Source organism: Epinephelus lanceolatus, chromosome 23 (genome assembly GCF_041903045.1).
Source record: "Epinephelus lanceolatus isolate andai-2023 chromosome 23, ASM4190304v1, whole genome shotgun sequence".
Taxonomy (NCBI): domain Eukaryota; kingdom Metazoa; phylum Chordata; class Actinopteri; order Perciformes; family Serranidae; genus Epinephelus; species Epinephelus lanceolatus.
This window is the reverse complement of record NC_135756.1, coordinates 18,539,319-18,783,111: the sequence shown is the minus strand read 5'-3', so window position 1 is coordinate 18,783,111 and position 243,793 is coordinate 18,539,319. Positions and strand designations below refer to the sequence as shown.

The window sequence follows — 243,793 nt, the reverse complement described above, 5'->3', positions numbered from 1 at the left end:
CATTCCAGTGCAGATGCAGTCCCCTTTGGACTTTTACCCTTCTGAAGAACTTCACCAAACTGAAGGAGCTCAGCTGGACTGGACTTCACTCTGACGACCACTTGCACCTACTTAATTTATTTAAGGCCACTGCACACCAAGTCCACATTCATCCGAAACTTTCTGGCATCATAAACATCTTCGTAACAGGTTTGATTTTCTGCATTCTTTAGCGTGCGTCAAAAACCTTTAGAGAGTTGTTTGACCGAGAAGCAGTGATCACCTGAAAGAGAGCGGAACAGGGTGCACGATGGTAATATTCAGGTGGATGATGATGACGAGGAGGATGATGTGGACTGCACACAGACAGAGAGCGACAGTGTACAGATAGATAGAGGATGGCTCATCCCCTTGAGCCAAGGTGCCGAATGCAAGACACAAAGAGAGAGTGGCAACAGCCAGGGAGGTAACTCCAGGGGAGAGAATCAAGGGAGCAAAAATGTCTTCCCATCTTGTCTTGTATTGCGATCTTGTTTTGCACAAATAGTACAATAAAACACTTCAGAGTGTGCAAGATTTCCAGACATAACTTTATTGCGGATGACAGATCTAAAAACACATACAAACAGGGCGCCCAATAGCTCAGTGAATGAATGAATTACAGTATTCTGTTGTGCTCATGGTTTCAGTTAAATGAACTGAATGATTGAATTGTGGAGAATGTACCCGAGCTGACGATTTGTAGCATGTCCATACTGACAAATGTTTAAACATTTATCTGTGGATGCACAATCTAAGCAGCTAATTAAGTGGGTAGCCAACAACCTGGTTTTATATATCCAAAGAACTTCTATAAAAATGAACAACTTGGCAACCAGACCGGCCGTTTTGCTAAGCCCTGCCCCTTTTTGATGGTCTGACAAGCTGTGGGCCTAGGCTTTTAATCTAAATTTCAGGGGTTTATTCCCTAAAGCAGGATTTATAGTTGTGTGGCAGACCCTACACACGTCGCCTACGCCGCTGTGAGCATTTATACTTGTGCGCTGGTGTATCTGTGTCACTCTGCAGTTACACCTCCGAAACACTAGTCGGCAGTGGAGGTTTCTGTGAAGTGTTGTAAAGATTTAAAACACACATTAAACATGGATTAATAGAGACAATTTCAAACACAAGTACACAAATCAGCTTCAAATACAACATGCTAACATTAATAGCACAAGCCTATGGCATTTTACATTGTATAAATTAGCCTAGCAGCTAGCAGACTTTTCCTCATATGAAGCCAGGATAAATCACACACAAGAATTAAAATGCTATTTTTGTGGAGGCTTTATTGTCTTCACAATTTATTGTTTCTTATCTGTCAAATTAAAGTAAATAAAAGCTTTGTTTCCACTGAGGGAAATGGTTTCAGCTTACAAAAATAGACAAGAGGTCTGCATCACCGCAGCGTTTCTGGGGAGGTGCACGTCAGGGTACGGTATAGCTACGGCGTCGATTCAAGGCAGAGGTATAAATTCTGCATTAGGGTCAATGAAGCAGAGCTGTGTTGTAGGAGCCTGGTACTAGGTTATGAATGGCCAATATGTGTCTGGGGGGCGGGGCTTAGCAAAGAGTCAATCGGGCCTAGGCTTTTAATTGAAGTTTTAAGGTAGTATTTCTTTAAATGCATTGTAGAGTTTTTGTATTAAATCTTTTGAATTAAAGTCAATGACTGACTTTAAATTTGGTAAATAAAGGCATTATTCAATATTTATTATGACCATAAATGTGTTTCATGCGTTCCTTTAAACCCACAGGCTGATTTTCCTTTATCTAAAGTTACACTGCTGCTGCTGCTTGCTTTGTAATTAAAGCATGGAGGTTTAGCTTGTTGCGTAATCGTATTTGCATGAAGCTTTGGTTAAAAAAAAAGAAAGAGGAAAAAGAAAGAAATAGAAAAGGCAGTGTGTGTCTGTGAGCCTCTGCAACTGCGACCTGCTGCGATTTCCTGCTTCGGGTTTCCCTTTAAAAGGGGGCAAGGCTCAATGCTGGGAATTCACGTCATTTCGCCGTTTTACACACATCCAGATCAATGAGACAGAGAGACAGGAGGAGGGGGGGAGAGAGAGAGACTTGCTCTTCCAGGAAGGGATTATTAACCAGCACGCTGCCGACCTATGAAGGGAAAACACACGCAGACAAAAGAAGTTTTCACACCGACAGCCGCGCTATGGAGCCGGCCAGCAGATAAAACACAGAAAGCAGGCTGAATGCAAGAAAAACAACTTCTCCCACAACAAGAAGCCGAGCAGTCGGACTGCTTTCCTGCTCCTGCTGCTGCTGTGTGTGTTTGTGTAGGGAAGGGAAGGAGATAAAGAGGAGGACACAACGGAAAAGTGGAAGGAGAAGGAGAGAAGTTGACGGGAGATAATGTCTGAATCCTCCTCCGCTGCGAACAAGGTAACACACTCCCCTTTGTTTGCCTCTCCACCTCAGCTTTTAATCCCTCATAGTGTATCCTCCGCTCTGCAGGGATTTATACCTCCTCTAAAAACAACCGTGGAGCTCGCGCGAGCCCGCAGTGGCAGCAGCGCCATTCAGTTGAGGCGCGTTTGTTTTGCTAGTCATCTGTTGCTCGCGCGGCTCCACGCTTGCAGCTCGCCTCCACTCCGCTGATGGGAACAAGTCGTGACTGTGTCTGTGTGTGACACGCTGAAAAAACACGTTGCGTTTACTGCCTCGGAAAGTGACCCCGAGCCGGTGGGCGAGCGTGGTGTTACCCACGCGTTTGCGAGCGCGAGCGGCGACGAGCGAGAAAGCGTTTAAGAGGATTCTCGTGCAGTCACAACAGAGCAGCAGGGGTCATAAAGAGGAGCTGTTAAACTCACTGTAGGATAGGCCTATTATTAACACCACACATACTGTAATGGGATAGGAGGCCTGCCATTGACGAACTCACTGTACCGCAGTGTAAGTCACCACATATAGAAATACAACTGAACAAGTGCTGAAATGAATGGCCAACTTTTGCATCACTGATTAATTGTCATTTATTGAGAAAATCCAGCTTCTCCGATGTTGCTGCAACAATTTGCTGCTATTTTTTGTTCATTATTGAAAGCTGACAAGTTGGAGTTTTGGCCAGTTGAGAATTGTACCTGGCAGTTTTTATAGGGTTGGTGGGAAAAAAATCGGTAGTATCGCGATATTTTGCGTGGCAATATTGTATCAAAAAATGGGCGCCAAGTATAGTTTTTTTTTTAAAATTATTATCTCAGCAAATTCAAAGTAAACTTAAAGTGTGTGATGTTTTTTTTGGGGTAGTTTTTTTTTCGTGCTTTGTTGTATTTGTGTAACGTCTTAGCCAAGGGACTACAGATAAAAAATAGCCTTTTGACTTATTCTCGTATTTTTATACCATGTGTATTTATTAATTTTCACTGTCCCTTCTTAAATAAACAAAACTAAACTTTTGATAGCCTACTAAAATAATAAAATAAGTTGCTTAGCAAAGTTTTCAGTCAATACTCTGGCTTCTCCAATGTGTTTGTTACTATTTTTGTGTATCATTGTTAGCTTACAAGTTTGAGCTCTGGTCAGTCGAGAATTGTACCTGGCATTATGTTTTTACAGTTTTTTTAATAGGGTCCGGGGGAAACGATACAGCATACCGAAGTGAGATGCTGATAAGTTGGAGTTTTGGCCCACAGTTTTTTTATGTGGTGGGTGAAAAAAAATGGATACAGCATAGTATCGCGATATTTGTGTGACAATATCATATCAAAACAGGGGCGCCAAGTACTGATTTTTTTTATTAGCCTATCTAAATCAAATCAAACTTTTGGTAGCCTACTAGAATAATAAAATAAGTTGCTTTTACATTTTGCTGCAACAAAAATAACTGAAGTGAGATGAACCAACTTAACTTAATTATTATAAGATGAAACAGATGTTGACAAAGTTTTCAGTTGAAAAAGGGCAATAAATCACAATATATGTTAGCACAATACTCAGCATAGTCCAGCTTCTTCAATGTGACAATTTGCTTTAGGTAGCCTTGACTACGGATAAAAAAATAGCCTTTTTGCAACTTCTGGCATTTTTATACTATGTTTTTTTTTAATGAATTTGCATTGTCCGTTCTTAATGCACTAAACTAAACGCATGTTAGCCTACTAGAATAATAAAAGTTGCTTTTTTAGCTCCCTAGCTACATTTTGCTGCAACAAAAATAACTGAAGTGAGATGAACCAGCATCATTTGCAGTTAAAGAAGGGTAATACATCGTAATATACGTTATTGTAATACTCAGCATATCACAAAACGTTTAAAATCTCAATAATATTGTACAGGTGGGAATGCTGGGCTGCTGATCAGACTGTGTAAACAACCTGGAGACACTTTGTGCTGGCGACGTGTCATAATGTTTGACATGTTGACACTGTTCATTAATCAGTAATGAAAGTAATCTATAGTTGCAGCACTAGGAAGAGGAAGATGTGAGAGATTAGAGAGGGAATAATCATCAACACAGATTGATCTGAGTCCCAGTAGGAAATAGAGCTGAGAAATTAGCCGATTAATCAGCAGCAGTGTTCATAATCTATTGTTTTTGTCCTGAAATTAAGCAAAACAGGTAAACATACACTGGTTGTGGCTTGTTAGATGTGAGAATTTGCGAGTTACGTGTGTTTTCAATTGAATATCTTTGAGTTTTGGATTGTTAATCAGACAAAACCAGATAGATGGAGGTGTCACTTTGGGCTTTACAAACTTGTGACGGGCATTTTTTACATCTTTTTGACCTTTCGTTAGTAAAAAAAATTGTTCGCCAGGTTAATTGTCGATATAATCGTTAGTTGCAGCTCTAATAGGACCATTATAGAAATATTATTTGGAAGTCAAGGTCAGCATGCAAGCTGTTCAATAACAGCGTAATATGGTGTTATGAGGGATTCTCATTGCCGAGTCTGATGTCACTGCACGACTGCATGCTGGAGAACGATCAGCACTCCACTCTGAGAAGTTTTCCACCACAGGCACTGGTTGACAGCACTCCCCTTCACCTTTATACTGCAGCCCAGCTCTGTCATAAATGCAGCCTCTCTATCGTAAGCTGCTTTGCCCTAACTGCCCCATCCCCTTCCCCCTTAACCCGACCTTTGTCTAGACAAGTGAATTTTAAAAAAAAGTGGACAGGAGAGAGGGCTTAGTCTCTGAGAGGAGGAAATAGAAGACTGAAAGATTATTGCTTGGCTTCCACAGGAAATTCCTGGTGCATACAGTTGGTGTGCAGGTCTCAGACTGGCTGGGTGGTGACAGCTGCCTGAAACTGGAGGGAGAAGCAAAAACCCAGCTTCATTTCCTCAAGAAACTAAAGTGGCTTCATGCTCTGCCTTCATTTGCAGGAAAGGAAACCAGTCAACAGAGAATGACCACAAACTGGAAAAACTCATGCCTTAACCTAGATTCAATAAGAGCACAATAGCAGAGCGAGAGTGTCTCAAATCTCGGAGTATCCTGGAGAGGGCTGCAACTAACTGCTCTCATTGTGGGAAAATATGCAGATTATTTTTATGAGTAATTGATTATTTGTTTAGTCTTATAACAGTGGTCTAAACAAAGTGAAAGGGGCTGTTAGAATGTTCAAGAGCCCCAAGGTGACCTATTCAAATTGTTGGTTTTCTCCGACTGTCGGTCCCAAAATCTAATCTCGAATCATTTAAAACAGAAATGTGCAGCAAATGTTGGATTAGGGAAACTGAAACCTGGAAATGTTTGCCCCTTTTTTTGATAAATGACTTCAACAATTGATCAGGATTTTATGGTCTTCAAAACATCCAAATACTCACTTGAATATCCGCAGTTCAGATGAGGGTGGCTGCACATGTGGGTGCTGTCTGCTTTGTGCCTGGAGATGTAACAGGTGTTTCTGTGGCAAAGAAAGAAAATTGGGGAAAACTCAGTGATACAATTATTCCTGGCTGCTGTTACGACTGCACCTATCTGTACCGAAAAGGGCACGGCATTCGTCTTCTTTTTATAAGGACCAAAATACAGATATACAGTATATACTTATCCCCCTTAAATGAAACATATGGAAGAAACAGTTTCTAAAAAATATGTACTCTAATATTGGAATTATTCTGATAAGCCTTAAGATGAAAAGTTTTGGATGACGAGATTAAAAATGACCCATTTATTACTATTAACTTCAGATCAGACATCCAAGTGGGTCATTTCCATACACTTGTGGGTTTATTATTGGGCAGCAATACATTTTTCAATTAGAGCTGCAACAATTAATCAATTAGCAGTCAAATATGAATTATAGCGAGGTTAACTGATAATTGATTATTTAGTTTGAGTAAAAAAAAAAGTAAGAAAAAGTCAAAACTCTCTGATCCCAGCTTCATAGATGGGAATATTTTCTTGTTTCCTTACTCCTCTGTGACACTAAACTGAATATTTATTGGGGTTTTGGAGAAAGCGAGACATTTGAGGAAGTAATTTTGGGCTTTGGGAAACACTTAACGACATTTTTCACCATCTTCTGACATTTTACACACCAAATATCCAATCGATTAATCGAGAAAATAATCAACAGATTAGTTGACAATGGAAAAAAGTTAGTTTCAGCTGTAGTATCAATTAATTGTTGCGGCCACAATGCCCAAAAAATGCCCACGAGGGTGACATCTTGAATTGTCCTTTTGCTCTGTTCAACCCAAAGATCTTTAGTTTAATATAAGACTAAGTGAAGTGTCAGATTCTCATGTTTGAGAAGTTGAAACCAGCAAATGTTTGACATTTATACTTAAAAAAAAAATAACTTCACCAAATCGGGTTTCAATGTAGTTGACTGACCTCAGTAACATATCTATGTTATATATTGATACTGTGATATGAGACTAGATAATGTCTCAGATTTTGGATATTGTAATACCGAAAGTGTTGTCTTTTCCTGGTTTTAAAGGCTGCATTACAGTAAAGTCATGACATTTTTAGGGATCGACCAATATGTTTTTTTCAGAGCCGATGCCGATACCGATTATTATGAAACAGAGATACCGATAGCCGATATTTACAACCAATATATGTCTGCTGTAAAAATCATAGCTGACACAGAATTAACACTAACAAAGTTGAAGAATATGCCAGCTAAATAAAAGCAGATTTATAAAAAATAAATAAATACACAATAATCATAAATACAAAATGTAAAAGATAAAATGAAAAACAATAAATAATAATAATAAAATAAAATTTGTTTATTTTTAAGAGCCTAGAGTGGTACGTGCAGGCATTGAGAAGCATGCCAGGGGCAAAACAGTGCAGCCAAGGAAAGCAAAACTGTCTATCGGCATATCGGTGGAAAAAAATCAGCGATACCAATAACCCTAAAAATTAATAATATCGGCCCTGATAATCGGCCAGGCCAGTTATCTGTCCACCGCTAGTCATTTTTTTAATATATCAGCCTGTTGTAGCTGTTGTATTATTTGCCTTTACCCATGTCGTTATTTCCACATTACTGATGATTATTTATCAAATATCTTGTGTAAATACGTTGTGAAAGCACCAACAGTCAACTCTACAATATCATCACAGTATTGCTTGAGTTATTGCTCAAAAATATTGTGGCATTGTATTTTCCTCATATCATCCAGCCCTAGTGGTTGGCTAATGTTCTTCTATCAAGCAGCTGTGAAATTGTTTTGACCCTAGATTGGCCAACTGATGAAATCAATAAAATTTATAATGGTACAATATTATGGTAAAACAATATGTACAGTCATAGCAAATTAATAAAATGATAATAAAAATAATGATACGATTTTAGTTCGTCAAAAACAAAACTAAAAAAAAATTGCGAGCATTTGCTGTGTGTCTTTGTCATGTCATTGTAAGGGTGACGTTAAGGGGATTTTGGACTCTTGGTCAGACAGAGCAAGCAATTTGAAGTCATCATGTCAAAGTTTGGAGAGTTGTGGGGCGTTGCAGCTAGGGCTGTTTTTGACCAATTTAAAAGATATCGATATTGTAGGGTTGAGTACTGGTGCTTTCACAAAATATTTAGACAATGATATTTTACATAAATAATCATCAGTAATGTGGATATAATGACTCAGTGGTTAGAGGCAAACGACAGAAGAGCTCGGACAGTCTAAGTTAAAAAGTTAAAAGCAGGAAAGACAGCACTTAAAATGTTATGACATCCAAATTTTAACAGAATATCTTGTCTTATATCAACATATTGCACATCCTCATTGTGTACTGCCTTGTGTGTGCTGTACCCAAATGTTTTTGCTGCAAAGGTAGTCTGTGATTGGCAGATTTATTGGTTATTATAATCATTTATTGGGCAAGAATGTCAAACATTTGCATGTCCCCCCGCTCTTAGAAACTGTGATGGAAATGTTTTACCGTTTGCAGACATTTTATAGAGCAAATGATTGATGCTAAAAATCCACCTGTGTTGTTTCTGAGCCACTAATGCATCTCGAAAATCTTTGCAAACAGAGTGTTGGTTGGTTTAAGACTTAACTGCGCCGCAAAGCAACATGTGCCAAATCATGTGTGGCATTCTGGATATGTGCATCTCCAGAATATGTGTACACGGCATGACAGTTTATTAGGCGCACCTACTCCTCTGTGTGCAGAGATGAGACCAAGGCTAGCCGATGTTGTGGGTGCACGGCGAGGTGAGGCGAGTTGGCGTGGGGCTGTTTGGGTTCAGGGCCGGTGCGTTGTGGAGCTTTGTGAGCCATGCTTTGTGTCTCTGTGTCTATTCATAGCAGGAGAGGAGCTCTTTCAGTCCTTCCGCGAACCCGCTGCCAAACTCCACTTCCTCCCCCGTCCATGCTCCCGCCGCGAGGCCAGCCAGCCGAATGGAGGACGAGCCTGCCAGGCTGCCTGCGCACCTGCGTGAGTCACACACACTCTCTCCCTCACACACACACACACACACACACACACAGATACACAGATACACAGATGAGCAGTGACTCCTACACGCATTGATCAGTCGGTCATTTGAATAGGACAGATTGATTTTCGTTGTGTTTTTAGCATCCTGCGCTTAAATGTTTGTTTGGTTGAAGTGGTAATCTGGGAAGTCAGGTTTTTATTCATACCATCCACCTGTCAATCGAACCATGTGGGCAGGGCTATGACAGTTTGAGCTTTTGCAAGTGGCGACATAAGAGTGTTTAGACAGCGTTTTCGGGCAACATGCACAAATTAAAATGTTGTGGAATATCACTTAAATAGCTAAAACCACATCACACCCTATTATGATGACACACACCACATTATTATCACGGCAGGAGTGCAGGCCCTGTCATGCCGGACCTCTCAGCTGGGAGGCGTTGAAGCAGATCCGGGGTCAGACACCTGAACCGTACACGCCTCCACTGGACCAGAACTGACAGACCTACTGCACTGGAACAACCAACAGTTACACAGCAGATAATGTAGAGCGGGGGACACACAGGGGCTGGGAACCATAGAAGAAGAACAGAGTGATGGGGAATAGAAAGGGCTGAAGAAGTGGACGGTTAGGGTATGAGGAAAAACCCACAGAAGTATATGACATGGATGGCCTGTCATAGCTGGAAAGCTAAATAGAATAAAATGATGTCTGGCCTGATGCTTAAATTAATCTATTTCTGCATGTTTTCCTCTTCAAGGATTATGTTTTCAATAAACCCATTCATTACACAAGATGTTTAGTTTACATTTTTTCTGACCATTGAATTAGACTTGTCCTTGAGCCTCCCGAAATGCATCAGCAAGGTGAATTAGTCCTTTCTTGCGACTGCACTACGAATAATTGAATGGCGGAGAAAATAAAGGCGGTTAAATGTTCACCATTATGGAACAAATTTAAATCTGAATTGCTCACCACATCTCAGATTTTGTTGGGCTGGGTGCTCGATGACGGCCACTCTGCAGCTGAAAGGCAAGTCAGCCAATCGGAGCTTTGTAGGCTGGGTTGAGTTGAGTCATCCTCTTGTGCCAGAGCCTGAAAAACAGTGGGTCTGCTCCCTTTCACTGCACCAGTGCTCGACGGCGAGGGCCGGGAAAACTGTTTAATGGAGTGTAATGTGTCGGCCAGCTGCAGCAACCATGTAATTGTCAGAGGGCAACAACAACAATGTCACCGTACAGGTCAAAAGCCATGGTAGCTTTCGTAATTGCCTGCATGGACAGAGATGTTCACAGTGTGATGTTATTTAAGCCTGAATGACACTCATCACTCTCCCTGGACTTGATTGTGTTTGTATGAGCCATGTGGTCGTGGTGGCATACACGTTACTCTTGCTGCTAATATTTAGCAGCTGATGTGGCCAACTACTAGTTAATTTTCGAAAACTTAAGATAGATATTGTTGTATAACTGACATCATAGAGCCAGTTGGCTGACATGATGACTCTTTTCTGCCTGTGCTACTGTTGCACTGAAGAGTTAACCTGTTTTCCACCATTGTTGAGCAAAAAAATTGCCAAGTCATGCCTTAAAAAGGCCAACAAATGTTGCAATGCACCAACAAAGAAGAAGACTGTTAGCGGGCAAATATGTAAACAGTGCAGAAGCTGAAGTAGTTAAAAAACTGCTTTGTGAATGTTTCATGAGGAAGTAAATGCATTCAGCATTTCTGTCACCTCAAGGATGAAACACTGTTTTTGTGAGTAACACTGATGAAACATAACTTTTGTTAAACATGCTCAACAGCCTTAATGTTAGGCATGCTTGATTTGTATGTTCAAACACTGACAGCTTAAACTGATATGAACAGCATGATGAGCTAAAGCTGGACTTGCTGGAATCAGACTTATTTTTTAAGACACCAGTACACAAGCTCATTGAAAGTCATGTTTTTTTTTTCCAGTTGCTTAGAAGCACTGATTGTCTATCAATTATCCACAAGGTGTAATCCTGGAGTGGATTGATGTGTTCGGTCATGTATGTGTGTCAGTGTGTGTATCTGCCTGTCCGCAGCTAATCTTGCAAACTACTGGACCAGTCAGCCTAATATTGCGTGCACATTTATGTTGGGCTGACCCAGATGCTTCAAAGCTTGGATTGTTGCAGTCTAAGTGTTTTTAGTTATTCTCAGACAAAGACACATAAACTTAGTGATAGTTTTGTAACTCTGAGGTCCCGTTTATACGACAACAATTTCAACTGAAAACGGTACTTCAGTTGTGTGTTGGCCAATGGTCAACACAACAGAAGCGTTTTGGGTGCCTGAAAATGCAACGTTTTGAAAACGGGTTCCAGAGTGCAATTTTTTGGAAATGGCACCATCTCCGTTGTCATGTAAACTTGCAATATGCAGTTCCTCTGAAAACGGAAACTTTTCGCACATGCGCATTACGCTTCCAGTCAGTAGGCATGCGCAAGAAAGTCGACCATCACAACAACAATGGCGGACTCCCGAGCTCTGCTTGTGCTGCTCACCCTTTTGAATTTATCAACGTGTCATCATAATGTAGATTTACTGTAGCAACTCCACCTCGTCGTCCATCCTGACAAACGTTCATGCAGTTGCCATTTTGTTTGTTTATGCATCGCCGCTCTGTAGAAGGAAGCGTAAGTGTCACACCGCCAACTACTGGCCTGGCATGTATACTACAGCGCTTTTGGTCATTTTTGCGCATCCGTGTGCACGGCGATTGTTATCAAAACATTGTCGTCTAAACGTGGAACTTTTTCCAAAACGAAATGAAAAACAATTCTGTTTTCAGTGGATCATTTTCGTGTAAACATGACCTGACTCACTCTCATCTCGCAGTCCAGCACAACTGAAACTGGAACAGTTTGACCACCAGGCACACAGATACGCTCACAAGATATCAAGAAAGTCGAGCGTCTGGAATAGTTTTGAATTTTGCAAAGGTGACCCCCAAAAGTCAAGTGCCAGATATGCCAAAGGAAACTGGTATGCCACTAATCTACAACAAGCTAACCTCAAAACTAGAACAAGTTTGACGCGTTGTAAAGTGTTCTTTTGCCCAGCTATTGTGGCTAAAGGCCTGAACATACTCGGGCGGAACATACGTGGAACGGACTCCGCGGAGGTCCGCGCGGAATCAAAGCGGACGTCCGCAAGGCCTGTGCACGCAAAGCTCAGATTTTACGACCGCGCGGACTCCGCTCCGCGCACCAGTGACTGCTCGGCATGTATTTTTCACATCGCAGGGATTTTTCACGAACATTTTTACAGGAAACTACTACGCGGAAGTGCGCTCAACTATGGAAACCCGAATGACTGCGGACATTCCTCGGGGAGCCCGTTCCGCTTATAGTACGCCCGAGTATGTTCGGGACTTAACTGTCACCGACTTAAGTCCCTGTTGTTCTACATTTATGACTGTATGATGAAGGACGTCTTGTAACTGCGGTGACTCACAGTTGTTAAAAAGCATGTTTATTGAAGGTTTTATACGGGCTCCAAGTTTTCTGGAAATCTGCTCGGCTAAAAGCAACAAGCCTTACTGTGTTGGCCTTCACCATGGCTCAAAAACTGACATCTACAGAAAAGTGTGGTCTCATTTTGAACCGAAACATCTGCAGATTAATTCCATATCCGGTATTTTACGATCCACTAAAGTTAGGAACGATACCATTTTTTTGTTATTTTTACTGCCATCTTGACTGTAAGGGAGCCAAAAGGGACAATTCCATTGGGTGGAGCTGCACTGCATTCTTGCTGCGACCTGGTTTGGTTTCTGTTCTGTCGTACCACACCGAGAGAATTGCTTGCCCGATTTTGGTAAACTTATAGGTTTAGTTGATTTGGTCATTTTTCTTTGATATTTGCTCTTCTCTGTTGATATTTGCAGTTAAATGGTTTCTTTTTTCCTGTTTTCATTGTTGTTATTTCCTACTTTGTAGTGCCGTAGCCCACAGATAAAGTTAATACAGTTAAAAGTCCAGTTATGAACGACATGGATCAAAGACTTGTGGTTTTATTTTAGTTGTTAACAATCCATACATCCTCATATTTATACTGTATTTCTATTTAACATATAGTGCCTGTTAGCAGGACAACTTGATCTCCTGGGTGCATATTTATTAGCTTCTGGGATGCTTTTTGAAAGTCCTGTGGCACGTCTGGTGGAGTTACAAGAATTGTGTAGAGTGGCTGCAATCAGCTCGGGTGGACACATGTTGGAGATCTACACTTTTCTTCTTGGCTTCTTTGACTCTGAACAATCCAAAACTGAAGTGGCAACACAACGAAGACAGCTTTTAGTCTTTGCTTCAGACCAACGAAAACAAATTGTCGGTGTTAAATTCACCTGAACTGGTCAGCATTTGATGCCACCTGAACTTTCCCGTGTTAATTGAACCAAGAAAGAAAGCAAAGTGAGAAGCAAACAGTCCGCAGGTGGTTAACCAATCGTAAAGCAGGCGGGGTTGGAGCTGTGCCAAGAGATAGGCTCGATGTTCAAAGAGTAACCCTGAGCTGCTTTGTCCATGCGTTCGTCAATATTTAACCAGCTTATTTATTTTTTTCTGGCAAGTGTGAAGTTCAGGGCTTCACATGTGGCTGCACTGAGGCTGGATGAGACGCACAGGAAACTCCCTCAGCCCACTTCCTCTTTTGCATTGTTGCAGAAAAAGGAAGAACGCTCAACAGGTCCGCGTTGAGTTTCCTGTCGAGTAAACCGATGGGTCAGTTCACATCCGCAGACATGTGGAAGTCCTACTTTGTTTTAATCAGATTTCAAACACAGTTCCTCACACAGCCATGACTCGCGCACATCTGCAGATCAGGAAAATGTCACCTTTTTTTTTTTTTCTCCTCAGTGTTTAGTTTATGGCAGCTGCTGGTCGGGATCCACTCTCAGACAGACAGCAACATGTCTTTGTCACGGAGCACACAGTCTGAAACACCTCTGCTTGTCCTTTCTCCTCCCGCCTATCTAAACACACATGCTGAAAAACAAGCCATCCATTAACCCCCACACTCAGAGGGAGTTCTGTCCTGTGGGGGGAGAGGGGAGGAAGAGAGCAGGAGGAGGGAGGAGGAGGAGAAGGAGGAGGAGAGAGGGGGGAAAAAAAGACAGAAAGAAAAAAAATGAGGGAGGAAATTGCAGTGTGGGCAGAAATCCGCCTTCTCCATTTCCTGGGGAGGAAGTGGATTAGATCGGGGAGAGTTGCAGCCTGCTCCTCACACTAAAGAATGCTACCAGGCTCGATATTAACCCTTTCAGCCAGACACCACACTATAAACCCTAACCTTGTGAAAACATGGAATATATCGTCTTTTTTCCTAATTACTCCCTGAAGCAGATTTTTAATATCTTGCCCCCTCTTTGTGTTTAGATCCTTTATCTTTTTTTGTATTTCTTAGTTTTCATATTGTCCTCTATTGTGGTTTAATAACTGTAGTGATTTTTTTCATGCATTTGAGAAGACATTTCAATACAAGCTGATTTTGTGCAGTCAGGTGTCACTAAATGTAGTATAGTAACATGTATTTAAGATAAATATACTTGTTAAAAAAGTTTTTGCTCCATAGATGCTCAATGTCCATGGTTAAAAAAATACATACATACTAAATATGATAATTTACATACATAGAATAAGTGTGTACTTAAATTTAAATAAAGTTAAATGAGATAAAAGGAGGAGGATAAGCAGGGTGCCAGTTACAGTGTCTCAAATTAAAAGCAATATAAATAAACTGTGCAGAAAAGTGCATCTATGTTACTATGTAATAAGATTTAAAAAAAGCATTTACGTATATAAAATATTCAAAATGAAAAGCTCAGTGTATAGGCTGTACGAAGGGATGCATCACACTGCAAGTAAAAGTATATTTTGCATGCACTTATATTCAGTTTATGAAGTCAACAGCATGTGAAGGGCAGGGCTCATTTTCATTAATGTGATGCCGAATCAAAATGTAGAGGCACAATTTTAAACAAAAGAGGCATCATTTCAAAACTGTACATCAATAGGATGACATTAATGACCCATAGTAGAATAATGAATAATATTTCCATTTTAGAGTATTTGATAAGAAGCCATACCAACGTTTAACGGCTTCTGTCAAGTACTATAGAGTGAGTTAGGTCTGTGCTTGTTAGTCAGTTTAATTGGAGCTAAGGAGCCCAGAGAGCACAGCTCTCCCTGACCCTGGTAATTAGGTTCGATTATTTTCTTTTCTTACATTTCCTTTAGATTTCTTTGAAATATGTTTGTTTTTTTCTTCAGAAAGCACATGGGCTATATGTTTGGACTCTAAAGCTTAAAGGAATAGCTCGACATTTTTGGATGCTTATATGCTTTCTTGCCTAGAATTGGATGAGAAAATCAATAAAAAGTCTTATCTACTGTATCTCTTTAATATACAGCTACAGCAGCTGGTTAGTTTAGCTTAGCAAAAAACACAATGGAGATGGGGAAACTGCTAGCCTGCCTCTGTCCAAAGTAGGCATGTCACAATAGCAGAAGTTGAGCTGTCGATATTAATACCAGTAAAAATCCACAACTCTCGATACCCAATGCAATGCCATGGTAAAAACAAGGACAAAACAACAAATCTCATTTACTTAAAAGTACACTCCTTTACACACACTCATACACTGGTGGCCAAGGCTACCATACAAGGTGCCACCTGCTACACACTCACACACTGATGTAACAGCCATCAGGAGCAATTTGGGGTTCAGTATCTTGCTCAAGGATGCTTCAACATGCAGACTGGAGGAGCTGGGAATCGAACTGATGATCTTCCAATTAGTGGATTGGAAGTCTCCTTCACTGTTGGAGGAGAAATATTGAACATGTGCTGTTCAGCATTTGGGCATGTTAAGATGTGAGTGTTGGTCTTTGTGGTTATAGGTCCCGCCCGTCCTACACTGTGATTGGCTAACCGGGTAAAAAGTAACAGTACTGACCCAAAGTTAACATTTTCCAACTCTTGGCAACCAGAAAAAAATGTCAAACATGCAGCACTGAGGGCAGAACACATGCTCAAGTCTTCGTCACGCTGATGGTGTTTGTAGAACAGTGTAAATACACACTGCTTCCTTTGCAAAGAATTCAACAGACAAACTTGACAAACTGTTTTTTTTTTGTTTTTTTTTTTTGGAAGAGCTGAGGTGAAGTTGCTCCACCTGCACTTGTCGCTGTCTTCCATGTGTTGTTGAGCTTTTGTTATTCTGTACTGGCAGGCCTCTACTTCTTCCTTTGGCATTTAACGGCAGACTAGAACACTCGTAGGCATATATGCCGCTCCATCAGGCCCAGAATAAGTGCAGCTACGGGACTTACAATACTGGAAAAACGAGCACCATTATGTTTTCAGAATTTTGGTATCGACTTGGTCCCTAAGTATCAAGGTTCTCATGACATTCCTCGTCCAAAGATAACAAAATCTGCCTACCAGCACCTCAAAAGCTCACTTATCAACATGCTATATCTTGTTTGTTTCAGTTACTTCCTGGAGTCTGAACTGGTTGCCTGGTAACCTCATGATGACAACAAGACTTTATGAAGTTACTGGGCCCAACCGAGAAATAGTCGAGCAGATTATGCCATGTATAAATTAAACAAACCAGATTTGATTTGTTAATTAGTGAACTTTAGAGGTGCTGGTAGGCATTTTTTTTTAACTTCTGGACAGAACCAGGCTAAGCTATGCTAAGCTAAGCTAACTAAATGCTGTCTGAAGCAACATATTTAGCATGCAGACATGAGGTATTGACCCCGTCCATCCAAATCTTGGCAAAAAAGGAAATATTTCCCAAAATGTGAAAGGAATACTTCCACATTTTGGGACTACAGAGTTTCATTCATATACATGTTAACTATCTGCTAACTTGGACTGTTAGCTTGAGAGGGCATTTCAAGAAATAGTCATAGCCACACACAAGCACTTGAATTACACAGTTATCGAAAAAGAGACAACTTTTTTTTAATTCCATTGTGTCCCACTGAACACGTCATTAAAGGAATGATCCAGCAGAATTAGTCTGTGAGGAGACCAATGTGCAGCTTTAAACAGCAGGCGGAGGAGTGCTGTCAGCCACCCATGATGTTTCGTTTGTTTGTCTGTGTCAATAGCGACTCAAACACTAAAAGGCCTGGGAGGGATTTCGCCGCTGCTCACAATGAGGCAGCGCCGATGCTCGCCGACGGAGTGGATTTGTCGGGTTTTTAATTCAATCGCAATCCAGGCAACATCGCTCGACATGGCTCCCATATACTCGGAGCATGACGCAACTGCGAGCGAGTCAGTGGGAGAACACTGAATTATTTAAAGGTCTAAAACACAAGGCGTTCCAGTATTATTTTACAATAAACATTCATGAAATACAACAGAGGAGTGGCTGCAAGAGCAGAAATATCTTTGTGGATGATTTAAAAAATCCATGTCCATGGAAACAAGACTGGCTGGTTTCCTTGGGGTGTGTGTGTGTGTGTGTGTGTGTGTGTGTGTGTGCGCGCGCGCTCACAGCTGGGTTTGCACTATGCATGCTTGTGTGAGTGGGTGGATGAGTGTGAGTGAATCTTGTGTCTTTGTGCAAAGCTTGCCAGAGGTAGTGTAGGTGTATACTGTGTGTGTGTGTGTATGAGTAAGAGTGTGTGTGTGTTACCGTACATGACTGCAACCCCCCCGCTAGCTTCCTTTGGTCTCTGTTTCTCTCTTTGTGGTATATTACCCGTTTTACTGTGTGGGAGAATTGGTGTTATAAAGAATGTGTGTTTTTTTATGTTGTGTGTTTGGTCTTTCTGAGGGGAAATTTCCTGCCCCTGGAAGCAGCTCTTGTCCTCAGGAATTTCCTGAGTGGGCAGACGGCGCTTCCTGAATAAATGTTGTTGTTGTTGTTGTGTGCGAGCATGTGTGTGTGTGTGTGTGTGTGTGTGTGTGTGTGTGTGTGTGTGTTTGAACTCTCTTTTCTCTCCTGAAAGGGAAACTGTTCTCACTTGCCAGCGAGTGAGCTGAGTGCAGCCCCCTTCTCTTCCTGTTAGCGACACACTCCACATGGCGTTTCTGACAGGGGGGTTAGCTTTACTCTAAACGTCACAGGGAACACACACTCGTATTACTGACTGACGACTGGTATGATGATTTCAGGCTTTAATGGGAAAAGTCAAAAGCACAACTCCTCTTCCTCTTGATAGATATCCAGTTATTTAAATCTTTTCAATGTGCTCTGTAAACACTCGGTTTGGTCGTGATGCATGTTTGGAGGCAGAAAAGAAAGAAGAGATGCGGGGGTATTTAGCATGAGCAGTAAACACACCACCTACAGAAACTTAAACACTGCTTTAAAGGGGCATTCCAGAGATTTTCTATTGCACTTTCACAAAGTTTGTGGACATGCAAGAGACAGATTGAAAACAAAATGCTCAAACTAAAGCTGCAAGGGCTGAGCCATCCTCTTGTCCCTAAAGCCACATTTCCTAGAAACACTTTCGGTGCAGTGCCAAACTGGTACTTAACCCGTACAGACATCTGCCTAAACCCTAGATCTGTTAAGCATCTCCACTGCACACCGTACTCTTACATGTAGGTGGAGTTGATACCAGATGGTAATAGCCGTGTCACTGCTCTTTCCAGCTCTTGCTGTACTTCTTCACGGGTGATGCAAAGGAATGTCTGCACCTCACTGATCCTCAACGGAACAGGGTTGCACGCCGGCATTTTAAGAAAAATAAAGAAAGGCTGTGGTGTTTACACAGGGTGGCAGCAGGTCCTTTAAAAAGTCTTAAATGTCTTAAATAAACATTAACTAATAAAAGGCCTTAAATTCACATTGAATGGGTCTTAAATGTTCACTGATAGAATTTTTTGGGTTGGTGCTAAAGGAAACATCATTTTAACAGATGAGAAACACTATTCGACGTGGAACCATACTTAGATGTAACATCTGTATGTGTGCAATGCCCCTGTTTTTGCTCCCTCAATATACTTATATCTCGCAAAGAGTCTGCATCGTTAAACAAGGATCTTGCAAGCTATGGAAAAATAGAAAAATGCAAGCGAAATGGCAAATAGCTTAAAAGAATAACAATGATTACCCTGTCTAATAAAAGTCAGTGCCCCGAAATGTTGAAGCAAACTGTACCGTATGTCAAAGGTGTTTCTAACGTGGTAAAATCGTCAGGGTCACTGTTCATTTTGAACTGACATTAATGTGTGTATTTAGAGTATATTTTCACTTAAGTTGTGTATTTCTTTAGCAAGTTTGGTCTTAAATTGTGATAAAAGTGGTATTAAAAGGGTCTTAAAAGTCCTAAATTTAACGTTTATACTTGTAGACACCCTGTTATAGTCTCTGTCGCAGTCAATGGGATATTACAAACAGTGGGTTTGTGCATTGAGTCCCTGTAGAGCTAGAGTGACAATTCTCTTTTGACCAATGAAGGGACTGCAGTGTTTATAGCTCCACCTTTTAGCATAGGATCAGCGTGAGAGGTACTTCAACAGAGGGGTGATGGAAAAAACAGGACGAGATGGAGTAGTTCAGTTGGTACTATTCAAAGCTTTTCACAAGGGAATAGCAAAAACTATTGTTCTAATGTGTAACGTACTGAACTGAATCGGACTGCTCAGTGGAAACGAGGCTTAATATGGTCCAAAATTCAAAACCACTGGATCCTACACTTACCATAATGCAACACTGTAATGCAGCATATCAAAGTTAATACCTCGTTGGAGTTTCATTCTACAGACTTACTGTTATTATTTGCATTATGCATCTTTATATTGTAACTGGCAATTCTTTCTATGTTGATACAGAAAGTGGAGACTGACAGGTTGAGACAGCAGGAGGACATGCAGTAAATGTCCCCAGCTCGACTGTGGAATTCAGGGATGCTGCGATAATGCGCTATGCATCTTAACCACAAGGCTACCAAGACTAGGTATAAGAATATTGGCTCATATATATAGATATAAATTTTTTTTTACTCCCTAATATCTGAACAGACATTGGCCCCAAAAATCCAGTATCAGACTGGCTTTAATAAGCGCTTCAGATTTATTCTCAACACAACAAAATATTCCTGGCACTCCTCTCAGCAAGTCACCTCTCGTGAGATTTAAGTAAAGAGACTTCTCCTTAAGGCCCAGATACATCAAACTGACCGTAAGGAACTAGTGATGATGAAGGTCGACTGTTGCGTCGCCTCAAGTTGCCTGTGTCTCGGCCAAAAAGTTGCTCTTGAACACACCGCAAAGACCACAGCCAACAGCCAACTAGCATTTACATTCTGCAACTCTGTGTGAGGAAATAACTCTCCATACCAGCAGGTGGCAGTAGTCTGTATTCGTCATGAAAAAGGGAAACTGGAAGACTGATAGGATGGATTTAAGATGCTAGTTAGCCAGTTAGCACATTAACAAGACAACCTGATGTCAAAAGAACAAAGCGTATTTACCGTGCGTTAGCCAACAAATAACTGTTATTTTGAGTAAGCAGAAATCTCTCTTTAGCACAAACTTGTTTCAATCTCACGCAACGGTGCAGGACACACCGACGGCACGACATTGACCAACAGCCATCCACTGGCTTAGTGTATTAGGGCCCTGAAGCACAACTTTGACACAAAACAGACTGGAACAAGCTTGAGGTACAAAGAAAGTTTAATTTCTCTGCAGGGCCTTTTTCTACAAAGTTGACAGACACCTATAAAAACAATCTGAGCCTGTCAGTGGCAAAAACAAGTGCTTTTAGTGGACCTAAACTGACGGTGCATGCTCCGAATAGTTACATTGCAACCTGTTTTGTGGCTGCTTGCTGCAGTGCTCTCTCTCAGTACTAGACTAATTTCAAAAGTTGTTCCCATAAGTCACTTAGACACAAAAACATGGAGAATAGGGTCCAAGCTGAAAAATCAAAAATACTGGAGTTCCCCTTTGAGAAGAAAAAGGTTGTGAAACACAGCCTTGCAGTAGAAGTGATCCCTAAAGTGTTAACACTGCAAAAAATGCTGAATGCACTTTCTCCACATGGATAGAGAAAAAAAAAGGAGCATAGTAAGAGGGTGTGTGTGGGGGTTTCAGACAAGCAGGGGCCTTTTGATTTAGTGAACAAATGTCTTTGAAGCTTCTGCATTTAAAAAAAAGAAAAAGAAAAAAAAATTGGCCCTTGAACAAAAGGAAGAGTGGCAGTTGACGCTGGATTCAGGAACTAACCTACAAGAGCCAGCTTGCTCCTGCGCTCAACAACAAGCTATCAAAAACAGGTCGTGCTACTTCCTGGCCATAAAAGTTGTGTGTGATTGATGATCTGTTTTATGTTTGTTTTGACTGGATGAAGTCCAGATTTGCTGGACGGGGACAGGCACGTGCATGCTGCTGGAGGAAGTGCAGGATGAATATGAGGGGGGTGGTTGGGTTCTCTTGACTGAAAAGTAAAAGTGTGTGTGTGTGTAGGTGGATTTCCCCTGCCGCACCCACCTGACAGGGAATCAGTGTACAGAGACACACAAAGCGAGGGGAGATGAAGAGTGTGTGAGCATTAACTGTGGAGACGTGTAGCTCTCATACCCACATGTCCCTGAGTCAAGCTGTCAGAAGGTCATGGTCAGCCCTCCTCCTCCTTCCTCCTTCCTCCTTCCTCCTCCTCCTCCTCTGTCTGGAGAAAGAAAAACCTTTTCATTATTGAGATAGCAAGACCAATATCCGCCTACTTCTGCTTCGAGAGAATAGGCAAACATTTACCGAAGAACTGAGTGACTAAGGAGCTTTGAGTGTGGAGAGCAAAGTCCCAGCCTCACTGATGCAGCGCTGCATTTTGTATTTATTCAGTTATAGTTCATGCAGGTCAGGCGAAGCTAGAATCCTCTGTCTTTGGTTTTTATGTGCATCAGTTGTATCTTTGTGTATACTTGGGAGTGTTGAAAGTCAGGAGTTTATCACAGAACAATATCAGAGACTTTCAGATTCCAGTATGACTCAAAATACAGCATGGGTGCAGTTTTGTTCCAGGTTTACAAATAAAGAGAAATGAAATGGTGACGCACTAGAAAAGTTGAACACAGGGCTGTTTTGAAATGATTCAAATTACACGACCTTTGGCAAACATTACTCGTTGCACTACACTGATGGTAAATAGAAGTTCAGTTAACATTTTTCCCTTTCAGTACTTTTTTGTTTAGAAAATTCTCTAATCAAGATGATTTGTTTCTAATTGAAAAACGTACCCAAAACTGAGATCTTGGCCTTCACATGTAGAGACTTTACTTTTGTCTTATTTTAATCAACCAGTGCTGCTGAAAACATGTTTACTTAAATGGCTAAATATCCGCCAAGCTGTTGAGAAACAGAAAACTAGTTAAAACAGCCTGTTGTGTGGCTGTAGATCCATTCAGGAAGCTCCACTGACAAAGTAAACAGGCTGCTAAGGAAGTAGATTTGTGTCCAAATGTAGGTACACAAAGCAAAATGTCTCTGCTTTGCTCCCAAAATGCTGTGAATGAGCTAAATCTCGAAGAGTCAGCTCAGTTCACCTGTTCAGGCCAACCAGCAAAAACTTAATAATTAAAAAACTAGCCTCTCCCAAGTTCTGCCCCAATTTCATACTAATTACTAAAGCTATATAATCAGTGTAGCTATGTAGGTTAAAGGGGCAGTTTGCCTCAAATTCAAAGATACATAGTTCTCCTCTTACCTCTAGTGTTGGAGATATTGGTTATAGAGATGTCTACCTTCTCTCCAATATACTGGAACTTAATGGTTCTCGGCTTGTGGTGCTCAAAGTGCCAAAATAATACATTCGCAAAAAACTTAACAGCAATGTCTCTTTCCAGAAATTATGACCTGGTTATTTAAAATAATACGCAAACCTTGTTGTGAGCAGTTTTCTGTTGGTAGTGTTGTCTATGTACTAAACTACACCCGCTGATCGAATCACTGCCCAGGAGGAAGTGTGCATCTACTCATGAATGAGAGTCTCGTGCTTGTGGAGTCCTCCTCAGATGAGCTGTAAAGTCAGCTAGCTCAGTTATGCTAGGTGAGCTAGTAGTGGATGCATACTTCCTTCTGCGTGGTGATTTGGATGGCGGATGTAGGTTGTGTCTTTGATTTTGGGGTGAACTGCACCTTTAAATAGCAAAATCAGTGTGTTTCAATGTAACATTGTAATGATAGTGTTTTCGAAATTGTGTCCCGTTTCGTGACCTCATACCAACACTGTAAAGCTACATACCAAGTTAAATATACCCGCTAGCCATTTTCCAAAGGTAAAGTCGGCTACAATCTATTCAAAACAGGGTTAGAATAAGCATTTAATAGCCGATAAAATTGGGACAAAGTGATGCATTAGCTACTGTGCGAAACAGAAGACTTTAATGATTGGATAATTACCTTGCTAACAAAGCAAAATAATGTCGCTGAATATCTATCAGCAAGATCAGTGACAAAATTATCAGTTCCCTATCAGAAAAAGACAAAAAAAAGAACCACATCTGTTCTTCTTTACTTATCTTACTTACTAACAGCCAGTGTAGGGAACCGTGCACATCTGACGCGATTATAGTACCCAGCGGTACCATTTTTTTGGTACATTACTCTCTCTGAAATCCCACTAAATTCAATTTTTGAACACGCTGCTGAGTGATTCTGCTACTCTGCTGTTTTCTAATCACACATAGAGCTTAGTCTCTGTCTGTCTGTCTTTCTGCTGGCTTGGATGCGTTAGTGTGCCTGCTCATTTCTCTCGCCAGTATTGCCAACTCTAGTAGCTAGCACTAGCTCAAAGTCACCAGATGCTGTCATATACCCATTTGCATATACATGATGTCATTATGCATTAACAGAAGCATTAAAACTTTGCTGAATTAGATTCAATAGAAAAATCATCAACAAAACAGAGCCGTGGCGCTGATAGTTCACCACTTACTCACGTTTCCAATCCAGAGAGAGGAAGCGTCATTGTAACCATAGAAACTCACTACAACTGATCTCCGACAGTGAGTGGCGTCCCCTCTCCTCCTACCTCTCCCACACCTACTGCATGGCGCAAGAGGAGAGAGGGGGAGAGACCCTGTGCTGATGGCAGAAGTCCATGCATCTTTTTCCTTGATAGTCTGATTAAGTCACTAAATTTGTTGCCAGTCACTGTCTAGAAATTAAGTTGCTAAGAGGGTTTGAACAGCCACTAAATCTATCAAGAAAGTCGCCAAATTGCAAAAGTTTTGGCTCGTAGGGAAGCTGTTAGAGTGACGTGGCCAGCTTTCTGGCTCCGGGGCACTTAGTGACACTTCCGCCTTCTGTCTAAACCCAACGTTCTCACCCAGATGCACTCTCAGGCACTGAAATTTGGCAACCATTGATTTAATGTGAACGCTACTTGGTGGCACTGACATAACTCGGTTGGTTGCACGATGTTTGTCCAGGGAACATGGACCTTTAAAATGGGACATGATGGAAATTACTTAAGCAATTTTTTTGTCAGTCAAGAATCAAGAGGCAGTTGTTGTAGTTTTCAGTTGGGTGAGAGAAACATAAGCAGCAGTGTGAGTGTTAGTGAGACGTGCGGAGTGAAACTGTGAGTCTGGACAGGACCTCTAAGCTCCACAGCGGGACGGACCTCATTAACTCGTCTGGCTGCAAGGGGAAGTTGAGGGCTTCTGTACCGCAACAACGAAACAAGATACCAGTGATCTCATCCTCCTCTTCCCTTCATTCATCCCAAGCGCTTATGAGTTGCCTTGGCAACTTGTGCGCTCTGTGTGTGTATGTGTGTCAGTGTGCATGAGCGGGGGCCTGAGAAACCACAGAGTGAAAATTATGTGTCATCAGAGAGGATTAGGAGCCCACGGTTTAGTCAAGGGCTTGGGATCCTGCTGCTGTCGTGCTTGAGGGTTTTATTCAATGTAAACACACACATACTCGGAAACACACACACACGCACATACACGAATTCACTCGCATGAACGCTGTGAATCTGAGATGCATTCAACAAAAGCAGACACTGATGACAAGGAAGACTGGAATTGATTTTCTTCCTGTAACCTGCAACAAATCTGTAACACATCTTCTGACAGAAAACAACCAGAGAGGACAAATTTATCAGCTCAAGGAAGTGGCAGAACGTCTCGAAGGAACAGAGTGTCAGGGTCCAAGGTGCTCTCTCCGTTCTCCTCTTACTCCATGTCCGTGCCATCCATTTTCCTTTCCACCTCTAAGTAAGCAAAGGATGTTTGTGTCTCACTGGCTGCACTGCAACAGAAACGCTTCTATCTTTTCAAGAATCAGTTCCTGTCGAGGTCGCATGGATGTGAGATACAAAACAAGATTCTGAAACTCGCAACTTGAGTGTGAGGTTCTACAGCTGAAATCAGATACGATCAGCGCCGACATGACGGCAAATAAATCTTTGTGATTCACTTACAACTGTCACAGTTTTGGCAGCCTGCTGAGCAATGTTAGCACGGAGGACAAAGACACACGTCAGTGCAGAGAGGAAAAAAAGAAGTGACTTTTTGTCAATTAATCTGAGTAAGATATATGGGTACAGGGTTTAAATATTATTGGAAAAGATTTATTCGGATTCTGAGTTTGATCTTGCTGCCAATGAATGCAGTACCGTGAATTTTTATAACATGTTGCAGTAAATACTTAAGCATCCTACACACACTTCCTCCTGTGCATGAAATTAATTTGATTACATTTCTCTGCATTACAACTATTTTGTAAAATTTAGACATACTCCTGAGTGCTGAATACTATCTGCCACATTGCAAACACCACACTTGTACACTGACTCATGAGTGAGGTAAGCAATGTAAGCGATGTAAGTACAAAGATTTGGATGCAGGCAAAGCTGTCCACTCTTGTAGTAGACTTCAGCCAGGTCTACACATAAGCAGGTATTTTTTAAAAAAACGTTATTTTCCCCCTCCATTTAAGAAAACATTCTGACCGCAGGACCTTCATTCAGTCAGGACCACTTTAGTCAAAGAAAACTTAATTTCCATTTGCAGTATTATATTTGGCGGTATAGCTCCATTCTGGGGCCTCTCTGCCTTTCCTAGGTTTACGGAGAAAGCCTTTTCCATGTGCCGACATAGAAAAGGCTTTAGGTGGAAAGAGCACACCTCTCTGCCTTCCATGTGCACACAAGGAAAGCCTGAGGCAGAGAGAGCAAACCTCTCTGCCCTTCCATGTGCCTACATGGAAAGCCTGAGGCAGGGAGAGCAGCAGCAAAAACCCGCCAGGAACAGAACAGAGCAGAGCATGTCAGTAGAAAAGTGAGCAGAACACTGACTGCTTACGTACACCACCATTGGTTAGTATAGGAGTAAGCCATGTGAGTGCTGACTCAGGTTGACTGCCTGAACTAGCTCACAGGCTTTATATATTTGTTACATTCCAGAATAGGTAAGAGTCACAAGAATCAGATATGAGCAAGAATTCAGGGCTGAGCCTGACGTCCCACTCTGTGAACGGGCTTAGTATCTGTTTCCCTTCCTGTTTGACTTTCCTTCCTCTTTTTGCGTCTTTGTTTGCGATTTTCATCTGCCATAATTCCCCCCCCGTCCTCACACACTGAGTGCTGCTGCGGCTCTCATCACTCTTTCCTTTCTGTTTCCACTCTTCCTTTTGTCATCTCCGTCTTGCTGCTGTCTGTTAATAAACCTCCCGGCGTCTCTCTCTAACCTTACCGCAGGAAGTTTCCTGTGCTGAAACAGAGCCCACGCTGGATTGCTTCCTGCCAAAGTACGTTGTGGGACACGTTTGTTTGGGCCCCCTTCTTCCTCCTCCTCCTCCTCCCTTCTGCTCCCCTTGTTGCTTCCTCCTTTGGGCTCTGTGCAGATGGCGGAGGCCGGCAGACCGGATCTCGGAGGGGTTTTGGCAGAGCAGCACCTCTCTCCGGCTCTGGAGAGAGCATACCGCAGCCGTGACCCCGCGACCCGGGCTGCACTGCTGCCCGCCCCGGCCTCGCTGCTCTCACAAGTCAGCCACGGGAGACAAACATACAGCTGGTGCACGTATTGCAGATGGCAGTTTGATTCAATATTGATAGACAGTCAGTCATGTAGTCAGTCAGGAGTATTCCAGTGCATCCTAGATCTATTCCTGTTATATAGTCCAGCTAAATTTAAACAAAGTCATTTGAATAAGCTACAAAAGGGACACTATGCTTTAGCTGTTCAAGTCAGACATCACTGGTTTTCTGGGAATATTAGTTCTCTTACTGCTGAAGTTAATCATACGTCTGGAAACAGGCAAAGGATTCTTTAATAAAAGCACTAAAACATGAGGAAATATAGTTCCTTATCTACCCACCACTAGCTCCTGTGGTTGTGAAACACCTGTATCCCATTCCCCGACACTCTCCGAGGATGTCTGTTGACAAGCTGAGGGTCAGAGCCTGACAGACCGTACGCTGTGCTCCAGATAACCGAGGCCTTCCCAGGCTTATCTGCAGGGCTCGTGCCACTATCTGAATATGGAGGACTAGGAGGAAAGGGAAGAAATGGGAATCTGACAATCTAGACAGGGTTTCATTTTATATTGATTGCTCTCTGTGAAAACTTCCTCTGTTTGACGGGTCGGGGGAGCTGAGTGGGGGGAGAGAGGCCTGAAAGCGAGCACAGGGTTCCTATTACTTGTGTGACAGTGACATTGGCGGCCAAAGATAACAGCTGTCCAACTCCCAGAGGAAGTGTTTGAGGCCGAGCGATAAGTGAGATGTAAGAAATGAGTAGTTATTCTCCGTGTGGGTGTCATCGGTGTTCTGATCGCTGTGTTGCAAGTCTGTTTTTTTGGGTGTGTATGCGTGTGAAAGAGGAGTTAGGAAAAAAAGAGGGAGGTTAAGTCATATTGTAGATTGCTGGGTTATATAGAGAGTACAAAATGATAGGATGAGGTGGCAGTATCTATGTTAACCGAGATAAGGGGTAAATAATGGCTAAAAAAAAAAAAGTGTAATACTAAAAATATACATCCTGTTATGTCAGGAAATAAGAATATCAGAGATTGAGAACAGAAATAGTTGAAAAGAGCTGAAAATAAACCTCAGAGCAAAAGTTCATCTTCCTTGATAAAGTTCCTTTATAACTCTATAAAAAAGACAATAGGTGAAGGAGGATGACGCATTATAATGAAGAGCAGCACTCTGCTATGGACTGCTGCGGGGACGACTTTTGTGTTTTTGTAGGCTGATGTGGAAGTTGGTGGCACCTTGGTTCCCTCGTCAAAAAGTCAATGGGACTTTTTCAATTGGATTTTGGATTAGCAAACAAACATTCATGATACTCAAACGTTCTGTTAATTAATACCACTTTTTTGATTTTTGAAGCATAAATGCAATCGCCAGAAGTAAAAGCTAATGGCACAAGGATGTTCTGTAGTCTCATTTGGCCACTTGTTAGCAACCGCCTTTTTTGCGAGACCTAAAAGCTTCAAAATTCACAAGTGGGGTATTTACTGACTGTATTTTATGTCGTAGAACAAAATGTTTCTGGAAAAGAACAAATTACAGTCAGAGTTTTTTGCAGTCAGTATCTTTTTAGTGGTTGTTACCTTAACATAATTGCGTTAGCATTTAGCCATGGTGGTGGCTGCAACAGACTGTATAATCACCTATTGGTTTGTGGACTCTGGTTTTAAAGCCTCAAGTTTGGCATTTTTGCCGACACCATCTTAGATTTTTGAGCCACAAGTTACCATATTTGGACGTGAGGGTGGAATTACCCCCAGTGCTGGCTGCTAGCTTGGTTAGCACAGTGTATATACAGCTATGGTTAACTGATAAAGCTAATGCTAATTTTTGCTTGTGAAAAACAGGCCTAAAAGCATTTAGATTTGATTACAAATTTTATTTTGTTGGTAATACCACGCCTCAGTCCTGACCACATCTCTGTCATGTCACAAATAACGTTAAAGCGCACCCTCTCGCGTTTTTCAAATTGTAACCAAAACCATGTCACAATTTACAGTACACAACATTGATGACAGGCTAACTGAATCATTGTGAAATCATGTTAGCTAGCTAACGCTTAATCACTGTGCGCCACCTGTCCAAAATGGAAATGATGAACTAGAACTAGTTAGCTAACAGTTACGTACTATTTAAACACAGGGGCCACTTACCTGTATTTTTATTTCAAGTGTTTGGACATTTTTGTGAGCCACAATGGATCGATTTGTAACTTTTCGAGCAAGAGACTCTGAAATATCATCCACCTCAGAAACAAACATGATGTATTAATATATGAATCCGCCAATAATAGTCAATGTAGTAGCTCAGCACTGTTTGGACCATTAAAGGTTGTGTATACATAGCACTTTAGAGCACTCTGAGTTAGAGTAGGCTCAGTTCAATATGCAACTCAATTTTATACAACATATATAGTAGGTGGTCCCTGCTCCATCTTGGTTTACACTGAAATAGAGACTGCTACGGCTCCGTCTGTACACCATAGTCACGATCCCTAAATAACGTTGTCGTAGTAGTAGTGTCACTCTTAAAGTGGCCATGCCCTTAATATGCATACATTTCAGGCTGTAAACATGATTATTTCTGCTTTAAAACTGAATATTTAATCATGGGGGTCTGTGGGGATTGACTCACACTTGGCGCCAGCCTCAAGTGGCCATTAGAGGAACTGCAGTTATTGGCATGTGCGTGTTGGCTTCATTTTTCAGCCCAGGAGATTGCCGTTGGGTTGCTGCTGGTGTCAAATTGTGTTGCTTTCTGTGTAAACTATGATTTATGAAGGAATTTAAGTGTGACTGCTTTCTCAGTTTTATTTCAGATTTTGTCCAGGATGTCATTATGCCAGAAATGTTTTTACAACAGAACTCACAACACATTTTCACAGTCTGTCTATTCTTTCCCGCTGCCTGTAAATGCTTGTTGGTCACCAGTGCAGATGTTTTACACTCCTGTTCCCACGGCAGTGAAAGAAACATCTCAGAGTGTGAGGGAGAGAGCGAGAGAGAGAGAGGGGAAAAAAAAGACACTGTCATTCCTGTTTCCTCTGCTCCGCTCTCCCTCCATGTGTCCCTGTCCGTTTATACACAAACTAATAAACTGTCCGTCCTCTGATGTGCCTGTCTGGGGTTCAGAAAAGAGCAGCGCAGATCATAACGGATCAAATAAAATAACAGTCCGACCGTTTTTCTCATATACCCCCCCCTTTTTTTATCCTCGTGATTCATTCTGTATTCTTCCCCTTAACCTATCATCTTCTAGTCTTTTATTCTAACCTCCTCTCTCTTTCTGACTCTGTCTCCTCCTTCATCTTTTTTTTCTTTATCTCTGCTGCCGTTCCCGTAATCACTCCCTCCTTTTGGCTTTTATCTCCACTTCCTCAATATCCTTTTTACTGCCTCTGCCTTTGCCTCCTTCCTTCCTCTCCCCCCCCCCCCCCCCCCCCACTCCCCTTCACCCTCCCCTCCTTCCTGCCTTTCCTTCTTTTCTTCCTTCCTTGCCCCCAACCCCCCATCCTTCTGCATCTTCTCCACTGAGCTCATCCTTCTTCTCTTCCTTCCTATCCCCACATCACCTCCACTTTGTTGCCTCTTTACCAAACCCTGGTCTCAACTCATGTTTCTTTTCCCCTCTCCCCAAATCCTTCCACCTCCAGGTTTGCAGCCAGTGTTTTGGAGCAGGGAGGACGTGGCCCAGTGGCTGCGATGGGCCGAGAAGGAGTTTGCCCTGCGGCCGATCACCAGCGGCTCTTTCCAAATGAACGGCAAAGCCCTGCTGCTGCTCACCAAGGAGGACTTCCGCTACCGATCCCCCCACTCCGGTACTTGTCTTCTTTCCACCTCTTTGTGAATTTCTTTGTTATACTGGAGGTGTATTCTGAAGTGGGAAAACTGGAGACGAGTTTTTCAAATGAGTCACTTTCATTGATTGCATTAGTTGGTTCCTTTAGTCCAACTGGAGCAGGACCCAGACTGGAAAACAGGATTTACCAACTAGGACGAAATAGCAGTTTTAGATCATGGAAACACTCTGACTAGGTGCAGAAAAATCATGGAAAATTGTTGCTATTATAAATACATTCCCTTCTCTGAGGGAAAAAGTGACATTAGCTGTCACAAATTGACTGATAGGACTAAAATAAAACTGTAAATGCACAGTTTGGGACCCTCACAGATGAGAGTAACTTGTAATAAATCAACATCCACGATCATGTTCACTCACAACAAAATGTAGCACCATAAGTCTTGATCAGCTGTTGCCCTTTGTGGTTTGGCCCAACATTAGAGTTTATTTGTCCATGAAAACCTGCGCCAATGTAGCTTTAAAATCAATGTGTTTACAGCAAAACTACACCCTTCATAAAATCAATAAAGTGCAGAGGAGGGAAGGAGGTGTCAGGCGACAGTGGAAGGAGGCAGCTGTTACAGCGAGGTTGCAGGGGGAGGAAGTAGGGGACGGTTGAGCAGGAAGTACAAACCAACCTCAACTGTCGCCCCGGCAACGCTAGCGGCCAGGCAAATGAATATAATGCAAAAAAAGTCAACGGATTTCTGTTTTTTTTTTAATTAAACAGGATTCAGTGTCTCACAGTTTGACCTGGATATGTTACAGTTCACACAGTCTGTCAGGGCTGGAGTCAGTGCTGTGTGTGTCAGGGTGATAGTCACAGCAGTGGGATGAAATGAGCTGTCAAGGTTGTGAAATATAAAGATAAGACACAGGATCAACCCTACACAGCCTGGGAAAAATATGACAATGTAACCACAGGTCATTTTAAGTCCAGAAAAGTGTTGGAGTTGTATGAAGGACTAAAAATGCTGAAATAAATACAGAAAAAAATGTTCGACAAAGGAAAGAATAAACAAATGAAAGCTGAACCGAATGTATAAATAATTAAATGACCACATGAATCAGTGTTGCTAATTAATCAGGGAATTAATAATTCATAATATGGTTCTACATTTCTATCTTATTTATGTGTTTTATGTATTTCTGTGTCTTTATGTTAACAATGTAAGACATGGAGATATAACATAATTGGTCACAGGGTCGAGTCAGCTGCCTTGATAGTGTGCTTTTTGCTGCCATTGATGTTAGTCAGCTGGAGAGCTGCAATGATTAATCAATATGTTGTCAGTTATTAAACAGATTGCCAACTCAGGTTGATAATCGCTTAATCGGTTTAAGTAATTTCTTAAGGAAAAAAAGTCAAAATTCTCTGGTTCTAGCTTCTTAAATGTGAATATTTTCTGGTTTCTTTACACCTCTGTGACAGTAAACTAAGTATTCCTTGGTTGTGGAGACATTTTCAAATGTGGTTTTGGGCTTTGGAAACAGTCATTAACATTTTTCACCATTTTCTGGACTAAACAACCAATTGATAAAAAAAAATAAAAACAGAACAAAACAAAACAAAACAAAAATCAACAGATGAATTGGCAATTAAAATAATCGTTAGTTGCAGCCCTAACTAGCTGCAGGGTCTTTATCGGGCTGCACACTTTCCCAAAAACAACAACAACAAAAAAAAATTAGGTGATTATTTTCACAAATATTGTGATCGTGATATGAGTCATAATTTTAGTGTTAACGGTATTTTTTTTTATACCATTTTCATATTTTTTATATATACAGTGGTGGAAAAAAGTTCTCGGACACCCTTAAAATTTTACACAATCTCAAATATAATCATGAAATATTTGTGGAAAAATCTTTCTTGTGTTTCAAAAGGTGTGGCTGCATTAGACAGATACAAACAAATACAAATTATATTTTTTTGTTTATTGTTTACAAGACAAACTAACAAAACTAAATTCTTGACAGTTTCAATATGTCAGTTCTCAACATTGTCGGTATCAAAGTCAACAAATAACAGAATGTGTTCAAAACTGAACAAAAAATAAATAAACCATCACATCATCAAATTAATATTTAGTAGTCCTGCCGTTGGCACGTAGTAGAGCTCTAATCCTGGCTGGCATGTTCCCCACGAGCCTTTCACACTGTTGAGGGGTAATCTTGTCCCATTCTTCTTGAATTACTGCTTTTAATTCTTCTAAATTCTTTGGTTTATACTTTGAAACAGACCTTTTGATAATCCACCACAGATTTTCAATGGGGCTCATGTCCGGGGATTGAGCTGGCCACTCTAAGACCTGGATACTGTGCTCCTGCAGCCAAGTTCTACTGGCCTTGGATGTGTGGCAAGGGGCATTATCTTGTTGAAACATCCAGTTTTTACCTCGACGGAACAGTGCATGCGCAGAAGGGAGCATGTGGGTTTCGAGAATGGTACAATACTTGGTAGAGTTCAATGTGCCATCACAGACAGTGAGATGACCAACACCAGCAGCACTCATGCATCCCCAAACCATGATACTGCCTCCACCATGCTTGACAGTAGGTATTGTACATGCTGGAGATAATGCTTCGCCTGGCCTTCTGCGTACCCTCACATTAGTAGGACGAAGATAAAGCTGGAAACTGGACTCATCTGACCACAAAATCTTCTTCCAATTCCTGGCTGTCCAGTTCTTGTGTGCCTGGGCCCAACGACGCAGGGCTAACCTCTGTCTCTCATTGATCAGGGGCTTCTTGATAGCCTTGTAGGACCTTAAGCCATGATCTAAAAGTCGGCCACGTACAGTGCGGGTGGAACACTGGACACCAGTTTGGTTTGACCACTGCTGCTGAAGCTCCTGTGATGTCATTCGGCGGTTTTGCCTGCACATGCGGATCAGGATGCGGTCATTTCTTGCTGAAGAAACCCTTGGATGCCCAGATCTTGGTTTGTCTTCCAAGCTGTTGGTTCGTCTGTATTTCTGCAGAGTGTATCCAACTGCTGAAGGACTGCATCTGCACTTCCTGGCTATCTGGCGGCAGCTGTACCCTTCCTGGCTGAGAATCTTTATCTTCAGGTGTGTTTCCTGCGTTAGGTTCCTTGTTTTAGCCATTTTTGTGTCTGAAGAACTTTCAAATGTGCTGGCTTTATGTAGACATGAAGCTTGGCAACAAAAATTGTGTCTTTTAATAAAAAGAACGACCTTCATCACTGGTACCAAAATGACCCAATACTCAAGATTTCTTATGTATTTTTATGGAACCAATCAATTTTAAGTTTTTAATGGCTTTTTTGGATTTATTTAGTATTTTGGCTGTGACTGTACTAAAAGAAATTGCACTTGAAGACCTAAGAGTGATTCTTAATGCAATATTTCACAAATGCATGGGGTGTCCGAAAACTTTTTTCCACCACTGTATATATATTAAATAATAGGAACTAATACTTAAATTTAAAAATATTTAACATTTTTATAGATTTTAAATATGTATATAAAAATAATGATTTTTTAAATTTAATTTTATTAATTTATTTATCTATTTATTTATTTTTATTTTATTTTTTTTTACTGGGGTCTGTACCAAACAAGCATGTTCTCTTACATCTGGAATATGATTTGTAGACTGGGACGTCTCTGTAGCATCAGTGTTACATTAATAACGCACCTTTTCCAAAATTTGCAGCTCCTGTGATTTGGATATTCCACTTGGTCATATTGCAGTTTTGATAATAATTCAATTTATTGTGCAGCCCTAATGGAGGAAAACATAAAATAATTTGAGTTGTAAAAATGTAGAAATTTTTTAATACTTTTTTTTTTTTGCAACTGACCACAAACATTATTTATTTAATCATGTAGTTATTTTAAAAAAAATTTAATTTATGTATTTATTTAACACATACAGTAATTAGGTGTTAAAACCTATACTTATGCGTTTGATTTAAACGTTGATTCATTGAATAAGTCATTTTTAATCCTGCATACAGCTGAACAGGAAGCAGGTAAAGGGTGCTAAGTTCAGTTGAGTACATATTTCCTACAATCAGAGACTCTAATGTGCCCCTTTAAATATTATTACATGTTGTGAGGAATGATCTGAGTTATAGAGAGACGTGGCCCAGCTGACAGCTGTTGTCAAGCTTGTTTTCACATCCTGTTAAGAAATTGAGGTCTGGGGAAAAAAAAAAAAAAAAGGAAAATGTGATTCATCATCGCAGGTTTTTTACTAGTTGTCTTCACTTGTCTGTGTGACACTGACATCATGTTGTTGCAAAATGGCTCCATGCATCAGCAACTGTACATGTTTGAAATGTTTTTGTGTTCCTAAAACTAAAACACAGGGTGTGGGGAGATAAAGCTGACAGCGACTGATTACATTTTAATATCGGTGGTTGTTTTGGCCCCGTTGTCAGTGACATCAGTGGCAACGTCATTTTAGGGAACAGAGCAAATGCCTTGGCTTGTGATGTGTCTGTTTCCTCCTTTAGGGGACTGTAAGGGTGCAGTTCCCATCAGTCCCTGCTGTGTGCCATATTTTCCTTTGTAGAAGCTCTAAGAATAATTCTCTTTTCCTGGAATGTCTTAACCTCACGTCCCACAATAAGCTGCACAGTCTGTGGAGCTACAGTACAGCTACATGTTTAGACTTGAAAATCTTTAATGGGAAAAACGTAAAGTCAGAAAAAGGTGTTTCATGTATCAGCTGTGACTGTAAGATGACACGTTGTCCTCTTTCTTTATTTTCCCAGTTTATAAAGCCAAACATATTATTTTATGTGCAGGTTTTAGTCAAACTGTGTTTAAAAGTAGCATCTAAAATCCAGAATCAGAAATTGAAAGCACCAGGAAGCGGGAATTTTCCCCACAGTGCAACTCAACGCCACAGGACCAGAAAGTGAGAACTGAAAGGGGTGTGCGCGTGTTCATCATGACTTCCTTTATGAGAATCATTTCCTTGTTATGGTAATCCTTTTAAAAACATCTTTCAGGTAATGTGTGATGGCAGTCTTTGTTAACATCACGGTCGCTGCACTCGGAGTTATGTTGTTAGCCATGTAAATGTTTTGTCACGCCGGGAGAGGAGCCGGTATTGTGGGGTGTTGAGGCAAAACAAACAGCTGTTAATCATTCAGTGAACTTCCTGCTCAGGCTCTGTGCCTGGTGTCGCCACCACTGCAGAACCACTTAGAGGAGAATACCAGGGTCATATAGAGCTACGGCCCATTTACTTGTATCAACAGCTCGTGGTGTCCACTTAATAACCTGCAATGCCTGATGCAGAAACACAGTCTTAAAGGGACAGTCCACCCAAAAATCAAAACTACATATTTCTCCTCTTACCTGTAGTGCTTTTTATCAGGCTAGATTTTTTTGGTGTGAGTTGCAGAGTGTTGGAGATATCAGCCGTAGAGATGTCTGCCTTCTATCCAATATAATGGAACTAGAAGGCACTCGGCTTGTGGTGCTCTAAGATGCAAAAAATAAATTTGGAAAACTCAACAGCAATGTTTCTTTACAGAAATCATGACCTGGTTACTCAAGATAATCCACAGACCTTGTTGTGAGCAGTTTCATGTAGGAACTATTTTCTTTCTACCGAACTATACCCACCAGCCGTATTGCTGCCAGCATATTACATAAATTACATAAATTACATTGTCTGTAAATTAACATAATTGTTATAAATTCAGTTATCACATTACATTTGTTAATCAAACTCATTGTCACTTGTGTTACACAAGTTCTTTGAGAATCTGTGTAATGGGCAAATAGGAAAAAAAACATCAAACGCAGAGACACCGTCAATTGCACCGTGAAGAGGTTTTTCAGCCTGTACAGTCTGGTGGTGTCTCCGAGAGGAACAGATTGTCTGAAAAACAGTTTGAGGATCACCTCCTCATGAGGTGTCAGTGCTGCTTTAGTGATAAATAAGTGAAATAAACTGGACTAGTCCACTATGAGGCCATGACGTGGTGAGCTAGCCTCTCAAGTGAGTGTGTTTGGCCCGTTAAATGCCACTCATATGCAGTTTTTCCGCATTTTTTTCCTTTTACATCATCATTTAATGGTGTTGGGAAGGCCACACTCTTTTATTAATTAGGCCTACATCATTTTTAGGCGATAGGCATTTGTACTATGCTGTGAGGAAGGCCAGGCTATTCATATATAATTTAAGTTTTATATGAGGCAGAAATTGCCTTCTGCAGTGCTGTCTTAATTCTCCTGAGCCTCGTTTTGTGCTGATAGGTGGGCATGTGGAAGGTTTAATGTTTTAGTACTTAGTATTAATTATCACATGACAATGTGACAACAAACTCAGGTGATGTTGCAGAGTAACACAGAAGTAATGTAACAAGTAGGGTAATAAATTAGTCTACAGGAAGTAATTAAGAAAGGTAATGCAATACTTTTAAAAGAGTAAAATTTATTGCTACTGAGCTAGCTGAGATGGACGCGGTTAATATTTACATTTCGCACTGTCACAAGTAGGAGCCTCTTGTCCATGAGTAGATACACACTTCCTTCTGCACAGTGATAGGTTTGGCAGGTGTAGTTTGGTAGAAAGAAAATAGTTCCTACATGAAACTGCTCCCAACAAGTCTGTGAATTATCTTGAGTAACTGGCTCGTGATTTCTGGAAAGAGACATTGCTGTTGAGTTTTCTAAATGTATTTTTTGGCGCTTTAGCACCACAAGCTGAGTGCCATCTAGTTCCATTATATTGGAGAGAAGGCAGACATCTCTACAGCTGATAACTCCAACACTCAGCAACTCACACCAAAACAATCTAGACCGATAAACAGCACTACAGGTAAGAGGAAAGATATGGATTTTTGATTTTCAGGTGAACCGTCCCTTTAAGCTTCATAGTGTGTCCTCACTGGTTCACCAGATTAGGTGTTGAACATCTAGGAAATGTTTTTGCAATAACAAAACAAGTCTGGAGTTGCAATGACGCCCTGTCCTGAAATAGTCACTCTAACGTGGCATCTGCCCCCTCAGAGACTCTTCCATTATTGCTCAAGCCTCCCCGCTGCCTGGAAAGCAAAGGGAAGAAGACGGTGAAACTGATTCTGTGGATGACGGCAACGCTAATTTCCCTTTTTACGCAGCTGTGAAATGCTACCTATGCTGAACTCTGACCTTTTTGCATTTGTGCAGGGGACGTCCTGTATGAACTGCTGCAGCACATCCTGAAGCAGAGGAAGCCCCATGTGTTTTACCCGTCTGCCTACTTCCCTGGGAACTCCTTCCACTCGCTGCCTGAGAGCGCGGTGCAGCACCTGAAGCTTGAAGGTCAGTCCAGTGAATGCTATTCATTTTAGAAGGCAAATACTTCATCGTATGTTATTATATTCTTCCATGATATAATTTTGTTAATATTATCACATGCTATCATCTCAGTTTTGCTTAAAATAAGTGACTCCCCACACGTTCGGCTTCTTTCCCCAGCCAACACTTGCATGTGAGGCCCATGTGGGTAGTAAATGGGCTGAAAAAATGGGCCCTATATTGGATTGTTCACATGTTCCATATTGGCCCCATGCAGATTGCACATATGGGTGGGTTGCCCAAGTGTGCCCCACATGGGTCTTGCTGGCACCCACATGGGCAAGTGTCATGGGGCCAATATGGAACCCTTGGACAATCCCATATAGAGCTCATTTTTCAGCCCATTTGCTACCCACATGGGCCCCATATACAGATGTTGGCTGGGACCCACTATCTGTGAGACTGATTCAGCTGTATCTTGAAGCAATGTGAACAAAGGAGGAATATAACATAAAGAGAATGTTTAAAAAAGCCTGTAATCAATTATACATGCATACAATGGCCAAAACTGTAGCATCTATGATCAAGAAATATTGACACTAGAGATGAACCAATGATACTGAAGCTCTGACGCTTGTTTCACTCCTGTGAACCTCAGTTTCAATATATTGTCACAGCTTGTGTCAAATGGGGGAAAACCATATTGCATGATGCTGATGACGTCTACCACTTCAGACATCACTGGTGCTTCGGAAAGCACTTCATTCGCTTTGACCATTTTGCAGCTAAAATATGTTACTGTAATAAGGATAATAACTGAAATACAGCCATGTGGGTGTACACTATAAAGACATAATATTAAGTATAAGTACACTTACACCCAACACCATTTAATAAGGTAAAGAAATTAATTAATTTTTATTTTACTGTAACATTACACAATACCATCTTAATGAGTTAGTCAGTAGCAGTTTATTTCCAACATATAAGTATCAAATAAACGTAATAATCATATTAGTAGACAGATATAAAAAAACAGGCTACTAAAGGCAGCATGGAAACTGAAAACAACATAATGATTTGATCTACTGATAGCTCCTTATCAGTATAAAGCTGTACAATAATTAATTCTCCCAGACCTATTCCGATATATTCAATTAATTATCAATAATATTTGTCTTACAGCAAGATATAAATTACTCCAAAAGTAAAAGTATTACAGATTTCATAACACAGAGGCTTGTCGAACTTTTTTTAAATACACGAGACCACAGATGCTAATAATCTAGAGGTGTTGTGGTGAAGGGCAGCTTTATGTTTAGAAAACCACCAGACGTCACTGTGCTTGCTGCGTTTGAAGCCCCAAAGCTTTGATTCTTTTTCAGCACAAGGAGAAAGAAACCTTCAAAGCTTTATAGATTTCATGCACCCATCCTTAATTTACACTAATGATCATGAACTATAAAATGTAAAGGTCAGTGTCTCTCTAAATTAGTTAAGTGACTTTAAGATATACTAAGTAGGGCACTTTATAGTCTCACACAGAAGTAATCCCTCTCAACCATCACTTATGACCCACTAGAAGTGTGTGGTGGTGTATTTTCCTGCTGAGACACTGCACTCTGCCTGTAGTTTCTTATTCTCTGTGTTAGTGGTGTTGATGGCCGTGTACCCTCACAGCGCTCAGGTGAGGTCGGGGCTTTCTAAAAAGGTAGCGACCAGCTGCCAGACTGAAAAAACGCAAATATAAAGAGGGGAAACGCCAAACAAGAATCTAGGATTGGCTTTTACTTTAACTGGTTATATATAGTAGGCTAACTTCACTATCATAGCAGACACTTTTTTAGTACAGCATATAGAGTATTTTTCCGAACTAAGAATTATAGATCTTAAAATCGCTGTTTAAAATAATGTAAATGTAAAATTGTAGCTAAGTATGGCTGCTAACGACAGCTGAGGTGGACTGTAAGCATGTAAAAAATATCTGATGAGGATCATTAAGCATTTCTACAAAAAAAAAAGGAATTGTATATAAGTATATAAGTAAAAGAGTTAAATCAAACATTTAAATTCAGGGGGCGGGGAGTTGAAATACCTGAGAGTGTTTTTTGGCTCTGATCTGAGGAGTAAGATCACATGTTGGCTGTAAAACCTGCTCCACAAGGAAACGCTGCTTTATTTAAACAAGCTGCCAAGCACCACAAACTGCTCCATTGGCTCGCCGCAGGTCTGCTGGTATTTATCACCACTGTCTTCCTTGTTGCGAGTGCTACTTTGTACATGTGTTTTTTTTCCATCCATTGTACGTGAATAAAGGAATCAAAGTTCCCATCACTTCATGTCCAACACAAACCAGATAACTTTGACTGAAACTCTTTAACAATAAGCAGCAGTCTCGGCCTAACTGCAGGATATCAGTGACACCTAGTGGTCTGTATGTGTAAAGCCAGAAACACCAAGAAGCCAGTGACGGGCACTTTTTTAATTTACTGGCAGAGGGGACAGATTTTTGGATACTAATGACATGAAAAGCTACCAATCACCACTTCATTTTGTGCTCTGTTACTCACTTTTTCTGGTGAGATTATTATCCTCTGCTGCTTTTAACAGATGCAAGTAAAGAAAGACTTAGTGGAACTTGATATACATGTGCAATGAGTGATTAAAAAAAACACATGGACAGCCTAGATTAGACAGGGTGGCCGCAGGTCCTAAGAAGCCTTAAGAAGTTCAGTTGTTTTAAATTCAGTTCGGCTGCACCATCTATGTTTTTTAAGTCATGTTTCTGCTGTTGGCGCGATGCGAAACATAATGAAAATACACAGACTTTTGTTAGTTGAACAAACACATTTTAATTTTCCTGAAATTATCCCCTCTTCCTGTCAAACATATTGCCCAAAAGTAGATTATTTCTTACTTGTACATTATTTGTACTGTTTTAAATTTAGCCAAGTCCCCGAGTTTCAAAGCATGTGACTTTAAAAACACTGTGTTGGTGTGTTGCCTATATCCAAAATTCTGTACAATCCTAATGGCTTTTCTTTTTGTAATATGTGTAATGTGTAATGTGTATAAATAGCTTTTATATGTGTTACCTCAGACCTCCACACAGTAATTAAGATACAGTAAAATGAGTGAGCAGTAGATGATATATAGTGATCTATGGTCCAGTATATCTTGATTTTCCCGTAACTGCAGTGCTCCTCGCCAGCTTTGACTGAAGGTTACTTATTTGAGGTTTCCATCTGATTTTGTGATCCAGTATCACTCCCATAACACTTTTTCTATATCAACATTATTATAATAATCTTAATTTGCACTTGCATATCAATTTTTTTTTATTTCTAAATATCATGTTGGTCTTAGTCAAATTTAGCGACAGTTTGTTTTTGTCAAACCATCAATTCAATTGTGATCTCCATCAAAAGCAGCTGTAAATCCTCTCTGAAGCATAAACTAAAAATGTCTTTAAACCTCTTGAATCTAACTTGTTTCTACCTGTAGACACTCTGTTGGATTCTAATGTCAGCCAGCACCACAGTCTTGAAGTCAGTAACACCTTTATCGAGCTCATACTATTAAATTTACGTTGTCACAATGAGAGGTGTTGATTCATCTCTGGTATTTATGAGGACACAGTTGGTCACAGTGTTTGCTCACTCTGCTACTGACAGCCAATATGTGTTAACTGTTGGCACACCTGTATGGCAAACACAGGAAATGGTGTACACCCAAAAGCTTGAGACAGAAAAAGAGAAAAACAGCCATCACGATTTCTCAGAGCTGAGAGTGACGTCCTCCAGTTGCTTTTGAGTCTGCCAAAATTCAAAGATATTCAGTAAATATAAAATATGTTTGAGAAACTGAAACCATCAGTTGTTAAACTTTCTGCTTGAAGAATAAAAGTAAGCTTTATATTTATAAATATTATATTTATATTGTGTAACATGGCTGTAGATATTTATCACAAATTGTATGTTTTGTAACCCCAGAAACGGTACGGCGGGCCCCACGTGGTACAGAGCCACTCCCCCAGCATCCACCAACCATCGAGCTGCGGCACCGCTCCCGCTCCCCCCACCATCCGACCACCAGACGATCCCCTCCGGAGCCCAACCACCCCCGCGTAGCCAATGAAGACCACCTCCAGACCTTCTCCCAGCTGCCAGACAGCAACCACCACATGCCCGAGGAAATGTACCCTCTGTCGGTGTCCCCAGCCGCACCCAACGGCCGCTGCGCAACGCCGCGAGAAGCCCCCTGCCCGGGCAGCCCTGGGAGCCAGGAGGCGGGACCTCCTCGCGTCATCCAGCTCATGCCCAGCGCCATCATGAATCCCCTGCTCCTCAGTCCGAGCAGGGGCGGCGGGGGTGCCGCCATGGACTTCAGGCACAGCCGAGTTGGACCCCCGTCTCAGGCAACGCTCGAGAATGGGCGTGAGGGGAAGGTTCAGGGACACCACCATCAGATACCACTGTCCCAGCATCAGCAGCAACAGCAGCAGCATCTCCTGCAGCAGCAGCAGCAGCAGCAGCAGCAGGAGGAGGCACTCTACAGGAACCACGTCATCATGCCCGTGTCTCCTCCAGAAGAGCAGCAAATGCCCATCGGACGGATAGCAGGTGAGATTTAATCCTCATAGCGTTGAGCATTGGCATTACACCTGTTCCTTTAGTCGCCATGTGAGCACATGCTTACAGGATATGAGTTATTTATCCTGTCCCTTCGGTATTCTCTGACACGCAGCATCACACAGAGCAAATACCTCCGCACCTCTCATGCAAACTCTGTTTCCCTGTCGTTTCCTCGCAGACTGCAGGCTGCTGTGGGACTACGTCTACCAGCTCCTGTCAGACAGCAGGTACGAGAACTACATCCGCTGGGAGGATACAGAGACCAAAGTCTTCCGCATCATGGACCCCAACGGCCTGGCCAGGCTCTGGGGTAATCACAAGGTAAACACACACTCAGCAGGCTCCAGGTGTGCAGTTAGTGCTGTCTGTGATCAGACTGCAGGCGGCGAAGAGTCAGTGAGCAGGGCTGTCCCAGATCTAGGCCAGAGAAAAAACTGTCATAGTCATTTCTAGAACAGTTTAAAGCTGCGTTAATCAGTACTTTTATATAAACAATAGCATAATTAACTATGTAAAATAAAAAGGTGTTTGACCCAACTTTGCAATCCCCCTCAGCTCTACAAAGCCCCTCAGCCAGAGTTAAGAAATTGCTTTGGCTTTACGGTCCACAAACTTTGTTAGCTGGATTTCTAAAGAGGCAATTGTTAGCTAACACATTTGCCATTACAGCTTTATGAGGTGGTAGATTCTATAGCCCTAATCACACAGGACCACTATTACCAAGGGACCTCAAGTCATTTAGAAACTACACATTTCTTTTAGCACATTTGCCTCCATGGTGAGCTGCCATCCGTCTGTTTGTTTGGGTTTAGCGCCAGTGCGTCATTTCGTGCTGCAAATCTATTGGTTGGCTGATAGACCTAGGTCATAACAGCAGTCACACTGTATGTGAATTTAATTAGCACACAAGATGTTATTTTAAAGTGTATAAAATCAAATCTAATCTATTACAAATAATATTTATCTCCTAAACATGAGAATATAACAGTCAAAACAATAAAATAAAATCAGAAACGGTCATCCCATATTTCTGACACTGTCCGTGGATATGATGTCAAGATCATAGGTGTAATGCTGCCGAAGAGCGCAGTACAGTGAGGAAATAAACTGTTCGTAGCTGGCACAAATCGATTGGATTTTCAAGCGCTTAAAAAATTGGTATGCATTTCAACCATCACTGACGTGTGTGTCATGCAAGAGAGACAACAAAAACAAGTGGACTGATTCATGACGTCAACTCATGCACTGAGAAACATGCAGGGTAACGTTCCACCTTAAAAGTTGCAGGTAGCGTCAATGGTAGCCTTTGAGCAACACAGCGAATTAAATTGTTTATTCTCAGTCTCACTAACTATGTGAAATGCTGCGCTCATCTGTGTGACAATAATAATATGAGCCCAAATCACTGAGATGCAGATTTGCACAGGACTACTATTATAACATGTCGTCTGTGTTTGGTGAAATACAGTAGGTAATTTGCCATGGAATTTAACATGACAAATTAGAGATTCACACGGCATTAAGATCAGACGATCACTGTCATTATTACAAATTACTAGACGTCCCTAGGTAATACTGGTCCCATGTGAAGAGGCAGAGGTTGTGTTTTCAGCTTGTGAAGTAACCAATAACTGGTGCGGATTTCAAAGGCAGAGAGCATTTAAAGATGTAGAAAATGCCTCATTTCGTAGATCAGTAGCATCACATAATTATTATTATTGTTGTTATTAATAATGACACATTTGTTCTTTTACCTCTACAGAACAGGACCAATATGACGTACGAGAAGATGTCGCGAGCACTGAGACACTACTACAAACTGAACATTATCAGGAAAGAGCCTGGGCAAAGACTTCTATTCAGGTAAATCGACTGAAAGGAGCAGTGTGAGGGATTTAGTGGCATCTAGTGGTGAGATTGCAGATTGCAACCAACTTTATACCCCTCAGCTCGCTGTTCCTTTCTAAGCATAAGTAATAGTACATACAGTGGCCTACAGGTAACGTTAAAATGCAAAAGGGCCCGCTCTATAGCCAGTGTTTGGTTTGTTTGGTCCGGGCTACTGTAGAACGACATGGTGGAAGAGAATCTGCTCTGTATGTAGTTATAAACTGCTCATTCTAAGGTAAAGGTTAAACACAATGATGCTTTGTGAAACAATAGTTGTAGGGGCCTAAATGCAGTTTTACATTTCTAACTTTTAAGATAAGGGTCCTGTTATTGTTGTTGTCTGGATAATTTTAGATTTGAAAATGGATGATTGTTTCTGTAAAATCTTTGAGTTCAAGTAAACTGTTAAACTTTATCGAGTGGTCCGGTGGAGTTTTTGTGTGTGGATTAAGAATAAGGGCATGATTTGTGCATCAAGCTATGCATCACTTATTGGAAACCTACAATAGTTATGAATATTGTATTCTATTTCTGCCTCTAGATCCTGGTAAATCCTCACACTGGACTTTTAAGTACACCTTTGTTTCAGTCAGGCTATTCATAATTTATTGATCATGTTTTAATCCATTCTGTAATAAAATGACTGACCTTGTTTCCTCGTCTGTGTGGCGTTCATCAGGTTCATGAAAACTCCCGACGAGATAATGAACGGACAGACGGACCGGCTGGAGCACCTGGAGTCGGACACAGACGAACAAATCTACATCAAAGAGGAATGCTGAGGAACTCTGGGAAAAACGAGTCCATGAACTACTTACTTCTACTACTACAGCCGCTGATGCCTTTCAGAAGCAGCCTGAACAATCAACGTTAAAATCTGGAGCGCGGGGACATTCGTCTGTATCAGTCCCACACAGACAGACACGAACTCTCTCCTTAAGATTGCCTTAGGATGACGTTTTCCTAAAGTCAAAAGAAAAAAACAGCATCAGTTGTTGTGATTTTCCCAACGGAGAGCTGAAAAGACTTTCTGAGTGTTCCCTTTTATTTCTGAATGAACTGCAAAAGCCAATCACTTTGTGCTTATGTCACTTTGATGATTTTATTGTCTCCTCACATGCATTATACTATGGAATTTTGCTGTTTGTAAAAAGAAAATTGGGTGTGTGCGTGTGTGACAGGAATGTTTTCACCATGGAATAAACGTTTTTGATCAAACTGAGTTCTCTTAGTGTGAAGTGTACTTAAAGTCACAGTGAAACAGTAGTTAGAGCATCTTTAGCATGGACGTATAAAAAGAACTGGATGATCGTCTTTGTTCCTATGAAAGTTGCTCAGTGGTTCATGATGCCAAAACAATTACCCGGATGATCGACACTGCTTCCACATTGTGTGGCTCATAGAACACTCGCACTAGAGACTTCTGCCAGCTTCGTGTGAGCTGTGACGCTCAAAAAAATGACCCTCCTTATTTACAGACATTTCTTTCACCATGTAAGTCAATGGGGAAAAGTCATTGGTGGGCCACACAGCATCACATGACAGATGTAATTACACTGTTTGACCACATGAAAATTGGTGTCAAAACACGGCACACTTCCTGGGGGCCTTGTCTTTAGCTTCTCTACTGTGATGAAGTTCCCAGTGAAGAGAATATTGGAGGGTGTACCAAGCCCCTAGGATGTGTGCCGGGCTTTGAGGCCAAAAGTGGAATTTTAACACCCATGTCCATTACGTGATGCTATCGGGCACATAAAGCATTTTTCCATAGACTTCCATGGCAATAATAAGCAGTCAATAAATTCAGTCTGGTAATATTTGTTAAGTCTAGAAGAGCCACACGATTAAATCATTTTATCCCCATTCAAATCAGCCAAGGGTTAAACAAGAAGTTAGCCATTTGGCCACCTTAAGTCTCTAGTGAGCTTGCTGTATGGGCCCAACGATGCTGAAGATGTAGATAATTTCATACTGTGGAAATTGAACTTTTTCTCGAGCTTCACGCTTCCCTGAGTAACTTTAATTGGAGTGAACGTGGTGCTGCATCCAGTTCTCTTTACACATCCATGTGGTGTACATTTACAAGAGGGATTTAAATCAAATCCCTTGCATGTGATTGGACTGCTATAAAGTTTAGCGACAGCTTACTTGTAAAAAATCTAATGGGATTTCCATTGATTTTGGATTATTACAGAAAATAAGCTCTGTGGTAAACAAAATTTTATTAAAAAAAAAAAAAAAAAGTTTTGTTGAGCAAGATAATTTCCACAAATTAACACCACTTTTGTGATTTCCCAAGTATAAATGCAGTCACCAGAGGTAAAAAGCTCAAGTATAGCTATAAACAGACTACACCATGGTTACAAAACTTCACTGCTGCCACCACAATGAGGCTGTAAAGCTGTCCTTGTTTTGATAAACTTCCTGCCAAAAGCTGCTGACTTTGACCTCTGCTGACCTCACCAGGAAATAAATATATCAGCACCATCTAGTGGACCAAAAAAGCAACTGATTTCATTATTCTAGTGCCTAAAGTTGTATTAAAAATGTGTATTTGCCTAAATCTAACTAACCCAACCAAATAGGGCCAATGAGTTAAAAAAAAAAAAGTTGTGCACATAAAAATATCCGCCCCTCCAAACATCCTGCTCAGGCCCCCAGGAAATGCACTGGGCTTTGAAGCCAACAGAGTGCTCCACGGATGATATTATTTGTGGGCCGACACAGAAGTAGCATTGCACTGGTTTTCTAGTCAAAAAGACAATGGGATGTGTCCATTGGGTTTTAGATTACTGCTGAAAATAAGCTCTGTGACAAACAAACATTTATGATACTGACACGTTTTGTTCAGCAAGATAATCTTCACAAATGAACACCACTTTTATAAATTTTGAAGCCTAAATACAATCTCCACAAGTAAAAACCTAATGTAAGGCTCTGTATTTTATTTAAATTAACTGTCATTATCCCTGAATATGATGTCAAGGCCATAGGTGTAGTGCTGCCAGACAACACGGGAAAGATGCTCTGCCACTTTTTTTTTAATCACATTAAGTAAATAGAATATTCACAGTTGGCATAAATTGGTTGAAATACATATACTTTTTTTAAGTGCTTGGAAAACCAGTCATCACTGAAGCGTATGCCATGCAACAGAGACAATAAAAAATAAATGGAGTGTTGGCTGATTCATGACGTCAACTCATGCACTGAGTAACACGCAAGGATACATTCCACTTTTATGATTTCTGATGCGTAAATGCAATCAACAGAGTTAAACTGATGTATGGCTATACACGAACTACACCATGGTCGCATTCTCACCACGAGGAGGCTGTAAAGCCATGTTTAGCATAGTTTGCTGTGATGATGCTCTGTAGTCCTATTTAGCCACTTGTTAGCAACCGCCTTTTTTAGGACACCTGAAAGTTTCAAAATTTACAAGCGGCGTATATACTGATGTATTTTACGTTGTTAAACAAAACATAAAAGCTTTTGTTAACCACAGACCTCATTTCAGGCATCTACCCAAAAGGTAATTCAAAGAACCCACTGACTTTGAGACGAGGGAACTAGGAGTGCTAAAATGCTAACTCATTTCTGGGTTCTAGGCAAGGAAACTATAAAAGCAAATCTATCTTTTATAAGTTTCTTGCTATTAGGAGTCATTCCCGTAGCACTTCACAGAAAATGAAAAGACAGATTTTGATGTTAAATATTCTAACACTGATTTTATAACATATATCTGGCATAATAAAAGATAAGTGATCAATTCACAAAGATAGAAGATATTTACCTGAACATTAATCCCCCATTTCTCCATGTTTAACTGTTTTTTTGGGGTTTTTTTTGGTATAGTACATCAACCGTCCACATGATGGCAGTACTGTGTCGTTTTTGGTGGGAGAGGCGCAGCAGTGATTCTGTCCACAGTTCAACAGTTCATCAAACATGCGTCTCATTTAAAGGGTCATTTACAGGATCAAATGTGGCTGCACTTCATTATGTTGCTGGGACTTTTGGGGAGATTAAAAAATCCTGTCATATTTGTGTCTTTTGTGAACTGATTGCTTTTGGTGATGATGTTTCAGAGGGAAATAATCACTGTGGAGTTATGTATTACTCATTGACTGCCATTCCCGTGTTGTGATTCATGAATTGCGCCCCAGCAGGGAGACTTTGAAATATAGTTTTTTTTGTGTTTCACTTCATAAATTAGTAACTTTAATATTTTGATGTCATCTAAATGATTATATTTTGTGAATTATTGTTCTACACATGTTCTACGAAAGAGCCATGAAGTATACTGATGGTGAAGCTGGGCAGTTTGAGACCATCACGACATGCGTGATTAAATGACTGATCACACTGAGATTCATTTGTCGGTGATATCAGAAGCTCAGGATCAGTCGCGACGTCCAGATTAACAGGTCACATCTAAATATGACACAAATCCCCGAGAGTAATCAGACTACTGTAACGCGTTACCAGCGGAGGTACAGCGGCGGTGCGCCGTGCGCTCCGGAGTCTCCATAAAAGTTAGTGCGCACAGAGCTGAGCTGTCAGACTGGGGAGAGACGCGGCGGAGCAGAGACTGCAGACTCAAGTGATTGATCAGGATCGATCCCACTTTGAGAAATTAATACATTCATCTCCAGTGTGTGGTCTGATCCTCTGGGTGACCATCAGCCACCAAAGACGCACCAACAGGACGCAATTAAAAGCTGATTGAGTCCAAACAGGCTGCGGGTTGTTTCTGGACTATCACGGAATAAAAAGAGGGGAGCTTTGGATGCGGGAGGATCTCGGCTGTGCGGTGGATGAGATGCCCACGGTGCCGCGCCACAAGACGAATACTCGTGTGTGATTGTGACAAGGCTGTTTGATTTCATCCGGACAAAAACGAAGCACCACTCCCGTTTTTTTTCTTCTTCTCCTCGCCAATCCAAATGTCTCCACATCACAGACACGCCACTGGATTGTAGCAGCAGCCCCACCGATGGTTTGAGAGGGCGTTAAGGTGCGGGAAGGGAGTGGGACAATTACAGGTAAGAGCCGTGCACGCGACCCCGACGGTCATTTTGTGCCCTCTTTCGGGGGCTGCTAGGAGTTTCCCCGGCGCTCAGTGCGCACACAGACCCACTCAGGCTCTGCAAGTCTGCTTTGTAGATCACCAGCACCGCATCCATATCTAATAGGACTGAAAGTGTTACCGCAAAACAAGTATGAGGCCCGTCAGTCACTCTTCATCTCCTCATCTCCTCATCTCCTCATCCTCTCATCCTCTGGGGTGAAACAGAAATTCATATTTTGCATTTTCAGTCAGTCACTGATCTGTGACTGATTCCTCAAACATATTTCTTAACACAGCAGAACAATTTAATTTCACTTTCTGACATCAGATGCATTGCAACTATTTTCTGACAGTCATTTCTGTACATGCTCATAGTGCAGTGATGCTTTCCACTATGCTTTTTTTTAATTTTATGTAAGAAAACTTAATCTGGGGAGAATTTTATTATAGCCTTTATATTATTAGATTTATTATATTTTATTTATTTTTATTTTAGAAACTTAACTTGGAGAGAATTATATTGTAGCCTTTTTATTTATTTATTTAATTCATTCATTCATTTTAGAAAAACTGATTTGGGGAGAATTTCATTATAGCCTTTACATCGTTATAGTTCTTTCTATTTTTTATTTATTTATTTTAGTGACCTCATTTACAGAGAATTTAATTTTAGCCTATCTATTGTTGTATTTATTATATTTAATTAATATATTTATTTATTAATCTTTTAAATTGTATTTATTATATTTTATTATTTTATTTATTATATTTTAGAAATCTTGATTTGGAGAGAACTTTATTATAGCCTATATATTGTTATATTTATTATATTTTATTTATTTAAAAAAAAAATTATTTATTTATTTATTTTAGAAAACTTGAAGAACATTTTATTGTGTCCTATATATTTTTATATTTATTATATCTTATTTATTTGTTATTTTTTTAAATTTATTTTAGAAAACTTAATTTGGAGAGAATATAATTATATCCTACATATAATTATATTCATTATATTTAATTTATTAATTTATTTAATCTTATTTTAAAGCCTTGATTTGCGGGCGAATTTTCTTATAGCCTCTATAATTATATGTATTTTTAATTTATTTTTTTGGTATTATTACAGGATTTGTCTGGATTTGAAATTTTTCCAGGAGTGCTCTTTGAAATGTAACCTCATAAAACTTGTATTAGTATTTTAGTTAAATTCAGTGTTTGGCTTTATAAGTGCAGTTTACCAGTTGACAGTCCTTTTAATGGAGCTTTATGATCTGTGCAGTTGGCTTTATTTCACCAAATCAGTGTTTGCTACCACACAGTCCTCAGTTTATATACAACCAGGCTGGGCTGACAGAAATGAGACTGTTTTATGGAGTTGATAGAGATTAACAAAGTCCACACTGGAGGCTGGATACGATGAAGACATGTCTTCAGAAGGATTTAGTCTTTATACTGTAAGATGTGTTTTGCTTATAGCCTTAATTTAAACTCCACTGTCTGATACTGCATGTGGCAATACATCTCATGGTTTGGTGTTATTTGTAGGCGTCACCAAACAGCTGTCAGGAAGTTAACCCATTTTAATAGCGCTGTATCGATTTGACCTCCTGCACTGAGACTAACGTCAGCTCACCTCAAGCAAAACGAGTGAGTCTTCTGCATGATGAAATACAGTGACACAGCGGCGGGAGGTGGAGGCGGGCTGGTCCGGACACTTCCTCTTCCACCTGCAGCCGCAGACCCCGATGCTTTTAATTAGGAACAAAAGGAATTGGACATGATGTCAGTTTACAAGAGAGGGATGATACAGTGGATGAAAGGCAACAGGAATAGACTGCAGACAGAAATAAAACACTCACCAGAGAAGCATACAGAGGAGCAGCGGAGGGGAGTGCAGATTGTAGTATACTTCAGGAATTTCTCAGAGGTGGAGCTGCTCAAAGAACAACACATTGTCACAGGGTTAATTAAAAGCAAACGAATGGTTGAGAATAAACTTTGTGTAGCTGTTGGGACATAACACTTGTCTTCATAACAATAGCTTCCCTTCCTTTCTTACCCTGACCTTTAGTTTCACATCACACAGACAGGAACACTGTGGCTCCACAGTTCGTCCAATTAAAATCACCAGTCGCAACAATTCTGCCTTTAAAAACTCTGAATTAAACAAATGTTGGTGAAACTCCCATTGCTGCCGTTTGTATTTCTAATTCAGCCTCTCAGCAAACTCGTCACAATATTACTTGTTTAAAAAAAGTATATTTTCAGTCCTCAAAGTAATTCAAGTACTTTTGTGTCTCAGTGGTAACTAAGTAGACTAGTAGTTAAGTAGATTATCTGGCAGCTATAATTACAAGCTACTTTTCAAATTAAGATTTTACATTAAAGGTGCTGCATGTAACTCTAGAGAAAGATAGTTGATTGTTGAGTCTCACTCCAAGGTCGTCAAAGACAGACGCTTTGGTTTGGTGGTTTGCGCCAACACATTCTCACGCCGACCTTGTCACATATCGACGTTTGGTCATGGACTTTCCACATCCAGAAAGGTACCCTGGGTGCGTTGGTTGTTGACGTTCTGGGACGCCGTGTCAAGTTCAGCCTGTTACATGCATTGTCTTCTTTCGTTTTCACAGGAAATTTACTGTTTACATACAGTCTCTTTCAAAATAACCGGCAAAACACAGCAAATTGACGTTTTTTTTTTGCCTTCAACAACTAACACGTGGTAGGTCAAGGAATAAAGAACAGGGTTTGGCTTTATTATCTTAGGGGAGGTCGGTGAAAGTCGGTTTTTGTCGACCCATATACCACACCTCCAACCCACCCTACTCGGACTTTCGTCGCCTTAACTTTTGTTCGTGTCCCACTACATTTCCCGCCGTTGAGTGCCATTGAACTACAACAGCAACTGGCCACATATCATGCTGATGTTAAAAGACTGCTTTTTCATCAGTGTCTGATGCTGCAAGTCACTGCCCAAGCACTGGATTTCGACGACTTCGGAGTGAGACCAGGTTGTTCAGGCTGACTACCAACCCACAGGGTCTATATTTGACAACCTGGGAATGAGACTCAACAATCAACTATCTTTCTTTCTGTAGGAATACATACAGCACCTTTAAAGAATATTTGATGGACTTCTAAAATACAGTAGTATACTGGCAAAAAAGCAGTGTCTGACTGGGTCATGTTTCAGATGTCTATGAGTTGTTAGCCATTCCACAATGAGACATTTCACCTTTTAAACTTCTCACGTTTTTTTGTTGTTTTTCCAATAAAACACCCTAAGAGGTCAAATCATCCAATATTAAAGCAAGATTCAGTTAAAAAGTAAATTTTAGGACTGTACCCGACTCAGAATTATGTCAGTGGAATCAGATTTGACTGTTCAGTATAAATATTTGACTATTCATCCCTTTTTTTCCACAAAGAGTTTAAGAGTTTGAACAGGGTTTAGCGGGACGTTCGGGGTCACAGTGACGTTCACATAATATAGTAAACAAGTCAAGTTAGGCTTCTGAGCCAAAGCATGCTAACTATGCTAAAAACTGATCGGAAATGTTATCGTATAGGGTTGCTGTGAGCTGTAAATTCACCACTTCTAAGAAGAAGGCAGAGGATAACGTTATCTTGGAGTCTAACCTGGCAAAGCTTTTCTTCCTCTGGGCAGCTGCATCCGTCTCACTCAGATTCACCTTGGGTCTGTGTCTGCAGCTGCCTGTACCGGGGAGCAGGGTGGACGTGAGGAGCGCTCACTCTGTACACCACTTAAAACCAACTGGAAAAAAACATAAAAAACAACCCAGATTGCTTGACTTGAAAAATCTTATCTATCTATCTATCTATCTATCTACTTTTAATACTTGAAGTACATCTTGCTGCTCATATTTCAGTCAGCTTTTGAGTACTTGTAAAAGAGTGTTTCTACCTGAATGAGTTGGGACTGGGATGTGGATGCCGCTGCTGTCTCTCAGCACAGAGCAGAGGGATGCAGCAGATCACACATGACGTCACCTGGCACTCTACAGCAAATTTCTCGCAGCCAGCAGCTACTTCCTGAGAGTTGGCAGCCCAGGCAGTCCCCAGTTAGCTGGGAGCTCAGGTTTAAAGCTCTGGGCTGCCCGCCTCAGGTCAGACCGGTTCCCCCTCCAGCTGGGCGACCTGGTGCCGACTGTCTGGCCAGCGCCGGCGGATCAGCCAATGTCACCTTTTTTTTCCCGGAGGGTCACGTGACCTCGTCCTCGCGCCGCCTCACCATTGATCCAAAGTATGACACCGAGGCTTCACGGTCTGCTGCTCCTCGCCAACCGGCCGAGGTAGCGCTGCCTCTGAACAGCTGTGACATGAAACACACCAGCAGTGGAGTTTTTGAATTAGTCTGTCTTTGTGGGGGCTTCATCAAACTTTTTTGTTTTAAATTTATCAAGAATATAATAAATTGTGCAGCTACATTTACAAATAAATCTATGACAGGTACAGCAGGAACAGCAGAGACAAACACTGTAACAGAAGCAAATGAAGGGACACTAGGATGTCAATAAAAGCACACACAAACAATGGCAGACAGTTGTGTTAAAACAAGCATTTATGTAACAGCATCATGTCAGGGTGATACGTGTCTATAGATGACTCTGAGGAAGCACCAGAAGTAAACTAGTTGACATTACTGTGGTGGCATCTCCCTAAAATACACGCATGTTTGAATGCCAGCTGTCCTAAGTTCAGTTCTCAGCTTCTCCAACAGTAGTGTTAAACTTCTGCTTTCAGAAGACACTACTTTTGAACTAATTAACATCAGATAAGTTAACACTGTTTGGTTAATGTAGCTAATGCTAGTGGGCTAACGTTACTATGGGCTGCGGTCATCCCACAGAATAAATATAATTAATCAAATAACTGTGGTATTGTGAAATTTCTCATCATTTGGCTCCAGTGTGGGATTTCAGATTGCATCCTGGCATTGCAGAATCAAAAGCGATGTTACAGTTCTGACATTTATCACAACAGCCTCGGCCTTTAGTGTGTGACATGTAAAGTGGCAGCAGTGTAACATGTAACAGCTGATCTTGTTCTCTGATTTGCAGACAATTTTTGCCACTTTTCTCCTACTTTGAGTTAGCCGCTAACTGCTAACAGCTACATTTTTAATATCTCATGGTGGGTCACATGCATAACACGTCATCAAAACAACACAATGACCTTGTTTCGGCACATTTACTACATCCGTTCCCAGCTCAGAGGCACGACAAATCTGTCCCCTCATTCCGCAATTGTACCTTCTATACAAAATAGCGAGGCAGCATAGTAGCATGAAATTCCTGCCTTGAAGATACAGTGTGAAAGGGGCTACTGTCACATGCCAACGTTGTTATGGCAGCGCCTCAAAGTGGTGGAACACACAAAAGGTTTGCTGAATTCATAAATAATCTGACACTTTTTTAAAAACATTTTAACCATTAAAAAGCTCCTTTAATAAAAAATAACCATGTACACTAATTATTTTGTCATATCACGGTAGGAAAATGATGACATTAAAGATGGCTGGATTCCATTTAGCTGCTTCACTGTGCATGCTGGCTGACTGTCACACTGAGAATTACTGACGCACTTGAACACAACACAGCCATCTTGAACGTTACTAGTTACACCTGTGCTTTTCCTGTTATGATAATTCCAAATGTTTGCTGTAAAATAGGCCTGTTAGTGAACGTTAGAGGCGCTGGTGGATGGATTGTGGACAGAGCTGGTGGTGCAGTGGTTAGCACCGTCACCTCACAGCAAGAGGGTTCTGCTGTCCGGCTTCTTCTTCTTTCTGTGTGATGTTTTCGCGTTCTTCCTGTGCCTGCGTCACTTTCCTCTAGGTGCAACAGTTTCTCCTACAGTTCAAAGACACGCAGGTGAATTACAGACACAGATGGGCACAAATACATCAAAAAATATCTTGAAATGATAAATACTTGCTCGTCAATTCTATCAACACACAAGTATTTATATCACTGGTATTCTGTAATCTGAAAACACAAAAGTACATTCTATACAAACTGATATTATCACATTTGAGGCATTTAGTCTTAATATGGGTCTGATTTTAACCCCTGTGCATTAAAAAGATGAGCTCTGCTAATTTCCCACATCATAGATCTAAAGTGACCGATCAGGATATCTTGGAGGTGAGAGGCTGTGAATTCAGAGGTGCATGCTGGGGGAATTCTGTCAGCCAAAGCGACCACTGACTGACTGAGTGAACAGCCAATTGAAATGCACCTGGGGGAACTGAACAGTGAGACCACGGTGATGCACTCGTTCTTTCAGATGACAAAAAGAGTGGGAGTAAATGATACATATAAGTGCAGAGGAGGAAGAACATCTCTGATATCTCCAACTTTATGAGAAGCCAACAGATCGAGTACATCAGACAGAAAACAACACCATTAAAAAGTATCATACAGTGCAAGACAGTAGATCAGAAAAGAAGAATGTCCCTCCCCTTCTCCTTAATATCAACAACAACAACAACAACAACAACAACAACAAGTACTCTCCTAACTCTGCAGTCCAGGGGAACACAAATAAAATACAGTAGTTCATGATGAGCACACCGCTGGACCCGACAAGACACTTCACATGATTCACTTGCATTTAGCCAAAGACTGTGATTGGGCTAACTGTTGTACAGTTTCCTACAGTTCAAACTAGCTGCCTGCGCTATGAAGCAGGATTTGGAGTTCGCAAGGTAACTCTGGGTTTTCAGCACTTGGTACGCTGTGGTTACCATGGTAACTTATGCTGAACAGCTCTCCAGGATATCAGATCGCAACCTGTCAACACCCCGACCTCTGACCAATCAGATCACTGAAGATAAAGTCTACATATTGTTATAGGTCAGCAGAATCATTTCATTGTTCCAGGGCTCTATTTCCACTGGTTTTAAACAGAGCTAACAAACACAGAGATCATATACAACACTAAACACACAATTTTAGCGCTATCTGAAATCATGCAAAGTTTATTTTAGTCCACAGTGACAGCTCTGCTATTTAACACTCTGCAGCTCAAAATAACACAAGACACCTGTGTTGTGAGAACCAGGGGAAGAAAGATTATGTTTTATTACAAAAATAATCCACACACTGTTAATTGGCCCCCATTATTATAAACTAGTCCATACACTTGGAGTGTACAGTTGCCCACGTACAGTTTCACATGGTGTGTGTTTGGGATACAGGTCATAGGAAATTGCAGATTAAATAGTCAACTGAACCCATTAAGAAGAGCAATGTAAGTTTGCAATGTTTGAAAAACGTGGGACAGACAGAATGACTGACTGACAGTTTCCATGATTATGTACAGCATACCATACCATACCATAACTTAGTCATACCAAAAATTAGAAAAAACACCCAAAACATTCGGCCACAGGGGGAGCCACAGCGATCGGTCGCATTTTAGCCATTTTTATGCATTTTTCTGTTGTTATAGCGCCACCCAGTTGCCAATTAGAGTTAAATTTCTCTAGTCACCTTGAGGCATCCTGTTCTACATATCTACCAAGTTTAGTAAAAATCGATATGGTGGTTAGGCCTATATAAGAAATTAGCTCTCTAGCGCCCCCATTTTGTTTGATGGGGTCAATAATGGAGGGGTCCACTCAAATTATGTGTGGTCATATGCCTACAAAGTTGCGTGGTGATGGGTGAAACCCTTGAGATGTTACACACCTTTATGTGATGAGCCACGCCCTCCGCAATATTCATTGCCTTATAGAAGCTCAGTTTTAGTAAGTTTTCCAACTTTTGCCAAGAGGGAACTTTAGATATTGGTCCCTAGATTATGTTCCCCGAGTTTCATGCAGATCAGTCAAACTTCCTAGGAAGAGATCGATTTGAAGTGTTTATCAAAAAATTCAAAATGGCGGAAAATCTATATAACCGGAAGTTATGGGTTCTGAGGCAAATTTGTTCCTCATGAGGAGAGGCATCTCTGTGCAAAGTTTCATGTCTCTACGACATACGGGGCATGAGATATGCCCATTCAAAGTTTGCAATTTCAATCGGTTGCTATAGCGCCCCCTTTGGCCAATTGATGTAATATTGCTTTATTCGCATCCTCCCATGACCCTCTACCACTGTGCCAAATTTCACAGGGATTGACCAAGTCAGTGAGGAGAAAAACGTGGAACAGACACACACACAGACAGAGTTTTCGTCATTATATAGTAAGATGCGTCACTTCAGTCACACAGACCTCATTGTTCAGTAATTAAACTACATTTCCATTCCTTACTTCAGCAGCAGAAACAGTCTGACATCACTTTAAAGTGTTTTAGGTGACACATTCGGAGTAGTTTTGTCATCACTGAACTAAACAGCGGAAAATATAATATATAAATAGCCCAGTCATACCTACACTTAATGTAAGTCTTGGCCGACAGTGAACTTTTGGATAGTGTTTTCAATGTTTCTACATTTTCTGGTTAAAGATTGCAGAGCGTTATTTACATGCCACGCCACTGACATTCTACTGTCTCACAATTGTAGACACTTTCGGCATCATTTTATCTCATATCATATGAAGCAGCCCACTTCATTCATGGTTCTGATGATGTCACTCGTAATTAACCCCGCTTCTTTTACATACACACGCTCTGACATCACCACTTGCAGGTTTTTCCCTCATTGTTCTAAGAAAACAGTGCTGAAGGTGAGAGTGGACATGTTCGATGACACATTAGTTACACTGCTCAGAGGTTTCTTCTTGGTCCACACAGAAGCTCGGAGAGGAGGTCGGGTGCTCGGCTGCAGCACCTTGATAGCCGACTCTGTGCTTCTCTTCTCCTCAAACTATTGGAATTTGTGTAATATATCATCGGCTGATTGGCACCCACTGTGCGGGCGTTTGATGTAAGTAGGAAGTGAGGGCTGTTTTTTTTTTTTTCTCTCCCCGCCACTCTCTTTCACATTCTATTTGATCTGCGGCTCACTCTGCTCTCCCTCTGTTTCATTTGGAGTAAAACAAATTCACCAGCCGCTGAATAAACAGCAGCTCTGCAGGAAAGATGGAATAATAACAAAAGGTTCCGATACATTTTTCACTCTGACCTCTGTCTTCTTCTCCCGACTCGGCCTCCTCTTCCTCTGATTAGATTTTTGTCTCACTTGCCTGCCCGACACGTGCTTTCGGCTTTATTCTGACTGGTCATTTCACTGTGTTTTACTCTGGCTGCTGTGGACGTTTGTGTGATAAACGTGACTTTAACCACCACTTTTGATCTGCTGTAAACTCTGGATGTTAAAACTGTGACCAGCAGCTTCTTTGTTTTAATACCCTCACCTGCTGGGAGAGTTCAGGTCCACCCAAAACTAAAAAATAATCACATTGCAATGATCTTTTCTGGGCGGAAATATTTGCAGCAAAGTGTGGCTGAATGAACAGACACAGATCTGGCTTCCTTCTGGTTTTTACTAATTTTAAAAATGATGTTTTGTTTATGTAGTTAATAATTTATAGACTAGAAAATGGGCCCATTAGCAGAATATGATGATCAAGATCCATCTTAAGCAGCCAGCATTGATAAGAGAATAGTAGCATATTTGAAAATCAAAGCAGTTTATAATGGGATTTTCATTTTCGTTTGCTATATACACAACTTAATAGGAATATTGTCTTTTTTGGAGTAAGGGTAAAAGTAGTCATTAAATAAGGAGCATAAAGGAAATTACCCCTTTTTTTGGAACCTTAATAAATGTTTTTATAATGTTGACCTTCCGTATGATTTTATAGCTTTATTTATATCTATGTATTTAAGGGAATGTTTAGCTTTTATTTTCTTCACATTGACAACATGATAACATTTAATTAGACAGTGGAGGTGACAGGACTGTTGGGATTAAATGTTCAGTGTCTTAAATCTCCACCATGATGCCATATTGACCATCATTTTATTCATCCACATGACAACAATTTCACACCATAGTTATATTAACTAAAACACTTAATTCCAAATAAAGAAGAGGACTGTTAAATGTTATACTCAAATTATTTGTTGGAAATATCTATTAGATTTTGCAGAGCATTACAATGTAGTTGTGAGCAGACTGAGGCATTCATTTTAGTATTCAAAGTCAAATATTACCATTGATGTAAAAATACAAACGTCATAGGAATCTATGAACATGAACTACGATCTCCGACATGAAAGCTACACACCCACCACCCACATGCCTCTGGCCTTATTTTAATACTCTACAGCAGTGGTTCCCAACTGGTGGGTCACTAAATGGACCGCAAGTGACTCCTGAATGTGTCAAGTTTGTAAAAAAAGCATGCTTTATTTTGAAGTACAGTCAATTTCCGGCACAAGCTTTTATTTTGAAGTGCCATTGCCTGCTGTAGAGTGAGTGACTAATTGACAGCTACTTGACAGAGACAGCAAACTAGCTTGACGACATGGCCAAACACAAGTATGACCCTGGATGTATTAAACTGTGTGGACCTTGAACTAATGACTGAGGAGAAATCTGGACCCCGTGGCTGGACCAGTTGGGAACCACTGATCTACAGTGTGTGGTCTGAATATGTGCATTTAGGGCAAGCTGGACTCTCTTTGCTAATTATACAGTACATAATCAGGGCGCAAAGTTAGCTGCAAGGGGCAAAGTGTAACATTAATTCAACCAGAGTGTCATCTCCCATTCCCTTTAAAAGCCAGGTGTGTCTGCACCTGGTACACTGCTGTTTACATGGTGGATTCAGCAAATTGGAGAAGCAGGCGGTGTTCTGCTGAGAGTAATGTAGTAAGAGCATTATAATGTCACTGCAGCAAATATTGTATTATTTTACTGTATTATTTCACCCACCTGCTACTCATACGTGTGTGACAGAGCGTACACGCATTGTGATCCCGCCATCTTACTATCTGTATAATGCACCCTTTAAAGGCAGGAAACTAGTGCGGCATTCTGACTTTCGAGCAGTTTTTTCTTGGTCACTTTCTGCTGCCCAAAATAGCAACATACCAACAATGTGCCCGACTACACCTCATTTGAAGACCTACACGCCCATGAATGCACAGATGGGTGCAAATTATTACACGGTGTGTGGGCTGGCGGTGAAAATGAAAACTGCGTCAGTCTCAAACTAGCAATGAAAGTCGCGCTTCGCCTTGCACTGCTTAACGCCAGGTGTAAGATAGAACCTGTACTCTTCACCTTACAACATCAAGGGCACACTGCCTCCTACACTGGCACTGAGTGTTGGCACTGCACACAAACTGTATTGTAGAATGGTCCAACATATATGTAACTCCTGGGAATACTGGGCTGCCTGCTTGGCCTATATGAATGAGTTGTAAAGATGTGGCTGTTGATGTCCCCGTGCCTCCAGATCACAGCAATGAAATTGGGTAATAAAACATTATGGTAACTGATAAGAATGACGACTCCCAGAAGAGAGCAAAAGCTAGAAAATATTAAATATTCCTTTAACCCCTTAAAGCGAGAACACTCAACTTTGCACGAGGCCACTTCTGCAGAATAACAGGAGGCCAGGAGCCGGTTAATCAGCAGACATTTATAAATATATAATAGCTAAATTGCATGTTTTCAACCTTTTGACATTTGCTGTCCTCACTAAGTCGCAGCAGCCCCCACAGGTCAGGTGAACACGGGCGTTTCAAGGATTTGAGGATCTTCAGGGCTCAGCCTGGACAGCGGATAGCTCTATTTGGATGCTTATTCATGCACTCTGGCATCTTATTTACAGTAAAAATCCTTTTGTGAATCAGTTTATTTTCATTGTGAATTAGAAAATGGTTGACAGGCCATCCAGTACCCTATCGTGGTTCAGATTTGGCTCACAGGTGTAAGGTGACCATTAAAGAGATGAAATGACTTGAAATTGCTCTCGATGAAAATCTTGTTATGCAGCTGTGAGGACGTCAGGAAGTTGTTGTGAGGACGTCAGGAAGTTCCTGTAAAGTACAGAGCTCTCCTGCCTCCAGAAATTAAGGCTTTTTAAAAACAGACTTCTGCTTTCTGTGCACATGCTGCGACGGTGTGTCTTTTTCGTCTCGTGTCGTCCCAGAATCCTCCTCTGCTGGGACAGCCCTGGTCTTTGTAGTTACTGATCACGCTGTCCTCCCCCTCATCCAGCAGTCCTACTCCGGCTCGCTGTGATCCTATTTCATGCAGAGGGAGAAGGAAAGGATGAAGAAGAGGGAGAGTAACTGAAAAAGACAGTGAGAGAAAACGGAGATCCGCTGGTCTGTGTCCAGGCTTCTTCCCCCCGCGTGGACATTTTATCTCTTCAGCAGCGTCTTAGTGTTGCTCTGTGTGTGGCCCAGCGGCTCATAAACATGTGCCGGTCACGCAGGATAAGCCCAGACTCCGAAGGCCTCCAAACAAACACACCGACGCACATTTTGGACGGCAGGAACATCTTTCTTCCCCACCATCCCCCCCTTCTTTCCTCGTCTCTCCCAGCCATCCCCTTCCCTCCATTTCATTTCGATGGCTGATGGTTTGTGCAGAGCTGTGGGCCTACAGTACTTTCATGATGTGAGCCAAACCCATCTGGGACTCAATATCCTGTTTACCAGCTCTCAGCACTCTGAAAACCACAACAATACTGAGCTGAGGCAGAAGTTCAGAACTCATTACAGTTTGTTCAGGTCACGGCCAAGGTCGAAGTCTTCTCCTTCTCCGTTACTCTGCCACGCCGCCTTCAGAGAGCAGACTGTTACTGCTGCCTTTTTTTCTCCCCTTTTCCAATCTACACATGTTGTCATGTCATGCTTTGTGAGCAAATCTCCCAGAAACCTCATCTGAAGCCGTTATGGTGGTCCAATAGATAACTGACTGAGCTCAAGAAAAACTCAGTTGTTTGATATTGCCTGTAGATCTGAAGCCTTAATAGAAAAATAAAACTATCTGATGTGGTGGATTTCTTTCAAAGCGTAGTTCACTGTGACCCAGTTAACTTACATTTAGTGCATCATTCCCCGTGTTTCACCGAAGGTCTCTTAATGATACTCGCTTATTTTGTTCTACTTTATTTATTTTTTTATCTTTCTTTTGTTCATTGTTATCGTTCAGATTATTGAGGCTATTGTCTGCTGCTGTATTTGTTTGTCATGAGGGGGATGTGATCTGTCTGCTACATTACCGTCAAATGAGACAGGAAGTAAACTGACAGAACAGAGAAGAATAGAATGGAAAAGACTTAGTGGTTACTGAGACACAAAACATGGAAGAAACTTGAGCAGAGTCAACTTAAACCGTATGTCACGCCAATGACCAATGAGACAGATCGGGGTTATCTGACCCGTGTTCAAGCCAACTCAAATCAAACCAGCCAACATGGGTTAATCCCAGGTCATCACAACTCAGATACGACCTGGGTCGCAACCCAGGAGCAATGCTGGAAATGGGCGGGGGACATATTCAGTGGACAGCAGTGATGGAAGTAACACGTTAATGTAATTCCACTACTTTTAGCGGTAACTAGACATGTAACTTATTACTTTTTCAAATAAATCACACAGTTACAAATGATTGAAATTTAAATGGGCTTGATACTTGTTACTTTTTTGTGTGATCAAAGCAGACACATTTTTTTTGTAATTTAATGTCGCTCGTAGTGATGCGTGGCTCAGGAGTGGCGCTCAGTCCCTCCGTCTTGTGTGTTTAAGAGAGAGATAGGAGAATGTAAGGTGGACTATTGCACTCAAGTGAAGATGACCTTTGATCTTCTGGATATAAAATGCCATCAATTCATTATTTGATTTGATTAGTTGTAAACAAAAACTTGTTTTGTGAGGTCACAGTAAAATTTTCTCAAGGTGTTGTTGAGATATCGTGTCTATGACAATGAGACGGATGAAAGATCATGGTGACCTTGATCTTTGACTATCAAAATCTAATCAGTTCATTGTTGAGTCCAAGTGGACGTTTGTGCCAAATTAAAAAAAAAAAAAATCCCTCAAGCTGTTCTTGAGATATTGAGTTTAAGAGACAGGTGAGGTCACAGTAACCTTGACCTTTGACCACTAATATCTAATCAGTCTGGGGTTGGGGAGCCCTTCTGTGTGGAGTTTGCATGTTCTCCCCATGTCAGCGTGGGTTTTCTCGGGGTGCTCCGGCTTCCTCCCACAGTCCAAAGACATGCAGCTTAACTGGTGACCAAATTGTCCGTAGGTGTGAATGTGAATGGTTGTCTGTCTCTATGTGTCAGCCCTGTGACAGTCTGGTGACCTGTCCAGGGTGTACCCTGCCTCTCACCCAGTGTCAGCTGGGATAGGCTCCAGTACCCCCACCACCCCTAACAGGATAAGTGGTTATGGAAAATTAATGAATCATCCCTGAGTCCACGTGGACGATTGTGCCAAATCTGAAGAAATTCCCACAAGACGTTCTTGAGATATTGCGTTCATGAGAATGTTACACACAAACGGACAACCTGAAACAAAATGCCCCCAGCCATGGCTGTCGCCGTGGTGGAGGATTAAAAATTTTAATATATCATCTTGCTTACGGTATCATAATATATTGAATCACTAGCTCTGTTTGTGATTTGGGCTGCAACTAACGATTATTTTCATTGTTGACTAATCTGTCGATTATTTCTTCGATTAGTCGACTAATCACTTAATCGAAAAATGGGTTACAATGTTGAAAAATGTCTGTCTGTCTCTCCCAAACCCCAAAATTATGTCATCTAATGTCTTGTTTCGTACTCACGCCAAAGGGTTTTAGTTCACCGTCATGGGAGAGTGTGTAAAGCTGCCAATATCTGAACTGGAGAAGGTGCAATAAGAGTATTTTGGGGTACTTTTCTATGAAAAATGATTCAAACCTATTAGTCGACTACTAAAATAGTCACAGATTATTTTAATAGTCAATTAGTCAATCGTTGCAGCCCTAATTGTGATACGTATCAAGTTGCCAGATTCTTGCCAGTACACAGCCTTTTTTGATAGTTGGACAAATTCATTAGACAGACGTTCCATCGGCCAGAAGACAGTGACTGCTTCCGAAATACTCCCTCACTCATTTTAACGACCCAAACTTTTGTTTGGTTTGCATTTTTAATTTCTCCTAGATAAGTATAAAAAACTAAACATTGCCAATGATAATAAAGTCCCAATGTCCTACAACAAGCTGAGATAAATTCCTTATGTCTTCAAATGAGTACTTTCTAATTAACAGTGTCTTAGCTTGTTACTGTTGCTATAATTGGTAAAATTTCTTGTCATACCAAACTTTAAACATTATTAACCATAGTTTAACAAGTTTCAACCATAAAGTGTGATCAGGTTTTGGACCTTGTCCTCGTTTGTGTTGGGGTTGGTTGCAGACTGATTAGGCAAAGATGGCTGCCATCTTATTTTTACATTGATTGGTGTATGGTGCTCTTACTGCCACTAGATGGCACAAAAAAGTGTCCACGAACGAGGACAACAGGCCTAAGTTAAGCAGAATGAATAATAGGGGTGTAACAGTACACAAAAATCTTGGTTCGGTACGTACCTCGGTACACAAGTCACGGTTCGGTTTTTTTCAGTACAGTAATGAAAAAAATAGACAACTATTAAATATCTTTTACTTATTGGTAACCTTATTAAAACATACCACCACAGCAGTTAACTCTTTTTACACAATTTTTGAGTGAAACAAATACATATAATCCTGCTTTTTCACATTGTTTGAATGAAAATAGAAATATAAAAGTGAAAAATAAAATCCTGCTGTTTTTTTAACACATTTTTTGAATGAAAAATATAAATATACATTTCTGCTTTAACAGTTTTACTCAATTAAAATAAAAAGTATAGTGCAGCTGGTCAGCTTTAAAGCCTGCTCAGATTCAGTTTTACTAGGAACTTACTTAGCTTTCCCACTTTGTTAAAGTGCAGTAAACAAAACATGCTTATATCTAAAGTGCAGCTTAAACAATTTTACTCAACTCCAGTGGCGTTGGTTATTTCTTTAGCGCAATGGTCAGGGAAACGCTCTTTCTTTTTAAACGACGACGATATCATAGTTTGCACCAGATTGCTTTTTCTAGTCGTGCCGGTTAACGTTCAAACTCGGGTGGTGTCGCTTTAGATGCGTTAGCATGTTAGACGTGTTTCCAAGTACATACCCGACCGCTGTTCTGCAGTGTCGGCACACTGCTTTTGTCTTGTCAACTTGTTTATTTCCATCTTCGTATTTTACCCTGAAACCAAAGTGTTCCCAAACGGAGGACTTAAGGTTTGCAGGTGGGTCTTCAGGTTCGTCAGGCTCACTTGCCATGGGGTCCATGTCATTGGCTCGACATCCCATTAGTCCAACTGTCCACGGTGCTGAACGGCTCGCGGCGGGCGTATGGTGCGCCGCGACCGGCTTGAGGCGGAGCAGGCTCACGGCTGATGTGTTTGTCACTTTCTTTTTCATTTTAACCCACACCATGCACAAAGTGAAAGCGGAGATTTACGGGACTCGGTGCGTCACTCAATTATGTCTGTCAGGAAACTAGATATTTTAAATGGTTTGGCTCGCAAAAACGGAATTAAAATAAAACAAAATAAAATAATATCCTGCGCCCAATAATTCGGTACAGGGTCTTGCTGAACCGAAAGTCACGTACCGAATGGTTCGACACAAATACATGTACCGTTATGGCCCTAATGAATAATAAGGTCAAGTAAATCCAAAATGTAATGTCCTCATATGAGGACACAGGGTCTCAGGAGGATATATTCTCATACAATAAACAAAGGTTGACTCTATAGCGAGTAGTAACTTAGGATGCTTAATAAACCACAGTTACTGAGCACCATCCACTGAGTGAATTTTAAAGGACCACAAAACAAAAGCAACACCAGAAGTGCAGGTTAAACATCACACTTCAAGATAGGATGTATAAAGCAAGTAGTGACACAAAGAAGCAAATGGGGATGAAGGGAATACCGTGCAGCTACCAGCTATAGGAGCAGTGATTAGTTTTATTGTAACATTAAAGCAAGTTCTTCCTATGTATTTCATCACTGAATGCAGTGTGTTGAGATGGTATTGCACCTGCCTGCCTGTTAGAAATCAGAGATGGAAACAGGCTTTGATGTACAGACATGAAGAACTTCACAGAGAATTAGTTTCGTTCATTAGACATGGAGATATAATGTGAATATATTACATTCTATCTGTGCACGGCCACTTACATGTGAACACCGAAAGGTATCTTTTCTATTTATACCCGTCTTTCTTATGATGGTGGTTAAATATTAATTCTGGTGTGTATTGGTTATGTGGAAAACATACAGAGTGCCCTGTGTGTGTTTCCTGCTGGCAGAGTTTCAGCCCCTCTACACACACTCACACTGAGCTGTACGCCTCGTTTGGCTCACTCTGCGCCCCCGGGCTATTTAACCCAGGGGCTGTAACCTAAAGACCTGATACTGGCAGCCTGTGGCTTTCAATCTGACCGCTCTCCCCCACTTATCTGGCAAATAAGCTGTTTTAATTGCTTACACACAGAGCCCTATCAGGCCATGTAGTGAGCATGGAGATAAGGGTTACACAGACTCAGGCATTAGTAACAGGATGAGAGGACCGCAGAAAAACAGAGCTGCAGGGTCCCAAGAGGACGAAGAGTCAGGAAATAGCTGTGGCCATCCTATTAATTTCAAACTCACAGAGCCATTCCTCCAGCTCACTGTGGGGCTCAGGAGGCAGCTGTTGTTCCCCTGAAATCAAAGCAAAATTTGGATTCTCTCCTCGAGATGATAGTGTGTGGTGTACTGACGTTATCAATGGGCCGACAGGGAGTAAAATTACACAGGTTATTGTGCAAGACGACCTTGACGATTTCAGCTTTTTATTCGCGCAGATAAAAAAAAAAGAAGAAGAAAAATGTGGAGCATTTGCCGCTAATTCAGAATTTTAATTAGTCCAGCTGCCAGGAATTTGTCATGCTGACAACTTACAGATGCCTACAGTACACACGACACAGCAAGGACATAAAAACACCACCAATGGCAGAGCTTTAAAATGTTTTCTTCACTTCAAATTAGACCAGGCGTGTCATTCAGAAAGGAAAGTGTACAGTTTTTTTTACATTTTAAAGACTTATTTTGGTATTTTAGTGTTTTTTTGTTTTGGTTTTAGCCAACATTCAGTCATTTCTCAGCCTCCTGCGACCTTCCCTTCCAAAGAAATTTGGACTGTTGAAGGTTCACCGTGTATTGTTTTGACCCATGTGGCCCGCATGAAGAGCTAGTCAACACAGCGGCTGGGTAAATGTCAGCTACACTAGGCTTCTAATGAGACCAGAGACTAAGGAGAGGGCTGACACATCATAGGCTCGGTGCTGAGAGGCTCATTTACATTCTACCAGGCGACAGCTGGAGATATGAGCGCAGAGAGGGAGAGAGTTGGAAACAGAGAGGGGAGAGAGGGAGGGATGGAGGAGAGCTGGAGAAACCAAGAGGCAGCAGGAGAAAACATGTTAGCTTTCAGTTTGCAAACATTTCTCAGGAGAGGAGATGATCTCATTGGTTGAGTTAAACCTCAAAGGGCGGAGTCTGGATTGATTAAAGCTGCACAAATTCATGTTTTTATGTTAAAAAAGGGAAAAAAAACAATGAAAACCAATGATGCAAGTCCCCTGAGAACTATGTAGCATCTTTCAGCTGTTTGGATTTTTACATCTGCAACTTTTTTATTCTCACTGCTCTCTTTACAGACAAAGTCAGCAACTAGCTGATAAACACAGAGGAGCATTTAGCAGCTAAAGAGACGGATATTTTCTCAGGAGTTGGTAGGGCTGCTCGATGAATCGAATTTATATCTAGATTAAGATTTGGGCTTTCAACGATTATGAAAACAAAATAATATACATAAAACAATTATGCGCTTCTTGTCAGTTCACTCTCGTTGTCTTGTGTTGCAAATCAAACGCACCCGGAAGCCGCGAACGTGCAATACCGCCCCCTCCCCTCCTCTCCTCTCCTCTCCTCTATTCACTCCACGAGCCAGTCAAGTAGGTGAACTTGAATAATGCAAAGGGCAGGTGATCGCGGAGGATTTCAAAAACAGTGTGTGGAAAATGGCAGAGGGAGAGCGAGAGAGGTTGGTCTGTGTGTGTGTGTGTGTACATCAGGGCCAAACTCCGCCGTGCGCGATACAGAGAGCAGAGGAGAATTGTAAACACGCGACCATGTAGAGACAGAAATGACATGCCATTGTGTAAATAAGTCATCACGTGCGCCACGTAATCGTTTGCATAATCGTGATTTCAATTTTGACCAAAATAATCGTGATTATGATTTTTTCCATAATCGAGCAGCCCTAGGAGTTGGTGGAGACCAAAACGGAGCTAAAAGCAAAGAAAACATTTATGTGCAAACTTCACATGAACTCAAAATAAATGCTAATGTTGCTGCCTGTCTGTTGCATGTGTAAATAGGCAACTGTTTGCTAGCATGTTATCCACATCAACTCTATGAGGTGATTATCGATACAGCATTGTATCGCCATATTTTTGTGTGGCAATATCGTATCATCACACACAACCAAGTATGGATTTTTTTTAATTATATAAATTATTAATATCACAAATACAAATTAAACTTAGGCTATTTGAATATTAAAATTAAATGCTTTCTCAGTCCACTGCATACATTTCGGGGACATCATTTACAGTTGAAAAAAGGCAATAAATCACAATATATCGCAATATATATTTTATCGCAATACTCAGCATATCACAACACATTTAAAATCGCAATAATATTGTATTGTGACTTAAGTATCGTGATAATATCGAATCATGGAGCTTCTCGTGATTCCCACCCCTAGTAACCATGGGTAAAAACAATCGTGGCCCAAAACAGGAACTATTATAACAGATAATCTTTTGTTTAGGAATAAACCTGCCTCCAACTGTCCATAGCTGAGCAGAGCAGGCTTATGCTACTGTATTTAAACGTCAGTCGTAGTGGTGCTCCTAAGAGAGCCAAATATTGAATGAGGTGGGTTGTGGTGTAAGAAGTTTAAGAACCACTGGCTTACAGTAATGCAAGTTGAAGTAGCTTTAGGCTGAACTAGATGTTACCAAAGATGGTGGTTTCAATTTAATAACAAATAATGCCAGAGCTAAAACCACCAAAACAATACCCTATAAATTAATTTTCATTATTATTAGAGACCCAGTGAAACAGAAGTTAGAGCGTCTTTAGCTTCTGTCCTGTGATGTATTTCCCAGTGAAACTGATTACTTTAGCAGTGCACACTTACAAAACAGATTTAAATCAATCAATGGTGTGTCTGTATCACTCTGTAATTACACCCCCAAAATAATAGTTGTTGGTTGTTTTTCTGCGCTGCTGTGCTAAATTTCTGTGAAGTGCAGAAAATTTTGATTTATTCAACCAACCCACCTAAAACACACATACAATATGGCTTAATAGCACCAATATTAAACAAAAAAATCCAGCTCTATTATAACTCACAAGGTTCACAGACAAAACAGTAGTCTCATATTAGACATGTTTCCTCTACTTATACAACATACTAACATTATTAGCATGAGACAAGTTTATGCATTTTACACTGCATAAATTAGCCCAGAGGCTAGCAGGCTTTCCTCTACTCATATGAAGCCAGGATAAATCACACACAACACTTAAAATGCTTTTCTGTGGAGGCTCTATTGTCTATAATTTATTGTATCTTGTCTTAAGGAAATGGTTAAACAGCATGTAGTCAGGCTACAGTGTGGTGTAGGTGTCTGGGCAGAGCTTATGTTGTAGGTACGGCATCGCTTCCATGCAGAAGTATCAACAACGCTTTCGACCTCGGCCACACTGTTTTGCCCAGTGACATTACAACACACATCTCTTCCTATCTCTCTTCATATTGCTCTGTTACCTACTAAAGTATGGTTTTGAATGACCAATGTGGCGAGTGAGTTATGCAAAGTCTCATTTGATTGGATGAGCTTTTATAAACACCCCTGAGTGCAGGACGACTCCTCACACATTGCAGGGAAGAAGACAGGGATTTTAATGTAAAAATACTCAACTTATATTTGGCGTATAACCAATGATAAATCATCATATAACACAGGGACAGAGAACTAAAACTTGAAAAATGTATTTGTCATTTCACTGGGTTCTTAAAAGGTTTATGTGCTATCATATAGGAAAGAACAATGTCTTGTGATTTACGATGTAAATGCATTACTGACGTGCTACTTCCTCGTACACTTCCACATCCTCCAAATGATCTGCCAGACATTACAGAAACAGTGAGAAATACATTTATGCACTTTCTTGGGAGAGTTAGAGGAGAAGAGGATCGATACCACTCTCATGTCTGTTCGCTAAATATGAAGCTACAGCCAGAAGCTTGTGATCAAACATCTGACAATCACAACAGAAAGTTTTGTTCTCAGGCAGTTCCCCTTTCTTTAATGAAATAAAAATGGTTACAACCAAGAGGAAAGACAAATCCATTTTTGTATCACTCCTATCGATGCTCCAAACAACACTTAGTATTGATAGTATTGACGCTTCAGGTATTGATCCAGCCAACCCTAGACTGACACTCAAGGAAAGGCACGTGAGCAGAGAGATAATACTGCGAAGCCTCAAGGTCTGCTGCTAAACTCTGCAGACCTTTCAAGTTCAGACCAGTCATATTAGCCCACAGCGACCTAGGTAATCTAGTTTGCTGGCTCGGTGACCTTTCAACAACATAAATGCCATGATAATCAATGAATAATGAAATAGGTCACTGTATTTTCATATATGTGTGTCGACTTCACTTTCAGGCTTTTGCTTTATGATTTGTAAATATGTTACTGATGCTGAGAAGTTTGTGTAAAATTAAAAATTGTCTATGCACAATATTCTCGACCGTCAGCCTGCAGTGTTTAATCAAATGTCACGCAGAGTGCGAATTTAAGCGTGATCCTGTGGTCTTACATCAGCTGCAATTCTCCCAATCTGACAGAAAACTGAATTTCTGATGGAGAGTAAGGAGGAGTGGAGGCGGTGTTGAATGTACTCTGCATCACGTCCTTGCCTCTGTAGCTCCCTATCCACTCTGGCTCAACGTCAGGCTACTATAAGCTTGTGGGAGAGAGAGAGAAAAAGAAGGAATGCAGTCACATTGGCTTGTGAGTACAGTAAAATGCCAGAAATGAGCACCAGTGAGTCTCCAGACAACAGCGAGCACTGAGCTGCAGTCTCAAGGCTCTGTTGATTTGTTGATGTACGCGCCAGATGTTCCAGGTGCCACTTGGGATGCTTGCCAATCTGTTATAGTTGCCGCAAAGATTCATGTCCAAATTATTCAATTAGTAATGTGTTTTGGCCTGCAGATATTATCACAGAATGAATAAGTGGGTTTTTATTACTTTTTGTTGAACCAGAGCAGGAAGTAGAGACACACTGAACTTTAAGACTGAACTGTGGACCATCACACCCAGGTCAAGACCTTGTGCAAAGTAATCATAACTGGTCTGCTTGCTGATACATTTGTACATAGCCTGTATAAAAATAATGGTAGTAGCCACCATGACATCACCCATTGGTTTGTGGTCTGAGGTTTTGACCATCTCCATCCTGGGTTTTTGGAACCAGAGGTAACCATATTTGGACAACGGTGTTGATCTGACTCATAGATTTTGGTGGCGGCCTTAATTATATGTAACTTTAAGCCTTAATAACATTTAAACAGGTGAGTTATATAACAGCTTCTGTTCAGTTGTCTTGAATGGTAAAATTAGCTATAGTGTCAAAACTGTTTTATATACCAGGCTGTACACATTTATTTTTGCTATGTTGGGCATTTTAACATAGTGGTCTCTGGTAGGGGTTGGCAACCTTTACTATTGGGACACGTTTTTATAATTGGAGAATGTCAGAATCACTTTAGGGCTCATTTATGCTCAACGTTAAATACGGATCCGGATATGGACGCAGCCTTCTGTCCGTGCTCCGCATTCATTTCGTCTGTATTTCTGCACGTTTCCATAAAGCTTACGGATACGGGCCAAATGGAGCAGTACCACCGGGAACCGTGGGGGCAGTGTTGCTGTCACTACCCGATACGTAGCTCTAGTGAGACACGAAGAAGAAATAATTCAATTTCTCTCATCAGCAGTACTAGAGAAAAGAATTCTCCGTCCTCCAGTCGCGATGTATTCAACGGCCTCACCGACCATCGCCTCCTACAACGCTGCCCCAGTTTTTGTCTGTTATGCAAGAGGTACATTATCAATATCTCCTCCACAGTCGCCATGTTTGTTTCTGAGTTTGTTGTTGTCATAAACTTTTGACGCTGGGCTGCCCCCTGGTGGATATATTGGTTAACATCCATGCCAACGTAAAGGGCGCATGGAAGTATGTGGGCAGTGACGGTAACATCGTTTGAAACGGACGTATACATTTTTGAACGTAAAGGGAGCATAAATGAGCCCTTAGGCTTACAATAGTTACGAATGACAATTAACAGTCATTCATTTCTATATAATTTTTTTTGTCAAGAGCAACAGGGAGTCACTGGAGAGGGGCTAAAGAGCTGTATGCAGCTCCGGAGTATGGATGTAGTTGGGATAGTTATGAACAACACATTGTCACGCCAACCTTGCCACATATCAACGCTTGGTTACGGACTCTCCATATCGACATGTGAAGTGCAATGTACCCTGGGTGCGTTGGTTGTTGACGTATGTTCTGGGACACACTGTGTGTTTTCAAAATACACTTATGTTTTCACAGGAATGTACAGTTTGCATACAGTGTCTTTCAAATAAATGCACTACAATGATACAATGCACGCACGTGATCAGGTTTAGACAACAAAAGCATGTGGTTGGCTTTAAAAAGAAATAACAGGGTTTGGCTTGATAATCATACGCAAAATGGACACTGGCCTCCCAGGTGAAAGCTGCTGGTGGTTGGACCCACCCTCCCTACTCAGACTTTTGCCCCCTTAACTTACGGTGTTGTCCTGCCCTGGTTCCCCCCATGTAAAAAGAAGGCTTTTTTTCGTTGGTGTCTGACACTGGGAGCCATTGCACAAGCACCAGTATTCAATGACTTCGGAATAGCACGAAGGCGCAGCAGATTAATATGAACACTTTTACATTTAACATTCGTGTTTTAAGGACTATGAGTGGACATTTAATAGTGGTACGGTTGGAATTTGACAAATTTACTTATTTAATAGTTATTTTGATTTACATTAGTTTACTGTTTATATTTGGTACTGTCTATTTGCTTTTATTTCACCTTTTAGTCAGTCAATCCTTACCTATTTTATGTTATCATTATTTTTCTAAGTTTCTTGTTTTTGTGTTGAAAATTTTGAAAAAATAAACTTTAAGTCATAAAGACCCGGATGATTGATATTGCTTCCATATTAATGGGCCCATAGAGCAGACACATTAGAGGCTACCGCCAGTCGAGAAGGCTACTTCCAGTTTAGCATTACGCTAACTTGGATGCGGATAAAATGATTAAAACATGCAGCTTTTCTACTTTTCTAGATATTTTAAATGTTACTGGAATGAATGGATCGAATTCTGATACTGAAATGAGTCATTTCATGTGGGCTGTGACACTCAAAAAAACATATCCATTGATTTACAGGCATCTCCTCTTCCATGTAAGTCAATGGGAAAAAGTATTTTTTAGCCACATGGCATCATGTGATGGATCTGGCAATTGTAATGCCACTGTGTGGCCATCACAAAGTTGGCTTCAAAGCCTGGGGCACTTCCTGGGGACCTGCTTCAGAGCCACAGGTTGCTTAACCCTGGTCTAGGGGGACTGACTCTGATTTTGGAGCCAGCTTCAAGCTGCAGTTTTTGGCACTTCCAAATTTCCTTTATTTTTCAGCCCTGGAGATAAATGCTCAGTTTGAACGATAATGCAATCACAATTCAAAGCAAAGAGGTTGGAACAGTTGAGTCACAGCATGTTAATTAGAAGGATTTTGTTACCTTTGGACAGAGCCAGGCTAGCTGTTTATCCCTGTTGTCGATCTTCTCATCTAACAGTTTACAACTTTACAGTTTTTATTTCATCTTATTACTGTCATCAATCCTGTTTCAAGGCACAGAAGGCAGCTGTTTTAAGTAAAAAGTGCTGATAAACCTGCTGTATGTTACTTCCTCAGCACCAAATGACAAACAGACAGCTGGCGACTAGCTCCTGAACAAAGGTAACTACCTAATGTGACAGATATTTTTCTCAGATGTTGGTGGAGCTTGAAAGTGAGTGAATATTGGTCTTTCCTATTGATTCCCAATGATTATGCAGAGGTTCCAACATTCAATAACCATACATCCGTGCTGAAGTTGCAACATGTGGCATCTTTTATCTAGACATAATGGCCATTATAAATGTACAGACTTTAATGGCAGCTTTTTACTAATGAAATTCTTATATCAGCGTCCAACACCAGAAGCCTGGCTTTATATCAGGACTGTTTGATGTCAGTTCAGTCCTGTTTCAGTATTGTTTTGGAAGTGGATGGTTTATTTATCTGGAACAGCAGACGTTATCTCTGCACCAGCTGTGGTGGAATCCAAAAATAAGTGATATGCTGCACTGATGGAGGGTGTCATATTTGCGATAGATGAAAAGCAGTGCCACACACTGTCCTGTGACCTCAGTGCCGTATCTGACTCCTCTCAGCTGTGCTCCTCTCAGCTGCCTGCATACACTGGTGGGGGACTGGTTTGCTCCTGATGAACTGAATGTTTCCTTTTCAGTCTGAAGGACAGCACACATCAAGTTCTCAAATAGTCAACTGTAATGAGTTTAAAGCAGCACAGGAACCAATTACGTCGTCAAGCTCAAGGTGCTGACAGCTAATTACAAAACCCAGAGTGAAGAAACACTTGCAATGAGCAATCTCTCCTCCTCAGACAACACACCTGACTGTTGAGAGCCATCATATTCAAGCAGTACTGTATGTGAAAATACACCCCTCTTATCAGTCTCAAGAGGAGACAATCACATCCTCATCAAGGGAGCTACTAAAGACCGAATCACAATGTTTATTTACAGTAATATATTACAATAAATATTACAATAATGATAGAAAGTCCCTGCATCAAGAAGGCCACATAAACTGACACGTTGCTGAGCAAACGCTGCCTTAATTGAGCCCTGTTTCCACCAAACACTTTGGGTATGGTACCACTGGTACCAAAAGTAACCCTTCAGACATGGTATCTAGACCCTAGGGCAAACAGGACCCGTAGATGTGGGCAGGGTTGTTGTCACTCACGGCTCAGTTCAGCACTCACTGTATTTCCTCCTTTATCAGTCTGCGCCTGGTTTATCGTCCACAGAACGAGGCTGCACGCCGACATTTTCAGAACAAAATAAAACAGGCTGCAGTGAGAGTCTGTCTCCAAACGATATTTATTTTGCATTTGTGCATTGAGTCCTTCTCAGGCAAGCTCAGGGGTCTAGTGTTGCCGGAGCCCACAGGAACAACTTTCCATGACGCTTTTTTTTTTTCTCCATGTGAAGATTGGAACATATGACATTCAAATAACCTGGTCAATAATTATATATCTATATATAAAGGCTTGAAGATACACTCATTACTAAAAGTCTGTGTCATATAAAAACTAAAGTAATGGTCAAAGATGTCACAATGAGGTGAGGTGTGCTGGTGGTTTCACGTCGCCAACTCATGCATTGAGTAACATTACAGTTGCCGTTCCACCTTAAAAGTCACCAGCAGTCGACCTGGTTATAAGTTATTTTTTCTCCGACTCCGGCTGCTGCGAGAGGCAGCAAAACATCCTTTCATTTTGTAGTTACAGTTTACTAATAAAACTCTCCACAGTATGAACAGTTGTTACATGAACCTCAAAACCAGCCATAACTCAGCTCTGAGCAGAGTGACCGGAATACCAGACCTGTGTGCTAGGTACCCCAACAGAGGGGGGATCAAAAACGGGGACGGTACAGAACGGTTCCATTGGTACCATCCACAACTTTCTAGGAGATGCACTTGACACCATCAGCCAGGTTGAGTTGAGCTCAGACGGCCAGTTCACACCACTGCAACTTTTCTCTGCAATGTTCTAAAAGAGTTTAGTCTCACTGCAAATTTTTGGTCTGAACTCCCATGATACTTTGCCTCATGGTAACCACTCTGCTTCCAGCTGGCTACATGCAGCTGATGCTGCGTGCATATGGAAATCATGACGGGAAAAGAAATTATTTTCTCTCAATGGAAAAATGTAGTCTCCTCAAAGCTTATGGCTGCTAGTGATGGTGATAGACAGCAAATGTGTGCTGGGAAAGCACCTGTGGATTGATAATGTCCCCATAATGAAACAGCTCCTGTGTTTTGAAACAGTCACTAAAATTCAGTAAATAACAATGCTGTGTGTTTCATTAATTTATATTGATGAACTGTCAACTATAGTAATGTGTGTGAGAAATAAAAAAAAAGAAAAAAATCAGTTATAGATTTTGATCTTTGAAATCATGGAATACTAAAGAGGTACCAATTTTGATTGATCCAAGACAATTCCATTACTCATTGGAATACTCATTTCCAAGAATATTCCATTACACTAAATGTGTGATGCTATTACACTTTACAAGCAGATTGGTTTGGATTATGAATAGATTGGATATGAGGACAGATGTGAAGACTGAGAGGTTTAATAAAATGTTCTCTTAACATCCACTTCATGAAGGCACTCAGGGTATCAGCACACCCTAGCAATTTGCAGTTGCTTCCTTAGGAGCCTTTATTCAAAGGTGTAAGATCTGATACATGCTGAGGAGCATCTGCTCAGCATAGCACTTATGTGTGTGTAATGAGACTGAGAGGTATGTGTGTGTGTGAGTTTGCACATGAAGGTATCAGACTCCCGTTAAAGCTGTTAACAAAAAAAAAAAAAAAAGGCAGAATTTGGAAATACGCCTTACTCCTGCAGCTCTACACTCTTTTTCCTAAGCCCCTCACATTAGAGGAACACGGGCATATACATACAATTCATATAGTGACCTAGTGTTTCTCACACACTGATTTATTTATTCTTATTTCATTCTACTCTCTTCCTTAGTCAACTAGCCACCCCGCAGCCTCACTGAATGTGGCTGTGGGCTGTAGCAACTCTATTTCAGGCAGTGCAAACCCCCCAGCGCATGTCACAGCGGGCTGCTGGCCAGTGGCAGTGTCAGGTCTAACCTGTGTAACAGCAGCAACAGAAAGTTTGCTGATCCTGCAGGGCACAAAATTACCCTGGAAAGCTGCAAATCTGAACAGAAGTACAGTGAGTTGTTGCATAGAGATGATACACCATCTCATCTAGTTGCATTGGTGTGAACCGGCAGGTTTTTAGAACGTTGCAGAACGGTGCAATGCAAGTAGATGCCTGTTTCAACATGTCTTGTCCTGAATCTTTGGTCTAAACTGGGCTTTAGACTCTCTTTTTGATAAGTCTGTCCTCCTTTTTGAGTTGCTTCACACTGTAGGCAGTTGTTGCCAATGCTGGAATAGCAACTTTCTCTGCAGAATTCTCCAACATTGAATCAGGCTTTCACCATCTGAAGGGATGTGCACACACATCTGCATTTGTAAATCAGCCTGAAAACAGAGCTGAAGTCTAGTTTCTCTCAGTCCTCTTGAATTACAATATGCTCAAAGTTTATTATGTATTTTTTCCCCAATGATGACAAAATAAAACTGCCTGCTGATGGAAATTCATCTGAACTAACAAGAACAGTTGAGCAAACTATGCACACATGTCTACTGATTTTTGATTTCAACTTGAATTTGAAGAGATCAGCTCTGACATATTATTTCTGGCATGTAAATGAACCTCATATCAAACACAGCTGAAGCTGTTTGCTCTCTTGAAGCTGTCAGGATGTCATTCAGTCAGTCGTCTGGTTTATTAGATATAAAGCAATGACCATCAGCTACAGTAATTCTTTATGGGAAATGTATGTGAATCGATTAGTAACTAGCTCTGTGGTTACCAATTTAGCATTGCCCGCTGCGCTTAATGTAAGTTAAATCTGTGACCGTTCAGATTGTATTCTGTGATGAGTTTTACTGCTCACTTATGTGCTGTTGTTAGTCTGTCCCCTCCAGTCCTCTGTCTACTAAGCAAATAATCACAGACAAAGTGACAGTTGACTTGTAAATGTGACCGACTGCTCTCTGATCAGAGGCCTGGTGTCTATTCGAAATCTTAATGGTGCCTCCCGGTCACTGTGTTGTGTACAGAAACCAGTTATCAGAAATTCATGACTCAATAGCATGAAATGATTCGAGGAGTTGTTTTAGGGTGCGTTGAGTAATTATCACTTTTATTGCCTGCTACAGGCGCCAGTAGGAGCTGCAATAAGTTTATCTCTTCCAACAAAAGTTTGTGGAACACTAAACCATGACTACATTCTCCTCTCATTCACTTTGGCTATGGTGGCTTGACAAAAAGGTCCCTCTTGAGAGAATAGTGATATTTTTTAGTATCGTCCTCCACTGCTGCCTTCGGACCAAACGTGCAGCAAAGTTTTTGTGCAGTGCGATTAGATAGAAAGTCAGTGCAAAGATAGACAGAAAAATAGATGACAATACGTACATGTGTGAGTTGAAATGTTTCAACTTGAGCATAAATATTCCTGTCTGTGGGCACCCAGAGCTCTACGACTCAACATTAGTACTATTCAGAGACAGAACAAAAAAGGGGCTTCAAAAATTGAATGAAAATGAATGAAGCCACAGGACTGCAAGATAAATTTTGAAAACATGTATTTGTTACTTCCAGGAACAAATACCAGCCAACTGCAACACTGCACAGAAGTAAGTGTGCATCTACTCATGGGCGAGAGGGCTGTGCTCGTGACACCATGAGATGATCCTTGGCTGAGCTGTAGCATTAACTAGCTTAATAGTGCTAGGTGAGCTAGCAGTAGATGCACACTTCCGTCTGTGAGGTGATACGGTTGGCAGGTGTAGCTCAGTAGAAAGAAAAGAGTTCCTAGATGAAACTAGTCACAAGGGCTGTGGATTATCTTGAGTAACCCGGTCACTGAGTTTTTCAAAAAAACTTTTTTTGGTGCTTTCAGCATCATGAGCCTAGTACCATCTAGCTCCATTATACTTGAGACAAGGCAGACATCTCTACAGCCGATATCTCCAACACTCAGCAACTCAAACCAAAACAATCTAAACTAATAACTGGGAAAAATACTTTTTTGATTTTGGGGTGAGCTGTCCCTTTAAGGCTCTTTGAGCATGGAAGCTCATTCTTGGCCCTGGGAACAGTATGTGTGACAAAATATTCGTAACTCAAAGGATTGCTTTCTAGCTGACAGACTCGTGAAGACAGCAGCTGAAGAAAGCTTCTAAGGCCATGAATGTTGAAAGTACGAGCTCCTTAGATATTTTAACTTGGCCACGTTTGGTCCTGTTTAAAAAACCCCTGAATGATGCCCACACAGAGGGCACAGAGTACCGTTCCTAATTAAGTTTCACTTTTTTTTTTTGTTTGTTTTGTTTTTCTGCAACGAGGCAACCAATAAAATCTTACCGACTTATAACCTTTCTGGTTGACGAACATTTGGTTGACTGTTAGGGGGCAGCCCTAGTTAGCACTAACATGAACAACCTGAAAATGAATGAGGAACAGGAGGGGAGCAACATAAAGGAGCCCCCTTACTTAGGGAAAGCCACATGCATCCTGACATGACATGTTAGATCATTGACTTCAGCCTGGATAGAGTCAACCAGTGTATTAAACTACCTAATTCCCCCCTCAGAAAAATCCTCGGCATGAAAAGTTGTTTTACAGCTTTTATTATTATTATTTTCTGTGCAGATGCACTCGCCTACAAAATCACACCAATAATTCTAGAATAATTAATTACTCCCAAACACCTCTTGAGGTCATCTGGTGAAAACTCCTGCTTTTTCATATCACAATAAATATTACATAAAAATTAAATATTGCAATGTCAAGTTTTTTTCCAGTATCGTGCAGCCCTAGTAGTCTAGTAAAATCAATCATGTGCAAACGTTTAATAACCTCGTCGTGCGTAGGTTGTAGCTTTTGCTCACATTGCCGTTTACTTCACAAGAACCGAGATGGAAGAAGAAATTAAGGCTCATTCTTGTGCAAATCTGCTTTTATAATGGAGAATAATGTAAATTCATGCAGTGTCATTATGTCTGACAAGCCTTTAAAACTGGACTGTGCAGTTTATATTTTCTCAGTGCCAACACAACAACACCAACGCAGACCCTCGCTGTGATTTGCTGAGGGCTATATTCAGGCTGAATAGCCCTAGTGGGTGGCATTCTGGTTGGTCAGTTAGTCAGAAGGGTAATTGTAACATCCTGCTTTCTTAGTGGAAATCCTCTCTCTGCTGTCTCTCCATCTTTATAGCCACCATCTACTTTTAACTATCTTATAAAAGCTTAAAACATAATGAGCAAGGAAAAAAGTGTGCCAGTAAGTATTAAGATTGGAGTTTTAAACAGAGGCTGCAGCTGTGTGGAGAGGGAACATATTGGTGGCTCAATGAAGCTGATAACAACCCTGTTATCAATTGCAAACATTTTTGGGCAATAAGGCAGAAAACATCCTGCTTTTTAAATCTATGATCACCAGGTTATATACATGTGTTTCATAACAGGGCTGACTGAGCTTTCCCTACGCGTGCATTCGTATGCAGTTGAACCTGTGTGTCGAAACCCCACGCTTTCCAGGCTTGCGACATGCTGAGCGCAATCATTTACCCGTCCAAACAGCACGTCAACAGCTTGCAGAGTGACAGCCCCTTTAATGTCGGCCTTTCAAGAGATTTCAGTCGTCGGTTTACCAAATACGTCGAGTCATGTGGCTGCAGAGGTTTTTAAGGGGAACTTGTGAGTGATAGTAATGAGCTCTAGGAGACAGCAGCGCTGTGGCTGTAGCCGGCACGGCGCCCAATTATCCGCCGGCACCTGTCGAAGTCGGTCGTGGTTGTACGGAGTGGCGCCTTCAGACGGCATGCATGCAGTCCCACACCTCTGCTTTCTACTGTATGTCCTCTACTCTCTTATAATGAGGGGGGAAGGGGATTGCTATGGCAAAAGCATACTGAATTGTATATTTCAAAGAGGCTCTATGAGAGAAACTCACTTCTCTCTGAATTGTCCATTTTTTGTGCGGTTCTCATCATATTCGGACCTGGTCCCGACTGCTCACTAAAGAATAACTGAAATGTGACTGTAGCCTTTAAAGTGGAGAGATCCCAATCAGCACCTCTTCCAATTAGTCAGCTGCTGAGCAGTGTCGCAGTCACATGCATCTAATCAGTTCTTTATATGTACACGTGTGAAAGAAGCGATGAGCAGGTGACACTGTGTTACATTCAATATACTTCATCCAAACTTTAAAACTGAACTAACATAAAGTAATGTCTCGATAGGGCTGCTTGATTATTATTAAGAGCATGATTGTGTTACCAGCTTACCCTTCTTCCCCTTTAAGGGCAGTGACCTTGTGGGTAACCTTCTCTCTCCGGTGTGTCATGGTGAAGACTGCATGTGGCAAATAGTAATGATAGCCAGCAGAAAACAGTGTGTAGATAAGCTCAGGGCTACTGTTAAACCTCATGAGAAGGCTGTGTTTATTTATTGTTTTGTGGGGAGCATCACAATAAAGCCATTGTTGGTGAACGGCACCCGAACGCCTCACAATCCTTCCTTCAGCGGAGTGGTTCAGACCGCAAGAAGCCAGTGACCAGCTAACAGTTTGGAGCCGGTAAGCTGTCACTGAGAGAGGTAACATTTGACCTTTTGCTAAGCCCCGCCCCTTTGTGATGGTCCAACAAGCTGACAGAGTTAGCATGGAGCCCACACTGTAACTAACTAACTGCACTTCCTGATGAAATATGATCATATTTTTGGCAAAATGAAACAGTGATTCCAGAGAGAAGCAGACAGAGGGGTCTACAGTCTGTGTTTGAAGGATATATCCAGGATGTCAAACTGACTCAGCAGCAACAACAGGTTAAAAAGACAAAGATAGTTAGAAGCTAAAGCCGAACTATCGGCTACAGATCACAGTGTAAAAGTGAACCACCACATCACTGCTGATCGCCACACAAGACAATGAATATAAAGGGAAACTTTGCTGATACTGAGCCAGCTGTGTGTGCAGATGAAAAGTGTTTGGCCTCGCCCCTGTGCCACTGCCAGCACCCGGACCTCCACTGCCGGACTAGTCAAGAAAATTGCCAAGATGGCATCACTGAGCACAGCGCTGTTTTATGTTATTTGTAACATAAAACACAAACACACACATGCACACACAATCAGCAAGTAGTTCAAATAAGTAAGTAACATTTACGTTAAAAATAATTACTGTGTTTTAGCTGCTAAAACGCTTTCTGTGTGATCGGAGCCTCATACAACTTGCTAACATTATAAGCATAAGCTTACAACATTTCCTGTTGCATAAATTAGCCTAGCAAGTAGCAGGAAGCAAGACTTAAAATTCAATGTTGTACGGGCTTTACTGTCTTAGCAATTTGTTTGTTATCGGTAAAATAAGTGTAAATAGAAGCTTTGTTTCCACTGAGGGAGATGGTTTTCAGCTTTAAAAAACAAAAAAAACGAAAATAAAAACAAAATCTGTCTGTGTTGCCGTGACGTGTCGTTACATTTCTGGGGAGGTACATGTTAGGCTACGGCTGTGTGGCCTATACACATCGATTCAACATAGAAGTACAACCCTGCTTTAGTCTGGCTATGAGATTCTCCTCGAAAGAAACATGAAAGTAGTTATTTGTGCAGATAGATTGAAATGGCGTGTTTAGACCCAAAGTAACATGATGCTCTTACAGTGCAGCAAACAGTCAGTGGGTGGAGGTCAGAGTGGATGGACGAACAAAAGAACAACACGCTTGGCTTATTACGCTGGAGATCCCAGTCCATAAGTGGCCTCAGATCATGAAGGTGAACCCTCCTTAACAATAACTAGGTAGTTTTAATTGACTAACTTGTATTTCTGAAATCCAAACATGCATTTTTGACAAACGGCCCGCTCTGTCGTTTAGATATGACATATACATAACTCTGGGATGAATCATTTTTATAACACGGCTAAAGAAATTTGTCCTCTGACTCTGAATGGCTTCGTGTCAAATTTGTAACTGTGTAATTTGAATTCAGTCTCACTGATGCGTCAGACACACACACTCACACACTCACACACACACACACACACACACACAGCCCTCAGTGCTTCCCCTTATCTTGTTGATAGATGATGTAATAACTTGGTGAAATGTAATAAATTGTCTTTACATGGCTTAAAAAAGCAATAAAGTTCTTCAAGGCGATCAATTCTCAGATAACATAACATCCCAGTATTACATTACCTGCTCTCATAATGTTAACTGATGAGCCAATAAAATTAACAATATTAAGAGGGCCACAGTATTATTATTGCACTTCTACTTGAAAACATGCTACCACACTGATTTAATTAGCACTATTAATCAGTTCAATGTCCCCCCCCCCCCCCCCCCCCCCCGGAGCACAGTAAGTCTCACTTACGTACGCTTTAAACTGCTCAAATAACTCATGGTAATATTTATGACGCATGCTGTCTGTTATGACTGTTAATTTCACTAATAATTAGTCCCGAAATAAAAATGCTGCTAATTGGGTGAGATGATTCCTCAACACTGTGTCATGTTTTAAGCGAGTGTTTTTAAAAAGGGTTTATGGAGGTGAATCAATTCAGTGGCATTTGGAAAAATATATATATAATTAATTAAAGTTAGTCAGGAAAGTGTTCAAACTTTATCATAACTATAATTTGAGTCAGTCCACCACGCCCTCTGCATCCCTGTCACTGCCGGCGCGATATGCATTCACACAGCATACGTTTCCCTAATCTCAGACGTGAACTGTACCCTGAATTCTCCGCGTCGACGGCGACGGATTCTATAAATGTGGAATTTCATATTTTAGCATTCATTGTCATACATTACATTTCCTCCGACAAAGGAAGAACCGGGGGGCCACCATGTTCTTAATCACTTAAATCCACATGCAATCTGGCTCAGCCATCTTAGCCAGGGCCGCGGATCCATTAGTCCCTTCTCATTTCAGGGGGAGAGCTGCCAACCCATTAGTTCTGCTATGCTCTGCTAGATTTCCATATCCTTCCATTTCAGCATTTTCTGCAAGAAAATGGGAAGAGTTGCGGATTAATTTGAACTAATCCTCCATTTTTCTATTGCCTTTAATTACTTGTTCCGGCCTCTGACACTCTGAATGGTCATCAGCAGTAAGTTGACTTAGCATGGGTCCCGTCTTATTGTTAAAGCAAACGGTCCTGTGTCTGTGTTTAAGGGTATATCTTGAGGCTTTAGCTCGGCATTAACGGCCGCCAAACACACTCACGGACTTTGATTTCTTTATAGAGAGATCTTAAAGTGGATGTCTTTGTCTCACTTTTGAGCCACTGCTAGAGTCGCCTCTTGTCCCTTTTGATGGATTTCTAACCCTGCTGAAAACCTATGTTCCCATTCTACAGACCTTTAGTTCAATGTAAGTCTCATCGCTCATTATAAACAGACTAAATTCAGACTGCGATTACACTGAAGAGTCGACTGATCTCGGCTGGTTGGAAGTTTCCCCCCGCACTGCTCCGATTTTCCTCCATTCGCCTCAATCCTTCTTGCTTGTTCTCTATCTGCAGTGAGAAGATTGAACACGACTCAGGAAATATGGCCTCTGAGAGCCGCTGTAACCCCCGCCCCTCTCCACCTCCCCTTCTTCCTCTGTTCCCGCTTCCACCCCCAGCAGTCACACAGCATACAAGTCAATGTGACCGCTGAGGCAGAGCAGCCTTTTCATACCGCTAACGTTCAAAGCAGGCCCAAACGACCCGATGAAAGCAATCTAATACCACAAATTAGCCTGTCACTTAGCCTGGATTATAAGCCTCACGAGGGCCACGGCTAAAATAACTTGAGCCTCGTTGTTCCGTGATGTAAAACAGCAGAGAGGAGTGTAACCAGAGAGAGAAGAAAAAAAAAAAGAAAGAAAGAAACAAAAAACAGGTGCAATTTAATTTTAAAGCCTGTGTGCTCTGCTCAATCGCCTTGTGTAATTAAATTGATTTTTTTCCCTCCTCCCCTTTCGTCTGGCCATTCTGTCCCAGCAGCCCTCGCCAGATGTCGGAGAGCGGAGGCGCTATTCAGGGGCCGACTTGCCGCTGCGCTTCCGCTCTGACACTTGAGAGAGGTCAACACGAGAGAGTAGGAGATAACAGGGCGAGAGGAGCTGTTGATTTATGGCTCGTGTCGACGGAGCTCGTCGCTCGCGGCGCATTCATGACTGCCGTTGGTGTTGTAATACAGAAACGGTCGGAATGTAAATGCAACCAGTGGAGGAGTGTGAGGATCAGTTATGATAAGCTGCCAGGGCTGCCCTCTCTCCAATTTCTTTTTCTTCCTGTCTGGCTCTTTCTTCCTCTCACACACACTCACACGCACTCATATACTATGATTACAAAAGCATTTACTGGCCAGACTCACTCCGCTTCACCTCCCTAATTCAGTGTTTCGTTGCCCTCTCTGGTTGACAGTTTCCAGTCTGTTTGACCTCTAACAGTGATGGCTGAAAATGAACAACAATTTTGAATGACTTCTTTTTTACAGTCTGGTATGTACCGGGTCAGACTGTTGAACATCCGAGAGCTCATGAATCCCCATCTTTTCCCACTCGCCCACTCAGTGCTATTGTAGGGTGCTGCCCATGCTGCCTGCTACAGTAAGTAAACAAGAAGCACTGAATCAGACTTGAGTACAGGACCTCTGCAGGCCAAGGCCAATGGTGCATTCATTTGCTCCTCCGATGGTTGTTCTTCAAGCAAAAATGCTTTTCTACATAAATTTAACATTTCCGATATGGGACCAGTCGGAAAAACAAGATATATGATGACACTACCTTGGAATTTGGGACCTTCTGATAGACATATATCACCATTGTCAGACATTTTATAGACTATGAATCGACGAAACAATCAGCAGATTAAATATCATCAGTTGAAGCCCTGAATATAAGATCAGAGCTGGAGTTATCCACTAATCACTGTGAAGCTGGCCTCATCTATCTGATTTAATACATTTTCCAGAATGCTTTCCAGAGACGTGGTGTTGTTGTTGCAATCAGCTGGAGCTTTTACACAGCAGGAGACAAAGACAAGGATGATGAGAGATTCCCCAACTGACCCTGATTCAGAACCAAGCCTGTCTTGTTGCTGCATTGCGTGCGGGTCTTTTTCATCTTCTGAGGGTGTATAAATTGGCCTCCATGGCTCTTCTACAATGGATTTCTACCTGTGTTTAGTCTGGCCCACTGGTTGTAGACTGTGGCTGTAAACCTGCCACTGGATGGCTATTTAGGCCCGCTTTCTCCCTCCCTACACTATGGGAACAAGTAGGGCTGCTTCCTAATAGTCCACCAAATGTTAGTCGACCGGTCATTAGTCGGCAAGATTTCATTAGTCGCTTCGTCGCAGAAAAAAATTGAAACTCTTAGGAGCTGCACCTTGTCAAAATATATCAAAACCTATATGACTGGACCATTTGGGAATTTAATTTGAAAGAAGAGACACAGGACGTCCTGAATCCCTGTTGGATCAGCAAATTTTCTTTTGCTGCCGTTCCAGAGCCGCTTTCTGACAAGCAAACATTTCAATGTTTGCCCAGTTAGCAAAAGCTAAGATACCAGCAGTAGCTAATATCTAACACTAAGCTGTTTAACAATCCCAACAAACACACATCCTCCTGAGACACTGTGTTGGGACCAATTGGATGTGACAGGCTGTTCCTACAGACAAAGGGACATTCCTTGCTTGGAGTAAGGAGCAAGGAAAAATTCATCCAGAGTAACAAAATGAACTTTTAGGTATGTTGTGTTTGGATGTCCAGACAGAATTTATACTTTATTACAAGCTTTTGACTATTAAAATAAACCCATCATCCCTGTATGAGGACCTCATGTTTTTTTCTCCAAAACTACTTCCAGTACCAAGACTTTGTTCAGTTTTTTTAATACTTATCAGGTCCTATTGATCCAAAATAGCTAGGAAACTTTAAAAATGCATAGCAAACAGAAGCCGGGGTCTCAGGAGGTCAATCATGATGCTAACAGTTAGTCCTGTCACTGAGTGTGTGCGGCCAGGCAGACTCTCGCAACTATCCCCAGTGTGAAGCTCACACTCCTGCAGCAGCAGCTACAACCCATACATGTGCGGTGTGGTGAAGTCGAGCGCTGTGTATTTGACAGAGATGTCACATTTGAAAGTATGGTTATACTACAAGCTATTCATTTCACATTATGGGTATCCAAAGAAGTACTCTTTTGGTATTGGCGTCACTTTAAGGGTACCTTCATTTCTTTTTTACAATGTGTGGCCCTAGCAGTTGTAGACAGATGCCCCTGTTCTTGACAGGTGATGTTTTAGATTACAGAAACATTTTTTGCTGCAACCCCTGGAGTTGCTGAAAATGTCTGGACAGGATGTCACATTGTCTACTTTTGCTCAACTAATACTCTCTATTCCACCTGGATATCCACATGTTGACAGTGACAGCAGTGGGAGAGCTGGTGAGGACTCTATGATGTACATTTTTTTTCTCTGGCTCACTGGATGAAGATGCCACTTTGTCATGCAGTCTCCACATGAAAAGTCCTGCACACATAGGTATTAAGTCATAAATGAATCCAGGTTTACATGGTTCTTTGACATAAAACTGGGGTGGGAGGCATCACACATGACGTTCGGTGATGATAACTGGCTAGCAGATATACCAGAGCTTGGGAGCTAATTAAAGAGTATCATAATCGCCTGTCAACTTCTCTCTTGTCGTCGGTGCAGCGCTGAAAAGTTTCATTAGACGCCTAAAAATAGATTTCCCCTGTGCTCCGACACCTCACTCCTCACCTTTTCTTCTCATCAAAGCATGCGAGAGCCGACTCTATTCATGTTCCCCCCACGCTTATTGGCTGCAACTAATCCGAGGTGGGAATTTTTGGGTTTCCGATCACACAGACAGAAGGAAGTGCACCGAGGTTGAGCACGCTGAGCCTGTCACCGAGGAAAGCATTTATAGTCACAAGTGAGACGGAGTCGCAAAGGAACAACCAAAAAAAAAAAAAAAAAAGGAAAATTGCTCTTAAACATGGCGAGACAACTTGAGAACTCACGATCAATGCTTTTTATATCACCCTGTCGTCTGCTGTGTTCTTCACAGCTGTGCGGTTCACATCTGAATTTAGACACAAATTCTCCCCTTGTTCATATCTGCTTACTTTATTTTCCTATTTAGCTTTACAAAGAGTGAGGCAACACAAGCCTTGGCAGCTATTTCACACAAAGCGCGCGAATATCACAATGTTTTGATTGACACTCTCCTCTTCTGCGGCTTTGTTGCTAAGTGTATACTTTCCATTTTCCTTCAGCTCCATGTTGAACCTGAATAAAATCTCTTTAAAAAACAGTGAGGATTTAAAGCCAATTATATCAGTTTAGACTAGAAACCCTTCTTTTTTACTTATAATGCAGCCTATTATTATTTCACAGAGAGAAGAAAATGTGCCAAAAGCTCCTCTAGGTGCTTTAACTTGTCAGGGACAGAGAGGTAAGAAGCGGCGGAGGGAGGGAGAGTATCCAGAGAACACTGCACACTGACACGTACAGGCGCAGGACTCAGGCACTGGCTGTTTGTTTTATAATGATGATAAATGGCGGGCTAACTCAGAGTGTAATGTATTCCTATTCTCCTATGTAATTTCTTAAATAGCTTTTCTTCCTTGTTTTTAAAGAGAAGTCGACCCCGCTGTGAATTTGAAATGAATAGCAGTTGTTACAGTGATCAGTCCCTCCACACTGCAGTCAGGATTTAGCTGTAATTTGATTGTGTTTAAGTTGTTTGTGCGCACAGAAAAATGACATAAACCACACTGTGAGGCCGCCCCTCAACACAGCTGATCTCATCAGCTTCTTATTTGTTCTAGCAGAAGTACATTTTCTCAGAGGAAAGAGACAAAACTCTTGATACAGAAACGTAATCAAGATGTTGTATCAGAGTCAAACTAACACTCAAGGCCCTTAAAATCCATTCTCCCACTCAGCTTCTTACTGAAGGGGATTCCTACACAATAGGTTTTCATATTAGGTACAACTGCTCCGCCCCTCCACTCCCCCGCCACTCAGCTTTAACATTAGCAATGTTGTTTCATACCCAAGTAAACTTGTGTCAACATCTACGTAACATTTTTGTCCTGCTACAGTGTAGAAATTGGCGCCGCAGATGGACACTGCTGCCCCAAGCACTGTAATTAGCAGGGATTGGGCAAAGCAGGCAAAGCTCCTGGCCGGAGGTGAAGCCTACAGTTGGAGCTCTCTGCTTCACACCACAGCTCCAACTGTAGACTGAAAGGAGCAGTGAAATCAGTCTGTAGCCAACGTGGTCTCACTGCAAAGTCGTCGAAATCCGGTGCTTGGCACTTCCAAAAAAAGCTGTCCTTTAACTTCGCCACGATATGTGGCCCCGTCGCCGGTATAGTCCAACGGCGTTTGGCAGTCTCAGGGGAAACGCGACAGAACTGGGCCTGCGTGGTGTCCTGCGGCCTCTGCGGCTCCCTGGTCTTGTGGTCTGGGCGCTCCTGGGGTCTTGGGGTGCCATACCGCCCCCCTTCCCCCGCAGGGCTGGCCCTGGACCCTGGTGATGGTTTTCATAAACACATTGGGAGGGTTCAAATACACGCATGCATGTTCGATACTTCAGCTCCGTGACACATCGCAAAGAACCGATGGGATCACTCCAAAGGGGCACACTTGCTTCTCAAACCTACCACACCGCGCTGGCAACTCTTCTCTGCAATCGGGCTTTCCCCCTCCACCAAGACACTCATATTTTTGGTGTTCAGTATAGACTTCTCTTTTGTTTTTGTTTTTCAGTACAGTATAGTAGACATGTATATGTTTATTTTTGATAATCTGCATGGAGCACAACCACCTCAAGGCCACAATACATCAGCTACACTGTCTGTTTCTCCCGGTTTTTTTTTCGTTTGTTTATTTGTTTGTTTGTTTTTCCTCCTTCTTTTCCGCATGCACTGTCACTATATAACTCAGGACTTAAGCACCTGCCCCCTCCCCCTTGCTTGTTTCCTTACTTTCCCCCCTGACACACTTTGGTGTATCACGGCCCTCTCTGACTCACATTAGGAAGTTTTTCCAATAAAGGCTGTTAGGCTAGTCTCCAAGGAGGGTGGGTGACGGTCACAACCACGCATTATGGGTATAAAATACTTGAATGCAAGATTAACAGTGCATCAATCTTCACAAGAAGCTTACACCCTTTAGTGGCGCTAAGCTATGAAGACCAATGCAGACAAGTAAAAAAAAAAAAAAAAAAAAAGAAACGCGACGGAACAAGCACAAAAGTTATGTTGGCAAAAGTCTGAGTAGGGCGGGCGGACAAACACTGACTTTCAGCCAGGAGAGCAGTGTTCGCAACCCATAAGATTCTAAAGCCAAACCCGTTTTCCCCTCTAAAACTAACCACGTACTTTTGTTGTTGGAGGAAAAAAAAAAGTAAATTAACTGTGTTGTGCCGACGTAATGCATTTATTTTGAAAGAGACTGTATGTAAATGTAAATTTCTTGTGAAAACAGGAGTGTATTTTGAAAGAAGACAACGCATGTAACAGGCAGAACTTGACATGGTGTCCCAGAACGTCAACAACCCAGACATCCAGAGTACCTTTCACGTCGTATCTGGACGTGAAAAGTTCATGGCCAAACGTCAATATGTGACAAGGTCGGAGTGAGAATGTGTTGCTGTAGCAGGTTGCGATGCCATCTGATACAGAGGCATCAGTATTAAATTGAGACTGTCATAAATGGTTAAATATGTATTATCGTATTAAAGCAGTGGACTTCCATGTTTTGATACAGTTGGTGATGCGTACTGTACACAAGTACACATGAACCATACTCTAGATCACCTTTTCAAGTGGACTCAGGCTCGGATCAGTGTACCGTGCCCCAGTACTCTGAGTTAAGTATACTCGGATCGGGGCCCAGGTATCTGTCGTGAAAGCCCTTGTCTCTTCGTGACAGATTTTTAAATTTTTCTCTCTTCTCCATGTTTTCCAGTGGACGGAGCTTGTCTGGAAAAAAGGTGATGTCATGTATGTCTGTGCACTAGGGTCTAATCCCGGGAAATGGGAGTACCGGGAATACGCACCGAGTCCCGCGAAAAATAATAACAATATCAATATAATAACGAGAAAACTAGTAATGTGACATGCATAATCCAAATATGTACAAATATACTTTTTCGTTTTAATGGTTACGACAGTATCACAGAAATACATAAGTTCTTTATGTAGTCCCTTACGCCCACATGACTAACCTGTGAGGTAGATTAATCACTCACCCGACCCGCAAACCCCCAACTTTATGTCTTCCACTAGCATGATTGACAGGACTGAGACAAGGACTGAGCACCACTGTGCTCTCCAAGGTGTGTGCGTGTTTGTGGAAGGTGGACTATTGCACGCAATGTTTCTGTAAGTTATTAGTAACAAACTCAGAATGCTGCTTTGTCACCTTGACTTTCCTGAACTTGTAAAATAATCTAGTAAGCTTATCCAAACCCACCTGACCTCTGTCTCTTTTTTTGTCAAATGAACTACACTCAAAATACAAGTGTAGGGAGGCGGAGAGAAAGACTGTAACCACAACTGTACAAGGGCACACAGACAGAACAGTTATAGTTAATGGGTGATGAAAAGGCAACCAGATGGTGCTGAGGGAGGGAGACAAAGCCAGAATGACAAGAAACAGAAATGATTCAAGAGGTGCCGGATTATTTACACAGTGTAATCACATGTGAATTATTAATATGATATTAATATTTCATTTTGAAATATCACAGTTATCTTTATTCCAGTATATCCTGAAACACCTATGTATTTATCAAAATTATGTAATTCTTTTATTAAATGTCAGGAAGCAATATTTCAGATTTAAAACCAAGTGTGATCACTGTCAAACACTGTCAAACAATAACTAAGAAGAAATCAAAGAATTTAAAACCTATTTTGTTTATAAAAAGACACGCCACAACATTTTGACACAACATTAAGACATGAAATGCTTTTAGTGTGGTGTTTTGTTTGAGCTGGAGGAAAAAGGAAAAATGCTTTGCAGAAAAAAATGGTTGTTTATTGGTGACTAGATGTAAGAAATAAATACCTGATGTATACTTCTATCACTACATATTTACAGATTAAAACCTCTAAGACAGCCTGATAAAATAAGAACAAGATGTCTTCTACCTTAAAAGAAAACCTCTGGTCTTTAGAGACCCAGGATCATTACATCCTGTCTACTTCCCTCAAGACAATTTTCTAGTGTCAATGTTTGATAAATATTTTCTCCAAAAGGTTTATTGGGTCTTTAGAGATGTAATGCTCTTGTATTTTTAAATATGTTTAACAGTATGCAGGTAGTAGATAATGGCGGGTGTGGTTGTGTTTTCCTGTTTGGCCTCATTTTGTGTCACTCAAGGCAGTATTTCTTATATATGTTGGTATATATTCATTAAAAAAATACATTAAAAATAAACTTTGCTATGCTACAACATACATCCATGCACTGGTGCCCAAATAAATCAAATGTAATCATAGCTAAACAAATTACTATTCTTATTTTTACGCAGTCTAGTGTTGCCGGTTGTCGGTGAACTGCAGTTTGCACGTGGCTTGTCCAAGTGGCAGATTGAGGCCGTTGCTTGACTGCTGAGGGTACAGTCAATGTCAGACACTGTACTGTCTCTCTAATTCATTATTATGAAAAGGTTTATTAGCAGATAGCCCCTTGAGAGGACCCATCTGATTTCCGAGGGGGTCCAACACAAAACACACAACACACTTCTTTACAATGGACACAATCACAACGTAAAACATTCATACATGGCTCTCATTTATCGACCCACCCTGACATCATTCCCATAAGACCACAATACCCGCACATAGTAGAAGGGATGTACATGCAACAAGACTCCTGGAGCATCAATATAATAATAATAATGATGGTAGTAGTAGAAGTAGTAGTATGCCTCACAATACAAGAGGGCATGAAGACATTAACCATCAGAAACACTAACATGATGTTTTAAGAAAGGATAATAACAAGGTTTTTAAAGAGGGACACACACAGACGTACATGTTGTTTTATAACCAGATACTGAATGAAAATATAACAAAACACTGAGATAATATAATATAATAATATGTGCATATAATATATCTGTATTCCTATAAAGTTTTGAATGTTGGAAAATACATTTTTACACACAAAAAAAATCTGCTTGCAACTATTTTATAGTTAGTTGTAAACTATTTATTAAATGTTTATATGGTGTTTATAAATGCTCAGTAGGAGTGTTAAAATAAGGTGTTAATGAATGTATGACAAATCTTAAAATGATAGATAAAACCTCGTATAAAGCAACTAAACGCACCATATTTAATTTAGAAGCCACAGTCCCCATATCTGCGCTCTGATACAGAATGCAATTTCTCTGCTGTTATCAAACTGGGACAAAGAAAAACAGCATTTAATATTCTGATACATGTAAAATCAAAAAGCCTGTGATTCAGCTTATCACATAACTGACAGCCGAGCCGAGGGACAGCAAAAAAAAAGGCTCACACTCAGGTTGCCATGTCCTGTTATCCCTCTTTTTTATCCCAAATAACAACTCTGCCACAAATGTATTAAAAATCTTTAAGGTGTCAGTGAGACGGCAGAAAGACAAGACACACTGCAGCCAATTGAATCAAATCAAACATCTCGATGCATTAGAAACTGCAACAGCGTGAAATAGTGACCCACAATGCTGAAATCAAATCAGACCCCGAGCTTCCTGCTGACTGCCACACACCTGACTGGCTGTCAGGGATAAATATAATTTTTCATACATCATTTATTTATTATCCTCCATGTTGTTCCGCAGTCATCGAGCTGACACGCTCATCCACAGCCGTGCATGGCGACAGCGAGGGATTCTCACACAAGGACGCCGGGCTGTCACAGGGATCAGACCCGCGTCCTTCCAGTTGCAGGACGGACTCTGCGAGGACACTCTGACACCACAATGTGACACTGATGTATTTTTTAAAAAGTGCTGACAAAAATGCCACTCGCTGATTTAACCCACTTTGGACCTTGATGCAGAGTTGACAGTGTGACTTCATCTCCGGCGTGTCCTTCATGAAACTGTTTGGGTTTATGAAATTGGACACTTACTGTGTGTTTTGTGAACGCTGTGCTCGGAGCAGTCGAATTTATTTTTGACTTTTACTTTAGTTTCTGAAGCAACTGTTATTTCTTTTTCTTTGTAAAGGCAATATGTTTCTATTGTGTTGAGGAGGAAAACAAGGATACGGTATTTCTCCTTCCTAGTTTTACGTGGAAGCTAAGCTTTTGAAACACATTTATATTGTCATGGGGCATTTTTCAGTGACACAAATTTAATTTATCATTAGCCCTTTCATGCGTTAATTGTCATGACCACTTTGTAAGTGTTTTATTCCTCTTCAGGGCATGACAAAAAAATTCTGAAGTTCATTTTTTGCTCCTAAATCCTTAGCTTCTCCCCTCTCTTTCTACTTCCCCCCATAGCCAGTGATGCCTAATGTCTTTTCCTCCCAATATAAAATCAATATTTGGAAAATTTAACAACTGTATTACTTATTAGATGTTACTTGATTTTTTCAGATTTTATATACCTACCTGGGTCTCCTATTACAGAAGGATTAGCAACATACTCTTGAGCTGCACATTTCTCGCCTTCTGTCAGCCATCTTGGTTTTGACAGATTTGTGCTGCACTGACAACACCTGGCCAGTAGGTGGCAGTGTACGGCATGAAGCATTAGGGTCTACTGTAGTGACTTAAATGCAACTACAGCATCAAAACTTTCTTCTTTTGCTGTCCATTGCCTCCTTCCTGTGTTTTTGAAAGAAATCAGGTCAATCAGCTCAGGTTTCAAAGGGTTAAACATTGTAACAGGAGATGCAGTTTGAAGTCTTGAGTTCGATAGGGTTTAATGGAGATTTAAAAATAAGTTTACTTTTGCATACTTTGTTAGGTATTAACAGGAATAAAAATGCATTTTACTCATCACTTTACAACTTTGCTTTATTACAGTGCCTGTATTGTTTTTGTGCAAAGTTTCTTAATCAATAGTAGTGTCTAGCATAGTGTTCTGATGAAGAGGTGCAGACGAGGATATCTATGGAGGTGATCTCTGTTTATTCTAATAAAAGAGGTAAAATTGCCTCATTTTATTTGCTTGAATCCCACATTGTTTTATACGGAAGCGTATTGCATTCACTTGACAACACAACAAAAAATCTATTTTATTGAGTAATTTTTTCTGTTTTTCTGAGTAATTTTTGTATTTTTCTGTTTTTCGTGGTAATTTTTTTTCTGTTTTTCTTGTCAATGTTTTTCTGTTTTTCTTGTTAATTGTTTTTCGTGGTATTTTTTGTTGTTGTTTTTCGAGTTTTTAAGAGAGCAATAGGACAACAGACGCTTTCATTCCTTTCTTGAGAGCTTGATATAATGGAAGCAAACATGACCCGCTTGTTTAGTTTAAACAAAGTAAAACTGGATTAAACTAAACAAGCGGGTCACGTTTGCTTCCATTATATCGAGCTCGCGAGAAAGGAATGAAAGCGTCTGTTGTTCTATTGCTCTCTTAACTCAGAAAAAAATACTCAAAAACAGAAAAAATTACCCCGAAAACAAAACAAAAAAATACCATGAAAAACAGAAAAAAAAATTAACAAGAAAAACAGAAAAAAAATTGCCATGAAAAACAGAAAAAATTACACTGAAAAATAGAAAAATAAAAAAAATTTACTCAATAAAACAGATTTTTTTATTATTTGTCAAGTGAATGCAATACACTTCCGTAGTTTTACATCTGGGATCAACCATGTAAAGCACTTTGTAACTTTGTTTGGAAAAGCACTTTATAAATAAAGTTTATTATTATTATAAAATAAGTAAATAATAATGACACAAAAAATTAAATGACAGGAATGTCTTAACAGGCTACACAATAAGTTTAAGCTGGTTTATAAATGCAGTTTATGTGCTTCAATAGAAAGGCTACATGGAAATTTCTATGACCATAATGTTGCTAACATCTCCTATGAAGTACAACAGCACAAAGTATGAGACCCATATATAGGGGGAGACTCACAGGAGTGAACGTAGGGGTACAGAAACTCAAACGCCAACACAACAGGTTATAACTATTTACACAGGGGTTGTATAATTATAATACTACATATTATGAATCGATAATACTGTACAACTGGCTTTGTTACACTAACATACATCATATATATTACCTTATGTAAAGGGTAGTTTTATAATAAATCCATATTTTGATATTAATATTGCTTTGAGGTGTGGTGCAGATATCAGGACCATATTTCAGTGGTGTATTAAGTATCTGAGGGCCATACTTACTTACCAGGAAATTACTTTGGTAAAAGTTACTTCACCTGTTTGAGTAAAAGTCTGAAAGTATCTGATATTTACTGTATTTAAGTATAAAAAGTTACTTTATGATACTAAATGTAATTAAGCACTGAAAGTAAAAGCACAAGTAAATGCTGGTAATAAAAAGCAAGCGGTCAGAATTCTTAAGATTATGACAACATGTTCACCACCTTAAAAATAGAGTGCACATTACTTGAAGAAAAACAAGGTCTTCTTCATAATTTAAAGGATTTAAAGAAAACATCTGAACGATCCAGGGCTGACGCACTGCAGTGGAACATTAACCACGCAGTCACCTGTCACAAATCTTGATCTCCTTCAATCATTACTCGCCCTCTCTGCTGTGGGACGCCATTTTCTGCTTCTGTCATGGAGTCGGTATTGTGGAGTGGAATGTAGTCACTAGCATGTAGTGTCTAATCTGACGTTGAGCCTGGAAGTAAAACTTAACTGCGGCTTTGAGAGCACTTATTTGCACTTGTTCTTATGTGACTAACCTATAATCTAACTTGCAAGTTCGGACCACTGACTCACCAAACCTCTGATTTTATATTGTAATAAACAAGAAAAGGAAATACACAGAAACTGGAGTAAAAGTTAAAGTTGACAGAAATATAAAGTAAAGATAGAATAAAGTAGCAGAGAATGGAAATACGCTGGTAAAGGAGAAGTATCTAAAATGCCCAGTGACGCCCCTCAAACCCACACCTTGTCACCTTTTTCACACCCGTTGAGTTTGCACCCCTGCACGTGAGGGGGGGGGGATCTGATTGAGACATGTCCGGCTGCGGTGTGAACAGAGCCCGAGTGAGGAGAGGCCTCGATTTCACATCTCACCATTGAAGAAGCCGAGGCAGAGCAAATATCAGCGCTGTAACCCGACACTGATGCTGAGTGCCCTTTCAGAGAGTTAACCACCAAAACGACCTTCCGTAACGACACGTCGAGATGCTATCTGAGAGGCCGCGCTCATCAAAACCGCAACAGCCAAATGGTCTCAACCTTAGTTTTCCTTTGATCAAAGTGTCTATGCATCACCGTCTCATGATCCAGTGTGCTATTTCAGTCCAGGCCCACCTTCACATATTGCCCGGCACCATCAGCATGCAGCAGAGTTCATACAGATCACAGTGTACCTCTCCAAAACCAGAGTCTCCTCTGCTTTCTTTTTATAGTTAAGATCTCATAACACAACAGCCTACTGTTTGCTTCCTTGTAATTGCTCTCTTAGCTGAGGCTGTTTGAATTATCAATGAGTACAGTCATTTTAGTAAAAGTAAGAATGTGTGTGTAACGTTAGAGAGCAGGAAAACAGAAATTTAGTTAGTTACATATAAAACTATTGTATCATGGTTTAGTTTATAAAATATGATGCATTCTAACAGAATAAATTCCCCAATATTGTATTGAAAAGTTCAAATTAGTGAGTAAAATCCTGCTTTCACAACCACACATTATTATTAAAAACCCAATATTCTGATAAATAATAATACAAAGCCAGTGAAAAGCTGTATCTCCAGATGTTTGGGATAAATTGAAGGATGAAGGGTTCCTTTATGTGATGAGAAAAGTCTCCTCTTCCTTAAAATAAACTCTGAAACCCTCTTAAATCAGCTGGAAAATGCATCGTCACAAAGGTGAAAACAGGGCTGTTCTTCTGACTCCATGAACAGTTGACTTTTTAGAGACACATGGTTCTCACAGGACAAACACATGATGATCCTAAGATCTACTGCTGTAGATTTAACAACCTAACAATACATTAAGAAGTTAAAATTAGCGCATCCATAAACATCTACAGGCGTAAAATTTAACTTACACATTAATGCAGCGGTAATACTGATTCAAAAACATCATATTTAATAGTAAAACACTGATAAGGAACATTTTACTGCAGTTTAAACAAAGTTTTGAATGCAGTGGAGGATGGGAATACTTTCTCCACCAGTGCCACTGGTCGAGCACCTATGGCAAATGCTGCAGCTCATTTTAGTGGCGTTGCTGTACTGTAATCTCTCTGTAAATTTGCGCTGATTTACCACAGCAATGTGCTGCCGCAGACTTGCAGACCCTCTCTTCAGTAAGCACGAAATTCTCTTCCGTGGTTCACATCCAGTGCCACTGATAATCGAGCCGAGCAGTGCGCTAGATAAATGAAATGTAACCATAGTGACTGTGGACAGTGAGGGTCAGTCAAAGAATATAATACTATTATTGACAGTCATATGTAGGGTAGTGCGGGGATGAAATTTCCCATACTATGATCAGGAGTGGCTCAATTGCGCAATATGTGGTTTTACCATCGGTTTGGGCCCATTCATTCATTTTCCGTAACCGCTTCTCCCGTTAGGGGTTGTGGGGGAGCTGGAGTCTATCCCAGCTGACATTGGGTGAGAGGCGGGGTACACCCTGGACAGGTCACCAGACTATCACAGGGCTGACACATAGAGACAGACAACCATTCACACTCACATTCACACCTATGGGCAATTTAGAGTCACCAATTAACCTGCATGTCTTTGGACTGTGGGAGGAAGCTGGAGTACCAAGAGAAAACCCACACTGACATGGGGAGAACATGCGAACTCCCAACAGATTTCGAATACCCCACCCTGGGGTTCGAACCAGGAACCCTCTTGCCGTGAGGCGACAAAGCTAATCGCTCAATTTTTTGCTGCTTTTGCAAATTACTTAATTTATCCTCATTTTAGAGCTTAAAAACAAGCTTTATCATCAGGCAAGTATGAGGTATATTGTTGCTTTTTAAATGGCAAAGATGACACATTTTAAAACAAATTGAGTCTGGTTGCTATGACACAGAATATCTGCAGAGGTAAAATGTCAGCATAAGGTAGAGTACATTACCTGGGTGGAGGAAGGACTGAAGCACAGAGGATGTACCCATCGGTCTGTGTGGGTTCACTATCAAATCCCCCTCCACTGTTATCGTTGTTTAGTGACGGTTGGTCTTTGTGGTATTCGTCCCGCCCCTCCTCCACTGTGACTATAAAAAGAGACAGTGACAAATGTTTTACCACACGTTAAAGACTGCATTCATTGCGATAGCCATAGCTAGTCATTTCACCTTGAAGTTGATGCAGATAAAATATGGTCATTACATTAATGTGTCATATGGATGAGATTTTGTAACGAAGTTGTCTTATTTTAGTTACACGCCAACTGACCTCATGTGCCTCATTCACCCTGTGACTTTGTCCTCGCTGACTGCCTATCAGAACTACATGAATCACACAAATTACCTATTTGGGATTCAAAACATGGATTTTTCGCTGAAGGGTGACAAGTTTGCAGCCCTGCATGTGAGTCAGTGATTACAGCTTATAATCAGCGTGAGCAGTGAAAAGCTTTGAGACGTCAGTGTTCAGCAGAGAGAATCAGTTGATTTTTGTTTGCGCAAATCCACAGAAGATCTCGCAAAGTCATTATAACTGATAAAAAAGTGAAGTTTGATTGATGATTAGAAGAGACTGGCAAAAATCAGTGAGAAATGCTGAACTGAAATCTGTTAGAAACAAGCGGGTGAGACAGACGTATGTATTGCATGTGGATATTTCACTGAACTGTCAGGTCCTCGGTTTGCGATATGGATTACATCCTTGAATTGATATGAGCAGTCATCCAAACATAATCAGATATGAGCAGCAAATCAGAAGTGAGCATGAAGGCCTGAGGAGTGAGCCGAGCCACTTATGGTCTCTTTTGACAGAATTTGGATTGTGAATCACGCGGCGGAGCAGCTCGATGCCGCTGCAGGCTGGTGTGTAATGATTTGATTAGCAAGTCGTCAGGACAATGCGCGAAAGTGAGGCTCCTTTTATAGTCCTAAGTTCATACATCAATGTGGCCCTGACAGCTGTCTTGTCTTGTTTATGAAGTGAACTGAGCAGGATTTGTGGCGGATGCTTCACAGCGCGCGTGACAAAGAGTGGGCAAACTCCGTTGTTTGCCGTGACAGGGTTGAGAGCTTCCCTCCTCAGCTGTCAGGAGGGAACATCTGTGTTTTGGCGAATGAGCGATGTTTGTTCTGCGATGGAGCAATCGGCTCCCTGCAGCCGTCCGAGGTGACAGTCTCTGTCACGGTCCAAGTAAAGAGTGAGATAGAGATGGAGGGGAAAGGAGAAGGAGGAGGGGGGGGTAATCCCTGTATCGAATCCAGCTGCAGAAACAGAGAGGGAAAGTCCAGCTTTTTATGGTTTAGTAACACTCCCTCCGCCCGCCCTGCAATCTGTGTGATACTGTGGATTACACACTTGCCTTGTGCATTTCAAGGCAGCATCTTCATACAACTGAGGGAAAGTGAAAATTGAATCTTTTAAAATGATTACTGGCACGAAAGTAAAAACACATTATGGTTTACTACTAAAGCTGCTTTGCAGGCGGGATATTTATGGAAAATGCGCCAGAGTTAGGAGCCTTAAAGTGTCTGAAACGAGCAGGAACTTCCCCTAAAAGTCCCTCTCCAATCAAAAATGTGTTTCTCTCTTGTTACTAGATTTGGATGTTTGACCTTCACGGTGCAGAATAATGTTCGTGCAGAGTTTGATACACTGACTTTACATTTATCTGCTGAATGGTTTCTCTGTGCTCACCTCAAATCTCAGAGTAAAGGCCCACAAACACCAAACTGACTTAAAAGGACTAGTGGTGTCGAAGGCTGACTGTTGGGTTGCCTCACGTTGCCTGTGTCTCAGCCAAAAACCTGCACTTGAACAAACCGAAAAGACTGCAGCCAATGGCCAGCTGGCACCTACATTTTGTGCCTGTGTGAGAGGAAGTAACTCCATACCAGCAGGCGGTGGTAGTCTGTTTTCATTATTCAAAAAGGAAAACCAGAACATCAACTGGATTCAAGACACAAGTAAGCCAGTGAGCACATTCACAACGCAACCTGATGTGGAAAGAACCAGTGATATTTACTGTGCGGCAGCAAGCACACAAACAATTACAAGCTGTTTCTGCCAAAGAGCTCAGTGACTAAAAAAAACACGTATAAACATACTCATAAAACAAGTTAGTTTCGCTCTCACTCCCTCGTGACTTTAGTTGTTTACTTTCCTCACTTCCGTTTCTCTTCTTGTGCACTATGCTTAACTGCCAATCAGAGGGATTTCTCTCACCGACAGGCTCCGTCTGATTCAACATGCTGAATCAACTGACAAAAAGCCAACAAGGGGCTGACAAGTGCAAACGGTGCCAGACACACCATAAAAAACTAGGGCAACAGACGCTCACTGATGACCCAACATTGGATGTTTTCCGACACTTGCAGGGTTCCCCCCAGAAAAGTCATTAGCCCAGGTGGCAGGTAACTTTTGACGTGGCTGGTAACGCTATGCCAGTGCTGTCAAGTTTCTTTTTTGGCAGGGGCCAGACTTTGTTTTTACTTTGATGGTAACAATGCAGCTAAGTTACATTATTATTATTTTAAGTGTAAAGAGTAGAATTTGGTCTCGTATGCATACGCATATGCTCTAGGGCTGCCCCCTGATAGCTGACCAAATGTTAGTCGACCAGCAAGGTCATTAGTCGGCAAGATTTAATTGGTGGCTTAATTGCAGAAAAAAACAAAAACAAACAAAGGTGAAACTCTATCAGGAGCTGCACCTTGTCAAAATAAATCAAAACCTATATGACTGGACCATGTGGGAATTTAATTTGAAAGGACAGACACAGGAAGTGTCCACGCTCAGCAGTCAGACAGGAGTCAGGTTAATTTCCAGGGCTGGTACCTGCGGTTATTCCACAGGCTAGTTACTAACATGTCGGGCAGGAAATCCAAAGTGTGGGATCATTTTGAGAAGGTGAAGGACGAACCCAGACTCATCTTCATTGGACGACTACAAACATGACGTATCATCTGAAACATGGAAGTAGCTACATGCCCATTAGCCCACAGCGTCATTAACAGGCGGCTCGCTCAGTGTGTGACGTGCACTTGTAGATAAAATATAGGCCTATATTAATGAAGGTTCATTAGTACGGTTTTGTATTTCTCTGTAATGTAGCACAGTGTTAACAATGTTACTGATACTATTCTTTCTCACACCTTCAACTCAAACCATTGTGTTAATAATTAAATTAATATCGTAAACATGCGGGCGACTAGTCGACTAATGGTCCTAAATAACGACTAATGGTCAACTAGGGCAATTCTTAGTCGGGGGCAGCCCTAGATGGCTCTGTGCTGTATGTGTGTGTGTGCACAGTCAGTTTCATTTTCATCCCCTTTCATTGTAACTATAGCAGGGTGTTTTTCTTTAGTCTCTCCTCTATTGTAGTTTAAAAAACATCTTAAAATACGGTTTTGAAAATTTCCTTATGATTAGGCTTATGGGCACCATACACTGGCGAAAACCCTGACTTGTCCATCAGGAGCAGGATTTATGACATCACAACTAGTTTGGAAGTCAGGCATAACACAGTATAAAACTTACATAAGTGGCATGTGGGAATTTAAGGTCTCCAGTGGCCCTATACCAAATGATTTTCAGTGCAGTAGGAAACATTTTGTGTCCAGCAGTTATGTCTGCCAAACATGTCTGGAGGGGATCTTTAACTTTGGATTTTGCCCTTCCTGTATTTGACCAACAGGGCTATTCTAAAGAAAACTTTTGGAAAGCCTGTGTCAGATAGCACCCTGAACTCTCCAGCGATGGTGGAACTTCTTCACCACCTCCACCCACCACAAACTGAGAAGATGACATATAGTTCAGATGTTACTGCAGAGTTTCTAGCTAATGACCTCCTCCAAATGAGGCTGTGTTTGGAACATAAAGTCCAGGCTTTAATGCAAAAAGTGGACTAAAACATACTTAATGTGGAGTGCTATTCATATCAAGATACTTGAGTTTTGGGCAAATTGGGCAAAAAATTAAAAGCCTTTTAAAATGTGTACTTGAAGGTTGACAAACTTCAGAAATTTTAGTTACAACCACCTTAAAAACTCGACATTGTGCAGAAAGCAGGTGAAGGATAAATACTGCCGTTTTTTGTTTTTTTTTTCTCTGCAAACGGCATTTAATATTAGTAGGCCAAGGACGACGGAGGCATTTACTCGCTAATGAAAAGTATTGTGGCTTTGTGTAAGCCCATCAAAGCAGCAAAATAAGTGACACAAATGGGACAACAATGAGAAAAGAGGTCAGAACCAGGATCTACTTGCAGATACTTAAGATACTTATCTTTTCCTTTTGATGCTTTACAAATTGTAGATGTTTGATGCACTCAATTTGTTTCTTTCAGGTTGAATTTTCACTGAGAAATCTCAGTGCTATTAGGCAGAGAAATATCCTTTTATGTACTGTCTGTTAGTGCCAGTGTTCGGGCTTCAGCTCTTGTCAAACAGAATACAGTAGTCAGTCTAAATCTTTGTTAAGCTGTCACCTGCCTGTGCATACAAACACAGAATTTGTAGAGACATCAGAAATCTGCCACCAGCCAAGTCTCTCTCTGTCATGGAAAATCTGCGTAGGAAAGTCTGTAAGTTAATTATATCTGACAACTAAAACGGAGAGGTAGCTCGTAGTGTGTCTGTGCTGAACATTAACTGCTAAGTAAGGTGAGGTAACTTTATTTCAGAATGTAGGTAATCATATACAAGTAAAAACCATCATCCTCGCTTGTACTCCAAATACAACCTGAGTTTAATACTACTACTACATACTTACTACTAATACATACAACTATGCAGGATTTTCCTAAAATACAAAGTTTAGACTCATACAGAAGTTATCCCTCTCAGTCATCACTTATGACTCACTACAAGTGTGTGGAGGTGTATTCCTCTGCAGAAACTCTGCCTGTTTTTTCTAATTTTCTACTCATTTACTGTGTTCAGGATGTTTATGGACGTGTACCCCCACAGTGCTCAGGCGAGGTCAGAGTTTATAAAGAGACAAAGTACCGAAAAAAACACAAATACATTGAGAATAAAGGCCAGATGAGAGTAAATCTGGGGCTGGCTTTCACTTTCACGTGCATATTTAAATACATTAGTTCATTCATTTTCCATAACCACTTATCCTGTTGGGGGTCGTGGGGGGCTGAAGCCCATTGGGCGAGAGGCAGGGTACACCCTGGACAGGTCACCAGACTATCACAGGGCTGACACATAGAGACAGACAACCATTCACACTCACGTTCACACCTACGGACAATTTAGAGTCACCAGTTAACCTGCATGTGTTTGGACTGTGGGAGGAAGCTGGAGTACACAGAGAAGGGCTATTTAAATACAGTAACCAACAATCCTGAGTCAATCCTGAGTAACCTAAGTCAACTGTTACCTGCTAACTGACCAACAGCCTAAATTAGCTGTTAAAAAAAACAGCCTATTGTTGACTTGCTAACACTAACTTTGACTTACTAAGTACCTACTAATTCTAGGTTTTGAGTAGGTACTTTCAATCAAAAAAATGGTTAAATGACATACACAAAATAACGCCATCATTTGTAGTCAGAATTCCTATTTTTTATGTGTACTGTAACAGAGGAGCTCCTCACTACTCAAGGTATCCTCATACAACGGTTAGCATGATTTCCTATGAGAATGCACACACAACAGTTTGTATGATATCTTAGGAATTAGAGCCCCATGACTGATATTATGTCCATAACGCAAAGTTAGGTAATTAATGTAAAGATACGGAGGTTAGGTTTCTGTAATTAAAGTTAATGTGTTAAGGGTTATGAAAAAAAAAACATGATGACGACGTACCTCAAAGTTCCCTCAAAGTTTATCCAGTTGCCAACACCAGTCTCCTGGGTAAAGTCTCAAAGAAAGTTCTGTGTTTTGTGACCCATCCACTGCCCCAACCTACCTCTATCTGGACTGCTTGGGAGCATTTTCTTCTTTATTCCTGTCTCAGCGCATTAGCCAAGTGATTGTAGCCTTCCAAAGTATGTGGGTTATGAATTACTGTCTCATCATTTCGTGGAATTTGTACAAATTTTGGTGCATTACTTTATCTAGGCAAACGTAACAGTGCATGAGAACAGCCTGCACTACTCAATAAGTCAGGGTGCTAAATATAGAAATAATATTGAAAATAACAATTCACTTCATATTTGTTTAGTTTTCTAATTTGAAATTGTTGGTAACATTTTGAATGAAGCTGCAGTTAGCTGTTAGCATATTCCTACAGTATATCCTGTGACAGTGTGTGATTTGTTAAAAAAAACAGAGGGGGATTTATTTGTCATGTTATGATTGATTACCAGATGTCCATACTGTCTGTCCTCACAATCAACAGCTGTAAGGACTTTTTCTGCACAGAGTGTCTGCCTTTATCTCTTAACTCCACCAGTTGATGTCTAGTTGCTGCTCGGTGTGCACAAGAGTACAATGCAGGCTCATGAACCCAGCGATGTGGCAAGATAGCAGCCAAATGCACCCCGCCCAGGGCACTGGGAACGTGCCAAAAGCACTTTTGGTAATGTTGTGGCCAGGCTCCCCTAACCTGGTTACCCGGTGTTTAGAAACAGGCTGTTCTCGTGCAATGTTTGCAAATTTATCTATAAAAGTAGTGCACCAAAATTCATACATATCCCACATAATGATATGAGATAAATTTGTGCATAACTCACATATTTGGGAAGGCTGTGATCACATGATCAACGTGTAGTGGAGGGTAAAGAAGGAAGCAGTCTCACGCGGCCAAGTTAGGAGGAAGGTTGGGGTGGTGGATGGGTCACAGAACACAGTACTTTCCCCAGGAGAGTGGTGTTCAGAACCATGTGAACGTTGAGTCATTTGGTTCACGTTTCGTCCTCGCCATGTTTCTTTTCCTAAACTTAGCCACAGGAGCTTTATGTTGATTATGTAACTATGGCACTAATTCGAAGGATGTCATATGAACCGTTGTGTGTGCATTTTCGTAGGATATCATCTGAACTGTTTCTATTAGGATACACTCTTAGGATGGAGTCCTGGTTGAAAGACTGATAGGAACAGACAGTCTTGAGGGAGTTAAAAGCCCCTTTTACACTGCCAGATTTTCTGTGAATGTTGGGCCGTTTTCCCGGCAAGCTGCGAGCGTTTAGACACACAGAGCCGGATTGGCAAGTTGATCTGAGGTGCCTAATTTTCCGCCTCGTAGGGTAGTCATATTGGCAGAGCCCTTTTAGTTTAAACAGACCGAGGTGGCCTTCCGCAACGGGAGGGGCTGTTGAAGACTTGCGGGAGGAGCTGTTGATGACGCCGTACATGCGACCCGCTGGCGGTGGATAAACAGGGAACAGCTGATAGCAGGAATTAACGAGCAGCTAATAGCAATTGGGAAATGCAAACCAGACAGACACTATAAAGATGAGCAACTGGGGAGACAAGGAATTGATTTTGTTTTTATACTGCCAATGCTGAAAGACTGATTGGGCTTTCCTGCAAATTTGCACAATTCCTGTTTAAGAAGGGCTAAAATGGAGCAAGAAGTTTAAAGTTTTTCACAATTTTTAGCAAAGCTGTGTGAACTGTTTTTAATGTGTCACTCTCTGTTTTTGTGGGGAAAAAATGTGTACCATAATTTATCAAAATATGTGTTTCGTGTGTGCATAAACATGCAATGACCCGTGGTTACTATACAACAATCTGATACTGGTTGCACAAAATGCACCCAGCGGATCTGCCGTGCATAATTGTGGCTTGACAATGTGCTGACTCCAGTTAGAGACAGGAACAGATGCTGTATTTAGCCTATATGTTGAAAAGAACTACTATGGATAACTACCATAAACAGTCCAACTTCGTCTCCTCAGAACATGATGTCAACAAATATTCTGTATCATCCCCAGTGTGAAGCCACTTGAAACTCTGATCCTTAATGTCTTTCTAAAATAGCTAGTATTGCTTATCAACTTGCACAATGTACTGGCAGGAATTCATGATGCATTAATCTATTTCTGGGATTGAAAAGGATGAACACAAAGACGGGATATCAAAAGCAGAGAGAGGTAACAGCCCCCATCGCCCCTGGCAATTCACATGTAGTCCTGTAAGCACAAAAAGATAGAGTTCATCCATTTCCTTTGCACTTAATGCTAAAATAAACTGCTATAGCATGCTTTACATTTAAGTGTAGAATGACCCAAGTTAATAGACATGTTAGTCATCATGCTAATCAGCTGTTAAGAGGAGAAAGCCCCAATATGGCCGCCAGGAGCCGAAGAAGGGAACGTAACAGAAGGGAACATAACCTGAAACTTTTTTGATGTATTGCTCCGTCTCACTGTCAGTGCAGGAGAAAAAAAAAATATTGGGCTACGTGTCAAGCTCAGGGGTTGTTCAGTGTGTCTCTAGGCAACAGTAAACCATATGTTATTATTTCTCCATCGATAGCAATAAAGTGAAAGTAGACTCTGGGCAGTGCTGCACTTTGGCCTGTCAAAACTTTTCCATTCATTTTGTTTCTTTCTGGCAGTTAAAAAACCTTCAGTGAAAACTGGACCTGGTTAATAATGTTTATTTAGTTTTTATTGTTAAGTGTACCCTAATGGAAAACATTGCTAAAGAAAGTAAATGTATTATAAGAATAAAATCACAGGTAAGGAAATTGTAATGTATAACTGGAGGGGTGTGTTGAGGTGGTTAAAGTGCAGGGGCATTACTGCTACACCAGAAATAAGGTTGGCAACATTACTGCTGTATAAAAATGCATCTTTTGATTTAATTGCGCTGGGAATTTGCTGTGCTTGTTACAGTGAGGTGTTTTCATCTTTGTGAGTGTAGGAGTCTTTTAAAAGCCAGTCAATGTGTCCGCTCACCAAGGTCAAGCCTCGAGTGGAGTCTTTTTAAAGCAGGCTCATTGGTCTGCCGGCATTCAATTTTGTTTTTTTTTTCTTACGGAGAGGAAGGGAGTGGGAGGGCAGGACGAAACAACTGAGACGATTAGAGTTTGTGGTCAGAGATGGGGATTTCTTGCTTCATTCAGTTTTAAACAAATTCACTTTGTACTCTTGAAAGGAAATCCGATGATCTACACCGCCGGCTTATCCGCCGCACAACAGAGCCAACTCATAACAAAGGGATAAAAGTCCAATCTCTGGATAAATTTGAGCACACAAATCCAGGAGAACTACAGAGGTGGCACCAGTGAAAAGAATATGCATTATTCCTCACTAAAGGTGTTCATTTGCATTTGAAAGTGTCCTCAAGTGCAGCGCAATGTACTCTTGACAGGAAAGCGCTTCGTCTCTGCTGGCAAATGGAGGAGATATAAAGCGCTGCAGACAATCAGAAGATAATTACACATTTCATTTAGGCTTCGGTTTATTAGTATTTGTTTTTCATCTGCTATCCTCCAAGCTACAATGTGTAGTTCATGTTTCATGCTTATGGCAACCATCTGCATACATTATGTGTTTCACTTCGGGGCATATTCTGTGACTAAATGTATACATTATACATGAAATATTTTCACACTAAAATCAACAATTAAAACTTCCAGCCACTGCAGACTGTTTCTTTAGTTTGTTTCCTTCCAAAACACCCATTTGAATCTTTGTTAAAACCTGCAATATAACGTCCCCAGTGGCAATAAAAGCTCCACTATTTAAACGTATAGAATGAGCAAATAAAACCTGTAATAATAGTAAACCAAAGAAATTATTACCAAGAGAGTTAACTTTATTGTTCTGGCCTGATGGGAGGGAATATTCAGAGCTGATCACACATAAAGGCAAAGTTAAACTTTATGGGAAATAAGTCCATATGTTTTCTTTTTGATAGCGAGATAAGCAGATCTATATCAATCCCATGTCTTTGAATTAAAGAGGCAACAGATAGGATAAGTTTTTTTTTTATCTTGGCGCCACCTAGCGTCAGTGGTTTCGCACTGTCGCAACGACCAAATTGACCGTGGAGATCAGAGATGATCAGTAAAATGTAGGCTGTAAAGCCACCGGTATACCTCTATGTATATGTAGAATCAGAAGGTGTGTGGACACTCTACTAAACTAGAAAAGCACTCGGAGAGCGCAGACCTCCACCAAGCAGCTCGAATTTCCCGCCATTTTATTATTTTATCCACTTCGCTTCAACCGATCACCACCAAAATTATCATCTGTTCCTTGTGCCATTATCAACCTTTCCTGAAAATTTCATCAAAATCCATTCAGAACTTAGTTAGAGTTATTTTGCAGACAAACAAACAGACCAACGCCGGCGAAAACATAACCTCCTTTGCTGGACTGCCAAAACAAACATTAAACAAACTTATTCAGCTTATTCATAATGCAGCTGCTAGGGTACTAACAAAAATCAAAAGGTCTGACCATATTACCCCGATTTTATCATCACTACACTGGCTCCCAGTAAAACAAAGAATTGATTTTAAAGTTCTTCTTAATGTTTATAAATGTTTTAATCGGTTAGCTCCCTCCTACATTTCATGGTCACTGAGTACGTACCAGAGAGATCCCTTAGATCATCAAACAAAGGTCTCCTCACAATACCCAGAATCAACTCCAATTCAGGTTTTGGTGCCTTCAGTCATTATGGTCCCACTCTCTGGAATTCGTTGCCAATTGAACTACGGTTTGCTACTTCAGTGTCTTCTTTTAAAAGCAAACTTAAGTCATATCTATTCTCACAAGCCTTTAATTAGGTTTACTGAATTAGTATTATTATTGTTATTATCTCCTGTTTTTAACCGTGATAAGAAAGATATCCTCTTATCTTGTTTAACCAACACCTTTGATTACATCTTGTGTGTTTTTATAAATGTTAGTCACTCTTATCATAATGTTTATGTTTTGTCATGTACAATGTACCTTTGTTTCTGTTTTTTAAGCACATTGAGTCTGCGCTTGTCGCATGAAATGTGCTATATAAATAAACTTGAAACTTGACTTGGCGGAGGTAATAAATGAGTAAAGAGACCGAGCAACAATTATCAGATTTATCTGATGATAAAAACAAATAGCAATGCAAATAATTATACCAGAATGCACAGTACCAGTACAAACAACTCACAGTAAATTATACCAATATGTATAGTATCAGTACAAACAACAGTAGACACAGTGGAATTATACCAATATGCACATGTAAACAGTCCCGATTCTAGAATAAACGGTACCGTATGGAAACGATGCGGCCGGTTGGAGCTCAAATTGAATGGGAAACAAAATTCAGTGTTCACTTAGCTGGGCGTAACTTAGCTGGGCGATGTCCATTGATAGCTGCCTCCGTGAGAAGAGAACAGAAGGAAGGGAGGGGGGTATCACTGTCCGAGGGCTGCCGTAGAATGGCAACAAGGATGTCAGCCGACCAACACTCACTAGCCGGTCCCAGCTAGGAATGAACTAGCAGCCAGTACAGTACAGTACAGTCCTCTCTCGTCTAGCTAACATTTAGCCGTGTTACTTACTGATCCATTAGAAAGAAAGCTAGCTGGGCATCGGTTTTGAAGCCTCTTTGGTCACGGAGCTCCCTCCATCTCTTGAACGCCTGACTGAGGTTTACTCTTGTTTTTCCTCTTCTTTTATCACTCTCCTTTTTGCTCTTCTTTGCCTCCTCAGACAGAGGAGCTCCTTTTCTTTTGCTAGGCCGTTTTTCACTTGTCTCCAAACTTTGTCTGTCTGCCATTGTGCTCGTGACTCAACTATCTCATGCCCAAATCCTTATAAGGACCCGCTCCAGTCCCTGATTGCTGAACGACCAGTTTTGCAATACATAAAGCGTTTCCTGCCGTAAAGTAGATTTTTTCCGCGAAATTTCGGCACCGGAAACTTATTGCAAAGATTGCAAAGCCACTAAGTAAGCTATGTAAACTCTGATAGTCTGATTTTACTGTGGCCACTACCCTGTGCAACCCACATTATTTTCATAATGATATATTTAGGAAAATATGCTATCTGTTGCCTCTTTAAGTACAGAGCTGAGGTCAGATGCATAAACTATGTGTATGCACAAAAAACATGCATACACCTTTCCTGACGCATAAACTTTAAGAATGTGCGTACCTTACACATTCTTCAGACAAGGCGTACACACAGTTTTAGCTGAGATAGATGAAATGATGCCAGCTCCACTGATTGTGTTATTATTTTTGTAGGCTGCACAGCGTTCTGTAACATGTCAACATAAGGCGCATTTATAAAGTTAATTTTAAATTATTTGAGTGATTAATTTAATCACTTTTTATGTTATATCTCCTTGTTAGTGATTATTTTAATTTCATACAGTGAAGCTTTTTGTAAAGTCAGTTTTAACATGAGTGCTATGAATGAGTCATCATCCTTCTGACAATTACTAACAATGATGATTGAGATTTTACTGCGAAGATGATTTGCAGAAATGTGATAGATAGATCACATCACATCATTCTCACAGTCACATACAGATTCATACCTATATTTTAAGATGATTAATTAGTGGAACCACGTCTGTAGGAAATGACAGATGTTCTGGCACCGTTGGAGAACCTCGCTGATGTGACACAGTCAGTTAAGCTGGGCTACCATATTTCTCACTGACAGGTTTAACAAGCAGTGGAGGGGCACAAGTATCAACATGGAAAAGGATGTTTAAGGGTTTTTCTACATCCGTTTACAGTGAATTGTGGGTTTGGTAATGAGGTTCGTGCACGGGTCGGGAGAGAGTAACTGCCTTAAGCGAGGGAGTTCAAGTATCTCAGGGCCTTGTTCAGGAGTGAGGGTAGAATGGAGCGTGAGATGGATTGGCGGTTTGGTGCGGCATCTGTGGTGATGCAGGTGCTGCACCGGACTGTCGTGGTGAAGAGGGAGCTGAGCTGGAAGGCAAAGCTTTCAATTTACTGGTCCATCTACGTCCCAACTGGTCATGAGCTCTGGGTAGTGACGGAGAGTATGACATTGTGGATATAAGCGGCCGAGATGAGTTTCCTCCGTGGGTTGGCTGGGCTCATCCTTAGAGATAGGGTAAGGAGCTCGGACATCTAGAGGGAGCTCAGAGTAGAGCCGCTGCTCCTGATCGGGGTCAGTTGAGGTGGTTCGGGCATCTGATCAGGATGCCTCCTGGGTGCCTCTTGTTCGAGGTGTTCTGGGCATGGCCCACTGGTAGGAGGCCCCGGGGCAGACCCAGAACATGCTGGAGGGATTAAATATCGTATCTGACCTGGGAACGCCTTGGGGTCCCCCAGGAGGAGCTGGAAAGTGTTGCTGGGAAGAGGGATGTCCGGGGTGCTTTGCTTGGCCTACTGTCGTTAAGACTCGGCCCCGGATAAGCGGGTGAAAACGGACGGATGGATCAGGCGTACGCACGGCTTAATAAATCTGACTGAAAAGGTGTATACAGAATTGTATCTTGTTTAATCCATACTTGAGTGTAATTTCAGGGGCAGCTATGTGTTGGAGCTATGCATCAAAGCATTTAGCTGATGTGTATGTGGATTAAATTAATTTCCCAATTTAACTAAGTGGTATTAATTGATTTAATTAGATATTGTTTTTACAACACTGACATACTATCTCTGTGTGAAGTCGTTATGCAGATCATATTAGCAAATAATTACCTAATTACACATCCAGCAGACAAAGAGCAATATTAGTATTCATTTTGTGTCGTGTTCAGGGGCAGAATGAGGGGTGGCTTCTGAGGCTCAGACCCCAAATATTTCTCATTAGCCCGAAAGCTATTCCCCAAAGGAATCTAATGTAACTGAGTCAATGTTCTTGTGTTGCCTACTATTCAATTCAGAGTATTAAAGATCACATTTATTTGGCATTGTTGGAGATCCTTGATTTGCAGTTAGAGCAGCCCAGATTATTATGGCCTGGATTCAAATGTAGCAGATTTGTCAGCTAAATATTCATTCTGTGAACTCTATTCCAGCACAGTAACAAAAATAGGTTTCAAAATTAGTAATGCTGTTCAAGTCAAATCCTCAATGTTATGTAACTGAAAAATACAACCTGATTCCAAAAAAGTTAGGACACTGTGTAAACTGTAAATAAAAACAAAATGCAATAATTTGTAAATCCTTTTTGACATATATATTTAACTGAATACTGCACAAAGACAATATATTAAATGTTCAAACTGCTAAATATACACTCATTTTGAATTTGATGTCTGCAACACATTCTGAAAAAGTTGCAGACAGACAGTTGCATGTTTACCACTGTGTAACATCACCTTTTCTCTTAATAGAGTCAGTTAGTGATGCTCAATTGTTTGAAGTTTTGAAAGTGAAATTTCTTTGTCAAGATTTACAAGCAGACCCCAAAAATCTTCCAGATGTAAACACTGTGACTTATTAGTTTCTTTGTACAGGAAGTGCCTTGAAGCTGGCATTGCAAACAAAAGTTTCTCAAAGTATTAAATAAATTTCAGTTAGCGTCTTCAGCGCTTTTTCCACTGTGTTGTTCCACGTTTTTGCACATCATTTTTATGGATTGAAATGTTATGATTTCTTTATCTGTGTAGCTTTATTGAGCTGATACCAAAGTCTGGTCTAAATTTCATGTGAGTCGCTGCACTGGAAATATGTTTGATGAAAAAGACGTTGACGGGTTGAAAACGTACTGCCACCACTTTATGTCAAAAAGTATTTGCAAATCACTGCATTCTGCTTTTATGTGCGTGTCACAAAACTTCTCAACTTTTGGAGTCGGAGTTGGAGGAACATCAGACTGTTTTGCCTAATTTTAGGTGGCAGGAGTGAAAATTAGTCTCCCTCAACATTTGCTGTGTTATGTTTTCAGAATCATGAAGACAGTTGGAAGACAAGCAGATAGAGAATAAGAAGTAGGCTCTACAGGATCATTTTTTTCCCTTGGCAACTGTTATCTTTTTCTCAAATAATGATAAATGATAAATGAACTCAAAAGGCTTGAAAAATAGGGCATATAGCTGCCGTATATGGGATAGAAAATCTCAGGTTCCACCTAGGTTTGTGCTGAGCTTGAATGTTTACAACACTGGTTCCACCCCTAGTTGTGTTTAAGGCCAACATATGTTAGTCCAATTCACTCTACTTTGAGCTTTGGTTTGGACCTTACAAACTTCTGAAAAATACTGTGTCTGGTTCTTCAGCTGCTACATGCTTCACTTTGCTCACCAGCAAGTTGTTAACTTTGTCTGCTATTTGTTACTGAGCAGGTAGTGTAAAGTGGATTTTCTTTTTTCACTTAAAACAGCAGCCCGCTGCGTCTCAAAATGCCAAAAGACCAAAACAGTGATCTTAAAGATGCTAAAATGCTTCATAGAGCTGAGAGAAATGAGCAGGAGATAATACTCTGTGGGACCATCATTACGAGTGACCCTTTGCTCATTATACATGGTCATTTAATATTGAGCATAACGTTAGTTCAGGCAGGACACGATGTCAAGCTCAGCTCACGTCCCAGCTACATCAGCTGATCTCAAACAGCCCAATCAACTGATGGAGCAGCTGACTGATGGAAGGGAGTCAGCTGATAGATCACATGATTCCTTTCTATGCAGCCAATTGGTGAATCACATTCAGGGTGCCCTATTTAAACTGCTCTGGCCTGCCTACTGTTGCTGCTTCCTCTGCAAGCTGCTTTGCAACCTGCCTCCACCCCAGCTCCTCCTTTTCATGCTGTGTCTGACTTATCAATGTCATTTCTGTTTGTCATTGATGCTGCTCTGTTATGTTCCTGGTGGGTCTTTGCTGCTGCTCTCCCTGCCTTAGGCTTTCCTCATTTGCACATGGAAGGGCAGAGAGGTTTGTTCTCTCTGCTTCAGGCTTAGGTTTGCTCTCTCTCTGCCTCAGGCTTTCCTCATTTGCACATGGAAGGGCAGAGAGGTGTGCTTTCCACGCAGGCACATGGAAGAGGCTTTCTGCATAGGCCCAAGGAAAGACAGAGAGGCCCCAGAACAGAGCCATACCGCCAAATATAATACTGCAAATGTCAAATGTTTAGTCAAATCTTTAACTGAAGTGTTTCTGACTGAGCTATTGTAATATAAAGATATTAATTGGTGAGGAGAACAGGATTATAGTTTCCATATGTGTTCCACGTTAGTTTCTTTTAACAACTGTAAGGCTCCCAAACCATAGGCATTGAAGTGGCAGGAAACTGTCATGTCGTGAATTATCTTTCTAATATGAATGACACAGTTGTAACAGTTCAGGAAAAATGACTTCCTGCGCAGCAGAGAAATTACCAGACCTCGATAGACTGGATACAGGCTGAATCACCTTGCTCTGTTAAGAGCAGCTAAACACACATTTACTGTATAAGAAAATATAGTGACACCTTAAACAGCAGGTAGTTTGGATTCATGCAGCAGTTATTGTTGTGTTTTTCCAAAGTTACTAAAGACCTCCATTTCAAGGTCAAGATGTAAAATGGCCTCAAACTGTAACAAATCTTCAGCGACTCGCTCTGCCAAGCACACCGCTGCACCAATGACAACACAGCGCATTCAGGGACAATGAGATGTCATTTATAGAACTGCACCCTTAGACAGCACCCAACAAATGATTCTGTAGTGCTCTGCCCTGCACTCTGTCACCAATGACCCTTTTTTCTCTCTCTCAAACACATACACACACAACACTTGAAAATTGCAGAGGAACATCGACTGGCCACCATTTTAGCCCGGCCTCCAATTCTTCAGCTAACCAGTGGCTATAACTCTGTCACCATGAAGGTGAACATTAGCACCCACTGCTCTAATACAAGTACCTAAGTGTTCAATTTGAGGTCCATTGGAGCAAATATATATAAACTTCACCATTTCATCGATATCACACTCAACATTCAAGTGAGTCTCCTTCCACATGTCTCTCCAGCTACCTTTGAATTCCCCGTTGTCATGAAGCTGTCCTCTGTGGAGGTTTTTACTCCATGTTTGTGATGGAAAAAATCCACCATGAAACCATAAAAGATCAGCTGGGTCCATTTACTTGTTCTGTGGATAAGTGGCTAAATGACATGGTGGTCACATATTTCCAGCATGCAGCAATGAGCACTCTGGGAAATATAGAATATCAAAGTAGATCAGGCAGGTTGTAAAAAGCAGGGTTACAGTAATGAGAAAAAAAGTTATTCTTGGAGGCATCAATACCCATGTATGTAAGCAGCAAATGTACTTGCATCAATCTGTGCGCTCATGAGCGTGGAGTTCTTAAAATTAGATGTAGTCAGGCGCATGTTGTTATTTCAAGTTAGCGGAAAGTGATTGCTAAATTGACCGGTAAAACCTGGTCTAAAGTTGGAATGGCGCAGTATTTTCCTGCTATTTAAAGAGTAAATTATTCAGATAGTATGGCGGGATCACATCGCACTTACACTCTGTTTGTTACACACAGATGGATAAGTGGATGGGTTGCAGTTGGGTGAAAACATGCATTGTTATGAGCATAATATTAATTACGTTCTTTAAAGTCTGAACATAGCAGAGAGCAGAGCAGAGCTGCTGTCTGACTCCCCTTTAAGAGAGATGCTGCGCACATTTATGCATCAACAGCAGTGTAACTTCACTGATTATTTCAGAGGCTAAAAGTTTAGTTAAATGAAGAACTAAACACAGCCCCTTTGCTTCTTGCACCTTGTTTTTGCACCCAGATGCTTTTTAACTAGCAAAGGTGACATGTCCTAAATGCACAAACAATGCACTTTCGACCTTGCACTATAGACCATTTAAATGGCCTTCTGCCTTGATGGAGAGTCAATTGTAGAGAAAGACAGCATTTTATCCACCACATATACAGCCACAGGCTACATTAGTTCCTTGTAGCTGCAGTTGTCTGGATTTAAATCCAGATTTAGTTGTTTAGACAGTGTAGGGCTACAGCCATCGTCCACGGCGAGCAGGGCTCATCTTTGGTGGGGTGTATTTCACCGAGCTTCACATTAATGTGCTGTAGTAGGTGTTTTAGGAAGTTTGAGGCTGTGTTTTTCAGAGTGGAAAAGAGTCTTAGTACCACCTCCTGCGTACAATTTACATTTCACAACTATGTTCTTGTCATCTTTCCTCCTGAAAAATCTAAATAAAGTGAGCATTTCCATCTTCCATGCGAGCTTGCTGCTTTGCGATGCGTGTGTGCAGCAATTACAAAAAGTAATTGTGATTAAGTGATTTTTGGATTTCAAATCTGTAGGGGGTTGACAACAAAAGTAATGTTGTGACGAGTTATTTGTTTTCAGGGTAACTATAATAATATTACTGAAACTGTATCAGTAATGTGTTACACTACGCATTACAGAGAAAAGTAATAATAATGCTGTAACGTTCTTGCCCAAGACTGGGACATACATACATATGTATAGATAACCCAAAAACATAATGCCCCTGGCCATGGCTGTGGCTGGTGCAGAGGCCTAAAAATATTCACAACTACATGCTTCAGATACCCGAGCAAGTCCAGCAAAAAATCTGTGTATGTCTGTCTTAACCTGGTATTTTCTCAAATCATTTAAATCAATCTAATGTCCCCCTTTTGCGGGTCCTCATAAGATTTTTTATGATATGTAAACAACTACTGTATTTGAGATGATTAAGTGGTTTACTCATATGACCTATTGTTCAAAAGCAATGCCCCTTGCAGTTCGATCGTTGCAGACCATTTCAAAATACAACCACCACAGCGGGTTCAATAAACTCTTCTGTCAGACAAAAAACAAACAGTTATAACTCATTTTTGAGGAGCTATGATAATTCACAGATCGATATGTCAACAAAAACCCTGCTCATGCAACCAAAGGTCCAGACGATCTTTATCCAGCGCACTATTTTTATTCCTAACACATTATTACATCTATAATCCTCCATGAACTGCTGCTGCATTATTTCAAACGTTCATATTTCTCCACATACTGTCCACAATATCCCCAGAAGGCATGTAGATATTGCTGATAGCTTGGTGTCAAAATAGTGGCTAAACGCTGACCTTTTAATTGACACTTCACCTGAGCCAATTGGAGCATCCACACCGACAGTCTCAGATTCAATAGGTAACAAGGGTCTGTGTTGAAGGGAGTGCCTCCCTTTCCTACTGGGGTCTCAGAGCCAATCAATAGCCAGCAACTGGCCCGATGGCTAATGGGTCTTGTAGTCAATGACCCTCCTCACCTCTAGAGGACTTTTTAGGTCATTATTGCCATCATAGACTGCTATAAATGTACATAAATCATAACCAAATGGCTCCTCTGTTGTCTTTCTTTTCAATTTAGGTTTTGTTGAATACAGTAAATAAATTAAACTCCTAAATAGACATTTCTGTCTTACAGTACATTGATCAACCCCCCTTTTTTTGAAAAGTTCCTGGACAAAACTTTAGAAAAACGTGTAAAACTTTCACTTTCTGTAATCTTGTTATCTACTTTGAATTCTGACTATGTGAGGGTTCATGCTATGGTCCCATTGTGTTTTCCAGCTAAAAAGTCCTAGTTATGCAGCATCATTTTTCATAAAAACATTCAGGCGAAGATTAGAAAAACTCATATTTCAGTGTGTTAAAACTTACATAACTTAATGACAGAGGCACTTAAAGTGATTCTAACAATCTCTGAAGTGTTACCTTTCAGTTAAGACCATGCATGTACATGTACTTAAAATGTAACCGGAACATCTTTCAATTTACTTTAGATATGCCTTGGATAGGTGTTTTAGGTGAATCCAGGTGGATTTTACAGGATTAAAAAAGACAACAAGATCAATTGTTTGCAATGGTGTCTTTGTATGTGCATATAGTCAGTAGAAAAAGTTGTTTCCCTTGTGTTTCTGTTGTCATTGCCCACATTTCTTGGTGATAGACATCTTATTTTTAATTTTAGACATGCGAGTCCTGTCTGTGTTATTTTGACACATCACTTGATTCTAATTCCTGTGTGCCGCTGTGAAAATCTGGACAAAAGGTCATGTTCGCCTTGCCAAAATAAACTTAATTACACAAATAATCTGAGAACCCCAACGAGGTTTATCCAATCTATACGTCAATGAGGCAGGCAGATAAGAGGCGGTAAATAAGGTGTAAACGCAGCTTGTAACATTGTACGCTCACGCCATACGATACCATGCCTCTTCCAGTAATTACCGTACCGCTCCTGCATCCCCATTTGAAATCTGATCGTTGTCTGTCAATGATAACACACTGTGCCAGATGGTGTATGCAGTGTGGCCTCAGCTCCACCACACTTCATTAGGGAGAGGGATACAGAGGAAAGGGTACTGTGGAGGGGTGGATTAGCCACTGCGGCCTGCTCGCTCTCTCTTCCGCTCTGCCATAGAGCCGAGAGAGGCTTATTGAAGCCTGTTGGGGCAGCAGAGGGTCTTCACCTTCTGTTCATGTTCCCGGTGTAAGAGCCTTGTGTTGGAGGAGAGAAGGGAGGAGGTGCAGGAGGGAAGAAAGAGAGGATTTGGAGACAGTGATCTAGGGCACATTCACAGCTGTAGTTTGTTTTTGAAAAGCAAGAGGAAGGATAAAGGCCCGCATCTCTTCTCGATAAAGGCAAATACGCATTCAGACGAGCTGAGCGATTGCGGAGTTAAACTGTGAGCAACACCCTCTTCCTGTTCTAGTTAAACATAGTTCTTGTATGATTCTGTTCTGAAGGTAAGAACATTATAGGTTGAAACTACAGCTGTAATAAATGACCTACTCACGGTGACTCCTTTTTCTTTTTCCCAGGATGAGTGAGCGATACACGCCGATCGGATGTAAAGGGGCTCTACTTGTAATGGTGCTTGTGATCAGTGTCTGGGAGATGACCGTACCAACAGAAGGAGCTACAGGTGAGCACATTAACCTCCTCTACTCCACACCTCCCTACCGTACACCCATTTCTGTCTGTTTTGGGGGGGGCAGGGTGGGAGCTAGCACATCATTAATATTAGTCACATCATCTGAAAGCTGAAAATTTATTTTAGATGCTGCTCAGCACAGTGTGTCAAGTTTTCTTATCATAACTCTGTAATAAACAGTGTGTTTTGTTTAGGCGCCTATCAAAACTCTAAAAGTTTAGAGTGTATCAGGGATTAGAACATTAATGCTCAATTATATCTCATGAGTTGTGTGTTGCTACTAAATTTAAGGATTTTGAAACAGTTTTAAACACTTGAGAGTTGATAAAAATGGTCAAAAATTACTCTTAAATACCACATTAAAACACTATCTTCCATTTTGATATGAGTCCATAACCAGTCCCAAGAAGAACCTTCCTTCTCCTGATCACCATTTATTCTACAGAGCATACACTGATAAGATGCTTTTTCCATCGTTGCATTAACCCATTTAAAAACTGCATTTTTTGGTGATTGTATGGCGAGCACTTCTGTTGTGGAAACTGCTGAGAAACCCCCTTAAGCTGCTTTCACACCGCTGTGCGCTAACTGCCCTGACAACCACCTACCTGCAAGAGTGTTCAACCAGAAAGCAAAGCATTTTCAAAAGTGGCCGCTGCTGCTGTCCACGGCTGTGATGACAGGCAGGTGCTTTGATGAACACTGGCAGAAGTGCAGGCTAGCTTGTCGCTGCATTCTGTAGCAAGACAATGGGAATCCCTGAAAGTACCAGAGATTTCTACTCATTTGGACAATTTACCAGTCATCTGAAGCTTGGTGGAAATGTGATCCCAGGCCTAGTTCTTCTTCTGGTTGTCCTTAAAAGTTGCAAGTGCCGTTATTGAGGGTATTCAGACACCAACATTATCAGCTCCACCTCCATCTTTTCTACTTTCTGCTTCCACCATGCTCGCTATTTGATCAGCCAAATCCAGGCATCAACCGCCAAAAGTTCAACATGGTGAATTCTGTGCAGCACAGCAGAATCTGTGCATGTTCACGTAGACAGCAACCACTTCATACCCCTACCGCCATGTTTGAAACCACTTCCCCTCACTGAAATGAGTAAAGGTGGCGAGTTAAGCAGGATTTATACTTGTGCGTCAGCCTACAAATGTGGTCTACGCTGTCGTAAGCATTTATACTTATGGTGTGCCTGTGTAACTCTGCAGTTTCACCTCCAAAACACCAGTCAGTGGCGGGGTTTCTGTGAAGTGCTGTAAAGTTTAGCTGATTCAAAACACACTTTAAACATGGCTTAGTGGAGACAATTTCAAACACAAGTACACAACTCATCTTCAATATAACTCCCCACAAATACAACATGCTAACGTTATTAGCACAAGCCTATGGCAATTTACATTGTATAAATTATCCTAGTGGCTAGCAGACTTTTCCTCTACTTACATGAAGCCAGGGACAACAGCAACATTTAACAAAGGTAACATTATAAAATTCAGCTCCATTACAGCTCACAAGGTTCACTGACAAAACAACTGTCTTATACTAAACACGTTTTCCAAACAAATATAACATGCTAACATTATTAGCACAAGCCTATGGCATTTTACACTGTATGAACTAGCCTAGCGACAAGCAAAGATTTGCTATACTCATATGAAGCCAGGATAAATCCCACACAAGACTTAAAATGCTATTTTTGTGGAGGCTTTATTATCTACACAATTTATTGTTTCTTATCTGTGAGATTAAAGTAAATAAAAGGTTAATTTGGTATCAGCTTACAAAAACAGACAGGAGGTCTGCATCGCAGTGACGTGTTGTTACATTGGTGCACATCAGGCTACAGTGTGGGGTACTGCATAGGTTCTACATCGACGCAGAGCCTATGCTGTAGGTACAGCGTCAATTTTACGCAGACGGTTAAGTCCCACTTTACTGTGAGGTGGCGTGAAAGCCCCATAATTATCAATACACACAGGAATAAAGCCATACATCCTCTGAATGCTTCAGGTCTCTAGTTAGTAGCTATAAAGTTTCATGAGGCTGTGATTATCCTTGAGGTGACAATAGGTCATTTTATACAGTGAGGTCAAATAAAAAAAAGGTCTCCTTACAATGAAATGGCTACTGTGGGAACTAACATCATCACACATGAATAAAATTGGGTTCATTGAATCCACAAGAGTCTCAGTTTTCCAGTCATACCCAATTTATGCAAATCAAATACTGTTTCGGGACCCCAGTGTGCAGAAATATTCAAATACAATGGGTGAAAATAATACATTTCAGGGCTTGACGCTAACTTTTTCCCCAAGGAGCACATGTGCTCCTAAGTTGAAAAAGTAAGGAGCGCACAAAGAACTTTAGGGGCACAATGTAAATTGATCAAATAATGTGCTTTCCGTAATAAACATGATGCAAATAGACATTTACAAGTAAAATTATTTAATGAATTTGTATACAAAATGTACAGAAAGGTAAAATCATCAAGTTTTGAAAAAGTATTGCAATTTAATTTTGTCTTTAATGTTATTGTCTTATATATATTATCTTTGCAATATGATTATCTTATATGTTATTACTATCCTAAAACATTCTCCAGGTCCTCTGAAACTCTGCAGGACTTATTTCCACCCTGCCCAGCAGCAGTACCGTGGCGAACGGTCCCTAACTGCATCAATAAGTGATTAACATAGGGGGGATCAAAATAAAATAAATAAATAAAATAAAAGTCAACCAGCCACCCTCCTCCCCTGACAGGTCCCTTCATAAGTAAAGAACAGTCCCTAAAGTGCGGTGAGGTTTGTGGACCATTACCTGGCTGCCACAAAGAGAGAAGTGAACGGCTTGTTTCCCCTCTGACACGCCACATACCTGTGTGCCGCCACGGCTCGGTTGTCCAGGTACTACTGGGCAGTCATGACACCAACAAAAGAGGAAATTACTGGACCTGGAGTCGGACTTCTCTGTCGCCGGTAAGCCGTTATCTTGCGCACTATGATCCTCCGCCGTATTCCTGTCTGTGGCCCCCGTTCAACCCACAACCGCTGTGATAATAGGGGCGCCCCAGCGCCCACTCCACTAACTTCACGTGGAAATGAACGGTAGTCTAGAAAACTGGCAAGTTTTTTTTTTGTTTGTTTTTTTTTTGGAGGGCGCTCGTGCACCCTCACATAGATTGCACCCTGGGCGGTCGCCCACATTGCCCATAGCAAAAACTGTCCCTGCCTCCGCCACACTTTGACTTATTTCCACCCTGCCGACAGTGGGACTTATATTCATTGTGCCGACAGTGGCTTGGAAAACCACCCATAACTGTGTCACACAGGGAAGAGGGAAGGCGGCTGGACTTCCTCCAATATTTGCGGTTAGATTATCATATTTTTTTATTGACAAAAATATAGGCTGCTTCGGCTGATTTTTTATGTGCACATGTGCCCCTAAATATTTTTTACAGTTCGCACACACCTATTTTTAGTCGCAAATGGGAGTGAAACGCTCGCACTGTCGAGCCCTGCATTTACACAACCTGCAAAAAGCTGCAGGTTGTTGCCCCAAAATGTAAGGGACTAGCATAAAGTGTGCATGTCTGGAAAGGAGACAGTCATGGGTACCCATAGAATCCATTTTCATTCAGATACCTTGAGATGAGAGGTTGAGGGACCCCTGTGAAAATGGCCATGCCAATTTTTCCTCGCCAAAATTCTGCCTAAATTTGGAGCTTTATTTAACCCCTTCCCGACAAGCTAGCATGATACGTTTGGTACCAATGGGTTCCTTAGGGTTTCACCAGTAACTCTTTTTAACTCAGCCTGCTGCAGCCTCTAAAAGACAGTAATGTCAGCCAAGGACGCCGGCATCCTAGTTGAGTGGAAGTGGTTAAAACTGAATCTACACTTTCTCTTTTATCTTACTCTTTCGTGCCGACTGCATTGCTCTAACTTCTGAAGTATTGGACTTTCTCTGTGTATAAATACTTAAGCACTTTTCTCTTATGGGAGCAAACGCACATTCCAGTGAGCCAGCCTTACAAAAGGTTAAAACTTCCACCACCTGCTTCTGTCTTTGTGCAATTTGTGCTAACTCCCACATCATCTTGAGGCATCAGAACGTAAATATCTCCATGATACCACTTGAGAAGTTTCCAAAGCTGTTGTAACAACTTGTCGGTTGAGGAGCATTATTAGCATATCGTCTGACAGACTACCTTGATCCGACTGCCTTATTGCATACTTATATTGCAGCTCGGTTTATGTGCTGGCAGAGGGAAGGATAAAGCTGATGGTATTCTGTATTTTTAGTAATGCCAACACACAAAAGACCAACAAGTGCTATCTGTGTGGCCATGGCCTGATATATCTTATTTCTCTGTGCTACAGACCTTTATGAAGACTATGAAAAACACATTAATAAGCTAGACTGTTGCACTGCTGGGTGACATGTTCTTTTATTAGTATGAAAAACGCAAACTAATTTATTGTGAAGCAATCGCACACACTGTCCTGCTGCTGGAAATACTCACTAAAGCACCAAACGTTTTGTAATGAATTGCGTTAATGTGCAACTGAAAATAGTCCGCAACAATTCACGACTTAGTCTTGTTTGAGTAACACTTGCTAAAAACTACAACACCCAGCTGTTTGAGTAAATTACTGAGAATAAAAAACTGAAAACATATATTTGTGACATGTTTTAAAGATTTATCTCCTCAGCTGAAATGAGAGGGTTTGGAGATAAGCGCCACAGTCAGGGCAGGGAGGTCATTAAGTATTGAGAGACTAATGAATTGCTGGTTTTGGTACTTTGATAATGCCAGTCTTATCCATTATGTCATTTTTATCAGATCCACGTAACCCAAAGTAGGGAGCAAGCAGACACTGAAATTAGAACCTTTCCCTCAATGCAATCTTAAAAACAATAGTTTTTAAAGAGGTGATTTAGTACTACACTTCAGTTGTGTTATTAGGGGAACCACGTCACAATAGAAATATGAGAAGTTGATGGTCAAAAATTGATGCAGCAGAGCCTGAGATATGCCAACCTTACTCCCTAATGTGAGTCAAACTCTAAAATCTCGCATCCCACATTTCCCATAATGCAATTCAACAGATAGAGGCAAAGTCCCTCCCCTGCTGTCAGACCACCATGGGACCTCATTTTGGAAAAAATAAATAGTTATACATACATGATGTTTGTCAATTTAAAAGAGAATTTTCCAAGTCAAAAGAGTTGCAGTTTGTCATGAGACTGCTGAGAGATGAGACTGTGTAAACGACACAAGTGTAAGTGACATCATAACTTATTCTCTTGCTGAAGCTATGATGCCTCTGTGTTTGGAGTAACGGGTATCCCTCATTCTTTTGCTTCCCTGCTGAAAAAAAGACCAGAAGTCGCTGTATAAAACCATAAACTGTGTATGATAATGAACGTAGCTACCGTGACGTCACCCATTGGTTCTGGACTTCTGTTTTGAAGCCTTGAGTTTGGTATTTCGGCCATTGTTATCTTGGGGTTTTTTTGGGGCGCAAGAAAGTGTTCATTTTTGGATGAGAGTGTGGAGCCGTGGGGGAGTGAGGGCTGGATCTGAATCATGCATAACTTTAAGGGTGAGTTATATAAAATTATTCACCCACTGAACAGTTGTCATGCTGGTGTACAAACCAATACACATGCCGTGCCTAAAAAATGCAAGGTCAGGCACTGGGCGCTGCATTTGTGGCTTTTTTGAGCCAGGTTTCAAGAGGGAAGCAGAAGGTTGCATCTGAGGTTGCTAAGCACCCTTAAAAAGCACCGCATCATAGCCTGTTCGCCTGAAATCCTGAGCGCAGAGCTGATCTTCTTCCAGGCATTGTTTGTGTGTAGGCCTATCGTCCGTGGGACAGATGTAAAGCTCTGGCAGCTCTGCACCAAAATGATCAACTTTTCCATATTTACCACAGACTGATATTTACTGAAGAAGGTAAAGGTATCTGTCGGCTGTGATTGGTTGTTCCTTGTCACATGACATGTGGTGTGCGCTGCTGCGTTCCAAAAGTTAAACTCCGTTCACCTCAGAATGCAGCCATCCCGCCCTAAAAAATAGGCACTTGGGAATGCATGCACGCTGCTCTGGCATCGCTCTGGTGTTTGAGTGTCGTGCATCTACACTGAAAACAATGAATTTGAGGGCGCAGAAAACACAGCATGTGAACTGCCCCAAAAACACATCAGGTAAGATTGTGTTACATTTGTGGGTGGAATATAGCTCATGACAAACATCATGTGTGTAACTCATGGCACAACTCAAACTGGGACAAAAACGTATTTGCCCTTTGCCCCTGATTACCATTTATATTTTTTAAAATAAGATGCCATGGTGGACTGTGGACAGGGACGGACTTCACTTCTCTGTTGTCCCCAAAGGGGAAATTTGTTTCCACAGAGTTTGTATTATGTGTGCCACCAGGACACAGATACACTGTACTCTCCATCACTTCATAAAAAGACTGATACATAGAGCTTTTTTTGTGATTAGCAAGCAATGAAATTCAGCTCGCTACGGCAGCACACACCATGTCGTCACAGTGTGCGTCATAGTAATACGTTTTCCTGTCTGGTAAATGCCTACGTCTGTCAAACTCCACATGCAGTTTTTAACACAAGCTTACTTTACCATCAAAAATATATTCTCCAAGCCCAGCCTGAGATATCTCTCATGACATCATCAGGGGTTACTTTCTTCTTTCACAAAGCTTCTCCAGAGCCAGAGAAGACAAACAACTGTTTTCACAGGCTGAGTCATACTCTTTATGATGAGTAAACTGAAACTGATGTGTAAAATCGGAGTTCCCCTTTGAGATGTTTATTCCAGTAGCTATAAAGAAAGAGCTGGGAGACTTTGAGTAGCAGGAATCATACCAGGTGAACTGCTGTTCATAGAAGAAGAAAAACAAGAAAGTAGCACAACTCTGACGACAGCCAAAGACCGCTGAAAGTTTAGCTGCAGGCTGTGTTTCTTACCCTGTCATATCATTCTGCAAAGGGTTCAAAAAGTGAGACTGTTGCTCCAGTCTTAAAATAAAGAAGAGCTAATTAAGGTAAAGACAGTTTGGCTACGTTCACATTACAGAGCTCAATACCAATTTTTTCCCTGGATCTGATCTTCCTGCCTAGACTGTTCACATTCATATTTGAAATGACCCATAGTGACCACAGTGTGAACACATCTTTATCCTGAAATGCTTCACATACAACCAATAACGTCACACATGTGCACATTAGAACAGCAACAAACATCACATTTGTGAGACGGAAAAAATAAATGACAGTGGTGCCAAGCTCATCTCCCGAATGATTTGCTGCCGAGGTCGGATACCAATCATCATATGTTGCAGAGGCGTTCCGCAGGGCCAATTCTCCGATGACACATGGCTAATTATTTTGCAGAATTCTGTCTTCGGACCTTCATCATTCTGCGTAACAATTACCCAAGTGCCTCACTTTGGGAGAGTGTGCAGCTATTTTCTGCAATGTGTATTTGTTTTCAGGACAACAGGTTGTCGTACAAATGAACTTTCAGTTCAATCGGATATTTTTCAGAGAATTGAGGCTTCTGGATCATGGAAAAAAATGGTAAATGGACTGTATTGCACTTGTAAAGCACCTTTCTAGTCTTCCGATCACTCAAAGTGCTCTTACGCTACATGTCACATTCACCCATTCAAACACACATTCGCACACTGGTGGCCGAGGCTACCATACATGGTGCCACCTGCTACTCAGTAACCATAAGCCTGCACTCACACACTGATGGAACAGCCACCAGGAGCAATTTGGGGGGCGTCTTGCCCGAGGATACTTTGACATGCGGACTGAAGGAGCTGGGGGTCAAACCACTGATCTTATGAAAAATAGTGAGCACTAGAACAATGGCAAGAGGGTGAGAAGATGAAGGGATGCAAAAGCCATGGTTTTATGAGCAACTATTTCTGGTAGTCTGTGGAGAAAGAAGTGTGGGTGCAGGAGAGAAGTCAAGAATGGTGGGGCCGTGGTGTGGAGAGTTTTAGGGAGGTACAGTTTATCTAAAACTTTAGGATGACCAGGGCTACATTCCAATATCTGTGTGGGCGCCTCACGACAACACTGACACATGCAGGCAAGATGTCCCTGTAGAAAATGTCTGGCAGCTGGGTTCAACTGGCTGGTGACCGGGGCAACCTACTGCAGCAGCAGTACGGCTACAGCAGTCTTCTGTAGTTTCAACAGACCGCTCTGACACTATGGTGAGGTGCTGCTGCTCAGTGAAAGACCATCGACGTATGCACATATTCCATTTCAAAATTCCATACTTTTCTAGACTTAATTTCCAGACTTCTTGTAGGGTTTTTCCCGACCATATTTAACATCGGAGTACAAATAGCCAGCCGTTCAGTCGACACACCTACGCAGAAAGTTGTACAACCTCCCACTGTCAAATCCTTAACGTACTGAATCAATCTTATAGCCTTTCATAAACAAGTTTGTCCAACGTGTCCATGGTGGTGATGATGAACGTAGCCTTAAAGATACGGTTTTCCTATTTAGAAGACTGCATCACCGCATAACCCATAAATGCTCACACAAACTTAATATTTGGTTGGTTGTGATGCCATGTATATGTGTCCGGATTCAGTACAGTTATAAGGCACTTGGGGTGGAGCTGTTTGCAGGCTGTGACATGCAGGCGTACAGGCAGCTCTGTGTAGGAGTGTGCCTTCAGTCACATGCTATACTTCTTGCCTTGCTTTCAACACCATCAAGCTCAATCTGGCCCACACTCTCTCACACAGTGGAAAACATTTTGGCTGTGCTGGCATAAAAAAAAAAAATAAAAAAAACTGCATGTATGATCCATTTATTTTTAGAAATTCTGAATTTCACATTTTAGAAAACAGAATAGTTTTGAAACACAGATATTTTCCATAGTCTTTTCTTTTTTCCCCCAGAAATGATCATAAATAAACTTTATTTAGCACCCCTCATACAAGAAATGCAGCACAAAGTGGTTTACAATAACTGCATTGTAGGCACTGAGTGCTTCACATGAAAACAGAATGAAAGCACAACAGAACTGATTCATAAAGTCATAGAAATGTCAACTATAAATCATAAAATCAAGTAAGATCCAACATTTTAAAAGCGTTACAGCAGTGTGAAGTGTAAAAGGAAAGAGTTTCAGACCTGTATCAGGAAAGTCAGAGCGATTTTAAAGGCCAGAATTTAAAAATCATGTATTGATCTGGCTTCTCTGATATCTATGGGTAGTGTGTTTCACAAGGCAAAGGCCTGTGTTGACAAAGGCCGCATCCCCGATCTTCTTCCGGCTGTTGCTGGGAACCTCCCATAAACCAGCAGCAGATGATCGCAGTGTTCTTGGAGGCAAATAGTTTACAAGGTAATTAGCAATGTAGCTCAGTCCCAGCCCATTTAGGGCTTTGTATACAAGGAGGAGGAGCTTACAATCAATTGGAAATGTAACAGGAAGTCAGTGCAGAGCAGCTCAGATGGGCCTGACGTTCTCTTTCCTCTTGGTTCTGGTTAATAGCCAAGTTGCAGAGTTTTGAATGAGATGAAGTCTGTCGATCGATATTGATATGAGCGTTCTTACCTAGTGATAGGATATGCATCAGATTTAGGACCATGTATAAAAGTGTCCCATTCTGATTGAAAAAAAATCAGATTTCTGTGTCCAAAAACATTCATATTCATCCCACACTTGCTTGTAATGTGAGTGTCCTTTGGCACACTCAGTTGTCCCCGTCCCGTCTTGGCGGCCCAGCTCGAAATAAGGTCAAAGTTCTCCTTCACATCAAGACAAAAACTACTCTTCTCTGTCCACAAGCTTGTTGAGTCTCCATTCATCTGTTCACTCACTCTGTAGGAACCAAGTGGATTTGCGGAGGCGGCTTTGATGTACTCATAGTGTGAAGCCTCAGCTCTCGACCCAAAACAGAGTGCCCCGCTACACCAACACAAGAGGAGACACAGGACAAACGTGTGTCCTGCCACGTTCGCTTCAACTTGTCATGCGAGGTGTTTTGAAGGGAATTTCTCGCAGCGCAACATCACAGATAAAATGTCACAGAAGTTAATGGGGGAGTAATTGGATTGAAACAGCTATTTTGGAGGTGTGAGCCTGACTCGTCTCCCCCCGCTTCATTAAAAGTGTTGTCGAGTCGTCACTAGTAAACCCAAGGAGATCAATTATGGCAACTCAGCAACATTACAAGTCGAGGCCAACCCACATGTTTCATCACCGGGAGTCCCACTGACAATACATAGCCTCAGGTAATTGGTGGTGTAAAGGCAGCGTTGCAGCTGGACAGGATGTCTATTTGTGGGCATGAAATCGCACATACCTCTCTTCTCTTTGTTGACCAATTAGACGGGAGCGCGGCGCTTTGATGTGCATGGCTTTGATTGGCAGCGATCCCCACTCAAGGCACTCATCATTTCAGCAGGAAGTGGATCAGAATAATCTCGCACGCATTCAATTTCTCTCTGATAGCCACCGCAGCCCCCTAATTTCCCCTGGGTGTTATTTCTGTTGCTGTAAACCTGTTATCATTCAAGGGATGAAATGAACCCAGAACACATCCAAAGGAAGAGAAAATGTATTTCTTCCCAGACAACACAAGAAGAAAAAAACTAAGCCTACTCTGACAAGCAGGGAAAATTTAGCTCATTTCAATGAGGAGACAAGTAGATATTCTAACGCACACATGAGCTTTCACTTCTTTAAATAACCAGTTTGTGTCAGTAAAGACGGGATCATATTTGCACATATCAAACACGCTTTTCTACTCTCTGACAGTTATGTAAATTCAGTTTATTTTCCTTGTTGATATGTGAAAAAAAAAAAGACGGTTTCCTTTGTGTTCTCTTGTCAGACAGAGATCCTTTGCTGCTACTGTGGATGTTTACAACACAAACTTAAGAAATGTCAGCGGTCATTCTGTTCATCCTTTATTGACCAGAAGGCAGGCAGAGCGGAGAAAGAAGTCAGGCAGGATTCAGTCCCAAGACGGCTCGGCTCACAAGCTGCGGGGACATCTGATTTGTTTTCATTAGCATCTATTCTAATGGATCCATCGAGTTACCTGCTTTCCTGTGCTTGTACATGAGCCCTTCCAAATTCCACTTGTTTTCACTTTCCTTGTTGTTTTTTTAACCTTCTTACACTTTCAAAGGTGAGTTTAAGGTGCTGATCACATCAATGCACCGTCCCTGGTTCCAGTCTTGTGTATTGAGTACAAGATGTTGTGCTTTAGGCCACAAAGATGAACCGCTTGGCTCAGAACGTGCTAGCGCCAAGTGGAAGTAAATCAGTTCATGCTTTACCTTACAAAATTTTAAGTTTAAGGCTACATTAAAGGGCCAGTTTACCCCAAAATCAAATAGGCATGACTGGCATCTACTAGCAGCACTGAGCTAGCTAACATTACAGCTCAGCTGGGGAGGATGCCATTAACGTTTACATCTCACACTGTCACTAGTAGATGCACCCTTCCTTTTGTGCAGTTATGCGCTTAGTGGGTGTAGTTTGGTAGAAAGTAGGGCTGTCCCAAATACCATTTTTTAAACATTCGGACCTTCGGCAGGATTTATAACGAATATTTGTTCACAGTGGGCAGGTGCGGGGGGGGGGGGAGTGCTGTGGCCGTGCTGTGGCCGTGCTGTGGCCGTGCTGCCTGCTCTCTCTGGTTTTACGCCAGGCTCGGCTCCTTTCAAAGACTCCTTGCAAAGCACTCCTCCGGGGGTATTGCGGAGTTTTGCACAGCGGTGACCGGATCTGTCTCTTTCAGTACATTATTCTATGCTTTCTTTTGATTTTCACATTGGCTAGTCATCCTGTTTAATTTGTCTTCTGATTAAATTGGAACCGTTGAAACAAGTTGTAGGAAGCCTCTGCAAGTAATTGGTTGCTGGCAGACACTCTGTGCTGCAATAAAATGGTTAAACAGCAGTGCCGTGCACTGTAGAGCCGATGCGCTGCTGGTTCTGTCGGCCTGAATAGAATATAATGTCTATAGCCGACTGTTGTGTACAGCATTTATAGACTGAGCTGAGTAGTGATGCGCGGGTCGACCTGTAACCCGCAGGACCCGCAAATGGACCTGCGGGTCGGGCAGCAGTGATCGTCTGTTAAATCGGTCTGTAAATGATATTTTGACATTATTGGCTATTACTGTCATGGTATCCGAAGGTACTGATGTGTTGAGCAGGTGACAGTCCGCGGCTGTTTTCAAAACACACTTGTGTCACGCACTCCAAAAGAAACTTGTTGAAACTTTAAACAATAATTTATTGTACAAAACGGGGGAAACTAACGTTGACAAAAACGGTTCCATAATTCATATTAAATTCAAAAGATAACGAAAAAACAGCTACAAGTTGGAGGGAATAGTGATAAAGTGGAAAAACTTGGCACTGATCCACAGCCTCAGACGGATGCCCTCAAAACTGCCGTGCACACAAGCTCCGTTGGTAGGCGATACTATATTTTCACATTTTTAACAATGGAATTGAAAAGTTTTGATTTTTATTGATAACCTACATTTACCAACAACAAAAAGACTACATTTAGCACCAAAAAATATGTAAAAAAAAAAAAAAATAAAATAAATAAAAAAAAAAATGTAAATAAAAAAACGAATATTGAATACCAAATTTTCATAACGAATACCTACCCATAGAAACGAATATTTGAATATCCGAATATTTGGGTACAGCCCTAACAGAAAGAAAATAGTTCCCACATGGAACTGCTCACAACAAGGTCTGTGGATTATCTTGAGTAATCAGGTCATGATTTCTGAAAACAGACATTGCTGCTGAGTTCTTCAAATGTATTTTTTGGAGCTTTGAGCACCACAAGCTGAGTCCCATCTAGTTCCATTATATTGGTGAGAAGGCAGAGATCTCTACAGCTGATATCTCCAGCACTCGGCAACTCACACAAAAATCTAGACTGATAAATAGCACTGCACTAGGCCTGCAGCAATCGATCCTTTTAGTAATCGAGTATTCTATCGATTATTCTGGCAATCAATCACGTAATCGGGTATGAAATACTGAAAGGGTATGAAATAAAAAGTCTCTGAAATGAGAGATGTGAGCAACAAATTTGTTCTTGCTCAGTTGAACACGGTGGAACCCTCTGCACCAAGCTGTCTAAAGTATAACTCTGTGACTTAAGAGTATAATTAATCTTTTTTCATTTATATTTATTACTTGGCCTTCATAAGTTCCTGTGACTGGCAAGAGTAGACTCATTCACTGTGGTCAAGGGGTTCCTTACACCTACTGATAGCCATAGTGTACGTACAATCTTTATATGCATTAGGAATCTCAGCAAGCAATCACTGATTAGGTTAAATGCAATTAAACGTGACGTTGATGTAACCTTGTTGCCTCGGATCTGTTCGGCAAATTCGATGTATACACTGAATGTTTTCTACTTAGATGTTGTAGCATTGAGGACGTGCTATTGTGGTATGCTAACTCTGTTTTGCAATACACACTGAACTGTTTTCATTTTAACTTGTGATAATCTCACACCCTTGACACAGTGTTGTTTTCTTTGGGGTGTCTATCGCTTTTTTCTTGTCCCTTTTCCTCCATAGTTTTGCAATCCGCGCTTTACATCCACGTTACAGCTATGTGGGCTGTGAACAGCGAAAGTAATGAGTGCTTTGTGCAACAGAAACAACCATCCATGCAAAACACAGCCCACTGTATATTTGTACTGGATTTAACGAAGCCTCGAGGCTTTGTAGTAATCAAATTATTTGAGTTACTCAAGGAATCGTTTCAGCCCTACACTGCACAGGTTAGAGGACAAACATGTCTTTTTGATTTTGGGGTGAACTGCCCCTTTAAGCCTAAATTAAGAGGTGTTTTATAACCTTGATAGTTGTGTTCACTCTACTGGTGTTTTATTATTTATGTCACCTGTATCACGACAGCAGCAGAAATACTAAATAAATGTAGACAATTAAAAAAGTATATAAATTACAGTGATTGAACATATACAGCAGTGGTGTCAAACATACGGCCCGGGGCCAGAACCGGCCCGCCAAAGGGTCCAATCCGGCCCTCTAGATGACTTTTAACACCTAATGTCTATGCACATGTGAAGGCTGAGAGGTTTCAGGAGTGGATACATAATGTAAAATGCTGCCTTAGAGGCTTTTCCACTCCAACCAGAATACAGCTCTCTGAAATAACAATGAACACTTTCTGTGGTCATATATAAAGATGTTGAACATTGTGCAAAATATTGTCAACCAGCACCTTCAGTAGAAAAGAATCCATGTCAGACTTCTATCTTAAAACAATATGGGTGGAACCCTGCTGCTGAGGCACTGACAACACTTCAGACTGTAAGGCAGGGGATGACTTAACCTGCTTCTTCAATAGCTTCCACTTTAGTGGAAAATTATGAAAAAAAAAAAAGGCACATGTAATATCCGTGAGTAGAAGATTGAGTGAATGTGGAAGACATACTGTTGAATTTGCACATAATTGTTGTTGGTCAATGGATGAACGTTTTCAGAATGAAAGACAAATTTGAAGGGGTTGATATTACAGGTTATCAAGCAGTGGTTTCAGTGGTCCCAGTGGTCCAGCCCACTTGAAATGAGTTTGACAGCCCTGGTATACAGCTATAGTAATGTGGGCACAGATTTCCTAGACGCGGGACAGACCTGGTACATGCCAAACTTAACGCATTTGTTTATCCATTCTATTTTTGCCAGCATTACTTGAGCATGTCATGTCATTCCCCTCATCTCTCTCTTAGAATTTAAGACATTTTCAGACTTTTTAAGGACCTGTAAACACCCTTTCTCGCCTCAGGATGTGAGTGTAGAAATGTTATTTCCTATCTTGGTTTATAATTGTACAAAATCAGCTTGTCTGTCTACACACTTCTCAGCAGTGGTGTTAATCAACAAGCTTGGATTTGCCTATTCCAGATCTAACAATCTTAAGACATGAATGCAACAAAGAAGATACTGACACACTCAATGTGTTGCTGAGCATAGTTGTGACGTGTATATTTATATTTTGGGAGATAATCCTCAGTGATTTAGGTGAACACAAAGACAACTTTACATCGTCACAGAAACAGAGGGATACATCTCAACGCAGCACGTCTCTAGACACAGTGCCTTCAGATTTTATGGTTCCCCAAATGGATGTCGAGATTTCAAGGTTAATTCAGACCTTCAGATTTTCTTGTGTGATCCCCGCAGAGACATTACAGCCTTGAATTTCAGCGTCAACAATAGGAAGCCACTTAGCAAGAACCAAAGCACGCAGGTTGCTAAGGGGACTTGAACCTGAGTGGAATGAAACATATTTGATGGTTCACTCAGTATTTTTAGACAAGCAGCACTCAGGTGGCATGGGTGTAGTTCCAGTTTGCAGTAAAGATTCTCCTGTTACTGCTGTAAATGCTGCACTGACCTCCATGTCTGACTTACTGTATCTCTTGTGTTATATGCATCAAAGATTGTTGCTTGCTCTGCACCTTAGACTTTCTGCACTTTGTAATAAAAATGACTTATATGATGCATAAGAAGCATCTTGCCAAGAAAGGAAAACGCTGCTTGCACCCTTGAGAGAGCAGTAACTAACAGCCAGAGACACTACAGGATCCCCATGGTAAACATAACAATCAATCCAATGCTCACTATTTTACACTGAGTGACTCCCTGATTCTGATTTGTAATTGTGGCTGAAAGATGGATCCTCGTCTGTCACTCTTCTAAACTGCTACTAACAAAGTAACAAATAGTTTCAGGGGAAAATCAGTTCATCACAATTAACATAACTGTTCTACAGCTCATTATGTAGGTTTGTACAGAGGGAATTACACTCAGTGAGCTCATCGTCAAAGATCATTTCTTTACACGAGAGCAGGTATTTTTGGCAACACACACAATGCTGTGTATAAAGCAAAGCAATGATTACATTACCATTTTCGACAGCTTCATGAATGATACAAAGTATGCATCATTTGCAGTTCAGACTCAGTCTCCAGAGACCAACGTATAAAAGCTTCTCAAGCAGAGTCATTTCGGTACTGCAAAGAAAGAAATAGCCCATCACTTCGCACTGAAAGCAACTTTGGCTCAAAGGATTCACTGAAAGGAACAAAAGTCTGGTAAAAACAATACTGTCTGACAGTCAGCGTCAAGTGTTGGGAGTTCATGTTGGAGTTAGTTCTCAGGATCTGATTGAAATTTGGTTCCAGCTTAGCTTTTACGACATTGTGGTTTTATTAGGATTTGGACTAGAGTCAAGGAGGTGATGAGAGTGAACACTGATATCACCTTTTAACTTGACAACTGCCTCAACACCTCAAGATCCTGAGCAAGCAGTGGTAGGATGTATACAGATCACAGCATGCAGTATTCCTGCTATACATGTGACTAATCATGATTTCGTGACAGAAAGGTATTTGAGTGAAGGGCTGAAGTAAACAGGTTTTTTAATTTCAAGATAAAAGCACTTAAGGAGGTGGAGGCGACAAATACCAACTGTTCTGTTGCCTCTGTATTTCAGCCAAAAAGGTGCACTTGAACACACCACAAAGACTACAGCCAACGGCCAACTAGCACGTACATTTTGCACCTGGGGTTGATGATATAACTCCCCACACCAGCAGGTGGCAGTAGTCTGTATTTGTTATCAAAAAAGGGAAAGGGAAAGATGCTAGTTAGCCTGTTAGCATATGAACAACACAACCTAATATTGAAAGAAAAAAGGATTTTTACGGTGCAGCAGTAAGCAATAACAGAAATTACTTAACTTTCCTGCTAAAGAGCTCAATGGCTAAAAAAATATTTTTACCTAATTTACTGCTCAAAAAATTAAGGTAACACTCAATGGTCACAGTATAACACCAGGTCAGTTAAACTTCAGGGATATCAGTCTGTCCATTTAGGAAGCAGAAGTGATTGTGAATTAATTTCACCTGCTTAAGTGCTAATGAAAGTAACAACAGGTGCAATGGAGAGGCAAAAGCAAGACAAACCCCACAAAGGGAATGGTTTTACATGTGGTGTCCACAGATAGTTGCTCTCTCCTCATCCTTCCTGACTGATTCCTCTATAGTTTTGTGTTCTTCTAGTGTCCTTGTCACTACTGGTAGCATGAGGCTGTACCTGCAGCCCAATCAGGTTGCACAGGTAGTCCAGCTCCTCCAGGATGGCACAGCCACGGTTTGCTATTTCTCCCAGCCCAGTCTCAAGAGCACGGATGAGATACCAGGAAAGTGGCCGTTACACAAGGAGAGCTGGACAGGGCCGTAGAAGGGCATCACCCCAGCAGCAGGACCGTTATCTGCTCCTTTGTGTGAGGAGGAACAGGAGGGGCACTGCCAGAGCCCTACAAAATGACCTCAAGCAGGCTACTGGTGTGCATGTTTCTGACCAAACTGTCAGAAACAGACTCCATAAGGGTGGCATGAGGGCCCGATGTCCTCTAGTGGGACCTGTGCTCATAGCTCAGCACCGTGCAGCTCAATTGGCATTTGCCAGAGATCACCAGAATTGGCAGGTCCGCCCTTGGCACCCCATACTCTTCACAGATGAGAGCAGGTTCACACTGAGCACATGTGACAGGTGTGAAAGAGTCTGGAGACGCAGTGGTGAACGTTATGCTGCCTGTAACATCATCAAGCATAGCCGGTTTGGCGAACGGTCGGTGATGGTCTTGGGAGGCCTATCCTTGGAGGGTCACACAGACCTCCATCTCAGAGCCAGCGGTGCCCTGACTGCTGTTAGGTGTATGGATGAAATCCTCAGAGTGATTGTCAGACCTTATGCTGGTGCAATGGGCCCTGGGTTCCTCCTGGTGCAGGACAATGCCCAGCTTCATGTGGCTAGAGTGCTTAGGCAGTTCCTGGATGATGGAGGCACTGATGCCATTGACCGGCCCTCTTGCTCCCATGACCTTAATCCAATTCAGCACCTATGGGACGTTATTTATCAGTGCATCTGATGGTGCCAAGTACCGCCAAGACTGTCCAGGAGCTCACTGATGCCCTGACCCAGGACTGGGAAGAGATCCCCCAGGACACCATCCACTGGCTCATCAGGAGCATTCCCAGACGTTGTCAGGTGTGGGCCATACACACTACTGAGTCACATTACGAGTTGCCGTGATAAAATTCATGCCAGTTGGATCAGCCTGTGATTTCAACTTTTTACTTTGATTTTTGGTGTGATTTTGAATCCAGTCCTCAGTGGGTTGAGCAGTGTATAACAAGTTTGTTTCAATCTCACGGCCTCTTGGCATCAGCCATTTGTTTTGAGTTTCTCTTTTCGTGCTCCGAGCTGAACTGCCAATTAGAGTGATTTCATTCACCGACAGCCTCCACTGTCTCCGTCATCAATTCAACATGAATTGGTGGAAAAAAAGCCAACAAGGACAAACGAGAGCAAACTAGTGCCAACAGTGTGCAACACAGTCCATTCAGACTTAAAGTTTTCCATCTTTTATAATATCTTGTAATCTGTATTTTGAAATTGGGCTGTTGTTTAAAAACAGCATTTTAGACGTAGTCTTGTCACCTAACAAGGCACCTTGGCAAGAAATCATTGGTATTGATGTAAACCTTGTCAACAATCAGCAAATAGTCATACTTGTAATTGTCTTTTTTAATGGAAGAAAAACAGATAGAAAAAGGCCAAAACATTATTATGGTGATTAGCCATTTAAGACACGATGTAATTGTTTATCGATGGAGTCTAAAATGAGCCCACAAAAGTAAAATTTTAGACCGTTTTGTCTGAGATAGTTAAAGGTAATAATGTGACATATTGGACTTTTTTCAATCCACTTAGAGCAATTTCTGCTTTGTTAAATTATCACGTAATTACTGTAACTATGTAATTATTGTTCGGTCTGGGTCTAAGCTGCATGGCCAATCAGACCTTACGAGATTGTGTCAGTTGGCTTTGAGTACAACAAATAAGTAGGCCTGTCGAAATAAGCGCACAGCCCAGTTGCCAAAAGAAAATGTTGGCATTCTAAGTTTCTGGAAGCCATGAATACGTTACATTTGTACGTTTCATAAATATCATATAAACATTTCTAAAGTGATGTATTATAAAAGCTGGCTTTGTCATCGGGGGGTGGAGGGGATGGTGGATTGCATGTCATTTAGGCGAGGCGCCTGCCAGGCTTTAATCACTCTTCAAAACCAACAAACAACAGTGGTGGTTTTTTGGTAACCCTTTGTAGTGTTTCCACCGACATTTGTGTCACCGAATCTGGTCTATATACCGGTGCACTGCAGCATGTCTCAGCAGCATTTGTGGCACTGAATTTGTGTTTTTCTAACCAAACCTGGATGTTTTTAGCAGGATATGGCAGGGTTTCTTAGTGGCGTTTCTGGCACTGAACCCAGGTTTCTTTTACATCAAGACTGTGTCTTTTTAACAACACATTGTGGTGTTTTCCAGCAGCATTTGGGGCACCAAACCTAAATGTGTTTTACACACTGCGACATTTGCCAGTGGCATTTGAGCCACTGACGGTCATTAGTCGTCAAGATTTCACTGGTCGTTTAGCTGAAGAAAAAACAAAACATAAAACAAACAATCAAACATGAAACTCTATTAGGAGCTGCGCCTTGTCAAAAACAATCAAAACCTATATGACTGGACCATGTGGGATTTCATTTTGAAAGGACAGACACAGAAAGTAGCCACACTCAGCAGTCAGACAGGAGTCAGGTTACAAACCAATCACAGCCGACAGATATCTTTCCCTTCTTCCGTAAATATTCAGTCTGATAAATACAGAAAAGTTGATCATGTTATTGCAGGGCTACCCAGAGCTTTACATCTGTCCCACAGACGATAGGCCGACACACTGATAAACAGCGCCTGGAAGAAGATCAGCTCTGTTAATAGGCTATACGATGCTTGTTAAGGTTGCTTAGCAACATCAGACACAACCTGCCGCTGACCTCGGGTTTTCCATGCGGTTAAAGACTCAGCATGTGTACGGCCCCTAATTTCCAGGGCTGGTACCTGCGGTTATTCCACAGGCTAGTTAATAACATGTCGGGCAGGAAATCCAAAGTGTGGGATCATTTTGAGAAGGTGAAGGACGAACCCAAGGTGATATGTAAACTCATCTTCATTGGTCGACTACAAACATGACGTATCATCTGAAACATGTCAGTAGCTACATGCCCATTAGCCCACAGCGTCATTAACAGGCAGCTCGCTCAGTGTGTGACGTGCACTTGTAGATAAAATATAGGCCTATATTAATGAAGGTTCATTAGTACGCTTTTGTATTTCTCTGTAATGTAGCACAGTGTTAACAATGTTACTGATACTATTCTTTCTCACACCTTCAACTCAAACCATTGTGCTGACTTTGCACTCACTAAGTCTGAGTCATTTTGTCCTAAAAACCATCAGCTTACTAGTCACTGAAGTTTACCTAAAGTTGATTCCATGCTTTACCATTCCAGTAAGTTCTGATTAGCCTTGAAAAGGTTGCGTTGCACTTTTCAAACAGGTTTGATTGATGCTTTGACTCACTGGATGTGTGCTTCAAACAGCTCACACATCTGATGCAAACAGTGCGTCTTCATTTTTCAAACACAATCTGTTGATGTCATCAACAACAGATACACCAGCGCTTTTAACTTCAGGGAACTTTTACAAAAGGATTAGTTGAGTCGCAGCACGCTTCAGTGGAGAGGATCCGGGGGAATAGTGTCAACCTCCACGCATGATGCTCTCACTGTGTGACGTGTTGGGAGTGTGTGAATCACCTCGCTGCTCACTGTCTATAAGATATTTAGTCTTCCTGTTGTCTCCAGCAGGTTTGACCCTGAGGGTAGACAATTACACTGTTTTTATACCCTGTGATATCTTAAATATATTCAGTGCTTGTATCGGCAAAGGGTGTGACGACTGTCTCTCTGTAAGGTCATATGTGAGTAAACAGCATTGGAAACAATGGGCTGTGCAAACTATGAGCTAATAATTAAAAGAGACGTGTTTTTTTATTTAGTGTCCTTGTTATTTTCTGGAATTATCTCTCCACTCCACATGATTTTCTTCCTTTTGCCTAGAGGTAAAGCAATGTAACAAGCCTGAGGACTTTTGTTTGTAACTGGCTGTATTCAGTTCTCTTCAAATGCAAACTTCCCTTTATCCTTTTAAAACTGTAAAATCAAGTGGAAACAAAACTGTAGTAAATCATCCATTAGGAGCAGGTTCTGTTGTTTTATACACCCATGATGCACATTTGTGTTTCCTTTTGTCACATATTTATTCTGAAAATGTTTAATAAATCTGTGTCACTGTATAGGCACATGACCCTAATCTAAAATATCAACTAAAAGGATTATTAGAGTGTCAGGGCAACAGGTTCTCACTACCAACTTGTCAAATACAGAAGATGATCAGTGGCCCTATATGCTTCAAACTACAGTGGTATAGCGGATCGTCCACTCATCAGGAGATCGGCGGTTCAATCTCCGGCTACTACATTTCACATGTTGAAGTATCCCTGGGCAAGATACCGTACGCTGTGCCATTACCATTTACCTCATGCTTAGCTATAATCTGCCATTAAACAGAGTAGAAGAAGCAGAGGTTGCGAACTGGAAAAGATACAAGTTGCCATCGAACCCATCTATGAGAGAAAAATGGACAGAAGTCTTCAAGAATTTGTTTCATTTGGGCAAATTACAATTGTTCTTTCATGTCAGCTAGTATTGTTTCATGCTGTCCGGAGATGAGGACAGATGTTGTTATGGGAATAACTGGAAAGACGCCAAAAGCTGATCAGTCACTTGAGTTAAAAGATCGCTTCATCAGAATTTATTTGGCAAAGGTGTTTCTATATTCAGTTTAGCGGATCACCTCTTTCTGACAAAGGCAAGAACTTCCTCAAGCAATCATAAAACTGTGCATAAAAATACATTTATGGAATCATGGCTTATGATGCTGTAGGTACTCCTCTAGGATCAGTTTTGGATGCTCAGAGACAGTGTGTCAATTTCAGCTCGTTACATGCATACTGTCTTTTCAAAATAAACTTCCGTCGTCACAGAGGTGTAGGTTTTGTTGCCAACACTACTTCAGGTTTAGGCTACAAAACTATATGATTAGGTTTATATAAAAGGGTCATTGCTTGGGTTAAAATAAGTGTGTTTGTTACGGAACATACGAAAGTAAATTAGTGAGTATGTCACGTGATGTATGTGACAAATGTCACATTTTGTGTGTGATACATGAGGTTGCACACACTACAAGATTTGAAAATAATGCTGCATTATCGTGTCAGAGGGAGCGTAAATGCATCAACTTACATGATCTCATGGGGAAGACAGATGTAAACAAAACAGCGACTGACATGGTGCAACAATTATTTGTGTTGTAGAAATAAAAGCACAGGGCTAAACGAGTCTCGATGAGGAAATGGTTGAGGAGATTTGGTCGACATGGGTTGTCTTCCTCAGTAAGAACTGGAGGAGAGATTTAAACTGTCAGTTTAATATCCTTCACCAGTTGTATGCTAGCTAACGTTAGCCTCAAGAGCAAAAATGTTAACTGTTGTTTGGCAACACCATCAGCTAGTCTGTATGACGTGAGCGTCACTGTAATTTTCCAGATTCTCAATCCTAAATTTAAAACATATAAAATTATTGGAGAGGCGCTAATGAGCCTGTGAGCAGTTGGGCAAGTTTATGATGATCTGTAAAACCTCTGACATTACCAAATAATCCGGGCCAAACATCTGTGCTTACCAGGGTCCCAGACTGGATTTCTCCTCTGACTGATGACAAACCCCATATCTTCGGACCAAGCAGCTGTAATTGGGGACGAGAACGGGTGGTTAGAGAGTTTGAAATAATGTACATAGTATCCCCACCCTATTATACTTTTTAGTGCTCTAAGTCCCAGAAACAAAAAGAGAGAGTCGCTCCAGTAGTGTCAAAATTACAATCCAAGAACATTCCCTGAACCACCTCATTTGAACTGCTACCCCTGTTTGAAGAACAAATAGTTGAAACCTTTATACTACATCAAAATAACCTCTCATGGGGGACTGAATTGCAGTTTAGAGCTGCTTAAGAGGGAAAGATGTCATATCATCCTGAAGTAAAACAACAGATATCAGACAAAACCCCAAATCACAACCTCACAACCTCAGAAAACTGTAAAAATGAGCAGAAATTGTGATGTGTAGAATATTTAATGGGGTCAACAATCATGGAAAGGAAACTAATTTACAGTAGACAGTTATTGGACTTTTTTTCTTTTTTTTTTTTTTTTTTTTTTAGAAAAGGTTCAGTTGAGGCAGGGTTGGTGTTCAGTTTAGATACTGAAGTTAGTTTAGTTTAATCTGGGTTACATAACAAGTCTACAGACATACCAGCAGCTCTGTGAGGCTCTACTTTGGCACATTGGTGCTGTCAGCTAAATGTTTACTGATGTTTAGCAGATATAATATTTATCATGTTCACCATCTTAGTTTATTCAGTTTTTAAACAAAGTGTTGGACAAATTTTGACTTGATGATGACGTTAAAAGTCAGGGGATGACCAAAGTTATTTCATTTATTACATTTTCCTTAGGGGAAGATAAATGTGCAGCAAAATTTACCATCCAATATCTGAGACTTTTCACAAAAAACCACAAATGTCAACGTCAATGTGGCACTAAAGAAAAGCCAGTGGGATTCATCCCTGGGACTCTTAGCATTTGTACAAAATGTAATTGCAATCCATGTGACAGTTGTTTTGGTCTGGACCAAAATGGTGGACTGACCACACCGGCATTGACTTCCATACAGTGCCACAGGGATGATGTTTTTTTTTTTTGAAGGCCAATGGGGAAGATTTTTCCATTGGATTTTGTATTATCGCACTTTAACCTTAATGGTACTTACATGTTTTGTTCAGCAAGATAATTTTCATAAAGTAACACCAAAATTCAGGAGTGGGTATTTACTGACATAATTTATGTCGCAGAACAAAATGTGAAATTCATTAAAAAATCCACTGACCTAAGACACGGGAACCAGGAGTGGTAAAATGCCAAATAATTTTTGGGTTTTAGGAGTCATTCCTGCACTACTCTATAGAGCCATGTTGCTAGCAATACTCAAAGTATCTCTGACAAAAGTGGAAGCAACAACATTGCAAAGAAATTTGAGAAACAGCACAAATCATGACGTGTAGATTATTTGAGATGGACAAGAAGAGACGTGTCAGACCGTTGCCGATCTTGGCCAACATTACTGTATTTCAGAGACTGTAGCGGGCTGAGTTCTGAAGCTAGAATAAAGATATCATATAAGACTAAATTTAGGGAATCCATTGGGATCAACCACATCATACAAAGTTTGGCTTAATTTTGGCAAGGGAAAAACAGCATGAGCATTTTCACAGGGGTCCCTGTCTCCTGAACTCTCACCTCAAGATATCGGAATGAAAATGGTTCGCACAAGTCTCCCCTTTACATACATGCACACTTTATGCTAGTTCCATTCAGTTTTGGGCAAAAACCATGCAGCTTTTCTCAGACAATACAGTATTGTATTTAAATATTTCTGCATCAGTGGATGGATGGCTTTCATAGATATATTGACAATAAGGGGATACTGAGCAACTTCAGAACTACAGAAATCTCCAAATGTTGGAAAAAAATAATAACAATGTCTATGTCTTTGTATCTTAATCTGATATTTTGGAGGGATTTTGACTATTTTTTTAATTAATTCTCAAGTGGTAAAAAAATACTGCTTAAATTTTGCACCACTGATATCAACTCAAAAATTGCTGACACAACTAATTAAGACATAACTGAGCATGAGAACGGCCACCATATACTTCCACTGTAATGTTCTAAGCCCTTAGACACTAAAGTTTCAAACTTTGAACAGATGCCCGACCGAAACACAATGTTTATTAAAGATTTATGACTACAAAAACTTGACACACAGTGCTGAGCTGCATCTTAAATTCATCTTCTGGTTCCCAGCTTTACAGTTGAAGCAATATGAGAAGCATTTGTTAGACATTTTCAGAAAAGTGGTTGACTTAAGGCAACAAATATTATGAAAACAGCTAAAGCTAATTTTGTTTTTGGTCCAGGCCACAAGTTGCAGAGTTAAACTGGGTCACCTGAGTTAAAAAGTACGTTTCTAGTATTTTTCATGCATGGATACTTTTATCTATTTTGGTGTTTTGGCATTTTTTGGATAGCAATGGTTGAGTAGCAGACAGGAAACATGGAGAGAGCAGGGGAGGATATGCAAGAATGGTCGCCTGCCAGAATCGAGCTCTGTTATACAGTATATTTCTTCACCACCAGGCCACCAGGACATCCTTGAATCCTGTTATTTAAATTTCATGGCATCATGCTTGTCTCATAAAACTTTGAAAGACACAAATCTACAAAACACAACCACAGCAGCAGCAGCAGCAGCGTGTCCAGGGCCAGAGGGATCCTCTCTGTCACAGCAGCAGCGCAGCAGGTTTAAAGCTGGTTTGCAGGACAGACTGATTCCCGAGTGAAATACTTTTCTCCGTATCTGCTGGCAGGGGGAAGCTGAGTAGGCATCCAAGTAGAACTCCAAATCCAGTCAGAAAAACCACAGCCTCTCAGTGTGAAACATGTCCTTTAGAGAGAGACATACTGGCAGCACTTCTCTTACATCTAAAGCAGCTCGGCTTGCTGCGTGTTTGTCTTTCAACTCTCTTCTAGTTGTGGCCGGAGCATGAGTAAGCATCCCGCTACTTTTGCTTTTGGGAGACTACCTGAATTATTTTAGATGTATGAGGACAGACAAGGGGGGGATTGTTAGAGCAGACATGCTATCAAAAGTTGAGTGCGTAATGAAAACAGAACTTCTCTTTCCTGTCTCCCTGTCTTTTTGCTTTTTAAATTTGACTTTGTCCTTTTCTACCTGCTGTTGGCTTATAAATTCTCGTAGCAGCCATCAGTGAAATGTTTGATGCGATGCAATCACAGGCAGTAGGTAACCCAAACAGTGTTGGAGGGGGGGAAACATATGGTGGAAGGAGTATTACACTCCCACTTAATTTTTAATGCAAATGCAGTGTTTTCTGAGTTCTAAAAAAAGAAAAGGGTAACAGGTAAATCTCTGAGGTATAGTGACACTCAACAGTTGCAAAGCATCTTTGTCAGATTTAATATCATTCAGTCCCAGCAGAGCAGCTGACTTCATCACTGTTAGTCTCAGCAGTTACTTGTTACAGCAGCTGGAAAGTGCTGCTGTCCACCGATATAACACGCCAAAGTGAAAACGTAATTAACTGGGTTTAGTTGAGCCGCGACAGTATAGACAGTTAGGTCCAGTTTCACGCAGTCATTTCAGATTTACTGTTTACTGCAGCAGCAGTGAGTATCTCAGCAGAAGGACACCTCAAGAAAATGTCACATGCAATTAAAAGAGAATGGAGCGGCTCAGGCTCTAAATAATTCAGACAATGGAGCGTGATCTGGAAATTGGCTCCAAATACTGCAGCGCTGCACTTTCCCCTTCACATATCTGAATTTTTTTTTTAAAGGCTGCTGCCTGTTGTGGGAAATGTGGAAAGGTATCAGTTCCAATCATTGCCATCTCGTACTGGAGTTATTATTTATTTAAAGATACCTTTTATTCTTCGATTACACTGATCAGGATGAAAATAATGTCCTTAATGATGTTTGTGATGCCAGATCCTGATTGGTTACCTCATCTGTGCTGCTTAATGCTGCTGCTAGACGTACTAAATGGTTTTAAAGGGACAGTACACCATTTTCAGCACCACTCTACATGTAAAAACAGCTGGACAGTGTCTAATGTGGCGCTGGAGGGAGCTCTCTTAAGTCTAAAACTAGTCCATACCCATTGGTAGTTGGTAGCTTTGTCACCTTCTACCTATGCCAATCCTCAATGCCTATGTGCAGTTTCACATTGATTGACCACGTCAGTGAGTAGAAAAAGGTGGGACAGACAGAATGACTGACTGACAGAATGACACACTGACAGTTTCCATGATTATGTACAGCATACCATACCATGACTTAGTCATACCAAAAAGTAGAAAAAAAAAACAAACATGTGTAAGCATTTTTCTGTTGTTATAGCGCCACCCAGTTGCCAATTAGAGTTACATTTCTCCAGTCACCTTGAGGCGTCCTGTTCTACATATCTACCAAGTTTAGTAAAAATCGATATGGCAGTTAGGCCTAGATAAGAAATTAGCTCTCTAGCGCCCCCATTTTGTTTGATGGGGTCAATAATGGAGGGGTCCACTCAGATTATGTGTGGTCATATGCCTACAAAGGTGCGTGGTGATCGGTGAAACCCTTGAGATGTTATACACCTTTATGTGATGAGCCACGCCCTCCGCAATATTCATTGCCTTATAGAAGCTCAGTTTTAGTAAGTTTTCCAACTTTTGCCAAGAGGGAACTTTAGATATTGGTCCCTAGATTATGTTCACCGAGTTTCATGCAGATCGGTCAAACTTCCTAAGAAGAGATCGATTTTAAGTGTTTTTCAAAAAAATCAAAATGGCGGAAAATCTGTATAACCGGAAGTTAAGGTTTCTTGAGGCAAATTTGTTCCTCATGAGGAGAGGCATCTCTGTGCAAAGTTTCATGTCTCTACCACATACGGGGCATGAGATATGCCCATTCAAAGTTTGCAATTTCAATCGGTTGCTATAGCGCCCCCCTTTGGCCAACTGATGTAATATTGCTTCATTCGCATCCTCCCATGACCCTCTACCACTGTGCCAAATTTCACATGGATTGACCAAGTCAGTGAGGAGAAAAACGTGGAACAGACACACACACACCCACGTCATTATATAGCAAGATCGAAATTCCGTTTTGTGTAGATCCATGTTTACTGGATAGAAGTAATTTTCTTCTTTGCTTTAACAGGCACAATTTACAGTTTTTTGGTGATTACGGCCATCAACTGGCGATTAGTGGAACAGTGTCAAAAGGTCAGCAAGAGTGTGTATTGCAACCATGCCCTAATTAATACACTGAGTGCTACTAGTGGTCAAAAACCCCACAGGTACCTTTAAGACTCAAAATTTATGACAGGAAATCTGGGTTACAAATTCAGAGTGAGGGCATACAAAGACATGGGCATTAAGGGAAATTTAGGTTCCAGTGTTTTTGGGCCTCACCTGACCTTTAAAAGGTTTTTAATACTGATAAAAGGAAAATTCAGAGAAAAACACTGAAGATTGTGAACAAAGCACTCCACTGACCTTACACATTCAGTTACGCCACCATGGTTAGTGCTACTCAGCCTATGAAAACACTTAGTGTCTTCTGTTGCTCTTAAGGAGTTTTGTCAAAAGAGTAAGAAGTCAAAGAAGTCAAAACATAACCCTGATGTCACAGCGATGTCATCAGAGATATCTTAGCCTGCACTCTGAGTGTTCAAAGCCTGGGTTACACAGTGGGGGAGTATGAATGAAAACCAGCATTCACCTTCAAAAACTTTAAGCCACTCAAACAAAACGATACTTTCAAAAGAATACTGCACAAAAAAGAAATTGAACCTTCTGTTAAAAAAGGGTCCCCATTCCGAAAATTGGTAGTCTGCTCTCCCTGGTAATTTTTCCATTATTGAGACAGATTAGACGGATGCAGAGCAGACAATAGAGTCCCAAGAGAGGTATTCTCATGGGATTTAAACCAGGGCCAGCACTGTGAGTGTGTAAATGAGATCTCCTGCACTGACACTGGACTGACTCCTCACTGACTGTTCGATCTTTCCTGTTGTTTCTCCAGCAGTGCACCATGTCCGAACAGGCACCTGCGAGGTGGTGGCGTTGCATCGCTGCTGCAACAAGAACAAAATCGAGGAGCGGTCACAAACTGTGAAGTGCTCCTGCTTTCCCGGGCAAGTGGCCGGCACCACCAGAGCTGCCCCGTCCTGTGTAGATGGTACGCTCCAGTTGAATATTTCATGGGCTATCTTCTTTTCTTTCTTTCCTTTTTTTTGCTGATACGCCTTTCCACAAATCTTGGGGATTAGTTTTGCTGAGATCATCGATAAGTGTTCCAGCACACACTAACTCACTTAAGTGTAATTTCTTCTAGAAGAAGCTGTCAGGGGGGCGACGTATAGATTAGAGCAGTCTGTCTGAGATCATTTATAAACATCACAGTTTGTTGTTTTAGCAGATTATAACTGCATGGGAAGACTTGGTCATTGCATGTTTGATTAAATATGAATAGATCCTAAAAAGGAAATAAATTAATTTCATTACCACACAATACTATAGACACAAAGATCTTTTCATGTAATATGGGGAAGAGACCAGGGATAACTGCATATGATAATTATGCCATTTAAATTCAAATTCATAAATTGTCATGGATTTTCTCCTTTTTCTCCTAATAGAGTTTCACGTTTGTTTTATTTTTTATTTTTTTCTGTGACTAAGTGACCAATGAAATCTTGCCCACTAATGACCTTTCTGGTCGACTAACACTTGGTCGACTATTAGGGGGCAGCCCTAATCAGCGCAGATGATTAATTCACATCCAAATACTTTCTTTCCCAGGACAAGAACACCTTGCTGTCGATGGTATATTCCAGTATTAAGCACCAGTGCAAAACATTTCTGTATCCCTGACACAAGATCGTGCTCAAGGGGACTGTAGTCCCATTTCATGGGACATTTAATACAATATATCATAAACAGCAAAGCTACTATAAACACCAGGGAAATGATATTGTACCTCACAACATAAAACAAAACATATCACACTAGAGCTTAACACTCATATCAAACTCATTATTCAAGGCAAGTGTCTCGAGTCAGTTGATCCAAAACATTTCTCTAACCAAACTTTTCGACCAGCTCTTCTATATGCAGCCTGGGCAATTCCCTGAAATCTGACCTAAGACACAGGATGTGGATGCTCATGAAAATAACTTGCAACAGGATGATGACGCTGTTTTCATCTTATGGAGCTCATTATGTTCACCAATTCTCTCTCTCAGGGAACATATTAATAAATAATGCTAATTCTATAGCAAATTATATAAAATCAAGCCTGTGGTTTGTTATAGCTTTATCCTTGAAAGGTTCCATTAGCCTAATATCATCATCTGAAAAGTTATAACAATGTATGTCAATCGATCAAACATTTATTCGTCACACAGAAATTATACAAGGTACAACTCCAGTGAAATGTCATACCATTAGCTCCTTTAACTTGTGCATTGTAATTGAACCTTTTGCGTCTTCTTACTTTGTTGGCTGCTGACTTCTAATTGTCAATATTTCCAGATGGTTTTTGTCATCCATGTCTTTTGGTTGTGGAATAATTTATCTGTCCACACATCCCGAACTGCTTCATACAGCTTTACAGTGAAAAGAGATCTCACCCGTAAATAGTCAAATTTGTGGTAAAGTTGCTGTGATTGGACAAAATTGTAGGTTGCGAAGAGTTCATGGGGATTGGCTGAATTTGCATTAATTGTTGCAAACAACCCGTTTTGCTTGCTGGTATATAGGTTTGCTACTCTTCATTTTAGCCTACTGCACTGCTCACCACAAGGGTCTGCTGGGAGCTAGCTAGTGGCCCCACTCATTCCGTAATCATGCTGTCCCAACCCAACAACATTTATTTGGAAACATGGTGGCCACCCTCTGGTGGCAGCATTAATTTTGAGACACAAACCCCTTTTAGCATTGTTTATGTTGTCATTGATAGCTCTGTTAGCAATGTCAGCACAGCTATTGGTGCTAACATAGTTAACGCAGACAAAGAGGTTTCGTGGCTGAAAATGAAACTGCTTACACTGGAGCTACCTGGGGGGAAGCCGCAGGGTGGCCCCCTATGTTTCTGCAGGAATGCCGTTGCGTTACTACCGTTAATCGCGTTTGAGTGGTGCCACCAGCTAGCTCCCACTTGACCCAGGTGGTACATAGTGCAGAGCAGCCAAAGCTAGCTCACTAGCGGAGACCAGAGGGTGAGCAGTGGCTACTATGTTTCGACATGTTAGCACAGCTAGCTGTCTGTCTGTCAGCAAAGCGAACAGAAAATAAAACAAAAGGCAAGACACAAACAACACAAAACATTAAAATTTCACCACCTCTTAATGGATAGCGCTTTAAAATGCAGCACTAAAACTCAAAGAGTCAATGAAGCACTGGACTAAAAGGAAAGGCCTTGTATATTTCGCATTATTTTGGCTTGCTTTTTCCTTAAAAATTAATCAGTTAGTGACCGGTTAAAGAGTGTCAGGCTACTGGAAGCACAAGTATCGTAAACTGGTATTCCTTCTTTTACTCCACCCCCATTTTGTAGCAAAAACGCCTAAAATGACATACCCAAATTAAAATGACTGTAGCTTCTGAACCGCTCTGACTACATGCATGAGGTCTTGCCAGAAAGAAAACTCTCTGAAGTTTCTTGTGAAAGTGTCAGAAACACTCTAGGTGACACATAGAGTAATGGGCCTCTGAAGTCAGTAAAAAATGAAGATTTTGCCTAAAATAAAATAAAGGATGAATAACTGTCTGTGGCTTCATCTGAGCAGGTAAATGACACTGTGGGGCTGTAGGCACACTATGAATGAACATTTGTTTCAAATTTTTTGAAGGTTGCTCAAAGTATGACCATTCTACAGTGTTTTTTCCATGCAAAGATCCAGGCGGAGCTCCAAATGACAAGTCGGTCACTCGGCTTCAAAACAGTACTATCAATGATCAAACAACACTCAGCCAGCTTCAAACATTGTACCTTATTGAAATCAGGTGTGATTATGATAGCTGATGTTGTTTTTGACACAGAAACACCATAAAACATCACCAAATAAAGCCATATGAAATGTGAAAGTTATGATCCCACTTTCTAGACGGTATATCTCAGCCAAAACTAGTGGTAGGAGTGAGACTCTTACCTTTTATAAAAGATCTAAGTCCCCACTAACGGCTCCACATAAGATCACGAGTGATCCTTTAACTTTTCCCGTCGAAAAACGGCATGACGTGACTTGTCACCACTCATCGCGATTTTGGACTTTGTGTGTTTAGGCTGCTCTGGTGCGAAATACATAAGAAATAAAAGAAAAATACAATGTTATTTTTGAAAAGCTGAGAGCTTCCTGAATCCGGCAATACCAAACATCACATGGTTTGATGACGTAGTGCGCCTGGGAGATACCATTTAACAGAGGAGGGGGGGAGCGAGGATGTGGGCGTCCTGGCGGAGTTAAAGAGGTTAAGGCAATTTATCCAAAACCTTTCCCTAACCTTACGTTTAGTCTAGATCTCCTCTGTGCAGCTTAATGTGGTCAATGGCCTGAAATCTGAGTGAAGACACAGGATATAAATGCTCATAGAAATGACTTGGGGCAGGATAATGAAGCTGTTTCACCTTTATAACTCATTATGTTCCCCAAGTCTCTGTTTCAGGGGCATATTAATAAATAATAGTAATTCTACAGTAAATTATATAAAGTCAAGCCTGTAGTTTGTTAGAAAAGTCCCCTTGAAATGGTTCATTAGCCTTACATCATTTTAAAATGTATAATAATGTAGCAGTTGAACGACTTGCATGAACTAGTATGAGCAGTATCAGTGGTAATACTAATTTAAGTAGTAGTAGGAGGATATAAGAAATACTTTGACAGTGATAAAAACATTTGTAGCAGCACTGCAACTTTCTGATTGTCATATTAGACTGACGTAACCTTATTATATTTGGCTGTATGCACCGCGTGGTGAATCATGGTCCTTCCAAAGAGGCTCCTGAGGTTCGTTTTAATCACCTATGAGTGAGTGTGAAGCTGCCTACTGTCTATCTGTGAAGTCAGCAGCCCAGAGGGTCTCTTAGCATGCTAATGTGTCAGACCTCTGACTCGGCTGAAGTGGCTGCTTCACTTTGGTCTGAAAAGCGCAGGTTTCTGGCTGTACTCTGGACCCAATCGTGTTTGACCTATTCCTTGACATTTTAGTATTGACATTTTCTGCAAATTAGAGCTGTGAGCCACTGGCCTCAGTTTAAAGCTCCATGGGTGATCCCACAAAAAAAAAAGTTCAGCACTTAACCTTTTAATTATTCTTTCTTCTACAACCAGGGATTACCTTTAGCTCCACTCTGTGGGAGACAATTTCCTCTTTTTATGAAGACAAATGGACCTCCAGATATCTGAGGAAACGAATAGATTTGAATGTGTAATTCAGAGAGGTACAGCTGCAGAAAATACATGCAAACTTCACTGGAGTTTCTAAAAAAGTGTCTTGATCGCATGGTGACTTTGGACTTTAAAGGCGCAATAAGCGTAAATTCATCATTTCTAGATTGAAGGAATTAAAAAATTGCTATGTGAAGAACTAGAGGTGTAATTTCATCTGGAGTATAGCATTACGTCACACACCTTCTCTCTGTGTTGATCTCCAGCCCATTGTTTACAAGCTGGTCCGGCTGCGCGTTCACGTACGTTCATGTGAATCACCGCCTCCTCCCTCCTCTCGGAGCCTTTGGCCCTCCCTCCCTATAAAAGGCCAGTGAGCAATGGCAGCACATATTTTCGAAGTGAAATGGCGGAGAGCGTAACGAAACGTTCACCTGAAGACGACCAGGATCTGACATTACCTCTAAGGAAACAATGATCGTTGGCGAAGAAGTTGTCGGATAAAGAAAGGGACAGAATCCTGATTAACATTGGCCTTGCATTTCCAAGGTGGAGAGCACTGCGAGAGCTAAAGGGGCTACAATTTGACTCGGAGCTAGCTCTTCTTCTCCTGGACAGGTAGCCTAAGTAACAACATAAAGTCAAATGTTTGTTTTAATTAGTGTTACGGTAACGTTAAGCACATGTCGCTATGTCGATTCAATTAAATTTAATGTTACAATCGTAGCATGGGTTAATGTCCGGAGCTTGAGTTATTAGCGGCTCGGTCCCAGCAATGGGTCAGGCGTTAGGGTTGTGTTAGGTGAGTAGCCCGGCAGCCCAGCTAACATTTGCAATTAGCATTGTAAAATGCAGCCAGGCTAAAACATGGCTCTCACTCACGGAGAAGAGTAGAAACGTTAGCGTTAGCTCCCGGTGTTAGCACTAGCCAGGATCCGGCGTTGGCTATTGGAGTAACTTACAGCTATGGAGCGCTTCTACCAGCTCTTCTAGTCACTGAGCCTCGCCTCCATTTCAGCAAATATATTACATTTATTACAGGTACCATCATCATTGAAGTAGGCAGGGGATTAGCTAAATGCAGCAGAGACCGAGAGTGAGTGAAAGACATCGCTAACTGCTAAACTAAGTTTAGACGAAGCAAGTGGGGGATGGGGGGGTGGGGGGTGGAGAGCAGAGGTAGAGGAAGGAGTGGCTCATGACACACTTTGTTTTGGTCTACAGGCAGTGCACAACAGCGAACCTAGCGGTGAAACGATTTCGCTTTTTGCCCCTTTAACACATTCTGTTGGTGCTGATGATCCTGAAGGTTGTGATAGTTGATTTGTTTCAACTTGATGTACAAGATTATTATATTATTATGGGGGTTCTCAGTGACAATGTACCATTTCACAGGTAGGTTATGTGCCAGACTATTTCTTCAAACCAACCAGAAAAGATCATGTTTTTGCTCAAAATACCCGGGTTTCGGGCACAATCAATACTGGTAAAACAGCACTGTCTTGGTAAAATAAAAAAATAAAAAAATCAACTGCTTTTCATGGTGCTATCTCAGTAGGAAATGCAGCAATGGCTCTGTAAAATCCAACCACTTTTTATGCCACTTTCCAGCAGAAATTCAATAATGTCTTTGTAGAAACCAAATCCCAGCAGGAAACCAAGTGATTTCTCAGTAAAAACTAAACACTTCAAGTGCCACTATCCCAGCAGGAAATGCAGAAATGATTTGGTAAAAATCAACCACTTTTCAAGGCACTTTACCAGAAGGAAACACATCAATATCATTATTATCATATAATATTATGACGTGTGCTGCTGCCTTTCTTGGCCAAGTCACCCTTGTGAAAGAGGTCTTGATCTCAATGGGTCTTTTATCTGGTTAAATAAAGGTTAAATAAAATAAAAATATGTTGGTAATAACCAACTGCCTTTTGTACCACTATCCCAGCAGGAAATACAGCCATGTTTTGGTAAAAAACAACTACTTTTCATATCACTAATCAAGAAAAGCTGGAAAGCCAGCAATTTCTCGGTGAAAACGTTGATAATACCCTGTTTTGGTAAAAATCAACTGCCTTTCGTGCCACTATCCCAGCAAGAAACCCAGTGATGTCTCAATAAAAACCAACAGCTTTTCGTGGCACTATCCCAACTGGAAATACAGTGAGGGGTCCCTATAAAGTGCTCACAGTGAGAGATAAAAAAGCAGCTGGAAACACAGCAATGATCTGTTAAAAAGTCAGTCAGTCCTCGACTATAATCAGTGCTACTGTCCTGGTCCAGTAACTGCCTGGAGGCACTGCCTGACAACTGGTCTCAAATGTCATGTGACTATGGCTGTGCAGGTCCCTTGAGATAATCCCATATCTACAGTATACACACGTGATGGTCAAAGATTTTATTACCAGTATGTGTGAGGAACAACAGGCTTAAACACAAAGAAGAAAGTTACATTGAGTATTAATATCTATGTCAAATCTTATCATGACCTTTGCTGGAGAGTTTCCAATTATCAACTTAATAGCAAAATTACAGCTCAGTATCTGCTGTACTGTTTGAGCTAACTAATGTCACACTGTTGCCAGAACTATATGCGTTGGCCACACTCCAGAGACACTCAGCCACAACACTCACACTGTAATCTTCAATCCTGGCACATGATTGCAATTAAGGCATTTTAACTTCTCATTAAAAGAAACGCCAAGAGTTTCCAACAGTTTCTTTTTAAAAAACATAACAGATGATATATAATTGAGTGTGGCCACAGAGATCAGACCTCGGCTCAGCCCTTTACTTTCATAAAGGCCACAGAAACATTACTGATCATTAATGTATATGAGCTCAAGGTCAAAGCGAAGATTTGAAGGCTTTTTAACAGCTACAATAAAGAAAATCACATAAATAAAAGTATAAATCTATTTTTTGCTCCCAGATGTTTCCAGTCTGAGCTGCGCTCGTGTTTTTAAAGCATCATTAACTGTTAAGTGAAACGTATCCCCTGCACTTTGTGTATGTTTGGTTATCAATACTCCCATTTCATTTCATGAGAAACCTTTGTGGCTTTTTAATAGCTGCTGCTGCACAACCACCATCTGCTTGCAGTTGACCTGATGCACGTTTTACACCACACTGCTGCTATAACCATGGCTGTGTGGTACAAATTGATTCCCTCACGTCATAAAGTATCCATTCTGTGCAATTTACTCTAGTGAGGCTCCGGTGTTATGGGTGGATTATAATAACAGTCCTCTTCATTAGAAAAGAACACTAATGCTGGTGGAGGGGGATGTGGAACGTAGATAATGACCTCTGTAATATGCCAAATTTAAATGATGTCTTGTACAATGGAGTAGCAGAAGCTTAATGTTCTCTTTTATGGAGGCAACTCACTGCGGCTGAAGGTTTTCCTGTCAGATGATCTCTCCCCAGTTCCCATCTTCAACACACGGATATGACAAGGATCTCAACACCTTGTGTGTTTGAATACTCAAAATAGATGTGTTGCCACTCAAAAGGCAAAGCTTTCATCATTTACCTGAGACAGCTGTCAAGATGTGACATGACTTGTTGAGATACAGCTATGATGATCTGATTAGTATTTTAGGAGAGACGCTTTGTTTCAGGCTTATAACGTTATAGATGTGAGCTTGAAACACAAAGTACGTCCTAAAATAAAAGTTAAAAAAAAAATCATATAAATTAAATTAATGCAAATGTTCAGAGTTCAGCATGAAGCAATGTTCATATAGACACTTGATTTTCTTTACATGACGATGGCAACAAAACAGCTTGGACAAAAATAGGGCAATTTGTAGGTCAAAATTAACATCATAAATACTAAATGACATTTCCAGTAACGATCTTTTTTCAAGCATCTACCAGAAGATGTATATAGTTGAAAACAAGCAGCAAAGCCCAGGGCTGAAAAATGAAGCCAACACGGAAACGCCAAAAACTGCAGTTCCTCTAATGGCCACTAGAGGCTGGCTCCAAGAGCGAGTCAATCCCCATAGTCCTCCATGTTAAAATGCTCAACTTTACAGCAGAAAATGTTTACAGCCTGGTACAAAAAACAGTTTTGGTCTCTATAGCTAATTTCCCTGTTTATGACAACTTAGTCTGAGTGGGCGGAAGTTCGCTACATAGATCAGCCTCTCATTGGGCAGAACGAGCCACTCGCTGAAGTCCCGCCCTACCACCTCCGGTTGTGTAGCAGTTTTCAACACGTCCTTTACTAACTTTTGCGGTGTTTGATCTTGCGGGGATGTAGCCATTTTTCTGCCATGGTTCGCGTCCTGTAGGCGATATTTTTCTGGGTGTGTTACACCAAAACCTGTTTCCCCCCGGCAATATTTTTGCAAGCGCACCGTTGCTGGCACCGCCAAGAACGACTGTGATTGGTTGAAAGAAATAAAAAAGCCAGGGCGTTTTTTTCTCCAATCTTAAAGTGAGAGTCGGCGCAGCCAGACCTTTCTTTTCTTGAGAAAGGTCTGGTGAGCGAGACTAATGACAACTATACAGTGGATGAATTTTTTTTAATAACTCACCCATTTACACTTTATTAAGCCTTAAAGTTACGCATATTTTAGGGCATGGCTGCTTTGAGTGACAGGCTGTCTGCAAATCGTCACCTCGGGCACTCAATCCCAACTCGTCAAATACCACCCATATGTCAGCTAACCTAAACATCAAAATGTGACGTGCTAGGTAGTCCCTTGCGTCAATTTTGGACGTTCACAGATGGTGTCTCAATTGACGCTTGTCACATGCACTGTGTCTTTTGAAAATACATTCCGTTTTCACAGGAAATGTACAGGTTCTTCTTATTACATGCATACCATCTTTTTCAAATAAACTTATGACGTTTTTTACATTTATTTCCTTAATTTTAGACAACAAAAGTCCCTGGTTAGGTTAAGATGACAAAGTCATGGTCTGGCTTAAATTAAGTATGGCTGTCATGAACATAATGTCACATCATGTGACATAGGGCGTAACACACATCCTAAGCGTAGTAGGCTACGTATACTAGCACACGACATTGTTATTAAAATAACTCCACTGACTTTTGGTTTTACACAGGAAACAAAAAGCGGGCTCCTGGGTGAAAGTCTGCCGTTTGTTTGACCTATCCACCTCTACTCCCACCCACCCTCTACGGACTTGCTCACTCTTTACACTACAGTAGTTGCCAGCACTGTCACAAATAGCTGCCACCTAATGCGCATCATATCCCCGCAAAATGTGTCTCCGTATGTCAGTGTCTGAAACCGACATCCAATGACAAAGCGACGATATTTGTTGTGGCTGGTGGTGTCAGGTATAACTGTCGCCAGTGTGTATCTAACCGCCGCAAAAGGATCCTCTGTACGTCAGCATCTGATGCTGAAATCACTGACAAAGCGGCTGTATTTGACGAGTTGGGATTGAGAATAGGCTGGGCTTTCAGGCAGATTTACCCCTGACTCCTGCACAGCCTCAACCTCTCGTCCAAATATGGTCACTTTTGGCCCCACCCCACCCCCCCAAAAAAAGATGGCGACAGCTGAAATGCTAAACTCAAGGCTTCAAAACAGGAATCCACACACCAATGGGTGACTTCAAGTGTTACCAATTACTAGTTACCCTGTTAAAACTGTAATAAATAACACAATAACGCAATGTAAGTTATTACATTTGATCACTTTTTGATTACTTTTCTAACAAATGTTTTAAACAGGGCAATACAACTGAAAAATGTCTAAAATACTGGCATGCTGGCCTGCATGTTTTAGATGTTCATCACAGCTGTTTTGTTGCCACAGTCAGTAGGACTGGATTAATTTCGTCCGTAAATGTGTTTTCCAAAACAGCATCATTTAGCTTTTACTTGCTGACAATAATTGTAACACATTTTTTTCATAATTTTAAGTTTTCAAAATAGCTTTTTTTTCTTTTTAATTGTTTAAATTTATTTTCATGTCATTTTTATATCATAGAAAGAAATCATCCACAAATATTGTTCTTAGGTTTTTGTGTACACAGTTAACACTAGCTTAGAGAATTACAGACAACATCAATAAAAATATCTCTGACTGTTTGCTCTCTGACCTCTATGTCTCTCTACCAGCCTCTATAGTGGAGCAGAAGTGGTGGTGTCAGATGCATCCGTGCCTTGACGGGGAGGAATGCAAAGTTCTTCCTGATCTGAAGGGCTGGAGCTGTGCTACAGGGAACAAGATCAAAACTACTAAGGTAGGTTAAAGAAACAAACAGTACCACTTTCAAAAACCATCATTGATAAATGATAAAATGATTGTTAATTAAACTTCAGTTAATAGTTATTTAACTGGTCACAAACAATGACACAATAATTACTAATGGTAAATGATGATATTTTAACACTTTATTGCTGCACACTACATTTTATACATCGTATTAAATATTTGTTAATGGCTTGTAAACTGTCTATTAACATTATTTGGGTGGCTATTATAAAGTTGCACCTGATTATTCTAGCACTAATAATAATTAGTCAATATTATTATTAATTCTATTGTCTTGTAACAGTAAAAAAAACTATTAATTTAAGTTTAATTAATTATTAATTTACCATTTATTAATGAGGGTTATTATTAAGTATTTAACAAGCTAGTGGGCATCACTGCTGCCAAAAAGACGCTGGCTCCACACTGGAAACCTCCTCACACAGTTACAAAGGCTCAACGGATTAACACATACATTGATATAATTACTATGGAGTGATGAGAGTACATGGTGCGCGTACCGATACTATCTCAGCATGGAAAGTGATGGCAAATAAAATCTAGGATTTGCTGTAATCATCATTACATCAATTTTGGTTTATTGTGTTTTGCTTGTATAAATCTGAGGCCAAAAAAAAAAAGTATTACCAAACAAGCACTTTTATGATATTCGAACCTGTTGAATGTGACCTCGCACACTTCAAACTCCTCAAAGTCAACCGGCTGCGGCTTGTCTAACAGTCTTCCTCCCTGCCTTTACCTAAAAACAGCTAGTGTTTGCAGTCGCTGCTTGGACCCCTCTGGGGCCTGTAATCAATGGGCTGCCATGTCTCCTTAGCACTTTCAGGCCACTTTGAGCACCCAAACTGGCCAATTACTCACTCCAATTACCTGCTTTTAACGTTGTAACATGAGGCGCGTATCCTTCACTGTGTTATGACGACCCGTAGACTTCAGTTCTGCCTCTCTCCATGTACTTAATTATTTAAACTGGCCGCACCACACCTGCCTGGAGCCGGGAGCCTGGAGCCTGGGGCTATTGATTCAGGGACTTGTCGGGACCTCAAAATGGGATATATTTATATAATTTTTTTTTCTTTTACTGGTCCAGGGCTTTGAGACGAGCCTGTCTAACATCAAGAGACAGATTTTGTTAATTTTGGTAACTTAGATGATGATAAGGCTGTAGAGTATGAGAATTAACATATCTTTTCCTTTGTTGTCTTCTCTGTGAACGCCTGGAAAGATTTCTGCCGACAGAGACCAGCTTTGGTAACGTCAGATGCTTCGCAGTGCAGTCCAGGTAATAAATCTGCTTTTATATTTGAAGGTTTTACGTCTCTTTTTATTGTGGTCCTAACTTACAAATGAAAAATACAGAGAAATCCCCAGCAGGGACCATTAATGTGTCTCATTATTACCTCATTGCACAAAAAGAATGTGTGCATATTATTTACTACACAGCGTCATTCCTCACTGTCATTAAAACAGACAAGGCAAACGGTATCATTAACCACTTTTCCCAGTGGTGTAACTCCACCAGAGAGAGGAGCACGAGAAGAGGTGTACGATCCACAAAGACAACAACAACCTGTTCAAAGCATCAGCATTACCCAGTGGATTTATCTCGCACACCTTTGAACTCAGCAAGAGAAACAAGTTTCTTAAGTTTTAAATCTTTCTGCAGGCTGCCTGAAGCAGCAGGAGGTCGGACTTTCTTGTTCACCTCTGCAGAGCGTTCGGGAAAACAGCACAACATAAACATGGGACCTCCAGCTATACCGACCTCTGTTGCTCTGTATCATAAATGCATTCATACACACCGGAGACACCTTGAGAATTCACAGTGTAAACAAAGCAGTGACTGGCTACTACAAATCCCACGACACAGCAGGGAATACAGTCTGTCAGTGTGGAGGAAATCTCAGAGTGATGAACAGGGTCTGACATGCAAAGATGCTGAGCTGCAGCATTACAATCTGGGCACTTAGAGCTACAGTTTAAATTGTACATTTTGGACTTGTAAACAGTGGGGACGGATTGATATGGGTAGATAACCTTATTCTAATTTTTTTAGACTAATATTGGGACTGCAATTCTATATGCCATTTTTTTAAAGATCCTTATCCTTTGTATTAAGCAATAAATCATTTTATCGTATGGCCAACACAACGCTAAATACAGTTAACATATAAACTGCTCATCTGTGTGGGCCAGGCCTACATGGTTATGTTGGAATGAGATGAATTGATGCATGAATTGATAAGGATAACACATAAAAATAGAATGATGAGAAAAGACATTGAACTGTTTGCTCTGGTCATTTGATTGGTGCAAAGAACACACTCACTAAGTTTGAGAACGCTTACCCTAGTCTTACACCCATTTTACATATTAAACACAAAAATCCAACTGTACACCAACACAGATTTCTTTCTGACTAACGTTATCTTAATTAGTATGTTAATTCACGGTAAACCAAACTTCACTCGAGCTCAACACAAACAAAATCAAACTCACCAAAACCATTTTTTTAACCAGGAAGTCTGTTCTATTAATGTGTGTTTATTCCTCCTTTTTCTATAAATGATTACTTTTTTTGATGAATGGGATGTTTCCCAGTAACCACGTTAACAGTGAAGTGGCGGTGGGCAATGCAAGAAGAAAAGATGCAGTGTCTTGTTTTGTGTGATAAGTTACAACCTCGTCTACATTTCAATGATTCCTCACCAATAGACAGATACACAGAATAATGTAGTAGTGATTCCCCTTGCACATTCAGAAGTCATGACACAGATTTGTGATTTTATTATTTATTTTTTTTTAGATTTAGGTTCAATTTAGATTTAGATTCAATTCTTTTCAATCCAATTCAGTTCAATCCAATTCACTTGTATTCAATTCAATTCAATCAAATCTAATTCAATCCAAGTCAAAAATACCAAAATTGTTTGGTCCCTTTAAATGATTCCAAAATCTGCCTTGGCCCCTGGACTATGTTGATAAGCTAATTTACACATAATACGGCTGCTGTACCTTTACTAAAAGGCTCAAATAAAATTTGCGGCTCCGGACAGGTTTAATTCTTTTGTTTTTGGACCAAAAATGGCTCTTCCGGTAGTAAAGGTTGCTGACCCCTGGTTTATACAGAGGTAAGGCTGCTACAGCAGTTAAAATGGTTGATTAAAATGGAAATGCCCTTTCTTCTTTTGTTCTGTTTCTATGGAATAACATAGTATTATTTAGCTGTGGAATTGTAAAAATCTTCAATCACAGTACTATATTATAACTTGTAACTTCAAGCCTTACAAACATGTAATATTAACATCATCATCATAAACATGTTGTTGACTGCTCCTCCCTCAGCCTCTAGATCGTGGTCGGGAAGCACACAGTCTGCTCCGATCATCGACACCTGTCTGCTCTCAGTGAACCCACAGTTTTCTCTGTCCCACTTGACCACACACACATTATAGTAAACGATGTAATATTTAAACACATGGATTGCACTTAAACCTGCTATTATTAACAGTAACTCACAGAACAGTTCTAATAACGATCCATCATAGAGACAACCATCTCTGAATCTTTTCTAATCTCCTTTCATAGAACTGTGGCACACATTTAAGACTCACTTTGATCACTTAAGCGGATAAAAATAAAACGATAATAAAAATAAAATCATAAAAACTAAACTCTGAATTAAACAAGAAGTCCTGCCTGACATTTCTCACTTTTGAAATGCAAATAAAAATGAGGAAAGGGACAAAACAAGTAAAGAAACAAATAAAGAAGAAAAGGAATCCCATTGGTCATGTTACTTAAATCTCTGTGATGTACAAACAACTGAGAGGAATGTTAATGTGCATAAAAAATGTGTAATAAACTCAGTCCACCTTGACCAGATATTTGTGAATTTTAAGGAGCACCTCAGTTTCTCCATTATACATATTTAATGATCTATTTCTGTTCAGTCATCAGTCAAGGGAGCGTCAGGTGGTAGGTTAAAGTATCTTTATCGTTATTTTTTTGCATGCCAATATTGCCTTTAAGGTTCTACCTTCTGAGTTTATTACTTGTGAGATATTACTTATGCACAGAACATCAGATCTAACAGGGATTAAGGTGCTGAATACCTCCTCTAAAGTCTGCTGTGTACTCTTCCAACAAGTGATCAAAACAAAGCAGCGCCAGGCTATACGGTAATGATTTGCATTATTCATCTGGTATTGCCTCAAACAATCAGAGTCAGTGGTTCTGTGACGCCTCTGCAAAGCTCATAAAAAGTGTTATCTCACGCTGCCACTTGGGCCAATCACGGTGCAAAGTATTCTGTAGTGCAACTTCACATTGAATATTCTGTGACTCAAAGCACTGTTTGCACCATGGGTGTGTTTGTATCAGATGCAGGTTTTCATGTCGTAGTAACGTGAGCCTGACAGTGAAATACAGATTTTTCTTGTCCTCCTGCTATCTTATGTTCTCCATTGCTCATCTACTAAATTAATACTAAAATCAAATTCAAATTAATGCAGAACGACATGTCGCCTACAAATTTCCCTCAAGAACAGTCACGGTAACACTGTATAGGTGAGACACGGATAAAAACGTTTTGCTTTTTCTGTCAGAGTAGGGGAAAGAAAATGTCCAAAATACACATTCAGGTGTTTATTTTAGTTCTGATTTCTTTTCTGGAAATGTGTGCAAAAAGTGCATTTTTAATTAGACAATGCCTCATTAGCATATTTAGACACAACTCAGAAAAGTTGTAATACAAGAAAAAAAATGTCTTAACATGAGTGATCAGCTGAAGAAGTTTCATGGTGATATTTCATAGTTAATTTTTTCTACCCTATTCACCTGTACTGTCTTACTTTTGCTCTAAAAGTCTTTGGAATTTTACAATAAATATCTTTAAAGGCCATTTTCTCAGTTTGTTCTCATACTCTGAGCCAAAAATCTCCACTTGAGTAGTCCTAAGTTTTATTCCAATCTATATCCCTAAGATTTTTTTCGGAGGGGTTTGTTCATATATCATTCATGAACTGATTTATATTTCATTTTATTCCTAAAAAAAAATGGCCAAAATTGATTTTTTTATGGCTGTTGACATTGTTTTCTGATGTATGTAGTGATTAAAAGATATATCTAAAACAGTGGTTCCTACCTGGTCCAGCCACAGGGTCCAGATTTCTCCTTAGTTATTAGTTCAAGGTCCATACAGTTCAATACATTCAGTGTCATACTTCTGGTTGGCCTTGTCGTCAAGCTAGTTTGCTGTCTCTGTTAAGTTGCTGTCTGTTAGTCACTCACTCTGCAGCAGGAAACAGCACAAATAAAAGCTCTGTGCCAAAAATTCACTGTACTTAAAAATTAAGAATGTTTTTTACTAACTTGACACATTGTAGTCCATTCAGAATGGATCCATGACCCACTTCTGGACCGCGACCCACCAGTTGAGAAACACTGATCTAAAAGTCCCCCTGTAAAAATGTTTGACAAAAACGTTTCAACAAAGTGACACAAGAATTTTGAAGCTGGCTTTATCCAATGTTCAGATTTCTGATGTGGAAATAGAGTGAAGCAAATGTGGAAGGTGGACTATTGCAAGCACTGTAAGTTATTAATAATGCAGTAACACAGTGGATTGGGCTGCACTGCCAGATGCAAATCCAGAGCTTCATTACAGACTAGGGATGTACGTGATTAGTCATCTTAACGATTAAACATCCGCCCCCGCACTAGTCAGCAAGGTAAAGGCTTCAGGAAGTTCATGGAATATGTTGAGCCTGAATACACCGTGCCAAAACCTTTTTTTAGACTAGTCGACAAGTCTTAATTACAATTTTCTTTAGTAAATTAGTTGCCAGGAACATCACTATTACAGACCCCCAAATTTAATGCTAGAAGTGAGGGTTAACGGCTGCACCAAGAACACTGGCCTCATTTGTGTTCCTCACTTGCTACATCTTTTCAATTCCCCCAAAAGAGCCAATATGCCACCAATATGCAAGCTAATAAGCAACTAGTTAATGGTGAATATTTGAACCTTAATATAAAGTACCACAGTCACTGTAAGTTGTGATTTGTGGCAATAGTTACTCAGTAGGCCTGACATTAAAACTGAATTTGATGAACCTGCAGTGTCTCTGCTTTCTGTTTTTGCTGATTTCACAGGCAGATTCTCACACCACAGCCTGGTGCAGCTTTAAAATGCCCATACTATGAAACCTCAGACTCGGTAGTCACAACACAAAACATATTGCTGAGAAGGACACTGTGGTGTGCCAATTACACGGCTGAATTACACAAACACAAGCCCATGCACCTGCTGTGTTAAATCTTTCAGCCAACCTCACTTCAGGCACTAAATGGAAATGAATCCTTTGCCAGTTAAATTAGCACTTGTCAGCCACCAATTAAACGAACGCAACACCCACTGAAGACTTAGTTTTCCTCTCAGTATTTTTAGCATTGTTTCAGACAGTCACTCAAATACTGTTAATGATTCCCCCCCCCCCCCCCCTCCTGAAGTGAGGCACGGTGTATAGATCCATCTCTGAAGACATTTTCTCTTCTGACAAGGAGCAGCTCTGCTCTTTGTCTTTTCGGCGTGGAATTATTCTCAAATTAGTACCACATTAATCACAGTGACAGCTGAGAATGTAAATGACTCTGTAAAGGGAAGAATTTATTACAGCTGGTACAGGGAACAGCAAAGTGCTGCGACAACCTAAATTTATGGAAACTCTTTACCCTGTGTTTGATATGATTATGCAGGTTTTCTTGTCAAGTGATGGCCTGATGGTTTTTGGATTGTTTTGCTTTTCTGCATAATTGAGGATGATTTATACGACACTGTGCAGCGTGGTGCTGCTGCTCTGGCGTGTTCTGTGTCAAACGACTCATTTGTGAATTAATCTAACCAGGCTGTCAGAGCTGTTTGTTCCCTATCAAAAGTTCAGCATCCATAATGGAGCCTTACAAGTTCGACGACGGCTTCAGTCAGTCCGTCAAACCTACGTGGCAGCTGCCAGACGGTTGGAATCGATAGCGGACGTCATTATGAAGGTTGTTATGTTATGTTCCTCGAGAGCCTTTTCCAGAATGTACTTTTGGAGGAGCAGAGGAGCTGCCAGTCAGCCACTGGGCTTCATGACAGGCAATTTAATCTCAAGGAGAATGGAGGTCTTCAGAGTATCTGACAGCATCGAAAAAGGGGAGAGAAAACCTCGGTGTGAAGCACAAACCCAACTCACCAGCATCCTTCATCCTGAATACTGCCCAACACCCTAACGGAGAGATCGATGTGCTGATACATGAAGCCAATATAAGTCTTTTATGAGATTCTGGAGTGATACTGAATCTGAAAGAATTCCACAACTTGACCTTTATACTTGACTGTTGTCTTTCACTCTGTCAAAGGGACTGCACCACACAGAGAGCAGCCCGACCTGAACCCTGCAGGTTGAGTGGGGCAAGGTTTTTTCTGACACTGGTGCTAAAACGATACTTTTAAAACGGCAACGGTGCTTCAACAGAACTCGAACCTGGACTTCTAAAAAATAAAACACAAACCATGTCAATGACACCCGACACACACACACGTGCCTGAGGCAATGCTCCTCACACGGGCTCTGCAGGTGTGCTATCCTGTTAACAAGGGTGCCAAACCTAGAAGTAAGGGGTTCTGCAACACAAACGCACTGCTCAGTAAGGTGGTGTGGCCTGGGGAGTTTCTTTTGTCTTTGAGTACAGGTTAAAAAAAAAGGCTAAGCTAAAAGGGCATTCCATGACGCACTACGCCTTCTCCGTTTGTATTTTAGTCAATTACAATGTCACATGTCATCAGCTTGCACTGTATGAACATTTACTGGCCCCCGCCCATCCACTGGGCAGGGTGGACCTTGACGTTGTTAGTTTTGATATTCTTTTACCAAAATACATTCTCAGTTTTCAGGCAATTACAATGATGTTTTTCACTTGCTAGCGTCATACAATAATGGCAATATCCATCCAGTCAACATTATACAGTTGGAATAGGTAGTTTAATTTTAACATCACTGGACACAAATCCTATATTGAACTGTAATCACACTGTGATTCAAGTGGTCTGAGAGAAAACTAGACTTGGCTCTTGGCTCTGTTTTCAGGCATTAGAAAATCTAGCCTGTTAGGGAGACTCTGGCCAATCACTGGTCACTTCAATAGAGGGCATTTCTACTCGCAGTTCTAAAAATGCATGCACATGCACGTCCCTTCAGTGAGAGCCTGAACAATGGCAGAAAATCCTGCAGAGAAAGTTGCTATTCCAGCATTGACAACAACTGCAAATTAACCCAAAGAAGGAAAGCTGACTTTAAAAAACAAAAACAGAACCAAAAGGAGAGTCTGACAATAAACACGCATCGATATTGGTGAAGCGATTCAAAGACGATGGAGAAAATTTTGCTGATAGTTTAGCCTTCTGCTAACCGGAGCCAAAGGCTCACAACTGTGGCCCCATGTTCATCACAATGTGTCACTCCCCATCACTACAGACCACCTCACAAAGAAGAGCAGCAGAGAGCCGCAGCAACCCAAATCCAGCAAGCATAAACCCCAACTACAGGTGACTAGACAGCCCAGACTCCCCACTGGATCAGCAAACTTTCTGTTGCTGCCATTACACAGGTTAGACCCTGCAGTATCACTGGCCACCAGCCTGGTGTGACACCTGGCTCTGGAGGTTTTCCACTTGCAAAATTCAAGCCGCTACAGCCGCTGACCCAAGGTCCATCTCCAAAGCTGCTGCCTGCTCTCCTCCTGGAGAAGAAGTAGCGGGAAGCAAGGTGGAGGCACCATGGGGTGGCTAGCTAATTCTTGTCTCATTTATGGTCTGATAAACAGAGAGAGAGAGCCAGGCAAGGAGGGGCTGTGTGAAAACACTTCGGTCAACTCTAGAATGAAATAAGATTAAATAAATCAATGTATGGGAAACACTGTATTAAGTGTGCACATGTCTTTGATTGTCTGGTGGGAGGGGCTTAGGACAGAGAGGGAAGGGCTTGTCCACATTTCTGTCTACCCCAGCTTTAATCAGGAGATTCCCAAATACAATGACAAAAGCATTCCTGCTCCTAATAAGACAAACCCTTCTGAATTTAGAGACTCCATGGTCTAGACCTGTAGCACCACCCTTATGATAAACTACTTCTAAGTCTCCACAAAAAGAAAACTGTGAGCATGCAGTTTGTTTCATACAACTCTTCTCCAGTATGAAGCCTCTTAAGGCCTCTGGCTGGGGTTTTAGACCTTTAGCCTTATTTTTCATCTGAAGATAATGAGCTTTCTCACAGTGGCAACCATTAAAAATAAACTGCAAGAATAAAAAGTGTTGAAGTGTTGAATAATGCATCTGATTTTGTAGCTGCTTTGCCAACAGCTTTGACATGTCAATCAGTGTGGGCGGGAGTCTCATGTCTTCCTTCTCGGATCTTCTGTTGATAAAGTTGAGTTTTATTACTGTGGGTCGTGCCCTTTTCTTTTTCTGCTCAGCCATGGTATCAGTCTCTGCTTATGTCAAGTGCTCAGCTTCATTGTGTTACACCACTCAGATAGAGAGAGGCAGGCGTTTGTGTACAATATCGATAAAAATGATGTGAAGTACCATTCAAACACACAAATATATTCAGTGTTGCTTGTGGGGGTGAGTTTCTTAGATGGAGTTTTGATGTTAGTAGCATTCTGATGGCTCTGATTTCATTTTAACACATTTTCTTTCTGCCACAGGTGAACCAACAGGTCCGGTCTTTGTCGGATCATCAAAAGAGAAGTAATGCAAAGGACCTTTCTGTAAATAGAGACTTCCTTTCTTCTGGACTGCAATTAATCTTTGAAAGAACTCTGAATGCTTCTTCTTGAACTCTATGGACATCAAGCCCTGATCATTCAGCTCTTCTTTTTGGAGGACTCCATATGATTAGCCTTATGGGACCACAGGATTTATTCTCTGACATTGTACTGCTTGTAGTGGGATACAACGGTGAACTTTGCCTATGTGTTGATTTCTAGAGTAATATGTCCTCTACGGGGGATTTGCATCACAGGTTGACTGGAGAGAATGGCAGGTCAGTGTGTTGTAAGCATCGCAAATATTCAATACAAAATGTGATTTTGTTTTCTCAGTCGATTGTGGCTTTCTTCTCTAACAACGTGTAGTTTCAAAGGTTCAGATAAAGATTAAAATACGTGGCTGAGCAGCAGTTATTCAGGGTGATTTTCAAAGAAATACACAACCACATTCATCAGTGTGTCATTCATACTCTGCGCCATAACACAAAGGGAAAACAGACCTTATTTAGCTAATACTCAGCATAAAACCAATACACATTATGAGGAACGCTGACCTAAACCAGTGCTGTGGAAAGGTATAAACTGATCAAACCTACCAGCTGTTAACGGACAGAAAGTTGGATCCGGTCGTGGTTTATCTTTCCTTTGAAAATCACTCTGCCATTTCTTGCCGCTTCTGCCAGATTTTCTTTTTGTATCACAGCTCTGGAGTTCAGATTCTAGACAACAGCAGTGTAAATTAAACACACAGCATCTGGTCACTGGCTGTGTGATGACAGCAATGTTCCCAAAACTGTTTTTGACTAGTGACTCCAGTATGATTTGCTGATCACCTCTCAGTAGGTATTGCTGACACTTCCTTTGTCTGTGTAAGTGATGACATCAGTAATAAACTATGGTTGTGTAACTAAAGCCATGTGTCTTCTAAGCATTTGTGCGCTAACAATGACTGGTTTTTAGCCACATTAGCAGCATGGCTCATGGGATGGCAAGGCCAGTCTGTCTGTTATTGGTATTGGCAGGGTATGCCTTGTTGAATGTCATCAGCCTATCTGCAAATAACATGACATTCACCAATGGCAACGTTTTTCTGTTTTGTGTAACGGCATCCTGCCGTCAAGGGACAATAGAAAACATGTCTAGGACGAACAGAAAACAGAAAAAGGTGCATCTAATATCACTGTGGATAAAAAAATAGGGTTGTCACTATATTAGAATTTTAAACTTAAATACAATAGTACAACTAAAAAATGATCCTCGATACCCATTTCAATACCACGGCAAAAGGGAGCTTTAAAAAGGGTGTTTTAAATAACAACCTGCACACAGTGCTGGTACAGAAAAAGTCACTGAGCACACACCTTCAATCACATTGAGAGTTTGTTGCCCTAACGGCCACAGGTTTAGCACCAATACATTTTCTTCCCCTTTAAGTGCATTTCCATCCACCCCTTTTTATGTGCATTTTCCATCAGTGCATAAAAACCCTGATTGGAAATGTCCAAAATTCAAAAAACATTTCTAAATATTGCAAAAACATTTTTATGCTAGGGGGAAGCTGAAATGTAAATGCAACTCTGTGCAATGGAAACATTCAGTGAATAAATGATGACATACAGTCAGGAAGTAGAGTCACTGCATAGGGCAGTGCGAGCGCTCTTCATTGTCTCTCGAGGCTTTTAACAGCTCATGCATGCACACAGGACTGTTAGCAGAACTCTTCTTAGAGCACATAGCTGTAATATAAGTTGTTCAAAACTCTCTTTTTCCATTGTCCAGTGTGCTCTCTGTTATTACAGAACAAAAATTAAACATGACTGTTTTGTTTTTGCTCCAATTTTTCACAAGTCTAAGATAAAGATCTAAGACATTTTCATGCACTTAAGACATATTTCTCTTACAGAAGCGCATTACATTCACTGAATAAATAAAAAAATAGACACATGGTCTCGTAATTATGAGATCTTATGTCGTAATTATGACTTATCTCAATGCGCTTCCGTAGTCTACAGATATAATGCTTTTATTCTGAAACATGTTGACCGGAAGTACCTTCCTTGTGTTTCTCAGTGGACTCACTTTACAAATCAGCTTACGTTAATGTTATTACGATATCAGCGAAAGGCCTATTGTAGTACGACATAACATTTCACTAATGTAAGATGTCTCCAATGATGTTTACCTGAATTTGGCAGTACATCCAACCGGCTTCACAACTGCAGAAGTCAGTTATGACAATGAACTCCTGTCAGGTCAAGACCCTGATGAGGACAATGAGCCTACAGATAAATATCTCTGAGATGGTTTCTCATAGTTTGTACAGAAATTCTTCAGTTGTAAAAACCAATTGTTGCATCAATTGTTTGGGTAGCTAGTCTTACACGATTTTGCAGGTGAAGACACTGGATGTGAAGGTCCTGAGCTGGTGTGGTGACACGTGGTCTACTGTTGCAAGGCTGGTTGGATGTGCTGCCAAATTCAGGGAAACATCATTGGAGACATCTTATGGGAGTGAAATGAACATTTAATTGGCGGGCAACAGCTCTGATGGACATTCCTGCAGTCGGTATGCTCCCTCAAAACTTGTGACATCTGTGTCGTGTTGTGTGATCAAACTGCACATTTTAGAGCGGCCTTTTGTTGTGACCATGCCAAGACACACCTTGGTAGTAATGATGCTGTTTAATCAGTATCCTGATATGCCACACCTGTCAGGTGGATGGCTTGTCTTGGAAACAGGAGAGGTGCTCACTAAGACAGATTTTAAGAAATTTGCAACCCAAATTTGAGGAAAAATACCTTTTCAAATAACCCTTGAAAAATGGCAGCAAAAACAGGAGTGTTGCATTCAAATTTTTTGTCCATTGTTTTCCTTGATTTGAGGTTTGACTAGCACTCTTTTAATTCTGTCATCTCATCACGCCTTTGTTTTCTGCAGACTTTTGACTGGAGAAATAAGTTGAAAAGTGCATAAATTCACATTTAAATTGGCTGATTTTCTAAAAATCTGGTTAAAATTTGTACTGCATTTTTCGACAGGAACCCAAGTGCTGTTTCATCTGTGCAGCCTTGGATTAAAAATCTGACTGTAGATTTGTATTTTTTCATATCTTTTGTACTTTCGATACTATAAATTTACAGAGAATGTATCGTTTTAAACACAAAGTATAGAAAAAGTAATGTTGATGCTTTTGACAACTTTAGTTAGAAACACATTCCAATGTTTTTAACACACACCACTACGGCCTGCGGCTATGCATCATTTTGCTGAGTTGTTGATTGTGTATGTTGTGTTTAATTGATCCAGTCTTTTATTATCTGTTAATAACTTTCACTGATCATATAAAAACAGTGTATGAGCCCGTTGGTGAATAGGAATGTTGCTGTACAGAAATTATCAATCCATATTTTTCAGACCCCCGACAGCTGCAGAAAAAGTTTAAAGTGGCCCGATGACAGAATGTGAGTTCAATCAAGTTCAATCAGCTGCTTGCCTGTCAGCTCTAATTCCCTGGTAACATCAAGGGTCCTTTACAAACTTGTTACCTCAGAGGGGGATCCCCAAGTTATCAAATCAACAGCCAAAGTAGGTTTTCAGCAACTTTAAAAAAGCCCTGTCATGACTCATGTTATCACAGTGGGTGAAATCACGCAGTGTGAAGTGAAGCGTTTTGATGTAAACCAGCAGGCAAAATGGTCACTTTATTTTGAAATGCACAGCCCTGCAACAGATTTCTAACTGCTTTGTGGTTTCTTGTTAAATTGTTTCAAATGATTGTCTTTTTTATTTCACCCTGCCTTCCACAACAAGAGCACCATCTGTTATCCTCATGTTGACCCATTCTGAGTCCAATCGTTGTGCTCGGAAAAAATGAAACAGTCCTGTGAATAATGACTGTATCTCTTTGTTTATCCTTTGAGGGGAAGTGTTAACACTTGCTCCTCCTGAAATGCTCCAAAATTACAAGATGGTGCTTCATCAAAAAAGAGACACAACAATTCTCTGGCTAGATACGAGACAACACCACCAACAACACAAGTTTTTAAGGTTCAGCCTGACTTACTCTTTCCAAAGACATCACTATCTGTGACTGCTAACAAATGTCAATAAATCTGTTCAGCAATCACGGAACAAAAGGTGCTCCATTTAACTTCAGAACTTGCCAAAGAATCATGGTGCTTTGGTGTTTTCTTCAGCATCACAGTAGTCCAGTGATAACAGTCTGTACATCCATGGGTACTGTGCAAACATGAACTGCTAATACACGCACATACACACACAAACTTGTTGCTTAAGCTTAATGATCAATGAACAAAGGTCAGCTATCCATCATCACACATGCCGCATGTGTTGCACCCTCAAATTCATTGTTTTCAATGTAGATGCTTGGCAGGTGCTCTCAAACACCAGAGCGACACCGGCGTCGTGCATACGCATTCCCGAGCGCCCATTTTTCAGGGCGTGACAGCTGCGCCCCGAGATGAACTGAGTTCAACTTTTGGATCGCAGCAGGACGCGCCGCGTGTGATGTGATGAGGACAGAATATAGGATCCTTAAATGTTGATTTAAAAAAATATCAGCCATGCATAATTCCTAAAATAATTCAATAATGTAAACATAAGTTCAGTAAACCCAAATAACCTTTTTTTATGCAATCATTAAATGATGTGTTACCTGTGAGCTATTTCAGGCAGTCAATTCAAGCTGCACTGATTCATTCACACGTGTCACACCTAACTCTCCATATAACATCTACATACCTCTCAATCTGGCGGTCTATAAGCTGCAGAAATTTCCCTCTGCCTTGTCAGTGCCACTGCTGCCCTACATCAGTATTACTGCCTGCTCTTTCCACCCTACCTCCACCCCAGCATCCACCTGCAGCCTCCAGCTGAAGGGGGCAAGGATATTTAATCATCACTCCCCAATACCTGATGTAAACATATCTGTGGGGAGCGATGAGGCCGGAGTCTAGACGCCAACCATTAACTGTGCTCTGCTGTTGTATTAACCATTTCAAACTTAAGTCTGGCTAAACTGCTGCAACAAACATGATCACATTCATGTCTACATTTGTTCACTATGTGTTTCTGCTAGCACTGACATGATATCGGATTTTCATTGCACGATTATTGTGGCCAAAAAAAAATTCATGATAAGGATATTATTGCGTTATCTGTAGAAATTTTGGAGGAAAAAAAAGCTATTTTTTCACATCAGTCTTTAATGTTGTTTATTGTTTGTTTGGTCCATTTTAAGCAAATGAATTACACCAAAAGTATGAGTATAAGGAGTTGGAGAAAGAGTCTAAAGCCATAACTGTAAGGAGTAGACGCTGTACCAGGTTGTAGTAGTAGTACCAGGTTGGACCCCCTTTTGCCTTCAGAACTGCCTTAATTCTTGGTGTTACAGATTCAACAAGGTGCTGGAAACATTCCTCAGAGATTTTGGTCCATATTGACATGATAGCATCACACAGTTACTGCAGATTTCTCGGCTGCACATCCATGATGTGAATCTACCGTTCAACCACATCCCAAAGGTGCTCTATTGGACTGAGATCTGGTGACTGTGGAGGCCATTGGAGTACAGTGAACTCATTGTCGTGTTCAAGAAACCAGTTTGAGATGATCTAAGCTTTGTGACATGGTGCGTTATCCTGCTGGAAGTAGCCATCAGAAGATGGGTACACTGTGGTCATAAAGGGATGGGCACGGTCAGCAACAATACTCAGGTAGGCTGTGGTGTTTAAACCATGCTCAGTTGGTACTAAGGGGCCCAAAGTGTGCCAAGAAACTATCCCCCACACCATTACACCACCACCAGCAGCCTGAGCCCAGAGTGGCACCTGGTGTGGTCTTCTGCTGCTGTAGCCCATCACTTAAATCACCTTTCTTCCACATTCTGATGCTCAGTTTGAACTTCAGCAGGTCGTCTGGACCATGTCTACATGCCTAAATTCATTGAGTTGCTGCCACATGATTGGCTGATTAGCTATTTGCATAAACAAGCATTTGAACAGATGTACCTTATAAAGTGGCTAGTGAGTGCATATGTGTAATATTATATATAACATGATATCAATATTTCGCCTTTAAATATCAGAGTTACCGTCAATAGCGAGCCATCTAGACACCCCTAGCTTCTATCTAAAAGGTCAGAGGTTCGTCCCTGGAAACATATATCAAAGGGGGTAAAAGAAAGTTTGAGAACCACTGTATTAGGCGACCTTACAACCCACGGCTCATCAGTCCTGTACCTACACAGACAAAATTCTCCCATAATTTAATATGTGATTCATGACATTATCTCACCTACAATTTTTCCAATATTACATATAATTCTGTTGTCTAGATGAGAGCTTCTTAAATGATTTTAGCTGAGGACCCCAGTGAGATATTAGCCTCCCTTGCTCTGGGAAACAGGCTTATTAAAAAATTTCATACCCCCGTCATAAAGGGACCCACCAGCAACAAGCCTCTAAGTCAATTTGGATCTCAACCCACAGCTCAAGAAGTGCTGCTCCGGATTACTGTTAAGGATTTTCCACGCCTTTTTGTTACATTGCTGACACCTCTCAATTTCCAAATGTTTCTCTTTTGGGAAATTACAAGAAAAAAAAAATGTTTCCACAACAGAGGTAATAGTGTAATCAGGAGGTTATTCACCTGCAGATGCTTGACAGACAGAGAAATGAGACAGTTTGGGAAACAGATAACGCTCTTGTGTCTTCAGGATTTCAAGTGGAACTTGGTTTTTCCTTTTGTAACGTACTGTGGTTGATGTAAACACTGCTGCTTGTCTGCATCTGTCAAACACAGTCACACTGAATGACTCTGTTTCCCAGCCAGCCATCCTTTTCCAAACAGCGAGTCTGTGAAATGTGTTGCACCCAGAACAGAGAGATGAGCGCCGCCTAAAGCGTCTTTCTCATGTTTCACGAGGAGCGAGCGCTTCCTTCAAACAAGCTTCATTCTTCTTTACCGAGGGCGTCCTTTGGCAAAACGACAAACATTCTCCATGTATCAAAAAAAGGCTGTGGCACCGCTGGCCTCGACGTGTCCAAACAGTTTGACATTTCCAGGGTCAATGCCAGGCTCCCGGTTGGTATCTGAGTCACTTCAGAGGAGTTGGAGGAGTGTCCGGGGGTGGGGGGCTGCGAGATACAGAAAAACCTCGCTTTCAAAGCTTTGATTTCTTTCAAGAGATTCAAATGAAGTAAAGGCAGGCAATTCTCCCTCTGCGTTTTCCTTTTTTCTTTTTTTCTTTTTTTTTTTGCTGCAGTCATTACAAGAGCACATCAAAGGAATCTCCTCCTCTCACCATATGTTGTATAGTTTCATAATCTAATGAGAGTTTTGTAATTACACAGTGCACCGGGGGAATGGAGCTCATTGATTCTCTGGGAGAAGATATTTAATTTAATTTAATCGTTTTACATAACAAAAGGACTTGTCAGAATTACATGTTAGAGGGAGACTTACAGATGTGAATGTAAGTAACTCCAATATGTCGTCTCTCAAAACTTGATGTGTTGAAAAGTGGAGAGTGTCACTTGCAAAAGGTAGCAACATGCAGGATATTTTTCATCTGACCATGTAATTTGTTTTCCCAGTGCAACGCAGTAGTCTGTATGACATTTCAATATATGCTTGATATACAACTAATGAATGCTGCTTTTTTTTTTATGGATGCGCCTCGCATTCAGCAATAGGAAATCCTCTGATGCATTCATCAAGCCATCAAATGACGAATGAGACACTGGCTGTGGTGGAATTATTTATATGTTTCTGCGGGTATAATGAAGACTATAGCTGTGAGAAGTGTTGATTCACAGTAGCCTTCTCACTAGCTGTGTGTTGAAATCCTTTTCAGCCAAGCCTGGGAACTCCAGTCTGAAACTTTGCTTTGTCTCAGCTGTGAAACCTCCATCTTCTCCAGTCGTGACCAGAATGCAAACAAACAGCAGCTTATGGAAACTTATGCCTTAAGTTTTTATTCTATCTAGCCATCTATCCATCTCAAATACAATAAAAGTAATGAACATCATAAGGTCATAATAATGCTTATAAACATCTGTGAAATTATGTCCATGTGTATCAGTCATCAAGGATCAAAAGTGGTGTGAAAAAGTAAAGTCAAAGCAGTTCAGTACTCTTGTGACAGAGAGAGTAAACCTCAGTGGGTGGGAGGAAAACTAGTCCTTCTTGGCTTTTTGCTGAGTGGCATGAGACATTATGATATAATAGGTATATTCAAATTCTTCCTGTTTAATTCCTTTTGTCACTCATAACTCTGAAAACCATGCCTATAACATGGCATGACCCATTTATATAGCAGTGGCACAAGCTGTAAACACAATACGAACATACATACATACTGATCAGCCAAAACATTAAAACCACTGACAAGTAAAGTGAATAACACTGATCATCTTGTTACAATGCAGTGTTCTGTTGTACCCCCCCATTATGGCAACTGTGCCGTTGCCCCAGTAGCTGTGGCCCCACCCAGCAGGACAATGCGCCATGCCACACCACAAAAACTGCTCAGGAATGGCCCAAGGAACGTGAGAAAGAGCTCAAGGCGTCGACCTTGCCTCCACATTGCCCAGATCCCAATCTGATCAAACATCTGTGGGACATGCTGGTACCCCATCTCAGAACTCACAGGGCTCAAAAAATATGAAGCCAACGCCCTGATGCCAGACACCAACTGACACCCTCCAGAGGTCCTGTGTCCATGCCTTGACAGGTCAGAGCCATGTCCGGTCCAACGAGCAACCATCGTGGATTGGGGTCCCTCTGGGGTAACAGCACAGTCCTCAGATGTTCAATCAGATTGAGATCTGGGGTATTTGGAGGTCAGGTCGAGGCCTTGAGCTCTGTGTCCCGTCCCCCAGGTCATTCCTGAGCTGTTGTTGTGTTGAGGGGGTTTACTTGCAACGGTGTTTAGGTGGGTGGAGCGCGTCAAGTAGCATCCATATTAATGCCAGGTTTCCCAGCAAAGCAACCATACTTGCACTCTACTTGTGGTTCTGTTTTGATTCCCACCAATATCTGATATCTAAATTTGCATTTAGCTACATTTTGCTGCTTTTAACTATTCACCGACTGCTTGGTAAGGCCCTGATCACACAGAAAGCATTTCAGCAGCAGCAGTATTACTTTTTTGCAGTAATGAGGTAATATAACGCATCACCAACAGGGTTTCAGGCGATAATATTACATTTACAATGTCACATAACACGTTACCATCCGAAATAAACTGTTTATTATTTTCATTTTTCTTTCATCCATAGTGCTGAACACCACTCCACTTCCACTAGTGCGCCAACAGAAAAAATACCCCCTGAAGGTTATTGTGTGTTGTCATGTCATTCATTATATGATGATATCACATCTGGGTGATGTTAGTATATGTTACAACTGCAGAGCAACACTGGCACACAGTCCCATTCTTAGGCATAACTGTGTCTGATGTAAAAGAACTCCTAACATTACCTCACACCACATAAAATCTGGTAAGATGATCTTTTTTGCCATCACAAAATTGGGGTTTTGCTGATGATTTGGAAGGGCCTGATTCTCATGTAGTGTGTGTACATTACTGGCATTATAGATGATAATTTTCTGTAGGTTTTTTCCACTACAGGCAACTCCTTTCACATTTCACATAGTTGTTTAACATACTATAAACATATAATTATTGATGAGTCCAGATTTAACCTATGCATTTTTGCTGCTATTTAAATTTACCCGGATATGTCAATGAAAACTGAATACCTTTGCCTCTGCCCACTGCAGGTATTTGCATCACGTCTTCTTGCCTCTGCCTTAAATAGTTCCTAGACCATCCCATAATATCTTAAATTGCCTGGTAACACTTTGTATTTGAGTAGTGCAAATGAATATGATATAAATGTCTGCTTTCATTATGTCCTTTTAATATAAAACAAATGATTATATTATATTACAGATGTGGTCATGCATTTTTAATGTAATACATCATCCATCTGGCAAATTAGCACTCCCAGATTAGTGCACTCACTTTGTATATTGTAATTACACTTCTTCTGACAGGTGCAGTGGATTTATGAAGGCCTCAACATGATTTTTACTATTTGAGGTTTCTCTCAGATCAGACTGAAGCAGGTTTAAGCTTTTATTTGTGATTTCTTTTAACTAATTTATGATTTTACTTATTACTTATTACTTAATATTACTTATTACTTATTACTTAAGTAATTAAGTAACTTATTACTGTTCACCTTTAAAACTAACTGTGTGGGTGCAGCTATGATGGCTCTCTTAAATTAATTTTCTGGTGATTAAGTTCAGTAAACATATGATTTTAAAAAAGAAACGGTGCTCAGGAAAAAGAGAAACTTACATCAATACTTTAAATGAATCTATAATCCGTGCTGTAGCAGCCAGTAAAGTCTCACTGCAGCTGTGAGACACTGGAACAAAGATTAAAATGTTCAGAATAAATATGAGGCATTACTCTATTTAATCAACAGGTGCTGTAGTTTCACCCGAGCAATGTAATTGGCTGAAGACGTGTCTGCCATACTGATAACCGCCACGCACAACAGTGTAAAGAAAACTTTTTATTCAGACCTCATGCATTGGTAACTGCTGCATAAATGCTGAGCCCTCCCCTGTGGATATTCTTTACTGTTATTATAGGTGCTACAGTGATACATTGCAGTTGTGCCCATTAATGTCGTTAAGACTGCCCTCAGGAGTGTTATCCCTATATTTAGTTATCGGATATTTGATGAGGAATAGATCCCTGAGCACGTACACTGGCCAGGGCTTGATGTTATGAACAGTATCCGGTCCTTCTCACGCCAATAAAATGGAGACGTCTCTAATTAGCACCAAGATGGATCGCGCCTGTTTGCCGCGTTCCCCTGAGCTCTGGGAAGCATCCCTCACAGAGCAGTGTTGGATTACATGTGGATAAGACAAAGGAAGCAGGAGGGATTCATCCTGTTTATACTTACAACACCTTACTTCCTGTGTCTCTGTGTCAAAGTAAGCACATCCCCACCCTGCTCAGCATCACATCACAACAACCTCTGATCTCTAAGATCCCAAAGGACTGGCATTTAACAGTTAACGATTACAACATGGGTCGTATCAATCCTTCTGATTATAACAGTTTACTCAGATCTGGAGATGTGCAGTCATCCTACAACAACAGGGTCCAATCACACAACAATCCCCAGTTTAAGCCACGATATCTGAAAGCACTTATCTGGGAGTGTAACAAAACTGACCACATCTAAAAAGTAACAACGCCTGTCGAAGTCGGCTGCTGCTCTCATGTAACTACTTTCCACTTCTACATCTCATGACCATGGCAACCCAGAGAGCCACACTGAGAAAAAGAAAAAAAAAGAGTGGCCAATTATACTTGTATATGAACACCCCCAGAATCATAGCAGACCTTATAACTGGTGTACAAAGAAATCAGTTGTTTAAAAAATGGGCACAGAGCATCGAGTATCAAACATGCACTAACAAACAATGTGTACAATACACTAAATGTGCTGTATTACTCGTATTAAATTGCTTATCATTCTCTCTCTTTTAAGCTACTCTGCTTTTTGAAGTATTATAGGAGATGAGGGTTGGTGGATACCAGTAACTGGCTGTGTCTGGTTGGGTTTAAGGACAATTTGGGCACAGCTACTGCAGCAAAAATACATTATCAGGTGGCAGATCAAAGAAAGTACATTACAGTTGCAACGTTTACGACTGTCATCACATCAGTTCTAATTTTTGATCATATTTAGGGCTGGTATTTACACTCATTTGTTACCTCTTAATATGGCTGTTTCAATTGTTAGTGGCAGGGTCTGCCATGCCTCTGCTGGATTCAAATAGTTTGTATTTGCACAAGGGATCAGCAGGACAGTGCATGGACGTACTGAATGAAATTTGGACGACAAGAGCCTGTGCATGCTCACATTGCACCTAATTTGTCATGTGGAAACATAGCTGTGTCTGAACCAGTATCGCTACAAAATTCTATAATAATCACACGACAATCACTCATTCAATCAATCATTCATTTGTTTGTCACATTAAATCCAGGTACAAAATACGAAATACTATCTGTCAGTTCCTTCAACTTGTGCATTGTAATTTAGCCCTTTGTAGCCTAGTCTTACATTGAGGGCTGCTGCTTTATAACTGTCCATGTATCCAGACGTGCTACAGTGCATGTGCTTATAACATCCCGGATGATACAGGTAATCCATGGTATATGGTTGTGCTCCAGATTCTGATTAGCTCCATTTCTCGCGTCACTGGGGGAATGTGTCATCGTTTGCATATTTTGACATCAACAAAATGGGGGCATGGTCGCTCCTCCTGGACACGGGCAGCCACCTTTGAATGGCATAAAGCAGTGATCCAGAGCAGGAACAGGACAACACCTCACATTCCCAGTGTCACACCAGTCCTCATAAAGCACATGTCTGCTCCTGCTCTCTTGCCAGAGTCCTCTGCTGGTTCCTGATATCCTGTTGCAAACTGGTGCAGGCACGGCAATGCCATACAATGAGTAGCAGAATGGCAATTTGACAGAAAGATCCACATGACTGTAGCTGGTACACATCTTATCCATCTTTTCCACAATGTTTACTGATGTTTACATTTGACAACCTCGACCTGACCAGCTAGCAGAGGTCAGCAGGAAAGGAACTACAAAATGCAAAATAACATAAAAGCAAAACAGTCTTAAGAGAATATATTTAGCTCAAATTTAGAAGAGCTGATGAAGAGGCATCTGGAAACGCATCTGCACATGACAGAAAGAGGACCTGCTCAAAGTGCATTTCTTCTGCTGTGAGTCATAATCATGACTTTATGAACTGGACCCTGAGACGTGTATGATTAAGATGTTTTCAGTATTATCACCAGTATGTACAGATGTGGCCAAATCTGCCAGAGCTGAAAGCTTTAAGATTATAACTTGTATGATTTTCAGTGTTGGGCAGTAACGCGTTAAAGTAATAACATTACTTTTTCCAGTAGCAAGTGGTGTAACTAATTACTGATGAAATTTCAGTAGTTATATTACAGTTACTCCAAAACCAAACAACTCTTAATAATGTTACTTTTGTTATCACATCACTACTGACTTGAAATACAACATTACATCGTCGCATTGCACAGGCACGTCACAAAGCAGCAAGCTAGTTGGAAACACTGACCTTAGTGGCTGGAAATATTCCCATTACTTTGATTTTGTCAGGAGGAAAGATGACAAGAACACTGCTGCTGCAGGTAGTCGGACTAAAACTCCTTCCACTGCAAAAGCACATCCTCAAACCTCTGGTCTGAAACACCTCGGCTACTTTGACCGACAACACAACAACGTGAAGCTCCAGGAAATACACCCCACCAAAGGTGAGCCCTGCTTGGCCATGGCAGTCGGCTGTAGCTCTACATCAGCTAAACAACCAGAACTGGATATTACTCGTGGACATCTGTGGCTACAAAGAAGCGATGAGGCTTGTGGTTGGATATGTGGTGGGTAAAATGTTGCTTCACAAGTGACTCTCCATCTGTTGGGCAGAGTCGTGGGAGAATACCAGGGAAAGTAATATAACGAGTAGTGTGACGAATTACTGTTGGCATTACATTTTTAGAGTAACGAGCCCAACACATCCAACGTTTGTGGATTTGAAATACGGTACCAGCCGCATTGCTAATCAATACACAATACATACATTTAGCTCTTACACCTGACATCAATCAGAAACTGCGCTTTTGGTGAATAAATCACAAAATTTGAAGCCCAGTCGACGGGCATGAAGGCGAAAACTAGGAAGCCGCAGCACCATAGATGTTAATTTTACACCACACTGACGAGTATCAGCACCATTTTTGTGGGGGAAAAAAAAAAAGCTGTCAAAGCTTCCAGAGAAGTGAGCAGCTTTGCATTATGCTCCAGCGAGGTTTAGCAACCAAATTAAAGAGGCACGGATACAATGAACACCAAGGCATCTGGCGCTGCATAATGTCTGTAGAAATCAGTTTTCCTCAAAGCTGTCTCTTCATTGTCTGCCCGCTGACACAAATTTCTGATTCTATTGTGAAGCTAAAAATTGGTTGAAAACTGGTAAAAAGCACGAGCAAATGAGATGCTGCTGAGCATTACATCCACTACAACAAAGCAGACAAATGGATGGCATTGATGCCATCAGTGTCATCAAACTTACCTGTGTGCAGCATGGAGAAGCACACAGCCACTAGATAAAGCATAGTCATTTGCTTTGCCATTGTGTCTACTACCACTGCTACGACGTTATTATCTGGGCAGCCCGGGAATTTGCTATCATAAAACCGGCCCTGTGACAACAATAGTGCGAGGAGATTGACAATAACCAAATAACACGTGAGTGAGAAAACACAGGCTTTTCATGAAAGGAAGTCATTTCAATAACTGTCAGATGTCTGGTGGCAAATCAGAACTGAACGAATGTGTCTTTTGTCAGTTTTGTCAGTGTCTTTGTTTCCTGACAGTGTCTTTATCTGGCTGATCCAAACATGTCGTCTAGGTGTGCCTCTGTATTCATCAAGGCCTGGCAGAGATATTTTCTCCAGTGTGACTCGCTGCTATATATGCCGCGAAGCTACAAAATCATAATAGAGTTTCTCTCTCAATTCCCTCGTGGCGGCTTTTCTTATTTTACTCATTCAATTATAAAGAATAAAATATGGGATTAGATATTTTCGGGGCTCTTTTTTCCTCTGTGCACAATCCATTTTATTCCTTGCAATTTCACGCTTTGTGGAATTTTCCAGCCACAAGTTAATTAATCAGGTAGAGACGGTGGGGTTACTTCATCTCAAGACTAAATGACCCATATTTAGCACAAAGAAAAACTTCGCCGAGGTGTGTGGAGAAGAAAAGGCAGCACCGGAAGCCAGGCCCTTAGCGTTCAGCAGTAATGGTCCCCGTTTCATCTCAGAGCCGCTCTTAACGAGATAAACCCTCTCCTGACAGTGACCTGAGATGAAAGTAGGAGACACAAAGCCTGCAAGAGTTCAGGGAAAGTTCTCCAATGCCGCACCTACCCACCCACTCACCCCGCCTAAACCTATCTCAACCCCAGGCCCTGTGCTGCTGGGGAGGGAAGTGGGTGGGGCGGCGGTGGACTAGAAAAGTTCCTTCGCCTCGATAACAACTTTGTGGTTGATCCCACAAGGAGGCCTTGCTAGGTGCTAAAGATGCCGGGATTGACGGCTCTAATCTTGCCGACTCTCTCTGTCTCGCTCGAACTTGGCCTCTTCTTTTGTTCTTTAAGCCCCGGATTCTCTTGTTTCTACAACTCTATTTGGACGCAGCGCTGGTTTCTGCTGAAGGGAGGAGGGGAGGATGCTGCTGCAGGAATCACAGAAGCGGAACAGAGGATGCTGCCACGGTTGAGGCAGCAGAGGTTCAACGTCCTCTGAGGGGACAAACTGGTGTGTGTCAACCTGTCGACCCATGTGAACAACTGGGATTTTGATCAGTTGTTTTCTACCTGACGTACAAAATGAAAATAAAATAAAACCCAAATAAAATAAATGACAACACTCTACCGTCAGATAAGTGGTAATTTACTGGTTCTCATCCTGGCTGCTTTTCATTCTCGCTGTCTAATCAGGGAATATTTTACACCTGGGATACAAGTTGAAAGCAATTAACTACCTGCAGAGGCAGAAAAGAAAGGCAGCACTACTCTGGGATCTAGTACATTAATAACTACTGGCCAGATAAAAACTAATTTGTTTTGGCTGACACAGGAACATTTTGTAAACAGCAAATTGTTTCATTGAAAGGGTTGTGAAGTTGCATTCAAGAGGTGATTCTGGAGTTGAAACCAAGTTGCTGTCAGGGGTTTTCTCTTATCCTCTTATCTTATCTTCATGTTATGGCAGAGAAGTATCAAGATGGTAAATGGGCTGCATTTATTAAGTGCTTTTTTAGTCTTGGCCACCACTCAAAGTGCTTTACAACACAGCTACTAGTCGCTCATTCATACACACATTCATACACTGGTAGCTGAGGCTACTGTACAAGGTCCCACCTGTTCATCAGACTAACATTCACATACCAAATTTGGGTTCAGTATTTTGCCCTGGGACGCCTCAACATGTCGACCACAAGGGCCAGGGATCGCACCAATGACCTTCAAATTATTAGACCTTGGCTGTACCTCCTGAGCCACAGCCCCAAGAGCAGGCACAACACATTAACACCACTGCTTAAATTAATGCCACATTCACACTATATGGAATGGACATCAGACAACTCAACACAGCTGTAACTAGAATTTTGGGCGCTCAAGATCAGTGTCACCAATCCAGTATTCGACAAAATGTTCCTGAGTAATGGCCAGAAGTTTGCATAGTGAAGTTGACCTTTGACCTTTTGGATATAAAATGTCATCACTTCATCATTATATCCTATTAAACATTTGTGTGAATTTTTGTCCTTATTAATGTATGAATTCTTGAGTTATGGCCAAAAACACATTTTGTAAGGTCACAGTGACCTTGATCTTTGCCTACCAAATTCTAATCAGTTTATCTTTGACTCAAAATTGCCAAATTTGAAGAAATTCCCTCAAGGTGCTCTCGAGATAACACATTAACGAGAATGAGACAGATGCAAGGTCACAGCGACCTTGACCTTGGACCACCAAATACTGTTCATTTTTGATTCCAGGTGAACATTTGTGCCAGATGGACAATCCAAAACCATAATGCCTCCGGCCATGGCTATTACTGGCATGGAGGCATAACAAGAAAATACAGGCAGAGGGCAAAGTCTCTGCAGATAAATACACCACCTAACACTTCTAATGCAGTGGCTCCCAACTGGTGGGTTGTGGTCAAAAAGTGGGTCATGGGCTCATTCTGAATGGACCGCAAGTGACTTATCAATGTGTCAAGTTTGTAAATAACTTCTTTTCTGAAGTACAGTACATTTCCAGCACAGAGCTTTTATTATGAAGTGCTGTTTTCTGCTTGAGTGACTAACGGACAGCTACTTAACAGAGACAGCTAACTAGCTCAACGACATGGCCAAACACAAGTATTATGCCAAATGTATTAAACTGTGTGGACCTTGAACTAATGACTAAGGGGAAATCTGGACCCCGTGGCTGGACCAGTTGGGAACCACTGCTCTAGTGGGCCATTACTGAGAATTGAGAGTGTCTAGTTCTATATGAGACTATACATTGTTTATAGGAAAATCCTGAATAGTACATCTTTAAGTTGAAGGTATCGACGACAACAACAGGAGTTAGGAGAAAGAAAAAAGGTGACTATTGAGTAAAGGGCAATCGTTGGTTAAAAAAAAAATACCAGTCAGAAAGAGTTCCATGTCTGGATGAATTTCTTAAATTGGCAGCATCAGACAAACAGACCAGACACTTTCTGCAAAGGTGCATTCCTAATCGTTCAACCTGTGTTTTTCATCAGATAATGATAAGATATGTGACATAAGTTTAACTAAAATGGAAAAATATTGGTTCGATGAGTTTGACTGAAATGTTCAATATAATCTGTTGATTAAAAAAGACTAAAGTGTCAACAGTTTTCATCGACGAAATAAAACAATGCTAAAATGGTATAAAATGGTAAAACTAATACAAGACTATTGCCCAGAGTTTTAGTCAACTAAAACTTGATTAAAAAAAGAAAAAGTAAAACAGGATGATATTGACTAAATATAATAAAAACTATCAAAGACACTTAAATAATGTAACCTTAATGTTTCCCTACACTGAGTCTGGAAGACATCTATTAAGAATCATTTTGAACCAGCATCTGAAAAACACACCAATTACAGTATTTTTAGGCCCTGGAACAAAGTAATTCCTGTTAAGCCTTGAAAACAAAATAAGCAGAGATTTGCAGTCTGGCTTGGTGATGAAAAATCCACAGTTTGAGACAGAAAATGTCATTTCTGAACCTAGTTATCTGCTACAACCGAAAAAAAAGTGAAGTCATACAAAGTTGTCTTGCCTGATGAGTTCATTCTCACTGTGTAAACCTTAGCCTCACAGAGGTGGAACTATCCAGTTGGCTGACTTGTTAAAATTCAACTTTTGCACTTTCACTGCATTCTTGTGGTTATAAAACTTTTCTAGTAACATGCAATTCTCCCAGTTTTTACTGATGTAACTGCCTTTATTCTCTAGATAATTACCCCAAGCTAGTTTGCTAACTCATAACTCAGACGCTGGCCATTCTGTTGACCTTCCAATTAGAAATTCTTGCCGTTTGTTGCACCAGCTGTGTGTAAGCTCAAACTTAGCCCAATTATAATTTAAACTATTACAAAGTTACTAATTTAATAGTACTGATACTCCACAATGAGCTGAACCACCTGCAGCTGAACACTGGCAAGAGAAAGGAGTTAGTGGTGGACTTCAGCAGGCAGAAAACAGTCCTACCCCTATATCCATCCAGGGATTGATGTGGACACTGTTACGCACTACAAGTACCTGGGAGTCGATCTGAGCCAAGGCTATGTACAAGAAGGCCCAGAGCTGGCTCTACCTCCTGCATAGGCTCCGATCATTCAATCTCTGCAACGCCATGCTTGGAACGTTCTATGAGTCTGTGGTAGCCAGTGTCATCTTCTGTGCTGGGTGTACTGGTGAGGTCAGCTGACGCAAACAGAATCAACAAGATCAGTCAACAAGACCTCTTCCCCATGTGCTGCTCACAAATTGAAGCACATTCGGCAACAGACTGATACCACCATGACGCACCATAGAATGCCAAAATAAAGTCCTTCTTCCTGTGACTGTCAGACTACAATTCATCTACCTCAGGTTAAGCGATGCACAGTGGAGTCATGGTCTAACTGTATCTTATTGGATTCTCGCCATTATGACTCTGCTCCTCACAGCTGACTCCTGGGACATAACGTGCAAAAATATTGCATGTAACAAGGAACTGCATGAATGTAATCATAAACATTCTGTATCATCATGTACTCTTGAACTCTTTCACCAACTTCAGTTCTGACACTAAAAAATATTAAGCAACCATACTTTATAGATCATCCATACCGGTAACCTGTTTTTGTTGTTGTATACATTGCATCACACCTTATTTGTACCTTACTGTCAGCAGATTTTCTATTTTGGACCTTATTGTTTGGACCTAAGTTCAATCAGGAAGACTTTCTTTATGCTATATCCAGGGCTTGACGCTAACTTTTTTCCCAAGGAGCACATGTGCTTCTAAGTTGAAAAAGTAAAGAGTGCACAAAGAACTTTAGGGGCACAATGTAAATTGATCAAATAATGTGTTTTCCGTAATAAACATGATGCAAATAGACATTTACAAGCAAAATTATTTAATGAATTTGTATACAAAATGTACAGAAAGCCACCGCGGGGTAGGGCGTAGAGGACAGGATTTGGGGGAGTACAGGCTTGTTCAGGAGCTACAGCTCCATGGTGACCACTTTCGGGTCTACTTCAGGCTCTTCTCTGCACCTCGACGCGCGGTGCCGAGGTGTCGTCACAGCACGTTGCGGTGGAGTTCCTCCAACATTAGATTATCATATTTTTTTATTGACAAAAATATAGGCTGCTTCGGCTGATTTTTTTATGCGCACATGTGCCCCTAAATATTTTTTACAGTTCACACACACCTATTTTTAGTCGCAAATGCGAGTGAAACGCTCGCACTGTCGAGCCCTGGCTATATCCATTCATAATTCTCTCTCTATCCCACCAACCAGCTGACTATAGGCGTTCTCTCTCCTAGTTAGCCTATCAAATTTCGCCACAATCTCCTTCAGCCATTCATTTCGCTGCTGCCAAGCTTCAAATCTATTCTCTTCTCTGCTCCTGTCAGCTGTCATTTCAGGTGGAATCTTCTGACCTCTTACACCCCATTCACCTCCAATCACCTTATCCAGAGCCCAGGACGAGCTCATCAAAAGCCCACTCCTCTTCAACATCAAGATCCTCAGCTATCTCTTCATCTCATCTCATCACCACCACCACTGTCTAGACTCCATAAGCGGGGTTCCCTAATCTACTATGTCTTTACCACACTCCTGGAATATATTTGCTATACATTTGCATTTTCTGCTATGTTACTTAAGTCCTTGCACTCTTTGTATCTGCACTCCTCCAACTGTGCATTGCAACTGCTACACGACACTTTCCCTCAGGATGTATAAAGTTCTAACTTATCTCTTATCTTGAGTTGCAATTTATGCATGACTAATAGGTCTGGTTATCTCCGCTGATATTCCAAATCAATTTGATACACAATTTGATTCGATAAGATTGTTGTGGCACAGCTGTCCTGCCCAATGCTACATTCCAATTACTTTCTCTTTAACTTTTGTTACTTTAATATCTTAATGACTTTGTCTTAAGTCAAGCATTTTTAATTGCCTTGTTAATGATACAGGTGCTTACTAACGGACTTGCCCAGGCTAAAAAAAAAAAAGTTCATGTGATTCTGCTCAATAAACTATAAATAAATTTGGCAATATTTCGTATTTCAAGTTTGAAACTCAGTTTGGCAAATGTCTAGATATACTTTCTAATTACTTTCACTTTAACTTTTGTCACTTTAATATTTTGTCTTAATGACTTTGTCTTATGTAAAGCAGTTTATAATTGCCTCCTTAATGTTATAGGTGCTACACAAACTTGCCTTGCCCACAAAAAAACAAATGTGAATCTTCTCATTAAGCTTTAAATTTAATTTGGATATGTTTTGTATTTGAAAGTTTTAAAGTCAGTGTAACGTATAGATATATATACGCATCTCATCTTCATGAATTAGACACAATTAATTTGAAGAGCTGCTCTGATGTCAGCGTGAATATGCACTCCAGTGAAGCCATGTTTGCTATTAGTTATACTGTACAACACGGCAGCACCTCATTAACAGTGTTTGAGGAGTAGGATAACAGGATTGCTAATGAATACGTCCCCTGCTGCTCGAATCAACATATGGGGGAATGACAGTAAATCCTGACCCCCCTCCCTTTTACTAACCCTTTGTTCGCTGTCTATTCATGAGTATGTGAAGCCATGGGATTTATTAGAGGCACAGCTCTCCTGCTCTGATCCCCTCTCTCCGGCAGACAGCCTGTTTGTTTTGCAGACAGAAACCTTGGCGAGCTGCAGCGCTCAAGTGGACACCCGGCTGCTACTGTGATACATTAATGACCGCTCATTTCCGTGGTGCGCCGGCTCTCTCATTGAGAGCGCTGCATGGTAAGCACCTGTGAGCATCAGCCAAATGACAGGATATCCCCTCATCCTCCCAAATACCAATACACACAGTAGCAGCTCAGCCGACAGACAGAAAACCAAACTGAGCTGCTGAAAATGCCCCACATGGTTTACCCTCTCCGTACTGCCAAAGCCAAGCCCACTAAGATATGTCCTGAGTATCACAACAATGACCCAAGACATGAAAAATACACAAATTACCCAGCTACTCTTCTTCATGTTTTGGATCTCCACTCCACACTGGTAAGCTTTGTGGTCTGTGACCAACATACATAGGTAACTATTCCCAGGCACAAACCATCACTGCTTTTTTCTGTGTAAACCTGATAGTGCCTGTTGGTCAAATTATATGTAAACGGTTGTAGCAATCTGGAAGAGGCCCAGGTGACCTTGACATGCTAGACGGATGAAAGATATTAGGTTTCAATACAGCTGAAGGAGATAAAGGACTTCCCCTAATTTTCCACTGTTAAGAGCAATTTGGAAAATTTGTAGCTTTCATTCGAGACTTTATTTGATCATTAAGGACAATTAGGGCTGATCTGTGTTTGTTGTGCTTGTGCTTTTCACAAAGAAGGGGTAAAAACAGTTCTTCAGCCATGCCACAGTCTAGGAATGGCAATGTTTGCCCGTCTGTCCAACACTTTAATCAAGACTGAAATATTTCAACTACTGGCTGGAGTGCCATGAAATTTGGTACAGACAGTCATGTTCCCTCCAGGATAAACTGTAATAGCTTTGGTGATCCCTTCACTTCTCATTTAGTGCCATAAAAAAATTTCAAAATTGTCCAATATTCTCACTTATTGACTTATTGTTATTGAGAAGACACAGCAGGATGGAGATGGGTAACTTTTTTTAAAGCAGCAATTTACTCTTCTCCACACTTCATTTATGGATGTATAAAGAAAAACGGGATACATTGTTGGAGGCAGGGCCCCGCTGACTCCTATGAAAGTTGCTCAGTGGCGCATGAAGCCAAAAAAGTTAGACTTCATGAGTGTAAAATTACTTGAATCTTCCTGATCATTGGACCTATTGAGCAAGCATACTGGATACTTTGCTGGCAGAGCAGCTAACTTCTGGTGTAGCCCTCCACCTAACTTAAATGGAGGTCAAATTATTTAATTGTGTGGTACTTCTAGACATTCAAAAAGCGGAAAATTTTTAACAAGAGTTCTTAACAATTTCAGCCATGTTTGTAGGGTATTTTAGGCCAAAACATGACGTAACCAAGTGGTTTTTGTGCTTAAACCTAACCACAACAGTGTTTCCCATATATTCATATTTTTGTGGCAGCCCGACACAAAACCAACATCTGCCGCAATGTACTGACTTTATTTTTGGAGCTGGACCGTTCATTAGGAGCGCTATTGGAATATATACCTTTGGGTCATTGCACCACACTCTCAGAGTGACTCTAGACGAGGAGCCAGCAACACGCCAGGCACTGGGTCTAAAAGTTCGCATTCACACAGCTCTGCAGCAGCTGGTCCTCTAATCCATTGATCTGATCAGCTCAGATCAGTTATCCAACCTGCAACTCAAACTCCACCAACTGCTGCTACCGCCACATATACTGTACTAGACTATAATTCTGTGGGAAACACTGCACACGTTAACCACAGTGCTGTCACAACATAAAATTAATAATTGAAACATAAATAAACATTAAGTTCCAACATATCTACTACCTACGAAAGGGACAAATGTAACATATCTACATGAAATGTACAATGCACACCCCCACTGTGTCTAACATAGTCTCACAGAGCTGTTAGTTGTTTCTTGTTAAGTTACCAAGTTAGCTACAAGCAGCAATATGTTGGTATTCTTCTTAACATACAACACTTTTGCATTTTATTATTGCCTTACTGTGTTTTGGTTAGATTATGCTTGTCTTAGATTACTAATAATCATATAGCTTTAAAATATAATTCATCCAAATGCAGAATATACCACTTCAAATTGCAAAAAAAATCAGCTTGGTCAACAACAGAACCAAGTGTAATTTGAAACTAATTAATTGAACAACCACGCTTTATTAGCCTATCAAATCATAAAATCAAAGTTAGCATAAGAAAAAATTAACTTTCTGTTGCTGTTGTAACACAAGTACACAGCTCTGAAGGATCATCTCTGGAGCCGCTCTCCTTCTGGTCAGTTTAACATCTGCAAAAACAAGCTGTTAAACAGCCCCAGCAAACACTCACCAACACCGAAACAACTTGACTCTGATGTTAAACTCATCAATAACCTTTAGGTAACGTTAGCCGCGTGATGCTTACAGCTAGCCCTGTCACTGTGTGTGCGTGTGTGTGTGTGTGTGTGTGTGTGTGTGTGTGTGTGTGTGTGTGTGTGTGCGCGAGCTTACTCTCACCAACTGTTCCTGGGTGCGGAGCTCACACTCCCCCAGCAATAGTCTCACGATAAACAGAGAGAGAGCAACAGCGGGGCAAGGAGGCCCTTGGCGATGCAATACACTGCACACAGCTCCACTATAACATAAGATTTTACGTAAGTTTAAATTGTAAACAAAAAGAAAATATTAAAGTCATGTTCACATGTGGGATGTTGGCAGTTACTTAATACTTGTTAAATGAATACTATGTTTAATTCTTGTACTAAAGTATTTGTTGCAATTCTTATAACTGATATGTACCTAATAAGGAAGCAATGATTAGTTATTGGTTATGTGCTGTCACATTGGACTCCGAGTTAATCAGAAATGGTTCAATAAAGTGGTCAATATGCAGATTCACAGAAACTAATCACTAGTCACAGGCTCATTATCATATTGAGCAGCCCGTTAGTCATTATCTGCTGATTCCAAGACATTCAGTAACTATGTGCTATGTATTCATCGATTTGCAGCCTGATTTGCTCCTAACTTGGTCATTGATCACTTTCATTTTGTAAAGTGTAACCAGTGAGCAGGACCTTTATTTAGAAACCACCAGTTCAGTCCAGTGTGGCAGTTCTTATGATTGGTGAAGCGGTATCCAAACTTCCTGGACCTTTCCACAACAATGAAAAGAAAGGATTGCTTTATTGGCTTGCAGGCTGAAGCTGGAAGATTCCGTCTAAAGCAGCAGATGCCACGGTAAATTGAGAGCTTCTCTCATCTCAGCAGCGCTCTTAGTTAAAACCAGAAGGCATGCTCGGTCTTCCCTTCCTCAGCACTTGGGAGGGAGAAAGGAAGGGAGCCCGTTGTTGGCTGGAGATGACTGTCGGATCCCAACTGGAAGTGTCGCTGCAGCGGTGCTGTGTGTGTGTCATCTGTGTGATTGTGCCAGGCAACAGGAACTGTCTGGCCAAAGTCACAGATGGCGTTCGAAGCCATTGGCGCTTTGCAGTCGCAGAGGCTCAAGGAGCTCTCAACTCTCACGCTATCTTTATTGTGATTAAAAGTAGAAGCAGACAGAAGCTGTCTGACACAAACTATTATACAACAATGGTCAGGTACTTCAACACAGCTTTTCATGTGTTAGTTTTTTGCAACTTTTTATGCTGTCGTCATGGCCAGGTCTCCCGAACAAGAAGAACTAACCTGATTAAATAAGGATTGAATTAAATAGCAGATTTCCTCTGGGCATTTTTGTTTTTATGCTTCTTTGTAGACTGACAAAGGAGTTTTATTTCTTTTATTAACCTGGCAACTTAAAGCTGCACTCATCAATATTCTTACTTTACCACTGCCATAATGACTGTGTGTAATATGAAGGTTGCCGAGGTCGTCACCGGACGGCAATTCCCTTCAACTCTCAGCTCACTGTTTTGTTTTTACTACCCTTACTGTTTGGGTTACTCTAACCATTCTCATCAATCTCATTTTCAGCCTTAAGAGATGGCTGCTTTTCAGGAAAAAGCTCCAAAAATTGATTACATGCTACCTGCCCAGCACCAAGGGCCACACAGACATAATTAGCAACTAGCGGCTGAAAAGTGGAGAAAAATCAGGCTCTTTAACTGCCCACTGATTTTCTTCCACCAGAGTTGGTGGAGATGAACACAAAGCTGAAAGAAAAATGAATTAGGGATGGACTGATGCCACAATTTTTCAGATGGAGTACAAGCACTTGCATTTTGGGTACTTTCTGATACTGATATGAAATAAGTACTTAATAATACCATTACGGTTCCATCAATGACATTGAAAACATGTTTCTCACCCAATTGACTGTACAGTTATTTAATAAATGAGGTAAACTTAAGCAACAGCTTGTTACGTGACAAAGGCTACACAAATACTCATAGAACTGGAGTTACATCCAAGTAACTATTTACTATGTTTGTGATGTGGTGACAGCTGGGAGTCTCATACTTCAGCTGCAGTAGTATTACACTGACAAGATGGCGAAATCCCTTATTATCAGAGGTGAAGTAGAGGGTATACTCAGGTATACCAGGTAAACCCACCTCTTTTTCTGGTCATGTACAGTATACCCATCTGTCAAAAGCCATTGGAATACATAGAGTATACCCACTTCCTCCATAGTAATCTACCCATTTACAGAGTAGTACATCCATCTCATAAATAACCACCCCACACCTGCATACTATCTACTGTACAACTGACAGTGGCTGGTCACAAAGAGCAATGCACTGGGTACAAGCTTCTATTAATTTTACCACCCGTGGGTTATCTCTGCACATTTTCGCTCACTTCTCTGGCGTTTGCTGCAAAGTTGGATGTTGCTCGCATTCACAAACTCCTTGAACTTGTGTCATGTTGGTTCTTTAGATGTTATTTCAAATTGCTTGTGTTAATTGAGCTATTTTCATTCCCTCCTCCTGACACTTAAAGGAGCTATATGTAAGAAATCTGAAGCAAATAGTCATAAAATCATTCTAATATGTCACAGAGACTAAGGAATAATGTTCATATAACATACTGATCTCACCGACAACAATAGTACAGCCAGAATATTCGCATTTAAAACATTTTTTTACGGTCCGCAAATCATGTTTATGTTTTGAATTTGTGTTTTGGCCTGTTGCGCCACCCACCGCCGTCTACCAGTCACGCAGTCAGTAGAGTCTCAGCATCAGTTACAGTTACGACTGAGCTACAGCAGCACGGCAAGCAGCGTTAGCAGTGTCCCGGTACATAGCATTGGCAGCCGGCTTCTCCTCAGCTGTATCCCGGCAGCAGCGTTAGCAGCAGAGAAGCCGGACTTGCTCGAGGACGCGGCGACGGGGCCCTGCCACGGCAGCCGTCCGTGGGCAAACAAATCAGTCTCCAGCGTGCCGCTGTCCAGCAACCTCGAATCTGTAGGGGAGGGGGGGCGGACATGACTCGCGGCAGTATTTTGAATTTGATTGCAGTAACCGTTTTGGCCACATTCTTACATACAGCAACTTTAAAAGAACATAGTTTGCTCTGCTTTACTTTTGTCATTATCACTCAACTGATAAGAGGTTAACGTCACGCTGCCATAAAGTGGTAGCGGGTGCTGTTTTATTGGAGTCGTTTTCTGAGTACAAGTACAAGGACTTGAGCAGAGTATCAGACAAAGAACCGATACTGTTATCAGTATTGGCGCATACCTAGAATGAATGTTGGTCATGGTTAAAAGAAACCAACGTTGACTGTCGGCATGGTAGTCGGAAAGCAGTCTCACAAGTTAAAGCCCGACACTTTGTTGTCTCCCCTCTAAAATAATGTCTCACTATTTTTTCTTCGCTCTCGGTGGGAAAGATGTACGGATGCTAGAGGGCTTTGTCACTTGGAAGTCGCTTTTGGGAATTCACTGAAACAACTGATGCTGTCCTTTTTCTCGGGAGAATACTTTCTATCATCCAGATGTTCAGGGAGAAGATTGAAACTAAAATGAGGTACTTCAAAGATTTATTTTAACAATTTTGCTTTGAAGGGACCTTTCCCTTGCTTCTATTATTCAGTACCTGATATTCATTTTTCACAATGAGGGGGGAATTCTCCCCTTAAATGCTTCACATAGGGGGGATTTATACACTGGGGGGCTTAACTTCTGTTCTTACCTGAGCGTGCATTTCGTTGCTCTCCTCTGGATTATCTCTGATGTAATTTGTCGTCTCTTTCCCCTCTCTTGTGGTCATCTCTTTGAGTCCATCAGTGTCATTAGTCTTTCTTTTGGTGGTTCCCTCTTCTCTCATCTACAGGCTTTACTCCTTCCCTTTCCCTGTGTGAGAAACACATTCTAAGTGGGGACTTGAAGTTGACATTTCATATTATTGGCTGGTAAAAGGTGCGGCACCATACATTTCACAAATTGAGCAGCTCATTTCACCATTGTTAAGTTCTAGTCACAGATATATTCTGAAACTTCTGTTTGCACCAGTCCTTTTGTCTTCCACCTGTGGTCCATCATACTTGCATGCCCTTAACTTCATTAGGGATGCACCGATATGGATTTTTTCAACCAATACTGATAACCGATAATTACCTGCTTCTCATGGCTGATAACCAATATGATTAGTTCACATTTTTGTAATTTAAAAACAAAGTGTATAACTTGTAGTGTATGAACACCTAAGGGTAAGAATGGCTTAGATGTAGTGAGAAAATATGGCTGATTTAATATTCCATAACCCTGACCTAACCAGATCAAACTGACATCACTATTGCTAACACAACAAAGCAGTCTGGCTTCATATTATCGGCACTATTTCTCAACTATAATTTCAATTATCGGAATAATGCATAATTATAAAAATGTAGCATTAGTGTATCCCGATATATATCATGCATCCCTACTTCATATCATTGAAACCTGCCTCTATATGCTAAAGAGACATGCTGCAAGAGCAGAGGGGGCTCGTAGCCTTGTAAAGAGAGGGAGAGAGTGTTGTCCAGGGCAGACGCTGCTCGTCTGATACAGCGTTCCGGCCAGTCCTTCTGCGTTACACACTGATGCAAACGTTGGCTGAAATTGATTAGATATCGCTATAAATGAGTGTGGAAATTTGCCGCATTATAAGAGCTAGAATTGTGGGAATTAATGGAAGGATGCACAATAACCACAATTCCCCACTGAAATTCAGGCCTTGATTTTTAATATTATTCGGTGTAATTACTTATTTTATTGACTAGAGGTGTAATGATCCATCACTATTGATAATTCATCGATTCAATGATCAATGATCCAGTATCATCGACGCAAAGTAACAGCATCGATCTATATCATCATCTTTAGGATACGGCATTACTTTGAAAATCTGCTTCACCATCAAACAGCGCCACGTAGATAATGGCAAGCAGCTAACACAGAGACAATGAGGATAACGTTATTTACTCGGGAATAAATCTGCAGTGTGTAAGCAGATTTCAGAGAAAATACAGGTCAACATACAAAGCACTTCTGTTAAATAACCTTGTTGTTAATCCATGTATTATGGCTGTTGGGAGAAGTTCGGCCTTCAGAGCTTTAAGCCAGATTGCTCTGAAGTTTTATAAAAAAGATAATGGTTTAGGTTAAAATGAAAAGACTTCTATTGACTCTAGTTGTTCTTTTATCTCAGACATGTTAGGATGTTACATACCTTGACATGTTTCGGCGGAAACTTCCGCCTTCCTCAGAAGTGTCACTTGGTGGTGGTTGTGACACATCTTTATCAGCTGATCTGTCAATCAGCTGATATTAGGGAGGCGTGACGGTCACACCACCTGCTGTCCGTCTGCCGCCTCTCCAGGACGCTGCTCCAGGTGTGGGAGAGCCTGTTCATCGTCCCTGGGCCCCGCTTCCTTATTTCAATAGCCTCCCTGATCCAGCACTGATATTTGTTGTCCTCAGTGTGTATGACTCTGGCCTTGTCCCAGTCCATAAAATGATTTTCTCTTTTGCAGTGATCTGTTATGGCTGATTTGTAGGTTTCTTGTTGTGCCTTTTCTTTTATTGATCCTTTTTGTCTTATTTTCGTCTCCTTCTCGCATTCCTTTTGATGTTCTTCTTTACGTGTGCTGAAGCTCCTCCCTGTCTCTCCGATGTATGCTTTATTGCATGATTGGCATGGTATCTCATATATGGCATTGCATTTATTGTTTTGCTCGATCTTGTCTTTTGGGTGTACCAGAATTTGCCGTAGTTTTGTAGACAGCAGATGGACAGCAGGAGGCGTGACCGTCCTGTCAGTTTTTGACAGGATGGTCACGCCTCCCTAATATCAGCTGATTGACAGATCAGCTGATAAAGACGCGTCACAACCACCACCAAGTGACAATTCTGAGGAAGGCGGAAGTTTCCGCCGAAACATGTCAAGGTATGTAACATCCTAACATGTCTGAGATAAAAGAACAACTAAAGTCATTATCAGAAACCAAAGACATAATGAACACCATTGAACCGAAAAGACTTCTTCTAGAAAGAGCTTTCTGGCAGAAAGCCCTGAAAGCTAACTTACACCATGTGCTGTTTTATGTGTTTAGGTGGAGTCAATTTAAAGTGAACTTTACTGCACTTAACCGGTTACAATTATTAACAATTATTTATGTGTTGCTGCAAACAAAAAAGAAAGAGTGGCAGCTTCTTCTGCATTCTTTAATTGTGTTAAATGGGCATATCATGTCATCTCATGTCAATCTCGGGGCCCCTGAATTAAATTATCAAAACTGTATCATGGCAGACTTTGTGATATCGGCAAATGTTGTATCACTGTCCAAAGTATCGATGTAAAAGTGTATCCTGACGAGTGATTTACACCCCTATTATGTACAGGTCTGGAAAATATAATGCAAGTCGGTCAAAAGGGCCCTGTCGGATTTTCTGCCTTCAGGGCCCCTTCTGACTCTACAATCTCCTCTGGTGTGCGTACAAAAGGATGCCATACGAATGCATGCTCCTAAAACAGATGAAAAAGACAAAAGCAAATCAAAAGCTTGCAATTTCATGAATGTCAGAGATGCAACAGCTTCTCCGTCCTCTCGCAGTCGTCATGATCTCTATGTCTCCGGGGGTTTTTCTTGTCTCTTTATCATGCCACTGCTGGGGACAGGAAGTCAGGAGGGTTCAATAGGGATGGTGGCACCTCATGGAAACCAATTATACATGGGCTCCGAAGCCTTCATTTCTGTGCTGGAGCTTTCAATGGTTTTGATATTCCATGATGAATTACCACAACCAAATGAGAAGGAGAGAGACGGGGGGGGAGCAAGAAAGCGAGAGAGCAAGAGGCTGAAAGAGAAAATCCAGAAGGAATTCTTTGCCTTAACTCCCTTGGGGCGTTCAGTGTGTTGGTGGAGTACTGTACGTTTCTCTGGCAAGCGTATCTCCTCTCTTCCACCCACGCGAGTCTCTCAAACCGAATGAAGTCCCAGCGGAGGAGTTCCTTCATCCAGCCACAGTGTGCGTGCTCTTGTGTTGCACACCTCCTCTTAATTAAACAATGGCAAGCACTGAAAACGTTGTTTGACAGAGACTGTGGAAATTAACTTTGTCTGAGGAGAGGAAAATATAAAAAACTCAAAGCTAATCTCACAGGATGTAAGTTCATTAAGCAGAGAAAGAAAGCTGGACTGAGCTCATTGTACCTTGCGTGTCGCCTCTCTTTGGTTCGAGTGTTGCTTTGACTATATTTCGAAGGAAGCACTGGACATCATTGCAGCACGGTGCCTTTTCTTTAGCTTTTATGTATTCCAGGATCCTGGCGTCTGTGTACTGTATACCCCTGCTAATATGAGGCAGCAAGTACATCATTACTCAAACAATGCGTAGACAGCTGTACACAAAGTCCTCTGGAGAGGAACCGTCCAAACCACTGACAGTAAGACTTCTTTTTATCTGAATAATCCTGGAAAACTCAGGTTCAGCTGCATATTTCTTTGTGCAATACTGAGTACGTTTACATGCACACATACTGTACATACTGATCATTGGCAGTAATCTGCTTAAGGCAATGTTTTGTTTACAGTGTTTGAACACTGCAGACTTCAAAGTGATTGGATTTTTATAATGAACCACTTATTAGAATGATGTAATAAGCCATCTAGGACTTGCACAGTGGTGCAGTGGTTCACAGAGGGTTCCTGATTTGGTCGTCAGGGACCCTTCTGTGTGGCGTTTCCATGTTCTCCCTGTGTCAGCGTGGTTTTCCTCTGGGTTCTCCAGCTTCCTCACACAGTCCAGAGACATGCAGGTTAGGTTAACTGGTGACTCTAAATTGGCCGTAGGCGTGAATGTGAGCAAGACCGGTTGTCTTTCTCTGTGTGTCAGCCCTGTAATAGTCTGGCGACCTGTCCAGGGTGTACCCCACGTCTCGCGCAATGTCAGCTGTAATCAGCTCCCAGCAGCTCTTACCAGGATAACAGGTTACAGGAAAAAAATGGAATGGGAGTGAGAATTACTCAGTGTGGTACAGATCAGTGACTGGCTTTCCTTCTTACATTTAGGGCTGAGACGGTATGGATTTTTTTTTTACCGCAGATAAAAAACAATGCACCACTGCGGTTTGGCGGTTAACCACCTGCCCCTGCCCCAAGTTCCTAAGCTGCCACCCTCCTAAAAATATGTTCTTTTGTTTTTATTGGGATTTACAGTAGGGCTGCCCCCTAATAGTCGACCAAACGTTAATCGACTAGAAAGGTCATTAGTTGGCAAGATTTCATTGGTCGCTTAGTCGCAGAACACAAATATGAATCTCTATTCGGAGCTGCGCCTTGTCAAAATAAATCAAAACCTGTATGACTGGAACGTGTGGGAATTTAATTTGAAAGGACAGACACAGAAAGTGGCCACGCTCAGCAGTCAGACAGGAGTCAGGTTAATTTCCAGGGCTGGTACCTGCGGTTATTCCACAGGCTAGTTACTAACATGTCGGGCAGGAAATCCAAAGTGTGGGATCATTTTGAGAAGGTGAAGGACGAACCCAAGGTGATATGTAAACTCATCTTCATTGGTCGACTACAAACATGACGTATCATCTGAAACATGTCAGTAGCTACATGCCCATTAGCCCACAGCGTCATTAACAGGCGGCTCGCTCAGTGTGTGACGTGCACTTGTAGATAAAATACAGGCCTATATTAATGAAGGTTCATTAGTACGCTTTTGTATTTCTCTGTAATGTAGAGTGTTAACAATGTTACTGATACTATTCTGTCTCACACCTTCAACTCAAACTGTTGTGTTGCCCCGCCCAAAATATATCATTTAATAATTACATTAATATCGTAAACATGCAGGCGACAAGTCGACTAATGGCCCTAAATGACGACTGTTGGTCAACTAGGAAAATTCTTAGTCGGGGGTAGCCCTAATTTACAGTTCCCACACTAGCACTTGGTGCCTAACACACAAAGTGTTAAGTGAGTGTACATCATGAATGTTACTGTATAATTCATTGCTTTATCAATGCAGTCTATGAGCTGCACTGCAAACTGAATTCTCTACTCACAGTGACAAACAGAGTGACAGGACGGCTGACTCATGAACGGTCCAATACGAGTTGAATGTGCATTGGCAGGTCTGCGTTACATACTGTATGTATGGTGTATGAAATATCAGTATCGTCACAACGCTACATTTTTAGAAACTATGATAATCTGTTCACATCTCTCGCCTGCATTCATGTGCTGTCTCAGTCCCTCTTCCTGTCCTTGCCATTCTTATACTCATACAACTGATACCGCAAACTACTGTTACGGATAGCAGGACATTACCAGCAGAAACACTGCTCTGGTTGTAACTATAGTGCAAGAGACTGTGATGTTTATTACAACCAGAAATATTTGTGTAGCTGTCTTACGTTTTTAGTTTTGGCTCAACTATTACTAACATGGCAGCCGGGTCACAAACTTTCTCATTTAACAGCTAAACAGTACACTAAAAATGTATCTGAAAAAATTTGAGGCGAGAAATAGGTAATGCAGTGACTTAATCTATTTCATAATATCTTAATTCTTAATTCATATTTGATCAGCTCTGCCTAGTTTGACTGCATTTCACCAGCAGTGACTGACATTTTTGACACAGTAGAGACTACTTGGCTCTGAATGGTTGTTTCGTTCAGCCAGTGAATTCTAGCAAATGCCATCAGAAGCACAAAGAAGAGGTGAAGGAACATGATTTTTTGGCAGATTGTTTCATGGATTACTGTCAGCATAGAATGACAGTTTAAGGAAATACGACAAAAAGTTATTTTGATCAAACTTACCAACTGTAGCTTTAATCATGCAATGTAGGCCAGCATAACAAATGTACAATATACTCTTTTCTGGAGGTAAATGAAACGCCAGGTGCAAAACTATCTTCCAAATGTGCACAACAACTATTTACATGAATTCATCTATTCCTGTAACCTTCATTATTATAGTGCAACTGATTAACTCTTGAAACTAAAGACACTTTTTTAACTACTTGGGATGGTTTTTGAAGCTGTTTTTCTGCGTAGTGATAAATCTAAAAGACATGTTTCTAGAATAAAACAGCAGAAATATTTTTTGAAAACACATACAATATAAGTGGTCTGTTGTGAATGATACTGGCCAAAATCATTATCGCAGTCCAGCCCTGCTGGTCCTCATTATCCATCGCTGTTGACATGACAATTTCAGTAATGACTTGTTTTAAGTCAGTCAGTTATTACTGAGTAAAAGTACATTCTGTGAGACTTCTACTTTGTTCCGTTTGATGTGAACTTTCCCATTAATTGCAGTGCAGGTAGAGTGCTGTTAACCTTGTTGGCTTGTAAAAAAAAAAGTCTCTGTGATAAAGGTTTAGGTTCAAACACTGTTAAAACTCAGAGTTTGGCTGTAACGAGGTGGAGTGCTTCACAGATTCTGGCCGACATCTTTGCAAATGTGATTTATGCTTACGGCGCAGCGAGGAGCTCAAATCTTTAATTACCGTGCAAATTACTGGCCACTGTAATTCATCAGTACACAACCACCAGAACCTCATTTCCACACTAATTTAATGAATAATTGCCTTCTTGGAAAACCTGCCTCTTCTACTATAATGGCAGAGGCCTTGGAGGATACGGCCACTAATGTGGAGCCGAGTTCACACGTTCAACCGGAGCTCTACCTGTTTTTAATGAAACTCATGACGGCGCTGTGAGGGTGAACTGGCTTTAATTGCATTGGCGTTCACATCTTCATGCTGCAGGGAATTCGGCTATTGTAAAACTGGTTGTCTGGGATCTCTGGTGCTTTTATTTCCCGTTCAGACAGTAGAGGATGGAGGAGGCTCATTGACCGTCTGCCTTAATTCCCTTCCAGTTTGAAAGCGGCCACTGACCACAAACTCCCAGCAGTATTTGAAAGATAAAGCCTTGCACACATACTACTGAAGCTCATAAGGCCGGGTTTCATTCTGTGCATGACATTTATTACAGAACCCTTGAGTAAAACTTTCTTTCTACAACCAAGGAAAGCAATATATGTCACATACTGCACTTGAGTCTTTCAGAGCTGCACAAGATTTGATTTTAAAAATATTTTCTTCCTTTAAAATAGTTTTTGTTTTTATCATAATGCATCAATCTTGGAGTAAATATTTCGCTTTGCTAGTATCAGATGTGTTCCTTACAGTCAGAAAACTAACTGAGATCTTAATCTTACTGTGCAGAAATGTTGTGTTTAAGTAAAAGTCTATTCCTCTCCCCGCAGAGAGACCCCAAAACATAAATCCAATCCCTTCTCTATAGATTCAACCCACCATGTTAACTCGGCATTCTTCAATAGAAAGAGAGGAATCCAAAGGAAAGCTGGTACAAACGCGCTGACCTTCACTCGCTCCAAAAACACAAGATCCTGAAACTGCGCACTCGTATCCAATCAATTACTCGGTGGCTTAATTGATTTGCAAAGGTAATCACTGGGCACACATCCACCAGGGCAGAGTATTTGATGTTTTAATAAATGGTTTTACAGCAGAACTGGATGACTGGATCGATTCTGCCTCTGCATCCTTGATTATAGCACGAGTTGGGAGAAAAACAGCAGTGTAGCAGTGGAAAGAGCCAAATGATGCGATTGGTTGGGCTTACCTTTATTGTCGGAGCTGAGGTGTTGTACAGCGGCGTGGTAAAAAAAATCAAAGCTGACCGCATGACTCAATTTCCACTTACAGGAAGGAAACTGAGACCAGATGCTTACTGTAGATCCTATGATACTGCAGAAAACGCAGTAAAATGTTAAAAATAAATACAAATCAGAATCAGCCCTTTAAGAGTCACCTACAGCTGACATTTATCATGATGGATACACAGCACATAACACTGTCAGATCTAAAGTGCAACTGAATTACTTTAATACAAGAAAAGCTGAGTCACTGTCACTGATCACTGCTTTTAAACTACAGAGCAGTTTCTGAAAGGCCTTTTAATTGTTTAAATTTAAACACTGCAACTTTACAGTGCTTATTTCTTTGACATATACCAACTAGATACTTCAGTACTGGAAAGGGAATCACATGTTGCAACATGGGCAGTGCATGCAAATGAACCCAGACGGTAAAAATAATGGTCGTAGCTACCGTTTCGCCACCTATTGGTTTTTATCCTGAGTGGAAGGCTTGAGTTTGTCTTGTTTTTTTGGAGCCAAAAGTGACCATATAAAATGCAAACGGGTGAGTTATATAAAAATTCAGCCCCGTGCAGTTGTCGTCAACGGGGAAATTAGCTATAAAGACAAAAAAAAAACACTTTTTGTACCAGGCTGTAAACATGTTTATTTCTGTTGTAAAGCTGGGCATCTTAACATTGATGTCTGCAGGGACTGACATGTTTCTGGAGCCAGCCTCAAGTGGTCAGTCAAGGAACTGCAGTTTTTGGCACTTTCACGTTGGCTTAATTTTCCAGCTCCAGAGGGTGCCACTTAACATGAACAACCCTCATCCCCAAATTCCACCAGATGCGTGTGGGTTGCATCTGCCCTCCGGAACGGCAGCGGAGCCGATATGTTTCAATTCTAGTCAATTTGTGTGCTTCCACTGGCTGTGGCTGTGCTGCGTTCCGGCTCCGTCTCAGCTGCGCCGCTCCGGAGCCCTCCGCAACAGATACCCAGGACTTCTATTTTTGCCGGACGCCGGAGCACAACGCAGCAATTCAGCACAGAGCAGATCGTGCGGGGCAGGAAGTCGTGCACAGAAACAAAATAAAACATCTGGTTAATTTTCAAAATAAAATACAGTGTTCATGGAGGATCATATCTCCCTGCACTACACCTTGAAAACGTCATAATGGGCAGAGGCAGGCCTAAAGTCAACAGGTCAGAGGTTTTCAGACATCATTTCACCCTGCTGACACCATGGAGGGGATGTTAATCATGGAGGTGCACTGAGATGTCTTCCTACTGCTCTTCTAATTTTGTGGTTCTGTTATAGAAACTGCATCTTGTTATATCGCGCGATTATGCGTGAATTCTTGAGATCTCGTGGGTCCTCGTGACTCCCGCTGTCCGGCAGAGCTGCACCGCTCCGCACAGCAAACGCAGCCGGTGGGTGTTGACAGATGGCGGAGTACGCAGCGGATAACCAGAGCTGCTGTTCCGCAACGGACACACATCCAGTGGAATTCCGGTGTCAGCCTCCCTCCGTGCTGCAGCACCTAGAGCTCTCTGCTAATTAGCCTGCCACTAAAGGTTTGGCTTCATTTACCTAATCCCTGCCAGTGATGAGCTGGGAGCTCCTGGCGCTCCCACACCGAAACACTGTTCCTCTGAACACACTGCAGTGACATAGAGCTGGTTGAAAATTGGCAAATTTTCCATTCAATAGCTTACTTGTCACACTGCTCTGACTGTTTTGGCTTGTTGCAGCCAAAGTAGCGGCCATATTTGACGAGCAAGACTGGCCTTCAGTGGACATGCCCCGTTTCAGAGCATAGAGTAGAATTTAAGTACTTTTAGTAGTAATTTTGTTTTTTATCATTCAACTTTGGCTCCATGATGAATGACGCATTTTTCTGTGGTGTGACAAACTCAGAATACATATTTATTTTTGCTTTACCCTGACTTTAATGCCAAATTCAGACAACACAATATCAGGCTGATGATACCCCCACCCTCCAGATGTTGTTTTATCCTGCATGTGTCACAGTGGGAGCATATGGGACGCCTCACAAAGTCCTGACAAAGAGATGTCAGAATCTTTTTGCCGTCACTCACTGAGTTTGACAACTTCTCCTGTATAATATATTCTATGATGTCACAATGACCCACTGGAGCACAGAGCTGTAAACATGGTGATGATTCACGTTTCAGTTCCACTGATCATCAACTCTGATGTGAAAACATTAGATTTCCACACACTCGAAGAAATAAAAAGTGTGTATTCTGGTCATAATTCAGTAGTAAAATCTTTGCACACTGAGGAGCGTGTCTCCTCTGTGGCTGCTGACAGCGCCATCAGCTGACGTGTGCATCACACTGTACTGCAGTAGAATAAGCAGTGGCAGCATCTGGTTAAAAACTAGTTCAGCTGACTTCTCTAGCATTCAGCACACAGAGCAGGGGGCATCAGAGCAGCGAGCAGAAACAAGTCACGCTGCTCTGCACTCTATTTCCATCAGTTATTTTTGTAGTTAAGCAGACATGACTCAGTTTGTATAAGTTTATAGCCTGCCGTGCTGTTATCCTGTGTTGTTTGGTGTATGATGACACCGCTTTAAAAAAGCACAGGGACTCAACTAACAAAATGAGTTTCTACTCTGGGGCTTCTGGACTCATTATTCGAATCATCAATGTTTATGGGGCAGCCCTACTGTGTACCCAATCACTCACCCCCCTTTCTTAAGCCCCTTTCCCACTGGACAAAGAACCACTAACACCCACTAACATCTGGCTTTGTATTTAATGGAGGAGGTTACAACAGGCATCCATTTCCTGGAACAAACTACTCTGAAGTAGTCATGGGTTAATGTCGGCTCACACACGACACATGGGTGGACACACCAACTTTTGCCACTTTTTTGGCACTATGCAAAGACACATTGCCAGAAATTCTGTCTGTCTCTGTCCAAGAATATCGTCTCCTGAATTTACACCTTGTTCCTGTGTTGATAATTTGTTCAACATTCAAAAGGAGTGTTGTGCTGGCTGCTGTTTGGTGACACAAACATCTGCTGACTGAAAGTTTCTAAAGAGATTATAACACTTTTAACACAATAAACTTTGCATTCCCATGGCACCCCTCACATGGTTTACAGTCTCTTAAACACATATATTGGATTAAGTGTTATCAGGGTGCAAAAAAAGCAACACAAAGGCCTTACCTGCCAAATTAAATGTAAGTGAGATATTTTGTTGTTTATTTGTTTATTTTTAAGGGCCAGTGAACATTAATCAAAGTTGACATACTCAAAAACAATGTAAATGTGCCGGGGTTAGCCAAACAACTAAATTGTAGCTAATGCAACAACAACCCACAGCTTTTGTAAACAAATAAATCATGTATGAGAGTAATGATATTTAAACAATGCAGCTATAACTAATTTAAAAAGTAGTAAGATTATTAAGATTTGCAAAACACAAGAGTCACATGAGCTGCCCCTAAACTAACACACAAATAGAAAGAGAGTTTTATTATGGTTTGATTGCTGATTGTCATAATCTATAAATGATTTTAAAAATGATGTTCTCTGAGTGAAAATGCCTTGTTGATGCCAGAGGTCAGAGGAGAATGGCCAGACTGGTTCAATATGATAGAAAGGCAACAGTAACTCAAATAACCACTGGTTACAACCAAGGAAGACCAATTCTGAACCAACAACAAGTTGAACCTTGAAGCAGATGGGCTACAGCAGCAGAAGACCACACCATGTCCATCCCTTTATGACCACAGTGTACCCATCTTCTGATGGCTACTTCCAGCAGGATAACGCACCATGTCACAAAGCTCAAATCATCTCAAACTGGTTTCTTGAACATGACAATGAGTTCACTGTACTCCAATGGCCTCCACAGTCACCGGATCTCGATCTAATAGAGCACCTTTGGGATGTGGTGGAACGGGAGATTCTCATTATGGATGTGCAGCCCACAAATCTGCAGCAACTGTGTGATGTCATCATGTTAATATGGACCAAAATCTCTGAGGAATGTTTCCAGCACCTAGTTGAATCTGTGACACCAAGAATTAAGGCAGCTCTGAAGACAAAAGGGGTCCAACGTGGTACTAGCAAGGTGTACCTAATAAAGTGTACAGTGAGTATGGGTTATAATATGTTTAGAGATTATTATAAGATGTATGCCCAGTGACACCAAACTTAAACTGCCTACTGCAGCTTTAGGAGCTCAGTCCCCACAGATGCCAACTGACTGCTGTTAATGGTGGCTGCTAATCGCTACTGCTTCTTCCTGTGTCTGCTTTATGTAGTAATGAAAAGATATGAACACCTGAAAGTGTTGTTTCCCAGCGGATGTTCACAACTACTTAAAAAAATAAGAAATGTTCCACAGATGAAGGCAAGCAAACACCCAGACAGATTTTAGTGTTAAAACATAACCCTACCCTGACCTTAAAATAACTTCCTCTAATTACCTGGACAGTCGTACTCCGGAGTCATGTCAGCTTCACACTGCAGGACTGGTTTAACATAGTCTTATGGGAGAGCCTAACAAGATAGTTGTTCCTCAGTAAGTTTGCTGTGAAACTTTGCTCCCAGGAGTTTCATAAGTCCTTTTGGGTCTTTTTCAGATAGCTTGAATAAAAACTACGATCATTTAAATGAGGACAAATACTCTGAAGTTAAACTTAACGCCTTCACGGCTCATCAGAGGATCCTCCAGCCTCTTTGTACACAGCTCCCCACCTTCGCAGTCTGCTCAGTGCGGAGGAAAACGGTGCCTCTGGGAAGCATTTCTGAAGTTTAACATTTCCATGGGTTTACTAGTTGAAAGGCTGCCCATCAGCCAGTTTTAATTGCCTTAGGAGGCCATTAGGGCAGGTCATCCGTCACTCAGGGCTGCGGTTCAGGGCTGCATCGGCAGCACACCCCGCTGTGGGATCAGACCATCTGATCTGAACCACCGCCTGGTCAGACCACCACTGGCCTCCAACCTGAGGAAGACAAGGAAGTGACAAACTGGGAATTTCTTTCTTCTAATAAGACAGATAAGTTCACACCTGGAATTGGAATTTTCACCCTCCTCTGGTGCTCAGTTAAAGAAGTATTTTACTGCTGAAGAGATGGGCTTTAATAAAACTAGGATATCTATGCAGTAGAAAGACGTAGTACTTTTGAAACTGGTGCTACAGAACCATAGAAAACAGAAAAATGATGCTTTTGCTCAAGAGGGAGAAACTGAACTGTAACTACCAGAATACACTGCGCTACATCTGACTAATTAACATTCCCACTCGTGGCGAATTTAGGACTAGGCGATATGGTCAAAAATTCATATCTTGGTATTTGCAGGCTGACTGGCGATACTCGATATATATCTCGGTATTTTGTACGGAATGGGCTACATGTTTTCTGTTGCAAGTCAAAGCCACATTTGAGATGTCACACACACTCTTACAAAAACACACTGTGATATGAAAATAAAATATGATATACCCCTTTAAGAACAAGTACCTTAAAATGACCAGACCTCATTTTGTTCTCGTCAGTCTGTCAAGCATGAAGAACAGCACCTCACTGCTGCTGTTTGTTGTTCAGGGCATGGTCCTCAATTTCAGATTAATTTCTCAGGTTAAAGCTTTGGAAAATAGATGGTTTGGCTCTGGTCCAGAAACACAGTTTTTGGGTTGATGCTTATAAATAATACCAAGGTTACAATAATCTGATAAACCCAGACTGCCAGTTTAAGATAATGCCCTGACTGTGAAAACATCTGATTACTTTGGATGCTGCTACCTTTCGGATTTACACTGCATGATTTTCAATAAAACATGGCAACAAATCATTTTTATTGTGTTGTATTATTAAAGCTACTCTAGTCTATTTTGGTTCCTGTTGTTGATTCCTTCACATCTCTTTCTTTTGATCCTTTCAGTCTCCCTCTGCAAAAGTTCCTCTGTATACTCTGGTTCATAAAGGTGTCCTCTTCACTCCACAGTGAGATTTCATTGTTGCTGTCATAATAACTATTTTTTTTTATTTTCTTGTATTTGTTGCCTCGTCCATAACCTGCTGAAAGCCTGACCCAAACAGCTAATCTATGGTGCAGTGGGCTTGGGGGGGAAAAAAATCAAATTGGTCTGAGTGTGGCTAGCACCGCTAGCAGCAGCAGCCCTCGTTCCGTGCAGGTTAACATCCAAATGCTTGAGCTGAATGTGGTTGCTCATTGCTCCAGTCAAGTGATTATGCTAGTTTATATTCTGACACAGCCTACATGCTACCTTGTTTTCATTTTCTAGATCAAAGTACTGCCAAACCGTGCTGGTTTTGCGAGAGGACATCTCTCCAGTTTCCCACTGTGCTGTTTTAAAACTCCAGTCTACTCGAGCATTACCACGGGGAGGGGGACTGCTGTCTGACAGGTCTGATGCACCCACTAGTGGCGGGCGGCTGCATGACAGTTAAGCAGCATTGTACATGAATAAAAAACTAATTGGTTTAATCGACTAATATTTCTGGTGCTGACTAGTGAGGCGGCGGACGTTTAATCGTTTAGACAACTAATCGCGCGCATCCCTAAATTGCATACCCACAATGGGCAAGTGTGAGCATCCGCAGATGGATACAATCCGACTGGCAGCCCCTGGTTCAAAAGTGAGGGTATGCAGGTAGGTTTAAGGGGAATGGAACAAGAGCCACACTGGATGCGAGTAAAAGACAAATAAATCATGTTGAAATCAAACAATGTGATACATCAGTTGCATCGATAATCGTTTGATTATCAAATTGTTACTCCCTGAATCGTAATCGAATTGAATCGTGAGGTGCCTGGAGAGTCCCACCCCAACAATGTGCTACATGGCCCAGTTGCACTTATGCGTAGGAATACGGAAGTCAGATAGTTGACAAAACCCAGTGCCAAAGCAAAGGGCTGTCTGACGACATGTGAAGCGTTAAAAATATTCTCAATATAACGTACACAATTTCAACGTGGGCCTTTTTAAAGTGGCTAAAATACATTTTGCTGCTGCCCCCATTCACAGCAGTGCATTGCCTAGTTTCTGTGGCTGTACTCCTGGTTGCTTCTCTAAAGTGGTAGCATGCCATCTACTGCCAGTAATACACTGACTTAAGACTTTCATCAGACTCGCTGAGACATGTGACGGCTTTAAACACTTGGTGTGTCTCAAATCAGATACTTCCAGTAGTACACTTCTATGTAGTATACTATGTGCACTATGTAGGTCTTTAGCGTAGTGCGCAAATTTTGACAGGGTAGTGTTGTCTCAAACCAAACACTGCTGTTGTGCACTCACCGGAAATGACGGCCGCACATTAGCTAGTTAGCAAACTAGCATTAGCATTCGCGTTATCGTTTGTGGTACCAAATCATTACAGACTGCTAAATTAACCCAATAAACATATTGCTGGCTTATACCCGACAACAGTATAGTGGTGCTTAGTGCAAAAAACACATGTATTTGTACAATGTGGCGACGTTCACAGTCGCACAGTCCTCGGCCGCTATTTCCAGTTTGAACAGTGGTCGCTTCCCTTCCGCTACGTAGCCAAGATGGCGACCATTGAGGGCGAGAAGTGTCCATAGTTCCACACTCAACTTCTTGACAGTTTTGAGTGCAACATCCAGGTACTCATAGTGCACTGCATTTTTCCATACTTCTCAGTGTGAACGCACTTCTGCACTCAAAATATTAAGTGTGAGTACAGGAGTACGCGATTTGAGACACAACTAAAATCTTAAAACCTATCTTTTTAGACTTGTATTTTTGTAGCTTTTATTTAATTAATTGATATCAAACCTGATTTGTATTTTAATGTATGCGTGTGTGTGTGTGTGTGTGTGTGTGTGTGTGAGTTACTCTATCTTATCCTGTCTTTTATCTGTATTTCCTCATTTTATTATGTAAAGCACTCTGACTTGCACTAGCTGTATGAATTGTGCTACACAAATAAAATTCTTATTCTTATTATCATTTTAAGTACCTCGCTAACCACACTTCAGAAAGTCCAAACTATCATTTTGAGTATAAATCATACTTTTACTCAACAATATCTAAGAGGCAACTACTACACTGTATTATTTTGGTTCAGTCTCCTTGCTCTCATCAGGGGGGGTTCCATTTGCAACAGGCAGCTGTTCTCAGCAAAAAGCCTCCACTAAACACACTGTGCTCTACCTGTTCAGCACCAAACTGAAGACAAAGTTAGTGACTTGCTGCTGAACACATATTAAGACAAATATATGAGGTTTACGTTCGTCTGGTGTGCAGATACGCAGCTTCAAATGAATGCTAATGTTGCTCCGTGTCTACAGGATGTGCAAATAAGCAACTAATTTTCACCATCACAAGGACATATTCCAGCTCTCTAACAAGTCTTAAACCAAGAATGTTTGGTCAGAGAAATAATTAGATTGTATAATTTTTAAACAACAGAGAGATAAATCTGAGAATTAGATGAAGCCAAGGAATTAACCCTAACTACGAAGATAACTTGCCATCTTAAACCCTAAACCTGAAATTTACACTTGCAAAGGTCACAGACTGAGATGTAAGAAATGATTTATAGGAATAATCAAATCGGCTAAAAGCAAACAAGTAATAAGGCGAGTCAGTGCTAAATCAAGACGGGCATAAAAGCAAATAAACAAAAAAAGGCTGAACTGTGAGGGAGTTAATGAGAGCTGACTGAAGGTAAAAAAAGTCATTTCTAAGGAGAAAGTGATGTATTGTTGCATGGCTGTGCTGGCTGCTGCGCCTGTGGCTGCAGCGGGCCCTCAGAGAGCCGCAGTCCACCCTCACCTGATTATTTTTCACCTTGTTTACAGCGGCACTCCTTCATTGCACTGCCTCCATCTCCCTCCCCTGCATGGACCTGTCTCATTACGTCCATCTCAACAAGTCACTCAGCCGAGAGAGAGGGAGGGAGGGAGGAAAGAGGGAGAGATGGGTTAGGGACAGGTAATACAAGGACAGGTGAGGAAAGACGATTAGAAAGAAATGAATATAGTCGGAGGAACATTGTCTAAATCCGTCCTGACAAGAGACGAGAAAGTGTTTAGTGTGGAAATCACTCTGAGCGTGTAAATTCATCTGAAGCAGGACGGGCAGGGAAGGACAAAGTAGCACCTTACATCAAGTGTGGCTCTGCTTTATATCAGGAATAACGTCTTGGCAAGGAGTAAACAGTTATTACAGCACACATACACAAGCAGAGCATCCTGCAGCAGTCTCTGCATCTCATTAGTCTCTCCTCATACGCACACAGCAAAGGTATGAGCTGATATGTTTATTGGGAAAATGAATGTATAGTCCTGTGAATCTGTCATGTGTAAGAGGCAGCATGCCCAGACTATCAAACAGGATCACACCAGGGAGTGCTACAAAAAATGCTAACATTTTTGTTAGCACTCAAACGCTAACACCAGGAAATAGCCATACCCCGCCACGTCCAGAAGACTCTCGCCTTCTCCTGCACAGTCAGGTTTTACATATTCATAACTACGGTAAATGGCTACCAGCGACTGAAATATTGTGGTTGGTAACAGTTGTCAGCCAACCAGCACAAAATATATTTCGACAAACTAACCACTTTCTGGCTTCATATTCAGCAGACACAAAAAACGTATACATTTTCTCATTTAGGCATATTTTCCAAAATGTCAAACTGTTGCTTTCATAGTTAGACTACGTTTAGTGCTCCTTATTACGGGAAAACTGTAGGCAACATTACACTCGTAACTCCATGTCCTAGATCAGCTGTGAGAACTGTAAAGGATGATAAGCTATTTGTTGTTGTAATCATTTCAGGGGTTGCTACATAAACTTAGAGGAACAAGTTAAACTGTGCCTTCAGTGGTGGTTGTGGTCCATTTAAAGCACAGGACCAGACTGGGACCATCTGGTCTTTCAGTGGGGACAGTTGAACTGACTGTGAAACTACTGAAAGTGCTCATTTTAGCTGTGACCTAAGAAGCCAAGTCAGACAGGTCATCTCCTGATAGTGAGGGAATGATATATGATTTTATCAGGAATTGTGATTTGAAAAAAAAATAATAAAATAAAATCTACCACAAATTACACATTTAACAGCTCCCAAATACAAAAAATGTCCCCTGGGATCTATATATATATATATATAAAAATCAACAGGTGATTTCCTTCATTAGGTAAATCCTAAATGATTGAGTTGTTTTTTTTCCCACCTGGACCTTTATGCTCTGCCATTTCTCCTCTAACTATCACGCTGTAACCTGTGACAGGCTGTCATGATACCACAACTATCACACATTCACATATATGGAGTTTTATTTGTTGCACGTAGGTTTATATTACCAAAGGTTTATGACAAAATCACCTGACAACGCCGACTCCCGTGTGCACACAGCGAGAGAGGAGAGGGAGAGAAGCTGTGCTGCTGCCAGAGGAGCCGCTGAAAGAGTTCCCTCTGAGCAGTAACTCAAAAAGTCTGAGAAGTCTGAGGCTGTTCATAAAACATTCAGGACGTGCAGGTATAATGACGCCACAGTTTGACATCAATATGACAACAAGTCAAAATATCACGAGTATCACAATATGAATTTTTCATATCATAGCTAAAATTATACCAGTATTACCCTGAACGAGACAGTATGGCACACCCCTACTGCATACACACAAACTTTAAAAAATGCAAAAGATATCAATTAACCATTGGCATATTTCATATGAAAAGATGCATCACCTCATAAAAAAGGATATTCACTGTCCTATCTGTGGCACATTAAAAATGTGTTTTTTGGTGTGGTTCTATTATATTTTTGTGCCATTTTTATGAGTTTTAAAGGGCCAGTGTGTAAAATGGGTTGAAAACAGTTGAAAACAGTGACATTACAGGTCAAATTCTAGATTGCAGGGCTCACTCGCTCACCCCTCCCATCGGGTAAATGACGGCGGCCTCGTAGGGACAAAAAGCCTTGCGCACGAGTTTTTCAGGAGTAGGTCTATCTAGCGACGAGGTGAATGTTTATTTAGAAATCTAAACCATGTTACGATATTGTAATGAATCCCTCACGAGCAGGAGACCAGAGGAGCGTTCGGGAAAAAGGCCCGTTTATTTGAGCACTCCAGAAACTTCGGTAACACTCCACTCCGTCCCAAACTCTGACTCTTCTGGCGTAACAGACAGGCTTCATAACTTTACACACATACTCGTTTGCCATACCAAGTGGGGACCCCCCTCCCCTCTCTGCTCCACCAACCTCCAGCCCGCACACTGACTGACAGCGTAGCCTGTAAACAGTGCTCAGCTGTTTATTTAGCCTAGCAATATCTCCGGACTATAGTAGCTGCAATGGACGACTTTGAACGCGATTTTGAAGAATTTCTTGTACAGACCCAGAGCCATACCTGTTTGAGCTGGAGCATACAGATGAGGAACTCCATGTGTCTGATGCTGAGCAGGCGAGAAGAGAGGCTGAATGCACAGAATGGGATTCGGTGCTACTGCTACCATCGTTGGGGAGATATATCATCAGGAGGAAAAGCGCCGCAGAGAGTGCATCACAAGGAGTGAAGTTGCGTCTTCTTTTCCACGCAGATGACGGTTCGGGTTCATTCTCTCCTGTTGCGTGGTAAGTGTGGTCCATTCACAAACTTTATAACTAAAAAAAATTTTCACTACTCTCTATCGACGAACTACTAACACTCTGCTGTTTCCTCCTCCTTCTTCCTTCCTTCTGCTGTCTTCGTTGGTTCATTTATACACACGAAACGCGTTCTCTGGCTGGCTGGATTGTCCACTCGGTCTGCTGTACATACATGGCGGCGCAAGATGGCGATCTCTCTAAAGCAAGGCCCTTGCTATACATATTATATATATATATATATAACGAATTTTATTTTATAGCGATCATACACTTGTATAAACATATTAATGGGTAGAATATTCAGATTCAGATTCAGATTGACAATAAACCATGCCAAATATTACACACTGGCCCTTTAAGTGTATTGTAATGGTTATTGGAAGTATATCGTGAATTCAAATTTGTACATTGTGCCACGCCTATCTCCTGATTTGCACTATTTTGATGAAATCCACCAAAACACATGACAGTCAATTAGTAGGTTTAAGCTGACATATCATACAATGCACATCTCTCACACATGGCTCACACATTTCTTATTTATCTTCTCAGCATGCAACAATATATATACAGTACCACAAAGCCTAAAAGGTACAGATCAGTACTGAATACTAAAGGCATTTGCAGATGTCAACGTTAAGTCCAAATCAAAAATACCAATGCATGCATCAAATACATTTTAGTAAAAATTAATGACACAGCAACAAACAGCAAACAAATCCAGGAGGAGAAAAGCACACAAAGCTACCATCAAACCTGCACAGGCCAGTTCACAATTCACACAGATCATCAGGTGACTGCACAACCAACAAATGCATCAAGTAGGAAAAGTCCTAATGATCTAAAGTTCTTGAAACTGCGTCCCTTCTCACTGTGGACATCAGCAACACAACAGCTAGTGTACAGGCAAACCAAGCACAGCACATAATATGACCTCCATAACACCAGCCACTGCACAGCAAGTTACATACTCATACAGACATTAAAACATCAGCACAGAAACCAGACAGACAGACAGACAGACAGACAGAGGGTGTATCTGTCTTACCTTACCTGACATTTAATCCCAGTCTCCTCTCTTTGATGAAAGGCGAAGTGTCCATGTCCCGCTGCTCTTGCTGTAGTTCCTTGACCTTCCTCCATCTCTGCTAGCATCACAGAAGCTAGCATTAGCAGAAACAAGCTAGCTAGCCTTGTTGCTTTAATTAAACATTGTCGTTAACTTTATGTGTGTGAGGCCAGAGTACAATTAACTTGCTTCACACCTCACTGCACAGTTCACACAAATAATAAACTATAATATCGTGACATACACAAGCCTTACAGAGTCCTGTCAATTTAGTTCCGTGAAGGCATCACTGATTGATTGTATTAATCAACCCCACCTCACACCTCTCTGCTGGACTCTACGTCACGGATACTCATCCTGAGGCCATTTTAACATTTTAACAAAATGACAGGAGGCCAGGAGCAATTTCATTAACGAAAATAATAATAAATATTTGTGTGTAATACATTAACTGCCTGTTGTCAACCTTGTGATGTTTGCTGTCCTCACTCATCTTTGTCAGGAGTCAAATCCAGCCGCAGGTCAGGGGCGTCTCTAAGATGTGAGGACACTGGGGGCCCCAGCCCAAACCTATGTTGGGGGGGGGGGGGGGGGGGGGTCCTGTTGATCTTTCCCTGACACCTTTTTTATAAACAAGCTCTATTTTAATGCTTTTTATTCACTCTGGCAACATATTGAATTACAAGTGCGAATCAGTTTATTTTCATCGTGAATTCTAAAATGGCCGACGCGCCACCTAGCACCCAGGTGAGTATCACTGCTTTGCGTTGAATTTTTAGGTAAAATATAATTTTTGACCACAAATGCTGACATTTGCCAGCCATTACAACCCACAAGGGCTCTGTTTCACTCATTCAAGATTTGAAGATTTAAACCATGGAAAATCTTTTTTTTTTAACTATTTATTTATTCGTTTATTTTTATTAATTAAAAATTACAGGAATAGAGACAAAGCACATTTAGATTCCGGACACATCAAAGAGGAAAAACAATTAGCATAATAACAGTTGACCGCCAATAGATTGCTAATGGATTAATAGATATTGGTAGGAGTCAACAACCAAATGGGGGAGTGCTTTTGTTCATATGTTTTGTTTTGTTTTCTAATTATGTGTTAATTTTAGTTTGTATTTACTCATTTATCAACAGCTTGTCTTCCAAGCAAATTGTTAATCTTATTATTTTGACAATTTGTTGATGAATTATGAGTTATTCATGGATTTAATTGTGATTGTTCAATGAACTCAACTCTCACTTTGCATGTATGAGCGTTTTTGTTTTGTTTTTCCTTTATTTTTGCTTCATTTGTTCATTTTTGCTTCATGCATTGTTAATTTTTTATCTCGGCTACATGTCACAGTGGTATCTCACATCTTGAAAAAATAAAGTTGAAAAGAAAAAAGAGCAAAACAACTAATCAGTCTTCGTTGACTTTGTATTGCATGAAGGTGCCCCCTTGTCACTTAACCTACGTCTGCAAGCAAGCAACAGAAAATGCCTAACAGCTGCTTTGTTGTGGGATGCACTACCATCAGGATAAAGAACACGTGCAGCAAGTATTTTGCTAATTTTGCTGGACAAACTGAAGAGGTTGAAGCTAACTTAGCTATACAATACCTTCTTCAACCTTTGTTAGGTTAAATGATGATCTTACCTGGTGATTCAAGCAAAATGCAATTAATTAAAGCTCAAAGTATTTAACATCTGGTCATTTAGTGGGATCATTTCTCTAAGATAAGCAAGGTAAGGAGAGGGGACCCTCTGGCAGACTGACAATATTGAGTTTGTCAATATAGCATTTCCTTTCTGGCAGACATAAAGTGCTTAAATCTAGTGTTCCTAGCTAGATACAGGTGTTTTGTTAGTGTTTTAGCCCTTGGCTGCATATTGTGGCGCCATTTATTTTCCCCTGTGTTGGGCATAGTCTCCAGAGTGAGACGCATGCGCTCTGTTTCTATAGCTATTATGAGCTCAGTGTGTCTTAATTAGTCACAATCACTTAATCATGATGTATAAGCTGGTAACAGCTGCAGGCTACACCTTGATTTTAGAGCCACCTATTCTTATCTATGAGTTTGTAGACTTGTTTTAATTGAAGTCAGACAGAAATTACATCATACAACTGTCACTGTTTCCAGCTCTGGATATTTATAATGTCCCTTTATGCACACAACATCTTTCTGCACTGCAGGAGTCATTTGTATGAGTGTGTAAGACCCCAGTAAATAAAAAACAACAACAACTTCCAGCCTTTTGAAGTCGCAATTACCACATTAAAAGTAGTGTTGCTCTGTCTTCTGATCTCAGCAGTGAAGCTGTTTAATAACATATAAACAGAAATAAAAGCCAAGGTACAAAAATAAGACTCAAAGTACACTTTTCCTCGAATTCCACCATGATCGGATTTCATCAATAATAAAATGATAAGAGCTGCAGCAGAGCCTCTTTTTCACAGTGTACGTTTTCAGCATTGGGTGCTACTCAGCTTTTTAATGAGGTCTGTCATGTGGAATCTTCGACTGAATCCCTCAGAGTGTATCATGGAGGTCTCTTTGTTTTATCAGCATATATATGCAATGTGTGCAAGTTTGACCTGCAGCCCATCAAATTACCACTGAGTAAAGGCAACACATAAAATGGGCAAATAAGCGAATCATTTTCAGAGTTTGGGCAAAGTTAAAGTGCAGCTAGTCACAGTTTGAGACCACACCTGCCCTGTTTGGTTCGGTTCAGTCAAACTTAAGTTCGTTTGCCCCGTAAGTGCGGTTCCTTTGGGCAGGTGTGAACACAGCAATCACGCTCAGGTGCGCACCAAAACAACCGGACCAAGACCTTCAGTGTTTTTATCCCGCATGGACATTCTAACCAATCAAGAGCAACACATTCTCACTCGGACCTCCTCACTTATTGACGTTTGGTCATGGACTTTCCACGTCCAGATACGACATGAAAGGTACCCTGGGTGTGTTGGTTGTTGACGTTCTGGGATGTGGTGTCAAGTTCTGCCTGTTACATGCATTGTCTTCTGTCAAAATAAACTTCGGTTTTCACAGGAAATTTAATGTTTACATACAGTCTCTTTCAAAATAAACGCACTATGTTGGTACAACACTGCAAATTGCCGTTTTTATCCGAACGCACATGGTTAGGTTTAGGAAAAAAGACCAGGGTCTGGCTTTAGAATCTTGCAAGACGTGAACACCAGTGTCTCAGGTGAAAGTCTCCCCCACCCTACTTAGGCTTTCGCCGCCTTAACTTTCATCCTTGTCCCACCACATTTCCCCCTGACGCCGCCGGGCACCGTTAAACTATTATGACAACTAGCTGCGTATCATGCCGACATTAAAGGACACCTTTTCGTTGGTTTCTGGCGCTGCAAGTCACTGCCCAAATGTTGGATTTCGACGACTTCAGAGCGGGACAGGGCTCTTACGTTCAGCTTCCTCGCACAAGGTATTTTATCTGGTCTGCTTGTAAATGCTGCCGTGAGAACACGGACCAACTCTAGGTGATTATGCAACTTTGGGACAAAATTAGTCCCTGATTCGGACCAAAGTAAGTGAACTCTAGGTCTGAAAGAACCCTGAGGTATAAAAGTGTCTCCTGGCAGAGTGAGGGTTGTTTTCGACATACACTGTACATTTTGAGCATTTTCCCAATATTTGGTGCAGTTTTTACTTTTTTCATGCCATGTTCAATATAAACTAACACCTAGAGTGATCACAGATGAAAGTTATGTAACACTGAAGGGGTCTCTGTTTCTAAAACTAATCAAACAGTCACATCTTAATCTGTCATTGGATGTAGACGCAGGTTAAAACGTCCAAACTGACAACCTGTCCTCCATGCCGCGTGTCTCGCATGCCTCATGTTGACTCATGCATCTCCTCCTGTCGCCGAGCCCCGTGGATCATCGATCTGTCCCTCCAGTCCCTCAGAGGCCCCCGTTCACCGCCGCCACGGCTGCGATTAGCTTGTCACTCTCCACATTTCTGGAGCAGAACTAATCAGGCTGGAGAAGAGACTTGCGCCACTGCTATCCATGCGTGACTTGTCCTACCAGTGTATGCAAGCGAAGAACAGAAGCACAGCAGAATTGGATTTTATTTCCAGAATCTCTCTGGTGAGCTGATGGGAAGCCGATCTGTTGCGCCGTTTGAGACACGTGGAGTTCATCTGTCTTCTGTGTAATTGATCAGCAAGAGTGATTGAGTGTATCAAGAGGTGATTATAGTCATTAACAGGTTTAGACTGATATATTAGTCCATTAGATACTGACCGTCAGCCAGTCAAGTTCTCTGATGTGATGGGGGAGAAAGTCTCGACTCTTTCCTTTGATTGTTTTCCCCTAAGAAATCTGTAAATCCTCAGTTCTGATTTCTGTTCTTATCTGGTCAAAATTACAGTGACCAAAAATAAAAACTTCAAGTTAAAAGTATCTTTCTGCTGTTTTAATGCTCCCCCCATCAGTGCTCTGCAGGTGGTGTGGGTTTTGGTAGCAGCTGACAATGTCTGTCAATAAATTGGTGCAATACCTTTGTGCACACTAATAGCTCATAATGTCATTATTGTTCCAATGGCCACACAAGGTGTTAACCTGCTCTGGGGGCTGTACATGAGTCACTCTGTCTGATTTGAAAATACTGAGGTCACCTGTTGCTGCTTGTTTGTCCTTGCAACAACTGCACAGTCGAGGTTAGTTAGAACCACAGACTGTAAAAATAATGGCTGTAGCCAACATGTCGTTATCCATTGGTTCGTGGATTCTGTTTTAAAGCCTGGAGTTTGGCATTTTGACTGTTGCCGTCTTGGATTTTTGGAGCCAGATGGCGTTTCTCAAAGTCAGGATCTTTCCTTGTTAGGATGTTAGGATGTTGTTAGAATTGTGGGTATATGATACCCACTGAGGATACACACATGCATACTTGAAAATTCTCTGAATGAAGGACTCTGTTCTCGGTAGAATTTGAAGGATCCTTGACATTTTGATGACCTAACATCCTTGAAATTCAGCCATTCAAGGATCCTTCCTTGACTTTGAGTATATTGTGGCGTATCCTGACCCAGAAGGGGTCAGAGTTAGGTTTAGGCAACAAGGCTACTACAAGGTTGATACTCCCTCCACAGTTCTGAGTATTGAATGATGTGGATGGGTTTATAGTGGAGTTTGTGGAAAGCCCAGTGTGTCTCACACAGACACAAAATGGTGTCCCGAGCATCATTATAGTGATTCCCAAGTGGCGTATTTTGAGGCCTGGGAGTGAGACCAGGCTGCTTCATGTATCTTTACCGGTTTTGAGTAAAGTGGCGAGCAAGCAAGCAACTACTACCTACATGTCCAAAAAAGGTTTTATCCTCATTCTATCTTGAGATGGACTCATTGCATGGGTGGAATGTGGTCCTAATAACAAAATATAAAATGCAAGTCTCTCAAACACAATCCAAGGCACATAGTAGAGGTTGTTTTACATGGCAATATGTACTTAATAAAATGACTTTAAGCAATTCAATAAGGCCTTAAGAAGATGGAATAAGCACAGGATATAGCAAGTATTCAAAGAGCACTTGTGTGTGATCACCACAAAGACCTAGCAGCGTTGTTTTCAAGGTTTTATCCTCCTTTGAAAAATGGAAAAGATCACAAAAATTCAATGAACTGTTTGACAGAAAATCTCACACGCACTGAAAACATTTCACCTCCTGATCTGAATTGGATCTTTGTTGTGTTATGTGCATCTGATAGAGAGATGATGCACCACTATGAAAACATTGATTTCTACTTAAAGACCTGATGTGAGGTCTCTGTAGAGAATAAAATAAAAATCCGTCTTCGTAGGGGTATCCAGGTATGTCGTCACACCTCTTTATTTTTTCTGCCCATGATTCAGTGAGTCACACTGACACTGAGGCACGTGGCAGCAACAGGGGACGCAACAGGGCTCTGCACGGACAAATTAAAAATTCAGCTCTGGGATAAAAGTTTCTCACTTACATGCTTGGCCCCAAAAGCACTTTATTCAGTGCAAACATTTCTCTTTTGAAATTAATTCAGTGCTGCATATTTGGCTGCATAAAATATTAACAGTATTTTAATATTTTAGTGCAAATAATGAGGGCTCTTGACCTCTGTATTTAAATTTAATCATTACATGCAGAATTTATAAGCTGCATTTTCCCTTGTCTGTCGAGGGAAATTTTGCCAGTAATTTTCCCATGAAGTGCAGATTGATGAGGAGGTCGTCTCCCCATAATAGATGAACACAATTGAAAAATCATCAGGCAGAAATTGTCATGATGTGCCCGTTTTCTGAGGGAATAAAATCTATCCACTAAATGAGTAAAAAGCCTTCAGAGTCTGATCACTTAATCAAACCAAATATTTTGCTTTTGGACTCTTTAGCTGTAAAGGTTGAGCAGTGTGACTGTGATAAGGTAAAAGGGGCCAAGCATGAAGTGTGTGACAGTTCCATCACGGAGCGCCGTCGCTTGCACAAGCTGAAGGTCAGCTGCAACGTAATTGCTGCGTCCCGTTCCCATTTGTCTAAACCGGGGCGTTTGCGTTCAGAAATCAGCTGCAGGTGAAAAGGCATTTGGCTGCCTGTCATCCTCAGTCACCTTCATCCCGGCCCATATCAGCACGGAGCCGTAACAGGCAGCCATAGGTAGAGCTGCGGCTCTTATCATCAGCCGGAGACACATTCCATTCTATATATTTACATCCTGGATATACTGAGTAAAATTGCAAACACACACACACACACACACACAATGTAAATGATATCTGTGTAATGCAACTGGAATGTGGAGCGTCTTCCTCTGATTGTGCGAGAGTAACAGTTTTGCTGGTTGCAAACAAATGAGGTGATTGTATCGTGTACTATTTCTATTTCCCAGGTTATAAATTACACACATTTCATATCTATTTAAAGGGTCGGGTCACCAACAAAACAACATATTCTCCTGCTCTCTGTTGGTGGTATCCATGCAGATATCAGTTTTAATTGTTTTTTAGATATCAGGTTTCTGCTTCCAACCAACACAATCCATGGACATTACCATCAGTTTGGAAGAACTGCATGTTCCACCAAAGGGAATCTATTCACAGCGAGGTCCTCTGTGTTATTATGATTATCATCTTGGATAGTAAAGACACTGTCCCTGAAAAATGAAGTTACACATTCTATTCAGCTCCAGTAACTACGTAAACTGACCCTTTAATTCAAGGTTTTTAAGAAGTACGAAAAACACATACTGCTGCTTTCATGCTTTTTTCTGTTTTGACTGAAGCTCATGAAGGACCTCATGTACAGAACGAGCCCGCGAGAGAATACTGGACGTATGGTCATTTTCACACAAAGCTCGGCATTTATCAACATGAATGTTAGTGAAGGCTACGATCAAATCTCACGTCAGGTCTCAACTCTTTTATGCACGTTTAAGTGAGCATGCCTATGAGAAACTATTACATTTTGTAACGGCCTACATTGCTGCACACTCTCTATCACAGCTCACAGTTGCCTGGCTCAGAGGGACTGGCTCCAGGTTGACTAAAGGCTGGACACCACTGTTTCTTTCTTTATCTTCAAACAGAAGCAGCTGCTTAAATAGCCCCTTTTAGAGCCGACGTCACAGGGAAGTCAGTTTTTTTAGCTGGAGGCAAAACACGGCCCTCCACCACAGGGCTGTAGGCTACATAGGAGTCTTAAAATGACGTCTTGTTGTGTTATTGGGAGCCAGAATAGAAGGAGTCATGGCTCAAAACCAGCCGCCATTGCCCGTCAACAAAAACAAAGATGGTTAAATGTGATAAGACGAAAGCACTGGACGGATGTGCAGCGCACACTTCATATCAGGTTAGGGAAAATGTATTTCCTGTTGTAGAATGATGTTATGTGTATTAAGGGTTATCATGTCCACCTCATCAGAAACTGGGGAGGGATTAAGAGGAATATTGGATTTCTCTGAAACGCTAACATTTTTAGCATTGATAGCAAAGTAAACTGGAGGAAACTGTTAAAGTGTCGTCCTCCTTTGTAAGATTGGCATAGTTATCAACCACAAAGCTTCCTGTGACATCATCCATCCACCGAGTGAGAACATACGGGTCGGCCAGTCTGGTCCTGTTGGTCAGTGTTTACTTATTCAAGTAACACTGGCGGCCCCGGAAAGTGAGTGACCAACATGGTGTGTTTGTGAATTCAGTCTGATGCTCTACACTAAAATGAGAGTCCTGTTGGTCGAAGAAACAGCGTTATATTTCTATATGAATTAACGAATGGTTAAGTTGATGACACATTCACTCCGCTCGACGCTCTGCTGTTCTGTCTCCCCAGACAGAGTGCCCAGAGTAATATCAGCACTCAGAATGAGTATTTCTGAATGCACTACATGTATCATCTTCCTCCAATGTGTATAACAAGCCAGCAGAACTTGGTGGATAGCGCTAGCTTATGTCTAGTCTGGGGCTGTTTAGTGGCCGTTTGGGTAAGGAGCCGGAACTAGGGCGAGAGAGACAGGAACCGGAGTTCGATGGATGCGCCTTTCCGTCAAAGTAAAAGCACCAACCTAATAAAAATGCATGAATGAATATTTTCAGCAGCCACATTTCAGCAACCAATCATTTCTACGCAGTGACTGACAAATCTGAACAATTTATGAATTACACACAAACCCTATCGTTAGATGATTTCTGCGCTCAGATCTGCACTGGTTTGTATGTTAATGTTGGGCACTGAGTACAACACTGAGCATAAAAATTTTATCGCAACAAGATCAACATGTTCTCTCTAAAGAAAAAGAAAAACATCACTTAAAACTCTACACAAAATAAATGTTTCCACATATACAGAATGGGTTTTATTTTCTGAATTCGCACTTAATGTATTCTGCATCCATGTAATTTCTACTAAGGAAATGTATAGATGTGGCGGTCGTGACCGTAAAAAAGGTGAAGGTATGTTATTTTCTCAAAGTGGTTTTACATTGGACTCCAGATACGAAAAAGAAAATTATTATGTGGGATGCAAATCTCCACTCAGGTCGAGGTAAAACTCCAGGTTCATGTTCAGCTCTATATTGTATCTCTCTAATCTCTGCTGCTAAGTAGAACACTTGTGAGATTTGTAAACAAAATGCTGTTTATTCTGGTCGCTTTGCTTCGACTGACAACTGAGTGATTAGCAGCAGCTGCAGACCCATTTTGTGTCAGCGAATTAGCTCAACAACATCCGACTTTAATAAACTCGCAAAAGTGAGAATGCAAACAAGTGAAAACATGAGGAACGAGGAAATTATCCAAAGTGTTTACAAGCCTTTGTGATGAGGATAATATCACCAGGGTTCTTGGCAGGAACACTTGAAGACAGTCTTTGGATTCTGCACACAGTCAGCACTGTTGGAGACACTGTACACTCCTGTGTTAGCTCCTGTTTTCCTCCTTCAAAAGAAGCTGCTGTTAACATACTTGTTTGGCATGAAAAACAGCAACAACGAGATAATCCATCACGGTAAACACAAGGAAAGTTTGTTTTATTCCTATTTAGCCGAGCTAAGTTTTCATATCAGTGCTGCATAATGTTTCTGTGTGCGTGGTATCAGTCACCTGACACCCACATACAGAAACAGAAGCAGGTAATTTCAAGCAAAGGTTTGAAATCTAATTGCATATACTGTGAACAGCTTGGGGGGGGTGTAAACTATACATAGACAGAGGTAGATTATTTCTCATAATCTGTTTATTTAAAGTGTCTCTTTCTCTGAAGCACTCTCTAACTACTGTTTTGAAAAGTCTTATATAATTGAGAAGTTATTATTATAAATGGAGCAATTTCAGGCCCCGCAGACACAGTCTTCTCCTCTAATAAAAATCGAGCTGCAATTTTGTCTCTTTACGGAAAAACTGTCTTGCGTCCGTTCTCTTAAAACGCTCACAAAATATCTCTGCACCATAACACACTACCACAAACCCACAGTCACACGTACTGTACACAAGGTTACTAAGTTCAGAACAAGCAATATTTTGCTCTGCCTGGTGGAATTGAGCAACACCTAGCACAAGGTTACATGACACAGTGTGCAAACAGTTTGAGACATGTACTTCATCAAAACGCCATGGCTCTTCTTCACAATGGGAGATACGCTGTCAGCAGGTGACAGCGGTGTCACCCACGTGTTTTGCTCACATCATGACCTGCACGCCTGCCTGAAATTCAACAAACTTATTTCATGAAAATAAATTAGTTTATCAATAATACAATTTCTGCCTAATTCTAATGGAGCAAATATCAAGTAAAGTCATTTAAATGAAGTTTCGGCTTCCCTTAACATTAATATCCTGACATCACTCAGCTTCACTGCAGTGACTACCCGCCAGCTGATGATTCTCAGTAATTAGATTTCATTACTGGTGGATTGTTTCAGCCATAAAAGTATTACAAAGTATTGCTGGAGGCAGAAATTAGTTAGAACTCAGTGGGTGGACCCAAGACACCGCTTTTTATTAACATAAAAGTTCTGTCTTGGCACCGGACATGATAATAATCTAAACTCAAGGTGCTAGCTCTTTAATGAGCTTTAAACTCTGTCACAATATCTAATACACTGAAAACAAAAAAGCTAGTGACAGTGAGTTTTAACAAATATTTTCCAACTTCAAGAATGAGCTTTTAAGCCAGAGTACTCTAAGAGAAACACATCAACTCATCTTTGGCTGTGTATATGACAATGTCATATATCATGAGATCACAAGTTCATAAAGAATAGCATTAAATGTGGAAGGATTATTAGGAATAACAACAGTAACATTTTGTTGGAGCTGTACATTTTGTCTCGCTAGTCTTTGGCCCCACATATTAAACAATTTGAGAAAAGATTTTTTGATTAAACAGTACAAATTTTGCAGTATGTGTTGCCTAGGTGGCAACATTTGGGGCTGAATAATGATGCCAACACAAAAGTACCACAAACTGTAATTCCTTGAATGGCCACTAGAGGCTGGTGTGACAGTGTTAAAAGTTAAAACTTTTAAATTCAATTTATTATTTAGAACTTTTGTTGAGCGTTTGTGAATTTTATCTCCATGAGTTATTTTTATTTAGTGTTATTTTCAATGTTTCCTGTGGAAATGAAGTTGCTGCACATCGCTTACTCTGTACCTCCTGGGTTTCCGTAGCTCCTTCAGTCTGCCCCTCACAGTGCCGTTTTGCATTGCTGGGGGTAAGTTGCATTGAAAAATGCTGCTTTTTTTATGTTGTAATCTTTGTTGCATATTTTTTTGCATCTTTATTGTCATGTTAGCCAGTTGTTTTGTGTTGTTTTGAGCGCTAATATGAGTTTTCTAGACTTTTGTTCAGTTAACTTTTTACCACCATTTGTAATAGAGCGAGCCGAGTTGTGTCACATGATCAACACAGCGCTGCAGTTTTTAACATCCAACATCTGGTGTAAAATGGTGTTATTCTGTATGTTTAGGAACAGAGGTGCAGAGATAGGTGTAGACGAGGCAACTAATGTGCCATAATGTCTTCTGCAGGTGTGAATAAATGCTGGAAAACGATATCTTCAAGTCTTCATCTATCCATGACCCATTCACATATGTTACACTGGCTCCAAAACCAAGTCAATCCCCTAAACCACGTTAAAAAACCCAGCTTTACAGCAGGAATAAACACATTTACAGCCTGGTGCAAAAAGTGGTTTTGGTCTCCAACTAATTTCCCTCGTTATGACAACTGCATGAATGGTGAATTTTTATATAACTCACCCGTTTAAATGTTATTACGAGTTATTACAAGTTATGCATAATTAATGGCGTGGCTGCTTTGAGTGACAGGTGGGTTCCATTCATTGGCAGGCCACTACTATAGTGACATTTGTTTGATAATGTAACCATGGTGTAACCCCAGATTCACAGATTATTGGTGTAGCCATGGCTCTTGCTATTTTGGTGTGTTTTCAGTTGATAAAAGTTAATTTTGAGAACTTAAAAAAGTCTTTTTAACCTTCAGTTGTACTAGAAGACCTTCAAAGGCAGTGGTTCCCAACTGGTCCAGCCACAGGGTCCAGATTTCTCCTTAAGGTGTGTTCACACCGGACCTGTTTTTTTTTTTTTTTTTTTTTGCTAGCGACGAGTTTATATACAAAGTCAATGCAAATGGGCGATTAAGCGTATATTCGCCCGGGAGAAAAATCGCTCAGGCTCCGAGCAACAGCGACAGAGCGATTTTTCGCTCGTTGCTTGAGATGAGAAATCTTATCTGGAGCGGTATTTCGCTGGGTCCTGTCGCTTGCAGCTCAACGCTGATTGGCTGCCGTAATCCCGGAATCCCGGGGGGGTGCTTGACTGTCATAACATGTCAGCTTCATTAAAAGTATAGCTGCAAATTAAAAGCAACAATAGATGTAAAAACACACAGACACAATGCATCTGTGATCAGTTCCCTAATGTAATTTGAACAATTTTTTCAATCTTCTCCAATTTCTCGTTTTATTTTACGGAAGTGATCAATGTAAGTGCACTTGTCCTAGAGCCGCCAAGATGGTTTTTATAATGCAAATGACTCTTTTTAGATAAAACCTACAAGCTTCTCTTCCTAAAAATGTGTCTTGTATGTTTTCTAAAGCCTATAAGTTACAAAAATGAAACACACTAGACTTCTGAGCATTTATACCTCCAACCGCGGCAGTGGCTGAAAATTATACATTTTGATACACACAGGTAAGCTATATACATATTGCAAAACTCTGTAAAAGTACATCAAAGCATACATTTTCGTTTCCAAATATTTATTTGAAAACGAAACTATTCATACGGTCAATAAAAAACATTTTGTTAATAATAAAAAATGAATGTAATCTCAACAGCGGCCGCGCCAGCCCGCGGGACTGCGGCGCTTGGAGGGGCGCTGCAATCCTGGCAGTCCTAGTGTAAAGCACCACGGACAGCGCCAATGCATCTATCACTGTAGCTCAGAGGCTCTGATGCCTGAGTCAGAGCATGTGAGCGGAGTTGGAGCTAGAGCTGCCTCAGCCATAGGTTATTGGTAGCAAGAAAAATGGCTGCTGACGAAAACTGTCACTGTCAACTGCCTCCAAGCGCCGCATCATATGTAACTTCATTGTTTATGCTGCCTGTGTGCTCAGAAGCACACACTGAATGCATTTTTGAGTAATTTCCAAGAAGTTATGATAAAATAAAAAAAAATATTACAGACTATAGAATAGGACTGACAGCCTCTCCAATGTCTCATGTCAATTAATTACCACTATTTGTCGGCTTTTTATAATGCCTTTTTTTTTTTTGCTGCTGCGCTGCTGCTGCTGCTGCACTGTGTCTCCAGTTGAAAGTGATGATTTGCTAAATACATTCTACAATAATAAATTAGATTAACTTTTGGTCTATAATATTGTTGGCTATATTACGCATTTTAATGAAAAAAACCTTAAGAATAAAAGAAATAAACACCGAAATAATTACTGGAAACTTTTTTTTTAATTACTCCTCCTCTCTGACACACACACACACACACACACACACACACACACGACTGGCGCGGTCACTGTTGAGATTACATTCGTAATTGCGGTCGGAGGTATAAATGCTCAGATATTGTCTCTGCGTGTTTTTACATCTATTGTTGCTTTTAATTTGCAGCTATACTTTTAATGAAGCTGACATGTCATGAGAATCAGCCCCCCCAGCACAGCACTTCAAAATAAAAGCTCTGTGCCAGAAATTCACCATACTTCAAAATAAAGCATGTTTTTTACAAACTTGACATGTTCACGAGTCACTTGTGGTCCATTCTGAATGGACCTGCGACCCACTTTCGGACCATGACCAATCAGTTGGGAATCACTGCTCTAAGAAGTCTGATGTTCAGTTTTTGGGTACATTTTAAGCCTGTTTTTGCTTAGCATTAGCATTATCATAGTTAACCATAGTTGTCAATGCACCATGCTAACCAAGCTAGCAGTTCATGTCAAAGTAAGCTCCAGCCTCTTGTCCAAATATGATCACTTCTCGCTCTGAAAGTCCAAGATGGCGATGGCTAAAATACCAATACATCAAAACAGGAAACCACAAACCAATAGGTGACTTCACAATGGTCCATTATTTTATATAGTCTATCTATGGTGTAGCCAACAACTCCCAGAGGACGAGAGATCCTCGAGGAGCTGTGGTGGAACAATTCATGACAGATCCACCTCCATAACAATTTGTGGTTGAACGCTCTGGAAAAAACTAATTGGCCCAGTGGGTCATTAGTTGGGAATAAATTACAAACACAGATTCTATGGCGAAGTAAATCATGTGAATAAAATAAATGCAAAGTAAGACCGCAACAGTGCTATTGATCCCAAGAAAAAACAAGTGACTGCCAGTAATATATTTCTTAATCATAATTGACCAGATTCAGTTGGCTCAATGGAAATCTGTGTCTGAGTTGGGTAAAGGGACTGTAATACAGAGCGAGAGCAGAGTGAGGATCAGACGAACAAGCACAATAACTTGAAAACAGGACAAAATATAACGAAATATACTCTGAAAAAAAGAAGTATGTGATGAGTGAGAAGATAGGAACATATGGGAGTCTGAGCCGGGACAAAGAACACCTCTAAGACCTTAATTCCACAAGAAAAGATGGATAGGGGATATTGATTCCTGTGCGTCTTTCACCTGCAATCAGATACTGTACAAATTGCCTTTTGTCGATTTGTAATTATATAGGTGAATGATTTCCTAGCAAAGCCCTGCGAGTGATAAAATGTGCTTTTTTGCTGATGCCTGGGTTAGTCATGCGAGGTGGTGAGAAAGCGCAGCGGAGGCTTAAATCTAAATAACTGATGGAGGGGAGGGGGCTTTGCATCCCGGCAGTGTGAGTATTGTCTTAATAACAAATCTCGGCCAGTTCAACAGCGTTACGCTTGCCGTGAACAAATTTCCGTCTCAGTCTACATGACCTCGGGCCGCTGACTTTATCCACAGCTTGGGGATGTGAAAATAAATTTGTTGTGGTACGAGTTCATGCTCCGACTACTGTCAGTGATGCAGGCATGGATATCTATTGAAGAGATGGATAGGGAGTGATGAGAACATACTTATTCTGTCCTTTAAATCTTTGAACTATAAACTGCTGAAGATCTGGAGTCAAACAGCCGGCAACACTGCATCACAATCACTGTTCAGGGTTATTCGTTCATGTAAGACCCCACCAGGCTGATGCATTCTGGTCCTGAAAGGTGAGAAACATTCCTCCGCTCCCTCTGTGGCTCGTCTGAAATCCTAACACTGCCCTGCTGTGGGCTTCTGCTCCTTGAATTCATTTTTCCCGCAAGCCTGTAATGACTGCGGATGATGGTGCAGGAGAGAAAGAAAAATGGCAAAGGCAATAGTCCTCGGCTCATCTGCTCCGCTCGCTGCCACCTCCATCTCAGGTGAATTGCATGAGATTTACTTATTGTCATGGCAACGCTGACATATTCCAATTTGAGTGTTCAACTACTCAAATGCAGGTGGCATCCCACAAGATCCTTGAGGTTCTTTAAGAGGGTAGGAGCGCATCTATGCACTTTGGACCTGTGTCTCCACTCAGAGTTTTGCTGTTTACACTGGTTTTGACACTTTGAGCTGCAGAACTGTACGAGCCTAAACCTACATTGATGTTTTGTGAGGTCACTTGATCTAGTTTTTATAACGTTGGCACCACAGCAGTATTAACTTGGACATTACAAGCTTGAAGCCGCACCAATCAATACTTTTATAATAACAATTCATCCAGCCCAGTCACCAGAAGAAAATGTTGGCATTGTACATTTCTGCAAACCATGAACACATTAGATTATACCATATCAGCATTTCTAAAGTGGCATAGTATATAAGCTGACTTTATCATCAGGAGGTGGAGGGGATGGTGGATGGTGTGTCACCCAGATGTAATGCCTGCCAAGCTGCAGGCCGATGTTTGGGACCAACAAACAATGAAACCGGTTGTTTTTAAGCAAGTCATTGCTAAAAGCAGATTTTTAGACACCAACTGTGGGTGTTTCGTAGAAATTTATTGCTGTTCCTCCAGCAGGAAAGCTGTGTATTTAAAGCCAGAGCATAGTATTTTCCAAACCATAACCAAGTGGGTGTTGATTCTATTCACCATATTTTAACCACAACGCTGTTGCAACATAAAGTTTCAATGTTTCTGACATATAAAATGGACAAATGTAACAATACAATGCCAACATTTTATCTAGCAATTGGGTTGATGTATGAAAAGACTATGTATAAGCAATGTGAAAGGTGTTGCGTCAAACCCCTTGAGAAATATATCCCAACTGTACAGTCTTTCTCAGCTCTGTGGAGCATTATAGTGTCTTTCATTGTCTTGGTTTGTTTTGGTGTTTTTTGTCCTGTGGTTAGGTCCGGATCACTCTCATCAAATCTGTTTCCAACTGCAACAGCAAAAAAAGCTCTGATAAGCCTACTGTGCACATTTGCCCATCTTGAAATGGCAAACACACATAAGCTTCGTTCCCACTGGACAACACCCCCAACCTAACACCTAGTAATCTCGAGAACAAATGACTCTGCAGTAATCACAGCTCCAGCTCAGATTGGCTGCAATTGGCAGTAATGGCAATATGACACCCTGGTGAACACGTTCATTTTTGCCCTTTATCGGACGTGACCATAGCCAGCCTTTGCAACTCTTTGTCATCGGCACAAAGTTTGAAGTGAGAATGAATTTAAGTATCAGATATTTTTTTAAAACATTTTCACTGGCTTCCATGCAGCTTTTTACTGTTTACTAACCTGGTTTTGGGTGCTTTTTTTTTTTTTTTTTTTTTGCACAATATCTTTATTAGGGTTTTTTCAAAGTAATGCAAGAAAAATACCTCAACAAAATCAGAAATCAAATGTTTTGCATCAGGAGGGCCGAGCAAAAGTTTATAAACCTTGCTATCCTCAGGGAGAGACTCAAAATTAGACACATTTTGGCGCACATAGTTCCTGATTTGTAGGTATCTAAAGAAGTGTGATGATGGAAGAGAAAACTTGTCTTTTAACTGAATGAATGAGGCAAACTGTTTGTTAATGTACAGATCTTTTAAAATAACTATGCCTTTTAGCTTCCAACTGTAGAAAGTTGGGTCAGAGAATGAAGGGGGAGATGCATGGTTACGACACTGGGTGCTTTTTTTGTGACACTGAATGTGACATACTAGGAAAACAATCAAACAAAATAATGGACAAACAAAAAAAGAAAGGCATATTCGTCTGTTAAAAATGGAAAAGGAATCTACTGCCTTTTTTTAGCAGGTTTAGCTCAATTGAAAAAGACCTGCATATACGCACTCATTTTGGTGTAAATGAGGTGTAAATGAGCGAACAAAATGGAGCAAAAAGCTTCCAATAACATCCAGAGAGTTCCCTCGGCAGTTGGTGGAGACCAAAATGACGCTAAAAGGCATCCTCCAGCATCAAAATCCGCCACTTGGGGATTGTCCCCAGAGTCATTGTAGGCTCTGTTGTTAGTTGTATTACCTTTTAATGTTTTTACTAATAGGTTCATCTTATATATGATTGTTTTTGTATGTTGTTTGGACTAACTAACTATGGCTGCTGGGGCACTGTTTAGCATCTGTGTGAGACGCACCAAGCTTTCCACCAACTCCAATGTAAACCCATCTGTATTGTTATTAGACGCTCAGAGTAACGTACTTAGATTAATGAGCGTGAAATCCACTCTGTGCTGGCAGGCAGGGAATTGGATGGGTCCAACAAACACCAGATTTTGACCCAAGAGAGTGGTGCTCAAAACAATAAACAGCAACACTGGTTGCAGCATTTGTGGCACTCAGAGGCAGTTGTTCTTTAGCAACACATCACTGCCTTTTCAGCCGTGGCTGTGGCACTCCAAGGCGGGTGATTTTGGCAACATCCATTATCTTTCCCAAACCATACGCAAGTAGTTTTGTTGCCCACATCTAACTGCCAACCTCTTCTGCGTCAAGACACTATGCAAAAAACTGGACTCAGTGTTATTTTAGTAGCAACAAGGGGCTTGTGCCCAAGCGGCAAATGACGAGTAGGGATGAGATCACATTGTAAAAGGAGAGTGAGTATTGGAATAAAATCACCAGATGGTCAGAAACACAAACTCAAATGAATGCCAATGTTGCTCTGTGTCTGTTGGATGTGTACATAGGCAACAAATCCAAGTTGTAATAGACCAGAAGTATCCTTTGATAAAGGGAGAACAGCTAACAAAGTTGGTATTTGACTGGGGATATAGCGTAGCTAGAAAATGGTTTTTGACACATTTTTGCTGTGATTTCTCATGTGAATCTTTCTCCCATTGTTCACTGCATACTGGCGTACTGGTTTCCTCCCAGAATAGATATGAACAGTTTGAATGAAGGCTTAGAGAGAGCTGCATCAGCTTCCTAAAACCCTCGCCTGGCTATCTCCGCACCGTCCCACACCAGAGGTTTGACAGAAACATGTGCAAATTTTAAAAAGCAGCCTGGATTTCCGGATGGGCAACTTCATTCATCTCTGTGTGAGAGGAAGAGAGAGATATCGTCTACCTACCCTGCAGCCAAAATAAAAACCCATGGGGGTTTGCAAGTCAAGACACTTTACATGCAAATTACTTTGCATGTAAAGTGCAATTACTGTCAGGAGCACTTTGTAGTATAATGAAAGAAAATAGCAGAATTAGGAAATATATTTTTTCACCGGACTGCTGGATGATTTTGTGCACCATTTAATGTACAGCTGTGTCTTCCTTGCTTGTGCCTCAGTTTCATTTTCTGAGGGTGAAATGAGGCCGGTGATAAAACTGCAAGAAGGAATTGTGGCTCTGCAGTCTCACATTTTCCCATCTCAGTGGGACTGACCCCAAGTTTCACCACAGCAGACACATCTTCAGATATTAAAAGATTATGCCGGTCAGAGGTTACAAAGACTGTGACAAGTAACTGAGACATGAACAACAATCTGAGCAGGTATACAGGTATATCTCATATTAGTTTCCTGTTGCGTCGCCTTTATCTCATTCCTGTTGGAGAACACGTTTGTGAGCGTCAGTCAGGGTTCAGCAAGTCTATTTTAGTTAGTGTGTGTTTGGTTTTAGCAGCTCACTCAGGCTGTGTTCACAGCCAGGATGTTGTCTGAACTCTGCAGTGTTTCCTACTTTAGTTTCTCCACCTGAGAATGCTGCAATTTCCAGCAAATGACAACACAGAGAGCCCCGAAAATGAGAGTTTGTCTAAGAAGCAAACTGTGTTTTGGTTCATTAGGAGTGAACATACTCCCAACCAACAGAATCAAATGGCCCGAAATGCAAGGAAGCATAGGTGGGAGGAAGTTTCAGATGGGGTAATAAAGTTTTCATTTGTGTAGCAAAGAGAGAGAGAGAGGGCTCTTTCCTGTTTTTGTTATTTACCTTTATCTGACTTTTTTTGTCGTCTTTAAATAACACAAAATGTGGACCAGGCAGGTTGACACAAGATGCAAAATTCATGTGTTATTAAATGGACATAGATTTATTCGACCAAACATTTCTAACAGCTACATTTCAGAAGAAACAATGGAAACACATGGATTGCTTGTTTTAGTGCAAATATCTTGCCCACAAGTAGCTTAAATGTTTTGTGTAGCCTAACCTTTCTGTTCACTCGTGCCATTCTCGACCTTCCCGCTGTAACAGGTTGCTGTACTGTACTTGGCAAACAAAATCTCACTGCACACTACCTGCCCAGCACCAAACAAAAGGCTGAATTATAGCACCTATCTTGCGAACAATGTGAAGCATTTAGCTGCTAAAGAGGCAAATATTTTCCTCAGGAGTTGGTTGAGACTAAAACGGAGCTAAAATGAGAAACAGGTGGCCAAAAACACAACTTCAAATAATTACTGATGTCCTCTCGTTGCCTATCTGCTGAATGTGTAGGCAACTATTGATCACAACAAATTTATATGTCAATGTTGTGATCGCAGCTTATTCTGCTGCCCCCAAGTGGCCAAAAAGACAATAGTTACAATTTTGACTTCAATTATCAACCCAGTCGCCAGAAGAAAATATTGGTTTTGTTTCTGCAAACCACAAATACGTTACATTTGTATGTTTCATATGTATCATACCAATGTTCTAAAGGTGAGACACTTGCCAAGCTGCAGACCACTGATCGAGATCAGCAAACCACAAAACAGGTTGTGGTTGGCTGTTTTACAAGCTGCTTGTTAGGCACCAAACATAGTTTTTTTTTGCAACCCATCACTGTTTTGTGCACCAGAGATAGTGCCACGAAAAGAGGAAGTTCTTACCGAGACAGCACCTTGTATGGTAGCCTCGGCCACCAGTGTGTGAATGTGTGTGTGAATGGATGAATATGACATGTAGTGTAGAATAAAATAACTCCACTGACTTTTGGTCTCCCGGGTGAAAGTCCGGAGTTTGTTTGACCATACATACCAACATACAGACTTTCTGGCTCTGTACACTACCATACTTGTCTGAAGTGTCAAAAAATGCTGCTGCCCAGTACGTCTCAAACTGACGCTAAAGGTGCCTTGGTGCGTCTGTGTTTGATGCTCAAGGCCACTAACCCAGCGTTTGACAATCCAGTATTTGACAAGTTGAGTAAGCTGGATGGTGTCACCAAAACTGGGTATTGCCAAAACATGATCTTTTCCTAACCATAACCAATGATGGTTTTTGTGCCTAAACCTACACACACATTAATCACAGCATTGTTAAAGAAAGGTAAAGTTTCAATGTATTCACTACATAATACTGTGGTTTACATAACTGTACAATACCAACATTCTTTCTGGCGACTGGGTTGCAAATATAACATCTGTCATTGAATGGACAGGAAAAGAAACTGCTTACAATTGAGGTACAAAATAATCATGGGACAACAAACACAACCACACACACTGTCAAAATACTACGTTGAATGAATCCATTGAAACGGACACATGGAATCTTGCGGAGACATGCATTGCTCTGATTTTATGCTGCTGAGTAAATGAGTGTTTGGCACAGAAAACAGCATTTGCATTTTTAATTAGCCACAGATTCATCAATCCGCAGTGCCCAGAGACACAACTGTGTTTAAGAGTCCTCACTCCGGAGTAACACGGAGGCCTTGAGGCCTGCAATTCAATTCGCAGGAGATCCTGCAGCACAAGATGAGTGGGCTAAACAAGAAAAACAGTATTCCAAATGACGATATGTGATATCACGGTGCCTGATAGTTATGGTTTCAAACTGAAAGGAAATTTGAGAAAAGATGAAACACCACTAAATAAATAATAAATAAAAGCTAAGAAAATCAGTATGAAAAGAGAAATATCAACCACAATGACATACCAAGAAAATAACCAGCACAAATAAAGCCAAACAAAAGAAAGGAGCATTGCCGAAATGACACCCAGCAGGTACCTGCAGCTTCATAAAAGCACAGCAACTTGATTTGTTAAAGTTTCCTGTCACTTCAGGAGTTAATTAGCTCTTTCTGTCAGGATTCGTGTCTTGGCAGCCTATCATCACTCTGCAGCGGCCAAAAGAAAGCAATACAGTTTCTGAAACAGCAATCTGATCAGTAGTAAAAAGTCCTACTTCTCAGCCTCTCAGTGTCTAAAATTACACAATATGCAAATGTAAGAATTAATTTCAAGTTTATTTAATTAAAATACAGCCCATCTGTCACTGAAACTGTCCAATAACGAGCTGGAGTCGTGTTGTTCACGAGCCCTTCTTGTAATTGATCAGCGACAAACTAAGTGACACAAAAAACAAAAATACACCAAAGTGAACTTTTCTGCTCGGGTCTGGACTAAAGTAAATGAACAGCAGGTGTGATTGCACTTTCGCTGTTCAGACGGGAAAAAGCTCCTGCTGTGGTGCATCCTGCTCAGCGCGGTTCACATGGCAACAAGACCCTCAACCTCAAGAGGTCGGCCACACGGGAATCCTGGGAAGCTGGGCTGTCAGATCCGGCAGCCACTCAGGCGTAGTATATGAGGCAGCGAGGGAAAAGAGCAACACACACACACACGGGCACATACACACGCGTGTTCACTCAAATTCCCAAAATCCATCAGCGATACTCCCCATCCTGCATTACTGTCACACCACTCTGTGTTTGATTCCAGAGCTCCCTTCCTCCTCCCTGGCAGCCATCTCGGTGTTTTACCCGGGTTAAACTGATACTCTCAGGGGCCAGATGGGTGGCGAGGGCCCAAACTGGCAGGTGGGAGCCAGGGTTTCAAGGGATGCAATTAATCTCGATCAAAATTCCCCTTTTAGGTGTGATTAGAAACGAGCTGGGCGAAGGACAGAGGCAGAGCATTCCAGCAGCGGGACAGCCGCACACTGAGACCGGGGATAATTTGTCTCGCTAACGAGGATGTAATATTGATCAGGATGCTCAGTGAGATCATACAGCATCTCTGTAACATTTTTTCCTGCGTATTGATTTCAAATATTCGACCAGGTCACAGCCTCAAATAGTATCTGATTTGGTTTAGGACAGCTTTAGTTGTATGGAGCCCTAAAGTGGTCAATATTAAGTAAACCATTTTCAAAAGTGTGTTCATCTATATATATACACATATATTCATTTTTACATAATTTACATATAGGTTTATTAATTTCATAACATATTAAGACCAAAAATGATTTCATTATCCTTTTATTGGTGTTTATTTTTATTTCACCATATGTTTTCTCTTCCAAATGCCCATTTACAAAAGTCTTTTTTTATTTTTTTATTATTGTTTTATGATTATATTTTCCCCAGCAATACTTTTTACTTCATACTGTCACTTTATTCATGTCAGTGAAGTTATCATCAGTCACCACCAGTGTTGGGAGTAACATGTTACTGTACTTTTGGTGGTAAATAAAAATGTAAATAATTACTTTTACTTTAGTAATTAACAGAATTAACATCACTGGGATTCAAATGGGCTTGTTAATCTGAACTTCTGTCTTGATAATATCAGACAAACGTAGGATATACCCTGTATTTCCTTGACTTAATGTCACCTGTAGTGATGCGTGGTGGAGACTCACCAAGGCAATTCAAACTTCCTGTCCGGGAACTACAGACATTATTTTGTTGTTGAGTTGTAGTCTTTGTGCAGAATTTGAATGACTGTAGGGATATTAAAGATAAACCTCAGTGTGTTTATGTTAGTATATCATTTATCACTTAAATTTATTAGGCCAGTTGTGATAAGAAATAACAGTCAAATTTAAGAAAGAGTTATTTCATCTTACCCGACCAGGAGTATAAAAAACTGACTGAACTGACAACATGTAGTTGATAGTTATAAAATAAGTATCAAATTTTGTTATAGATGCCTTTGACTATTTTACAAAAAAAGAAAAAATAAACATGACAGAGATGGGTTTGCCTTTTTCAAGGGCATATATAGCAAATAATTCAATGAGAGTTCTTCTTTGAACATAGGCATATTTTCAAGGTGGCAATCACTCATGAGGGCCCATTCTCCACCCAACACATTGTTGGAGGGCCCACTCTCTCTATGCCCCCCCCCAACTCACAGGCCCCAGTGTAACTGCACTGCCTGCACTGTCTATATTTATTATTATTAAGTACAGGTGCTATGTAGCAAGTAGCAGACACACACAAGCCCATGAAGACGTAACTACTTTAACGAGCGCTTGAGCAACACTTTAATAGCGGCCATTGAGAAACAGGTCATGCTGTTACGTTGTTGCTCGTAGTATGAATACAGCATTAGAGGTGGTGACTGTTGACACCTGTTGAGAAAGTGTCATTGCGATGTAAACTAAAACAGACGATTGAAAATCTAATTATCATGTATCATAATAATCATGAAATAAATATAATATAATAATTTAAGTAATAATAAGTGGAATTTTCATAACTTCTAATGAAAATGTTTGAGTTGTTTTCATTATTTATTTATTTATCTTACTTAAACCAACTTTTAAGTTTGCACTTAAATGTAATTGTTTAGATTTCATACATGATTTATTCATTTAATTATTTTTATTTTTATTCTATTCATTTTGTCAGTATTCATTTCATAATATTCTTATTCACTTATTTAATATTGAACAGTTTGGGGCTCTCTATATGGTGCTATCTGTAGGTTTTTTTTCTGAAGAAAAATAGAACTTCCTGTTTGGTTGTAGTAAAACAATATAACAGCTGCTTGTCTTCTGTTTCATTGCTTATTACTTGCATATATTGTGAATGTTATTATCACTTATATTCCAGTCGTCTTTTTCTCCTTGCTGAATACCATGACTGTTGTCGCCGCGGCAGCCCAATTCCCCCACGGGGATCAATACTTTTTTATTGCATCTCATGCTGTGTTTGGCTATTTGATTCGAAACCAAACACTGAGCAGAACCAGGGAGAAGAAGCTCAGGCTGTGGCGCATTCATCGCTTTGAATTCAGAGGCTTCCTCTGTGATAAAGACCCTTGATCCTTCTGAGCCTAACCTTCAGCGTCGACTCACACTGAAGTCGTGCCATCAGTGCTCGGCTTTGATCACCATGTTAACAGATATATCTCTCGCCCGCGAAAGCCAAAGGTAGGAAGGAAGAGCGACACAGGGATCCGAAGCCGGCATTTTCAGCAATTAATAGGGCGTTCTACATCATTAGTCTGGGTGAGCGTTAATAAAGCGGAGTGTTTGAGTGGGCCACGGGAGGTTATTTAAATGCAAAAGAGTCCAAGAGCCCTCAGCAATCCATCTCATAAACCTGACTGTGGACTAAATGTTTGATTCATAATCTCCTCATAATGACTTTGCTGTCAGGATAGGAGTCAGAGTCAGATTTCATCCTAACCTTGTTTGCATAATGCTGCAGGGCCTTTAAGGTGAAACACAATGACAAAGCCCCATAAAGAGCCATTATGCTTCTAATGGCAGAATTCACTCTGAAATCACATTATATTACAGGATAACTTATGGTGCATCACAACCAGCAGGTTCTAAGCTGTTTACTTGAATCCTGCTGTGTCTCCTCGTTTAGTCGTGTTTGTGTGGATGACAACAGCTGACATTTAAACTCCGGTGGCAGCAACAAGGATCACTGAAAAACAGGAATTAGTGGCTGGAGTATGCACATGAAGTCTCCCCATTCACTTCAACGTTGTAGCTCACTCCTCCACTCTGTTTTCACAAACATTTACCCAGTGATTTAAGGATTCATTATCCATTATGCTGTCGGGGCGGGACGGTCTGTCAACCACTTTGGTCCGGGCTGAAATATCTCAACAACTATTGGATCAGATGAAATTTAATACAGACAGAATCTTAATGACTTTGGAGATCCCCTGACATTTCCATAGTGTCCCCACAAGGTTGGCATTTGTGTTATTCACTGAAATGTCTCAACAACCTGTGGATGGATTGCTATGACATTTGCCGCATACGTTCATGTCCCCATTAGGATTAACTGTAATAACATTAGCTATCCTTTAGCTTGTCATCCAGCGCCATCATCAGGTCAAATTTTCAATTTGTCTGATACTTTGGGT

At 41.0% G+C, this 243,793-nt stretch overlaps 2 protein-coding genes and 2 long non-coding RNA genes across 6 annotated transcripts; 2 read left to right on the top strand and 2 right to left on the bottom strand.

Moving 5' to 3' along the window:
* The first annotated feature begins 2,059 nt into the window (after positions 1–2,059).
* Positions 2,060–45,742, top strand: etv6 (ETS variant transcription factor 6). Of its 2 annotated transcripts, none has more exons than XM_033614904.2 (8): positions 2,060–2,421; positions 8,760–8,889; positions 30,538–30,702; positions 37,886–38,020; positions 41,989–42,618; positions 42,809–42,951; positions 44,393–44,493; positions 45,200–45,742. In XM_033614904.2, exons 1-8 carry the CDS (start codon positions 2,392–2,394, stop codon positions 45,300–45,302), a joined length of 1,437 nt encoding a protein of 478 aa, XP_033470795.1. In that variant the 5' UTR covers positions 2,060–2,391; the 3' UTR covers positions 45,303–45,742. The 2 variants fall into 2 exon arrangements, with proteins under 2 accessions (XP_033470795.1, XP_033470796.1); XM_033614905.2 differs by having other exon boundaries at positions 2,061–2,421; positions 8,763–8,889.
* Positions 41,914–45,254, bottom strand: LOC144461810 (uncharacterized). The gene is made up of 2 exons (XR_013490447.1): positions 45,169–45,254; positions 41,914–43,047 (listed from the first exon to the last, which is right to left on the bottom strand). It is a non-coding gene; the product is annotated as an uncharacterized LOC144461810 (long non-coding RNA).
* Positions 45,743–48,757: 3,015 nt separating the features above from the next.
* On the top strand, positions 48,758–171,154 carry LOC117248979 (chemokine-like protein TAFA-2). Its single transcript, XM_033614250.2, has 6 exons — positions 48,758–49,568; positions 120,844–120,947; positions 149,798–149,953; positions 160,273–160,397; positions 161,655–161,711; positions 170,180–171,154. Exons 2-5 carry the CDS (start codon positions 120,845–120,847, stop codon positions 161,682–161,684), a joined length of 414 nt encoding a protein of 137 aa, XP_033470141.1. The 5' UTR covers positions 48,758–49,568; position 120,844; the 3' UTR covers positions 161,685–161,711; positions 170,180–171,154.
* Positions 50,957–197,687, bottom strand: LOC117248981 (uncharacterized). Of its 2 annotated transcripts, none has more exons than XR_013490446.1 (8): positions 197,546–197,687; positions 143,773–143,835; positions 100,109–100,247; positions 55,369–55,473; positions 53,526–53,933; positions 53,240–53,375; positions 51,457–51,530; positions 50,957–51,345 (listed from the first exon to the last, which is right to left on the bottom strand). It is a non-coding gene; the product is annotated as an uncharacterized LOC117248981 (long non-coding RNA). The 2 variants fall into 2 exon arrangements; XR_004500949.2 differs by lacking the exon at positions 197,546–197,687 and adding an exon at positions 152,928–153,116.
* Positions 197,688–243,793: the final 46,106 nt, after the last annotated feature.

What these genes read in the sequence shown, in the direction of transcription:
- LOC117248979 (XM_033614250.2), top strand. Translation starts at nt 120,845, where the DNA reads ATGAGTGAGCGATACACGCCGATCGGATGTAAAGGGGCTCTACTTGTA. An exon ending in ACCAACAGAAGGAGCTACAG is followed by an intron (nt 120,948 to 149,797) that starts GTGAGCACATTA and finishes TTGTTTCTCCAG; the next exon opens with CAGTGCACCATGTCCGAACA. An exon ending in TGCCCCGTCCTGTGTAGATG is followed by an intron (nt 149,954 to 160,272) that starts GTACGCTCCAGT and finishes TCTCTCTACCAG; the next exon opens with CCTCTATAGTGGAGCAGAAG.
- etv6 (XM_033614904.2), top strand. Translation starts at nt 2,392, where the DNA reads ATGTCTGAATCCTCCTCCGCTGCGAACAAG. An exon ending in CTACCGATCCCCCCACTCCG is followed by an intron (nt 30,703 to 37,885) that starts GTACTTGTCTTC and finishes GCATTTGTGCAG; the next exon opens with GGGACGTCCTGTATGAACTG. An exon ending in GCAGCACCTGAAGCTTGAAG is followed by an intron (nt 38,021 to 41,988) that starts GTCAGTCCAGTG and finishes TTGTAACCCCAG; the next exon opens with AAACGGTACGGCGGGCCCCA.